At 43.9% G+C, this 228,152-nt stretch overlaps 2 protein-coding genes across 4 annotated transcripts; both read right to left on the reverse strand.

The window, feature by feature from the left end:
* Positions 1–27,423: 27,423 nt before the first annotated feature.
* On the reverse strand, positions 27,424–163,186 carry stard8 (StAR related lipid transfer domain containing 8). 2 transcript variants are annotated; one of them, XM_067997072.1, is made up of 15 exons: positions 163,165–163,186; positions 141,881–141,914; positions 76,943–77,014; positions 73,585–73,666; positions 67,894–67,957; positions 64,728–66,055; positions 61,610–61,783; positions 58,907–59,066; positions 57,266–57,464; positions 56,194–56,404; positions 53,843–53,957; positions 48,634–48,855; positions 44,776–44,993; positions 39,641–39,817; positions 27,424–32,111 (listed from the first exon to the last, which is right to left on the reverse strand). In XM_067997072.1, exons 2-15 carry the CDS (start codon positions 141,912–141,914, stop codon positions 31,994–31,996), a joined length of 3,174 nt encoding a protein of 1,057 aa, XP_067853173.1. In that variant the 5' UTR covers positions 163,165–163,186; the 3' UTR covers positions 27,424–31,993. The 2 variants fall into 2 exon arrangements, with proteins under 2 accessions (XP_067853173.1, XP_067853172.1); XM_067997071.1 differs by lacking the exons at positions 141,881–141,914; positions 163,165–163,186 and adding an exon at positions 124,627–124,932.
* Positions 163,187–190,869: 27,683 nt separating this feature from the next.
* yipf6 (Yip1 domain family, member 6) lies at positions 190,870–212,146 on the reverse strand. 2 transcript variants are annotated; one of them, XM_067997085.1, is made up of 7 exons: positions 211,908–212,146; positions 208,467–208,595; positions 205,471–205,549; positions 203,793–203,835; positions 200,776–200,901; positions 197,677–197,852; positions 190,870–195,160 (listed from the first exon to the last, which is right to left on the reverse strand). In XM_067997085.1, the coding sequence occupies exons 1-7, from the start codon at positions 211,980–211,982 to the stop codon at positions 195,042–195,044; spliced, it is 747 nt and encodes a 248-aa protein (XP_067853186.1). In that variant the 5' UTR covers positions 211,983–212,146; the 3' UTR covers positions 190,870–195,041. The 2 variants fall into 2 exon arrangements, with proteins under 2 accessions (XP_067853186.1, XP_067853187.1); XM_067997086.1 differs by lacking the exon at positions 211,908–212,146 and adding an exon at positions 211,535–211,876.
* Between the last annotated feature and the right edge of the window lie 16,006 nt (positions 212,147–228,152).

A 228,152-nucleotide genomic window follows, 5' to 3' on the forward strand; every position in this document is an offset into this window, starting at 1 on the left:
GAAATAACTCGAATTATCCTCAGCACTCCAGGGTTAGAGAGGGGCAACAATCAGCTAGGGTGCCTGCTCCTGAACACTATCCAGTGACCCCTGCTGGAAAGTGTAGACATTGGGTAAGGACAGAGTGGCATCTGGCTGTGATATCATCTTCCCTTGAATGTTTTATTATCCAGGTTCACAAATGAAAAATGGTCACTTGGCTGAGGTACTGAAGGCCCTTGCAACTGTATCCCAGCAAGAATGTGTGCCTTCAAGAGATGGGGGAGGAAATTTAGCAGAAAAAAGAGAATGCAGTGATTCAGTCTGGCAATAATGATGTATATGTATCACTGCCTGACATCAGCCCTAACAGGTACATACTCAATCAGGGGCCATTAATGCACTTGGCCACTTTGCCTGAGTCACAGATGGTCTTTATCCCAGTCACTTGTCTGCCTTTGATGTTAAATTCTGATGAATATTTCATGCTCAGGCATTTTGTCAACCCCTCTCTCTATCTTTTTAGAGTGAACCACTCTCTCGCAACTCAAAGGGACTGTCTCTTGAGAGGAATCTGAACTTGGAAATTGTTGTAAAATCTCAACCAGCTTCTTCCAGTTAATTGAGGAAAACATGCATCTTTTGTTATTAAAAAAGAATCCCTCCCTTTGTTGTAAAATAAAGAATCTCCACTTTTTTAGATAGTTTTCTATCCTCCTCTCATGAAGGTGCTGACCCTTGCTAGGGTATGGGTCCCACAAGTGTTAGAAGCCCTCCAACATCTCAACCAAGTGGTCATTCTTCATGTGTAAATCTATACAGTGAGTGTCAACAGAGAGTTTTACAACTGAGCCCAATTCTGTTCTCACCCAGCATCCATAGCAATGCAGTGTCCGACAGGTCATTTATTTTGCATCCCAGGAGCCGTGATTAAGATCAGCTACCTCAAGATAGACAAGGAGTTAAATTTGGGATGTGCTACAACGTATCCCTTATCTCAATCCCTTCTATTTGCCTCACTCATTTGGGCTAGATTTGACCTAGCTCAGCGCTGGCTGGCGATGGCCCAGTGGACAGCTCCTGAGAGACAACATTGTGTCTTGAAGCTTTCAAACTGGAACGCTCTGCTTTATTTGCACTTATATTCTTTCACCATTGGGCTCATCTTGTGCTGTGGGGCCCGTTTGACAGTTTTAGCAGTTTATTCTCAGTTCTATCCCCATTGGTAGACTGAGCACTTTGCATCTTTAAGTGGCCTAAGAATATAACCACTAAATGGGAGTGGGAGAGAGGAGAGCGGGAAATTGTTGCTGGAGAATCCAAACCAGCAGGTAAGTGTGGTCCATAACATGCTCTCCTGCCCAGCTGAGTGGGGATAGCTATCTTAAGCAAGCCTGAAGAATTTTCTTTTTTAAATTTAAAATTCCTGGCCAAAGGGAGTGCAATCGATCACTCAGAGGTGGGGCGGGGGGGTGAAGAATTTACATTTTAAATTCTACTCCACACGCCATAGCAACACTGGACAGCTCAGTGGGGTGGCATTCCTAGCATCCAATCTTGCTATGACATTAATAATGGGAAATATGTCATTTGACTTTCTATCTCATTAACGTATCATTTGAATAGACTTTCCCATGTTAGAGTGGATATATTCAATATCCGTTCTCAATTCTGGTAGAAAACTTTGGAACCTCAAAGTTGGGTCGGGGTCCCACATACATGATATTTTTCTGGCTCTCTATTTCACATTTCTTCTACTCGGTCGGGCGTGGGGAAGAAAAATCTTAGCAAATCATTCTCATTCAAACCATTACAGGGTACAGTCCTCACGGTCCATCTCTCTCAAGGGGCACTATCTTTATTAACAAAATGTTTGGCAAACCTTATCTTTGTGTGTTTTATCTGTGACAACAGTCCACTGCTGGTGTAAACATGACCCTGCGGCTTGCAAGTGATGAAAATGGCATACCGCTGTTTTACTCTTCTTCCCCCACAGAAATAAAGGTGGGGCTTCTTTAAGTGGGTCATGCTCAGTGCCACACTCTGTTCGATGTATAGACTGCCCATTCACCTCCAACCCCCCCACGGGTCAGTGGATAGTGATTAGGAGCAGGAACCCTAGCTGATGTTTCTCCTCTCTAACGCAATTGCATCTTCTCTTTGGCTAAGATCGGCTAACTCGGCACAGACCTGGAATTAAGTCTAGGAACTACTTGATTTATAGCACAATAACAAATTGAGTAGTGCATTTACCCACTAACCTTTTATTCAAGAAATTCAAAGTGAATCAGTTATACAAGCACACTTATGTAATGGAAATGATAGGCTCGATTTAAAACCAGGGCGATGAAGAAAAGAAATTTGGAGTACTACTATTTGCATATTGAGCATATCAGTGCTCTTCATGTGATGCCAATCACCCCAGAGAGTGCATCAGACTCAAAACTAATTAGGATTTCCATGTAATGTAATGGTAGGTGAATGAAATTTTCATACTGTGTCCACTTGAACTGTGAAAAGCACTCAGCAGAACAATTATAGACATTGTCCTTCAAATTTAGGCTGCATTTTGAACTGCATAACATTGATTTGAAGAACTGATGTTACTGGTGATGGCAATGGTGGAATCAATGGTGATAAAATAAAAGTATCATATTAGAAGCACACTCAAAACATTAAAAAAAAGATTTGGTTTAAGTGTCATTTTTCCTATTAGTACTGATACACTAAATAAGCCTGGTGACAATGTTGCTAACCAACTCAATTGAACAATCATTTTCTAATCACCATTCACCATGGTGGTGCATTCTCAATTAAACAAGTAATTAGTAGCAGAAGACCAAGTCTACATTGTCCCAGCTCCAAACATAATGGTAAAATAGGAGTTCCAATGGGGTAAATTTTAACTAAGAGCTGGGAAGGGAGCAGGGGGGGGGGGAAGATTGCCAGGTGCAAAACCCGGAAGGTAAGTGGGAGAGTCGTGATCACTGATTGCGCCCTTAATGAGGCCCATCAATTTCACTTCCGGGTTTCACACCAGGATGGCTGGCTGGCTGGCTGTCAGTCAGGAAGGCCTGCTGCAGCAGGCCGCAGCCGGGGATCAGAGGGAGGGAGGGATCTGGGGAGAAGATCGGGAGGGGTGGGGGGGCGGGGAGAAGATCGAGGTGGGGGGGGCACTGAGGAAGAGATCGGGGAGCTGATGAAGAGATTGGGGGGGACTTTGGAAGAGATCAGAGGGGGCTGAGGAAGAGATCAGGGGGGTTGATGAAGAGACCGGTGGGGGTGGGGGGGGGAGCTGAGGAAGAGATCAGAGGTTGCTGGAGGTCGGGTGAAGAGCCGAAGGAAAGTGGGGTCCACCACGGGGTTGGGGGAGTCCACCATCAGTGGGGAGGGGGGGGGCGATCGCAGGGGTCCTGTTGGGCAGGTGAGCTTGTTGGGCCAGGATAAAGCACTCCTGCTCCTCCGGGCCCACAAGCAGTGCAGTAAAGGCACTCACCTCATGGATCCGGTCCTTCCCGCCTGCTTTCACCTGACGTGAATGGGAAGCAATGGGAAATCTGAACAGGTAAGGTTAAATTTATTTTATTATTCCAATACACAAAATATTAAGTACCTTAAGTATCTCAATGAGGTATATTGCCCTTCTAAGTATCGACCCGCCAGATTTAAGTGGGGGCGGGACTTCCTGGTGTCTGCTCTTCACACGCAGACAAACTTGCCTGGGTTAAACCCTGAAGTAAGAATGTTGGAGCCGGGACAGTGTCCCACTCTGAAAACCGAGTATTTTTACTCCTCACCCGCCCCAACCCACCTGTCCTTGGGGGTTATAATTTACCCCAATGTATCAGATTCCTTCCACATCACAAGAATTTTAAAAAAGCACCGAATCAAAAGAGGCCCATTTTGCCCATCAGGCCTGCTTCTCCCATAGATCATGTACAATCCACCCTAATATTGGACTTTGCATTTAATCTCTGGAGGAAAAGCTCTGCATAATTACTCCCTGATCCCCAAAGGTAATCAGGCGAGATTCCAGAATATTAATCCATCCTCACATCACTATTCAACCCTGGCCTGCTGCTCTCCAGACAACACCCCCTCGATCCCAGCCTCAGCAGCACAGGGATTATCATATTCCATGGAGTATTTGACCATGTCAGTCTATACATATCCCTACAATCTCCAATCTTTGTTCCCAACCAACTTTTTATTTAGACTACCACTATCAGAAAAATAAAATTCATCAGACCTTCAGTGTCTAATCTCACAGATCACCCTTAAACTCTGTGGCACCAGTTTTCAGCGTGGTGCAGAGGAAGGTCTGTCTGCTCTGCCTGATAGAGCCATTAATACTGTCAACTGGCAGATCCATCACCACGCTGTGTAAATACAGCAATCTCTATCTCAGAACTGCTCAGATGATTGATTTTTCTTTCTTCAGCTTGTAATGGCCTTTAAAAAAGTAGCTGTCATTATCACTGTAATATATAGCACTTTGATTGCTGGATCAGTGTTTCTACAGCAAGGCACCGAGGGTGACTGAACCAGCATTCCTCAATTCATCATCTAAATTACACCAAGCACTGAGCTGACACACTACGGTTCAAGCCTATGGCTTAGCAACTGTTTCAGCAATTACCTACACAGCTATGTAATTGTGCTGATAAAGTTGATTCTTTTTAAAGGTGCCTGATCATCACAGAATTACTTTCCCTCCACCACATACAGGGAGGAAGTAAAGAAGCCTGTTAAAAAATTTAAATATTGAGATTTTTTACTGGGAAAGTCAATTTCAAGAAGAATGGGATGTGGATTTGTCCAGTGGACCTTCATGCAGTGGAAATGAATGGAAAATGGTTTTTAATCGATTGAAATTCCATACAGGGTAGTAACCAGAGAAGGTTTGGACTTGTGACTCTATACAATGTGAGTGAATGGGAAGGATTTTAGTCCATTTAAACTCTATACTCTGGGTTTGATCATTGGAATTATATAAATTGGGAGAGTATGGGAAGGGATTTTGTCCATTCAAATTCTATGCAATGGGAATAAATGGAAAGATGGTTGATTCATCTGAACACTATACATTGGAAGTGAACAGGAAGCGGTTTGGTTCTTGGGATTCTATACATTGTGAGTGAATGAGAACTGGTTTGCTTTATTGGAATTCAATAAAATGGAAATGAAGGCGAGGAGCAAGATGGCATATCAACAACTCACATTTCTATAATGCTGCCCAGCTACATCTCCTGCTCATGAGATGGCTCAAAGCAATTTACAAGGCAGAATAAAGACAACAGATATGAGCATAAGGGAAAGGAAAGCAAAATCAAAACATTGGGGTAAAGAGAGAAGGCACAGTTGTAGATTAGAGTTTTGAGAAAACTTCTGAAATCTGGGAAAGAGGTAGTAAGGCAATGGGATCTAGGGAGGGTTTCCAGAAGGCCATGCAGGACGACTGAAAGAGCAGCAACTAGTGGTGGAACAGAGGGAGTGCGGAACAAGAAATAACCCAGTATCAGAAAAGCAAAAGGCACTTTCTTGGGAGCTGAGGCTGGAGGAGATAGGTGAATTAGGGTGGGCCTAGGCCATGGAAGGATTTGAAATTGAGAACAAGGATAATGGGGGTAATTTTAACTTTTATCGCTGGACAAAAAACAGGTGATAGTGAATCAACAACCCATTTTACACTGCTCTCGATTTTCTTTTCCATTGACTTCAAAAGTTAAAATTATTCCATTGGAGTCAATTTTCTGGGTCACAGAGAGCCAATGGAGCTAGAAAAGGATGGGATTAATGGGACTTTGTGCAGATAAGAACTCAGCATTCTGAATGAGCTATAATTTTTGGAGGGTAGAGGCAGAGATGCCAGCTAGGAGACATCATGAGCAGTAAATGTAGTATACAAGATTGGATGATGTACACATGAGTCACTGATTCACATAGTAGAGGTGTTTGGGACTCTGGATAATGGTGTGGAAGGAGGTAAATAAACAGTTGTTGCATTTCCTGCAGTTGCATGGGAAACTCCCAGTGGAAGAACAGCTGGAAGTAAAGGACAGTGGGAGGCAGGGCAGAAAGTAAAAAAGGCAGGCAGACCAAAAGGACTTGGGTGCCAAGGCTGGGAGCACCATTTTACCTGATCCTCTCAGCCAAAGATAAGAAGAAATCAGATAGTACTCCCACAGCACCACCTAACTTGGAGGTTCAACTAGGAGGACTGAATCAGTACTACATTAAAACAAGACCAAAACTAAAGCAAAAATTGAAACATGACAGCAATAGTGTGACAAAAGTCATGTGATATTAATAACATTTTAGAAAGAATATTGCACTGGAAATCATTTGAATTGTACAGGAAGCCAATACTATTTGCAAAACTTTTAAGGGAAGATTTTACTTGATCTTTGTCTGGATGCAGTGGCTCACCTGGGCACAGTGAATACCGGAAAATCAGGAAGGTTGGAGCACTCACCAAAGCCATGCTAATTACTTGACCCCACCCTGACCCCAGATAGTCCAGTGGAGTCATGAACACAAGTCATTGGCACGTGCTCTAACGCACTTACACAGAGGATTTTTGGGGCCAAGCTTTTTTCATTCATTATTTGTCAAAAAACAAATAAAAACAGAAAACACATCATTTTCAGCCTTACATTATGGGCCCTGACTCTTCAGCTGGATTTCCGAATTTAAAAAAGATGCAGAAAAAAAGCAACATAAGACACAGGTCTTTCATTTCCATTACTTTGTGCAATGTAATTTGAGAGTGATTACTTTGAGACAATTAGGATAACCTGTTCTATCTGTGGTCTATTGTCCAGTAGAGCCAAACTAAGCCATGATTTGAGTTGTACACCTTTTGGACAATGCCACTGCAGGATATCTTTCCCTCACCTCCATCTGCTAGGGTTATTTACTGTATCACATTGCCTGGCTTAAAGAACAAAAGGCAACGTGATTTGGGCTTCAGCACAGGCGCGTCTTATCTCACACCTGTTTGAAGAAGGTTTAATTATTGTGTGTGAAAGAAATGGTGTCCAATCACTCCCAGACATTGGGCTGTGAACATTAAACTCATCACACGCACACAAAAGTTAGGCAGAGAAATGACGTTCCATTATCATCAACAGCTTAGTTGAGATTAAAAGCTTCAGTTCCCAGCAGCAATGCCCCTTCAGTTATGATTAACCTCCTGCATTGTTCTTTTAACAGTGGAGCAAGCCACCTCCCTTGGCATGAAGGAATGGGGAGTCAAAGCTAGGTTTCATCTGGACCCGGTGTAGACAGCATTGATCCAGTAATGTTTGTCTGCTGACAAGAAGTAATTAACTCCAAAGGTAACAGCTTCTGCTTACCACTATCCTGGATCAGAGAGCCGGGGAACACATGTGAACTAAACTCACAAATCTAGGACAATGTTGTAAAAGAGAGCTTCATGAGGGCAGAAATTGAGAGGCTTCATTAGACATGAGCGCAGGTCGGAGACAGGACTACAACATTGTAGACGAACTATGCCCTACACATGCGTCTAGTGAGGCTCTGTGGTAGCAGCGGAGCTTCACAATTTCTGCCTTGTAACCACTAAATAATATCCAGTGACTCTAGCAGCTCCCCTCCTGTGTTAGTGCAGAACCAAGTCATACAGATCAGGAAGGTCCCAGCATCCATCCTTGGTCCATGCTGATCTCAGCCATGACAGGAGGCACTACAGTTGGCCTCAGTATTCCTAGAATAGGGAACATAAGTTGACACTCTTGAGCACTGATCCATGACCACTGCTGGAAAGTACATGTGTGGGGATCAGATGAGGACAAGGCTAAACTGGGTCAAATGGCCCGCTAACACTTACTGTCCAGGATCACCACTCTCAATCATCAGCAAAATGATGGGAGGTGTCGTCGACAGTGCTATCAAGCGGCACTTACTCACCAATAACCTGCTCACTCAAGCTCAGTTTGGGTTCCGCCAGGACCACTCGGCGCCAGACCTCATTACAGCCTTGGTCCAAACATGGACAAAAGAGCTGAATTCCAGAGGTGAGGTGAGAGTGACTTCCCTTGACATCAAGGCAGCATTTGATCGAGTGTGGCACCAAGGAGCCCTAGTAAAATTGAAGTCAATGGGAATCAGGGGGAAAACTCTCCAGTGGCTGGAGTCATACCTAGCACAAAGAAAGATGGTAGTGGTTGTTGGAGGCCAATCATCTCAGCCCCAGGCATTGCTGCAGGAGTTCCTCAGGGCAGTGTCCTAGGCCCAACCATCTTCAACTGCTTCATCAATGACCTTCCCTCCATCATAAGGTCAGAAATGGGGATGTTCACTGATGATTGCACAGTGTTCAGTTCCATTCACAACCCCTCAAATAATGAAGCAGTCCGAGCCCGCATGCAGCAAGACCTGGACAACATCCAGGCTTGGGCTCATAAGTGGCAAGTAACATTAGCGCCAGAAAAGTGCCAGGCAATGACCATCTCCAACAATCTCCAATAAGAGAGAGTCTAACCACCTCCCCTTGACATTCAACGGCATTACCATCGCCAAATCCCCCACCATCAACATCCTGGGGGTCACCATTGACCAGAAACTAAACTGGACCAGCCAATTAAATAATGTGGCTACAAGAGCAGGTCAGAGGCTGGGTATTCTGCGATGAGTGACTCACCTCCTGACTCCCCAAAGCCTTTCCACCATCTACAAGGCAGAAGTCAGGAGTGTGATGGAATACTCTCCACTTGCCTGGATGAGTGCAGCTCCAACAACACTCAAGAAGCTCGACACCATCCAGGACAAAGCAGCCTGCTTGATTGGCACCCCACCCACCACCCTAAACATTCACTCCCTTCACCACCGGAGCACTGTGGCTGCAGTGTGTACCATCCACAGGATGCACTGCAGCAACTCGTCAAGGCTTCTTCAACAGCACCTCCCAAACCCGCGAACTCTACCACCTAGAAGGACAAGAGCAGCAGGCACATGGGAACAACACCACCTGCACGTTCCCCTCCAAGTCACACACCATCCCGACTTGGAAATATATCGCCGTTCCTTCATTGTCGCTGGGTCAAAATCCTGGAACTCCCTTCCTAACAGCACTGTGGGAGAACCTTCACCACACGGACTGCAGCAGTTCAAGAAGGCGGCTCACCACCACCTTCTCAAGGGCAATTAGGGATGGGCAATAAATGCCGGCCTCGCCAGCGACGCCCACATCCCATGAATGAATTAAAAAAAAACAGAAAGACTACAGGAATGAGAAATGGCCATTTAATCAATACTACTACTACTACTACTACAACAACAACAACTTGTATTTACATAGCGCCTTTATCAAAGTAAAACATCCCAAGGCACTTCACAGGAGCGATTATCAAATAAAATTTGACTCCAAGCCACATAAGGAGATATTAGACAGGTAACCAAAGGCTTGGTCAAAGAGGTAGGTTTTAAGGAGTCGCTTAAAAGAGGAGAGAGAGGTAGGGAGGTGAAGAGGTTTTGGGAGGGAATTTCAGAGCTTAAGGCCTAGGCAGCCGCCAATGGTCAAGCGATTAAAATCGAAGATGCGCAAGAGGCCAAAATTGGAGGAGCGTAGAGATCTCGGAGGTTCGTGGGGTTGGAGGAGGGTACAGAGGTAGGGAGGGGCGAGGCCATGGAGGGATTTGAATACAAGGGTGAGAGTTTTTAAATCAAGGCATTGCTGGACCAGGAGTCAATGTAGGTCAGCGAGCACAGGGGTGATAGATGAACGGGACTTAGTGCAAGTTAGGATACAGGCAGCAAAGTTTGGGATGAGCTCAGGTTTATGGAGAGTGGAAGATGGGAGGCTGGCCAGGAGAGCATTGGAATAGTCAAGTCTAGAGGAGGTGCTCACTCTGTCTTCTTGGTCCTATTTCAATTCCAAATGAGACCTTTCCTTATCTTTCCTCTTTACCAGCTCCATACCCCTTTTATGATTTGATCCAATTCCCTCCTGCATGCTTGAATAGAGTCACCACCTACTTCACCAGGTTTCAGTCTACTCCAGGATCAGTAGGACCGAGCTTGGTGGCCAAAATGCCCCCAACTCAACCATAGTTAGTGGGCACCAAGCTCACATAGCACCCAGGATTGGTCAGAGTGCAAGAGGTCTCTGGCCTTTTTCCTCTCTTTCATGCCCAGAAATGGGTGCAGAGCAGAGGAAAATTGGCCCCATTGAAATTATTCCTCATGGGACACTACAGGGAGGATTTTCTTCTTTATGCTTGGGTGCAAATAATTATCTGGGCAGAGAGCACAGATGAATATCAGGTGAAGAGGATTGCACACCTGTAACGGAACCCATACAATTTTCTTTTATGTGCTCCACCCAGGATTTATTTATGCCCAAGCGCAAAAGTGAAAGGTGTGCCTCAGGGTTTTCTGACTGAAGTACTCCCCATAAATATCATCTCCTGTCCGAAAAAAACAAAAGACTTGGATTTATCGGTGTCTAAATATAACATTGTAGCATTTTTTTTATGGGCCTAAAACAGGTGCAACAATAACCAATTTAGCAGGACCAAGGCCCACGCCAATCCGCACAGGAAATGGGGCCACTGCTGAATTGATGGGGCCTTTTTTTAGGTGCCTTGGCAGCCGTCTGAAATTGAAATGAAGCTCCTACATTCATTTCAGACCCGGATTCCTAAATTGGTTTACCCTAGTTGGAGCTTGTGATGCAGAAACTACGACTGACAATTTTGGATCTTCAGCAGCCTCAAAAAAGCCCGAAAAACTTGGACATTTTTTAGTATTTTATGGAGTTGGAAGGAGCAGGAGCACTCCTCCTGATTTCACAAAATAACTGCAGGCCGCTACCAGCAAACCCCCCCCCTGCCCCTGCCCCCCACCCACTCGATCGCCTCCCCCCTACAGACTCCCTCCTGGATTTATCTCCAGGCCTCGGCACGGCCCGAAATTCGCCATCGCTGCGTGCTGCCAGAATTTTTAAGGCATGAAGAAAATTAGGCCCCACAGTGCCTTATCTCTAAGCTATGTCCCAAAGTTCTCCGCATACAATTAATTACTTTGAAGTGCAGTTACTGTTGTTATGTAGGCCTAAAGGGAGGCAGTCCCCACATTCCCAGTTAGAAAGCAGCCTACAGAAGTCCTGCTATGCCTGATCTACCACCAGGAAGAGCTTAGCTCACATAATGTTTGCACTGAGCTTGTCTTTGGCTGGCTGTCTTTTTGGTGACCAGGGATCAGTGTCCTTCTCAGTCAAAAATCGCTGATCATTGCATTGCAACACAATTGAAGAGTTCAGTGCTGGCTGAGAGATTGCACTGTGGTACTGGTTGCAGTGAGAAATAAGAGAAATCGGGCACAACTTTTTAACTTAAAGGATAAGAGTTTTGAAATAAATTAGCAGGGAAGGACATTGAAACAGACAGTAGAAATGAGCTCATGACAATGGGGGTAATTTTGCATCTCTCCCGATTGACTTCAATAGAAATAAAAATTGGGAGAGATGTAGAACGGGCTGCCGATTCGCTATCACCCATTTTACAATATCGCACAAAATCAAAATGACCCCAATTGGTTACATTTAAGGAGAGAGAAATACAGTAAAAGGTGGCAAGGTGGGGTTACAAACTTTCAAAAAGGGACAGGCTTGTTGGGCCTAATTACCTTTCCTGTTCCTAAAACGTTCTTATGTTCTTATGACCGTATGCCACCCCTCCCCCACCCACCCACCCACCTCCATTCATTTGAGTGGTTCCACATTGCCCCCACAATTAACTCCTTCACCTGGGGGGAAAGGAGAATTTCTGTACACAATGAGATAGTTAATAAATGACTGAGCGCCCTGCCCAGTATTCTTCTCTTTTCAAAAGGCTTACTACCATTGCAATGTGTGTCCTTTGCAACCTTGATCCCAAGCCAACTCCAAACATCTCCTCCAAGCTTACAGCTGGTTTGAATAAGAATGCAAGGGGTAAAGAGTGCAAATGAATATACTCTGATCCCAGATCAGGATCACAACTTCCACAAAAAGATAAACAGTTTGGATATTACAAATCCTCTTAACCCTCTCAATACTGAAAGACCTTTCCAACTTATAAAGTAAACACCAGCATTGTTATCATAAAACATCTGCACAATAATTATGTCATTTTTCCCCCCAATTTTCTCCTCTCCTCTCCTGAAGGTACTGACCTTTACTGGGGTACAATTCCATAAATGCTGGCAGCCCACCAATATTTCATTCAAGTAGCCATTCAGTCAAGCCTGGATTTTCCAATCCAGCAGGAATCCCGTTGGAACAGTGGTGGTGCCCAGTGGAAGCTGGGCGGGCAGTTAAAATCCCCGATGGAACATACCCACTCCAATCCCTTTGCCTTCCCGTGAGTTATGGTCCTAACCTGCTCTTCTGAGCAAGCTAGAGAGACACCCACGTGGAAGCCAGTGGGGTCCTTCTTTAAATATGCAGATTGTGCTCCATCCTGTCATTGGGGCCCGACTACCATTCTAACCGGAGTCTTGAGCGGGAATGCTGTTATGGTTTCCCTGCCAGACCAACCAGGCAGTAAGAGGAGCCGGGGCCAGAGGGGGCCCAAAAAGGTCAATTTTTATTTTGTTTCCTTGTGGGGCCAGAAGGAGCAGAAGTGCTCCTCTGGGCCCCACAAGGAAACATTAGTCCTCCCCTGCCCCAGGCTTTCTCCCCGCTTCCTGGCCGCAAGGCCCTCCTGAATCCCTTTCCAACCACTTACCTATGTGCTGAGGACCATTCCTTCAGGTCCCCGGTGGTGGTCTCTTGCCGCTCGACAGCCCGCTTCTGCCCACCGGCCATCTGCTGAATCCTGCCAGCTTCGGGCAGGAGACTGACAGGGTTTATGCAGATCAGGCCTAATATCTCCTGGGCCTCAACAGTACGGTTTACCGTTCACCTTGGCCCCACCCGCATGACTCCTGCCCTGAGTTAAAATCGGCCCTACAGAGATAGATAAACAGACAGGGATAGAAGCACACAAGATAGACAGCCAAGCAAAGACAGACTGAAACAGCTAAGGCCCAAACAGCTAAGTTATTTTACTTCCCTTTCTGGGGCCAGGAGGAGCTCTCCTGCTCCTCGGGGCTCCACAAGGTGAGGCGTACCTTCCCTTGCCCCGGACTCTCCTCCCCCTCAACTTTCCTGAGGCAAGACCCTCCCAGAACCATCTTCGCCATACCTACCTTCATGCTGGTGGGCAGCCAAGGAACCAGACAATTTTCTGGAAGCCAGAAGCCATTTCACGTTTGTTCCAGGAGAGTATTGAACTGGAAGCATGTTAATGAAGCCCGGGAGTTAAAATAGCCCAGGGCTCATATTTCTCCAGTGACTGCGTTTCGCACTCACCCCTGCCCGATGGAGTTAAAATCGACCCCATAGAAACACAAACACACCACAAAAGAAAATAAAGGTTGATTTGAGCAATATTCCCACTGGTATATGTTATAAATAACAGATAGCTTGTGGTGAGGATCAGAGTAATCCGCTCTCAGGACTTAGATGGCAAATGTGATGCGTGCACGTGATTTAAGATGTCACCCAAATATTTTGGCTTGCTTATTATTTTGTCATTGGCTGAGAAGCAGCCTGAAGCTTCTACATAACATGCTCTAGGGATTTGGATGCCATCATGAAACAAGTGATGTGGAGATGCCGGTGATGGACTGGGGTTGACAATTGTAAACAATTTTACAACACCAAGTTATAGTCCAGCAATTTTATTTTAAATTCACAAACTTTCGGAGGCTACCTTACAATCATGAAACAAGAAAGAGGCTTGAGCAGTTTCATAAGTTCATCTATAACCTAAAGATTTGGCTGCTTTAAGCCACTACAACTTCTTGCTTACAAGTCAACGGCCATGTATGGGGGCTCCCCCAATGTTCCTAGCACAGAGTGCAAACCAGAGACCTCACACACGCAACAACTAGGTCGTCCTGAGTTTAGTCCACTGCACCTCCCACCTACCCTGCCCTCCAGGTTTCAATCTTGTAAATATTAGCAAAAGCCTGTTTATAATCTGAGTTGTCGTTTAGAATTTTCTCAAAGGTCAAGTGTTTCTTCCCGAAATTGTTTGTGGCTCAAATTGAACATTTCTGATGCAGCCAAGAAAAAAAAGGAATTCACAGTACAGTCACACATTATTACACAAATATCCCTGAGCTCTTTCTGAATGCTCTGTGTCTTTTTTTAACTCTCTCATTGAACATTTTCCCATCTGTATCTTTTAGAGAAGTTCTGTACTGTTAGTTGAGACAAACTGTGCATGGTAAGTAAGTGCTTATCTCTTACGCACTATTGGTGTAATGGAACCAATCCAGTAATTGCTCCAATGGGTGTCAGCTTGGCTCAGTTAGTAACACTCTCATCTTTGAGTCAAAAGGCTGTAGATTCCTGGTCCGCTCTAAGACTTGAGTACATAATCTGGGCTGACATTCAGTGCAACAGTGAGGGAATGCTGCACTGTCTGTAGTGTTCTTCTTTTAGATATTAAATTAAGTCTCATCTGCCTGTTCAGGTGGATGTTAAAGACCAATGCTGCTACTCATAGATACATAATAACAAGCGAATGTATAAGACTTACAATATTTGTCATGCTCCTCTATCAAATGTTTCTCCAGATACTTATTCAAAGAGAGCAGGGAGTTCTCCTGGTATCCTGACCTCCCTCAACCAACATCACTAAAAATAGATTAACTAGACAGACATTCATCTCATTGCTGTTTGTGGGATCTTGCTGTGAGCCAAAGCATAACAGCATTCATTGCACTACACTCACTGAATGAATCTCAATGGAACAAACCAGATGTATATTTATTGAGGCATTAAGCATGTGAACTATAAGTCATGTCCGAAGTTGGGTTTTATACCCCCAATAGAGAATCTATTTCCTCTGGTGCGAGAATCCAGAACAAGGGGGGACATTCTTAAAATTAGAGCTAGGCCATTTAGGAGAGATAGCAGGAAGCAATTTTTTACACACAGGATAGTGGAAATCTGGAATTCTCCCACTCACAAAAGGTTGCGGATGCTGGGTCAATTGAAATTTTCAAGACTGAGATCAATAGATTTTTGTTTGGTAAAGGTATAAAAGAATCTGAATCAAAGGCAGGTAAATGGGGTTGAGGTACAGATCAGCCATGATCTGATTGAATGGTGGTACAGGCTCAAGGTTCTGAATGACCTACTCCTGTTCCTATGTTCTTGTGTTCTGATGTTCCTCCTCCTCTGAAGGCTCTGAATCATGCTGGGATACATTCCACAGGCGCCCACCATCCTTCAGTCCCCCAGCCAAGTATAAGTCAGAGAGTATTGGCAGGATATTCAACCACAAGTAGAATCACAATTGAGCCGTTCCTGTCCTCACCCGCTGTTCACTCACACAAATAGCGATCATGAGAAAAGGCACAGGCTGTTTCAGTGCCACAGTCCAGGGGGTTTAAGACTGATTGTAGTACTCTCATTGCTATCTTGGCTGAGATCTGCTGAGTCTACACAGACAAAGATGGAATTGGGACTTTCCTGGTCTGTGAGGTTCAGTTACACATCAGGCAGTCCATTTACTCACTGGGCCATCAGTGAAGCTCCAGTGTTTAAATTTTTTTGAAACATTTGATTTATGGCAATAAATGGATTTAACAGCTGGAAAATGCTTTGGGTCAGCATTCCAATGATATTTTTAATTTCTAGGCTGTACTGCAAATCAGATTTTTAAAACGTCGGTCTTTTACATGAAACAGAAACAGTAACAGTGGGAATGGTGAATGTCATGCTGATTTACTCTTGTCCAACAGTAACACTGCCTGTGTCTGTTGCAATCCCAGCAGGGTATGCGGCCTTTCCCTGGTGTTCTCCCTGACCCCCGAATCCTGCTTATTCCCTGTGAAGTACATTGGAAACATTCCATCCAATTCTTTTTTTTCCTCATCCAATTGTCGCCCTTCCTCTCCTGAAGCCATTATTTCCCTGACTGGGACTGCCACAGGAGGACCTCAGCCTCCAGCACCTCAGCCAAGTGATTATTCTTCATGTGTGAGCTGAGACAATGAGTGTCAGCAGCCTATCAGACAGTGGAGAACATCATAGTCGAGCCTGATCCTGTTATCAGCCAATATATCCCTACGGCCGCAGTATCCAGCAGGGAGCACTGCACAGAGCTCAGCATATGGATTCATTGCTTGATTCTTCCCCTCCCTTGCCCCGTGGTGGTTGTGGCTAATCGTAGTGTCAACAGCAATCACAACAACTTGCATTCATATAGTGTTTATAATTCAGTACGTATCCAAGGTATTTCAAGGGAATTAGGGGTTACGGGGACCGGGCAGGAAATTGGACATGAATTTAGATTTGAGGTTAGGATCAGATCAGCCATGATCTTATTGAATGGCGGAGCAGGCTCGAGGGGCCGATTGGCCTACTCCTGCTCCTATTTCTTATGTTCTTATGTTCACAAAGGAGGAGATGGAGGCTGAGTGGTACTGGAAGAGTCAGGGGAGGTGCCTAAAAGCATGATCAAAAAGATAGGTTCCAAGGAAGCTTTTAAAAGTGGGGATGAAGTAGCTAGTTAAAGGAGTTTAGGGAGAGGGGGTTCCTGACAGTAGGGTCGAAATGGCTGAAGAATATGCAGCCACTAGTGGAGCAGGGATCCTGCAGTCAGAGCACCGAAGGGCATAGGCTGAGAAGTAGGGCTGGAGAAATTTGTAGAGCTGGGGGTGGGCACGGTTAAGGCCAGGAAGGAATCTGTACATGAGAACAAGGATTCTGAACTCAAGGTGTTAGAGGGTAGGGAGGTAGGCAATGTTAGATTCAAGCAATGATAGATGCAGGCGGTAAGGTGTTTGGATGAGTCAGAGTTTGTGTAGGGAGGAGCTGAGGAGGCTGGCCAGAAGCGGGGTTGGAGAAGTTGAATATGTCCCTACCACCCTAGTCTGCAGGACGATATAGATGGGTTGGTCAGATGGGCGGAACAGTGGCAAATGGAATTTAACCCGGAAAAGTGCGAGGTGATGCACTTTGGAGGGACTAACAAGGCAAGGGAATACACAATGAATGGGAGGACCCTAGGCAAGACAGAGGGTCAGAGGGATCTTGGTGTGCAAGTTCACAGATCCCTGAAGGCGGCGGAACAGGTAGATAAGGTGGTAAAGAAGGCATATGGGATACTTGCCTTTATTAGCCGAGGCATAGAATATAAGAGCAAGGAGGTTATGATGGAGCTGTATAAAACACTGGTTAGGCCACAGCTGGAGTACCGTGTGCAGTTCTGGTTGCCACACTACAGGAAGGATGTGATCGCTTTGGAGAGGGTGCAGAGGAGATTCACCAGGATGTTACCAGGGCTGGAGCGCTTCAGCTATGAAGAGAGACTGGGAAGATTGGGTTTGTTTTCCTTGGAGCAGAGGAGGCTGAGGGGGGACATGATTGAGGTGTACAAAATTATGAGGGGCACAGATAGGATGGATACTAAGGAGCTTTTTCCCTTCGTTGAGGGTTCTATAACAAGGGGACATAGATTCAAGGTAAAAGGCGGGAGGTTTAGAGGGGATTTGAGAAAGAACTTTTTCACCCAGAGGGTGGTTGGAGTCTGGAACTCACTGTCTGAAAGGGTTGTGGAGGCAGGAACCCTCACAACATTCAAGAAGCATTTGGATGAACACTTGAAATGCCATAGCATACAAGGCTACGGACCAAATGCTGGAATATGGGCTTAGAGTAGACAGGGCTGATGGCCGGCGCGGACACGATGGGCCGAAGGGCCTCTATCCGTGCTGTATAACTCTATGACTCTATGACACCACTGACCGAGTCTGTGGATCGAACCTGGATCCCTCCTGATCAGTTCTACAATAAGCAGGTCAAACATCCTGTTGACACCCACTGCCTGGACGCACACATGAAGAATGACCATACAGCTGAAGTCCCAGAGGGCTGCCAGCGCCCGTGGAACCAGCAAAAATCAGTTCCTTCAGGAGAGGAGAGAAGAAAAGGGGAGAAAAAAAAAATTTGCATAAAAACAAAACTATATTAGGCTGGATTCAAACTCTGCTTAACTGTTTTTCAAAGGGTTTGTGACAGTGACAATCGATCAGTATTTAGTATAGTCTGGTCCTGACACTGCTAGCAAGTATTGAAAAGCTCGACTTAATTCCAGTAATCACCACTTGGTATCTCATCTCCTTTAATTCACCAAATGGATTGAATTTTAAAAGTATATTTTTCATATTCCAGTGCACAAAAGTCACTGCGCTCCTCAAAAGGTTAATATGACATGGAGAATTTATTGGACTGGGTACTTCAGGTCACTGAAGTAAAGAATCTTACAACACCAGGTTATAGATTTAAGATGTAAAGATTTAAGATTAAAATGTAAGATTCTTTACATTTGTCAACCCCAGTCCATCACCGGCATCTCCACATCATGGTCACTAAAGTAGTCACTAGCTGGGGCTAATCTGTTCGAGCATTGCTGAGATCTCAGGTGCAGGGAACCAGCCGCCCCTCACTCTGGGAACGGTTCTTGCAGTGATTGTAGTACAGAGGTTCCACCTAATGGTAGAGAATGGAACAGCAGCTTGTCAGTATTCCTTTATCTGGAATTCCCACATACAGTGGGAATGAAGAAAGTTGCTAATTCAGGAATTGAGAAAAGGAGATATAAGGAGAAAGAAAGGGCAAAAAGAGGAGACAGAAATAGTTAGATACAAGCAGAAGATGAGAGATATGGAGAAAGGGACAGTGACAGAAGACGAGACGGACGGAGATCGAGAGATAGAGAGAGACAAAAGAGGGGCAGGTACAGAAAGAGGAATACAGATATACAGAAAGACAGATGGAGTGACACAGAGGGGAGATGGACAGAGATAAACCAAGAGACAGACAAAAAGAGAGGAATGGACAGAGATAAACTGATAGAGAGGGACAGAACAGAAAAAGAGAAATACAACAACACCAACAACACAGGAGCAATTATCAAACAAAATTTGACACCAAACCACATAAGGAGATATCAGAATGGTGTTAGTGAGTTCCAGCACTGACCATTCACAGTGTTAGTGAGTTCCAGCACTGACCATTCAGAGTGTTAGTGAGTTCCGTCACTGACCATTCACAGTGTTAGTGAGTTCCAGCACTGACCATTCACAGTGTTAGTGAGTTCCAGCACTGACCATTCACAGTGTTAGTGAGTTCCGTCACTGACCATTCACAGTGTTAGTGAGTTCCAGCACTGACCATTCACAGTGTTAGTGAGTTCCAGCACTGACCACTCACAGTGTTAGTGAGTTCCGTCACTGACCATTCACAGTGTTAGTGAGTTCCAGCACTGACCATTCACAGTGTTAGTGAGTTCCAGCACTGACCATTCACAATGTTAGTGAGTTCCAGCACTGACCATTCACAGTGTTAGTGAGTTCCAGCACTGAACATTCACAATGTTAGTGAGTTCCAGCACTGACCATTCACAGTGTTAGTGAGTTCCAGCACTGACCATTCACAGTGTTAGTGAGTTCCAGCACTGACCATTCACAGTGTTAGTGAGTTCCAGAACTGACCATTCACAGTGTTAGTGAGTTCCAGCACTGACCACTCACAGTGTTAGTGAGTTCCAGCACTGACCATTCACAGTGTTAGTGAGTTCCGTCACTGACCATTCACAGTGTTAGTGAGTTCCGTCACTGACCATTCACAGTGTTAGTGAGTTCCAGCACTGACCATTCACTGTGTTAGTGAGTTCCAGCACTGACCATTCAAAGTGTTAGTGAGTTCCAGCACTGACCATTCACAGTGTTAGTGAGTTCCAGCACTGACCATTCACAGTGTTAGTGAGTTCCGTCACTGACCATTCACAGTGTTAGTGAGTTCCAGCACTGACCATTCACAGTGTTAGTGAGTTCCAGCACTGACCATTCACAATGTTAGTGAGTTCCAGCACTGACCATTCACAGTGTTAGTGAGTTCCAGCACTGACCATTCACAATGTTAGTGAGTTCCAGCACTGACCATTCACAGTGTTAGTGAGTTCCAGCACTGACCATTCACTGTGTTAGTGAGTTCCAGCACTGACCATTCACAGTGTTAGTGAGTTCCAGCACTGACCATTCACAGTGTTAGTGAGTTCCAGCACTGACCATTCACAGTGTTAGTGAGTTCCGTCACTGACCATTCACAGTGTTAGTGAGTTCCAGCACTGACCATTCACAGTGTTAGTGAGTTCCAGCACTGACCACTCACAGTGTTAGTGAGTTCCGTCACTGACCATTCACAGTGTTAGTGAGTTCCAGCACTGACCATTCACAGTGTTAGTGAGTTCCAGCACTGACCATTCACAATGTTAGTGAGTTCCAGCACTGACCATTCACAGTGTTAGTGAGTTCCAGCACTGACCATTCACAATGTTAGTGAGTTCCAGCACTGACCATTCACAGTGTTAGTGAGTTCCAGCACTGACCATTCACAGTGTTAGTGAGTTCCGTCACTGACCATTCACAGTGTTAGTGAGTTCCAGCACTGACCATTCACAGTGTTAGTGAGTTCCAGCACTGACCATTCACAGTGTTAGTGAGTTCCAGCACTGACCACTCACAGTGTTAGTGAGTTCCAGCACTGACCATTCACAGTGTTAGTGAGTTCCGTCACTGACCATTCACAGTGTTAGTGAGTTCCGTCACTGACCATTCACAGTGTTAGTGAGTTCCAGCACTGACCATTCACTGTGTTAGTGAGTTCCAGCACTGACCATTCACAGTGTTAGTGAGTTCCAGCACTGACCATTCACAGTGTTAGTGAGTTCCAGCACTGACCATTCACAGTGTTAGTGAGTTCCAGCACTGACCATTCACAGTGTTAGTGAGTTCCAGCACTGACCATTCACAATGTTAGTGAGTTCCAGCACTGACCATTCACAGTGTTAGTGAGTTCCAGCACTGACCATTCACAATGTTAGTGAGTTCCAGCACTGACCATTCACAGTGTTAGTGAGTTCCAGCACTGACCATTCACAGTGTTAGTGAGTTCCGTCACTGACCATTCACAGTGTTAGTGAGTTCCAGCACTGGCCATTCACAGTGTTAGTGAGTTCCGTCACTGACCATTCACAGTGTTAGTGAGTTCCAGCACTGACCACTCACAGTGTTAGTGAGTTCCAGCACTGACCATTCACAGTGTTAGTGAGTTCCGTCACTGACCATTCACAGTGTTAGTGAGTTCCGTCACTGACCATTCACAGTGTTAGTGAGTTCCAGCACTGACCATTCACTGTGTTAGTGAGTTCCAGCACTGACCATTCACAGTGTTAGTGAGTTCCAGCACTGACCATTCACAGTGTTAGTGAGTTCCAGCACTGACCATTCACAGTGTTAGTGAGTTCCAGCACTGACCATTCACAGTGTTAGTGAGTTCCGTCACTGACCATTCACAGTGTTAGTGAGTTCCAGCACTGACCATTCACAGTGTTAGTGAGTTCCAGCACTGACCATTCACAGTGTTAGTGAGTTCCAGCACTGACCATTCACAGTGTTAGTGAGTTCTGTCACTGACCATCCACAGTGTTAGTGAGTTCCAGCACTGACCATTCACAGTGTTAGTGAGTTCCGTCACTGACCATTCACAGTGTTAGTGAGTTCTGTCACTGACCATTCACAGTGTTAGTGAGTTCCAGCACTGACCATTCACAGTGTTAGTGAGTTCCGTCACTGACCATTCACAGTGTTAGTGAGTTCCAGCACTGACCACTCACAGTGTTAGTGAGTTCCGTCACTGACCACTCACAGTGTTAGTGAGTTCCGTCACTGACCATACACAGTGTTAGTGAGTTCCAGCACTGACCACTCACAGTGTTAGTGAGTTCCGTCACTGACCATTCACAGTGTTAGTGAGTTCCAGCACTGACCACTCACAGTGTTAGTGAGTTCCGTCACTGACCATTCACAGTGTTAGTGAGTTCCGTCACTGACCACTCACAGTGTTAGTGAGTTCCAGCACTGACCACTCACAGTGTTAGTGAGTTCCGTCACTCACCATTCACAGTGTTAGTGAGTTCCAGCACTGACTATTCATAATGTTAGTGAGTTCCAGCACTGTCCACTCACTATGTTAGTGAGTTCCAGCACTGACCATTCATAGTATTAGTGAGTTTCAGCACTTACCATTCACAGTGTTAGTGAGTTTCAGCACTGACCATTCATAGTATTAGTGAGTTTCAGCACTGACCATTCACAGTATTAGTGAGTTTCAGCACTGACCATTCATAGTATTAGTGAGTTTCAGCACTGACCATTCACAGTGTTAGTGAGTTTCAGCACTGACCATTCACAGTATTAGTGAGTTTCAGCACTGACCATTCATAGTATTAGTGAGTTTCAGCACTGACCATTCACAGTATTAGTGAGTTTCAACACTGACCATTCATAGTATTAGTGAGTTTCAGCACTGACCATTCATAGTATTAGTGAGTTTCAGCACTGACCATTCACAGTATTAGTGAGTTTCAACACTGACCATTCATAGTATTAGTGAGTTTCAGCACTGACCATTCATAGTATTAGTGAGTTTCAGCACTGACCATTAACAGTATTAGTGAGTTTCAGCACTGAGCATTCATAGTATTAGTGAGTTTCAGCACTGAGCATTCACAGTATCAGTGAGTCCCAGCACTGAGTTCCATCACCCCTGGCCATTCTCCCCTTATGAGTCTTGACACTGACCATTCACAGAGATCCTTTTTCCCAGATGCAAAGTTTCATCTGAGAACAGTGAGCTCTGTGTCACTGGGGCACACAACTCACCTTTTATAAATAAGTGGGTGCTTTCTGTGGGGGAGGAGGCATTAGGTGAGATCACATTGTAGATCCTTCTAGTGATTTACAATCTGCATTATCCTGGCTTGGAGATATTCGCCTTAAGGAGGAAAGGTTGCCTGATCTACTCTTATCCATTCCTGTTACCTGGAAAAAGAGGAACTGATGGTGGCCTGATAGCAGGTGAGGTCGAAAGGGAACATACATAGGATACGGAGAATACAGGTAGAAAATCAATGTCAGAAAACGCCATTGGGAATTCTTCTGCTCCAAGTGCAGGTTTTTTTTGTCCTTCAGGAATCTAACAAGATCTTTATCTTTTTAATAGAAACAGCCTCAATGATTAGGAAGTAAAAAATAGCAATGAACTCAGGAACTGTATTCAGCTTATTAGCTGAATTTCCACCCCATTGCAGGGTGCAGTTACCATAGTTCACATCAGGTGGCAGCATTACTACAATGACTGCTCTCAGGTCACCAAGTGCAGAATTCAAACAAACTGCTGAACAAGAAGAAGAAGAAGAAGAAGTTGCATTTATATAGCACCTTTATATCCCAAAGTGCTTCACAGGAGCGTTATCAAACAAAATTTGACACCGAGCCACATAAAGGGATATTAGGACCGGTGACCAAAAGCTTGATCAATGAGGTAAGTTTTAAGGAGCTCCTTAAAGGAGGAGAAAGAGGTAGAGAGACGGAGAGTTTTAGGGAGGGAATTCCAGAGCTTAGGGCCTATGCAGCTGAAGGCCTCCAATGGAATCAAGGATGCGCAAGAGGCCAGAATTGGAGAAACGCAGAGATCTCAGAGAGTTGTAGTTGAGGAGGTTGTGAGATAGGGAGGGGCGAGGCCTTGGAGGGATTTGAAAACAAAGATGAGAATTTTATAATCGAGGCATTTCTGGACCCGGAGCGAATGTAGGTCAACGAGCACAAGGGTGATGGGTGAACAGAACATATTGCGAGTTAGGGTACTGGCAGCAGAGTTTTGGATGAGCTCAAGTTTATGGAGGGTGGAGATGGGAGGCCGGACAGGAGAGCATGGAATAGTCAAGTCTAGAGGTAACAAAAACATGGATGATGGCTTCAGCAGCAGATGAGCTGAGGCAGGGGCAGAGATGGGTGATGTACGGAGGTGGAAGTAGGCAGCCTTGGTGATGGAGCGCATATGTAGTCGGAAGCTCATCTCAGGTCAAATAGGACGTCAAGGTTGCGAACGTCCTGGTTCATCCTCAGACAGTGGCCAAGGAAAGGGATGGAGTCGGTGGCTAGGGAACGGAGCTTGTGGCGGGGACAGAACAAAATGGCTTCGGTCTTCCCAATATTTAGTTGGAGGAAATTTCTGCTCATCAAGTACTGGATGTCGGACAAGCAGTGTAACAAATCAGTGACAGTGGAGGGGTCGAGAGAGGTGGTGGTGAACAGAGAAAGGATATTCACTCCTTCTAACAGACTCTAAATGTGATCTCATCAACTTATTGTTGTTCTTATAGTTCTGGTCTTCTTATCCTGGAAAGGGTACAATTGTCCTTGGCATGGTATTTGGCGGTGTCCAGCACGAGAGGCTTAGGCCTTGGTTCCTCAATAAAGACTAGATAAAAGTGAGCAAATGTCAGGTTAGTAAAGTTGGGATCATTTTCTTAGGAAAAGAGGAGAACTTAGGTGACCTAATTGAAGTTTTCATGATTATGAAGGGAATTGTTTGCTATGGTGAAGAGTTCAGAAACTCAATGGCACAAGTTAAAAATTATGAATTAGAAGGAAAGTCGCATGGAACTTTTTCACCTTAAGGGTAATAGAGTTGTGAAATATGTTATTAGGCAAGGCCATTAAAGCTGACAGTATAAATAGGTTCAAGAGGCAAATAGTTGTGTTTCTGCAGAAGAGATTAAGGGTTATGGTGAGACGATGAGTTATTGGAGTTAATCTATCAAAAAGGGATGGATTTGTTGAGCTTAACTTCTTTTTTTATCTTACTAAACATTCTTATCTTTGTTTAATCTTCTGGGGAAGGTGAATTACTACAAACAGACTTCCAAGAAGTTAGAGATAAAAAGAGAAGGAATTGCAATGCTGGAAATACACAGCAGGCCAGTTATCTTTTTTTTGTTTTGTTAATGTTAGTTTGGGTTGACCACTCTTCACTGAAAGTTTAGTGAGACCCCCTGCAAGGGACAGCACCTGATAACATATCCCCATGGGAGTGAGTTTCACTCAATTCCACAATCCACCAATCTGTGGCAAAATAGAACTCCTGCTTCATGTTTCCTGTAGCAGCATGCATCAGGTTGTGCTTATCCACCTCAAGCTTTAGAGCATTGGTACTTTATTGAATTATTTTGTGAAATCATAATAATCCTAAATTGTTTAAAATTCATCATCTTGCAATAAATGAGACAAAATTAAATGCTTTGAGGTGCAAATAGATCTCATCTTTCTTGTCAATCTATAGATTGTGTGGCACTACAGTTTAGTTGTGAGTTTAAATGCTGTGCAGCCAAAAATCTATTTTGCTGGCTTCGCACCCACTTTTGGCCCCCAGCGCTAACCTGGCTGAAGTTTGTGGGGTCAGGGAGTGGGCAGCTCATTACCATAGGACAGGCGGATGCAAGTGTCTCTTCAGGCACAGCTCCGACATCCGCCTGCCCATGGCATGAATCTCTTGCGCTAGTCCGCCAATTGGGAGGAGCATGAAATTTCAAGGGCTCTCCCCCCAACCCCAGTCATGGTCCTCTTGACCACTGGATAAAGGGGCTGATCTTTAAAATAAAAGTTTAAAATTTTTACCTCGGCTGGACCCCACCAGTGGGGCCCACACCTGCCTTTGTGAAGGCCAGTATGCTTCACTTCACTGGGTGTAGCATCTTCCACTGATACGCTGGGTCCCTACTGAGCCAAAGTGGTAGGAACTCCTGGCGTAGGGAGTCCCCACCCCTGGTTCTGCCCCCTTGCCATCATTTGACTTGTAAGGAGCAGGCAGAGGTTTATCCTCTTATAAGGCAGACTGGAAACCCTCAGAGAGGGCAGAGATCTGGCACAACCGGTCTCCACCATTTTCCAGGGATTCTGTAGATCAGTAGAACATCCAAGGAATATTGCGACCCTTGTATTTTTTTCATCTTTAATGTTCATAATTGACTGTTCTATGGCAGATTGCATTTTATTTTCATTGAGAAACTGAGATTAAAGGGCTAAAGCGCATAGTGCTGGACGGGAAGAAGGGTTAGGTGAAGCCAACCTTAGGGTTTTAAAGACTATAGGTTATAGCAGGAAAGAAAGACTGCGGATAATTTTGACTTTGTGCAATAGTGCAAGGTGGGTGATACGGGCTGCCGACTCATTATCGCTCCTTTTACGCTATTGCACAAAGTCATAATTACATCCACTGAGGGAGGTGGCAAATTACAGTTTTGAGGTCCTGGAAAAAATGAATAGGAGACTGTGATGCCTCTTGCTTTTAACACATTGAGGCTGCATAAAGGAGAAAGAAAAATACTAGTCTGCTGCATTCTTGGAGGTGAGATCTTTCAGATGTGATGTTAAACAGAGGCTGCATCTGCCTGTGCAGATAAATGTGAATGATGCTACATCGTTATTTGAAGAAAAGCAGAGATGAAGTGGGAAATCTAATTGTGGAGGAGTTACTAAATAAATGTTTGGCATCATTTTTTTTAAATGATGGTGGACGTGAGAATGTAGGGGTACTGGAAAAGGATGTTGAACAATTGTTAGAGAGAACTGTAGAAACTGAATTATTTCTGAAAAATTAGAACTCAAGGTGGCTAAGTCACTAGGCCCTGATGGCTGCACCCTGGACTGCTGAATGAAGTCAGAGAGGAGAGCAGAGACTCTGACCACAATTTTTCAATCCTCTTTAAATATATAAATTGTACTGAGGGACTGGGGAGTAGCCGGTATAACATCTTTGTTCAAGAAGGTAGAAAAGGATAAACTGATTAACCATAGATTAGTCTAATATCGATGATGTGGAGATGCCGGTGATGGACTGGGGTGGACAAATGTAAGGAATCTTACAACACCAGGTTGTAATCCAACAGTTTTATTTGAAAATCACAAGCTTTCGGAGCTTACCTCCTTCGTCAGGTGAGTGAGTGAAAGGTTCTCAAATCGCATCGCATATATTAGGCTGGGAGACGATCACACCAACCAAAGGTGCTCTCCTGTGCTAATCTCAAAGGAAGAGACTAAACTGACATCACCCAGCAGAAATACCACCAGTTGTGCCTGACTAGCCATCCATGCAAAGTGTGTCTGCATGATGCGGGTGCACATGTGTGCCAGGTTGATATCCTGGCAGAATTGGGGTCAGCAATGTTGGTCTCCTAATAGCATTCAATTGCTAAGCAATTTATTGCTTTTAGGGAAGCAGCAACTGAAACGTGCAGCATATTGATTTTTTTAAAAATCGATCCAGATATGTATGTTCCAGCAGGGATCACTAAAGCGGGAATCTTGGCCGAATCTTTCTCTTGCAGGGGTGCAGTAATCAACTGTAGTGCCCCTAGCACCACCCAGCTGAGATTACCTACAGACCAGGGATGACACAGTACTACTTTGGGTGGTAAATTTACTGCTGTGTCAGGAACCTCACATAAAATAAGGAAGAAAAAGATTTCAGAGGCATTTCAAATCTGAAGTAAAATTTATTAAAATGATCTGTACATTTTTGAGCAGATGATCAAGGGAAAAAAAATAGATTTTTAATGACATATAAAAAAATTCCCGTACAAATGTTTCTCATTAGGCGCGCAAATTTTGCAGGAATACAAAATATGTACAGTTGGCAACAAAAACTCATACAAGTTAAAATACCTGAGATCAAAAATACTCTCAATATTAAATAGAATCTGTGCCATTGTAGGTCCTTGCAGGCCTTCCAATCCATGAATACTCACACACACATTCCTCATCAATACAATACAAACTGGCTCCATTGGACACAGCAACAGCTATTAACATAACATGCAAGAACTCGTGTTGCACAAATGCATTCTTTGTGTCCGTTTCTTCTCCCCTGCACAAGAATACAATACTGTAAAAATAATGAAATCTCACTGACTCATACAACTAAAAATGGAATTACACAAATTGTGGGTGCGTTCTTCACATATTTCCGTCCATTAATTGTAGTGGACGGAAAAACATGCAAATCGCACCTGTGATTTCCCAACATGCTCTCCTGGCAGGTGCGGCTTCCTGTCTTGAGCACAATTCTGTAAAGTCAGCCCTGTAATGTTATTTAAATAAAATACTCTCCAATATCCCCTCGCACAGTGCCCTTTGTGTTTCTTCTTCATTTTACAAGGAGCAATTGGTATTTTCAGAGATCACAGAGGACAGGTTAGAATATAAGAAATCAGGGACTGAGAAAAGCCCATTCCACCCATTAAGTCTGATCCTCCTGCAAGCCTTGTAAAATCGACCCTGTCATGGACTCTATCTATCCCAGCCTCCCCTCTCCCCAGGAAAAGTTCTGCATGAATAGTTCCTGATCCACAAAAGTAAATCAGTCAAAACTACAGATCTAACCTAATATCCTACATCATATATCCTTGACAGTTGCTTTTCTTGGCCTGACATTGCCATGATCCCAGCAGTTAGAGATCCATTATTACACTGTTTCACATTTGTTTAAAGAAAATTAAAATGCCGATTCACAGGATGAAGACACATATTTCAAGATGTAGTCCAGACCCTATCCGGAGGCTCACAAGTGAATTTTCCATGCATCACTTCTTTTCATAAACAGAAATAGCTATTGTAGCTGGTGGTCTCTCTAGTACCCATGGGTTGCAGATCTTTTACCCTCACACCAAGGTGTGGTATTGTTCCCACATCCTCCTTTGCGTAGCTTGCTTCATCCTCCTAAATTGCTGAGCTACATTTCCCTTTGAACCCAGATTAATTTATCTCCATTGAACTCAAAAATGCAACCCTTTCCGTCTTGAGGTCAGTTTGGTTTTGGTCTTCTTCTGGCTCTTAGACTCAACATTAAAAACAAGAGAAATTAGGAATTGCTATAAAGGCCCATCATCCAAGTCCTCTGTCACAACAAAGTTCGGCCACTTGTCATTTCTCTTCTACCCGAGGGCTTAGCAAGCAATTTGGACCTGCAATCTCATGCACTTGAAGTGAGAGGCATGCCCCCACCCCCACCAGCCAGAAGAAAATCATGGGGTTTTGGTTTTGATTCCGCTGGATGAAATCACGTCTATATAACTAGATTGGATTGAAATAAAGTTAAATCTTCCAGGTGCTAATGGATCCTGAGGGACAATCAGAGCAGGCAATTCTAATACTGTAACCAGTAGCTGCCACCTTGCTGGAAGAGCTCATGGTACTCTACGCGGATAGCCCGAATGTTTGTATGACTTATAATTTAGTAAAATTCAAACACAAGGGAGTCTATTCAAGCTCTAGAATACCAAATCTCTTCCAGTCTTTAAAAGGTAGTATTGAAATTATCTATTAAATGGGATTTACTAGCAGACGATCTGACTTTTCCAGGTTCACAGGGGGCTCACCCTCCAGCAAGGGTAAAGCTTCCTTTCACCCATCCGCCTGCAGCAAGACCTGTCCATGATCACAAGGCTTCATCCTCCAAGGTCTGTCCTGACCAAAAGAAGTAAGCTACATAATACTGAGGTATGAATCATACACAATTAAGCTGAAAAGAACTTAAAAGTCCAGAAAATCCATTATTATTGTCTAATGTTTGGAATATTAAAAACTCCCAAAATAAGATGTCTGAATAGAATAATATAACAATTAGTAGTTAGTGCTAAATGTTGGGAGTTCTATCCAAACTGTCACTTGTTTCTTAGGTTCCTAACCAGGCGCATAGATGTTGTCAAGGCCAAGTGAGTGTTCTGGGCCATAGCAACATGTAACCACTGACAACACTGAGCTGCATCGCGCCACACATTTTATACAAACGTGTCAGACCACCGCACATGGTGCCACCTTGCCCCTGCTAGTACACACTCTCCAGCAGCAATACTAGTCTGGGCTCAGGAGCGCAAGAGGTCCCAGTGCAACAGTGCATCAGTGTGTCTGAAAATGGCGACAAACTGAAGCAACAGAAAACGGTGGATTAAATTGTAACATCTTCACCAGAAGATTTCTAATTGAATGTGTTGACTTTGTTGCAGATCAAAGTTTCTTCGTGGTTTAAACCACAGCATTTAAAAAGAAAAACAAAAGAGGTCTACAATGGGATATTTTTTGGATCCATTAAAAAGTGAGCTGTTTAATGGAACTGTCATGCTAAGAGATTACTGATTAATTTATAGTTCAGTCAGATTATAGAAAGACCACGTGAAGTGATCGTCTACAGGGCAGTGGCTGAAAAAGTCAAATTGAATTTTTATTAAATGGAAATCCAGGATTTTAACTAGAATAACCAGTTGTAAAAGTAACCAGTGGTATTCACAGGCCAGTGGGACTGTGGGATTAGAAATTCAATCCTTTCAGGATACCTCTCCTTGTGCAGTAACATCATTGAAATTACAAGGAGTCCTCAAACAAAACAAAAGTAACACAAATAACTAAAATATCAAAAGGAAAAATGACATAAGCTTAATGTTCCTTAAATTAGGAGATCATAAGACGGTTGGGGGGTGGAGCAACATTGCGATAAAATAATCACACATGGACTCTGCATGAAGTGGGCTTGATTGACCCAGTGGGCTTTTCTCCCTCACCACTTTCTTATCTTCTTTTGCAGATCACAGTCTGTGAATTCAGCCATTTATAATTAAAACTGCTGGCTTATCGCTGACTGAATAATTCAAATTTTGTTTTACATGCATAGAATTAGGAGATTTTCTCCAATTTTTACCATAGTTTTAGATTTTTCATTCCATCATTATGCCCATAAAAAAAACACAAATCAGTGTCCAAGCACCCAGTACCCTACAGTGGTGAATTGTGCATTCACACCAACGCTGGATTTCCCAATGTCACTTCAGGGGAGGGGCTGAGCAGACACTGCACCAATCCAGAGAGGGAAGGAGGGAAAAATACATTGGCCATCTATTAGTGTTTGGCTTCAGAATCACATTGGCCGGGGCATAGTACATCATTTGCCTGCCTCCACATTCAGGTACAGTAGAAGCAATGTGCAGAAAGAACAGGAAAATGAGGCAGAATATATACCGTTAAATCTATTTATATGTTATATATTTACAGGTACACAAAGAATACTGTATCTTAATACCCCGATGACTTGATACTGTATCAAGATACTCTGTGAATGTGTAACATAAAAGGTTAGTGCGATACTCTATAGAAATGTGTACAGAATCTTATACGAGCATGAGGTTAAATAGAATAGCCTCAGAAGGTATAAATGTCCAGTCTTGCCACAGAAAGCAGCCAGCAGCATGTCAGCCAATATCAGTCCACACTCAATGCACCATTCCACTTCAGTTCAGCACCCAATTCACACACCCTCCCCCTCAACACCCCCCAGCTAACACATCCCCACACACAGCAAACACTTTTCTTGAAGTTAACATTCCATACCCCTCTCATTATTCCATTGTTTAACAGCCTCCACCCCTATTTCCGAGGCATTTCCTTACATTTATCTTTTTTTTACTAGCTGAGTATGTTGTTGGGAATATCATTATGAACAGAATCACAGCAATTCGAACCAGACCGGATCAGTAAAGTTTTAACTAAGAACTTTGAGCACAAATTAAGATGGTCCCTTTCTTTGCCCTGGATGCATGGAATGTGAGCAGTTAAGGGATTAAAGCCACGTAAACAGGCAACAAGATTAAAACCAAGACACTGGAAAGAGGAACAATCTCTTCTTAAAGGCTTCTCACCACCCTACCACTACATTACTGCTAAAACCTATCAAAGTAATAATTAGATTACAAATAATTTGAAGGTCTTTGTTCTGTGAGTCAGATGTCAGGAAGTATTTCTTTACATAAAGGATGATTGCAGCCAGGGCACTGGGCACATTAAAGAAACAGCTGGATATTAAAACAGGAAGGCAGAAAGGCTGGTATACTGTGAGTATGACACCAAATGGGCTGAAGGGCCTTCTTCATCTGAACCTATCTTGTGATGAAACTTGTCTACCTGGGGTAGGTAGAAAACTGATCATCGTTCAATGACGGATCCCAACAGGGCCTACTCAGAAAAGACACCTTTCTCTTGTTTGCAGTGTCAGCACATTTCAGAGTTTGGTCTCTAGTCCCCGTGGGTTTGATGGCAGAAACGAGTCTCGTATCCTGGCAACCTCTACTGCACAAAGGTATCCAGAGACCTTGTTGTACCAATCTGGAGTCCGGCCCCTGAGAGAAAAAGAGAATATAGAAACATAAGAAAAGTCAAGTACAAGAAAAGTCTATTCACCTCATTAAAGCTCATCCCTAATTCTCCCAGTATAACATCCAGCATTGTTTCTGCCACTACTACTCTACCCAGAAGATTATTCCAAACAGTCAACACTCTTTGAGTAAAGCAGATCTTCCCAATATCTGCTTTAAAATTAGTTTGCACTCATTTCCATTTATGTCTTCTAGTTCTGCTTTCCTGGCTTACTTTGAAGTAATATTCTACACCGTTAATATTTTCCATACTATGATGAGATCCGTATTAACCTCCTTCTTTGTAGAATGTAGAACACTTTAAGTAATCCAGGAGTTATTCAGGAACATCTCACCTAAAAGAGGGCCAGCTGTCAGGAGATATTTTCTGTGAAGATCAGAACTTGGAATCAGAGCTGCTCTAAAAAAAATGCTGCACTCACTGCCATCTAGAATATTTTGAAACTAACCACTCTTTGGTAGAAAAAGATATATTCTTGGATCTCCGTGTGTTATGTTCAGAGAAGATGGGAAAAGGCATCAAATGGAGGCCAGGAACTTCCATATGGAGAGAGGAGGGAGTTTGGAGGGATAGGATGGCCCACTATTGCTAGCACTCATCTCCCAGCAGAATCAGTAGAGGCTTAGGTCATCTGTGCTCAGTACTTTCAAAGAATGGTGCACAGTCATGCAGAAAACAAATTGAGGTGGGGCAATAGTACCCTTACTTAGAAATAAAGGGGTTGAATTTCTGCCAGGGTTCTCCCGATCATCCACCATAACTTCGGCAGAGGATCCTCAGAAACCTCAGAGAAGCAGAATAAATGCTGTCTACACTATTCCTCCAGGGATTCCACGGATATTCTGCTGCAGTTATGGCAATCAGGAGAACCCCCACAGAAATTCAACCCCAAAATATTAGGAATGAATAGGAGGAACCTGGATGGTGAACCAAGGACATATTGGGCAGTCCATGACCCAAAATACATTGGACATTCCATGAACTGTTTCAGTCAAAGTGTTTATTTGGCACTATCAAGAATTCAACTATTCACCATCTTCTGCTAAATCTGTGGATTTTTTTTTTTTTATTCGTTCACGGGATGTGGGCGTCGCTGGCAAGGCCGGCATTTATTGCCCATCCCTAATTGCCCTCGAGAAGGTGGTGGTGAGCCGCCTTCTTGAACCGCTGCAGTCCGTGTGGTGACGGTTCTCCCACAGTGCTGTTAGGAAGGGAGTTCCAGGATTTTGACCCAGCGACAATGAAGGAACGGCGATATATTTCCAAGTCGGGATGGTGTGTGACTTGGAGGGGAACGTGCAGGTGGTGTTGTTCCCATGCGCCTGCTGCCCTTGTCCTTCTAGGTGGTAGAGGTCGCGGGTTTGGGAGGTGCTGTCGAAGAAGCCTTGGCGAGTTGCTGCAGTGCATCCTGTGGATGGTGCACACTGCAGCCACAGTGCGCCGGTGGTGAAGGGAGTGAATGTTTAGGGTGGTGGATGGGGTGCCAATCAAGCGGGCTGCTTTATCTTGGATGGTGTCGAGCTTCTTGAGTGTTGTTGGAGCTGCACTCATCCAGGCAAGTGGAGAGTATTCCATCACACTCCTGACTTGTGCCTTGTAGATGGTGGAAAGGCTTTGGGGAGTCAGGAGGTGAGTCACTCGCCGCAGAATACCCAGCCTCTGACCTGCTCTCGTAGCCACAGTATTTATATGGCTGATCCAGTTAAGTTTCTGGTCAATGGTGACCCCCAGGATGTTGATGGTGGGGGATTCGGCGATGGTAATGCCGTTGAATGTCAAGGGGAGGTGGTTAGACTCTCTCTTGTTGGAGATGGTCATTGCCTGGCACTTATCTGGCGCGAATGTTACTTGCCACTTATGAGCCCAAGCCTGGATGTTGTCCAGGTCTTGCTGCATGCAGGCTCGGACTGCTTCATTATCTGAGGGGTTGCGAATGGAACTGAACACTGTGCAGTCATCAGCGAACATCCCCATTTCTGACCTTATGATGGAGGGAAGGTCATTGATGAAGCAGCTGAAGATGGTTGGGCCTAGGACACTGCCCTGAGGAACTCCTGCAGCAATGCCCTGGGGCTGAGATGATTGGCCTCCAACAACCACTACCATCTTCCTTTGTGCTAGGTATGACTCCAGCCACTGGAGAGTTTTCCCCCTGATTCCCATTGACTTCAATTTTACTAGGGCTCCTTGGTGCCACACTCGGTCAAATGCTGCCTTGATGTCAAGGGCAGTCACTCTCACCTCACCTCTGGAATTCAGCTCTTTTGTCCATGTTTGGACCAAGGCTGTAATGAGGTCTGGAGCCGAGTGGTCCTGGCGGAACCCAAACTGAGCATTGGTGAGCAGGTTATTGGTGAGTAAGTGCCGCTTGATAGCACTGTCGACGACACCTTCCATCACTTTGCTGATGATTGAGAGTAGACTGATGGGGCGGTAATTGGCCGGATTGGATTTGTCCTGCTTTTTGTGGACAGGACATACCTGGGCAATTTTCCACATTGTCGGGTGGATGCCAGTGTTGTAGCTGTACTGGAACAGCTTGGCTAGAGGCGCAGCTAGTTCTGGAGCACTACAGCTGGGATGTTGTCGGGGCCCATAGCCTTTGCTGTATCCAGTGCACTCAGCCGTTTCTTGATATCACGTGGAGTGAATCGAATTGGCCGAAGACTGGCTTCCGTGATGGTGGGGATATCGGGAGGAGGCTGAGATGGATTATCCACTCGGCACTTCTGGCTGAAGATGGTTGCAAACGCTTCAGCCTTGTCTTTTGCACTCACGTGCTGGACTCCGCCATCATTGAGAATGGGGATGTTTGCAGAGCCTCCTCCTCCCGTTAGTTGTTTAATTGTCCACCACCATTCACGACTGGATGTGGCAGGACTGCAGAGCTTTGATCTGATCCGTTGGTTGTGGAATCGCTTAGCTCTGTCTATAGCATGTTGCTTCCGCTGTTTAGCATGCATGTAGTCCTGAGTTGTAGCTTCACCAGGTTGGCACCTCATTTTTCGGTACGCCTGGTGCTGCTCCTGGCATGCTATTCTACACTTCTCATTGAACCAGGGTTGATCCCCTGGCTTGTTGGTAATGGTAGAGTGAGGAATATGCCGGGCCATGAGGTTACAGATTGTGCTGGAATACAATTCTGCTGCTGCTGATGGCCCACAGCGCCTCATGGATGCCGAGTTTTGAGCTGCTAGATCTGTTCTGAATCTATCCCATTTAGCACGGTGGTAGTGCCACACAACATGTTGGATGGTGTCCTCAGTGCGAAGACGGGATTTCATCTCCACGAGGACTGTGCGGTGGTCACTCCTACCAATACTGTCATGGACAGATGCATTTGCGACAGGTAGATTGGTGAGGACGAGGTCAAGTAAGTTTTTCCCTCGTGTTGGTTCGCTCACCACCTGCCGCAGGCCCAGTCTAGCAGCTATGTCCTTCAGGACTCGGCCAGCTCGGTCAGTAGTGGTGCTACCGAGCCACTCTTGGTGATGGACATTGAAGTCCCCCACCCAGAGTACATTTTGTGCCCTTGCTGCCCTCAGTGCTTCCTCCAAGTGGTGTTCAACATGGAGGAGGACTGATTCATCAGCTGAGGGAGGACGGTAGGTGGTAATCAGCAGGAGGTTTCCTTGCCCATGTTTGACCTGATGCCATGAGATTTCATGGGGTCCAGAGTCAATGTTGAGGACTCCCAGGGCCACTCCCTCCTGACTGTGGGACAGGACATACCCAGGGATGGTGATGGAAGAGTCTGGGACGTTGGCTGAAAGATATGATTCTGTGAGTATGGCTATGTCAGGCTGTTGCTTGACTAGTCTGTGGGACAGCTCTCCCAATTTTGGCACAAGTCCCCAGATGTTAGTAAGGAGGACCTTGCAGGGTCGACTGGGCTTGGTGTTTAATACATTTCATCCCTGGGCACTAGGTGATTCAGTGGGTTAGTCACTGACCTTTGGACTCTGGGTTCAAATCCAGCCTAGATAGAATAGAATAGAGGTCTCCCCTGTTGGATGTCAGTAAGGGTCTAACATGAAATGAGTCTCAGCTGTCTCAACCGAGAAAAAATGTTACATTGGGGTAGAAGGGGTTGCTCTTCTGAGACGGGGGCTGAGGCACATTGTTGGGTCAGAGCAGAAGCAGCTTTATTCTGCATCTGACTAGGGGCAGGAAAGAATGGTAAAAAGACAAAATTAAAGGTCCTTTATCTGAATGCGTGCAGCATTCGTAATAAGATAGATGAATTGACGGCACAATAGAAACAAATGGGTATGATCTCGTGGCCATTACAGGGACGTGGTTGCAAGGTGGGAGCTAAATATTCAGGGTTATTTAACATTTCAGAAGGATAGGAAAAAAGGTAAAGGTGGTGGGGTAGCTCTGTTAATAAAGGATGAAATTGGTATAATAGTGAGAAATAATCTTGGCTCAGAAGATCAAGATGTCGAATCAATTTGGATGGAGGTAAGAAATAGCAAGGGAAAGAAATCACTGGTGGGATTAGTATATAGGCCCCCTAACAGTAGCTACACTGTAGGGCAAAATATAAATCAGGAAATAAGGGGGGCTTGTAAAAAAGATAATATAATAATCATGGGCGATTTTAACTTTCACATAGATTGGACAAATCAAATTGGCAAAAATAGCCCAGAGCAGGAGTTCATAGAGTGTATTCGGGACTGTTTCTTAGACCAAAATGTCAGGGAACCAACCAGAGAACAGGCCATTTTGGATCTGGTAATGGGTAACGAAACAGGATTAATTAATGATCTCAAAGTAAAGGATCCCTTGGGAAGCAGTGATCATAACATGACAGAATTTCACATCCAGTTTGATAGCGAGGATCTTGGGTCTGAAACTACTGTATTAAACCTAAATAAGGGCAATTATAAAGGAATGAGGGCGGAATTGGCTAAAGTGGACTGGGTAAACAGATTAGATGGTATGATGGTGGATAAGCAGTGGCAAACATTTAAAAAGATATTTTATGACTCACAACAAAAATATATCCCTGTGAGGAGGAAAGACGCCACAAAAAGGGTGAACCAACCATGGCTAACTAAGGAAGTCAAGGATGGTATCAGGTTAAAAGAAAAAGCATACAACATGGCAAAGATTACTGTTAAACCCAGAGAATTGGGAAAACTTTAAAAACCAGCAAAGGGTGTCTCAAAGAATAATAAAGAAGGAGAAAATAAATTATGAGAGTAAACTAGCAAGAAATATAAAAACTGACAGTAAAACTTTCTATAAGTATGTAAAAAGAAAGAGGGTAGCTAAAGTAAACATTGGTCCCTTAGAGGATGAGACTGGGGTAATAATAGTAGAAAACAAGGAAATGGCAGAGGAATTGAATAGATATTTTGTATCTGACTTCACAATAGAAGACACTAATAACACACCAATAATAGTAGAAAATCAAAGGGCAAAGGGGAGAGAGGAACTAAAAACAATCACTATCACTAGAGAAAAAGTACTAGGTAAACTAATGGGTCTAAAGGCTGACAAGTCCCCTGGACCTGATGGCTTGCATCCAAGGGTCTTAAAGGAAGTGGCTACATAGATAGTGGATGCATTGGTTGTAATCTTCCAGAATTCACTAGATTCTGGAAAGGTCCCAGTGGATTGGAAAACAACAAATGTAACACCCCTATTCAAGAAGGGAGTGAGACAGAAAGCAGGTAACTATAGACCAGTTAGCCTAACATCTGTCAATGGGAAAATGCTAGAATCCATTATTAAGGAAGTAGTAGCAGGACATTTGGAGACTCATAATACAATCAAGAAGAGTCAGCATGGTTTTATGAAGGGGAAATCATGTCTGACAAATTTATTAGAGTTCTTTGAGGAAGTAAGGGGCAGGGTGGATAAAGGGGAACCAATGGATGCAGTATATTTGGATTTCCAAAAGGCATTCGATAAGGTGCCACATAAAAGATTACTGCACAAGATAAGAGCTCATGGTGTTGGAGGTAATATACTGGCATGGATAGAGGATTGGCTAACTAACAGAAAACAAAGAGTCGGGATAAAAGGGTCATTTTCAAAATGGCAGTCTGTAACTAATGGGGTGCCGCAGGGATCAGTGCTGGGGCCTCAACTATTTACAATATATATCAATGACTTGGATGAAGGAACAGAGTGTCTTGTGGCCAAATTTGCTGATGATACAAAGATAGGTGGAGAAGCAAGTTGCGATGAGGACACAAAGTGTCTGCAAAGGGATATTGACAAGTTAAGCGTTTGAGCAAAACTTTGGTAGATGGAATTTAATTTGGGAAAATGTGTAGTCATCCACTTTGGGAGGAAAAATAAAAAAGCAAAATATTATTTGAATGGAGAAATACAACAAAATGCTGCGGTACAGAAGGGTCTGGGTGTCTTCATATATGAAACACAAAAAGTCAACATATAAGTGCAGCAGGTAATCCGGGAAGCAAACAGAATATTGGCCTTTATTTCTAGGGGGATGGAGTATAAAAGCAGGGAAGTCATGCTACAACTGTACAGGGTGCTGGTGAGACCACATCTGGAGTACTGCTTACAGTTCTGGTGCCCTTATTTTAGGAAGGACATACTTACATTGGAGGCAGTTCAGAGAAGGTTCACTATATTGATTCCAGGTAAGTAAGGGTTGTCTTATGAGGAAAGATTGAACAGGTTGGATCTATACTCATTGGAGTTTAGAAGAATGAGAGGAGATCTTATTGAAACATACAAGATTCTGAGGGCACTCGATAGGGTAGATGCTGAGAGGATGTTACCCCTCATGGGGGAATCTAAAACTAGGGGGCAAAAAAAAGGGGGCCGCCCGTTTAAGACGGAAATGGGGAGGAATTTCTTCTCCCAGAGGGTCATGAATCTTTGGAATTCTTTACCCCAAAAAGCTGTGGCGGCTGAGTCATTGAATACATTCAAGGCTGAGTTAGACAAATTTTTGATCAGCAAGGGAGTCATAGGATATGGGGAAAGGGCAAGAAAGTGGAGTTGAGGTAAAAGTCAGATCAGCCATGATCTCATTGAATGGCGGAGCAGGCTCGAGGAGCCGATTGGCCTACTCCTGCTCCTATCTCTTATGGTCTTACGGACTAGTGTATTTGACTGGGAAATGTTTGATGTTGTTCCAGTGCTCCATTCTCCAGTACTAACATCTATCACCCTAATGAGTACAAAATTTAGGGGAAGAAAAGCATTAAAAACAGACATTTCATTATCTAATTCAAGACTGGACTTTGAGGTCTTCAGTTCATCACAGTAGCTGCCTGCCACTCTTTACAATGGAGTGCACCTCTTTCACTCTGTTTGGTGACCTAGATGAGAACTGCTGAAACTTAACCAACTGGTGTACTTGGATCTGAATGACAGGTGCCTGAGACTTACTCCAGTCACCAAGCCAGCTCTGTCTCCCCCTTATGTTCATGTTACTGTGATTCATGCAGAATCCCATTTTAACATTAATTATAGAGTGAAGGAAAAGACATAAAATACATACCTCAGGTCAGTCCTGGAGACATGTGTGAGCCGGGACCGGCCTGAGCCACAAGCCTCAACCAGGTACTGCGAATTCAGGACCACCGCTCTCACACCTCCTTCCAGGTGCACCGAGTCATGCTCAACAGAGACTGCCACCAGAATGCATGATTCCTTCAATAAATCAGCCCTCCATGTCCTAGAGCAGAAGCAAAAGGATTACATTGCTGTAGTGGGTTGGACACTGGACTTTCAGCCCCAGAAATTCAGCCCAGGCTGATGAGATGAAAGTATCCCCTATTCGCTGATAGTAAGGGTACTATGTGAAGTAAGTTTGGTGCTGTTTCAATCCAGTTCTTAGTGGGAATGTGCCCACAGCACAAAACCATTTGCACTTGACTGGTAGAAATCATTGGATAAGCAAGGGTGAGGCACATTGCACTTGCATCCAGAGCACGTGGGGACAGAGTCAACACCAGTTGAAACAACGTTAGCAAAGTATATGCACTTCAATTTGTTATTGCACACAAACAATTCAGAGATGATTGGAATGTTCCATAATATGGCTTCAGCTTACCTGCTAGGCAAAGAGTTTCTGATGAATTGAATTAAATGGGAAGCATTCTGATTTGTTATATCTTGATTTTGTAACTTTATAGCTTTTTTCTGTACTAGTAGATATCCTTTGGCAGTGCTGATGGTAAATGAGAGGACACAGGGGCACATTTTCATGTTCCTCCACTAAGCATATTGAATTGTCTGGAAAATCAGGTGGAGAGGAGCGAATGTCTAAAAAGGTTCCTGCCTGATATTCCATTCATTAATTTCCGTAGAAGGAAAATTGGGCAGACTCCTTTATTGGTATGCGCTCAATTCAACCTGATTTTCTTATAATGCGATGTATCCAGCAATCCAATATGCCCTGATGCAGAAACAGAAAAATCTGCTGCATAGTCTTTCAGAATAAAGTGGACTGGATGTGGCATTTATTACTGTAATTGAGACAAAGTAGTAGTGGGAGAGTGTTATTTGGTTTATAAGTATTTGACAAGGTGTGGAGTCAATTAAGTGGTTTGGGGAATTTATGAGTGTTGATAAAGAAAGTATTGAGGATATAAAAGTTAGTGCGGAACAAGGTTCAAAAAATATACTGGGGAATAGCTGTGCAGAAGTAAAGAGATTGTGGGAATAGACATTTTGGAACAAAAAGTGATAGCTGAGGCAAAAAAAGCGTATAGAGGAAGCACAAAAACAGCGTACTACAGGGTTTTAGAGGAAACAAAGAGAAATATAGGGATATATTTTTGCCTGAACATAAAGTATCACCTGAACAAAGCACAGAGAGGAAAATCGGATAGGGATGATAGCACTTGTAATGAAGAACGCCCATTTTTACTTCCTTTAATTTAAATGGAAGGAAAATCAGGCAGACTTCGAAAACAACATGCAATATTCCCTACCTGATTTTCCTCTAATCACTCCACCCAGGTGTTACTTTACACCCAGGTATTACAGATGTACATCTGTAATAAAAGTAACAGGATCGGGAAGGAAAAAGGAAACTGGAATAACAGGGATTAAAAGAGCAGGGCTAGGAATTGGAAAAGAAAATAGCAAACGGCACAATGAGAATTAAGAGTGAGGTCAGGAACTCAAAAATTAAAGAAAAAGCCAGTATTAGGATGGGAAGTGAGCCAGGGTTGAAATGTTGCAGAGTAGAGCGAGGAGTGGAGATGGTGGGGGATAAATTGGATAACCCCTGAAAACCGGCATGGGGATCGCAGTATGCGATTAACCCGCGCCCGTTCATAGTGATGTAGGCAGCAAGTTACGTTCGTTTTAAATGATAGCTGCGCTGTTGATTGGCTGCACACATCAGCAGCAGGCCCCAATATCATGAGTGGCTCACGCTTCTTAAAGGCAGCCTGTACCTCTTAAAGGGGAGGTGCATTGTGGCTGCAAGAAGTGGTGGGAGTCATTTCAAAACTGAATCTGTGCTGTGATACTTTGAAGAATGGCTACACCTGGGAGAGACGATGCACCAAGGTTCTCTGATGATGCACTGGAGGCCTTGGTGCAAGAGGTGGAGAGAAAGAGGGGCATCCTGTACCCGCAGGGGGCAGGAAGCCCTTCAGACATATGGTGAAGAAGCAGTGGGAGGAAGTAGGGGAGGAGGTCAATGCCAGGAACATAGCTCCAAGAACATGAATGCAGTGCAGGAAGTTCAATGATTTAAAACAAGTTGTGAGTGAGTTCAAGCTTCAAATGGCATATTGTACCAACTGCACCACTAGCCTCATCCACTGCTCAATTCACTAAACCCCCATCACCCACCTACCAACAATCTCTTTCAATCAGTACTCAACCATTCGAATCATATGCTTTATCTCACCCGTACACATTTAGCACTGTTACAAGCCTCACACCCACAACTCACAGCTCACACATACTGGTAGCTATTCAACCATGACAGCCACATCACCCAAACATCTTGTATGACACTCATTGAAACACTTCCCTCTTTCTTGCAGGAGAAGGTGGCTCATAACAGGAGGCAGCGGGTCCATAGAATACAAACCTGCTGCCCTCTCTCAGGATGACAGCATTCCTGCTCCCACCCCGCCACTCCGCCAGTGCCCTTGCTGTTGCCTGGCAGCCAGCCAGCCACCCCACTCCCTGTAGAGTATTGAAACTTTATCCAAGTATAGGGAACCTCCAAAAACATGTACAAATGCACCAGCAGACAGAAGAAATAATCCAGCAAATAACCTCTAACTCCTGCATCATCCCTTTAAATAGCTCTGGTGGAAGGGGGGTGTCCTTCATGCCCTTTAAGTCATGTTCAGCTGTGCGAGGTTAAAACACTGCGTTGGATGGAGTCTGGAGTTCCAAAATAGCAGCGGTCCCTTTAAATCAGACTTGCACACTGATTTGCGTCATAATCTCCCTACTTTACATGCTGCCAGTGTTCATTAGGTGCGGTTGCATCTTGGACCCCATCTTTACCAAGATGGCGTCCTGCGCACTTCCCATCGGAAGTTTGCGCACACATCTTGGACCCCATTTTCTAGGCTTACTTTGCCATGTAGCGCCTAAAAAACAGGTGCTATCTGGCCCAATTTCACCCCCGCTATGATTTTTAAGGTAAAAGTGGGCCAGAAATGGGGTCGCAGCACTCAGGAAAGGGGACAATGGGAGAGGGAGTGGGTCAAATGCCAAGCTCTTTTTAACTACAATACTTGAAATCTAATTTTTGTAACAGCAGGAGGGGGGCTGAAGGGCAAAGAATGAGCTGGAGTTAGAACCAGGAGTGAGGCTGGAGGCTGAGGTGAAGGAAAGAGTGGGACAAGAGGCCAATCAATTTCTTGGGGGGATGGGGGGGAGCAGGGACCTGAGGCCGAAAGAGGGCCAAAGGAGAAGGGAGCAGGGTCAGAGGTATAGTATTTTTAAAATGTTACTGTCAGAAACAGGGTTGGAGGCACAAGCTTTCAATTTTAAAAAAATGTAGTGATCTGCAGTTGAATTGCGGGGCCCAAATACAGTCAGGAGTGGAGCCTTAGGGAAATAATTTGGAATTTCCATCCAACAACTTGGCATTGAGCCCAGCAAGTTTCTAGGGTCAAACACTTAAATTTTTAGATGGGCTCCCAGTAGTAGAATCATTGAATTGAATCATACAGCACAGAGGGAAGCCATTCAGCCCATCGTGCCTGTGCTGGCTCTTTGAAAGAGCTATCCAATTAGTCCCATTGCTTTGCTCTTTTCCCACAGCCCTGCATATTTTTCCTTGTCAAGTATACATCGAATTCCCTTTTGAAATTTACTGTTGAATCTTCTTCTACCATCCTTTCAGACAATAAATTGCAGATCATAACATAGTATTCCCATCTGCACTTGGGAGCCCGCTACTAGGGAAGGTGGCAAGAAATGATCACTGCTGGAGATGGACATGTGCAGCAACATAAAGGGACAAGCAGTCTCAAACATCAGAAATGTTTTTCTAGCTCTGTTGAGCAGCAAAATCTACTAATGTAGAACTACCAATCCATTGTGCCTGAATTGATTTCTGATCCTGTCTTGGGCATTTACGGTATTATGTCTATCCTAGCAACGCTGGACGTCTGCTGAATGTTGGCATTTCAGAATGATACCAGGGTTTAAAAGGTTAAATTATGAGGACAAGTCGCATAAACTTGGTTTATATTCCCTTGAGTTTAGAATGTTGAGGGGTGATTTAATTGAAGTGTTTAAAATGATAGAAGAACTTTAGAACCACCAGTAAATAAGTGGAGAATAAGCGGAAAATCCAGCCGTCCAAGTTGCTTGGAACAGCTGACAACTAGTAAAGTCTAAAGTCGATTGAGTTTATTCTATGTGTATATTCTATGAGCAAAAGCTTTCTGTCACTGTTAGTAAAAGGATCCATTGCACACTCAAAGTTAACCTAATTTCATTCAAGGCCATCTAAATGAAATCATTTTGCGCTCATTATTTGATCCCTCAATCTGGTGTTCCTACAAAACCTTTTCAGGCAATCAGGTTTTCCGGTTCCTTTAGGAACACATTAATCCATATTCCGTGATTGCCTCTGTTCACTATGTTTTAGTGACATCATAAATGTACTTGTGAAGATTTGCTTTAATCACTATATCTAGCAAAATCATAAAAGTGTTCAATGAGAAAATACTGTCCAGAGGAAATTATTCACATAGGCTGTTCGGCTGTGAGTCCAAATCTAATTATTCTCATTCAAAAACAGATAGCTGCACACAAAACAAAGATATATACAATGCTATTTCTGGCTGATGCACTCATTGCAAATTATTCATTACCACAAAATGACTTGTGAACGTGAAATATTTCAACAAGTTACTTCAACTATTTCCTGTGACATGTTGGGGATTTGTGAAATAGATTCCACACACGAGATGGGAAAGTGACACCCACCAGAATAACCTCTTCAGCTTTTCTTCCATGATGTTACAATTAAAATTGTATTTAATTATTGCATATTATATTTAGATAAGGAGACTCCATCAATCACATGGTTCCCCAACCTAGTCAATCAGAAATCAGGAGAGGTACCCAATTACAATGTAATGTCACCGTCATGGGCATGTAATAATGCACCGTTATTGACGCATTAACTTGTCTTACCTCAGGACGACAAAGTCCCTCCTGGGATGGGGTGCCATGCTATCCAGAACATAATGGCAGATCTCTGTATTTTTATCCAAATGTTCCACAATTTTTCCCATTAGGACATCATCATCCCAGAGGTGGCGCTCTTTCAGCAGACGGTTTAACACGGAGCTAGGGGGTGCTTCTACCTCAGTTGTCACTTTCCATAAACGAATAGGATGCCCATCGCTAACCTACCAGTATGGGGAAGAACAAAAAAAAGATGTTTCCGGTGTTGCACTGAGGGGGTGTCATCCCCTTTCTCGCTTAGAGATGGAGCCACAAACAACGGCCATTACATCAGAGGTTACAGAAAATCAGGGCATTACAGGAAATATTCTTGCGGAAAATAAGAATCATATCTACTGAATTTGCTAGATCTTTTCCGTTTGGGAACTGATGTTCAACCCCATTCCTAGCCTAATTCCAAGATTTATGGCACGTTCCCATGCTGTTAATACTTATCCTACTTCTCCACTACACCACCTCATGCAATGGGGAAAACCTTTCTCTGATACACTAATACACCAGTACAAGAAGGCCCCATATGGAAGACATCAACCACATAATTTTGCCAATTACTGAATTTGTTGTGGTGTCTGAAGACAAGCAAAGATAACCACAAGCAAGTATGTTACCAGAGATTCTCATCCTCGGCCATTCCAGTGATGGTACTACAGTCACACAATGATACAGTGGAATATTTTTACCTAAATAATGAGAGGTAGTCTTTATCAACAAGTGCTGGCATTACTTCATACGTATTGGCACTCCTTCACAAGTCCTGTTAAAAGGTGTCATTGTGTCACCCATGTCTGACGTCATCATAACAAAAACAAGGCACAACTGTTCAGCTGCTCTCTCCTCCCCAGCATAAAAACTGATCACCAACTGAAGGCTCCTATTTAAACATAGGAGAATATCAGAGATTATTGTTTGAGTGTAGTGTGCATCATGCATGTGTTTGCACAGGGTTCAAGATCCTTCTTGAAGAATCAAGGCAGCATTTGACCGAGTGTGGCACCAAGGAGCCCTAGTAAAATTGAAGTCAATAGGAATCGGGGGGAAAACTCTCCAATGGCTGGAGTCATAACTAGCACAAAGGAAGATGGTAGTGGTTGTTGGAGGCCAATCATCTCAGCCCCAGGACATCACTGCAGGAGTTCCTCAGGGCAATGTCCAAGGCCCAACCATCTTCAGCTACTTCATCAATGACCTTCCCTCCATCATAAGGTCAGAAATGGGGATGTTCGTTGATGATTGCAGAGTGTTCAGTTCCATTCGCAACCCCTCTGATAATGAAGCAGTCCGTGCCCGCATGCAGCAAGACCTGGACAACATCCAGGCTTGAGCTGATAAGTGGCAAGTAACGTTCATGCCAGGCAAGTGCCAACCAATGAACATCTCCAACGAGAGAGTCTAACTACCTCCCCTCAACATTCAACGGCATTACCATCGCCGAATCCCCCACCATCAACATCCTGGGGGTCACCATTGACCAGAAACTTAACTGGACCAGCCACATAAATACTGTGGCTACAAGAGCAGGTCAGAGGCTGGGTATTCTGCGATGAGTGACTCACCTCCTGACTCCCCAAAGCCTTTCCACCATCTACAAGGCACAAGTCAGGAGTGTTATGGAATACTCTCCACTTGCCTGGATGAGTGCAGCTCCAACAACACTCAAGAAGTTCGACACCATCCAGGGCAAGACAGCCTGCTTGATTGGCACCGTATCCACCACCCTAAACATTCATTCCCTTCACCACTGGCGCACCGTGGCTGCAGTGTGTACCATCCACAGGATGCACTGCAGCAACTCGCCAAGGCTTCTTCGACAGCACTTCCCAAACCCGCAACCTCTACCACCTAGAAGGACAAGGGCAGCAGGTACATGGGAACAACGCCACCTGCACGTTCCCCTCCAAGTCACACACCATCCTGACTTGGAAATATATCGCCATTCCTTCATCGTCGCTGGGTCAAAATCCTGGAACTCCCACCTGACAGCACTGTGGGAGAACCTTCACCACACAGACTGCAGCGGTTCAAGAAGGCGGCTCACCATCACCTTCTCAACGACAATTAGGGATGGGAAATAAATACTGGCCTTGCCAGCGATGCTCACATCCCATGAATGAATAAAAAAAAATTGCCACAATATGTTGTTACACAAAACAATCATGGACCTTAATCAGATTCAGTCTTCCATGATCTCATTCTCTCAGAGGGTGAGTCTCTCCTTAAAAGAGGTCCTGAATGTGAGACTCCCTCTTTAAAATAGAGATCAATTTCCCAAAATATATACATAATTAATCATTATTGAGTGATTTGAGAAATGGACAAGTTGTAGTTAAGAGGAAATGGGATAGCTGATTGAAGTAACACTCACAACCCTTTGACAACCTCATTCTCGGTAGTAGCACAGAGAAAGTCTGGTCTCTTCAGTGCCCAATGTCCGTAGACAATCTTGCTTTGAGACAGTCCATGACTTTGTCTGAGTTGCACGCCCTAAATAATGAGTAGCTGAGATCACGCAATGTCTGGCCAGGCTAGAGTGCAATGCAAAAACAAAACTGGAAGTGGTTTAAACACTCATTTATATGATGGGATTACCCAGTGAGTAACAAACACTAAGCACATCATTATCTGTTAAACAGACCGAGGCTTTACTGATTTCCTCTTTTTAGTTTTCATATTATTAATCACTTGCCCCAAAGCTCTGTTGTTGTTTGAGACAGGTGTGCTGTCATCAGAATCCTCTCCAAAAATCCCGCAGTTATAAATATTTATGGCTAGTAGTTAAAGACACTGCCCAGTATTTATTCATATAGATCAGGAAAGTCCCAGACTGTGTTGACTTAACTGCCAGACCAGCCCTTGTGAGCTACGATTACCCTGGGCTGGGGGAGAAAAAATAATCAGCCAGGGCTCCTGCTCCTGATCTCTATCCCTTGACCTCTGCTGAAAAGTGAGTGTGCGTAATGTTGACTGAGAAAAGGATCGAGTACAACTGTGATCCTCCCCCCAACTGAACACCCTGCTGACACTCTCTGGTGAGGCATCTGAACACTATCAGCGCCTGAGCAACTGTACTCCAGTATGAGTTCGGCTCTTCAGGACAGAAAGGGAGAGAATTGAGAAAAAAAAACAGATCAAAGGTTAAAGAGATCTGGATGATTAAATTAAAACAGTTGATGTCATATTGCACTGAGGCAAGAGCACAGTGTTCTGGTTAGTGCACCAGGTGGCACAGGCAAATTGCTACCCACCAGCAGGAAGGGAAAATCGGAGAGTCATCCTATGTGGACTACTCTGATACATCTCGAGACCAGTTCAGAGTGGCATTGATGAAGGCCCAGAAGGCCCCTTCAGTCAAGGTTGATGTGTGGCACGGGGAGACCAGAGAGCAGAGGAAGGGAAAATCTGCAATCCTAGCACTTAGTTTTGGGTTTGCAGAGATTGGACACTTTACATTAATAATAACATGAAATTTTTATTCTGTGGAAAGTAAGAAATGATTTTAGGGCCCAAAATTCATACTAAATTTTTAAAAAGCGGATCTAGCATGACGTTTAATCGTGTTCCCAAAACAGTAGTACAGATGGTAAGCATGCAAAATAAATTTACACATGCATATGTATATATATTGTGATGTCATGATTCAAGTGTATGTGAATGGTCCACTCTGCTTGTTTGAAGAGGTCCACTCCAATCTGAAGAGAGGAACCACTTGACAAGCAAAATTTGGCCTGAAGCTTAGCCGTGAACAAGCATTCAATGGCCAGCTGTAACATGGCTATTCATTTCATCTTGTGAAATTTCATTCAATACCTTCTTGTAAGAAAGCTCTGTGTTCACAGGGCCCGTGGTGCTAGTCCAGCCTTTAAACTTCTCTCCGGCCTCTCTTAGCAGGCCCTGGATTGTGTCTTCCAGGTAGGCCATATAGTCCTTGACCCTGCCTTCAGGATGTCTTCTGAAGTCCTCCATGGGGAGAGGATGAGCATCAGCTGCAATGTAGGAGTTTCGGGACTGTACCATTATATCATGAGGAATCTGTCGGAAAGAAGAATTATTATGTAAAACTGTTTCAAATTTCTGCCTTAGATATTCTCGGGTAAAATGGTGTTCTTCAATCCCATAAGCGCTCCGAGTATCTTATGTTCAGGAATGTGCCCATACTGCCCAATATCTAATTATACAATAGCATATTTTAGGGGTGTAACAACAGCAATCTGTTGCAATCTTAACTGGATATCGTGGGCGCTAAATTGGGCCACGTAGCGCCCATTGTTTCAGCGTTACACGGCCTCTCCAACATCCAAGATGGCGTCTTGGATGCGCACACACATTTCCTGCCTGCGCAGGGTCCATCGGGTGTGGGGTGGTAGCGCATCACGCTACCACTGTCCAAAACGGACACTTATCGAATTCATTCCCCCCTGTCTTTTGCACATGCCCTCATGTGCACTTCTCCAAACTTTACAAAGGCAACTTAAACACTTAGTGAGACAATGCCAGATACAAATCTTTAAGCTGCTTTATTTTACAGATAGCAAGTGAACATGTAGAGTAACAGATGTAAGCAAACCATGGCTCCGATTTTAACCCAAACCGCACTGCGGGAATGGGGCAAGTGAGCAGTAAAAATCACAAAAATCAACTTACCGACCATTATTTTTACAGTGGAGCAGACCCAGGTCGCAAACGCACCTGCCAGAAAGAGGCGGATGCCTCGTGATTAAATTCAAAAATGGGTCTGATTATGTTATTTAGACCCTGAGATGATTTTGACTGGGCAGGTTAGAACTCCAACCCAGCATCAAACCCGCTAAGTAAAAGCTAGTGGGATTGGCTTCACAAACTAACTGACATGACCGCAAACTGAATTTAAAGGGGCACTTAGGTCATAAGTGTGCCATTGTGAGCAGTGCATTTTCAAGGCAGTTCTGAGCTTCCAGGTTGCTTCTTTCTGATTTGTTTCCCCCCTTACCTACCCTCATTAAGCACTCACTACCTATCATGGATGATGTTTTTGCTTCACTCCTTTGGATGGACGAACCATTGGAGGAAGAGGAGGAGCCTGAAGAACCAGGACAAGCAGCAGGTGGGCCTGTTAGAGGACTGCAGGGGCGTAGCAGGCCTTACCCACCAAGAGTTACTTTCTTGGATATCTCGGAGGAACAGTGCAGGAGGAGGCTGCGCTTCACCAGGCAGGCTGTTGCCAACCTCTGCAGCCTGTTGCAGCAGGACCTGCTACCTGCTGGACCAGGGGTCCATCCTTTGCTTGTGTCTGTCAAAGTCACCACCACCTTTAACCTTTTGGCCGCATGCACCTTCCAAGCTGCTACAGGGGACATCAGCCGCATCCCCCAGTCTGCAGTGCACAGCTGTATCAAGCAGGTCACCAATGCCCTCCATGGCAGAACAAAACCAATACATTACCTTTGCCATGGATGTCAACAGCCAGAGTGAGGGAGCTCTGGGATTTACAGCTGTGGCCGGCTTCCCTCATGTACAGGGCATAATAGACTGCACTCATGTTTCCCACTCAAGCCAGTACCCACCCGCCGAAATCCCACCAGGAGTTAAAATCGGGCCCCTCATCTTGATTGAACTAACTATAGAAACCTCCTCGAGAACAAGAAAAATAATAAAATATGCCACAGTATCCCTATTAGCAGGCTGACTTAATGTTTTCCTGGTCAGCCTTTGACTGGCTATGGGCTTGAGTTTCCCCTCACTAGGCCAGCTCCCTTCCCAGACCTAGCTGGCTGACTGACTGCTCATTTAGTTTTAAAACACATTTAAACCCATTCCCAAACCCTTTCCATAAAGAAAATAAGGATCAAAAATCCCAAAACACGACAAAAACGCATGACTGGAATGACCCCTGGGATTTCAAAGTAATGTCAATTTAACATTTTCAAAATGAAACTAGGGTTGGCAAGTTCCACACGTTAACTAATCTAGGGACAAGTTACTGCCCAGTTTTCACTGATCTAAAAAATAAAACTTCTCTGGTTTTGAATCCCTCTCACCAACTTCAATTTTTCGACCTGTTGTGCCCTCCATCTCTGATCTCTGATCTCTCATTGAGTCTCTCCCTCCATAGCTAATCCATCAGTGTATTTCTCCTTCCATTTCTAATCTCTCCATGTGTCTCCCCTCCATCTCCAATCCCTCAGTGTTTCTTTAACTCCTTCTCCAATCACATAGTATTACATAGTATTTACAGCACAGAAACAGGCCATTCGGCCCAACAGGTCCACGTTGGTGACAATGCTCCACGTGAGCCTCTTCCCACCTTATTTCATCTCACCCTATCAACATACCCTTCTATTCCTTTCTCCCTCATGTACTTATCTAGCTTCCCCTTAAATGCAAGAATCCCTCAGTGTTTCTCTCAGTGTATTTCTTCCTCCATCTCCAATCCCTCAGTGTTCTTTAAAAACAGTGTATGTTACTGAAGTTCTTGATGGCTCAGTGTGGTGCATTGTGGGTGTTAATCCATCCAGACAAGAATGATCCCAAGTTTGATCCCTGGTCTGTGGTGAGCTAGCCAACTTCAGCCAGTAAAATTGGTTAAAATTCTTGAGCAAGCAGGAACACTTCAGCCAGGGTACCCAATTATGATCATTATGCAGTAATCTTGGTTGGTAGTAGTAATGAGGAGAGATCGGGCTGGATTGTGATGGCCTCTGTGAAGAAATAACCCACCAAAACTCAAGGAATAGAAGGACAAGTATCATCATAAGCACTGACCCACTTCAGGTTAAAATCTTCGTTAAATTGGCGAACAGAAGAATTTCATGTAAATCCATTAACGCATTCATTACTAATATCACACAGTGCCATTTCAACCTATTCATCAGTGTCATTAAGGGGGAGATTCAAGGGGTTCAGAGTAAACATGTTCCCACGAAGAAAAATGGTGGGACTGCCAATTCTAGAGCCCTCTGGATGTTAAAGAGCATACAGAGTAAGATAAGGCAGAAAAGAAAAGCTTATGTCAGACATAGAGAGCTGAATACTGCAGAAAGCCTAGAGGAGTGTAGAAAGTGCAGGGGTGAAATTAAAAAGGAAATTAGGAAAGCAAAGAGAGGCATGAAAAAATATTGGCAAGTAAAATCATGGAAAACCCAAAGATGTTTTATAAATACATTAAGAGCAATAGGATAACTAAGGAAAGAGTAGGGCCTATTAGAGACCAAAAAAGGTAACCTATGTGTGGAGGTGGAAGATGTGGGTATGGTTCTTAATGAATACTTTGCGTCTGTCTTCACAAAAGAGACGGACGATGCAGACATTGTAGTTAAGGAGGAGAAGTGTGAAATATTGGATGGGATAAATATAGTGAGAGAGGATGTATTAAGGGGATTAGCATCTTTGAAAGTAGATAAATCACCAGGGCTGGATGAAATGTATTCCAGGCTGTTAAAAGAAGCAAGGGAAGAAATAACAGGGCTCTGACCATCATTTTCCAATCCTCACTGGATACAGGCGTGGTGCTGGAGGATTGGAAAACTACTAACGTTGTACTGTTGTTTAAAAAGGGAGCGAGGGATGGAGCGAGGGATAGACCGAGCAATTACAGGCCAGTCAGTCTAATGTTGGTGTTGGGCAAATTATTGGAATCAATTCTCAGGGATAGGATAAACTGTCATTTAGAAAGGCAGGGACTAATCAAGGACAGTCAGCATGGATTTGTTAAGGGCAGGGCTCAGTACTAGGTTCCTTGCTTTTTGTGCTAAATATTAACGATTTGGACTTAAATGTAGGGGACATGATTAAGAAGTTTGCAGATGATACAAAAATTAGCCGGGTGGTTGATAGTGAGGAGGAAAGCTGTAGATTGCAGGAAGACATCAATGGACTGGTCAAGTGGGCAGAAAAATGGCAAATGGAATTCAATCCAGAGAAGTGTGAGGTAATGTATTTGGGGAGGACAAACAAGGCAAGGGAATTCACAACAAATGGAAGGATACTGAGAGGTGTAGAGGAAGTGAGGGACCTTGGAGTCTACAGATCCCTGAAGGTAGATAAGGTGGTTAAGAAGGCATATGGAATACTTTCCTTTATTAGCCAAAGCATAGAATATAAGGGCAGGGAGGTGATGCTGGAACTGTATAAAACACTAGATGGCCACAGCTTGAGTACGGCGTATAGTTCTGGTCACCACATTACAGGAAATATGTGATTGCACTACAGAGAGTACAGAGGAGATAAATGAGAATGTTGCCAGGACTGGAGAATTTTAGATATGAGGAAAGATTGGATAGGATGGGGTTGTTTTCCTTGGAACAGAGGAGGCTAAGGTGTGATTTAATTATTGTACAAAATTATGAGGGGGCTAGATAGAGTGGATAGGAAGGACCTATTTCTGTTGTGGAGATGCCGGTGATGGACTGGGGTTGACAATTGTAAACAATTTTACAACACCAAGTTATAGTCCAGCAATTTTATTTTAAATTCACAAGCTTTCGGAGGCTTCCCCCTTCGTCAGGTGAACGATGTGAAATGTGAACATTTTCACATCGTTCACCTGACGAAGGGGGAAGCCTCCGAAAGCTTGTGAATTTAAAATAAAATTGCTGGACTATAACTTGGTGTTGTAAAATTGTTTACTATTTCTGTTAGCAGAGAGGTCAATAACCAGGGGGCATAGATTTTAAAGTGATTGGTAGAAGGATTAGAGGGGAGCTGAGGAAAGATTTTTTCACCCAGAGGGTGGTGGGGGTCTGGAACTCACTGCCTGAAAGGGTGGTATAGGCAGAAACCCTCAACTCATTTAAAAAGTACCTGGATGTGCACCTGAAGTGCCATGACCTACATGGCTACGGACCAAGTGCTGGAAAATGGGAATGGCTGGGTGGCTCATTTTCGGCCGGCGCGGACATGATGGGCCGAATGGCCTCCTTCTGTGCCATAAATTTTCTATGATTCTATGATTCTAATATCATGCCACCCTTCTCACCCCCAATAACCAGGTGTTGTGGAAAAGTGATAAAACTATAAGCCCTAAAATCTGCTTTGATGGTACCTGGAAAAGCTTCTTGCACTCTGCGATCATGTGACCCAGTCCCTCAGTTGCTGCCAGATTCTCGCTGAGGTCCCTTTGATCGGGCTTACTCAGTACACCTCTCCGTCGGATCACCCTAGGAAGGCCAGGAAAAATGTGACAACAATCAGAAAACCCAAGCAAATGTTATATAAAACTTACAAGATCATAGGTAGGCATGATTGTTTCTGTGACATAAATTATATCATAGAGTGTCATATTGATCAGTTGGACAGATGTTACTTTGGTTAGAACATAAATCTTCCACATCTCACATCTGTTTCCATATTCAGTCAGGTAATGGTAATGGAGGTTGTGTCTCTCTGATGGAGATCTTAGTTGTACAGTGGTACAGTTGCCATTCTTTTGCCTCTAAGAATTTTATTTAAATTCAGCTCAGACAAGGAGATGGAAGGTCTCCTCCCTCTGGAAGATGACTGGGTGGTAAATTGATGTCCTTTTTATTTCTGGGAACTGTTTTAAACCCAGGTTCCAGAAGTGCAAAGACAATCTCAAGCATGCCACACAAACCAGACTCTAATCAGATAGATATAATGAGAATTTTCTTCCTCTGGGGGCTGCTCAGGGTCTAACTAATTCCAGACTTGTCTCAGTCATAGGAACAGGAGTAGGCCATTCAGCCCCTCTCAAGCTTGTTCCGCCATTCAATGAGATCATGGCTGATCTGCATCCTAACTCCATCCACCTGTCTTGGCTCCATATCCCTTAATTCCCTTGGCTAGCAAAAATCTATCGATCTTAGATGCAAAATGATTAATTGAGCTAGCACCTACTGCTTTTTGTGGGAGAGTTTTCCACACTTCTACCACCCTTTGCGTGAAGAAGTGTTTCCTAACTTCTCTCCTGAATGGCCTGGCTCTGATTTTAACGTTATACCCCCTTGTCCTAGACTCCCTCATCAGTGGAAAAAGTTTCTCTCTATCTATCGTATCAATTCCTTTCAAAATCCTAAAAACCTCAATCAAATCACCCCTTAACCTTCGCTGTTCCAGGGAATACAAGCCTAGTTTATGTAATCTCTCCTCATAATCTAACCCTTGGAGTCCTGATAACATTCTGGTGAATCTGTGCTGCACTCCTTTCCAGGCCAATATATCCTTTCTAAGGTGCGGTGCCCAGAATTGTACACATTACTCCAAATATGATCTAATCAGGGCTTTGCATAGCTGTAGCAAAACTTCCTCCCCTTTATATTCTAGCCAGTAACGCTCTCCCCTCAGGATTGGAAGGTTGTATACATGCTCCCTACACCAAGACTTGAATTCATAATCTAGATTGACACTCCAATGGAGCACTAAGGAATTACTCAATTGTCAGAGACGTCCTTCAGATGAGATGTTAAACCAACCTCCTGTCTACCAGTTCAATAAACACCCCATGTCACTATGAAAGAGCAGGGAGCTCTCCCAGCATCCAAACCAGCATTCCTCCCTCCAGCAACACCAAACAGATTGACTGGTCACTCATCTCATTGCTGTATGTGGGATATTGCTGCCACATTTGTCTACAAAACAGAAGTCATGCACGCCAAAAGTAATCAATTGTATATCAAGTATTCGGAGATATTTTGATATGACCCAATAAAAATGCAAACATGCAAACATTATTTATTTTAAAACTTTGCCTTTCCTAATCTGATTCTTAGTCAACCCAACATTACAACATGAAATTTTATATTATTCAGGACTAATAATTTACAATTTGCACAAAAAGGCCAAAATTCCTGTCCCACTCACTTTGAATGCCATTTTTTACTCCTAACTATTTTTTCATTAAAAATGGTGAAGATAGAAATTTCAGTCCCAACATATTCTAAACTATTCCTAGTGGCTTCCAGTCAGCTGTGTGCCCAGTGTGTAGAAACCAGGTTGAGGTGGTAATTACTCTGTTTCAATACTTAACCAACCACATTCCAAATACACTGTCCTCCATGCTCTTCAATAATGAGGATGATGGGCGGAGGAAATCAAGACTTGTCTCACCATCTCCTACTTTGGCTCACTTTCCCAAAACTTTAAAACTTTTACTTCCCCCAGTCTTCCCTTCCTCCTACATTCTAAAGGCTTCTAAAATCCTAGCTTGATGTTAGCTAATCACTACTTCTTGATTTACCTCATCTTCACTCCTACTCTTTACAACCTTGGTAGTGCGCTGCATGATGAGCTTTGGCCTGTCACAAAAAATTCTTAATAAAAAAGAAAACAGAGACAATGTGATTACTGATGCCAACATCAGGCTGGTGGCAAGTCTGTCATTCCTCCGTCCCCAAAGAAAACTACCAGCAGCAGAGTTCCAGTGAACGCAGTGCTCACCTTGGTGAGGAAGTTTCTTTTTTCGGCACATTCAGGTGGAACAGAGATGGTGCGAGGCACACAGCCAGGTTTCCAGCAGTCATCTGGTTCTGCTGCACTGACGCAATGTCACTCAAGAAGTACAACAGTGACTGAAGTACCTCACGGTTCTCGTCTGGCATCAGCACAATGGCAGCCTGAAGGGCTTGGAGGCGTTGGTCCTTTGGCACATCTGAGAGAGAGAAAGGAAGCTTCATACACATGGAACTCTACATTCTTACTGCTTTAACATTTGAGAACAGGACAATTCTACCAAATCAAAATCCTATTGGAGGCTTAAGTACAACAAAATACAGTAGCTCCAAGTATGATACATAGGTATAACTACTGAAAGCTTCAGATATCATCAACATAATTGTGAACATAACATCAAATTTGAGATTGTGTTTAATCCTCGAGTCTCATTTCTATTAATTAGAGCATCTCAAAACAAATATTGTTCAGGTCATAGCCATTGAAAATCTGGATGAAGAGCTAATCTGTGAGCAAGGATTTCATCTTCGAGTGTCACAGGTTCTCTGGTCTCTGCATCATAAAAAAGATCAACTTTGGGAAACTGCATAGCTTAATAGCCAGCTGAACTGATGAAATGGCATTCTCTTCTCTCTGTTGGTTATATGGGACCCTCATGAAATGAGTGTGGGGCAATCTCAACCCAGTTCCTAGTGGGCATGGCCTCACAGCAGAAATTGGCACTAATTTGACAGTTTCTCTCAGAAAAGCCATAGAATGTGGGAAATGGAAATTTCACACTGGCACAGTAGGAACATTGCTGCCTCAGACTGGAGGAATCTATATTCTGCAGCTTCCTGTGCTATGCCTGACATAGATGTGCTTATGCTGACTCTCGGTACTCTAAATGGGAAAGCATTTTATTCCCAGGTACTGATACCCCTCACCTTGATAAATGGGGAAAAAAGTTCAACTAACTTACAATGAAAACAGTTCAGTAAGTTTAAGATGTTCAGAATGTGTGACTAGGATAAGACATATTATAATTCACTATAACATGCATTTTCTTTATTTCACTCACACTGATAGATCTGTAGAAAGGTTTCTGTCAGTTTGCTGGTGAAGATGGGTTCTGGAAGGTCCCGGAAATACTGCTTTAGCATGTCTGCTACGTCGAATGCTGACTGACCGTGGTAATTAACATTGTCGGGATTGTTTTCATTCATCTGCCTCAGAGCCTGGATTCGAGATTTCACTCCTGACTTTCTGAAGATACCAACCTGGTTATAAATTGTATAAAATATAAATAAAATCTGTGGTCATCTTTCTATGCCAATCAACTCAAAGCATTTTTATTGAAGGGGGGAAACTTTCTAAGTATACAACACTGGCAGCAGGCAACTGGTCAGTGTACACCACATGCCAGCACTTCATTATAAAGTGGCTGTGGACATCCAGACATTGCAGCAGGGCAGCCCTGTATAAAGAGCTGGAGAAGATAAGAGAGTCAATTTTAGGATTTGTCACAGGGAAGAAAAGAACATAATCCATGCCAAAAAAGTGGGGTTTGGGCACATCCCCTTCATCCTCTCTAGTGATTGCACCTATGCAGAAGGCACCTTGAAGGTACAGGTTAACCTGCAGCCCTGGTGTAAAGATGCAAGTAGCAGGGGTGAGTTCAATTAGTTAGCTTAACAACCATTGCTTTAGTGGCTTACTGCTAGTTGTTCCTTTTTACTGTGAGGGGAATGTCTTGGGGAATAGGGATTAGACTTCCCCCGTCAGGAAGCTGGCACCAGAATAAACACGATACACCAGATGGCCTTGTACATTACCAACATTTTTATGATTCTATAGCTGCTATGAGTAGTGAAGTTACTTAACTCAATACATTGGTCCATCCAACAGTGGGGGACTTCCTGCTCTTTAGAGGGGAAGGGGGATATACCCTCCCTTTTTTTTTCCAAAGTAATTTCTCCCAACTCTTCCTCTGGTCTTCCTAAACCATTTACTAGCTGCAGTCCAGTTAAGCGTGTGCATGGATGACCTTTGTCCAGGCCTCAGTGTCTGGATCATTCACGACCAAGCCACTGGGAGATTTACATGGCTAGCTTAGTGATGACTCTATTTCTTACTTTTTCCTCCTTACTATGCTTCTTCCAAACTTAGCTCATGGCCTACCCAGAGTGGCACAATGCAGATTACCAGCTCATCCTGTGGCAAATCATACCTGCAAAACCATATCCAACCCCACCAAAGTGCCAAACTTTGCCACTGCAGCAAGTTGCACCATAGCACAATTCCATTCAGAAGAGAATTTCACCACCTCTGTCTGGGCTGGAGTCAAGCCAAGGTGCCAGAGTTGCAAGAATATCAGTGCTTATCAAACTTTTCTATGTATATTGCACAGGGCAGTGTCAACTACCCACAAAAACACTGCGATCACGGCAGAAAATGATTTTCTATTAGCATACAGTGAGAGAAATAGGCATGCTAATAACTCAACAAATATAGAAAAGTTCAGAAAGGAATCTGATGACCTGAGGGACCAGGATCTCCTCATTGATGCTCTACGGCTCAGGGATCCCATACTGAAAACTATGTTGTATCTAACCCTGTGGATCCAGTTCTATGTGACTTCTGCTGTTAATGATGTCCAAAGAGAATCCTTCTTGGGAATATTACAACTAGTTCTGATTTGCAGCAGGACATGCAAACGCACCTGGCCCATGCACTGACTGCGCAGGTAGCGCATGGCTTGTTGGATGCTTTGAGGTAGCGGTTGTCCCGACCTTTTGACATTTACTATTGGGGGAACACCAAACACGTATTTGCCTTTGTAATCTGGTTCCTTGCTCCTTTTCATGAACTTGGGAACGCCCCTATGAGAGAAAGATCACAAGAATCAATGAGGCACTGAAACCCTTTGGACTGGTGACAAAATTTAGACAATTAAAATTATAATAGGCTTAATTACTGACAAAACCCCCTCAACACACTCTCTTTCTTTTTAAGTTAATTTTTTCCTCTTGTCCTTGTGATCTAATAGACAATCTTTAGCCTTTAACCCATCTCTCTTTAACACAACCTTTCTTGTATCATTCTATTTTTTCAATGTTATTAAAGTCATCTTTTATTCCTCCTAAGCTCCAAATAAATGGGGACCAAATCTCTTGGCCCCTTTCTGCCCTGGTACCGGTCAAGCAAAGGATGGATGCCTGTCTAGACTGAGCTGCGGCCAAATTCGGTGCACTGGACCATTAATATGACCTGGTTGCACCCCCGGCACAGGTCCAGCAGAGATTTGTATCAGCAAACGGAGGGGCGAAAGTGGAGCACAGCAGCAGGCCTGTGAGGTCCCAAGGCCCAAAGATCCAGTGGATGCTGAAACAATAAAATTCCCACTTACATTTGGGGTCCTCTTTGGTTTGCAGCTGGGCAGACACGCCAGTCTGAGGAGGCTTCCAGAGCAAGGCACAGCACCAGCGACTTGCATCTGGGTGTCCATGGTCTGCAACTAGAGGAAGTTGAGCCTGTGAACGTCCCCTCCTGCCTCATTAACATCTGAGCACTGGTCCTGCATCTACTGCAGGTGGAGGCTTAGTTCTGTCCACTTTGCCCGATTTTCCTTTCCGGTCTTCAATAGAAGAGAAAAGCAGGCAAGGTGTATAATGGGTGGCCAATTCGCTATCGCCAGTTTTGGCCCCCGCCAAAGTTGAATTTCACTCCCTCCATGACTCTAGTAGGGAAAAAAAAATTCTGATCCTAAATCTTGCTTTAGGCTTTTGACTTCTATACTCTGTTCTCTAGTTCTGGGCTTGTAGTCCAAGCCCCTTCCCTTCTCACAGTTTGTTTGCCTTTCTTTACAGTACACCTCTCTCGCTTTGATTTTACACAAAGAATCTCATGCTAAGCTGTTTCCACCCTTTGTGAGTTTCTAACAATTCAACCACTTTGCCCCGCCCCCACCACAGCTCATTTTCCACATTTCCCCCCTCACATACTGCTGTCATGTGACACAGCCTATATCCATTCCCCACAGCTGCAAGGAGGAAACCATCTGCAATATTCCGGGGGTCAAAGGCCGTGCTTGGACTGGCTCCAAGTCCTGTGGATTCCTGTTATTGTACATTCTCTGCCTGGTTACAATAAACGTGAAGAGACACAATAGCAGGGCTCCTATCCAATCGGATGCTCTTATCCTCAAGGAAACATTGAGGATGAATCCTCTCAAATCACCAGGACGCAGTCCGGTGACACTGAGTGCACGTCCAGCTCCTGCAACTACTGTGGAGATCCTGATTATCGAATACACGAGGAAGGGAATGTTCCGGCAATTCACTATCACAAATAATCAGATTGTACTGCAGCTCCGAGGTTACAAGTTCAAAATATCATTGAACACCAACGGGTTGTTTCACGGAGTTATGAGACATGGATCATACCCCGAGTCCCTGATCAGAGGAAGAGACAACCCTACACCTCGCCCATCCATTTCCTGGAGGCTGGATTCACATCCTTAGTGGAAGGAGTCTGGCAGCTTATTGCCCACCTTTCCTCTTGACAAAAGCATGAGAGATCACAAAAGAACAAAGAGAGCAACAAAAAAAATCAGGTTCTCCAAATGGCTCAAGTGGACAGCACTCAAGAGTGGGACTGAGCCAAACACAAAATTTTCAGGTTTGATCCCCGTTCTGCATTGAATGAGTTGATCTCAGCTGGGGTGGCGGGGAAAGTGTTATAATTGGTCTAGCCGGGAGGGGAAGGGGGGAGAAATATAACCCAGGATTCCTGCTCCTGATCACTATGCTGTGAGAATTGCTGCAAAATCCATGTGTGTGATATCTCTGAATATTATTGAGAAAACACAAGCAGTGTGTTTCAAGGATGTGACGTCTTAGGGTTCAGATCATCCTTACGACATATAATCAGAAAACCATTGTTCTTTATATAAACTATATATAATATAATTCAGACTTATAGACTGAATTAGATTCCAGTCTATAAGTCACTCCTGGGTATTTGTTTTTCTATGTATAAACCATCTAAATCCCTCAATTAGATTCCAGTCTGTGACTCACTCTGGATTGCATTGTATGTAATTCTCTGGATGACGTACAATAGCTTTCATCTTGTTCCCATTTACAGACTATTAATACTGCCCTGTTTGGGGAGTGCTGCATGTCACTTTCCACTCACTCTTTAGGTGGCAAACACTTCATATGTCTAATTAGGATTAGTTACAGGTCTAACTCTGCCGCACATTACAAGCAGAGGTGAGATAAACAATGCAATTTCTCTCATGGCCCCGAAGCCCGGGTTCAAATTCTGCAATTTGCTTTGGCATTCAAATATCTGACAGATGCAGCAAACGAGATCAGAGAGAGAGTCCCCTGTCCACCCAATCCAAATCCTCAATACTGACCAGTTCCAGCCCTGCTTGCTGCGGACAGCGTATCGTTCCATGATGGCGGTCAGGCGCAGTAAGGAGAATCGCTGCAGGAGGTTGAGCTGAGCTGCTGACTGTCTGTTGATTTCCAATGAAGCAGAGTTCAGGCTTGGACGGTGAGAGTTCTGGAAACTGTGCCAGCGCAGCTTCCTAGGCAAAGAAATTACAACTATTAACCCAGGACATCAAATACCACGGCTGCCAACTCCACACAAGATACTCAGGGCTTAATTCTGCAGGGTCAGCATCCCTGCTTAAGTGCCAAAGGGCACCCATTGGGAACCACTGCCACAGACCCCGCCACAGCGTGCAGGGTCAGAGGAAAGTTCCCCAATTTAAATATTCTTGGCAGACATCTGAGCCATTACAGGCGCATCTTGGGCACCCATCAAAGCAGGGGTCACAGGTTACGTGTTACTGCACAGCTGTTCGGTTTCCGGCGGCAGCCCCAGCCTCAGTACAGATTTTCAGAAGGTCTATCTGCTACCTTGTAAAGGGATCTGATTCTTATCTGATGCTGATGAAGTTCTTCAGGAGTCCAGGCCAAGGCCCCATAGATACGGGCAGTGCAGGCCAGGATCTGGTGTATCCAAGTCCCAGCCTAATTCCTGCCCCTTCTGTTACGCTCCCAACGGTCTTCAACCAAGACTGTGCTGGAGAAACCCGCGTAAATTCAGGGCTTCATTTTCTTTACAAGATGTTCCTATATTTAATTTTAAAATTTTCTTTGTTATTAATGATTCTTTATTAACCTGATGCAACAAAGTTACACAATATGAAGGGGTTCACACTTGCGTATCCATAGGTAGTGAGGTGAACTCTGCTGTTGGGCAATTAAGGTATCGGTGACGATACAGGGAGGACTGGATAACCAGAGAACACCTTCATCCAGGATCAGTCTCTCATTGCAATTACAATGCAAGGCAGACCAAGGCTTGGGAACAGAGCGCTTGGTCAGAGGAAGGTCATAAAGTACAGGAAAGAGAGTAAAAGGGTTGCAACAAAGTGCCCTGCACCCATTTAATACCTGGGAATGAGATACAAATGGACTCTTGAGGCCATTTTTGGCCTCAAGAGTCCATTTGCATCTCATTTAATGTCTCATTAATTATGCGGTTTTCACTCTGCTCACCCTACATGCAAGACACTCCGTAATCACCTCGTACTCCATAACACCTTGTGGTCACAGGGAACTGGTGAATACAGGAGTTACTCTGTAGAACACTGTGGAACCAGTTTACTCCATGACTGATGGTCTAGCGACTTATTACTTATGAAGCCAAGAAACAGACACATACAGGACACGAACCAGCTACAGTCTCTTGTCACAGGAAACCCCTTGTTAAGATGAAGCTGAGATACGAATCTATTGAAAAACATTGTGTTATTCAACAGGCACCAGTGAATTTTTGAAACCCAAGCACAGGAGAGCTATTAAAAATATACAAACTACGAAATGTCTCATTTTATTTCAGTGGAAGGTTACAGTTCAGTTCTGACTCATTGTTTTTTTTTCTCCTCAATTATCTCCCGGTTCTCCTGAAGACACTGATTGTGATTGGGATACCTCGTCCAAATGTACATTCTTGGTGTGTGAGTCTATACAGCGAGTGTCGGCAGGACATTTAACCATGGGGACATCGCAGTAAAATTTGATCGTGTCCTCACTCACTGTCCACGCACATGCAGTTTCCAGCAGGGGTCAGTGGGTAGTGACCAGGAATGGGAACCCCGACTGATGATTTCCCCCCCCCCACCTCCAGCCCAGGAATGCTGTGGCCAATTGTGGTGCCCAACTGCTGCCTGACTAAAACCAGCTAACTCAGCACAGGCCAGGAACAAGCCTTCACCAAAAGATTTTTAAATTTATAAACTGCTGAATTACAGCAATTAACTGTGGAGCAATTACAGACAGCTATGTGAATATTCAGGAAGAATGTGAGGAGAATTAAATAAGAAAGTCTTGCATTCATATAGCGCATCATGTCACTCAGAAACGTCTCAAAGTGCTTCCAAAGCAGAGAATTACTTTGAAATGAAGTGACTGCTGTTATGAAGGCAAATGCAGCAGCCATTTTGCTCACAGCAAAACCTCATAAACAGAAATAAAACGAATGTCCAGTTAATTCATTTCTGGTGGTATTAATGTGGTGGGAATGTTGGCCAGAACTCCCTGTTGTCCTTCAAATGGTGCCATGGAATTTTTACTATCCACCTGAACCACCGAAACAGGACCTCAGTCTAACATCTCACCTGAAGGATGAAATATCAAGTTATCAAATAGCATAGCAATCACCAGTAATCTGTATTGGGATCCATTGTGGTCACATGTGGCATATGGATGATTTAATTATGATGATATAATACATGATACCACGAGATAGATTTCCGTCTTTTCCGTTTCAATGGAAGGAACCTCAGGCAGGTTCTGTTACCAGCACGCGAAACTCCCTGCCAAATTTTCCTTTCTGCACTCTGCCCTGGCGTTGCATAACACCCAGGTGGTAACAATGAAAATCTACACCCATGTGTCATCTGTGCACAACATCACTGTGATAAGTATGATGCGCGGCCCTTCTGACACTTCCCCCTCCCCAGAAAGGGTGAACAAAAATAGTAAATGCACTCCCATGTTTCAAAATTATATCAACAGTTTGGTTCCCTAATCTGTGCTGAGATAGCCGATCTCAGCCCAGGCAGCAGTAGAGGCAGTACACTAACTTAATTCTTCATGCATGTGCTTAAGCAGTGAATATAGTAGGTTATCTGACTATGGGATGCATCATAGCTGACTCCATCCTCTCCTTATCCAATGTCCGCACACGCAGTTACAAGCAAGAGTTACCAATTAGAGATCAGAAGCAGGAACCCTAGACCAGGGCCATCATAGCATACTGTAGAGCCCCAACTGCCACACTGGCAGAGATTGACTAGCTCAGAACAGAACAGTACGAACCTGGAACTTCCCTGGTCTGTAGAACACAGTTCCACAATGGGCTGTGCATTCACCTGCTGAGTAATCGAGACAGCCTGCAAAATGACCTTTTACTGATGCCTGTGACTATTTACCAACAGAAGGTCAGAAGTCACTAACCTGTTTGGTCTGGTTAATGAAGCCCCTACTCCAGAATCTCTGCGTTCCCTCATCTCCATTTCTTCAGCTTCATTTAGCGAATTTCCAGTACTGTCAAAATCACTTGCAGTAGTCCCCACATCAGACATCGAACGGTCTTCAAAATTCAGACCTTGCAAATGAAAAACTGTCTCTCCAGTAGAGTCAGACTCTGTGTCATTAAATTCTGTGCACATCATTTTTGACCAGAGGTCCACTGTCTGCTGTAACCCATTGACACGCTGCAAGACATCATCTAGTTGTTTAAATAAGTTCTCAGGCCCAACCAGGTTGTTGTACGGGTGAGTCTCAGGCACATTGTCATAAATACTCTGCCTGCTCCCCATGGAGCTGCATGAACCCCTTCGTCCCTGAAACCCAAACCCTTGAAAATTGTTGATGCTACTGCATGTGGACATCCCAAAGGACAGATTTCCTGATCTCCAGTTTACCAAATGGTCATCAGCCCCCGGACACAGGCTTTCTATGGAGAGGGCTTTGGGGAAGGTCCCTACTTTGTGGTTCACGGGGACACGCACAACATAATCTTCACGAGGACACAGTTCATCTTTTCTATTATGGTTGGAGGCCATGAGTCCCATCTCATAGTCCTCCAAGTACAGTCCACAATGCATTGTGCTGTGGCTACTTCTAGAGTTGACCTTAGAATGTTCTCTACATCCACACTCAGCAAGTAAAGCAACACCAGATTGAGATATATCCTTCATCAAGCCCTTTGGGCTCTCGTTCCCAGTTTTCAGAGAACTGGAACTCTGTAATGACCCATGTTCCTGTTGTAATACTGTTTGACCACTTCCTGGCTCTTTGCTCTTTGAAGCGATTTTGCCTTTGCCCCGAAGAGTTCTAAATCGAAGGGAGTCAATTCGTTTCAGAAAGCTCTTGGTCCTCTGTTTTCTGGGGTTCTCTACGAAGTCTGGAGTGGTTTGGGTTTCAGTGGAAACAAAGCTGTCACTTGTGCAGTCATCAATCTTTCTTGCTGCTTGGGAATGAGCCACCATGACTCTCCTCTGACTTTCTTTCGTTGCCGGTTGGCTGCCCGAGGAGTGACCTATCAACACCTCTTGGATGCTTCCAGTGCTGCTGCTGCTGCGCGCAGAACTGGCCTCGGGGTCACTGAGGTCAGTGAGCACGCTCTCACGGCTGGCCGACTCCTTCATTGTTGAGCTTAGGACCTCAGCTCGGTTTGACAGGAAGTCAACGGTCGTCAGCCGAGACCATCTTTTGCTCTCTCGCTGAAATTCCCAGCGATCACTGATAGCGCACAGGTCGTCGTCTTCAAAATCGTCACCCTAGAATGATAATGGTACAATACTCACAAGAGGGTCACGTCATGAAGGAAGCACAACAGGGAACAATGGGGTTGATTGTCCTCTTCCCTACTCCGAAATAACACCTGAAAAAATGGATGCTATTCTTTTGCTCCTGAATAGCACTGCACACAATCTTCCTCCATGGCTTTTCTGGTTTCTGCACCTGGCTATACCTGAAAAGGGCGCAGCAATTTAAATTACCCACAAATGGATATTAGAGGGCTTTGCACACAGATTTCCTCTAATAGTACCAGGTGCAAATTGCTCCTAGAAAATCCTGGCACTACAGATCCCAGAGCTCCATCTTGTGCTATCTGTCTTAAAGAACAGATTAGTATTGTTAAGAAAGTTCTCTGTTTTTGTTCTTTTGTACCTCATTGGCTATGAAGTGCTTTCGGACATCCTGAGGTCATGAAAGGCATTATATAAATGCAATTTCTTTCTCTTTGACTTAAAAATGGCTTTGCTGTTTATATAGGTGTTCCAGGATGTTGTTGGTCTTTTACAGTTAGTGCTGGAGGCCGTATTCAAAATGTTCCCACCCCCCTTCCCCTTTTGCTAAATGGCTTATTTGGAGTCAGGTATGGGAAAACAACCATAACCCCTTTTGACAGCTGCTAACATTGAGCAAATGTTAGTTTACATCATCTAACAGTAAGTTCTTCTAAACATCTTGTCCCACTTACATGTGTAAATGGAGTGACTATCCTATGGACATTCTAGGCACTGCCAAGTTAGGGTAAGAAAATGCAGCAGCGTTCACATGCATCCTGAGTGCATGAGTGCCCAGAGCAAATAGCAGCTCAGTGATCTCAAGTCTCACACCAACAACAGGTCCTCCAATAGTTGGCAAAGATCATAGTTAGACTACATTGTTCTACCAGAGTTGGCAATTAAACTAAGTCAATGCTAGTGTTATACTGATACAAAACCCAGAGGCGGAGAAGGGAATCCCTGTACTGGTACAAAGCTCAGGGGGAAGACCAGTCCTCTATAGGATCTGGAAGCGACCAGGTAATGTCTGTACTGGTACAAAACCCAGAGGGGGAAGGCAGAAGCGGGGAGGTAGGTCATTGGGGTGGAGCAGGGGATCTCTGTACTGGTAAAGGACTAGGGGGGGAGCAAGGGGTCTCTGTACTGGTAAAGGACTCAGAGAAGGACCAGGGGGTCTCTGTGCTGATACAGGACTCAGGGAGGAGGGCAGTGGAGCAGGAGGTCTCTGTACTAGTACAGAACCCTTAGAGCAGAACAGCTGGTCTCTAGACTCCATAGTGTGGAGGTTTACTCTACAGATTCTGCTCTGGACACAGCTACACTAACACAAGACTCTGCTCCCATCATTTTGATGGTCAAAACTATCCTCTTTTTAAAAAAAATTAGCCAATGCAGCCATACCAAGCAGTGCCAAAACAGTGAATGGTACCTGAAGAAAAAGTCTGTCTCCATATTTACTGATGTGGAGATGCCGGTGATGGACTGGGGTTGACAATTGTAAACAATTTTACAACACCAAGTTATAGTCCAGCAATTTTATTTTAAATTCACAAGCTTTCGGAGGCTACCTCCTTCCTCAGGTGAACGATGCGGAAATTTCCGCATCGTTCACCTGAGGAAGGAGGTAGCCTCCGAAAGCTTGTGAATTTAAAATAAAATTGCTGGACTATAACTTGGTGTTGTAAAATTGTTTACAATTTCCATATTTACTAAAATGGCTTTGGAATTGCCAGCTAAACCTTCAGACCTCAAAAGCATAGAGCATAGTAGGAAAGTATTTGCTAGAAAACAGTGGACCAGCGCATTCCTCCATGGGTACTTACCGACTTCCTGTTAGTTTTGACTTCAAACTTTATAGAGGCGTATTTATTCAGGGTCATCAGCCGCCTGAGAAAAAACAAAATCAAATTAAAGATGCTTTATCCACAAGCCCAATTTACAGAAATTGCCGCAAGTACTCACAATAAGACCCCAGCTGTGAATTCTCTTCAATTTGGAATTTCTTTTGCAGGGAAGGATGGAAGCAGCCTCACTCTTGTAACACTCGGACATTTCCTACATGACACTTCCCACTCTCCCCCACTTAAATTTCTCCCCTCCTGTCCTGATGATGTTGACTCTTGCTGGGGTACAGTTCCACAGGTGCTGGTTGCCCTCTTTGCCCAGTACTTTGCCCAAGTGCCCACTCTCCATCAGTGAGCCTAGTCATCACAGAGAAGCCTACTGTCTTTACTTGACGTCCACCTACACACACTTTCAATCAGAGCTTAATAAATAGTGATCAGGAACAGGAACAGGAATGATAGCTGCGTTTTACCGTCTAGCCCAGGAGCTCCAAGGTGAATTATAGCACTCCTGTAGTTATCCCAGCTGATGATGTGGAGATGCCAGTGATGGACTGAGGTGGACAAATGACAAATGTCTCTCTGTCTGAACGCTCCTTTGATTGCCTTGACAACGGGCAGTTGGAAGGATTATCTGTAATCACCAGGCATTGTTCTCTGACTATAAATGCGGTATCCTTCATGGAATCCTACACTCACCTGACGAAGGAGAAAGCCTTCAAAAGCTTGTGATTTTCAAATAAAACTGTTGGACTATAACCTGGTGTTGTAAGATTCCTTACATTTATCCCAGCTGAGATCAGCTAACTCAGCACAGACAGGGAATCAAACCTGGTACCTTCTTGCTCTGCATCACTCAGTGCAAAACCAGACATCGCACTTACCCATTCAGTCATTGGGATTCCCTAATGCTCTGAATATTCTTTCCTAAGTATTGCAGCAATTTGTCAGGTTTACTTCCAAAATGTAATTCCTGATGAAAATCAATGGTGGAACTTACTGGGAAAAGCTATGGGGAAATTCAGAAATCAAATTTTGATTTTGTTTTTCCTCAGCAGGCTGAGCATTCCTATACTCTCAGAAACAGAATACCATCTTCATTCAGGGCTGTTTCTCTTACAGTTTCTATCTCTATCACCAGCCAACCACATTCTTCCCACTGGCTCCCCCTCAATTGATACTCCCGCTCCTGGCCTTTATTTACATTACAAATAACTGACCTTATATTAGAACTAAATAGCCCTACAAATTATTCACAAATCTCACTTACTGGATACTTACTTACTGTTTTATTCCCCAGTTTTATTTTATTTCTTTAGTATTACATTTTTGATAGTGGAGGTAGAGGGGACGAAAAAATTCTTCAGCATCTCCATGTGCACCAGAAAAAGCCCAGAAACACTTCTCTCAAGAGTTGAGAAAAGTCCTGGGATTTCAGGAGATCGTATGGGTTGGCAAGTCTCTTAAAAACTGATTACAATTCATTTTAAAATTCGGAAGAACAGAAAATGGCAGACCTTTAGACACAACACACATTATGCTACTTTCCGTTTAAAGATGTCAAATACAGAAAATGATGGAAACACTTAGCAGGTGAGGCAGCATCTGTGGAGAGAAGAGATGAGTTAACGTTTTAGGTGTGGACCCTTTGTCAAAACTGCTTTGATGAAGGGTCCACACCCAAAATATTAATTCAACTGCTCTTTCCACAGATGGTGCCTCACCCGCTGAATGTTTCCAGCATTTTCTAATTCACTAAAGAACCTTCGATACAGGCCCGGTTACACCCCCCCCCCCCCTTCTACTTTGAAGGTTGAACTCCAACAGCGGATGTCTTTTGCAATTAAATACAGCTGCCGATCAAAGGCATCAGTTTGCACGACAGGGTTATCTTGATTATAGGCCTAGATTTTCCGAGTACATGTTGTCAGCAAGGAGCCACACTCAGCTCCAGCACACTGCCTGTGACTTTCCGATATGCATGGGTGGTGGACAAGGTTCCGCGTCACCAGCGCATACTCTGAAAATTTAAGCCATAGTTTTTACACCTGTGAAACAAAGCAACTCCCATATAAAGCAAGATTCGCTTCCCATCCTCCAGGTGCCTTGATAATCCAAGCCAATTAGCTTTGTCTCGTTCTTGCAACAAGCTAATCAATATTAAGTGCTTCTGTCACTTATTGCAACATCCATTAAGCAGTCACCTAAACAGAAATGACATATTCACCCATTTAAAGTGGCAGTCTGCACACCACACCATTTCTCCAATACTGAGGAACAGGCAGGAAGAAATTCAGTAGACAAATTAAAGCTGCTACAATGTCGACATGGTTACCAGATCCCATAAGGAAATATTCAAACAACACCAAAATTCCGATCTGGTGCCAGGGTGGTGTGTAGATAGGACGCACGGCACATGCTGGAATTTGGGATGTAATTGGTTCTGCTGGGACTCCGGCCCACATTACGTAGTGTGATTTTTCCATCTACCTCCCTCCCATGTTAAGGGAGTGTGTCTGGGGGAGATCCCGGACAAACCCAGGACTTCTGCACAAAATGCCCTTATTAGGCATCAGTGGAACTCCCACCAGCTAAGAGCTGGTAAGAGCTCCATTGAGCCCCTTGGAAAGGCCCCAGAACTTACCAAGGCAAAGCTAATTGTTCCAAGAGGGGATTACTTACCTTTATTTTAAAAAGATTTGTGCTCCTTTAGGAGCTGCAGAGCAACAAAACCTTTTTTAAAAAAATCTTTGGTCTGGGATGGACCTCTGGATCCTCCTGTCAAAGCATCTGTGGGCCACTCCAAAACTCACCAATGGTCTGCAGTGGGCACCTCAGAACTGCCTTTACTGATGTAGGTGGCTCATCCTGAGCATGTAAATGGCCCAATCCCTGGGATCTGGGTCACAGACTGCGGCCTTTGCTTTGGGTGGATGGGAGTTTTTCTGCACCACGTTTACGCTGGAGTGGGACCATCAGAATATCGTCCCCAGAAAGGATCATTTATGACTTTGCGCTTTCAACAGGCAGCCCGGCCTATGGATAGAATGTACCGGAAATTTGAGCGCATGCTGCACATGGTTTTTTGACCATTTGAAATGGTCAGCAAATTGTGTAGAGCACACCCTGAATTTCCTACACGTGCCCCCAACTGGTGAAGCTTCCTGCTGAGAGCACGAAGTTGGAAAATTACAGCCCCCCACCCCGAGTTTCTTAGAACCTAAAACAAGACGGCTCTCTGATTCATCACAGTACCGATGGTTATTTAAATTCTTTGAAACACAACTTTAAGTGCTCCTGCTTTTGTCGCATGTTAGCTAAATCCAAGGGGGAGCAATAGATAACTTCTCAACAGGGTCACACACAAGCTACACAAGCACCGGTGACCATTAATCTAGTTTTTTCTTCTTGGATCAACCAGACTTGGCAAATGGGTGGGGTTATGAGACTAACCTTGAATAAACTCAGAAACACGAGATCATCACAAAGTAGAAGATACTGTATTTTGAAATAACTGACGCGAATCACTTGCTGACTTCAACAGAACCACAGAAAATTCCTCATGTGACTAAACCACAGCACTTACTGCAAGAACTGAGCCACGTTTAGTTCAAGATCAAAATGTAGTTTCCTGACCCACAAGGATCCACCGAGAGACACCAGAAAATCACATCAGCCAGGGGCTTACGATTACTGACAAATGGGTACTGACCCGGCCCTGGCGCGCGGTTGCTGACCCGGCCCCGCCGCGCGGTTGCTGACCCGGCCCCGCCGCGCGGTTGCTGACCCGGCCCCGCCGCGCGGTTGCTGACCCGGCCCCGCCGCGCGGTTGCTGACCCGGCCCCGCCGCGCGGTTGCTGACCCGGCCCCGGCGCGCGGTTGCTGACCCGGCCCCGGCGCGCGGTTGCTGACAGCTATTTCTCAGTATTAGGAACACCAGTCACCAGTCACAATTTATGGAACTGCAGCTTATGGAACTGCAGCTGCTTAATGGGAACACAACAAAAAAAATATAATTTTGGATATACAACAATTTCAAGAATATCTGAGTTTTGCAGGAGGGCCCAGCGTCCTCAGGGTCACCAACAAACATGTCGAAGTCCGTCGGCATGAAGTCAGGCAAAGGACAGAAGCACTGTTTGGCATGCAGCAACGGTGGCCCACAAGGAGAGTGATTTAGCAGCAGTGCAGGAATTAGCCAGACCATCACACAGACGCACAGCAAGTCAGTGCAAGAAAAAATGTAATTACGTTGCCAGGACAGGCAAGGTAAGAGGAATTAGCCACATCTTCCAAAAATACACTGTGCTAAGTCTGTCTGATAATTAGTAATCTCCCCTCACACTGTGCTAAAGTGCTTGAATTGCTTTCCATCGATGCCCAGGAGGCAGCATGGTACCCTCAGCCTTAACCTAGAAGCGTTCCCCTATTCACAGACTTATGTTAAATCAACCACTAAAAGATCACCTGGGGTCTAATTGCTTGGTGCAGCACCTGTCAGCACACCTATTACAGGAATCAGGGTGACAGCTGGGGGTTACTGCATCTCATGGTAATCAAAGGTCATTCTCACATTTTGCATTTTGTTTTTGAAGTACAAGACATCCGATAACACCAAAGAGAGAACAAACCTTCACCCTCCCGCCTCCTGTGAGGAGGAAGCTCTGCTATTACTGGGGAAGGAGCCATACGCAGTGTCAGCAATGGGGAAGTATGAGAGCAGCTGGAAATTACAAGTTCCTAATTATGTTATACTCTGTTCCTTCTCATTCCTCCTATAATCCTCATTACCCGTCAGCAAATTATATCATGAAACCGCCCCCCACCCCCAACGTCATCCCGGCTGAAAGTCACATGTGAACTCTGCCCCTCAACCGCCCATTCTAACCACAATTCCTCTTTTCCTCCTCTAGACCCACCAGAAGAGGAAGTAGAAAAACTAGGCCCCAATGTATCTGGCCTAGTCAACTTCACAGCCTGCCCTGTCACTCACTCTATGCCTCCCAAGCACCAGTTCAAAGACATCTACACCAGAGGGCAGTGCATTGAGTGAATCACAGAACACAAGGGAGCACGAGCAACTGGGGGTGGACCCGAAGGGAGAAGACATTGATGACCGGAGATCCAGGAGATGTCGCCCTTCGGCTGAAGGGCCTAAGGACCAGCTCTCATAGCTGCTGCTTTTAAAAGGATGCATCAAGTGTATGTGCAGGTACTGGGGACCGTGTCAGACAGCGTGCTGCAGATGGCAGGTCAAATGGAGGAGTCCACCTTACCCGTGCGTTAATGTGACGGATGGCTTTGCAACACTGTGGTCCACCCTGGTACATATGAGAGCTCCAGAGTCATCTGCAACAGAGGTCCCCATAACAGTGCTCTTAGGGCAGTCTATGCACCTGCTATAAGTGCTCAGTTACTGATGCCAAGCCAGCCATCCACTTACTGACCCTGACCCAGAAATGCAGTTGCTGACCATTACTGAATGACCCAGACATTACTTACCCCATAACCTAGCCAAGCCAGCTCATTATTGACCTAAGCCAAATTTGACCATTATTGACCCCAGCTAACTGTACTCATGGGACCATACCAAAGCAAGAGATGGCACCTTTAGGAAAAGGGGGTGGGGAGGGGGAGAAAAACAAAATAAAAAAGGTAACAAACAGTTACCTGCACACAGATTTCATAGAATCCCGGTCAAGAAAATCATGATCCTTCTTGACAGCTGCGATGTCGATGGGAAACTGGGAGTCTGCAACACAAGAAAATAAACACATTTACATATCTGCTCCTCGCGTACTCCATGTACTTGGTTGCGGTGATGTGTCCGTTTATCGCTGGAAATTATTCAATCATATTTTTTCTCTCCCTCCGGGTTCTGACGAAGGATTGTAGACCTGAAACCGTTAACCTAACCTTTTTCTTTTCTCCACAGGGACCTGACCTGCTGAATGTTTTTATTTTGTCCCTTCAGGTGCTGACTCATACCGGAGTACAGTTCCAATGGCACCAGGAACTTTCTGGTAGCTCATTCAAGTGGTCATTTTTCCTATCTAAGCCTAGACAATAGGGGAAATTTTCCAACTTTGCACCCCTAGAAGAGAGCCTCACCCATTAGGAGTCCATACTGAATATCTGGACACACACACTGTACATGATTTTACAACTATTTCAATAAATGGTCAGAAACTTGTCCACACTTGAATTTCCGATATGCATTTCTGGCCAGTGAGGTGCAAAGTCAGAAAATTACCCCTAATGAGTGTTGGCAGGTTATTTGAACATGGAAGGGCACATGACAGTGACACAGTTACATTATTGAGAGGTCAGTCAGTTACAAAATGACAGTGTGACACTCTCATGGGATGATTCAATCACACAGTGGTCACAGTTACATTATTGAGGGTTCAGTCTGTTTCAAAAGTGACAGTATGACACTATCATGGGGTTAGTTAATCACACACTGTTGTGGGTCAGTCGGTTACACAGTGACAGAGCTGTAGTATCATGGGGTCAGTCAGTTATAGGGCTGTCATTCAAAATCTAAAGAGATATAAATGTGGCAAATAAAATAGAAAATCCTAATTACATTGGCATCACTGAATCACCTAAACAGGACCAGTCTTGCTTAGTACTATGGCAGATTAAAGAGACAGTGCAATGCAGGTGTGGGCTCAGCTCAGGTCGATGAGGAGGGGGAATAATAAGGATAGTATTGGAGCCCTAAGGGATGGCCTCCGAGCAGAACTATAAACCACAAAGAAGGTAGTTCTGTATGGCAGGGAATAACAAGTACTGAGGAAAACCAAAGGCCAACATAAGCAAAACATCATTTCAGAACTTTCGTGCCCCCGCCAGTGACCCCAAACCAGTTCAAACAGGAGATTTAACAAGTATCACACTGGAAAGCCAGGCAGCAACGTCTGGGATTTTTCTGGGATGGAACCAATTTTCCCGAAAGGAGCAGCAATATGGGCTTTCACTGGGGCTCGAGCAGTTAGCCCGAGGGTGAAAACTGATTAATGGAGAGGAGATTTGGCTGAAGATCATTTCCCATTATGCTCTACTTCCAGTAATTGTTCCCTGCCGACCCTCCCAGGGTCATTTAAAATAACAGTCAAGCCTTTATTGCACTTAAAATTTTTGCTTTAATTAAATATATAAAGTGCTCATTTAAAGAAGTTTTATATAGAACTTTAAAACAGGAAGCTCCGTTATAGTAGATAATAAATATTTAAAAGTCGTTGTAAAAGTTAACCATTTGTTAATCAATCAAGCCAGTTTTATTGACGGTTTATAAATTCCAAAAATGGGTGCCTAAGAAGCAGGGCGCACGCTGCCCGTGCCTGTTGACGCGGTCCCTGTGCCCACGTGAATTTGGTGCTGGGGTCTCATTATAATGGGTCAGGCATGCAGCCAGTGCTACCCGTGCTGCTTATTGGTTCCACGCCTGTTTGTGGGGGGGGGGGGGGGGGGGGGCAGGAAATTGGGCGTCTCCAATGCCACTTAAAGGTAGTCTACACCTCTTAAAGGGAAGGTGCACTCTGGCTGCAGATAGGAGGAAATGCTTCTGAAGAGAATAATGGCTGCAAGAACTGCAGATCGGGCCCCCAGTTTCTCCGATGCCGCTATGGAGGCCCTGGTCCAGGCAGTAGACAGGAAGAGGGAGGTCCTGCACCCCCCCCCCCCTCAAAGGGAGCAGAAAGACCTCCAGGCAACACACCTGTCGCCAGTGAAAAGAGGTGGCTGAGGAGGTCAATGCAAGGAGCGTACCTCCCAAGTTATGGCTACAATGCCAAAAAAGGTTTTTTGGTCACGATGGACACTGGGGAGGTACCAGTAGATTGGAAATAGGCTAACATGGTGCCCATATTCAAAAAGAATGGCAAAACAGAAATGGCAATTACTGACTTATTAGTCTAACTTACATTCCATGTTAAGTAATGGAATTGATTATTCAGAGTAAATCTGAGCCTCATCTGTACAATAGCCATCTAATAAATAGCAGTCAAGTTGGATTCAGAAGGAGAAGATCCTGCATGATCAACATCCTCGACTTCTTTGAGGAAGTGCCAACCTACTGGGCTGTAGGAAGCCATATGACGTGGTGTACCTAGAATTACAACAGGCTTTTCAAAAAATCCATGTTAAGGCTATCGCAGGGAATTTCTCAATCAGTTGCTTTAATTTTAGCGGAAGATCAGCGGAAACCCCATTTACGCATCAATCTGGGGTTTCCGCAGATTTTCCAAAGTTACACAGGAGAATCCCTGAAGAAATTCCCAGCATATTAGTCAAACTCCGTGTTAGGGACCCGAGTTATGAGGCGACTAGAGAAGCATGGGATTTTCAGCCTAAGAAGGAGGCATCCAAGAGCTGATTCTATAAAGGTATACAAGATTGTGACGAGTATAGAAACAGTTAAGCCAGAATATTATTTTAAATTAAACTGTGGAGTAGAACAAGGGGACACAGGTTCAAACAAGTAAAATATAATTTTAGGACTGGTATCAGAAAATTCTTCTTCACACAAAGTGTAATCAACATGTGGATTAGAGTTCCAGATAGAATAATGGAGGCAAAAATCTTGGAATCATCTAAGAATCAATTGGATGAATAAAATGAGCAGAGGGGGGGATTGGGGTGTTGGGATCTCTTCAGGTGGATGAATTAAGATGGGCTAAATTGTCTTCCTCATCCATAATTAGCTAGTGGCCATGTGAACAACGAAATTCAAAAAAATACTTTACTTGTGCTCACCTTGAGAAATACCCCCTTGTGGAAATAAGAGAAAGGCTGTTGAGGGGCAAGGAAGAGGCACAAAGACTCTGTTTGCTTCTAATTTAAGGGCATAACAAAATCAAGTGTGTGGTCATTGTCCTCGGTTGTAACTGCATGTGACAGATTTAAAACAAATTTCGCAGAATCTCACGGCCACAGTTTCCTGATTGGCCTCTCCTCCTACATTCCTTTCAAAAACCAAATTAAACAAACAAATAAATAAATAAGGCACAAAGGCCACACCCACCTTCATAGAGCTGTGCATATTGAGGAAATCCTGCTGCCCGCAGCCAATCAAAAGCTTCCTTAGCCTCCAGTTCTATTAAAAAAAAGTTCAGTAAATTAACTCTTGCAGAGCCACACTCAGTTGAAAGTTACTCTTTACATTGTGAAAACAGCAAAACTCCAAATATGTCTTTCTCCTCTCTGTATTCTCACTGTGTTGAAATCACTGCACCATTTCTTACTCTAACTCCTTCTTTCCCAGGATCTGAACAGTATGGAACTCCATGCCTCTCTCAATCATTCCTTTTTTCTGACAATCTACAAACTTTTGAATCCAAAACTTGGCATCATCTAGTTACTACTTTTAGATTTATCTCATCTTCTCTCCTCTTTTCAAAACTGATGGTGTCTTGCAAAATGGGCATTAGCTTTTCACCTTGGTTTCTCAGAAAGTGAGCAATTTCATTACTGGGGAATGGGACCCTTTCTGTCTAGCATCAGCATCGAGCTCCCTCTACACTATCCCACCAAGCTCTCACAGGTCAGGTAGAGCACCAGTTAGAACAGAGTAAAGCTTTCGCCATTGTGTGCCATTTTTATCCAGTGAGGTTAGAATTCTTCTAGTTGCAATGCGTATCAACATTGTTATTGTACAAGATGTATGAATAGAACTGTTGAGTTTGTCTTCTTGATGTCTACAAATTTGACAGCACTGTAAGGGTCAGAGATATTAGGATCTGCACAATGGCATATAGGCAGAGATACTACTGTCTGACCAATGCTGTATGGGCAGAAATATTACAAATATAGTACAGGTGGAGGTACCACAATCTAGACAATGCTGTTCAGGCAGATACCACAGTCTGGACAGTGCTGTGTGGGTCCTTTTTACATGTTGTCACCCTCTCCTCTTCTCCTGAAGGTACTGACTGATGCTGGACATAGTTCCAAACACACCAGGCACTCTCCAGTATGAACCTAGTGAGTGTCAGCAGGATAATCAACCATCGAAGGACAGCCATAAACCTTCATTTTCAGTAAGATCCACCGAATAGTGATAAGAAGTAAGATCAATGGCAAATTTTTTCCTCCCTAGCCCAAGGACACAGAAGTGAACAGTAGAGCCTAAACACCAGCTTGGTTGAGGTCAGAGCAGGAATCAAACACAGGGCCTTCTGGATCTGTGTGGCTCACCTGTTCATTGCATAAATGCACTGCATCACTGGGGAAAGCTTCTTTTTCACAGTTTCATTCCTTAGTAACACGTTCTCCCTTTCTTGTACGCACAAAGGTCATTTGTGGTAAGTATGAGCCACAGAGGAGATTGGGCAATACACAGTGAAGCTTTTTTTTAAAACCAATCTTTCTCTACTTAACCATAAAAACACCGAGATCATCTACATCTATAGGTTCAGAGCCTGTGGTCAGCCCATGTCCAATATTTAAGCTGGAAACAGAATTCAAGCACCATGGATTTGGGTACTTCCAAGGAACTTGTTTTCTCTCTAGCCTCTGAGTTTGATCCATCACTATGACAGAGATATAAGGTCAGCCAGGCCCACACTCAACTGATGTCACAGATTGGCCCATCAGATAAAACAACTTCCACTGTGTAGGACTGAGCTCAGACTGTAGAGTGCAACATGTGGAACCAGTATACACTTCATACAGGAGCTCGACTACAAAGTATACCCCCTCACAATGGACTGAAGACCTCAGCTCATCAAAGGCTATTTGAGAGAAAAAGACGCACAAATATACAGTCATTATGCCTTTAAAGGCATCTCAGGCACCTATACTAGACACAGGATGCACTGCAGCAACTCGCCAAGGCTTCTTCGACAGCACCTCCCAAACCCGCGACCTCTACCACCTAGAAGGACAAGAACAGCAGGTACATGGGAACAGCACCACCTGCACGTTCCCCTCCAAGTCACACACCATCCCGACTTGGAAATATATCGCCGTTCCTTCATCGTCGCTGGGTCAAAATCCTGGAACTCCCTTCCTAACAGCACTATGGGAGAACCTTCACCACACAGACTGCAGCAGTTCAAGAAGGCAGCTCACCACCACCTTCTCAAGAGCAATTAGGGATGAGCAATAAATGCTGGCCTTGCCAGCGACGCCCACATCCCATGAACGAATTTTTAAAAAGCTGCTACCATTACAATATAAGCCAATCAGAACATCACACGGTGAGCTGTACAGACTGAACAGTGTGTTACACAGGGCGCTGTACAGACTGAACAATGTGTTACACAGGGTGCTGTAGAGACTGAACAATGTGTTACGCAGGGTGCTGTAGAGACTGAACAATGTGTTACACAGGGTGCTGTAGAGACTGAACAATGTGTTACGCAGGGTGCTGTAGAGACTGAACAATGTGTTACACAGGGTGCTGTAGAGACTGAACAATGTGTTACACAGGGTGCTGTAGAGACTGAACACTGTGTTACGCAGGGTGCTGTAGAGACTGAACAGTGGGTTACACAGGGCGCTGTACAGATTGAACAGTGTGTTATGCAGGGCAATGTACAGGCTGAACAATGTGTTATGCAGGATACTGTACACACTCAACAGTGTGTTACACAGGTCGCTGTGCACACTCAACAGTATTACACAGGGCGAGTTTTTGGTTTGCATTATAGAGGTTAATCAGTTTTTGAAGCTAAAGGTGACTATTTATTTGCAAGTATTATCCATAATTTTGGGCCTACTGTTAAGTAACATTTGTTTAGCTAAGCTTGAAGCTCTTCAGTTTGCCTTGCAAGAATATAAGAAAAGAAACTTCAGTCTCTCTGCGAATATTTCATGGTCTCCGTGGGTTTCTTCTTTACTATGAGTTTCAGCAGCAAACAGATTTCAGACTATCTTTCAACCGGTCAGGCAGACTGCTGGGAGGGGGAACCTTGCAGTAGAGATTGGTGGAGTGGGGGGGGGGGGGAGGGAGGGGGAAGAGTTACAGCATAGTAAAGACCAGGGTGGCCAGGTTACAGTGAAGTCTGGAATTCATGGTGAAGTCTGGGGAGCCAGGACTACAGAACCATGAAGACTAGGGCCAGAGTTACAGCACAGTGTAAACTGGGGGAGGGGAGATGGGGATCATAGCAGAATGGAGATGGCAGAGGTATGGGTTACAGTACAGTAATAAAACGGGACAGCCAGGGGACCAGTCTTATAGCACAGTGAAGACTAGCACCCGGGATTACGACACATAAATAAACTGGGAGGGGCAAGGTCACAGCTTGGTGAAGACTGGGCAACAAGATTACAACACAATGAATACTTGGGGGAAGAGGAAATGAGGTTAGGAGCAATGAAAACTGGCGTTAACAGATTTAGAGGTGATAAAATGCAGAGCTTGACAGACAGGCACAGATGACTGTTTTCATTCATTTGAACTATTTGAAAAATCTATTATAAGGTATGAAGCCCAAACTAGGGGGAAATATGTAAAGAAATTCACAATTTCTAGCCATTACTACCTCACCAAGCAAGGTGAATAACTGCTGGCATCTCTGCTTGCTTATTTACTTCAAAAGAATGTAGAATGAAAGAAGTCCTAAAGCATAAAATGATAGCTCTGCCTGCGTGGTTTCAATTCCAGTGTAATGCAGTAAACTCCATGGTTGAATTGAAACTCGTGTTGTCCACATCCAAATTCTCATCTAGAAAAGTAACCCAGCTCTTCCATCAAAAGGACCCATTCATTGCCAACAGCCTGAAAAGGGATACATTAACCCATTATGGCCTGATTCTAATTCTACTAAGGGAAATTGTCCCATGTTTTGTGCAAGTACTCAAGGCATTATTTAAAGGGAAAATTCTGACAGCCTTATTTTAAAGGTAGGTATTAACCTGCTTCATTTTAAAGGGTTAACACCCACTTTAAATCAATGCTGGCAGTAAATTGTTGTGAGCACCTTAAGTACTCACAACAAAAGATTACCCATTGGAAAATGTCCCATTATTTTTAGATATTGCACTGTTTTAGTATTTAACTATGACTTTTTGCTTCTGTACATTATTTCATCTGTAAATAAATATGACCAAATAGCTTAATCTGTATGCATTGGTCTAGCAATGTGTAATTTTCTGCTTTTGGAGGTGAAAGGAGAATGTGGTGGGCGTCCCACATAATCTCTAATGAGTGAATTACCATACTTAGGCACTAATCCATATACAGCAGTGAATAAAGGCATAGGTTTAGGTTCATAAGGGACATGGTCTGCTTATGGAAACTAGTTCAAGCATGAAAACAAGAAATAATATTGGGAAAAAGCCCAAAAAAGAGTTACAACACAGTTTACAGCAAAGTGAAGACGAGGGAAGGGAGCTGGAGTTACAGTACGTCTGGGGGACCACTGTTACAGTACACTGAAGTCTGGGGGACCACTGTTACAGTACACTGAAGTCTGGGGGACCACTGTTACAGTACACTGAAGTCTGGGGGACCACTGTTACAGTACACTGAAGTCTGGGGGACCACTGTTACAGTACACTGAAGTCTGGGGGACCACTGTTACAGTACACTGAAGTCTGGGGGACCACTGTTACAGTACACTGAAGTCTGGGGGACCACTGTTACAGTACACTGAAGTCTGGGGGACCACTGTTACAGTACACTGAAGTCTGGGGGACCACTGTTACAGTACACTGAAGTCTGGGGGACCACTGTTAAAGTACACTGAAGTCTGGGGGACCACTGTTACAGTACACTGAAGTCTGGGGGACCACTGTTACAGTGCACTGAAGTCTGGGGGACCACTGTTACAGTGCACTGAAGACTGGGGGACTATTGTTACAGTACACTAAAGATTGGGGGATTATTATTACAGTACACTGAAGATTGGGGGACTATTGTTACAGTGCACTAAAGATTGGGGGATTATTGTTACAGTACACTGAAGACTGGGGGACTATTGTTACAGCACACTAAAGATTGGGGGATTATTATTACAGTACACTGAAGATTGGGGGACTATTGTTACAGTGCACTAAAGATTGGGGGATTATTGTTACAGTACACTGAAGACTGGGAGACTATTGTTACAGTACACTAAAGATTGGGGGATTATTGTTACAGTACACTGAAGACTGGGGAACTAGCGATTACACAAGATGAAACTGTTACAGTAAAGATCGGGGTAACCAGCTTTACAGAAGTGAATATTGGGTTACAACAGTGAGGATTGGTGGGACATATTTACAGTTCTTTGAGTATTGAGGGGTGGAGGGGTTACAGTAGATTGAAGATTGGGGGGATCCAGGGCTATTGAACTATAAAGGTTTTGGGAGTAGGGTAACAGATCAATGAAGAATGGGAAGAGCTAGGGGCGCAACACATTGGAAATTGGAAGAGGTGCAGGGTTAAGTGGTTAAGGGTCAGCTGAAGATTGACATACTGGGGTCACAGTATAATGAGCATTTGGGACAGAGTTAAAGAACTGTGAAGATGTTGAGGGTAGGAATCACAGAAGTTAAAATTGGGAGACTGAAGTTACAGAACAGTGCGAAAAAACTGCTCTTGTAAGCTCCCAAAAAACTCGAGTATAAGATGAAAATATTTGTTTGAAAACTAGTAACTTCTGCTGAAGAGTGTGTGTGCGTGCATGAATAGATAGTGAATAAGGGCAGGATCAGGTTCGGCTACAACTCCCTCCACTGTTGAATAGCCTGCCAACAAAGTCAATGTTCACACATGATGAATGGTCACTTAGGTGAGGTTCCAGACGTCAACTGAGGGCCACACTTTTAGCAGAGGAGGGGTGAAAATTAGAAACAAAGTATGAGATCTGCGAATGCTGTGCTGATAAGACAGACAAAAGGAAACTTTAGTGTCGGTCAACATTACAATCTCAATTAAGTTTCTCAATTTTCTTTTGTTCTACGATTTTTTGGCCGTTAAAACCCAAACTTCTTATCCACTAACCAAAACTTTCTGATTTACCTCATCACTTCTCCTGCTCATTCTAACCTTGGTGGTGTTCTGCACGAAAGGCCTTGGCCTTTCACCTGCGTTTCTCATTAAAAAAGTGACCAGCAAAGACACCCTAAAACCACTGCCATGTTACAACCCCGACTTGCACAATGTACTTACATTCCAACTCTCCAGCTCATCCACCCCTTTATCTAACTTGAGTCTCTTATACTAGCTGTCTCCCACCACACTCCAGACCAATAGCCATTTCCTGCATCAGTAAGTTCTTCCCCACTTCACCCTTGCAACCAACTGAAATGTGCAATGAGGTCAGAAGACATCACCAAGTGGATGAGTTAGTAAGTCATCCTGAAATGTCTTGCAGCCATGCTATATTTGTAAGGAGATAGATAACCGGAACCACACAGTTGAGGGAGCCCAGAATAGTATATTTTCCAATTAGTTGAACATTCAAACCACTGGGAAGGCAGTTAACATAAATAAATGCCATCAGCCTGATGGCATTTTATTAAAGGAAGCCCAGGTTTCTCTTGGCAAGGAGTCTGTGGAAAGGAGATTCATTGCATCATGTGTGGGATTTGGAAAAGCTAAACAGGTTACCTCATCCCAGCCAAGAACGCAGTCATTCATCCAATTTCGTTCCCCCTCTCAGTGCACAAGTACGCTCAATTCCTACCAGGCAAATAATGATGTATAAGATTACAATTCCCAGGAACTGACCCATCATTAGGGTTCATAGAAGAATCATAGAATGGTTACAGCACAGAAGGAGGCCATTCGGCCCACTGAGCCCATGCCGGCTCCTTGTAAGAGCAACCAGTTAGTCCCATTCCCCCGCTTTTTCCCCGTAGCTCTCCAAATTTTTTCCCTTCAAGTATTTATCCAATTCCTTTTTGAAAGCCACAATTGAATCTGCTTCCAACACCCTTTCAGGCAGCGCATTCCAGATCATAACTACTCACTGTGTAAAAAAGATTTTCCTCATGTTGCCTTTGGTTCTTTTGCCAATCACCTTAAATCTGTCCTTTGGTTCTCAACCCTTCTGCTAGTGAGAACAGTTTCTCTTTACTTACTTTATCTAAACCCTTCATGATTTTGAACATTTCTATCAAATCTCCTCTCAACCTTCTCTGCTCTAAGGAGAATAAACCCAGCTTCTCCAGTCTATCCAGGTAACTGAAGTCCATCATCCCTAGAACTATTCTAGTAAATGGGTTCCAACAGATGCAGAAGGAAATGTGCTTCTTTCTTCATATAGCTAATAACAGGCACAATATGTGGACACTAGGGGAGAGATTTAACATCACTGTGCCAGTTTAATAGGCATAAAATGGGCACGTTGACAAATTTAGCAGTGGGATGGCCTGCGCCCGATTTGTGCATGCACCCGGGCCTCTGCTAAATTTGTCAGGGCCTTTTTTTGGGTGGCCTTAGAGGCTGCCTGAAACGAGTATGGGCCTCATTTCAATACCGAAATGAGGATCCAGCGCCCGTTTCAGGACCCATCCAAGAAATTTGTCTGCCTGGAGTATGAAAGTTTGAGTCACTGGAGAAGGTCTTCCTAATTATCTGCTGTGTGTGACTCTTACTATCTGTGACAGAGGGTCCTCCACCTCCTCATCTTGCTGCTGCTGGTCTGTGTATGGTCCACCAGAACTGACTTATCTTCCTCCATGAAGATTTCCACGATCAGGCCTTTTGAAGGGTGAAACTGTGCAGCATGCAGCACTCAGCCACTATCAATGAGACTCTACTGGAATGTATTAGAGAACCTCTCCAGCATGATCCAAGCACCTGAAACAACCGTTCAGTTTCGCAGCTGTGTGTTTGACGAGGATTCCAGTGGAAGCATGGGCAGGTGTGGCAGACATACACACAGGTTTCATGGGGTATCCTTTGTCGCCATGCAGCCACACAGAGACTTGCTTATCTGGGCGAAACACTGCTGGTACAGTGGACAGCTTTAAAACAGAAGCACCATGGCAGCCTAATGAGCATTCACATGAGGTGCAATGCTGATTGGTTGCAAATGATCTGCATATTCATAGAATGGAACCTTTTCCTGTTTAGATAAATAATGAATTGAATTGCAGATGGCACCAATGGATAGCACCCACTGGTGGCCACCTGGGTGCCATCTACAACTCCCTGCCCCTTGGAGAAACGAACCAATGTAGAACTGTCCTGCTGTTGGCAGGGGGCCATTCCAAAACTGATGAACTGTGGAGTGGCATTGGCAAATAAGACATCAGTGACCTTTTGGTTGTAGGCATGCACTGTGGATTGGTTGATATTTGTGATGTCCCCTGTAACTGTTCAGGGACATTGCCAAAGAAAGACCCCACTGAAAGCAATGGAGGGGTGGAACTTCACAACAGTGTGGAAGCCAATCCATCATTACCCAACCCCAGGAAACCACACAACCAGCAAAGTATGTAGCTCAATTGGGAAATATGCTTCCAGAAGCAATACTGAGCCATTCAAACCAAGGAAGTCCCAAATTCGATCCCTAGTTGGTCCTAAGTTAACTAATCTCCGACAGGGCAGCCATATAGGCAATGTGCTTGATATATGCATCTTGGGCTAAGGAGGGGAGAAAACAGCCATGCCTGTTCATTATTCAGTGTTGAAGTATACACGCATGGATGTTGAATGAGGACATACTGGGGCTTGGCTGTGCTGTCTGTTGCAATTTAACAGTCTGCTGACACTCTAGCATGGATTTTCTGATCAGTGTTATTTCAACACTGGTGTTTATCAAACATGGATTGGAAAATCTAGGTCTCATTGTCCAAGCTCGCACAAGAAAATCTAGGTCTCATTGTCCAAGTGTGCACAGATTGGAAAATCTAGGTCTCATTGTCCAAGCGTGCACAGATTGGAAAATCCAGGCCTCATTGTCCAAGCGTGCACAGATTGGAAAATCTAGGTCTCATTGTCCAAGCTTGCACAAGAAAATCTAGGTCTCATTGTCCAAGCATGCACAGATTGGAAAATCTAGGTCTCATTGTCCAAGCTCACACAGATTGGAAAATCTAGGTCTCATTGTCCAAGCTCGCACAGATTGGAAAATCCAGGCCTCATTGTCCAAGCGTGCACAGGTTGGAAAATCTAGGTCTCATTGTCCAAGCTCACATGGATTGGGAAATCTCGGCTTCATTGTCCAAGCTCGCACAAGAAAATCTAGGTCTCATTGTCCAAGTGTGCACAGATTGGAAAATCCAGGCCTCATTGTCCAAGCACACATGGATTGGAAAATCTAGGCCTCATTGTCCAAGCGTGCACAGATCGGAAAATCTAGGTCTCATTGTCCAAGCGTGCACAGATTGGAAAATCTAGGCCTCACTGTCCAAGCTCACATGGATTGGGAAATCTAGGTCTCATTGTCCAAGCTCACACAAGAAAATCAAGGTCTCATTGTCCAAGTGTGCACAGATTGGAAAATCTAGGTCTCATTGTCCAAGCGTGCACAGATTGGAAAATCCAGGCCTCATTGTCCAAGCGTGCACAGATTGGAAAATCTAGGTCTCATTGTCCAAGCGTGCACAGATTGGAAAATCAAGGTCTCATTGTCCAAGCGTGCACAGATTGGAAAATCTAGGTCTCATTGTCCAAGCTCACACAGATTGGAAAATCCAGGCCTCATTGTCCAAGCGTGCACAGATTGGAAAATCTAGGTCTCATTGTCCAAGCTCACACAGATTGGAAAATCTAGGTCTCATTGTCCAAGCTCACACAGATTGGAAAATCTAGGTCTCATTGTCCAAGCGTGCACAGATTGGAAAATCTAGGTCTCATTGTCCAAGCTCACACAAGAAAATCAAGGTCTCATTGTCCAAGTGTGCACAGATTGGAAAATCTAGGTCTCATTGTACAAGCTCGCACAGATTGTAAAATCTAGGTCTCATTGTCCAAGCTCGCACAGATTGGAAAATCTAGGCCTCATTGTCCAAGCTCACACAGATTGGAAAATCTAGGCCTCATTGTCCAAGCTCGCACAGATTGGAAAATCCAGGCCTCATTGTCCAAGCTCACATGGATTAGGAAATCTAGGTCTCACTGACCAAGCTCGCACGGATTGGAAAATCTAGGCCTCAGTGTCAAAGCTCGCACGGATTGGAAAATCTAGACGTCAATGTCCAAGCACGCATATAAAGAATGATTAGCTGGGTGAGGTATCAGAGGGTGCTGGTGCCCATTGAATTGTGCCTCGGCAAGAGTGAGCACCTTTGGGAGAGAAAGGTGGGGGAGTAAACAAACAGCATCAAAACAATGAACACAGCCAGTGCACCTGAGCAGGAACAAGCTCGAATTAGCTAGTTATTAACAAACAATGACCACCTATATTTTAAGACTTTTTTTTAAATGTTCCAAAAGATGGAATAGCAGCTTTCCCTGCCCCCCCCCCCCCACTTCAAATCACACATTCACGAAACAGATGTCGTGGGAAAGGAAGCTACACATGTTTATGTAAGATTATAGAAGGATGCAAACCCATATCAAAGGATGGTTGGAAGCAGCTGAGGACATCAGTGCTGTTTAATATACTTCTACACTGTGAAAATCCCAACATTCCACAACAGCAGGGAACAAATTATGGCCATCGTACTGTAATAGGCTTGTAAATCTTCACTGTTATCAGCTTCCTGTTCTGAAATCCTTCAGGTTACCCTTTTCTAACCTCTTTACTAGCGCACAATCAACTATGAAGCTGCTTCATCCGAGGCAGCCAGAATGAGAACAACAATAACTGGATTCCTACTAGAACCGCATTCCCAAAATTCTTTAAAATGAATGAAATTACTGTCGTGCTACAAACAGCAAAGGCACTCCATATACATGTATTAGATAATAGACAGATACATACAACACTGAGTTCCCAACAATGGACAAATACTGGGTGTGAAATTTTCAGTCATAAGACATGAGGGCATCACTTCTCACCAAAAACAGGATTGAAAGCAACCAGTTGCATCTGATTAATATTAGTATGTTCTTCTCTCCTCTTTCTTATCCTTGTCTTTTTATTTTTATTCTCTTTCCACTCATTTTAATTTTCTCTCCACACCCATCCAGCTATGGGATTGATGATTCTTCTTCTGTTGGAGACTAAGAGAAATCAAGACTATGCTCATGGAGATAGGAATATCCCAGCATCCATGTGGATAGTGAAAGGCCTCCATTAAATCCAAAGGGCCTATAATTTTAATCGAGCCCTTTCACTATCACCAAAACGTAGGCTTGTTTTCTCTAATGGGAAATGTCAGTAATATTATCGCGTGCATGTACAGCCCTGAGGCAGGAGGGCAAGAGACTGAAACTTCACACAATCTCCCACCTGTTAAATGTGAGAATGTTGGTAGACTTGATAACAGCTGAGTTCCGGAGTCATAGGCTATGAAGAAAACAAAGATTATTAACTCTTTTTTGTATTAGTAGCATAGCTGCAGCCAGAGAGCACTGTAACAAGTCTGACTCTGGTAGCTGCAGTGAACACAGAAGAGCTTGGGGAAATTGTACTTTGGACCAACTAGAGCGTTACAGATTACCCAAAGCTTAAGGCACATCCCAGCAGCCCTAGTTCAATAAACAATGAGAATATAAGAAAGCATGGGAATAAAAGACCATCTGACCCATCAGTCCCACTCTTCCACAGATTATGTGCAATCCATCATGGGCTTTAACCCACCCATTTAATCTTCTGAGTGAAAGTTCTGCATAAATATTCCATGATTTCCAAAAGATCCTCAAGCAAAACTCCAGAATATTTATCCCTCCTCATTATTGAATCCTGGCCTCCAAGCAACATTCTTCCTCAGTCCCAGCAGCACAGGAACCATTGAATCCCGCAGACAACTTGGTCTACACCTATCCCTGTAATCCTCTATTGCATTGCTACTAGATATTGTTTAACTTCCCCTTTAGAATTCTGTACACAAGGCAATTGAGTTCCAGGGTCATCGGTCTCTGGAGAGATTTCCATAGATAGAAGGAGCAATGTGTGATGCTTCAATCACTCATATCCTGTGCAACCTTTTTCAATTTATACACAATGTTGAGAGATTTCAGAGATTGTTCCACACCTGTAGAGTATGATGTGGAGATGCTGGTGATGGACTGGGGTTGACAATTGTAAACAATTTTACAACACCAAGTTATAGTCCAGCAATTTTATTTTAAATTCACAAGCTTTCGGAGGCTTCCTCCTTCCTCAGGTGAACGTTGTTGGAACGTTCACCTGAGGAAGGAGGAAGCCTCCGAAAGCTTGTGAATTTAAAATAAAATTGCTGGACTATAACTTGGTGTTGTAAAATTATTTACACCTGTAGAGTAAGCAGCACACATCACCATGCTCCAGGACTTCTCTCTACTATGTTAGCGGCTTGAAACAGCATCACAACTCATTCGTACCCCACTTACTGAGTTACTGGCCCTTTACGTCACAGATAACACATCCTGTTCAGGCAGCTGGTTTTATTCTCAATGCTGCTGAAATTAACATTTAACATCCTTGCACCTGCTCACGGAATTTCAAGAATAACTGTAGTTCAGTTTTAATTTCTACCCCTCCCTCTTTTCTTTTTTAATTTGCTTCCTCTCTTTATATTCTGACTCCATTATGCATCAGTGCCCAGCCAAAGGCGTGGCCATTAAATTCAACCCCAGCTCAGCGATTGTCTTCCTCTGTAGCCATTTGTTATTAGTTGTGTACTATCAGGACTATCAACTTGAAAAAAATTTCATGTCAGATTTTTAACTGCGAGTCAGATACCTAAGGCATTCCTGCATCAAAAAAAATTCATATGGGCTGAAATTCATAAGCCCTTCCAGCACACTGCCACCATAACATCAGCACGACTGCAGCAGAAAGGCCAGATACTCTCCTTACATCGGAAGTCCTGCCAATGTCGCCCTCACAAAGGCCTAGTGGTTCTTCAGAGACCAGTACGCAAAGAACAAGGAGGCATTCCGGCCTCTACAATGGCACATGGGGGACCATTTTGGGGGTCTAAGCCTGAGACTCAGCCTGGGCCCCTGAATATTTCAGTAACTTTGTACTTTTGCTCGGCCCTCTTATGAAGGGGACCAATGGACACAAGACAAAGATGTTTCTGGGAGGGCCCAGCAACCCCTCCGTGGAGCACTCCACTACATTCTGCAGCCTCCTGGAGCAGGCAGGTGCCCAAGATGCGCCATTAGAGGTGCAGGTGCCTGAAAGGCCCCACACAAATGAAATTACCTCCCAATGACCCCACAAACTCCAGCAAAGTCAGCGTCCAAGGTTACCGGCTAGAGTCGGCATCTTCAAGAAAGGAAACAACTGGAGGATAACAACCCTGCTTCATTTTTATTCAGAGGAGGAAATAGAAGCTACAAGGGTCAAGTTAAAAAGTTTCCTATTTAATGCTGTGTTGGGTGCTGCTTTAAACATGGCACCAATCAAGAAACTGAAGACAAAAAAAGAAAAATTGCAAATGCTAAAAATCTGAAATAAAACAGGGCGTGCTGGAAATACACAGCAGTTGTGTCAGCATCTGCAAGAGAAAAGACTGGTCCATGTTTCGAGACAGGCCCTTCACCAGGATTGCAGTTCTGATCGTCTTAAATGTTAACCTGTTGCTTCTCTTTCAAGAGCAGAGAGATCTGTTGTGTATATCCAACATTTTCTGTTTTAATTTAAGTCTGAAGATGATGGCTTATCTACAGTAATTTTGTAAACCGCAGAAGGACTTCCTGCGAGACTGAGAATAGAGTTCCTACTTATAACCACTACGATCTGGTCTTCAGAAGATGCGGCACAGAGACTGCTCAAAGTACCAACCAGTCCTATCCAAATTCATGTGCGGTTTTACTTTAACTCTTTGCCTACCAAAGCTTTTAAAACAACGCATGCATCACAGTTCTCCAAGAAATATGCTGCTCGTTCGATGACTGAGTGGGTAGATGCCCCATCTAATATAATACTAAAGCACACAGACCAAATGATCATAGATAACGCTCCATGTCTGTGCTGAGCTTGCTGATCTCTGTCAGGGACGCAGTTGGGGGCTATAATTGGCCTCAGTACTCTGGTCTAGTCAGGGAGACATTCAGCCAGGATTTCCACTTCTGATCACCATCCAATGACCCCTGCTGGAAAGTGCATACGGCAAGTGAGGCCAGGATGAGATTTGTCAGTGAGTAGGAATCAGAGGGAAGCTCGCACCTGCAGATCTGTACCCCGGCACAAGCCACAAAATTCAAATTCCAGCTCTCACTACCATACCCAATATAAATAAAATCCCACAGAAAGGTGAAAAGGTGACACTAAGCTACCCAACAATAATTTACTGCACGAACTTGGCTGCAGAAACCCATCAGCAAATTGCACGTGTTCGATATCCATCTGAATTACTGTCACATGTTCCGCCCCTCCCCCCCCCCCCCACCCCCGGTCAAGCATCCCACCACACACAGTTTTCTGTATTCACAATGGTGTTAAATCATAAAACGAGTGAAGTTTCAGCCCCTGGATATGAAAGATTTTGCTTTTATTCTGTCTGCCAAATCTTAATAGTGGTAAATCTTTTAAAGATCAGCTCTGCAGTGAACTCAGATCTAACTTACCGCAGCCTGTCAAAATCATCCCACCATCCAAGTTCACGGGGAGCAGCCCTGAGAACAAGCAGGTCAGAACCACCTCTTGGCTCCGATCTTTTAATCCCGTTAGATAAACCCACCGAGAAATTCCATGACATGGAGAGAAAAACGACCTCAGGGAATGCCAGTGGATTCAGTAACAGCAGTGGGAGTGACCTACAGCAGCGTGGATCTCACACACACGCACACTCACACAAAGCCAAGCCCATAATCGCACCAGTAGCCCATCTGGCATCAATACACAACAAATGTCTCACCAAGTGCTCCTGGGCAGTACCAACAGGAGGGAAGGGTAAGGAAACACTTACAGCCTCTCAGCCCCCGCACCTCAGTTGAGTTCTCTTTCATTTGAGAAAGTAGTTTTTTCAAGATGGGTTGGGAATTTTCAGATTTAAAGAATTAAAATTGAGTTTAGAGGGTTATTCTTATTGTAAGTCCTTCAAGAAAAGAATTAGAATTAACTTTAACATCCTTTCTTGTTGTTTCCTGCTTTATTTAAACATAGAATTTTACACCACAGAAGGAGGCTGCCGACCCCATCACACCTGTGCTGTCTCTCTGAAAGACCTCTTCACTTAGACCTATTCTGCTGCCCTTTCCCCCCATATATTATTATTTTTCAAATATTTATCCATTTCCCTTTTAAAAGCAATTATGGATGCTGCTTCTGCCATTGTTTCTGGTAGGGAATTTGATGCCCCAACAACTCTCATGTAAAAAACATTCTTCTAACTTCTCCCTTTGTTCTTTTGGTGACGATCTTAAATTTATTCCCGTTAGTTACCGATTCAGCAACCAATGGATATAGCTATTCCCAATTTATCAAAACCCCTCAGAATTTTGAACACACCTTATCTAATGAAAAGAGCCCCAGTTTCTCATAACTGTAGCCTCTCATTCCAAATATCATCTTAGTGAATCTTCTCAAGGGCAATTAGGGATGGCCAATAAATGCCGGCCTCACCAGCGACGCCCACATCCCATGAACGAATATTAAAAAAATCTTCTGCACCCTCTCCATGCCCCATTTGTATAATATGTATAATATATTACATAATACATCGCAGTTTTATAATAAGAGTATTGGAGAGAGGGACTACATACATACAGAGGTTAGTCTCCACTAAGCATGCCTATTAGATACAGCGTTGATTCCCCTTTCCATTGCCAAAGAACCAGGAGATACAGCTGCAATGTGGCAAGTACTATTGAGAGGGTGCCCAGCAGACTTCTGTTTTATCTCCACAACACAAGACATGGTACTTATTTTGACCAACTTGGAAGGAGAAGCGATGGAATAACCATGCCAGGATTTGAACCCAAGATCTTCTGCCATAAGTATCGGGCTTGTGGCATTAAGCTCCCTGAGCTGAAGGGTACTAAAGGCTGAAACCAGAAATAATCGGACAGTAAACTAACTGAAAAGGTTAAGTGTTGAAGATTTCAACTAAACCTGAATTCCACAACATAAAAGCCCTCTCCCAAAACAAAAGTACAGTTTGGCTGCTGGGCTCAATATCAATCCCCTTCATCGTCGCAGTGCAAGGATATGGAGCAAAGTATTCAATCACTATGTACTCCAGCAGCTTCCTCAGCAGACAAGTGACATGTAAAAACAATGAAAAAAAACCCACTAAGACAGCAGGAATGACTTACAGGCTTTAATCTTCAGGGTGCACAAGAATGCTATGAGCCACAAGAGGAAAGCTGTAACAGATTGTGAAGCCTCTGTAGGCCTTGATTACATTGGAGATTTTTAATCATTCTCAAGTAGCTGCTGCTGTAGGATGTAGATAAAGTCCGAGGTTTTATCTACAGATGGTGCTGAGTTAGTTGATTTCAACCATGGCAGCAGTTGAAGCAATACAATTGGCCTCACTGCTCCGGGTTAGGGAAAAAAATCTGCCAGGGATCTCTGTTTCTAATTGCTATCCAGTGACCTGATGGTAAGTGTGCTTTTGTGAAAATCATCCACCATCAAATAGCTCAACTCTTTAGCGTCCTACAGAAGAGTGAGTGAATGCAAAAACTGGACATAGGCCCGGTTTCTGTGAGTGAAAAGTCAGAGTTTAGAAATGTGTATAGCTTCAATCAATCCTTGCTAGATTACATGCAAACATTAATCGAATATGTCTGATCCAACCTAACTGTAAGCTCTACTTAAATTTATTATTATAATACATTATTCAGACAGGGGGGCTAAGTGACTCAATGGTTAGAGCAAGCTGATTCAAACTGATCAAAGTCTCCTTTGCTGACTGTAAGGGTTCTATATCAAAAGAATTTAGAGCAACCTCAACCCGGTTCCTATAGAGTACATGTCCACAGCACAAAACTGACCATAATTGGGCTAAATTGCCAATCTCACATGAGCAGCCACAAGAATGGTATAGAAATTCATCTGCACTCATCCACTTGCCTGGATGAGTGCAGCTCCAACAACACTCAAGAAGCTCGACACCATCCAGGACAAAGCAGCCCGCTTGATTGGCACCCCATCCACCACCCTAAACATTCACTCCCTTCACCACCGGCGCACAGCGGCTGCAGTGTGTACCATCCACAGGATGCATTGCAGCAACTCTCCAAGGCTTCTTCGACAGCACCTCCCAAACCCGTGACCTCTACCACCTAGAAGGACAAGAGCAGCAGGCACATGGGAACAACACCACCTGCACGTTCCCCTCCAAGTCACACACCATCCCGATTTGGAAATATATCGCCGTTCCTTCATCGTCGCTGGGTCAAATTCGTGGAACTCCCTTCCTAACAGCACTGTGGGAGAACCTTCACTACACGGACTGCAGCGGTTCAAGAAGGCGGCTCACCACCACCTTCTCAAGGGCAATTAGGGATGGGCAATAAATGCCGGCCTCGCCAGCGACGTCCACGTCCCATGAACGAATAAAAAAAAATGGAAATATCACACTGGTGCAACAGGAGGCATTCTTTTGAGGCTATGTCAAGCTGCTTCTGTGGGAGTAATATAGAAGGAGCTTTACTCTGCAATTAACCGGCACTGATCCTGATCTGGGGTACTTAATGGAAAGAGTAGGTAAAAAATTTCCACTGTGTCTAACCTGACAAAACTGTTCAATGCTGATATTGAGGCACAAGAGGTAACATTATACATTCCCCCAATATGCTGGGCACAAAAATTCATCAAACAATAAGCAAGTGCCTTGAAAAATTTGACACCACTGTAGCAAATGCCAAACATACATACATACACACTTATGAATGAGAACTGACTGAGTTAGCAATTCATTTTGGCAATTTCTACACAGTGCTAAATCACTCCGTAAAATAACTTTTAATCAGCATCTCTGAGACCTTTGAATAATCCTCGGAATTGTGTGCAGTCCCCAGGCTGCATCCCAAAGAAGCGCCACCCAGAATTCCATCCCGATGCCTTAATGAAACTCGGTATTCATTCCTTGAGAAGTGAGACCCACCAGCTGCTCCATTTAATCAACCAATCTGTTTTATGTTTTTCCCCAAAACTTAGGGAGTCACCTCAGTCATGGGGAGGGGAAGGAAAGAAAAGTTTTACATGAACGTAGTCATTGAGTCTTTTTTCAAACAGCTTGCTTCCAATTACGTGGGCCGTCCTGGCGCCAGAACTGAAACCCAGCCCAAAGCAAGCAGTGACCTACAGGGTTTAAATTTAGATATGTAGCAGCCGTTTTGTACACATACACACACAGGCCATTACATAAGAACAAGGGAATTTTTAGGAACAGGAAAAACCAATTAGGCCCAACAAACCAATCCTTTATTCTGGAAGATCAACTCCACCTACTCACTTCCCAATCCCTTCTCTCTCCAGAAACACATTTAATTGTCTCTTAACAAATCCTTTTTTCTCTCCAATTTTCTCACCCCCCCCCCCCCCCCACCCCCACCACACACACACACCCAGGTACGGACTCTAGCTGGGCCATAATTCCATTAGTGGCATTTACCCTCCAGAACCTCACCAAAGTGGCCATTCTTCATGTATGAGCCTAGTCAGTGAGTGTTGGCAAGCTAATACATTACAGAGGGCATTACAGCCAATTCTGATCCTGCCCTCACCTTGGGCTGGATTCTCCTTTCCATGAGGGTGTCACGGCAGGGTGGGACTTCCACCCACCACCCTGACACTGCCATGACCCTGACCTATTTTCTGGATTGGGAATGTTTACTTATGCAGGGAGGGCTCCCGGCAGGAAGTTCTCCATCAAGAGGAAATCCACCTCTACCAAGGTGAAGAATCCCAGTGGTGTTATGGCACGACCGCTGCTGCAGCACCCAAAGAGGTGATCAGCCATTTAAAGTAGGCAAAAAAATCCCCAGAGAGGATTCCAAGAATCTTTTTAGGCCTTAACTGACACTATGGCCCAAAGAGCTACAGCATTCAGGCCAAAATGGAGACAGATGAATTCTCTACTTAGTCCTCTCCCTCTAGTAAAAGAATTTTGGGCCGACCCCCACCTTCACCAAGCAGCCCTGAGGAACGGCAGTAGGAGGGGCACAAAGCACCACAATCAGCCAAGAAGCTGAGCCCTAGCCTTTGCCAGCCTTTACATGCAGCAGGTGGGAAAGGGAATGGGTGAAGGGAAATTGACTGCGAGGCGGACACACAGTGCTAGCTACTCCTTATCGCTTGTTTTTGCCGCCTCTTCTGCCGCTATAACAGCCCTATTTCAGGAGGGATAGCAGAGGGAAATTCAACCCCTCAGATCTACAATATGCTTATAGCATAAGTCACTGATAGCAATCAGGAATGAGAAGTCTAACTAATTTTCCCTTCCTATCCTAGGGCACTGAGCTCAATCAGAGTCTCCCTACCACATCCTAACTGAGATCAACTAACTCAACACAGATCTGTTATTTAACCTAGGACCTTCCTAGTCTGTATGGTTCAGCACCACAGTGGATGGTGCTTTACCTATTAGGCCATCAGGGGAGCAAATGAACCCATTTATATCGTCCCCTTCAATGACCTTCCAAACTACGTTATTACACACCTTTTGATGTGGAGATGCCGGTGATGGACTGGGGTTGACAATTGTAAACAATTTTACAACACCAAGTTATAGTCCAACGATTTTTATTTGAAATCTACAAGCTTTCGGAGGTTTCATCCTTCCTCAGGCACATTTACCTGAGGAAGGAGGAAACCTCCGAAAGCTTGTAGATTTCAAATAAAAATCGTTGGACTATAACTTGGTGTTGTAAAATTGTTTACAACTATTAACTTTTGAGCTAGAGTTCCAACTGATCACCAGTAAGTTCCACAGGGGTTCTCCCGTTTCTCCAGGGTTCCCTCTAATCTTCTACCAAAGTTATGGCTGGAGATTGGGAGAACCCCCGTAGAAATTCTACCCTATTTCTTTTCTTACTTCATCATTTTAAAGCTAAAAAAGAAAAAAAAACAAATGCTGGAAATTAGAACAGAATGAGAAAAGGCTGAAAGTACATCAGTTGAAAGTTGACACCTGAAAGAGAAAAGATAAGTTAGGGTTTGAGCTTCCTGTTTCCTAATTTTCAGCTTGGTTACACCGATATTTGAATCCTTTGCTACAATGAGCAGCTTATCCAGATCAATCCCCTTTGCCAATCCCTTTCATGATCCTAAAAACTACAACCAGAACCCATCATTTAAACAAGCTACACTACCACTGAAATGTGCCCAGAAAATCCTTTGAAAGAAAAACTTTATTTTATAGAGCACCTTATCATGTTTATCAACACTTCAGTTACTTTAGAGCAAATTACTATTGTTACATAGACAACACAGCAGCCATTTTGCATTTAGTAAACATCAGTGAGACGATGACCAGTTAATCTGTTTTTGATGACATTGGTTGAGGGAAGAATATTGATCAAGACACCAGAAGAATTCCTTGAAGAATGCCATGGAATCCTTAACAGTTATATGAGCTATCAAAGCAGTCATGTCCCTGCGAAATTTCTATTTGTATTTAAACACCACTGTGCTTCCAAATGGAATTTTTTGGAGTAAGCTGTTCAAAGAACTGAAACATATGGAAAACTCCTTACAAAGGAGGTGTCCTTTAAAAAAAAAGTAGGAAAGAATTCTTGATGTTCTACCAGAACGGACAAGCCTCCCCAAACAGCTTCCTTCCTTATTCTCTTAGCAGGCCAGGATGAGGGTGGGTAGGGTCAGGGGAGGAAGCTGGTCAGAAGATTTTTGGCAATTATGTTCAAGCTAACTGTCCTGTGAATCATGGATCCCTTGAAGTGTGCACTGCAGACAAAGCTTTGTATATAGGAAACAGTCCTGGGAAACAGAGAGAAAAGGAAAGAAGGGCTTTTTTAAAGAATGAATGCATAATAATAATTTAACTCTTTAGTTACACTCCAGTACATCAGCTTGGCACAGTTGGTAGCACTCTATCTTTTGAGTCAGGAAGTTGTGGGTTCAAGTCTCACTCCAAGACTTGAGCAAATAATCTAAATTGATACTCCAGTGCAGTACTGAAGGAGTCAATGTCAATGTCAGAGGTGCTGTCCTTCAGATAGCTCATTAACCCAAGTTATGTAGGTTTGTCCTGGTGGATATTAAAGAGCTCATCACACTATTTGAACAAGAGCAGGGAGTTCTCCTCATGTCCTGGCCAACATTCCTCCCTCAACCAACATCAAAAACAGATCAACTGATCATTGTAGGGGGATCCAAAACTTAGGGCCATAAATATAAGACAGTCACTAATAAATCCAATAAGGAATTCAGGAGAAACTTCTTTACGCAGAAAATGGTTTGAATGTGGAATTTGCAAACTCATGGAGTAGTTGAGGCAAATAGCATAGATGCATTTAAGGGGAAGCTAGATAAGCATATGAAGGAGAAAGGAATAGAAGGATAGGCTGATTGGGTTAGCTGAAGTAGGATGGGAGGAGGTTCAAGTGGAGCATAAACACTGGCATAGACAGATGGGCCAAATGGCCTGTTTCTTTGCTGTGGACTCAATGTAATTCTATGTAATTCATCTCATTGCTATTTGTGGGGTTTTGCTGTGTGCTAAATGACTGATGCGATTGCCTACATAACATATCATTGCATTTCAAAGCATTAATTGTATGCCAAGCACTTTAAATCTTGATTGGGTTCCATAAAAATTCAAGTTCTTTTTCTTTTAGAGGAAAACTAACATCGGTTGGACAGAAAATCAAAGATCACACAGACTCCACAATGTCACTTCATTTCATTTTGTATTCAGGGACAGGCTGTACGTTACTAACTGGATGAAGAGTTACAGTATTATAGCATTGGATTGGAGCAAATTTTCATCTTCACTCCCCGGGCAGTAATCTGGCAGAGCAGATCGGCCATCCATTATAGAGCCTGTCTGTCAATAAATCGGGCGAGTTCTAGAAGTGGCGGGCAATCCGCTCCATCAGATTACTGCTCATGCAGTGAAGGCGAAAAGTTACCTCATTGACAGTTGCTGATGTTGTGAACAACAGGACATAAGTCATAAATTTTATCACAGCATAATAAACCCCTGGACAGAAAAAAGGAGAAGGACCAACTGTGACTGTGTAAAATCTGTGTATAAATGGAGAAAAGCCGGTCTATGCAGCTTTTACACACAACCAGCAACCTGACTATAGAGTGCATGGGCAGCAAAGGAAATAAGGAAACCGATTTTGGTTATTTTAGTTCTGTTTTTTTTACTCATGCAATATCACAGCACAGTCATTCAACAGGGCTGCACTATCATGGGGTCAGTCAGTCACACAGTGACAGACACAAATTATCAGAGTTAGTTATGCAATACAATTCATCATTCTGGATCATTCCCATGTAAACCAGTCCGTCCTGGGTTAGATCTTATGTCGTTGTAGGCCAAGAAGCAATTCCATTATAAACTGGTGATGGACTGGTGACCAGCCTGTATGTTTACTCTCAATTTTAAGTAGCGTTCAAGGAAATGGTGCAGAAGCAGATCAGGAAATTCCCCATCATTGGGTAAAGGATAAGAGAGAAAAGAGGAAAGAAGGGTGGGTGACCTCTCGCAAGTTCGCAGATTTTTGTGAATTTGCAACTTTAAAACGCAAAATTTACAATATGGCAAGTGCATTAAAAATAAACAAACAGAACTTGAATTTTGCTGGTGGGGAGGGCAGCGCTACCCGAGTGCTTTCAGCTGAACTGTAATTTGTGTCAGCTAATTTAAGCTGACTTTACCTTTTGATTTTGCCAATCACCTTTAAGGACCAAAGGTGACATGAGGAAAAGCTTTTTTACACAGTGAGTGGTTAGGATCTGGAATGCACTGCCCGAGGGGGTGGTGGAGGCAGATTCAATCATGGCCTTCAAAAGGGAAGTGGACAAGTACTTGAAAGGAAAAAAATTACAGGGCTAAAGGGATAGGGCGGGGGAGTGAGACTAGCTGGATTGCTCTTGCATAGAGGCGGCACGGACTCGATGGGCCAAATGGCCTCCTTCTGTGCTGTAACCTTTCTATGATTCTAAGGCAAGTCCCTCCCCTCCACACAGTGATGTGTGTCTGGTTGTCTTCTTGCTATTTCTAACCTCACGATGTTCAGCCAGGACTGTATTCCACATGCTAGTGTCGAGGCCCCTGTCACATTCCTCCTACTTCTCATTATTTTAGTGGCCTTGTTCACTCTTTCCTCTTCTCCAGGTTCCTTTCATGGCCCACTTCAGCTGTCCACTTTATTCCTATCCCACAGTCTCTCCTCACAGAGCTGAAAAGCAGAGAAGAGTAAAAAAAAAAGCAGGAAGGAGAAGAAATAGAAAAGGAAAGAGATTAGAATCAGAAAAGGAAGATGAAAAAGAAAGAAAACAAAAAAGAGCAAAGGGGAGAGATAGAGAGTGAAGGGAAGGAGAGACAGTTAAAAAGGAGAAATAGAGTGAGAGAAGGGAAAAAGAGAGACAATAGGGGAAGAGCAAGGGAGACAGAAGGAAAGGGGGAAAGAAAGTAGGGAAAAAGGCCATCTGGAATATGCATGAGGGAGAGTAACATGAAGAGGGGAACATAAAAAAAGGGAAGAAGAAAGTGAGTAAAGGAAAGAAGAGACAGACAGGTAGAAGAAAAAAGAAAGAGGCAGGACCAACAGACAGAAGGGAGGGAGGAGAGTGAAAGCAAAGAAAGTGTAAATAAAGCAATAATGGGAGAGAGAAGGGAAAGATAAAATGATAGAGAAAAGTGTGAAAGAAGGGAAGGATCGAGAGGAGAAAAGGAGAGAATAAAGAAATAAGGAAAGGAGAGAGAGACCAGAAAAGGAGGAGAGAGAAAATCTAGGGTAGGGGAGAGAGAAACAAAGAACGCAGAGATAAGGAAAGGTGGAAAGGGAGAAACAAAAGGAGCAAAAGAGGGAAGGAGAGAGCAAAAAGGGTAAAAGGGCAGCAGGGAGAGAAGGAAAGGGGTAGACAGAAAAAGTGAAAGACCTAAAGGAAGGATAATGAGAAAGAAATAGGAGACAGAAGGGAAGGAGAGAAAAAAGGTGAAGGACAAAAGTAAGATAGAAACTAGCAAAGGGAGAAAGAATTTATTCTGGATTACCAGTATCGATATCCTTACTTAAAGGGGCATGAGGGGTTGGGAATTAGTTTGGTAGACAGCCAATTGTAAACAGTTTTGAAACGACGAGATTGTTTCCACTGATATATTTATTGCTAAGGATGACATATTGGTTGCACAAGCTGCAAGTAAATGTGAGCTTTTAAAATATGAAATAAATATAATTTTGTTCCAGAGCTTCAGAACTTTGCTCCTACAAAATTATGTATGCCCACCCCTGAGAAAGCAGGAAGAAAAGAGATAGGCCGAGAGAAAGGAAGGAGGGAGTGGCGGAAAGAGGAGAGAGAGACACACACAAAGTGCCGAGAAAGCGAGACAGAGAGCCAAGAGACAGATAGCATTTGAGAGACACACAGATATAGATACAAAGACACACACACACAGATCAGTGTCACAGTTGGTTACTCAGCCCCTGCATCTCACCCTATAACCACATTTGACAGATTCATGCTATATGTATGCCCTGATCACCTCTCTTCAGGGAGGGGAGGAGAGCGGGGAGAGAGAGGTGACCGAGTCATGTGACTCCCTCCTAGATTGTAAAAAGGATGTTCAAGTCAATTTATGCACAGAGCTCATGCATAAACTTTATGGCTGAATCATGATCTATGCACAGCAAAACAAAAATGGTTTCAATCCACTTTCCTAACTCCACAGCAACTTTCACAAAATCCAGAACATTCTGTGTTAAGTGATCGAAATAGAAATCTGGAATTTTTCTGTTTCCAACTCCAAACCCTGAAAAGCATTAGCCTTAATGGTTGCTAGTTTTTATAACTCCCCAGTGAGTTTATGCCAGTGGTCCCAGTGCATGAATTGTCTCAACAAATCAATTCATGCGTGCACCGAATACACTAGAAGTATTAAAATGATACTATATGAGTCAGGAGATCCAACAGTCCAGACAGCACTGTACAAATCAAAGATAACACAGTTTGGATAATGCTGTGTATACCATTAGGTGGACTAACAAGGATTAGCTCTTTTTTTCCAGTTTAATTCAGGATCACTAGTTATCCTGGGCAGCCAGCTTAGTTGAATGTTTCTCACTTTCAGTTGAAATACATAACTTATTAATTACCAATGGAATGCAGAGGTTAGCAGAGAGGTTACCATGAGTAAATAGGAAACACTGCAGTTTGAGAGAGTTAGGTTAATATACAACAAACTCTAAAAGGACTGGAATGAAAATATTCCCTTTCTAATAACACCCAGTACAAATTCACCTGAACCCTTACCCTGCTGAACAGCAACTCCATACAGCTACACCACTCGTAACCCTTACCTTCGGTATTAATAGCAACTGTGAACAGTTACAGTGACTAACCATCATTCTGCTGAATAAACAGCAGTTTTGTTTAGTTACACAGTGAATAACCATTATCCTGCTGAATAAACAGGCACTCAATACCATTACACAGTAAATTACCCCTATCCTGCTGAATGAATGGCCACTCTGCATAATTACAGAGCAAGAACCCGTTACTATGCTTTATACAGTTACAGTGAATAACCCTAACCTTACTGAATAAACATCAACCTGTACTGTTACAGAACAGGCTATGGTTGGAACTTAAAGCCGACTTCCATGAAATGATACAAACTGATTGTTTAAAGGGGATTTGTCTATCGTTTCAGGACCTATACTTGAATAGCACCCAGTTAAATCAGTGCATCAATACCGATTCAAACATGCACACAGAGCTTCATCTAAAAATATATTTCAGTTATTTCTATATAAATTAATGACTGAGATTTTAGGGCTAACTCCCCATAAAGAAGAAAAAAAATTCACTGCCCCAAAGAAATTATAAATGTGACTTAGAATCATAGAATCTTACCGAACAGAAGGAAGCCATTTGGCCCATCGTGCCTGTGCCGGCTCTTTGAAAGAGCTGTCCAATTAGTTCAACTCCCCTGCTCTTTCCCCATAGCCCTGCAAATTGTTCCTTTTCAAGTATTCATCCAATTCCCTTTTGAAAGTTACAAGTGAATCTGCTTCCATCACCCTTTCAGGCAGTGTATTCCAGATCATAACAACTCGATGGGTAAAAAAAAATTCTCCTCTTCTACTCTCTGGTTCTTTTGCCAGTCAAGGAATCGTACCGACATTTCTGGACACAATGGGCATGATCTTAGCGCGGAGCCGGGAACCCAGCAGGTGCATAGATATTAGCGTGGAAGCCAAGTTAATGCATCGCGTACTGCGATCGCAACTTAATTGAAGGTAAGTACTTGTGCTTCCGGGTTTCCCACGCACCAGGCAGACGGATTGACAGGCTGGCTGCCTGTTGGGAAGGAAAGGAGCTGCAAATCGGAGTGGAGGGTGGGAGGGAGGAAGAAAGAGAGAGAGATCGTGGGCCATGGAAGTAATTGTTGGAGGGGGGAACGTGGATGACATTGGGTGGGCCTTGGGGAAGATCGGGAGAGGGGGGGTCCACCATCGGGAGTAGGGGAGTCCATCATCGAGTGTCAGCCGATAGAGAGGGTCCTGTCGCATAGGTGAGCTTGTTGAGCCTGGATGAAGCACTCCTGCTCGTCCTGGCCCACAAGCAGTGCAATAAAGGTACCCACCCCATGGATCCGACCCTTCTCACCTGCTTTCACCTGACGTGAATCAGAAGCGATGGGAAACCAGAACACATATGGTTAAATTCGTTTTACATTTCTAATACACAAAAAATTAAGTGCCTCAACTATCGCAATGAGGTACATTGCCTCTAAGTTTCGCCCACTGGCTTTAAATGGAGGCGGGACTTCTGGGTTTCTGTTGCGCACGTGCATCCTAATGCGCGTGCATCCTAACGCGCCTGGTTAAACCCGGAAGTGGGCACGTTGGAGCCAGGATGCGGTCCCGCTGAAGATTTCAGCAATTTTTAACTATCCACCCGCCCCCAGACCACCTGTTCTTAGGGTTAAAATTACCCACAATGAGACACTTATGAGTACAGTCCATCCAATTTCTCCACATAATGTGGTTTCATCCAACAGGACTCCACTGTACATTCTACCAGTTGATTTTCCAAAAGCCCTGTTTAAAGGTTTCATTATATTTTCCCCATGTACTTAAAATCCTTTCTCCTGCATTCTGGAAAAGTCATTATTATGAAAAATCCAGAGTGTAGTAGCCATAGGACATAAAGTAAATTCAAATATATCTAGTGCCCACATTCTGCCCCCGGAAAGAGATCCACCATATAAACACCTCATTAAGGAGTTCTAGTAATAGAAATATACAATACTAGGTGGGTAATTGTATCCTGTTTCCTGATAGTCTTTGCCTAATCAAGCACTGGAACAAAATAGCCATTACCTACATATTCCTGATAAATTGAATAAGACAAACAAAATCCATTCCTGTCAAGCAATCATATTTCCAGTCAAGGAATCTCACAGACATTTCTAGACACAAGTACTATTTTAGAATCAGCATTGCCATGTTTCTAGTGTAGATTCAGAATGGAGATAGTGGGGGTGAAATTCAATGGAAAGGAAAATGGGGATGGTGTAGAACAAGCTACCGATCCGCTACCAGCTGTTTTGTGTCACTGCCAAAATTAAATTTCACCCCCAGTATTTCTAGTTCAGATGCATTCAGGACAACTGTAGTGCCCCAAATGCCACCCCTGATCAGACCAGCCAACTCGGCATGGACCAGGGATTTGAACCTAGGACCTTCAAGTGTGGAAGATGTTACGAATGAGCTCCGCTATTTTGTTGTCTTTTAGAATCTACAGTGAGAGGGAAGCAGATAAACCCTACAATCACAAAGCTCCAATAGAATCTGAAAACCATCTGTTACCACTGAACATCCAGGACATAATCAGATCAGAGTCCTTCATGTATCAGACCCTTTTGGAGATCCAGTGTCACTGTTCATCGAGTCACATCGAGTCTTCAGCCCAGAAACAGGCCATTCGGCTTAACTAGTCTATCACGCTGTTTATGCTCCACATGAGCCTCCTCCCATTCTACTTCAGCTAACCCTATCAGCCTATCCTTCTATTCCTTTCTCCCTGGTGTGTTTATCTAGCTTCCCCTTAAATGCATCTATGCTAGTCACCTCAGCTACTCCTTGTGCTAGCACGTTCCACATTCTTACCACTCTTTGGATAAAGAAGTTTCTTCTGAATACTCTATTGGATTTATTAGTGACCATCTTATATGTATGACCTCTAGTTTTTGACTACCCCACAAGTGAAAACATTTTCTCTACATCTATCTTATCAAACTCTTTCATTATCTTAAAGACCTCTATCAGATCACCCCTCAGCCTTCTCCTTTCTAGAGAAAAAAGCCCCAGCCTGTTCAGCCTTTCCTGATAAGTATATCCTTTCAGTTCTGATACCATCTGTGTGAATCTTTTTTGCACCTACACCAATGCCTCAATATCTTTTTTACAATATGGAGACCAAAACTGCACAGTGCTCCAAGTGCGGTCCAACCCAGGTTCTATACACGTTTAACATAACTTCTTTGCTTTTCAATTCTATCCCTCTAGAAATGAACCCCAGTACTTGGTTTGCCTTTTTAATGACCTTATTAACCTGTGTCGCTACGTTTAGTGATTTGTGTATCTGTACCCCTCGATCCCTTTGCTCCTCTCCCCCATTTAGATTCTTATTATCCAAGCGGTATCTGTCCTTTTACTCTTCCTACCAAATGCACCACCTCACACTTATCTATATTGCAATTCATTTGCCAATTACATACCCATTCTGCCCATTATTAACGTCCTCTTGCATTTTGATGCATTCTTCCTTTGTTTAACTACACACCCCAATTTGGTGTCATCCGCAAATTTTGAAATTGTACTTACCCTTAACCCCTACTCTCTGTTTTCTGTTTTGTAGCCAACTTGCTATACATTCTGCTACTTGTCCCCTGACTCCACATGCTCTGATCTTAGTCATGAGTCTACAATGCGGTATCTTATCGAAGGCCTTTTGAAAATCCAAATATATAACATCTACTACATTACCATTGTCTACTCTTTCTGGTACTTCTTCAAAAAATTCAATAAGGTTGTCAAGCTTGACTTTCCCTTCTGAAATCCGTACTGACTATTCTTTATTATATTTTCATTCTCTAGATGTTTATCTATTATAACTTTGAGTAAAGATTCCATTATCTTTCCTACCACAGACGTTAAGCTAATTGCTCTATAGCTCCCTGGGCTTGTTCTATCTCCCTTTTTAAATAAATATAGAAATCACATTAGCTGTCCGCCAGCCCTCTGACACTATTTCCTTTTCTAATGAATATATATATATATAAATATATAATAGTGCCTCTATCTCTTCCTTAACGTTTTAATATTTGCGGATGCAATCCATCCGGACCAGGGGTTTTATCCTCTCAAAGTTTGATTAGTTTATCAATTATCTCCCCACTTTCTGTCTTAAATGTCTTTATATCTTTTTTGATCTCTTCTTCTAATGTCATGCCCACCTTGTTAGTCTTCCTGGTAAATACTGAGGCAAAGTAACTATTCAATATTTCTGCCATTTCACTGTCATTACCTTTGAGTTTATGTTGTGCATCCCTTAGTGGTCCTATCCCTATCCTGATTTTTCTTTTGTTATTTACATGTCTGTAGAATACTTTATTATTTCTTTTTATATTCCTTGATAATTTAATTTCATAGTTCCTATTTGCTTTCCAAATTGCTTTTTTGACTTCCTTCCTAAACTCTTCCTATTCCCTTTTGTCATCTCCTTTATTGTCCATGTGCTTCAAGTATGCTTTTTTCTTTCATTTCAATTTTACCCCTATCTCTTCATGCAATACCACACCCTAACATTCCATCTGTGCAAAAAGCTTCATTCCATAGTGAATCTGGTTTGGATAATTAAATTCTGACACATCTGGCTGACTGGCATACTTACTTAGTATGTTAATCTTTAAATTTCAGAATCTGGGTTCAAACCATGCCCTGTCTGATTGAGTGAATTTTCTCCCTCAATCTACAACTCAAAGTTTCATTACCCCAATGTTTTGTCTTTTAATTAAAATATATTTTCTAAAATTGTTTGTACACTCATTGTAAACCTGGCATAATTGTGAAATGTTAACTTGAACTGTGCAAGAACTATAAAGTAGTGATAATGGGGGACTTCATCTATCCTAATATAGACTGGGATAGTAATAGTGTAAAGGGCAAAGAGGGGGAGGAAGTTCTAAAGTGTGTTCAGGAGAACTTTCTTGATCAGTATATTTCTGGCCCAACGAGGAAGGAAGCATTGCTGGATCTGGTTCTGGGGAATGAAGTGGGTCGAGTGTAGCAAGTATCAGTGGGGGAACACTTAAGGAACGGTAATCATGGTATCATAAGGTTTAGATTAGTTATGGAAAAGGACAAGGAGCAATCTAGAGTAAAAATACTTAATTGGAGGAGAGCCAATTACAGTGGGTTGAGAACAGATCTGGCCCAGGTAAATTGGAATCAAAGATTGGCAGGCAATACTGTAATCGAACAATGGGCAGCGTTCAAAGAGGAGATGGCCCAGGTACATTCCCATGAAGTGGAAAGGTAGGGCAACCAAAGCCAGAATGCCCTGAATGGCAAAAGAGATAGAGAGTAAGATAAAGAAGATAAAAGGGGCGGATGACAGATGTCAGGTTGATAATGCAAGTGAGAACCAGGCTGAATATAGAAAGTACAGAGCAGAACTCAAAAAGGAAATAAGGGGGGCAAAGAAAGAGTATGAGAATTGATGGTGGCCAACATAAAAGGGAATCCAAAAGTCTTCTATAGGCATATAAATAGTAAACGGGTAGTAAGAGGAGGGGTCGGGCCGATTAGAGGCTAAAAAGCAGATCTACGCATGGAGGCAGAGGGCACGGTTGAGGTACTAAAAGAGTACTTTGCATCTGTCTTTACCAAGGAAGAAGATGCTGGCAAAGTCACAGTAAAAAAGGAAGTAGTTGAGATACTGGATGGGCTAAAAATTGATAAAGAGGAGGTACTAGAAAGGCTAGCTGTACTTAAAGTAGATAAGTCACCCGGTCCGGATGGGACGCATCCTAGGTGGCTGAGAGAAGTAAGGGTGGAAATTGCAGAGGTACTGACCATAATCTTCCAATCCTCCTTAGATATGGGGGTGGTACCAGAGGACTGGAGAATTGCAAATATTACATCCTTGTTCAAAAAAGGGTGTAAGGATAAACCCAGCAACTACAGGCCAGTCAGTTTAACCTCGGTGGTGGGGAAGCTTTTAGAGATGAGAATCCGGAACAAGATTAAGAGTCACTTGGATTAATAAAGGAAAGCCAGCATGGATTTGTTAAAAGCAAATCATGTTTAACTAACTTGATTGAGTTTTCTGATGAAGTAACAGAGGGTTGATGAGGGCAATTCAGTTGATGTGGTGTATATGGACTTCCAAAAGGCATTTGATAAAGTGCTTGTCAGTAAAATTGAAGCCCTTGGAATAAAAGGGACAGTGGCAGCATGGATTCAAAATTGGCTAAGTGACAGGGAACAGAGAGTAGTGGTAAACGGTCGTTTTTTGGACTGGAGGAAAGTATACAGTGGTGTTCCCCATGTGTCGGAACTAGGATCACTGCTTTTTTTGATATATATTAATGATTTGGACTTGGGTGTACAGGGCACAATTTCAAAATTTGCAGATGACACAAAACATGGAAGTGTAGTAAACAGCAAGGAGGACAGTAGTAGACTTCAAGAGGACATAGACAGGAATGGGCAGACACATGGCAGATGAAATTTAACAGAAAAGTGCAAATTGATATATTTTGGCAGGAAGAATGAGGAGAGGCAATATAAGCTAAAGGGTACAATTCTAAAGGGGGTGCAGGAACAGAGAAAACTGGGGGTATATGTGCACAAATCTTTGAAAGTGGCAGCACAGGTTGAGAAAGTGGTTAAAAAAGTATATGGGATCCTGGGCTTTATAAATAGAGGCACAGAGTACAAAAGCAAGGAAGTTATGTTGAACCTTTATAAAATACTGGTTCAGCCACAGCTGAAGTACTGTGTCCAATTCTGGGCCCTGCACTTTAGGAAGGATGTGAAGGCCTTAGAGAGGGTGCAGAAAAGATTTACTAGAATGGTTCCAATGATGAGGGGCTTCATGCATTGACTGGTAAAGCTGGGGCTGTTCTCCTTAGAGCAGAGAAGGTTAAGAGGAGGTTTGATAGAAGTTTTCAAAATCATGAAGGGTTTAGATAAAGTAAATAAAGAGAAACTGTTCCCATTGGTGGAAGTGTCAAGAACCAGAGGACACAGATTTAAGGTGATTGGCAAAAGAACCAAAGGTGACATGAGGAAAAAACTTTTTTACACAGCGAGTTGTTATGATCTGGAATGCACTGCCTGAAAGGGTGCTGGAAGCAGATTCAATCGTGGCTTTCAAAAAGGAACTGGATAAGTACCTGAAGGGAAAAAATTTGCAGGGCTACGGGGAAAGAGCAGGGAAATGGGACTAACTGGATTGCTCTTACAAAGAGCCGGCATGGGCTCAATGGTCCGAATGGCCTCCTTCTATGCTGTAACCATTCTATAATTCTATAATTCTATGATTCTAACTTCATTCCATCTACACTTATAGTGCTCCTACTTCCTCCAGTTCCCCACCTTAGGGTCTAGTACCACCTCAACCCTTGGGTAATAATTTCCGATCTTAATAAGAGTTTTTTAAAAATCCACTAATTTCTCTGCAGGTTTCAAACATTACCTTGAGCCATGTCAGCATTCCATGTGGCCCACATTTTTATAAATCAGTAATCTTGAACTCAATTAAAAAATGTCAGACAGCTACTCTTCATTTTGTCCGTGGATTATAGCCTCTTATTATTGTCAACTTCTTGATTACTACTAGATACTTGTATGCAACGTTTTCACTTCAAGCCCTCTTTTGCAGATCCTTGAGTAGGCCCAAAGTTGATAGTTAGCAGCAGTTTCCACAACTTTAGAAGGTACCGAAACGGCAGTACTTTCTTAGGGGTAGGGCAAAGGTGAGCAAATATCCAAGGAGAAGGAAAGGTGGATTGGGTGTAAGAGAAGTTGAAAATACTGCAAAGGACAGAAGTAAGTATGTAAGAAAACATCTCAAGGATGATGGAAATTTTACAATCAAAACCAGAGGTCTTATTGGAATATATAAAGCAGAGGCTCCAACAAACTTGGCAGGGATAAAGCTTGATGTTGGTTGTAATGGTAGACCAGAATGGAGCAATGAAAGAAAGTTCTTTACCAAGATCATTGAGATTAGAGTTGTAGAAGAGGAGTAAACCAAAATAGACAGCTTTCTCTTTAAGACAGCTAGCAAGTGTAGGGATAGAAAGGAGGATTCACAGAAGGAAAGTACTATAGAACCATATTTCAGCATGGAGAAAATAAGAATGATTTTAAATAAAAGCAATTTCACTGCCTCTCATTCTAAAGCACTGTAATAGAAAAATAGGACTGTAATTACTTTCACATCTTGGACAATAAAATACATTCTTTACAAAAGGCTGACCCTTTGACATCTCTTCAATGTGTAGCTATTTTATATATACACAAAAATGATGTATATGTTTAATTTTAAATTTGATTTGCAGTGACATCATGGGTTATAATGGGTGAACTACTAGTTGGTGCAGTAGAATCTTTTATCAGTCACATAATTAGCAGTAATTTCCAGTCCTCAACAAAAGAACAAGGACACCACTCAAACGGCTAAATAACAAGAGCTTTAGTACTGGTGAGAACCCTGGGAAAAAAATTAAATCGCTGGCAAAATGGAGGAACATGCTCATTTGTTGCCATATGGTAGACCTTGCAATGAATTATCAAAGATCTGACCCTCTCAGTAATAAATCACACAATTACTATCAGATAGGGAATGAGCCAAAATCCTTCACCCACACTGTACCAAATTGAATTGTTTCATTCAAAAAAGAGTGGCTCATCTGAAATATTTTCAAGAAACAAGTAATGACATCTCTGATTGTAAGCTAATTTTTGTGAAAAAGTGAATATTGGTTAAATAGAGTTTTAAAAATGTCCCTCTTTCATGCAGGCACAAATGGCATTCTCCTCTGGCGACCTTTTGACTGCAAAGAAATTGGAATCAAAGAGCTCACTCATGGGCTAAACATCTCACAGGAAATTGGAAAGAGACGCGGAGAGAAACGGCCCATGAATTACATATTGACAGGATCCCAGAACAGGGGCCGCAGTGTGTGAAGCCAAAGATGACAGCTGCATACTCATTCCTTCAGCCTCTGAGAGCCTCATTGTTGGGTACAGCCCTAGCACAGAGCAAAGGACATTCCAATTTGGTGGAGCAAGAGAGAGTAAGGGTTCTATTCTGTGATTGACTCAAAAGAAAACATGCGATGCACTTTCCCCTCTCCTGCCCATTTGATGTTGATTCATGTGCGTCCTGAATACTCACCCAATGGCTCAGTGACCATCCTGTATGGTACTGAGTCATTATAAGATCAGGAATGTCCCAAATTCAATTTTTGGTCTAAATCTGATCTCAGCTGTAGCAGTATGAATGCTACAAGTGTCTATATCTCCTCTGGGCTAGGAAGTGGAAAATTAGCCATGTTTGTTGCCCCTGATTATTATCCCTACCCGAAGGGGTGTGTGTGGATCATGGTCGTCGATAGGATTGGGCTCAGCTGTGATGTTCCCTAAAGTTAGATAACCCATCAACACTCACTTATGAAAAATGGCCACTTGGGTGAGGTACGAGATACAGGAGGTTGGCCAGGACCCTAACAAGGGTCAACATCTTCAAAAGAGGGAGAAAAATTGGACAAAAAAAATCCCAATTCAAATCAATTGTGACCGAGTATGATTCAGCTTCAATTTACAGGTTTAAAACCCTCAGATGGGGAAGGAAAATTATGTGCAAGAATCGTCTGGAAATACAACCCCTCCTCCTCATCACCACAATTCAATTTTCTTTTGGCCTTAAAGGTTCCATGTGAAATGAGTTTGGACATTCAATAAATTCTCATGGGTTCACTGTGCAAAACTGTCCCTAATTTGACACCAATTGGCAACCTCACTGAATTAGGCTACAGAATAGCTGGTGCAGGAATAGACGGGATGGAATAGGAGGTGACCTTCAGAAATGGGGGTTGAGGCATATTGTTGGAGCAGAGGAGACTTTACTCTACATCTAACCCTGTTATATCTGATCTGGGAGTGCCTGATGCTGAAAATGGATGCTCAAAACAGAAAGTGCTCTATTTTCCAACTCTAATATCACTCACTTCGATGAGCATAACATTTACATTAAGACATCACAATTTTTTTAAATGTTGTCCGTTATGCTTATTGAGTGTGCTTAGGCCAGGTAATAGAAGTATCCTTGGTATTAACAAAAACTAACAGAGAAGAGGCCATATTTTCCTCCACCCTCCCTAACTCTACCTCCTGAGTCCAATGAGTGCATATTTTACAAGGCAGTACATTTTCCAACAGAATATTCTTGAATCCACTGCATTTTTGAAAGTACAAGTAATGGAATGTACTCTGTGAGCAGGATTATGATATTTATCCATGACATGCTCATGTACTCAATATTGCCCGTTACAACCTTTTAGGTAAACCCATTTCTATCTTTTTTCATGAAACATTACACACAAAGGTTCACAAAATTAAACTCTTTCTTCTTGCAATTCTTTGTGAGCATCCCATAAGCAAGTGTCTCCATTTGTCACTATACTGCTCTTTAGAGAGCAGTATAGTGAAGAGTTGGATGGTTAGAAAGCAGAATCATGTGGGTCTGCCTAAAGTCACCTCCAGCCACTTGGGGGTGCTGTTGGGCAGCAGTGTTTATTTATTAAGCAGCTAATGGTTAGAATTAGGACAAGCCAAACAGAAGAAAGAATGGAATGAGAAAAGGCCATTTGATCCAACAAGCCTATAAATTTAGAATTTACTCAGTGGGAACTGGCTGATGTGATGGGCTACATCATATCCATTCACTTGTGGGTCCTGGTTTTCAATCCAGCCCAGAATGAAAGTCTTCCCTGTCTACTAGATGTATGAGTCCTATGGAAAATGGGTTTTGGCCAGTCTCAATCCAGTTCCTAGAGGCTATAAGCCTAAGGCATACTATTGCCAACTTCACTCAAAGGCCATGAGCGCATCTGGTTTAGGGAATCCAAAAATGTCACCCTGGAACAGAATGAGCTGCTTTTCTAAGGCATAACTGGCACAGTGGAACCTTTAATCTGCAACTAATCTGGCTTCAGAGTGCTTAATGGCACAGTGTAGAGGGAGCTTTACTCTGCATGTAACCCATGCTGTACCTGGCCTGTGTTTGACACTGACACTAGATGTCCAAAAGGGAAAATGTTCCATTCCCCAGCACATTCCTTACCCTTGATGAGTAAAAACATCCCAAAAAATAAGAAACTAGGGCATTATAGTGGCACTTGAGACATCACGTGTCTAGATGGTTGAGGAATGATGGCACGGAGGAACAGTTTCTTATTAAGCCCTAAAAATCTTTTTGGGTCAGACATAATGTTTTTCCTGTCCTCTTTCCCAATAGTTAATAGCCTAATCTTGTAATTATTTTTTGAAGTTGGTTCCCAAATCAGGGCTCTCTCAGATCTCCCAAAAATTACATTTCAAAACAAAAAGGCCTAGGTTTTCCAACTGTAATGCCAACATCAAAATCAATAAATAACCGTTGGCATTATGACCAAAAAAAAGGTCAAAAACTGGTTAAGGCAGTGGGTAGTTGAGTCATGCAGACCAGGAAGTTCCCAGTTTTTTAATAGACAGTTGATAGAAAACAACAAAAACACTTTGCATTTATATAGCATCTTTAAAGTAGAAAAAGTCCCAAGGCTCTTCACAGAGACATTATCAGACAAAAATGGACATCGAGCCAAAGAAGGAGATGTTAGGATGGTTGCCCAAAGGCTTGGTCAAAAAGGGTTTTAAGGAGGGTCTCAAAGGGTAGAGGGTGGTGGCAAGGCAGAGGGTTTTAAGGAAGTAATTGCAGAGATTGGAGCCTAGGCAGTTGAAAGCAATAGTGCCAATAGTGGGGAAAAGGGAGGAGGAAATGGAGGAACAGAGAGTTCTAGGAGGTTGTGGGGCTGAAGGAAGTTACAGAGCTAGGGAGGGACAAGGCTATGAAGGGGTTTAAATATGAGAATGAGGATTTTAAATTGGAGGAATTGGAGCATTGGGAGTTAAATGTTGGTCAACAAGGACAGGAGAGATGGATGAGCATGATTTGGTGCGGGACAGAATGAGTTGAAGATAACAGAGCTGAAGGAAGACCATGAGAACATCAATAGTTGAGTTGGAAATGGCAACGGCATGGATGAGGGTTTCAGCAGATGGGCTGAGGCAAGGGCAGAAGAGGGCAATAATACATCGGTAAAAGTATGCATTATGTTTGTGATGGAGAGGATATGAGGTTGGAAGCACAGCTCGGGGTGGAATAGGATGCCAAGGTTGCGAACAGTCTGGTTCAAACTGAAACTGTGGCGATTAAGACAATGTAATCAATGTCAAGGGTACAATGTTATAGCACATTAAATTTAATAATTATCACCACCACTGCCACGTCTTGGCCATTATTGAGTCCCTTTTTTTGAATTCGCCCTTTCATGTGCTTCATGAATGCCAAGTCATCATGTCACCCATTGGGCGGATGCAATGGGTGTATGCGTGGTTGAAGGGACTGTTTTGTGCAAACGGGGGGCGGTGGGGGGGCAGTGGTGGTGATGGTTGTTCCAGGCGGCCTGAGTATTTTGAAGTCTTCAATTTGCACATCCCATTGTGAGAACCTATTAGAGATGAGGGAATCCCTGACATCACAGGCAACAATGTGCGCCGCTGCTCTAGTGATGGGTTCCCCATCTTCATTTTCCTCCTCCATGTTGCTGCCAAATGAGGATACCTCATGAGCGCATTCAACCACCTCCATCTGTAACCCTCTCTGCTGCACTATGTTGTACAGGACGCAACACACGACGATTACTCTGCATACCCTCGCTGGCGAGTACCAAAGGGCTCCCCCAGAACCATGCAAGCACCTGAAACCCATCTTCAACATTCCTATGGATTGCTCAATGACTCACCTGGTGGTGATGTGGCTCTAGTTGTACCGCTGCTGTGCCTTGTTGGTGGAGTTTCTCACAGGTGTCATGAGCCATGTCTGCAGGGGGTATTCCTTTTCTCCAAGGAGCCAGCCCTCAAGTCTGTCTTCTGTGTAGAAGAGGCCGGGGATGTTGGACTCCCGCAAAATGAATGAATCATGATATCTGCCGGGGAATCTGGCACACACTTGCAGAAATCTCTTCTGGTGGTCGCACACCAGCTGTGCATTGATGGAGAGATACCCCTTTCGATTTTCGAATGGTTCTGGCTCAAGTGGAGGTCCTCAGATTGCTACGTGTGTGCAATCAATTGCACCCTGCACCCGTGGGAAGTCAGCCAGAGAGTTGAACCCCACTACCCTCTCAATCTGGCTGATGTCATTGCGGGGGATGTTGACGTAGCAAAGGAGCCATCCATCACCTGTCGTATACACTTATGTGTAGACGACTGAGACACCCTGGAGATGTCACCGGTGCCCTGGAAGGATCCGGAGACAAAGAAATTGAGGGCAGTGGTGACTTTAACTGCGATGGGCAATGCGTGGCCACCAGGTTCAGTTGGGAGCAACTCTTCATGAAGGAGCCTGTAGGTGTCTGCGACCACCTGCCGACACAATCTCAGCCTGCGTAAGCACTGCTCCTCAAAGAGGTCCAGGAAGCTCAGCCTCTGCCCGTAGACCCTCTCACGTGGGTAGTGCCTCCTGTGACCTCGGCCCCTCCGTTGGTCCCCTCTCTGCTCTTCTCCAGTCCTTGTTGCTCAACTCTGTCTTCTGCACCTGCAGATCCCAGAACTGTACACCATGCCTGCCGTGGATGATGATGTGCCTCCTCCTCAGATGTACTGTGGAATATATCCATTGCGCCCTCATCCTGATCTTGTCAGTTTGAGGGGTTCCAAAATGTAGGCAAATTTGTCTGAACACAAGAATTCTCAGTCTCAACAAAGAAATCTCAGTCTAAACACAAAGAACTCCCAGACAGACGTTTGTCTGAGAAAACTGAATGCCCAGCTGCAATACCTCACCTTTTATTGAGATGTGTCAATCACTGGTTTGAAGGGCCAAATGAGCTTCGGCTGCAACTTCCCTCCATTTCTATGGCGTGTTTCAGAAGCCACTGGAGACACGTTCCGGAGAAGTTAAATCCATTTCTGTTGCAGAATCCACAAAAAGCAGCCAAAGTGTTTCAACTACCTGAATTGGCCCTTTAAATATCGGTCTGCCGGCTTTAAGTGGCGACAGGACTTCCGGGTTTCTGTTATGCCCTCGCATCCAAACGCGCCTGGAATAAACCCGGAAGTGGGCGCGTTGGAGCTGGGATGTGGTCCCGCTCCAAAAAATAACTATTTTTACTGCCCACCCGTCCACAATCCACCCATTCTTGGGGGTCAAAAATTACATAATCAATCATGATATGGGGGTAAGATTCTATAAATAAAAGGTTTTGAAGGAAGTAGCCTGGCAGCCATGCGTAATCCCAATGGTTAATACGTCAGTGTTGCAATGGACTTTTTGCAGCAGACCACTTCAGAGGAACTAAACATGTCCAAAAATGACCCCACCATAGCAGTACCATTGCTTTTAAAGGGTCTGAGAAGTGCGTCCAGACCCATGTCTGTCCACTTTCCTCCAGGGTAGCTGTGCGTGTTTTCCAATCTTTATATGTATGCTTCCAGGTCAAGTGAGAAAAAAAATCCTTCGTGTGACTGGTTAATGTTTGACTTGGAGTGAAGTCTTTAATTGAAACAATTGGTCATAATCAGAGTTTTAAACCGATGCCTGGCCTGGGCAGAGTTATACCATATTACTGAAACCAAAACACCGAGCGTGGCTAAAAAAATGAAACCTTGATATTAAAAGGGAACTGACCTGGCACTAAATCACTCACACTGCTTGCTACTTAAAGGGGAAGTACAACTAGTGGTGAAATAGAGAGCAAATGAAGAACTGGCTCAGTTCTTTTTTTTCAATTTTCTCTTAAAGATGCTGGCTCTTGCTGGGATACAGTTCCACTGGGGTTGACTGCTGTATGCTATATCACCCAAATAGTCATTATTATCGGTGAACATCAGCAAGCTATTCCACCTTGGTAGAATTACATAGTGTTCTAACCTGACTCCTACACACACGTAATTTCCAACGGCAGTACTGGATACTGATCAGAAGCACAAATCACAACTAATCTTTTTTCTCTCCCTCACCCAAGGGTACTGAGGCCAACTGAAACATGGCTGCTACCACCCAACTGAAATCAGCTAACTTAGCACAAACTAGGGACTCAAATCCCAGTCTGTATTGCTCAGTGTCACACTGGGTATATTTACTAGCCGAACCATCTGGGAAACTTGAATCCTAAGATTTGAATTAAGTCTTTCTCGCACGAATACACAAAAGACTGGATGCCGCAATACAAGGTGCAAATCTATCACTCATCACACATCATAACTGAAAATACATCCTCACACAGGACGCAACACAGTCCGCAGAGAGTTTTCATTCACTGGATTGCTTTAACCCTGTAAGTGTTTCAGCTTTGGGCATTTGAGTGTGTCTCCCCATCTCTCTGAGACAGATTCAGTAACTGCCATCAGCCACAAATGAGATCATCAGCATGAGACATTTAAAAAATTCTCAGCAAAGAAACAAAAACCCCCAAATTTTCCCATGCCCAAAAAAAAAGGAACAGAAAGACATAAACAGAGAAAAGAATGGTACGAGCTTTCTGTATAACGTTTTGATGTGAGATTGGATGGTCCAGTGGGTCACAATTCTAACCTTTCACCTTCAGGATCTGGGTTTCAATACTTATTATAACATAATCCTGGGGAACCAAAAATTCACAGTTCTTTAGTCATATCTGGTGAGTGAACACTAGCAGAACCTGAAAAATACAGCAACCAAAGCCTAGTAACCTTAGAACAGCGAGTTGTTATAACTGAGCGGTTTAAGATGAGGGTGGAGGTAGTAATGGAAAGAATGTTATAATGGAGAGCCTCATAATGAGGGTGGTATGTAACCAAAGGAGTGTTATAACTGAGTATTATAATGAGAGTGGTGCATAACAAAGGCAGTATCATAACTAACAGCCTTATAATGAGAGTGGGGTATAACTGCATGTATTACAATGGACAGTCTTATAATGAGGACAAAGCGTAACAGAGTGTTTTGTAGGCCTTATAATGAGTGTAGGATTTACAGAGTATTGGAACTGACAGCCACATAATGAGGGTGGAGTATGTAATGGAGATGCTATTATAACTGACAGCCTTACACTGAAGGTGAGTGAAACAGAGTGTTATAACCGACAGCACTGGGAGTCGATTTTAACCCTAGCCACCCAGTGGAAACTGGGCTGGTGGGCAGTTAAAAACGAGCAGATTACTTACCAATCAGATCAGGACCATTTGCAGTGTTAACCTGCAGAGTTTTGCAGGCAGATGAGGCGCATGCCTGAAGCAGATGGGAGCCTCATAAATTTATGAAAACAGGGGTTCTATTACGTCAATACTCCGATGTAATTATAACCGGAGCCTGAACGGGGAAATGGCTTTTGCACGAGGGAGAAGCAGGTCTGCAGCTGGTGCAAAGACAAAAGAGGCCTTTTTGGTAAGTCTAAAACTTTCCTTTGTTGGGGCCAGGAGGAGCTGGAGTGCCCGGCTGTTAAAATTGCCGTTAACCCCTGCTGCCTCTGCTGCACAGAGAATCAACTCACCGCAAACCCGCTTAGAGTTAAAATCTGCCCCTTGGTATAATTTATGTAAGCCACATTTGTGGCTAAGAATTCAATTTTGTTTGGTTTTGCAATTAAGATCATGGCTTAGATTTCCCAATACACCATTCCACCAGTGGAAGTGCAGCAGACGTAGACATCCACCCATTGTTCCCGCCACTGACCTCGGCAGATTTCCCGGCATCAGTGCTTTTACATAATTATCAGACGGCTCTCGATAATTGGGTGCGAGTGCCTGTGGGAATGGAAACTCAGATGTTGCTACGGGTTTTAAAGCCCTGTGTCAGCTTAAGGGGGAAAGGACAGAAGAAGGAGTATGGGAGAAGAGATGAGAAGTGATGGCAGCCAGAAGATCTGCAGGGAATAGAGCATCAAACTTCACTAACTCTCAGATAGAAGTCCTTTTAGAAGCAATGAGGCCAAGGCAGGCACTACTTTTTGTCACACAGGGCAAGAGACACAGTGAGGACACATTGGAAGGAGACACAATTAGTGCCATTCCACAACCTCCAGATCAGCAACTCAGTGCCAACAAAAATGTAATCACTCGACCAGCATGGGCAAGGTAAGTGCATGACCCACCTCATTAAATATCGCCCTACCAGCACCTGGTATGTTAGTCTCTTGACACAATCAGTATCTCAGTGTAGCATGTGCTGCCAGTAGTGAACCACCCAGACTCTCTCACACAATTGTCACTTCATTGGCACCCCAGCTGGATAATGTATAATCACCAGCATCCCACATGCTTACCATTTAAACTGCCACTGCCAGCCCTATGAATGTCACAATTATGAGTCTTGCATGCAGTTAATGAGTGCCTTTCCAAATTCCCACGAGATGAATGAGGCTATCATACAACCTAGGCTACATTTCTGTTGCTGGAAATGAAACCACACAATGCGAAGTAGTCCACAGGGAGAGTGACAAATTGATCCCCAATGAGGAGTAGGGACTCAACATCATAGGACGTCCAATGAGAGGAGTTGAAGATGAAGAGGTTGGTGGACTGGTGTCAGAAACAGGTTTGCGCATGGATGAAACACTTCTGGCCTCTGAGGCTTCAACAGACAAAACATGCCTTCAGCCAGCCTACTGCAATTGGAAGATTCAGAGGAGCTCAGTGGTGAATGGCCTCAGATTAATTTGTTACTCTGTCCTCTATCCAGATGAAATGCATCCAAATGTAGCTGATGACATGGAGCAAGTGGAGCACTCCCACTCCAGCTATCAACCTACCAGAACACCATGACCCATATCACCATTCATTCCATCACTTTCAAGTGCCAGGCTACAGACAAGCAACTCAGGCTTTTAGACTAGTGAGAAGGGAATGCAATGGGTGATACACGATTCACAAATGGTCAGGATGAAGGTGGGGGGTGGGGGGGGGGGGCGGAAATGGAGGAAGAGGATGATGACATCTTTGATCGGAGGATTGGCTGATGAGTTTCAGGACACAGATTTCATGGGCTATGCTTTCAAATGAAGGATGCTTCTAGAGCATTGAATCCATGTGCAAGCACTGAGGAATCTCTCCAAAAATGTGCAGAATCTGTCTGGTATGCTGGAGAAGTCCATTATCAGCAGGTGAAGCACCACTGGGGAGGGTTTCTCCTCATTGAACCATTCCCTGGCAAAGGTGACAACCTAGAGACCTGCAGAGGCTGTCCCCAAAAATGAGACCTCTGGAGCAATGTCTGCTTCCTGAGACGCAGCTCACACTGCTATCATGGAGGCCTTGAGTGCTCACATTAAGAGAAGTATAGATAGGGATTTCTCAACTTTCGTTGAGACCATTCAATCTGCATTTCGGCAATCACTGTCCCACTTGAAAATGTGGCCAGCACCAGTGGCCTGGCAGGCAGGTCTTCATTAGATATAGCTTTCTCTCCAGAATTCAGATCCATTGAATTTCTGTCAGGTCCACTGATGCTTGATGCTGGGTGGCAACAACAGGATCAGGTTTTGCCTATCATTTGATTTGGAGGTGCAACCTGCAGTTTGTTCTTCTCAGGGCAATGGCTGCCAAAGACATCATCCACTTCAGTTCCATGAGGCACAGATATACAGAGAGCAGCTGACCATCCCCTCCACTTCAGTCACTCAAGTGACACCTACAAGAAGTTCACAGTTAGCGAAAGGTTGTAAGCATGTAGAAGCAGAAACGGGAAGTACTATGGTGAAGATTGGGGAATTTCTGTGGTGTAGGATATATTTATGTAATAAATTTAGGTGACACTATTTTTCTACTTTTATTCTTTAACAATACAGAGTATTGTGAGAAAGTGGGATGATGTGTTACTAGAAAATTCCAAGAAATTGCAAATCTGAGCTTTAAATGTTGTGGAAAGATGTAGCCAAGTACAGATATTAGGGTCTGGATTTATCCAAGAATATATACATTCATTACTTATTCATGAGAATGTGTTTTTATCAGACCACTTCTGACATTTCTCGGGCCAGGCACTGGATAGGCCTATGGGATCTTTCTCATTATCATGCTCATCGTCATCTACTTCCACATCTTCCTCTCTTTCCTGTAGTGGTTTGTCCTCCTCATCCAGCTGGACTCCTCTCCAGAGTATAATTATACAGGATTCAGAGGGCAATGCCCATATCGATACTAATGCTGGTGTATATGTACAGCACCATCAGACATCCAGATGGCAGAAATGTGCTTTCGGCATTCCAACGGTTTGCTCTATTATGAATCTGGTGAATGCTTGGGCCTTGTTCCTCTCCTCAGCATTACTGTGAGAAATTCTGAGCCAAGTCAGTAGCCAGGTTTGCAGAGGGTGCTCCTTAACTCTAAGAAGCCATCTGTTGATCTTCTTTTGATTAGCAAATAGACCTAGCACAGAGGGCTGACTCATTATAAATACATCATTGTAACTGCCAGAGTACCTTGTGTTGATGTGCAGGATCATATGCCTGTGGTCACAAACCAGCAACACATTTAGAGAATGGTATTCCTTTCTGTTGATGTAAACCACCATATCTTCTACTGATGCTTTGATAGCCACATGAGTGCAGTCCATACCTACTTGCACCTTTCGGAATCCTGCTACTTTGAAAAAGTCCCATAGTCTCTCACGTTGAGAAGCTGCACGATGGAGATTGAAATGAACTCGGCAGCTCTAATGAACGGTGCATCAGTCACTTGCCAGATGCAATGGTGAACAGTTAATTGAAATGTTGCAAGAGATCCTCTGCACTGGGCTGCAAGGATCCTGATATGTAAAATGTCATCTCCACGGATAAAGCAATGGAATTCCTTGAGCTTCAGGTTAGGATCCAGAATCCGGCATAATACTTGAAGCACATTTTTTGAGCATTTGAGTCTCCTCAGGCACCGTTCTTCATACAGCTAAAGATAAGAGTTCTGTGCTCTATATAGTCTGGTGGCTGGATAAATCCTTATCCTGCTCAGTCGCCTCTGACGCAGTCAGAACCTTCTCTGGTCTTATTGCTCCTCCTTCTTATCATGAAAGAAGGCCATGTACAGAGGAATGCCCAGAGGTAACGTATTGCTTTCTGGCACCCCAAAGGAAATTTCCCTTAATGAGACAGTGCCAACTACTTTAAAACTTTTCCTCCATGAATTCACAGCTTTAGGCCTCCATAGTAATGAGCCTTAAGTTAAAGTGCTTAAATGACAGGAGCAATAAAATATTTCCTTACGATAGATCAAAAATCTCACCTCACTAACATAAACACTTAAATTTGGCATTAACATCTTCCACTGAACTTTATATCATGAGGGGTGGGATGGTGGGAAATATCACGAATGACGTCACAACATCATCCTGCCCCTCGTCTGCATCTCTTCCACTTCATTTCTGGTAAACCTTGGCAGTGCTATTCCCGGGGGCCAGAAACATTCGACAGATCAATACTTGGACAGAAACTCAGCGTAGCCCAATCCCGAGCCACTTTCTGCCCACACTCGCCACTTGTGCGCTCGTTTTTGGGTGGGAAAGGGGCCAGAATATCCAGGCCTATGTTTCCCTAAACAGTATCTAACTCACTTCGTCCTCTCTCCTCAGTGTTTATGTTTCAGAATGAGTCTGATTACCATCCTTTATTTTATTTGTAAACAGGTTTACTAGGATCACAGTGATTAAGTAGAGTAGATTAAAGAGAGTAGATTAGAATACCTTTGTGCTAGCAGAGTATTGCACCCAGTTATCCTGATCATGTCTCTCTAATAGCAAATATGGCACTAAACGTCAGGTGAAAGTGATACTGCCTTTAAGAGTGCCTGCAGCCCCTACACTAAGATAGTGGATTTGCTTTAACCTGGCTTCCACAATTATGACACATTTTAAAGTGTTGCTCCCAGGAGTGTGGAGACGATCTTCAAGGTACATATAATGGAAGTGGACGGCACTGATTGAATTATTCTCAGAAGAGCAGATAACCCTAGTGTCCTGGCCGACATTCTCTCTCCCACCGAAAAAAACCCAGGTAACATCTTACTCCCCTTCTCCACCCCACCAGCTCCCCAGACACACATTTAATGTGAAAATCGACATGTTTTTGGACAAGATCGAATTAATTCCTGAATGATTAAATCTACATGTTAATAATATTTGGCATTAATACATGAAAGGTATAGCTCAAATACCAAATGCTTGCACGAGGCAATTATTCATGTGTGAGCCTAGATATGGAGTACTGGTTACTCAACATGGAGAGGATCACAGCTAAGCCTGATCCCGTTCTCACGTCCGTGGTGCACCCAACCTCATTACAAATCTCTGAGGAGTCACTAGTGATCAGGAGTGGCTGATTTCTCCACCTCGCTAGTCCATGGTAGTCAAAGCCAATTGTAGCAGCCCAACTACTGCTCTATCTGAGATCAGCCAACTCAACATGGACCAGACAATTCTTTGAAGCATTTTGAATGTTCTAAACCATTTTTTTTATAATATCTGCTGTGAACATCATGCTTTCAGTTCAGGTTTTCAGTTCAGTGGCGCTGTCCGTGTTGTCAATGCTCTTCAATAACAATTGTGATCAGTGAAAATGGAATGACATTAGCATATGACTGGTTAAAAACTTTCATCGTTACAAACTTCTCTGCGCGTGAAGACACTCAGAAGGTATGATTCAATTATGTTCATTCTTCCCGCACGCCATTCAGTCCCACTATTCTTGTTTTTAAATTTGAATCATATTAATAAAAATAAACATGCTGAAAAAGCACAAGATCTATCATGAATGGAGAGATGGAGTATATGTGTTGGGGATAACCACATGGAATCACTTTATGGCAAAACTATCCTTGGCATTATTTTAACACCAAATAAACAGATTCCTGTCTATTCATTATTAGCCTAATACCACATTTTATATATAAGGCCAGTGATGTGTTGTCAGATGCACTCCGAAGCTGGCATTTCACTGCCCCCAGAATTATTTGTGCAAGACTGCATTAGTCGGGCAGCACAGTATACAGTAAGTAGAAATTCACAGGGTTTATCTCAGGATGTTGTACCACAACAAAGGATATGTCCTATTTCTATATAACACTCTGATATATCAAAAACTGAATAACAGTCCACTCAGAAAAAGGGCATTCAGAAACTAAAATTAAAAATCCATACACTCCTGTCCAAGACATAATTAAATGCATCTTGCTATTAATGTGTACAACATATATACTGTATTATATATACATATTCGGTCCGTTTTATAATAAAAACAAGTTTCAGAAAGAAACACATCTGTTCTTACCTATTACCCGTCGGTCAGTCATTTTGCTGAGGAATGATCTGAAGCTCTTAAAGTGGAAACTCCTCGGCCTCCTCGGGACGGTCGACGGCTCGGAGCCATCCATCGCTGCCGAGTTCGCAGCCCCCGAGCCGGCTGTAAATGGGACGTGTGTCTGGTGTAAGCGTGAGTATCCTGCGGAGCACAGCGCTTGGCATCCTCCGAGTCCAGGCGCCCCGGGCACAGAGCGAGGATTTCTCTTTCAATCTGGTGCTGGTGTAAAGTGGCGGGGAGGGGCTGAGTCAGCGCGGTCTGCTCACTCAGTCCTGCTCACTTCACTCTTATTGGAACAAACGGGTATTTTTTGCAGCTACGGGAAGTTTGCAGCAAAGCCACAGTTTGAAGTCAGCAACAACTCAAAATGAGATCATGGATTATTTCTCAGCCTTAGCCTCCTACACACCCACCCAGCACACTCCTAAAAGAGGGGGATTACCACAAACAAGCTACCCAACTGTCCCAAGATTATCATAGAACAGAATCATACAGCGCAGGAGGCCATTTGGCCCATCGTGCCTGTGTTAGCATTGACATTTTACTTCATGTGTCTTCATTAAATATTCCATTGGCAAATAGAATTAAAGTTTCATGCACTTTTTTTCCTTACAAGAGCGTATGTCAAGTAGTTTAATGTAATGAAGGCTGACAACGTGTGTGTAATTTTTATATATCATTAATATTTGTGCTCAGGGCTTTTGTCGTAAATTCAAAGAACTGAGTATTTGAAGCAACAGCATAGAGTGAACATACTGCATTAGATGCTATTCTTTATTTTGTCTTCATGGTTTTCCTCCCATCTCCATTGAATTGCTGGGGTGCAGTTCCTCAGTCACCAGAACCCTCACCCAAATGGCCAATCTTTATGTATTAATCTAGATAGTTATTATTGACAGATTATTCAACCATAGGAGGAATCACACCTGAACCCAATCCTATCCCCTCCAGACCTCCACTTGATTCCAAAGGGTCACTGGATACCAATCAGGAGCAGGAATATTGGTTGATTTTTTTCCCTTTCCCTAGCCCACTGGTCAATTTGAGGTATCCTTACTGCTGCCCTGGCTTGGATCAGATAACTTTGCACAGACCAGTGATTGAAACTTGTCTCTATGGCTCAGTATTGCACTGGGTGGTGTCTTTACCTACGGAGCCATTAAGATACATATTCATCATGAAAAAAGGTTTGCATTTTTTCATTTAATGACAATCAAACATATGACCCAATGATGCATCAAACACTTCATCATGTCACCTACACAGAATGCCATTGTCATGAAGATGACATATGATTCTTCTCCTTCCAAAATTGTCCAATACTTTTTTTTCATAAACACAGTGTACCTTTAAAAGCTAATTTTCTCCATTTGCCCCAGCCTTCCCCCAACCCCTGGTCTTTCTATATCACGTGCATCTCTGGTTAGGAGGACAAGTGGACAACTAGTTCCTAGGTATCCACCAACATGATACTGAAACCAATTGTAATAAGGTGCACATCAGCATCATCAAGCAACTTCCCCTTTGATTCATCTGTACTCTACCTAGCACTGCCTCACAGTGGCACGACTGGGACCTCCACAGACACAAACCACCATTTCTTCCCCATAATGGGATTGCCACACACTACATTCCCACCACCTTTAAAGTTATTTTAAATCCAAATTTCTTCCTCTACTCCCCATTTATAAATATTTTTCTCCTCCAACATAAGTCACTGGAATAGATTGCAATCAAGTACTCTGGCTGATTTTTCCCTCCTCACTGTTCCAACAAAGATCACCTAGCTCCACACAGATCAGAAATCAAACCTATGACTTGCTGGTTTGTATGGCTTCAACATCACATCAACGATAAATTGCCCACTGAGCCATTGGGACTGACATGGCTCATAAACCTACATCAGGATATCTCACCATTTTGCAGAAAAAAGTATAACTAAACCCAAGTTAAATAGTGTTACATAGAGTCTGCAGCACAGAAACACGCCATTCTGCCCAACTGGTCCATGCCACCATTTATGCTCCACACAAGCCTCCTCCCACCCCTCTTCATCTAACCCTATCAGCATATCCTTCTATTCCTTTCTCCCTCATAAGCTTATCCAGCTTCCCCTTAAATACATAAGGGGAAGCTAGGGAAGTTACATCAGTTACTACCAGCGTTGCAGCTAGGTAGCCTCAGTGACAGAAAGTGAATGCATTGAGTTACACTACTACGTTATTTCGGTCATCTGTTGCCCAGCATGTACGCCCTCCGGCTTTCTCCAGTTGAAAGGGCATGTCAGCAATCTCTTCCAAGCTTTTTTCACTGTCATGAGAGAGACTCCTGAGATCAGAAATCATTGTGTGCAGAATCATAGATGTCACCTGTGCCTTTGCACTGATGTTATAACATTCTTTTTTGGGACCCAGTAACAATTGAATCCATGACAGAAGTTCACAAGTTTGAATCCATGACAGAAGTTCAAAAGTTTGAATCCCAACACTGGCTCATTCATTAACTGACATTCTCACCAATTGTCAACCAGGTGGAGCACAATGCAATATTGAGTCATTACTTTGTGTACAGTAGGAAATAAACTGCCATCCCACCTGAATTGCACTGCCTGCTGGCCAGTTTCACTGTGACATTGATGGCAAGCACAAGAAAGTGCATGGACACAAGAAGGCATGGCAGTAAGAGTAGCTGGCCAAAGAGAGAGGAAAATGAAAACATTTTTTGTGTATGTTCAATTTTTGATTCAACAAGCTCTTTGCCCAGAGCAATACAGTTCAATCATTACAAAGGTCAATAAAAGCACAAAGTGAAAGACCTCTGAAAAGCTAAACATTGCATTGGGTGAATTAGTTCACTCTCACTCAGTTGGTGAGGTCCCCATTGTCCTTTAGTGTTTTGTTTAGTCTGTGCTCCACTCGCCACGGGTTAGTGGCTCAGATTTCATTTCTCTAATTGGTTAGAAGATGCAGCATTTCCTCCTAAGATTCCATCATTTCCAGTGTGTTGACAGCCAGCAGGATGCAAAGCAGCCAAACCAAACTCAACTGGGGCGAGAGAAAATGGATTATGGATTCGAGCAGCACTCAAAGGAAATCTCTACACAGTCGTTCTACATTCACCTCCTCCCAAGATTTAGCAGTCATACTGGTCTACTGAATTTTTAACTTTTTTTTGGAGGGGGCAACATTTTCTCCCCTCCTTTCCTAAAGGAGCTAATTCATTAAGGGGTATGGCTCCATGGATTCTGCCAGCCCTCCAAATCATTCAAAATACTTTTCTTCATGTGGCAACGTAGGCAGTGACTGCTGGCAGCCTATTTGACTACGGAGGACATCATAGTTGAGCCCAATTCTGTCCTCACTCACTGTGCAGACATATGCACCTTTCCAGCAGGAATCACTAGAGTGGTTGCTTTGCCCCTCCTTTGCCTACAGGTGCTGTGGCCAATTGTTTTACCCCCACTGCCGCCCCAGCTGAGATCAACTAAATTAGCTCAGATCAGGGATCAAAGCTGCTCTCTATCAATCAATCCTATAGCATCTGATGCATTTACTCTCCAAACTTTCCAAGGCAAGTAGTGACTGATTCAGTAAGCATCATGTAGAGGATTAAGTCAGCATGTGATAGGTGTTATAATTACCTTGAAGGAACTCAAACTTGCATGTCAGACCTGCCCAATTGCTCGCTGGAGTTATCTGTCAGGATCAGACATTTCTGCATTTGAGGTAAACATGTTTGTTCTGCTTTTCTCGGTTTACAGTTAAAAATCACAAGTGTATTTTTAGACTGTTCCTTTGTTGCTTTCAATTTGTTCCTCTTCTTTCTGCCAATATTAAGGAATTTGGTATTCATTCTGAGGCTGTTACATTGCTCTTTTATCTGCTGACAATTTAATATAGAATTAGTTCTTTAATTGAAATGTCTTTATCAAGAACTAAGGACAACCAATTAGCCAATTGGATAACGAATCTGCAGTTGTTGGGTGGACACTCAGGGATCTATGATTCTAGTCATAAACAGTTCTGCCAACTGTAAGGAAACTGACTCAGGTTTTAACAAAGAAAATGGGCCTGGAAACTGTAAATAGGAAAAATAGAAAGCGTTGAGTTTAAACAGTGCATTAGCACATCCTTAAACAAATGTCAAGATGTTTTACATACAGTAAAATTACTTCTGTACTGCAGTGACGCAGCTGCCATTCTATGCCCCTAATGTCCCACAAACATCAATAAGATAAATGACTAGTTTGTGTGTTGTTGAAGGAGAAATACTGGCCCGGACACAAGGAGAACTCCCTAATACTCTTCGAATAGCACTGTGAAATCTTTAACCGACAGACGGGACCTCACTTTATTATACAATGCAATAGGATAGCACCTCTAACAATGCAGTACTTCCATAGGACTGTGCTGGACTGACCGCTAGAAAAATAACCACAATTAAAGTGGGGAAACTGCAAGAATGTGAATACTTATACTACAGCCTTCTTCAGGAAACTTAATCTCCACATGCAAGTGTCTTAGGATATTTCGAGATATGAGAGCCTGGTCCTGTACACATAGGTGATGGCGTAAAGATGGGTCCTAATAGAGCTTCTTAAGGTGTTTGTCATGCCCCTTTTGATCCTATTCCGCCAGATCCTACAAATGAAGGTCTGTCCACAGGGATACCCATTGATCCTCACAAATGAGCACATTAAGTCAATTCGCTGGATAAACAGGCATGTAGATGCAGTACAGCTTTAAGAAGCTGTCAGGAAGGCACCAAGAAGTGTTACTACCTTCCTTGTTCAACAACAGCAATGTAGCAGAGAAACTGTGACTTGCAAACAGATACACCAAAATGGATAGTGTACCTTTAAGACTAAGGACCCTCTAAACAGAAGAGGCCTCCCTGCACTTACTTGTTTTATCTCAACACTGAGCCACTGAAGCCATTTGCATCATTTGCATCAAAATTGAGACTTTTAGGAGCTTAGCACACAAGTGGTGCAGAGGCTTCATGGTGTCTGAGATGCTTCTAGGTTACATTATTGAGCACTGTGTGCATCACACACTCCTTAGGCCCAAGTGCACTATAGCATAGGGAGCCAACACCCCATGCACAACAGCGATATTAGTGCCCAAAGCTGCATTATTGGCCCTAACTAGTGTGGAGTTTTTGGTCAATTTCCTCATCTTTTCCCTCTGAAGGTGCTGACTCTTGATGGGGTGTGGTTCTATAGAAGCTGGCAGTCCGCTGGGACCTGATTCAAGTGGCTGCTCTTCATGCATGAGCCTTGCAGTAAGTTTCAGCAGGCTATTCAACCATGAGGAACGTCAGAACCAAGTCTAATCGTCACCTGTCCTCACTTGTCCATATTTGTGCACTTTCCAGCAGGCGAGGGACTCCTAGATAATTTTTCCGTCTCTGATTCAGAAGCACAGATGCCAGTTGTAGCAACTGCACTTAGAATACTGTGTACAGTTCTGGTCACCACAGTACAATTGCAGCTATTAAAAGGATACAGAATACAGCAACCAGAATGATTGAGGGGGTGGAGGAATTGGATTATAAGGAGCAATTGTGTAATATGCTCACTGGAAAAGAGTCGGTTCAGAGGTGATATGATTGCTGTTTTTACAATTTTAAAGGGACTAGATAATGTAGACCATGACAAGCTGTTTCACCGTGTCCAGAGCAGTAGAACCAGAGAACACGGCCTGCACTTGAAGGGAGGTAAATTCAAAACTAATCTGTGGAAACAATTATTTCAGAGAGTGAGTGGTCAATCTATGGAACAGACTCCCTAGGGAAATGGTGATAGCAGTTAGTATTGATTAATTCAAATGCAAATTAGACAGATTTCTTTCAGAAAATAATATTTTGGGATACAGTATATGAGCAATTTGAGACATGACATGTGGTAAGTGCAGCATGCTTTGGAGGAACAGGTGGACTTTGGACCTATGGTTCCCAAAGTTTTCCACACTGGGGTTTTCTTCGCCTCATGTCTGGGTCTGTTGTAGACTAACTGCTAGAGATTGTTTGCTATGATTAATCAACAACTCCATTACTATTGTATCATGCAACTAGCAGGATGGTAGAAAGCAAACTAGATGGACCGTGATCTTTTTTAGTCTCGTAATTCCTATGTTCCCAAATGCTGCCCCAACGGAGACAGTAAGGCCCCGATTTTAACGAGGGGGCAACGGGAATGGTGCGCATGAGCCTCGAAGCAGGTGGTGGGCCTGGAAACAACAGAGACAGCGACGCCCGGCTCATTTCAACAGCCAGGCCTCATTTCCATAACTTTCGTCAGACTCCCACTCTAACCCGGCCAGATCAACTACCAGGGTGGCAGGAGGCCACCAACGGGGACCCACGGGAAAGGTCCCTGTCAGTCAGGAAAGTGGTGGGTGAGGGAAGCCCAGGGAAGAGGAGGCCCAAGGTTTCCTTGTGGAGCCTGGAGGAGCCCTCCTGGCCCACAAGGAAGCCTAAAAAGATTTTTTTAAACTTACCTGTCTGGGCGTTTTCTGGCCCACGAACCAACTCCCGCCATCACTGCTCCCCTGCTTAGGCCTCGGACCCAATCTCCATATTTAAAGCAGGACCCCACTGCCTTCATGCGGGTATCCTGCTCGTCTGCTCAAAAGAGCAGGTTAATATTGGGACACAGTGGAAAGGCAGCGGGATCACTGGGGGGTAAGTCGCTGCATTTATTTTAACAGCCCGGTTTCTGCCAGGCAGGAGGAATTAAAACTGGGGCCTTTCATTTATACACTGAGATCATATTTTAGAGTATAAAAGAGCTGGGGCTTCACTACATTGGGCTGCTCAAGGGGAGTTTGCATAAATGGGCATTCTTTTCAAATCTGGGAGTTGATTTTGTTCAATTTAACTGCTTAGTAAGCACTAACATATTAAAGTAGACAGATGAGGGGAAATTCTTGCTAGCTCTGCCAAGTAGATAGCATTTCACTCAAGGGCTACTGAACTCCATCCGCTCACTGACCTTATCCGTTGGCTGACTGCAGGGTCCATATCACAAAATTGCATGTTATTTCCCAGCAGTCTGAAGGCCGGATGGCATCCTCAAGCCATCACTGACATTTCCAGAGGCCACAAATGAAAGGATTGTTACATGAAACTGCACACACTTCCTGCAATACTTATCATTCCTGTCTCCTTCCTTCCAGCCTCCAGACAGACCACACATTATTATAAAGCTGCCTTTTTCACATTTTCTGCCAGAGGGGTAACTCTGTGGTCACCTTTCACCATGTCAAACCACAGAGCGAATCATTGGTTTGGTGGATGTGTTTTTTTTATTGTGAAGAGCAAGGCCCACAATGCAAAGCAAGGTTAAAAAGAGCAAAAGAGAAAATAAGGTGATTCAATAAGCAGTGATTATGTGACACCAAGCTCGGATTTTTAAAAACCTATAAATTGTAGCAGCAACAGCAGAGTAAGGTAAATGCAGGAAAGGAAGGCCATTTCTCCTATCTTTATTCATCAGCCCAAAAATGAAATCCTACAGTCCCATCACAGCATCCAACTGCTCACGATGAGCTGTTTTTAACTTCTCTCCCCCCTAGCCAGATGTCTTCTCCAAGTGGAAAGAGTTCCACGGGTTTGAGATCATGGGAAGAAATAAGTTGGAATAGTGCCCCAGTTCCAGTTTGCCTCCCTTTAATTGTTATTTGTGTGTAACTTGTGTTTGCAAATACACCATTATTGTGACATCATTAGTATATAGATGTTTTCACATTGTCAGAGGAAAGACTTGCTTTTATTTAGCACCTTAGCACATCCTGCAGATAAATTGCAAAGCACTTCACACACAATGAATTACTTTGAATCTATCAATAGCTCAATTGGTAAATGCACCACCCCAAGAAAGGCCCAGGTTTGAAACCTGTTCTCTGCTGTTAGCTGATCTCAGCTAGAATAGTAGAGGGGTACACTAAAATCGCCTTCAGTTTCCCCAAGCTGTGAAGGGGGAAAATTAGTCATCATTCCCGCTCCTGATCACTTCCTAAAGATCCCTGCTGGAAAAGTGGGTGTGTGTTGATGTCAGGTGAGGACCAGATCAGGTTTGGCTCTGATGCCCATTGGTTTGAATAGCCTCCTGGCATTCACTGTCTAGACTCACACAAATAGAATGCTAACTTGGGTGAGGTACCAAAGGAGCAACTGATGCTCAGCAAGAGGTCATGCCTTCAGGGGAGGAAGCAAGTAAACTGAAGCAAAAAAATTGGTAAGCATCAACTCCAAAAGTGTACTTCTACTCTCCTCGTCCCTGGAAAGCAAGTGAGAAATAGGGAAAAAGTAAGGAAAGTGAGGTGGCTAAGAGCTCAGAGAAACCAGAAAAGAAGGAGTATTTTTCAATAAATTACAGCATACATGCCAACCATCTACATTTTACATAGACATCAGTATTTCAAACCTAGTATTCACTGCCCATGTTTGTTGGTAAAAGTTAGTGCAGGTTTAAACTCTTGAGCTTGTCCCAGGTCACCCATAGAGCCAGTGCAGTTTAGTTTCTCTATGGATGTACTACTGGGTTACACACTTTCACAGCTTTAAGAATTGCCAACCACTCAGCCAGGACTTTGTGCTGTCGAGCTGACATTGTTTTGCAAGATTTGGGTTGAATTTTACCTCTGCTACATCACCAGCCAAATGTTCCTTATTCTCTTGTTAGGCTAAGTCAGATGTAGTGCTCATTGGTGGAGAAGTGCGAGATGCAAGACAGAGAGAAATCCTATTTGGCACCAGGGAAATCAGTCAGTACAATAAAAGTCAATACAATGCTTAATAAAAGCAGACTCCAACCTGACACTCATGTATCATCCAGAGGGAGGGTGTGGGTGGATAATCATCATTCATTTCTTTGGCGAGCGGAAAGAATTTCAAGAAGAAGAAAAAATAAATCACAGCAAGTTGCTGCAATCTCATGTGTGGGTTGCAAGACAATAGCTCATTATATTGTTGTAAGATGGAGTAGCATTTTGCTTCAGTTCAGTGTTAAGGGATTGTGATGGCTCTGTCAGCTGAGTTTCTGTTATTGATGGGATTCTCAATCTGAAGTAACATTTGTTTTGTGAAATAATATGGTCAGTCTGCTAAGAATAACACAGGAAAGCAAGGAGAGCCTGTTGTGACTTTCAGGCAAAGATATATTGTGGGCTCACAGTCATGTGGATACTTTATTCGGTGTTTATGAGTCTGTATTTAATTTGCGTAAATTAAAATGTAATGTGCTATGCCTTTTGCTGGTCTTTATCTAGTGGGAGCAACCATTATATCAGTTACCTTTAAATTCTTGCCAGAGCATTCTCATATTGTGCCAGATTCCTGTACTTTCCCACACTCTGTCTGTCATTTCCTGTCCTGTCACTTCTCAACATATCTTTTCCATCCTATCCCATCGTCACACCACAGCGAGAGAGAATTAGGCTTTGATTTAATATCCTGCTGTGTCTTTTTTTTTCACTCCCTTAACTTTATGAACAACCTCACTGGAACGACTTCAGAGGAGCATGGGAAGTTTAAATTCATGCTAATTTTTCTGGCAAACACAAAGACGCAGAACTAGATCTGTAACACTCAGGGCTGGATTGTCCTCCATGGTGGATTCCACTCACTACCCCAACCACGCTATGATCCTGACCCATCTTGCTGGGTTGCAGTTTATTACACATAGAGGGTGAGCTGCTAGGACCCTCTCCAACACACAGAGGGAGCAAAACACAACAGTTCTGCAGTGGGACACTCCCTGTAGTGCCAGAAAGAGCAGTATGTACAGTTAAAGAGGACAGAAGCACCCCAAGGATTTTTTCAGAAACTTAATAGAAAAGGTTCTTACTGAGTTGCGAGCTATTTAGGTCCAAATATAAGGTGGCAGCGAGGGAGAGGAGCCAACTAATAGACCCTCTCCCTCCAACGGGCCATTAAGAGGCTGACTGCTGCTGCCCCATTAGTGTACTGCCAGCCCACTCCAGTAGATGGGGTTGCCAGTACTTCAGGCAGGAGGTGGGGAAAATGGACAGATTTCCTGTATCCACCCTTCCCCCAGCTGTCATTTAAATGCAGCAGTGTGGTCAATGGTTGGGCAGCTGAGTTCCCTGCTAGGGACAGGAGGAGGAAGCTTTCTGGTGGGAGTCGAGTAGCAGTCTTCTCCACCCCATTTTACATCACTATAACTCCCAATTTTGGGCAGTATAGCAGAGGAAAGTCCAACCCTAACTGTCCTTATACAATACAGATGATTGCCGCGTACAGGTTAAATTCACTATAGAAGGAAGTGGATTTTGTGAAGTTACATCGAATTACATAGAAATTTACAGCACAGAAACAGGTCATTCGGTCCAAAAGGTCTGTGCCGGTGTTTATGCTCCACATGAGCCAAGTTGTATTGATGTTCTGTACAGTTACTTTATTTTCATATTTAAAATATCTGTAATTCCCCTGGATAAATTCTTTTTGAACGGTAGAAATGCTCTAAAATGTTGGGAAATACATGAAAATAGTGTCAAAATTTATTATTTCCTGGGAGGAGAGATTTTCCTGCAGATCCCTCTGGAAAATGCTAAATATATTTTGTATCCTCACCTTCAGAAATTTCTGAATCTGCTGCTGATGCAAAACATTCTATCATGTGCTTCAGTTTATTTTCCTCCTATCTGAGCATTTGAATATCAGGTAAACCCTATAGTTTAAATAATGACAAGCCTGTGTTATGACAAGCCTGCATCACAACAAGTCTGAGTTCACTACACTTGCAGTGTAACTATTTGTTTTCACGTGTTGCAGGCTAATATTCAAGACCGTTTCTGAGAATTAGCCTTAGCCCTTCACTAAGGCTCTTAAATGACATGGTGGGATGTTAGAGTCTGAAGTTCCCCTCTCTGTTATTTCAACAGGACTTTAACACATTAACACTAATTTCTCGTCGTAACTTTGGCAGGAGACTATCAGAATTCTAGAGAAGTGGCATAAACGACTATTTTTAGCTAAGGTTACAGTGGGACACTGGTGGAACTCCTGTGTAATTTCAAAGCCACCTATTTTAAATGGGTTAATACTTCTAGTAAAATATTGAAGAAAGGAGCACATTAAGTGATCATTCACTAATATCTCACTTTTAATTTCAGAGCCTTACTTTTTTCAATAAAAAATTGTCAACTTGAAATTTTTCCCAATGGATAAAATTTCATGTTGCAACCTGACATTCTGTTATGGCACGACCTAGAAGTATACAAATGGGATAGAAAGTTGGTAATCAGCCAGGGAACAAAGGGTTGGGGTCAATGAGTGTTGCTCAGATTGGAGAAGGATTGGAAGTCATGTATCACTGGGGTAAGTGCTGGGTTCACTTTTCTTCTCAATATGATTTGGACGGGCACAGCTACCACAATATTGAAATTTACTGATGACATTAAAAGTAGGGATTTGGCAAATCATGAGGTGGACTGTAAAAGGAGGAGGTAGTGGAATGGGCAGATGCAATTTATTGTGGATGTGTGAGGTAATATATTTTGGGAAGAAAAACAAGAAATGGGAGTACACACTCAATAGAAAGAAACTGAAGATGGATAGGCAGCGAGATCTCAGAAATCAAATACCTAATTCCCAGAAAGTATGCGTGCAGCTAGACAAAGCCATAAAAGAGGTCATTAATATTTTGGGTTTTAAAAAATAGGGACATACAATACAAGAGAAAAGAAGTAATGATAAATTTGTACAGGGCAATGGTTAGACCACAGAGTACTGCATGCAGTTTTAGGCACCCCATTACAGGAAGAACACTAAAGCCATAGAGAGCGTACAACATAGGTTCACTGGGATTTCCTGTAAACTATGGCTCTAATATCACAGGCCTACAAAAGCACAACCAGCTGGGTTCAAATTCACTATCCAAATATTTTTTCCTTTTTCCTGTAATAATTGTGGATCCTACATTTGTTTTTTTTTGGTTTCTCACCAATTTTCTCCCTTGATCTGAAAGTATTGATTTCCGAAAACTTTGCCCTCTAGTGCCTTGCCCAGTGACATCCATCAGTTGTGAACCTTGATGGCGAATGGTCATAAGCCATGCAACCACAGGTGCATCACAGCCAAGCTCATTTCTGTCCCTACCCAATATTGAAACATGTGCACTTCCAGCAGGAGTCACCGGACAGTAAATGAATATAAATAGTATATAAATGCAAGTTGTTGTTGTGGATAGAGATAGGAGTGGGAACTCAGGCTGAATTTCTGCTAACTAGCCCATGGACACTCAGACCAATCGTAGCAGCCCTATTGCCATCCTGGATGAAATCAGTACAGAATGGGGAAAAAAAACCTAGGACCCTCTGGTCTATATGGCTCAGTGCCATCCTGCCTTTGCTAAATAAGCGGCGAGTGGAGCACCGGACTCATTCTGAAGGTTGTTTCCATAACAATAGCCTTACATAGAATTATATATGTACTGTACACAAACTGGCCATTCGGCCCAACAGGTCCATGCCGGTGTTTATGCTCCACACGAGCCTCCTTCCAACCTTCTTGATCTAACCCCATCAATATATCCTTCTATTCCTTTCTCCTTCATGTGTTTATCTAGCTTCCCCTTAAATGTATCTATGTCAGTCGCCTCAACTACTCCCTGTGGTAGCGAGTTCCACATTCTAACCACTCTCTGGGTAAAGAAGTTTCTCCTGAATTCCCATTTGGATTTATTAGTGACTATCTTATATTTATGACCCCTATTTCTCCCTCACAAGTGGAAACGTCTTCTCTATATCTACCCTATCAAACCCTTTCATAATCTTAAAGACCTCAATCAGGTCACCCCTCAGTCTTCTCTTTTCTAGAGATAAGAGCCCCAGCCTGTTCTAACTTTCCTGATAGGTATAACCTCTCAGTTCTGGTATCATCCTAGTAAATCTTTTTTGCACTTTCTCCAGTGCCTCTACATCCTTTTTGTAATATGGAGACCAAAACTGTTCATAGCACTCCAAGTGTACTCTAACCAAGGTTCTATACAAGTTTAATATAACTTCTCTGCTTTTTAATTCTATCCCTCTAGAAATGAACCCCAGTGTTTGGTTTGCTTTTTTTATGGCCTTATTTTTAGTGATTTGTGTATCTGTACCCCCAGATCCCTCTAATTTTCTACCCCATTTAGACTATTATTTTCCAAGGAGTATGTGGTCTCCTTATTCTTCCTACCAAATGTACCACGTTTCCACATCGTTCACCTGAGGAAGGAGGTAGCCTCCGAAAGCTTGTGAATTTAAAATAAAATTGCTGGACTATAACTTGGTGTTGTAAAATTGTTTACAAAATGTACCACCTCACACTTATATTGAAATTCATTTGCCAATTATACACCCATTCTGCAAGTTTATTAATGTCTTCCTGCATTTTGTCACAGTCCTCCTCAGTATTGACTATACCGTCCAATTTGGTGTCGTCCGCAAATTTTGAAAATTTACTTCTGATTCCCGAGTCCAAATTGTTTATGTAAACATTGAACAACCGTGGTCCCAGCACCGATCCTTGTGGAACACCACTTCCCACCTTTTGCCAGTCTAAGTAACATAGTAGGTACAGCACAGGCCCCTCGAGCCTGCTCCGCCATTCAATAAGATCTTGGCTGATCTTCAACCTCAACTCCAATTTCCCGCCCCATCTCCATATCCCTCGATTCCCTTAGAGTCCAAAAATCTATCGATCTCAGTCCTGAATATACTCAACGACTGAGTATCCACAGCCCTCTGGGGTAGAGAATTCCAAATATAACTACCTTTAACCCCGACTCTCTGTTTTCTGTTTTGTAGCCAGCTTGCTATCCATTCTGCTACTTGCCCCCTGACTCCACATGCTCTGATCTTCGTCATGAGCCTACTAGGTGGTACATTATCGAAGGCAAATATATTACATCTACTGCATTACCTCTCCACATTCTATGCAGAAAATGGGACTGATAAGTTTTGGGCTCTTTCCCAACTCTCTTTTCTGCAGGTTTACAGTTGCCATAAGCAAACAGTCTCTTATGAAACAAAACCTGCAGCTTAATTTTCTGCCAAGTACGGGTTAGCCCTAGCCCAGCTCTGAATTACTGTTAATCTTCAATGCAGACTATGTCGGTTGCTGCCCACATTCTGTCACTTTAGAAGGCAGAAAACTAACGTGCCACTAGACTATTGGATACAGGATAAAACTATTTGTCCAGATTTATTTACAGCTAAAATTATGTACAAAAGCAGTGGCATTGCCAAGATGCTATCAGTACGATTAAGCAAACTTATACTTTACACAAACTGAGTTGATCTTTTTAAGAATAAAGATAGCTTCAATAACTCTTGTAGCCCCTCTCAGGATGTTCTTAGAAACCCTGGCCTGTAAATTCGCTCAGACCCGTCTTCAAACACGAACCAAGTGGCGGCAATGTTCGTCGTGCCCAAAATGATGGGCAAGAGGGCCACACGATACTGATCCTCTTGCGTCATCAGGAGGTGTCCCTGCGGGCACTAGTCACTCCCCAAGAGGCAGTTCGCCGGTCACAGGGATGAGGAAAATCAGCCAACTGGAACACCAACCTTGGGCCTACATTAAGTCCGGGAGGGGGAGGAGACAATTGGGAGGGGGTGAGTGCGGGCTGGCGGCAGCCCACAGTTTTAATGTGGAGCACTCATGCTCCTCCTGGCTTCACATTCAGGTAGATTTAAAAAACTTACCTTTGTGTTTCTTCCACGGCCTCCAGTGGCCCCTTTAAGGACTACTTAAGGGTTAGGCCACTGGTTAGGCCGCTGTAGAAACAAAAAACCCTGTCGGAGCTTGTTTTTCCCAATATGGTAGAAAGGTCCTGCATCAGGCATACTTAAATTGGGCCACCGCTGCTTTCGGGTGACTGCCAGGGATGCCTGAAAGCAGTGTGGTCTAATTTGGTGGTGGTCATGCTCCTGCCACGTATCGGGCGCAATATTGGACCATTCAAAAGCCGTATTTTGCCTAAAAATGTGTGCTGAGCAATCCAATTTCTAGGCCACAATCTCTGATAGTAAATTTTGTAAGATTATTGTCACCGAGTCCCTGTTGCCAACTGTATGTATTAGAGGTGCAGAGAATAGAAAACTAAAAACCATGAGGGGGTCCCTGAATTCATTCTTGAAGATAACCTCACCCATCAGCTTTGATTAAATTAAGCATCAAACCCACAATGGTGTCTTTCCCAGTGATGCAATCTAAATCACATTTTATGATGAATTCTCTCATTTCTATAGTATCCTGTAGATATTTTTTCATGTAAAGTAATTTCTTTTGAAGTAGTCAAGAAATCAAAGTATTAAACATTTTAATGTTTTGATAAACAAAGTGATTGTGGCTTGAAGTGCGGCCTTCTTGATGGCATAATAGCTTGCTTGTTTTTTACACTTGACAGTATTTATAGTGGGCGCGTTGGTGTAATGCAATTTACATGCTATACACGGTGGACGGTAAAACATATTTTTTAAAAACAGGAAATTTCACTTAGCAATGGGCCTCCCCTAATTATTAGCAGTTGTATCCAGAATCTCATCACTAAGGTAATCGCACTTTAATCAGGTTCGAACAGCTGACTGACACTGTTTGAAGACCAGACTTTGCCTGAAATCAGCAGTGCCTTTTAAATCAGTAAGTGCAGGGTAAGTACTTAATGAATTGCCCAAAATAGCCAAAGCGCTTAATAGATTATAATTGTAATTGACTCCTATGGTAATGGTAAATGGCTAGCACCATTTGTCCAATATGGGCGGCTGCCCATGATAAGCATGAACGGTGTAAGTGGCGGGGACTGTAATTAGAAATCACAGTCCTGTTTGCCCCATCACACACAAGGAGGGATTCAAGTACAGGTCCCATTGGATCAAAGAACATTCTCTAGCTATGGGTTAGACAGAATTTCACTGAATATTAGAAACTTCTTCTTTGAATATCCTGCTTGGAGTTCATCTTGGACAGCAACAATTAAAATGATATCTATGTATCTTAAATATATTAAAAAGCTTATGCACCTTTGTCTAATTATCCTCTGGTCTCTAACCCCATTTCACTTGAAGATCACACTTAGTCTTGGCTCCCCATGTGCAACACTATGGAAGATCGACTAGTAATATAGTACTGTGCTTCTCTCTCTCTCTCTCTCACTCATTCACTTTCCCTCCTTCCCTTGTGAAAGAACCTGACTTCTTTCTCCTTCCTCCCTTCTCTGTCAATTTTCTCTCCACCACCTCTTCCGAACTCACTGACTCATGCTGAGTTTAGGTCTCACAGGGGCCAGCAGTCTTTCAATAACCCACTTAAGTAGCCATTGTTCATGTGTGAATCTAGACAGCAAATATTGGCAGCATGTTCTACCATTTGGGTCATCACAGCTGAGCCTGATCATGTCCCCACCTGACATCCACATATGCACTTCCCAGTTGGGTAAAATTACTGGACAGTAATCAGGAGCAGGAACCCTGATTCATTTTATGGCATAGGTCTGAGTGCCATGGTGCTTGTTTTTCCTGCAATATTTCTGTCAGCCATTTGACTAAGAAGCACCCCCCCCCCCACCCCCCACGCACCCCCCCCCCACACAGTCACCATTCCTCAAATCTGAACAAAATGGAATCAACATTAGACAGAAGACATCTACAAGCATTCACCATGCACCCCTGACAAGCACCACACAAGATTTACCAACTACAGTTACATCTATCTAGAGCTGCTCCGAAGAAATTCCCAGCATATAGGTCCAATTGATCCATTTTTCACATATCGAATTCAGTATGTAGAGATTGTAGGTGGAGGAGATGTTGGTGTCTGTGGAACCCAGTAAGAGTTAGTGCCTTCAGTAGAGGGGGAAGGGAAACAAAGGTAGGTGTAGTGTGGATATCCTGGCCCGCATATCTTTGACTTGCTTTGCAAATTTCACAGAATTTAATAGTCATGTGCTAGTGACATCTAGTAGCTGCCTAATTTGGACATGTTGCGTCCCTTTTATGGTGCTGAATTAGAATGCCAACCACCTATTAAAAGGTCCAACACATGGATTTATTGAACACTGCTGACTTTCTAGACAGCTCACCAGTATCACAAACATCTCAACAACACCATGTAGAGATTTCACCAACATGTACCGATCTTACTGACATGTCCACAGTTCACCAATAATACACCTGGCTCCTATCATGCATACAATGTAATAGATGCAAAAGGTGCTTACCAGCTCTGATTCTGCTCGCCGTCCCTGACACCATCTGAAAACAAACCATCAAATCCATCATTAATTAATATAAACCAAATAGGTCAAATATTGAAGAAATATCAATTTAAAAATGAATATTTTTCAGGTATTTAATCTGTTATTTATGTTTTCGGGGAAAACCCCACATTATTCACTGCAATACTGTGATATATCCTACACCAGCCACTGTAACACTATGATATACCCCGCTCCTCTCACTGCAATACTGAGATACACCCCACACCAGCCACTGTAACACTATGATATACCCCACTCCTCTCACTGTAATACTGAGATACATCGTACACCAGTCACTGTAACACTGATATACCGCACACCTCCCACTTTAATACTGAGATACACCCTACACCTTTCAAAAGGGAATTGGATAAATGCTTGAAGGGAAAAGGATTACAGGAGTATGAGGAAGGAGCAGGGGAATGGGATTAATTGGATAGTTCTTTCAAAGAACCAGCACAGGCACGATGGGCCGAATGGCCTCCCCCTGTACTGTACCTACTATGATACCAGTCACTGTAACACTATGATATACGCCACACCCTTCACTGTAATACTGAAATACACCATACACCAGCCAATGTAACACTGTGATATACCCCACACCCCTCACTGTAATATTAAGATACACCCTACAACAGCCACTGTACCACTATGATATACTCCACACCTCTCACTGTAACACTGAGATACACCTTGTACCAGCCATTGTAACACTATGATATACCCCACACCTCTCACTGTAATACTGAGATGCACCCAACACCAGCCATTGTAACACTGTGATATACTCTACACCCCTCATTGTAACAATATTATATACCCTACACCACTCACTGTAATACTATGATATACCTTACCCCACTCTGTAACATGGTCTGATATATACCGCACACTGCACTGTAAAATTCTCTTTGAGGCCCCACAATCCTCACTGTAACACTCTGATATAAGCAAATATGCAAAATGAGTAAAGGACATGGAATAATAATCACGGGAGATTTTAACTATCCCCAAGTAAACTGGCAAGAAGAGGTAGGTAAAGGGGTACAGGGAATAGGGTTATTACAATGTTGCAGGATTCCTTTCATACCCAGTATGTAAAAAACCCAACCCAAGACGAAGCACCGCTGGATCTTGTAATGGGAAATGAACCAGAACAGTTAAGAGAAGTAAGCGTAGGGACACATTTAGGCAATAGCAATCACACAACATAATGAGGTTTAAAATAAAGATTAAGAAGGACATAAGTAAGACAAGTACTGAAGAAATAAATTGGAAAAAAGCTGATTTTAAGGGGATGAGAATGGAACTAGGGAAAATAAACTGGAAACATTTACTGACAAACAAAGAAATAAAACAGCAGTGGGAAACATTTAAAATGGTGATCAATAGAGTCCAGGAGAAATATATTCCACTAAAAAGCAAGAACAAACTAACAAGTAATGACATACCATGGATGAATAAAAAAATAAGGGCAAAATTGAAACTAAAGAAAAAGGCATACATTATGAACATAGACAACAAAGGAGAGGATGACAAAAGGGAATACGAAAAGGTTAGGAAGGAAGTAAAAAAAACAATTAGGAAGGCAAAGAGAAAATATGAAATTAAATTATCAAGGAATATAAAAAGAAATAGTAAAGTATTCTACAGACACATAAATAACAAAAGAAAAATCAGGATAGCGATAGGGCCACTAAAGGATACACACGATAAACTCACAGGTAATAACAGCAAAATGGCAGAAATATTAAATAATTACTTTGCCTCAGTATTTACCAGCGAGACTAATGGGCATGACATTAGAAAAAGAGATCAAAAATGATATAAAGACATTTAAGATAGAAAAGGGGAGATAATTGAAAAACTACTCAAACTCAGAGAGGATAAAACCTCTGGTCCTGATGGATTGCATCCACGCATATTAAAAGAAGTTAGGGAAGAGATAGCAGAGGCACTATTTCATATATGTATATAAATTCAGTAGGAAAGGGAATAGTGCCAGAGGACTGGCGGACAGCTATTGTGATTCCTATATTTAAAAAGGGAGATAGAACAAGTCCAGGGAACTATAGACCAATTAGCTTAAGTAGCTTATGGTAAGAAAGATAATGGAATCCTTACTCAAAGATGTAATAGAAAACTTTCTAGAAACCAAAACTATAATAAAGAATAGTCAGCACGGATATCAAAAGGGAAAGTCATGCTTGACCAACCTTATTGATTGCTTTGAAGAAGGCCTGTGCTGTACCTACTATGATACTCAGACTGGCAAAATGTGGGAAGTGGTGTTCCACAACGATCAGTGCTGAGCCACTGTTGTTCACTATTTACATAAACGATTTGGGCTCGGGAATCGGAAGTACAATTTCAAAATTTGTGGACGACACCAAATTGGGGGGTATAGTTAATACTGAGGAAGACTGAAACAAAATGCAGGAAGACGTTAATAAACTTGCAGAATGGGTGTGTAATTGGCAAATGAATTTCAATATAGACAAGTGTGAGGTGGTATATTTTGATAGGAAGAATAAGGAGGCCACATACTTCTTGGATAATGATAGTCTAAATGGGGTAGAGGAGCTGGGGGTACAGATACACCAATCACTAAAAGTAGCGACGCTGATTAATAAGGCCATAGAATTGAAAAGCAGAGAAGTTATGTTAAACTTGTGAAGAACCTTGGTTAGACCACACTTGGAGTATTGTGCACACTTCTGGTCTCCATATTAAAAAAGGATATACAGGGAGAAGGTGCAAAGAAGATTTACCAGGATGATACCAAACTGAGAGGTTATACCTTTCAGGAAAGATTGAGCAGGCTGGGGCTATTTTCTCTGGAAAAGAGAAGACTGAGGGGTGACCTAATTGAGGTCTTTAAGATTATGAAAGGGTTTGATAGGGTATACATAGAGAAGATGTTTCCACTTGCGGGGGAGACCAGAACTAGGGGCCATAAATATACTATGACTAAGACTCTCTGAGGCCTTAGTAGGTGGTCTCGGAATTTTGCCCTCTGGTTGCTGTAGCTGTGACAGTCTTGTAAGTTCTCGGTCACAGCAAGCCGTGCTTCCACGTGGTCCCGCCGGAAACAACATAACATCGTTGGCTGAATGGGCTGCTCAAAGAACTTGCTTGAAGGATGATCTGCGTAGATCCACGGAGGTAAGCGATTTCTCTCTTGACCTATTCAGGCAAGAGCCCAGGCGGATGCCTGGTGTGGAACCAAACGTTGGGGGTAACGACTTGCCCTCAACTGGTGTTTGTTTTAGTAAGTCCAGTTACAGAAGGATGGTAGCTGTAGTTGTGCAGCTCTGCTGTTAAATTGCGACCAAACTAGCACTCCTTTGGTGAAGTCTTCATCTTACTGTAGCTGTGATCATCTTGTGTGTTCTCGGTCACAGTGAGTCGTGTTCCCGCCAGCCTCCATACGATACGTGGCTGTTTCGACTGCTCAAAGAATGCGCAAAGGGTGATCTGACGGAGATCACATTCCCTCAGGAGGGGAACCTTCTAAAACAAAAATATGTGAGTTCGCTCACGGCCGGTTGGGATTGGCACAGGGCAACAAACCTCCCAGCCATTTGGTGGCAGCTAACCAAGGCGTAAAATACAAAAGCTGCACCGCTAGACTGACTCCTGCTATTCTAGAATCACGAACCTCCATCAAGTCGACCTAGATGGAGGATGGCAACAAATCAAGATCTACAAGCACCCAGCTGTAAAATAAATCGTGGAAGACTGGACTGGAACGGACTGTCAGTCAATTTTGAACATCAGGGGACCGCGAAAGTAGTTCTCAGCCCGTGATGTCGAAGAGAGCTCCACAGAACCTCAAGGAAGGTGTTCCGAGAGGAGAGCCAATACACCAATCAATCCCCAGTTCAGTGGGTATGGAAACCAGAATAGAAGCAACCCCGCGGGGGAGGTCCCCGAAACAAGAGCCGCTAGTATGGACATTGAAATGACATAGTTGATGGGTCAACTTAAGAGCCGCTAATCGGACTCTGTAAATACGTTACATGTTAATTCCGTTGTTATGTTATGTTACGTTGTCTGATGTGTGATAGTTAGTAATAAAGCGCAACCATCAGATGATGATCATGGGTAATCGGCAAGCAAGGCCGCTAACCAAACGACACTAGCTCAGTCGCATCTCTCTGCTATGATGGATTCCCCAATCACAGATCAACCCCTCCTCCCTACCTTAAGTACCTGCGATTCACTAACGGCCGGCCCAACTTGGCTGTGGTGAAGCTAAATATTGCAATGTGGATGAGCCACGTAAAAACTCGAAACAGGCACTCATTCAATGGGAAGCTGTCCCACAAGTGTATCAAAAATAGTCACTAATAAATCCAATAGGGAATTCAGGAGAAACGTCTTCACCCAGAGAATGGTTAGAGTGTGGAATTCGCTACCACAAGGAGTAGTTGAGGCAAATAGCACAGATACATTTAAGGGGAAGCTAGACAAGCACATGAGGGAGAAAGGAATAGAAGGATATACTGATAGGGTTAGATAAAGTAGGGAGGGAGGAGGCTTGTATGGCACATAAACGCAGCCATGGGCCTGTTGGGCCAAATGACCTGTTTCTGTGCTTACATTCTATGTAATTTCTCAGTGTAACAGTTTCTTATATAACCACACCCCTCACTATGTATCATCTCTCTCACATTCCCCCACATTGTAAACCTCAATAGTGTACAACACAACTTAGCGTAAAACTCCTGTATATCCCACATCACACTACAACTACTTGCACTTATATAACAACTTTAACTTAGAAAACACTCAAAGCACTTCACAGAGACATAATCAAACAAAAATGGATGCCGTGTCAGAGAAGGAAACATTAGGAGAGGGTGACCAAATGCTTGGTCAAAGAGGTGGGTTTTAAGGAGGGTTTTAAAGGAGCAGAGAGAGTGGAGAGGTGGCAGGGTTTGTGTTGGGATTCAGGAACGTGGGGCCTAGACAGCTGAAGGCATAGCCGCCAATGATGGGGCGAAGGTTGAATTCCCTATTGGATTCATTAGTGACTATCTCATATTTATGACCCCTAGTTCTGGTGTTCCCTGCAACCAAACCTTTGAGGCCAGAGTCAGAGGAACGGCGAGTACTGGGAGCTGCAGGGCTGGAGGAACGGCATGGCCATGAAGGGATTTAAGCAAAGATGAAAATTTTAAATTGGAGGTTTTGGGGACTGGGAATCAATGTAGGACAACAAGGACAGGAGTGATGGATGAATGGGGCTTGGTGATGGATAGAACATGGGGAGAGGAGTTTTAGTTAAGCTGCAGTTTACGGAGGATCAGAAACCGGCCAGGAGAGCATTGGAATAGTCGAGTCTGGTGGTGACAAAGGCATGATGAGAGTTTCAACAATAGATGGGCTGAGGCAGGAGAAGAGTCAGGCAATGCTATGCAGATAGAGGTAGGCTGGGCAAGAGGGAGCATGTAAATCAGAAAAAGGGGCAGGCCAAGGATAGATCCCTGGGGGACTCCAGAGGTAATGGTGCAGGAGTGGGAAGAGAAGCCATTGTTGGAGATAAGCTGACTATGATTGGATAAGTAAGAGTGGAACCACTGAGTCCCACTGAGCTGGACAAGGAGAGAAGAGGCATTGGAGGAGGATGATGTGGTCAATCATGTCAAGGCTGCAGAGAGGTTGAAGTGGACAAGGAGGGAAAACCCACTACAATCACAGTCACACGTAGGATGTCATTTGTGACTTGATTAGGGTTGCTTCAGTGCTGTGGTGGGGCGCAAAGCTGATGGGAGATATTCAAACAGGCAGTTGAGGGAAAGATGGGCACAGATTTGGGAGGCAACAACATGTTTAAGGACTTTGGAGGTGAAAGAGACATTGGAGATAGGGTGGTAGTTTGTAAGGAAAGAGGGGTCGAGGATGTTTTTTTTGAGAAAAGGGTGATGATAGCGGTTTTGAAAAGGACCTGAGGAGGCCGGATTATTTACAATGTCAGCTAGCATGGGAGTCAGGAAGGGAAGGTTGGGTGGTCAGGGGAATGGGCTCAAGGGAGCTCGAGGTGGGTCTCATAGACAAAATAAACTAGGAAAGTGCATGAGGAGACAGGAGAGAAACTAGAGAAAGACATGTGATTGGGACCAGGACAGGGTGAAATCTGGCAGGAGTTTTGGCTTGATAGCCAAGGGGAAGGGGGGAAAACAGCCAAGATAGTTGAATGGATGTTCTCAATCTTAGTGACCTAAAGAAGTCCATGAGTTCCTCGCACTTCTTGTTGGAGGTGACAGCGGAAGACAGTGGAAGGGGCAGGGTAAAGAGGTATAAGGAGATGGTTACTAGTGGAGGAAAGAAGCAGGGACTTATCTTTACTGTCCAGGATAATCCTAGATAAGGAGGCGGTTTTGGCAGTGAGGCCTGATTGTGCTTGTTGTGATCTAGCCACAACTGCTAATGGATGGCTCAAGTCTGCACGCCTTGAACTTGAGGGAGCAAAGATTGGGCCCATACCACGGGGAATGATCAGGATAGGAGAGAGTAAAGGTTTTACTGGGCACAAGGGCATCAAAGGTAGAAGTGAGGAGTAGTTGAGCAGATCTAGGGCTGCAGACGTACTGTGGCAAATAGAAGGTCAAAATCTAGAAAGGAAAGATATTGAGGCTACAGGAAGGGTAATGAGACCTTAAAAAGGATATAATACAGATACATTATGATGCTATCTGGTGTGAGGAAATACAAATACAAAGAAAGACTTGAACAATTGAGTTGTTTTTCATTAGAACATTAGAGATTATGGGTAGATAAGATAGAATTGCTTAACATTATGACGGGGTAGATAGAAGCAGACTGTTTCCAGTAGTTGAGGGATCTAGAATGAGGAGCCAGAAATACAAGATTAAATGTTAACAGATTTAGAACAAAGCAAGGGAAACTTCTTAGTAGTTCCATATATTATGGAACAGTTCCTGCAGATTGGAGGGTGGCAAATGTAACCTCACTATTTAAAAAAGGAGGGAGAGAGAAAACAGGGAACTACAGACCGGTTAGCCTAACATCAGGAGTAGGGAAAATACTCGAGTATATTATGAAAGATGTGATAACAGAACACTTAGAAAATATCAACAGGATTAGACAAAGTCAACATGGATTTATGAAAGAGAATTCGTGTTTGACAAACCTACTGGAGTTTTTTGAGGATGTAACTGGTAGAATAGATAAGGGAGAACCAGTGGATGTGGTGTATTTGGATTTTCAGATGGCCTTTGATAAAGTCCCAATTAAGAGGTTATTGTGCAAAATTAAAGCACATAGGATTGGGGGTAATATACTGACATGGATTGAAAATTGGTTAACAGACAGGAAACAGAGTGTAGGAAAAAATGGGTCTTTTTCGGGGTGGCAGGCGGTGACTAGTGGGGTACCGCAGGGATCAGTGCTTGGGCCCCAGCTATTCACAATCTATATCAATGATTTGGATGAGGGAACCAAATGTAATATTTCCAAGTTTGCTGATGACACAAAACTAGGTGGGATTGTGGGTTGTGAGGAGGATGCAAAGAGGCTTCAAGGCAATTTAGACAAGTTGAGTGAGTGGGCAAATACATAGTAGATGCAGTATAACAGGATAAATGTAAAGTTATCCACTTCGCAAGGAAAAACAGAAAGGCAGATATTATTTAAATGGTGATAGATTGGGAAATGTTGATGTACAAAGGGACCTGGGTGTCCTTGTACACCAGTCACTGAAAGCAAACATGCAGGTGCAGCAAGCAGTTAGGAAGGCAAATGATATGTTGGCCTTCATTGCAAGAGGATTTGAGTACAGGAGCAAGGATGTCTTACTACAGTTATACAGGGCCTTGATGAGACTACACCTGGAGTTTGTGTGCAGTTTTGGTCTCCTTACCTAAGAAAGGATATACTTGCCATAGAGGGAGTGCAGCGAAGGTTCACCAGATTGATTCCTGGGATGGCAGGACTCAGTCGTATGAGGAGAGATTGGGTCAACTAGGCCTGTATTCAGTAGAGTTTAGAAGAATGAGAGGGAATCTCATTGAAACATATAAAATTCTGACAGGGCTAGACAGACTGGATGCAGGGAGGATATTTCCCCTGGCTGGAGGGCCTAGAATGAGGGGTCACAGTCTCAGGAGACGGGGTAGGACATTTAGGACAGATGAGGAGAAATTTCTTCACTCAGAGGGTGGTGAACCTGTGGAATTCTCTACCACAGAAGGCTGTGGAGGCTAAGTCACTGAATATATTTAAGAGGGTGATAGATAGATTTCTAGACACAAAAGGCATCAAGGGGCATGGGGAGGGAGCAGGAATATGGTATTGAGATAGAGGATCAACCATGATCATTTGGAGGGAGATGACCGCAGGGGTCCCCTGCGGTCATCTCCCTCCAAAACAGGTATACCGTTTTGGATACTGTTGGCGGAGATGGCTCACCAGGGGAAGGTGGCAGTGGCCAGGTTCATGGCACCGTGGCTGGCTCTGCTGCACAGGAGGGCAGGAAAAAGAGTGGCAGAGCTATAGTGATAGGGGACTCGATTGTAAGGGGAATAGACAGGCGTTTCTGCGGACGCAACCGAGACTCCAGGATGGTATGTTGCCTCCCTGGTGCAAGGGTCAAGGATGTCTCGGAGCGGCTGCAGGACATTCTGGAGGGGGAGGGTGAACAGCCAGTTGTCGTGGTGCATATAGGCACCAACGATATAGGTAAAAAACAGGATGAGGTCCTACAAGCTGAATTTAGGGAGTTAGGAGTTAAACTAAAGAGTAGGACCTCAAAGGTAGTAATCTCAGGATTGCTACCAGTGCCACGGGCTAGTCAGAGTAGGAATGACAGGATAGCTAAGATGAATACGTGGCTTGAGAGATGGTGCAAGAGGGAGGGATTCAAATTCCTGGGCCATTGGAACCGGTTCTGGGGGAGGTGGGACCAGTACAAATTGGACGGTCTGCATCTGGGCAGGACTGGAACCAATGTCCTAGGGGGAGTGTTTGCTAGTGCTGTTGGGGAGGGTTTAAACTAATGTGGCAGGGGGATGGGAACCGATGCAGGAAGTCAGTGGGAAATAAAGTGGTGACAGAAACAAAATGCAGTAAGGGAGAGTGTACAGAACATGACCGGACAGATGGTCTGAGAAAGCAGGGCAAAGACCAAGGGAAGACTAGATTAAACTGCATTTATTTCAATGCAAGAAGTCTGATGGGCAAGGCAGATGAACTCAGGGCATGGATGGGTACATGGGACTGGGATGTTATAGCTATTACTGAAACATGGCTAAGGGAGGGGCAGGACTGGCAGCTCAATGTTCCAGGGTACAGATGCTATAGGAAAGATAGAGCAGGAGGTAAGAGAGGAGGGGGAGTTGCGTTCTTGATTAGGGAGAACATCACGGCAGTAGTGAGAGGGGATATATCCGAGGGTTCGCCCACTGAGTCCATATGGGTAGAACTGAAAAATAAGAAGGGAGAGATCACTTTGATAGGATTGTACTACAGACCCCCAAATAGTCAACGGGAAATTGAGGAGCAAATATGTAAGGAGATTACAGACAGCTGCAAGAAAAATAGAGTGGTAATAGTAGGGGACTTTAACTTTCCCAACATTGACTGGGACAGCCATAGCATTAGGGGCTTGGATGGAGAGAAATTTGTTGAGTGTATTCAGGAGGAATTTCTCATTCAGTATGTGGATGGCCCGACTAGAGAGGGGGCAAAACTTGACCTCCTCTTGGGAAATAAGGAAGGGCAGGTGACAGAAGTGTTAGTGAGGGATCACTTTGGGACCAGTGATCATAATTCCATTAGTTTTAAGATAGCTATGGAGAAGGATAGGTCTGGCCCAAAAGTTAAAATTCTAAATTGGGGAAAGGCCAATTTTGATGGTATTAGACAGGAACTTTCAGAAGTTGATTGGGAGAGTCTGTTGGCAGGCAAAGGGACGTCTGGTAAGTGGGAGGCTTTCAAAAGTGTGTTAACCAGGGTTCAGTGTAAGCACATTCCTTATAAAGTGAAGGGCAAGGCTGGTAGAAGTAGGGAACCTTGGATGACTCGGGAGATTGAGGCACTAGTCAAAAATAAGAAGGAGGCATATGACATGCATAGGCAGCTGGGATCAAGTGGATCCCTTGAAGAGTATAGAGATTGCCGGAGTAGAGTTAAGAGAGAAATCAGGAGGGCAAAAAGGGGATATGAGATTGCTTTGGCAGATCAGGCAAAGGTGAATCCAAAGAGCTTCTACAAATACATAAAGGGCAAAAGGGTAACAAGGGAGAGAGTAGGGCCTCTTAAGGATCAACAAGGTCATCTATGTGCGGAACCACAAGAGATGGGTGAGATCCTGAATGAATATTTCACATCGGTATTTACGGTTGAGAAAGGCATGGATGTTAGGGAACTTGGGGAAATAAATAGTGATGTCTTGAGGAGTGTACATATTACAGAGAGGGAGGTGCTGGAAGTCTTAACGCGCATCAAGGTAGATAAATCTCCGGGACCTGATGAAATGTATCCCAGGACGTTATGGGAGGTTAGGGAGGAAATTGCGGGTCCCCTAGCAGAGATATTTGAATCATCCACCGCTACAGGTGAGGTGCCTGAAGATTGGAGGGTAGCAAATGTTGTGCCTTTGTTTAAGAAGGGCGGCAGGGAAAAGCCTGGGAACTACAGACCAGTGAGCCTGACATCTGTAGTGGGTAAGTTGTTAGAGGGTATTCTGAGGGACAGAATCTACAGGCATTTGGAGAGGCAGGGACTAATTAGGAACAGTCAGCATGGTTTTGTGAGAGGAAAATCATGTCTCACGAATTTGATTGAGTTTTTTGAAGGGGTAACCAAGAAGATAGATGAGGGCTGTGCAGTAGACGTGGTCTACATGGACTTCAGCAAAGCATTTGACAAGGTACCGCATGGTAGGTTGTTACATAAGGTTAAATCTCATGGGATCCAAGGTGAGGTAGCCAATTGGATACAAAATTGGCTTGACGACAGAAGACAGAGGGTGGTTGTCGAGGGTTGTTTTTCAAACTGGATGCCTGTGTCCAGCGGTGTGCCTCAGGGATCGGTGCTGGGTCCGCTGTTATTTGTTATTTATATTAATGATTTGGATGAGAATTTAGGAGGCATGGTTAGTAAGTTTGCAGATGACACCAAGATTGGTGGCATTGTGGACAGTGAAGAAGGTTATCTAGGATTGCAACGGGATCTTGATAAATTGGGCCAGTGGGCCGATGAATGGCAGATGGAGTTTAATTTAGATAAATGTGAGGTGATGCATTTTGGTAGATCGAATCGGGCCAGGACCTACTCCGTTAATGGTAGGGCGTTGGGGAGAGTTATAGAACAAAGAGATCTAGGAGTACAGATTCATAGCTCCTTGAAAGTGGAGTCACAGGTGGATAGGGTGGTGAAGAAGGCATTCAGCATGCTTGGTTTCATTGGTCAGAACATTGAATGCAGGAGTTGGGATGTCTTGTTGAAGTTGTACAGGGCATTGGTGAGGCCACACCTGGAGTACTGTGTACAGTTCTGGTCACCCTATTATAGAAAGGATATTATTAAACTAGAAAGAGTGCAGAAAAGATTTACTAGGATGCTACCGGGACTTGATGGTTTGACTTACAGGGACTTTATTCCCTGGAGAGTAGGAGGTTAAGGGGTGATCTTATAGAAGTCTATAAAATAATGAGGGGCATAGATAAGGTCGATAGTCAAAATCTTTTCCCAAAGGTAGGGGAGTCTATAACGAGGGGGCACAGATTTAAGGTGAGAGGGGAGAGATACAAAAGGATCCAGAGGGGCAATTTTTTCACTCAAAGGGTGGTGAGTGTCTGGAACGAGCTGCCAGAGGCAGTAGTAGAGGCGGGTACAATTTTGTCTTTTAAAAAGCATTTGGACAGTTACATGGGGAAGATGGGTATCGAGGGATATGGGCCAAGTGCAGGCAATTGGGACTAGCTTAGTGGTATAAACTGGGCGACATGGACATGTTGGGCCGAAGGGCCTGTTTCCATGTTGTAACTTCTATGATTCTATGATTCTATGAATGGTGGAGCAGGCTCGAAGGGCCAAATGGCCTAGTCCTGCTCCTATTTTCTATGTTTCAATGTTTCTTTATACACGGAGTTGTGAGGCTGTGGAATTCACTCCCAGGGTTAGAGGTTGAGACAGAAAGTATATCAACATTCAAGAATAGGTTAGATAGGTGGATAAAGGAAAAGGGGATAAAAGGATATGGGAACAGGGTGGGTAAATGTTTGCTCATGTGGAGGGTAAACACTGACATGGACTGGTTGGGCTGAATGGCCTGTTTCCACATTATAACTTCTTTGTACTTCTATGTATTTCTCATTGTAATACTACTGTTATACTCCACACTTTCTGCTATGACACTTTGTCAGATTGTACCCCCTCACTGTAACATTCTCTATAAAACCTCACAACCCTCAATGTAATATTCTGATAAACCCACATTTCTCACTGTAACACTCTCTGATGGAACCCCACCCCCAGTCTAACTGTCTGTGATATACTCAACATCCCTCCAATACTCACTGTCTGGGCTCACACATGAAGGATGGCTGTTTGAGTGGGGCGCCAGAGTGTGCCCAGTGCCAGTGCAACTTTCCGCCAGCATAAATTAGTGCCTTCAGGAGAATCAGGGAATAAAAAAAGCTCATTTAAAATAAACAGCAAATCAAAAGCAAAACTGTGCCCAAGTTATTAAACAGGATGGAGTCACCACATTCTAAGACCAAATAGGAAAAACGACTAAGCCCAAGCCACCTTCCTGCCAATCATGGCAACTGGCTGTTAGGTCTCAACCCTGCCTTTTCCTGTTCAGCCTGCTGCCATCCACCAAGGAGAGACTTCAACACTTTATACAGAGCACTACCTAATTGTACACAACCACCTGTGTCCCTGTCTACATATACTTCGCAATCCAATTGACCTTCTGCCTACTATGGTGTATCCACATAACCAAACCTTATAGATGACAACAGATTTGGTTTTAAAATTTAAATAAAGTACTGAAATCATTTATTGCAAGTTTTTTCCTTATGTCTAATTTTCTTTCCTCTCCTGAAGACGCTGACTCTTCTCTACTGAAGACACAGATAGGGTCCTGTTCCACTGATATCTAACAACCTTCTCAGCTCATTCCTTATGTTTGAAACTAGACAATGAGAGTTGGCAAGGTATTTGACCATGAGGACCATCACAGCTGAGCAAAATTCTGTCCTCACCTGATAACCACACATGTTAACTTTGCAGCAGAGATCACTGGATTACAATCGATAATGAGAGCCTGGGTTGATTTATTTTCCCCCTCTCTAGCCCAAGGGAGTGGAAACTAATTGTAGTGTTCCAACTGCTGCCCTGACTTTAATCAGCTAACTCAGCACAGACCAGGAACACAACTTTATAATTTCCTTGTCTGTATAATTTACATTATGCATTGGTTCACTGAGCCATCAGGAGACTTGGGCTACATATCGAAATCGCATTAATTACTGACCCTTATGATAAGGGATGTTGTAGTTTAACTGATGATGGAGTAAGGGACTTTGACCAATTAACACACCTAGTACTTATCCAGCTCCCTCTGTATTCGTTACATCCCAGCACACTGGGATATTCAGGGTAACCTCAGCAACTGAATCACTTGAACTGTAATGTTCGAATATATGATTTTTTTTTTCTCTCCTTTTCTTTTCAGATCAGACATACTGCTGAGTTTCTAACTGAAATCCCAGACTGCCAGCTTTCAGTGTACAGCAAGAAAAGAAAAAAGCTGGATTACCTCCAAAATGAACAGCACCAGGACAGAGAGAGTACTGTGCACAGACTCCATTACTACATTTTTTATAGGCTACGTGTTGGAGTAACAAAAAATAATAATAATAAACAGTTCAGTGTGAATTCCTGCTCAATGAACATTCCCATTAAACAGCAAGAATATTGTGAAGTAGGGGGCCAGCTCCATAGACCAAATATTCAACATCAATGTTTGCATTCTCAAAAGAAATAAACCTGGAATGTACATGTTATATATATTAGCACTGAGTCAAATGTTTATATTGTATATAGCTTGGAATAATTCAGGGGAATGATCTGAAATCTTTTTCCACATTCAAAGGAAATGTCGTCACCTACAGTTTCTTTCCACTACCCACCTTTCTCACCTCTACACCGACTATCAAGCACTCCCAGGTCACGTACAGCATGGGTTTGAGAAGTTAAATAGCAAAAGATTATTTCCATTGATCACTAAATTGATAACAAGGAGTAAAGGGGGAGAGTTAGATACAGATGAGAATTCAGGTGTAGCTCTCTTCAAGCTTCTCATCAAGCACTCCCAAATCAAGTACAACACAGATTAGATGCAGAGTAAAGTACTCTCCACGCTGCCCCCATCAAGCACTAAGTCATTTGAACTCTTTTAGGAAATTACTAAGCATCTAGACACGGCAGTGGGCATGATACTGCGCACATGATTTTCCGATATGTGGCCCCGGAAGGTGAGGCTCCGTCCTGGGAGCATGCAAACTGGAAATTTACCCTTAGGAGTATTTAAATGTTTCTCAGATAAGGGTTTCATAAAGCTTCGAAGTATCACATAAGAGACTTGTTATGTGATTTAAAGCCTATGGTAGCAAATGTAATGTGGCAGCATGAAAAGAGGGATAGCTGAAAGAGAATGCATAGAAGGATGGAAAATCACACACATAATTTCCCAATATGCACTATCATTGGGCAAGGTTCTGTGGCGGGAGTGCAAGTGAAAAAGTTCTCCTTTAAACAGACGTTTCTCAGATTGGTAAAATGTAGCCAATGGGGTACCCAGAATTCAATATTGGGACCTTTCTTGATCTCCATATACATAAATGATATGGACATGATTGTCCTTTATGACCCTCCTTAAAACCCAACTCTTTGTTGTTTTTAACATTCCAGGGAGAATATTAAAGTTTGTAATTTCTGTACATATATCGCTCATACTGAGAAATGTTCTTTAACTGTTTAATGTTTAATAAACCTAGTTGATAGCCGAAACCATAGTTTGATGATGCTTTCTCTTCCACCTACTGAAACTAAGGACATCATGTGACAGTATGTGCTATATCCAATAAACAAAGTATAGTGACAGGATTCTCTGTTTGACCCCTGGGTCTCGCTACATTTAACTAGGTATTGGATAGGTACAGGAACAGTCTGTTTTGCAGAGGACATGAGGTCTACATAGAAATATAGAAAATAGGAGCAAGAGTAGGCCATTTGGCTCTTCGGGCCTGCTCCGCCATTCAAAATGATCATGGCTGATCGTCTAACTCAGTATCCTGTTCCTGCTTTTTCCCCTTGATCCCTTTAGCATTAAGAAATATATCTATTGCCTTCTTGAATACATCAAATAACTTGGCCTCTACTGCCTTCTGTGGTAGAGAATTTCACAGGTTCACCACCCTTTGAGTGAATAAATTTCTCCTCATCTCAGTTCTAAATGGCATAATCCGCATCCTGAGACTGTGACCCCTGGTTCTGGATTCCCCAGCCATCGGGAACATCCTCCCTGCATCTAGTCTGTCTAGTCCTGTTAGAATTTTATATGTTTCGATGAGATCACCTCTCATTCTTCTAAACTCTAGTGAATATAGGCCTAGTCGACCCAATCCCTCCTCATATGTCAGTCCTGCCATCCCAGGAATCATTGCACTTCATTGCACTCCCTCCATGGCAAGGACATGCTTCCTCAGATAAGGAGACCAAAACTGCACACAATATTCCAGATGTGGTCTCACCAAGGCCCTGTATAACTGCAGTAAGACATCCCTGCTCCTGTACTCAAATCCTCTTGCAATGAAGGCCAATATACCATTCGCCTTTCTAACTGCTTGCTGCACCTGAATGCTCGCTTTCAGCGACTGGTGTACAAGGACACCCAGGTCTCGTTGTACCTCCCCTTTTTCCCAAGCTATCACCATTCAGATAATAATCTGCCTTTCTGTTTTTACAAACAAAGTGGATAACCTCACATTTATCCATGTTATACTGCATCTGCCATGTTCTTGCCCACTCACCCAACTTGTCTAAATCACATTGGAGCCTCTTTGCATCCTCCTCACAGCTCACATTCCACCCCAGCTTTGTGTCGTCTGCAAACTTGAAAATGATACATTTAGTTCCCTCATCCAAATCATTGATATATATTGTGAATAGCTGGGGCCCAAGCACTGATCCCTGCGGTACCCCACTAGTCACTGCCTGCCACCCGGAAAAAGACCCATTTATTCCTAATCTCTGTTTCCTGTCTGTCAACCAATTCTCAATCCATGCCAGTATACTCCCCCCAATCCCATGTGCTTTAATTTTGCACACTAACCTCTCATGTGGGACCTTATCAAAAGCCTTCTGAAAATCCAAGTACACCACATCCACTGGTTCTCCCCTATCTATTCGACTCGTTACCTCCTCAAAAAACTCCAGTAGATTTGTTAAGCATGATTTCCCTTTCATAAACGCATGCTGACTTTGTCCAATCCCGTTAATGCCCTCCAAGTGTTCTGTTATCACATCTTTTATAATAGACTCTAGCATTTTCCCCACTACTGATGTTAAGCTAACTGGTCTGTAATTCGCTGTTTTTTCTCTCCCTCCTTTCTTAAATAGTGGGGTTACATTTGCCACCCTCCAATCTGTAGGAACTGTTCCAGAGTCTATAGAATTTTGGAAGATGATCACCAATGCATCCACTATTTCCAGGGCCACTTCCTTTAGTACTCTGGGATGTCGATTATCAGGTTCTGGGGATTTGTCAGCCTTTAGCCCCATTAATTTCCCTAGCGCTATTTTTTTACTAATATTGGTTTCCTTCAGTTCCTCCCTCTCACTCGACCCTTGGTTCCCTAACATTTATGGGAGGTTATTTGTGTCCTCCTTTGTGAAGACAGAACCAAAGTATGTGTTTAATTGTTCTGCCATTTCTTTGTTCCCCGTTATAATTTCTCCCATTTCTGACTGTAAGCTTATGGAAGTGGTCAGTGACAATGACCCCAAGGAAATCCAAAAATGTTACGGCTTGGCACATTTGGTAGCCATCCCACCTCTAGATTCCACAGCACCATTCAAAAAAGAGCAGAGAGTTCTCCTAGTGCCCTGGCCACTCCCTCTACCTCCTGGAGAATTTCAAACAAGAATACTTTATATGTTGTGAATAAGCCAATGTCTCACCAACAAGACACCTTCATAACTATCAGAGAACCACAAGCCAGACTCTGAAGCTGGGAGTCAAATTCTCTAGACAGCACAGAGCCTTCATCAGAATACAGGATGTAATATTTGTTCAGCAGCAATAAGAATTATTGAGTCAGGTAGCAACCCACTTTAAAAAAAAAACTTGCTTGATGTTTCAGTTTATAATGCATGGCAATCTCAAATTTTCTGTGGATTTGTCCCCTGCCAATTTTCTTCCCTCTTCTAAAGTTGCTAACTCCTGCTGTGGTATGGTTGCATAGGCCCTGGTCAACCTCTGGTACCATTCTTCAAGTGTGAGTGCTGTGCAGTAAATGTCAGCAGGCTTAGCGAGTGTAAGGAATAGTACAGCCAAGTCTGATCCTGTCCTGACCCGACTTTCATCTTTATGTGCACTTTCTAGCAGGGACCACTGGATAGCAATCAGGGCAAGAAGTCTGGCTGATTATTTCCCCTCCCTATTCCTGGGGCCATAAGGACAATGACAGCAGCGCTACCAAAATTCCAATGAGATTGGCTCACCTCAGCACAAAGCAGGGAGCAACCTTGGAATCCTGGAACGTGTTACCTGTTCAGTTAGAAGACAGCAGACTAGTCAAGCACACAGTGGTACAGTCAGAAATCAGTAAACAGCAATAACTGTGCTGGGACATTCATCTGAGTCACTGCTATAATCAAATGTTGATTACCACATCAGCAGGTGTCTGGGTGAATCATTCACATACAGATCCCTCAAACACAGCTTTCAAGGTCTGGGACCTGGGGGCAAGAGACTGTTTCAAGAACTTTGATTATAAAGGTATTAGACACCAATGTACCAATAAATTTCTCTCTCCCTTTCCTTTCCTGTGTCTTTCTTTTTCCCTCGGTCTCCTGTCTGCCTCCTCACCCTCTCTCCTCTGTGTCCTGTGTCTCGCCTCTTCTCCATTCCCTTCCTCCCTTTCCTCTCTGCTGTCTGTCCTCTTTCCTCCTTTTTTCTCCCTCATGCTCATTTCTTCTCTTTGGCTTTCCTATTTCCTTCCTTTCCTCTGTCTCTCTTCTCCCTTTTCTCTGGCTCCTCTCCCTCCTTTTAAATCTCTTTCTCTTTTTTTTCTCTTTGCCCCTCTTTCTCCCTTCCCTTCTCCTTGTCTGTACTTCTAGTGGCCAATATTATGAAATCGTGCTCCCACCAGGGACGTGTGTTGGGATATCATGGGCAAGCTCCTGATTTTTTTTGCCCATTAAAATGGAAGCGCACCCACAATTTCTCAATACATACTGCCAGCGGATGAGTTCCAGGAAAACACATTCGTAAAATCATCCCTATGTATTTCTATTTGTTATACTTCTATTTCTTAATATAAATACACAGTGTGGGCGGGGGGGAACCACACTAGTGCTCCAAAGCACTGTGAAATGGAATTGTAGAATAACAGTTCCTGTCAGCAATCTCCTATATATGGCCAGCTCCTGATCTCATTTGAGCAGTCAAGGTACAGCCCTGAGCAGTAGTTCAGGGATATCTCAGAAGGAAATAACATTTGTGAGGACAGTCACCCTTCAGCTTACTCTGAAGTATCTCCTAGCAACTCGCTCAAGAGGCCTGCATTGCATCACAAAAGGATATTTGATATTTGTTATTGCTGCTAACAAATGGCAGAACCATCATTTTCTAGGCTGGAATGGTTGGGATCCCTGTCTCCAAATGACAAGAGGAATCCATCCTCACATGTTGTACTCAGCTAACTTATTTATTTTAAGGACCATACACCCTCTTTGGAGGAGATATCAGTGAAAATTGTCATTCTAAATCTTAGCAGTTTTGCAAGACCAGACTGTGTACACGTACATCTTGTAACACACAGAGCAGTCTTCATTGAGCAACTGAGATATGTAACAGGACTGACAAGTGCTACTGGAAGAATCGATATGCCAGGAGATTTAAATATCCTATCCTTTAAAAATATTTTTGCTGGCAATAAGCCACAGAGCTGTAGAAGTTTAAACTTGCTCTGAGACAGGCAATTTTTAGCAATTTAAAGCTGGAAACGATGGAGGGGCAGCAGATCCACTCACAATATCGTCATCCTTCAGATTGCAGGTTATTGAGTTTATAGATTATTAACTCAACATTGTAAGCGAATTGTTGAGTTACAGACTCAATTCAAACTCTGTGCTAATTGAAGTAAATATTTTCATATTTCTGCCCTTAACTTATTTGTAATATTAAATCAAATGAGGGACTTGTGCAGATGGGATGGATGGGGAGCAGAGTGCTCACAATATTCCAAAAATGATAAAATCTAAAACGGAGATCCAAATTTTACAATATAATTTGTAACAATCTGTCTCACTGACAAGCAAGATGATGAGACCCGTGGCAATCTCAGAGACTGACATGCAAGACAATTACTGCAGCAGCAATCATTGAGAGCATCAGACAAGACAGTGAGCGCAGCAGCAGTAATAAAGTGTTTATAAACAAGACGATGGAGTGACAGCAGTCAAGAAGAGTGATGGTAAGGAGAGTTGCAGTGATGGAGAGTGACAGGCTAGTAATCCAGGTAATACAATCAGTGCAGTAGCAATCACTGAAAGTGACAGGGACAACAAGGACAGCAGCAGTTACAGGGAGTAATGGACGAGTCAGTAAGAGTGGCTGCAGCTGTGAAGAGTGAGATTTGAGACACAAGTATGGCTGCAGTTGCAGTAAGTGACAGACAAAAGAATAACAGCAGTCGCATTTGCACAAAGTGACAGACTAAATGGCAACAGCAGCTGCAATTGTGGAAAGTAACAAATGAGATGATGACATCAACTGCAGACTAGTATAGGGACAGTTCTATTCTCCACTTCCATGGACAAGTGTGACTACATCAAAGAAAAATTCCTGCTAGTTCCCACATCACGAATGTCAGAATAATTTCATCACACTGGATTGGAGTTCCCCTTTAACTGTTTTTCTGGCTGTGTTCAGTATTCACTGTTTATACAGTGCTCTGGAACTAAGGGTGGATAATTGCCACAATGCCGGAAGTGTGAGGCAAGGGAGATGGAGAAGATATGATGCCTGAAGGAGAATTTAATTCTATTTTGATATGTTACAAATGTTCAGAAGAGACAAGCAGCCGAGTACACTTTAATCTAAATAGAGCAACAAAACAGGATAAGAAATTCCTGTGCAGATTTTATCAGAACACTGCTTGCAGTATCCTGTCACCCTGAATTCATAAGTTGAAAAAAAAATCAAATGTTTTATTTTTAAATGAAAGAAATCTACAGCTACAAGGAGGATGTAAAATTGGAAAGAGAGAGCCCCGTGTTCCATGTGTGAAGTTGCTTCTCTCAGTAGTGTTACTATGGAGAGCAGCAAGAGTAGGTTCGACTGCTCCTTGCAGGGAGGATAGGAACTGCTCTTGTACGCTGCCTAGTGGTTGAAATCAGAGCAGTGTGGCAGAGGCATGTCATCCCCTGCCTGTTCTCTTGACTGACAGTAGTGCACATTGAATGGAGATACCAAGAAAGGTGGAGGGTAGAAAATGCCATTCAAAAAGTAAGTCTCACCAGTCTATCCCATTGTTGGCTCAACATCCAGTCTCTATGTCTGTATGTCAAGAATTTGTGAGGCCACAAGGATGAATGTATGGGAAATGAACATGTCACACCGGTGCAGCAGGGTCTACTCTTCTGAAAGTGGAGCTCAGGAATATTGTAGGAGCAGAGGAGAGGGAGCTTTACTCTCATCTAACCTGTGGTGTATCTAATCTGTGAATGCTAGATGTGCAATGTAGAAGCAGCTTACTCTGCATCAAACCTTTCTATACTTGACCTTGGAGTGCTTGATGGGATTGTGCAGAGCGAGCTTTGCTCTGCATCTAACCATGCTATACCAGACCTCAAAATACTCAGTACTGTCACTGGATACCAAAATGTAAAAAGTGTTCCATTGAAGAGCATTGACATCCCTCACCTTAATGAGCATAAAAAAGTTAAGATTGAAAGAATTCATGTGATTTTACCAGGCAGGAAGTATTACTATCTTCATCGTCTTGGCTCTGGTTGATGAAGTTGGCTAGGCAGCACTGCGACCTTGTAATTCCGTTTCTCAAGGTAACCTGCTGTCCAAGAGCTTCTGACACATCCCCATCCAAGTTCTCTCTCACCACCATAGGGTGGTCCTTGCAGTCTCTGTTGCTCAGATCTCCTTGCTTTATCTGAAAAGCTTCTGCAGACAAATCTGTTTGTGTTCCAACAACATACAGCTCCTCATTGATATCACTATCATTCAGGAACAAAAGACAATTTTTGGAAAAGCAAATGACGCTTGGTCTGTGTTTTACAACTTTCAAATATCTTCTAGGCACAGTCTCTGGTTCAGGGCTCAGCACCTGAGCAGACGGACAGTCCTTCCGAATCAATGCATTATCACACTCATCTTTCACATGACTGAGGCTCCTTTCTTTGGGAAGCACAATGGTATAAGTATGCTTTTCATCAACGTCTGCAGCGGTGCAGCCACTATTGGCAGCCTTCTCGGGAAAAGGCAGCTTTGCTGAGGTGACTTGGTGAGGCACCTCTAGACTTGGAATTCCAATTCTGTTATCTAGGTTCATTTTCAATCAAATGTAGATCTTCCACTCCATCCAAATGAACTCAACAGCTCTGGAAACACATTTCTTTAAGATTGTTTTTTCAGAGAGAGAGAAGACAGGTCTTTCTCACAGCCTCTCAGCAAGCCTGTTGAAAGATCAATAACAATAATTTTTTTAATTCCAAAAATGTAATTCCACTTCATGCCCTGCACTTAACAAAATCAAAGAGAAAGTCTTACCATTGGGACCCTTTTTACAGAAATAGACTCCTCATCAGGACATTTTTTTGGCTGTATTTTCTCTGTTAGAACTCAAAATATTGTGCATTAGCCTCCTGAACGGAATCTCACATCACAGAACTTTCGTGCATTTTTAGTTTTACATTGATGCACACCCAAACCACTTCATATAGATGCAAAAGTGACAATATAGCTTAACCCTTAAAGAAGCAGTTTCACAATTGGGTTCCCTTTTAAAGAAGGAGCCTTAATGCCAGGTTGACTGCCTGCTGAATTTCAGTTTGGCTCAGTTGGTAGTACTCTCATTCTGAGTCAGGAAGGTTGTGAGTTCAAGCCACTTTATGGACTTAAGTGCACAGTCCACACAGATGGGATTGAAGAGTGTTACTTTGTTAGAAGTGATATCTTCTGGATGAGATATTAAACCAAGGTTCTGTCTGCCTACTGAGGTGGGTGCAAAATATCCCATAGCACTATTTGAAGAAGTGCAGGGAGTTCTCCTGGTGTCATGGCCAATGTTCCTTCTTCAATTAACACAACTGAAAACAGATTTTCTGATCATTCAAGCATTCATTCATTGGTAGGATCTTGTTGTGTACAAAGTGGCTGTTGTATTTGCCTTCAGACTGCACTGTAAAAGTAATCATGGTTGTAAAATGCTTTGGGATGTCCTGAGAATGTGATACAGTGTTATACAAGTTTTTTCTTCTTTTGATGGCTCTTCAATAATGATTCCCTATGTTTGAATAGTCTACTAACAATCACTTTCTCGGCTCATATGTGAAGAATGGTCAATTGGGTGAGGTCCATGAGAGATGCCTGTGCCTGAATAACCATACTCACCTTCAGGAGAGAAAGGAATAAAAAGACTGGGGGAAAAGCAAGGTTCAGTAATTACCTCTTTCTCATCGTTTTCCAAAAAGAAGACATATATTTCATTGCCTGTGTCTTCCAAAGGATTATGTTCTTGTTGAATTCCATTGTATGTGGTGGGTCCTAAAGAGAAAACAGTGGAAAATAAAATTACAATTTAAAGGAATACTCAATTTGAGGCATTTAGGAATGAATGTGCTTTACTTGGATGGCTATTCCAAGCTGATTGTAATTGCTTGACTGAAGCATAAGACAGAAGGTCAAGTCTATCCATCTTTCATTTCTTAACCTGACAAGACCTGGTGAAGTTACTTTTGGGTAAGACTTTCCGAATGGTTTAATACCCTAGATTTTAAATAAACATTTTTTTATCTTGTTTTGCCAAATATTAAGCTGTTTGCACAGCCTCACCCAACCACATGTCATCAAAAAGTATTGCGCTGAAGGCCTGTTCCTTCACATGCTCTTCAACTGTCGAAGGGAAGAGATATTTCACATTGCCAAAAGATCAGGAGGTTAAGAGCTACATGTGAAGGCATGTTTCTCTTTACTATCTTGTATCAGATTTCTGCTCACAGACTCTGTGTAGATATGAGCAGAGTCAACAGGATGTACTCTACCTATCACTGTCGTGCCATAGTTCATAACATATAACAGCAACTTGTTTTTTCACAAATGTTCATACCAGATTCATTTGGAAAAATCAATGTACCATCATGAGACATGGTGGAAATGAAAGAATCCTTTGGTTGTCATTGTGCCATATCCCAGGAAGCTCTTCTTCAAATTTAGAATCATTTTAACCAGGTCCTAAAATTCAACCAGCATGATAAAGTGTTCACTCGACAGTGAAGAGACTAAACATCACAGGGATGTAGGAACATACAGGACTACAAAATACCATTATGGTCCATCTGGCTGGTCGCAAATTCAAAAAATATCTTACTATAATCTCTCCTCATTTAACTCAATCATTTCCTTCACCTAAAACAATTTGTCTCCCTGGGCAATCTATTCCACACATTCACCATCTTCTGTGTGAAGTACTTTTTAGCTAAAAATTCTGTATGATTACAAATAGGTTATGTACTCATGTCAACTTTTTCACTAAGATTAGCAAAGGCAGGAATTTCAGCACCCAGGTGATTAACGGAGAGGCAGGAAAAATGAAGGGCGAGAAATTGGATCTCGTTGCGCCCGTTTTCTGGACGGAAAAAAGGGGCACAGAGGTCCAATTTGGGGGGCTAACCTCCCGCACCCAAACAGTGTTGGAAACGTGTCCAATGCCACATTGGTTTGGGTGCTCAATAGGCAACCTTGTCAGCCTAAAATAGGTGTTAGGCCTCTTGAATATGTCCTGTTTTAGGACCCATTCAGGAAATTGGTTTGTACTGAGGTGTCGGGCCTGCTTTGCTCAGGATTACTTGGTCTACATGTGGCCTAACCAGTGGTCCTTAAAAGGACCATTGGAGGCCGCCACCAAAAAGATTTTTTTAATAAGTACATATCTTAATGTGTAGCAGGGAGGGTCAGAAGTGCTCTTCCCGGCTCCACAGCACTACCAAGGGCTGCTCCCAGCCCACGTTCGGCATCCCTCCCATTTGCCTCCTTTCCCCCACCCCCACCCAGGAGTTACCCGTGGGACACTGCTGGTGTTGCAGCGGCCCAACATTCATCCTCGCTTCGCCAGGCAATGTGTGAATCTAGTTGATGAGTATCAAATGAGCCTCATCCAACATCCACATGTGCACACTCCAGCAGGCTTCACTGGACAGAGATCAGGAGCACGAGCCTTGTCTGATTTTTCCTCTCCCTAATCCTTGAATGCTCAGGTCAATAGTTGTACCCCCTAGTGCCAGCCCACCTGAGACCAATTAATTCAATAAAGACTCTAAATCGAACCTGAGAACTCCATATTGAACAGTACATTTATCTATTGAATCAGTGGAAGTGTGATGAGTGGTTTTGATAGATAGACCAGATAAAGTATTTCCTGCCTTGGAGGTATTAACCCTTCATGCAAAAGCTGATACTTATTCAGGAGTATTGATCCACAGGAAAGTTATGAGTATTTGATCTGCTGACACCTTATTCTGCAGTATCAGCAAAAAACTCCTGGACACAGTTGAAGTAAAGTGCAACTAAATTTAATTCATTAAAAGTGGTGAGTGTACATACCCAGTGTATTCTACCCCTTGGCAACAATGTATGAAACTTGTGTTCCAGAACTTAACCCAATGCTCCTTCTAAGTGTTCCCCAAGTAACATGACTAACTGAGATGGCTGGCTATTGCGTCTAGTGGGAGCCTCTTGGGACTGAGGTGGCCCTCTGATTGCTTGTGCTCAGTCATGAGATGGCCTTTCAATTGCTTTTTGCCAGATTGCTACTGCAGTAAATGGCTGACCCTGTCTGCTTTCGGGCACATTTTATCATTTGAACTGAGGGGATGCAAATTGAATACTATCTTATCCATGCCTAGTCTAGCCAGTTGGGCATCTCTCAGCACGTCCAGTATTCTGCAGGGGAGTGGACTTCTCACCAGCAATGAAGACAATAAGGCGTTATATTGGTTCTGTCTATCCAACCCATCAAAGGAAAGGAAAGAACGTGCATTTATTAAGCACCTTTCAGGACCTCTGGACATCAAGAAACGCTTCACAGCCAATGAAGCACTTTTGAGGTGGAGTCACTGTAGTACTGTAGACAAAATGCGGCAGCCAATTTGCACACAGCAAGGTCCCATAAACAGCAATGAGATACATAATCAGATAATCTGTTTTAGTGATATTAGCTGAGGGATAAATATTAGCCATGACCGCCCCTGCTCTTCTTTGAATCGTGCAGTGGGATCCTTTATGTCCACCTGAGACGACAAACAGGGCCTCGGTTCAACATCTCATCTGAAAGATGGCACCTCCAACAGTGGAGCACTCCCTCAGTACTGCACTGAAGTGTCAGCCTGTATTGTGTGCTCAAGTCTCTGGAGTGGGGCTTGAACCCATGACCTTCTGACTCAGAGAAGAGTGCTACCACTGAGCCAAGGCTGTTGCATATTAAAGTTGAACAAGAGAGGCTCTTGGAGCCTGAAGCCTAAGACTTCCACACCAGCTGTGTGAACATTCGCAAGAGACAGTCCTGCTATTTGAAGGAGCTTTGTCACAGGAATTGCCACACACTTTATGTTCAGATACCAGTTATATACAACTGCACAGATGTGTGCAGTGCGTTCCTCAACACTCGCTGCCAGACATACTGTCAAATGTTGTTACTCACATAGCAACTCTCTTTTACATTCAGAGTCTGTGAGACCTGAATCCCACGGCTCTGCAGTTGAGGAAGCACACAAGCTGGTTCTCCAGCCATCAGATTCCTGCTTCTCCATTACCATTACATGCTCCCGCTCATTCATACTTTGTGATTCACGTGGTGGACCCACCTTAAACCTACTATCCAAATCTTCTGGAGTGGATGTACCTGTGTTGGCGCTTGTGATAGATGGAATGACTAATGGAGAGTTCTGTGAAGTGCTAGTTTGTGACCCGTTTGTGGCAGGTTAGATTGATTCTTGGGGAATGCCTATAGAAACAGAAGAGAATGCTGTTAGAATGCTGACACTCCTTCGCACAGTGCTTATGTGTCTATGTGTTTCATGTGCTGGAGTGTTGAGGTGTTGGATGTTTAAAAAACGCACAGAGTGAGACCCAAATGCCCATCTACATCCCAGCATTTGTATGAATAATTGCACATGTATCATGCAGTTAGGTTCTTATAGGAAGCTTACTTTGTGGGCTCACCTTTACAAATGCTAATACAACAATAGTTCCAGTTTTAAGTGGTAGTTAGAAAGTGTGTCAGTATTGGCATGCACGTGAAGCTATAAAAGAGCAATAATGTCGTCTGAGTGCTTTAGATGCAGCCTCAGTCACAGGATAACAGGTAAAGACAAAACACTTTGGAGTATGCCTACTTTATACTTGGTCCAGAGAAATGCTGGCTAGCCTTACCTTGACAGATTTCCTCAGTCTGCCAAACTTCTTTCATTTGCTTCCAGGTCCTCTGGATATTGGATACCATGTTAATCCATTGTGTTACCCCCACCCACTCATTCTGCATGGCTTCCCTGTGGGGAAGGTGCCAGCCTTTCTTTTACCTACTTGCTGTAGAACGGAGGTGTTTCACAACATTGTTGATCTATTAGACTATATAATAAGCAAAGATTTGGGGTCACAGATTTTCCGACTGCTCAACAAATGAATACTCATCTTTAAATATAGCTGCAGCCCTTTAACAGCAGTAGTTGTGCACAATTTCCCATCCCCCCTCAATTAAACGAGCTCCTGCAAGAAGGCCCAATCCAAACAAGAAGCTCACCATAAATAACTAACAAAGCATAATCCTAGAAGATTGTGCGACATCAGCCATTTCATAAACATGTAAGCACAAAGCTTGTGGCTGCTTTAGCACTGGGACCGGAAATATACCCTTAGATCAACACTGTATTTAGCAAACATCACCGTTTGATCAATGTCACACGAGAGGTGATAGACTCCAATGGAATATTTACAAACAAATATCCAGGTGTATGATTGGACATTTCTACTTCAAACTCAATTGGACTCTGTAGTCAGGTTAAGATATGTGCTTATCAGAAACATATAGATCATCCATAGAGTTAATTTTCTGTTGATCTTTGACTCTGGAGTCCTTGCTGATTCACTCTGCAAGCATAAAACCAATTGCAATTGTAAAAAACAATAAACCTTTAAGATATCAAAGGCTGCTGTGCAACAAGGAGAGCTCTTGCATTTGTAGTTAACAGTGTTACTGAAACATAATTCCAGTTTTCAGGCAAGCTTGACCTCAACTGAATGGAGATTAAAGTTACACCAGATAGCAATCTCCCTTTCAACTGCAGCCTGTACTATTAAGTGCTTTTAAACTGGAAACAATGGATTCCACAGCCTCACCCTCCTGACTCTACCAGAGTGCACGTACCATCACACTAATGCCATGTCATTACACTATCACTGTAATGATCATTGCTGCTTCACCTTGCTAAGTGGGTGAGTCCACATACTTTAGCATCCCTTCACCCTAACCCTACTGAAAAGTGGAAATCCAGACTTAAAGAAACATTTCTTTTGTCATGGGGAAGGCAGAAAAATATTTCCGTTTTCCTGGTTTCTGCCCTCCTCTCCTGAATTTACTGGCTCATAGCCCAGGAGCACTGAAACCAGTTGGAGCGCCCTCGTCTTGTCCTCACTGAGACCAACTATCCTTCTACAGACCAGAAATAAAACCTGAGGCCATCTTGACAATATGGTTTGTTTACATGCTGCGGTTACCCACTGGATCACTTGGGTAGAGCTAGGCCGTTGAACTTCTGAATCTCGATCTTCCTAAGCCACCAGTTCCCACTCCTGAGCCGCAGTCAGGACCTAGTGAGGGTGTGCCAGCTGGTTTGCCCGGTGTGGTGAAATGTACCAGCCTCCATAAGCTCCCTTGCTTAGGGAGCCAGTCGGACAAAAGTTTGGGTCAGGAGCATAGGTAACATTCCCCAAGGGTGAACAGAGGCTGCAATTTCTTCCTGAGGCCGGCCAGGCTCCCAATATTGCAGCAGCCCGCAGCCAACGGGCTTCCCCAGGGTACTTTTTCCCACCTGCAGCCCACTAGTCCTATGCTAATAAGGTCCATCTCTCAGAATGGGTGGGAAGTCGACCAGTGGGATTTAAATGAGGCCTAGCCGTTAAAATGGGCTGGGTCTCATTCTGCTGCTGGAAACCCACTGGCAGTTAAAGTCCAGCTCATAATCTAGATTGACACTTCAATGTAGTACTGAGGGAGTACTGCACTGTCAGAGGTGCTACATTGTCAAACCAAATCCCTGTCTGTCCTCTCAGATGGATGTAAAAGATCCCAAGGCACTATTCAAACATTTAGGGCCAACATTTAAGGGATAATTTTAACCCCCAAGAACGGGTGGGTTGGGGGTGGGTGGACAGTCAAAATAGTAGATATTTGGAGCAGGACTGCATCCCGGCTCCAACATGCCCACTTCTGGGTTTAACCCAGGCAGGTTTGGATGCGTGTGCACAGCAGACACCAGGAAGTCCCGCCCTCACTTAAAGCCGGCGGGCCAATACTTAAAAGGGCAAAGTACCTCAGTGGAATATTTGAGGCACTTAAGGTTTCCCATCGCTTCCAATTCATATAAGGTGAAAGCAGGCGGGAAGGGCTGGATCCATGAGGTGAGTGCCTTTATTGCACTGCTTGTGGGCACAGAGGAGCAGGAGTGCTTCATGCAGGCCCAACGAGCTCAACTGGCCGACAGGACCCTCGCGATCAGCCCACACCCCCCCAATGCTGGACCTCCCCCTCCCCCGCAATGCTGGACACCCGCCCCGCCCAAACTCCAATGCTGGCTGATCCCCCCACCGCCCGATCCCCAATGCTGGCTGACCACCCCCACCCGATGTCGTCGCTGGCTGAACCCCCCGATCCCCGATGCTGGCTGAACCCCCCGATCCCCGATGCTGGCTTCCGCCCCGATTTTTTGCAGTGCCAATGATCTCTCTCCCTTCTGCCTCCCTCTCTGATTTGGAGCTCCTTTCACTGCCAACAGGCAGCTAGCCTGTCAATCTGGCTGCCTGGCGGGTGGCAAACCCAGAAGCTCAAACACTCACCTTCAATTGAGTTGCCATCGCTTATTGCAATGCATTCAATTGGCTTCTGGGATCCCCATGCGGATATCTGCAGACAGGTGGGGTACCCAGCTCCGAGTAAAGATCAAGCCCTTATGTCAGTAAAGGCTATTTAACTATGGATGGCATCATGGTCAAGCCCAGTCTTGCCCTCACTAGACAATCATCCAGGTGTATTTTCCAGAAGAGGTCCCTGAACAATAATCAGGATTAGGAACCCTGGCTAATGTTCTCCCCTCTCTAGTCCACGGACGGTAGAGCAAATTGTAATGCCCCCAGTCCCCAGTTGAGATTAGTTAACTCAGCCTAAATCACAGATCAAATCTGAGGCCTTCTAGGTTGTGTGGCTTAGTATCACACCAGAATGTGCATTTACCAAGTTAGCCATTTGAGAAAGGGTTTTATTTTTAAATTAGCAGCATCTGTACTAAAATGTTTTATATGGTAGGATATCCTCTGCACTGTAACAAGCTCTCTATAAATGTACCCTTATAAAATACATATTGTTTATGGCTCCATCACTAATAACACACCCTCTTTTTATCAGCATCCTTAGTATAATGCTGCATGACCTTTGATATAACAAACATTGCTTAGAAATCTCTCACTAATAGTGAAATTATACAAATTTTATGTCTATATATTACATATCCTCCCACTACATCATAATCTTTGTCCGCTTTGTTTGACTCACAAATACAGAGGCCATAGAAACCACCTTCTCTTGAACTCCTCCAATAGTTCAGAGAATAAGTATATAACATGGTACTGTTATATAAACCAAGGCTTCTTTAGGAACATAGGAACAGGAGTAGGCCATTCAGCCCCTCGTGCCTGCTCCGCCATTTGATAAGATCATGGCTGATCTGTGATCTAACTCCATATACCTGCCTTTAGCCCATATCCCTTAATTCCTTTGGTTGCCAAAAAGCTGTCTATCTCAGTTTGCGGAAAAGAGTTCCAAACTTCTACAACCCTTTGTGCGTAGAAATGTTTTCTAATCTCGTTCCTGAAAGGTCTGGCTCTAATTTTTAGACTGTGCCCCCTACTCCAAAAATCCCCAACCAGCGGAAATAGTTTCTCTCTATCCACCCTATCTGTTCCCCTTAATATCTTATAAACTTCGATCAGATCACCCCTTAACCTTCGAAACTCGAGAGAATACGACCCCAATTTGTGTAATCTTTCCTCGTAACTTAACCCTTGAAGTCCAGGTATCATTCTAGTAAACCTACGCTGCACTCCCTCCAAGGCCAATATGTCCTTCCGAAGGTGCGGTGCCCAGAACTGCTCACAGTACTCCAGGTGCGGTCTAACCAGGGTTTTGTATAGCTGCAGCATAACTTCTGCCCCCCTGTACTCTAGTCCTCTAGATATAAAGGCCAGCATTCCATTAGCCTTCTTGATTATTTTCTGCACCTGTTCATGACACTTCAATGATCTATGCACCTGAACCCCTAGGTCCCTTTGGACAACCACTGTTTTTAACTTTTTACCATTTAGAAAGTACCCTGTTCTATCCTTTTTTGATCCAAAGTGGATGACCTCACATTTGTCTACATTGAATTCCATTTGCCACAGTTTTGCCCATTCACCTAATCTACCTAATCTTGCCAGCACCTCCCAAACCCGCGACCTCTACCACCTAGAAGGACAAGGGCAGCAGGCATATGGGAACAACACCAACTGCACGTTCCCCTCCAAGTCACACATCATCCCAACTTGGAAATATATCGCCGTTCCTTTCTCGTCGCTGGGTCAAAATTCTGGAACTTCCTTCCTAACAGCACTGTGGGAGAACCTTCACCACACGGACTGCAATGGTTCAAGAAGGCGGCTCACCACCACCTTCTCAAGGGCAATTAGGGATGGGCAATAAACGCCGGCCTCGCCAGCGACATCGTCCACATCCCATGAACGAAGAGAAAAAAAAACCCAGAAGCGTTCAAGTTTCATTGACGGTCTGCGCTGAGTTGGCTGATCTCGGCTAAGGTGGTAGTAACGCACTAAAATTGGCTTTCGCGTCCTGGGGCTACGGAAGGGGAAAAAATCAACCAGAGTTCACAATCGTGATCACTATTCAATGACCCTTGCTGGGATGTCAGGATCAGGCTGGGTTTTGATGGCCCACACAATTGAATAGCCTGCTGACATTTACTGTGTGCGCTCTCACATGAAGAATGGCTGTGTGTTTAACACTGAGAAGCTTAGGAGAAGTGTGTTAGTCCTCAGTGTAGCAATCCACTAAGGTTACAGGTACTTGCCTTCAACTTGGACAAAATACTTGCCAGTGCCTTTCAAACTGTACCCCAGTACAAGCCACTTCTATCGAAGAAGGAGTGGGAGACAACTTGGGGAAGGAAGAGGTTGCTCACATCTAAGTAAAAATAAATTTAACTTTCATGTTTCCTCAGCAGTGTTTTTTCTTTTTTTAGTCCATAGCACGTTGCAGTAGTGATAAACCAACTTTGCCAAAAATTCAATTTTCATCCTTACATCGAGTTACATTGAAACTACAGCACAGAACCAGGCCATTCAGCCCAACTTGTCTATGCCAGCGTTTATGCTCCACACGAGCCTCCTCCCTCCCTACTTCATCGAACCCTATCAGCTTATCCTTCTATTCATTTTTCCCTCGTGCTTATTTAGTTTCCCCTTAAATGCATCTATGCTATTTGCCTCAACTACGCCATGTGGTGGCGCATTCCACATTCTTACCACTCTTTGGATAAAGAAGTTTCTCCTGAATTCCCTATTGGATTTATTAGCGACTATTTTATATTTATGACTTCTAGTTTTGGACTGCCCCCAAAAGTGGAAACAGTTCCCCACATCTACCCTATCAAACCCTTTCATTATCTTAAAGACCCCAATCAGGTCACCCCTCAGCCTTCTCTTTTCTAGAGAGAAGAACCCCAGCCTGTTCAGCCTTTCCTGATAAACATATCCTCTCAGTTCTGGTATCATCTTTGTGAATCTTTTTTGCACCCTCTTCAGTGCATTTATATCCTTACTAAAATATGGAGACCAGAACTGTGCACAGTACTCCAAGTGTAGTCTAACAAAGATTCTATACAAGTTTAACATAACTTCTCTGCGTTTCAATTCTATCCCTCTAGAAATGAACCCTAGTGCGTGATTTGCCTTTTTTATGGCCTTAATAACAAGTGTCACTACTTTTAGTGATTTGTGTATCTGTACCCCCTGATCCCTTTGTTCCTCTAATCCATTTAGACTCTTATTAACAAGGCAGTATGTTTTTTTTTACTCGTTCATGGGATGTGGATGTCGCTGGCTAGGCCAGCATTTATTGCCCATCCCTAGTTGCCCTTGAGAAGGTGGTGGTGAGCCGCCTTCTTGAACCGCTGCAGTCCGTGTGGTGAAGGTACTCCCACAGTGCTGTTAGGTAGGGAGTTCCAGGATTTTGACCCAGCGACGGTGAGTGAACGGCAATATATTTCCAAGTTGGGATGGTGTGTGACTTGGAGGGGAACGTGCAGTTGGTGTTGTTCCCATGTGCCTGCTGCCCTTGTCTTTCTAGGTGGTAGAGGTCGTGGGTTTGGGAGGTGCTGTCGAAATGTGGCCTCCTAATTCTTCCTACCAAAATGCACTACCTCACTTATCTATATTGAAATTCATTTGTCAATTACACGCCCATTCTGCAAGTTTATTAATGTCCTTTTGCATTTTGACACATTTTTCCTTTGTATTAACTACACCCCCAAATTTGGTGTCATTCGCAGATTTTGAAATTGTACTTCTGATTCCCGAATCCAAATTGTTAATGTAAATTGTAAACAATAGTGGTCCCAGCACTGATCCCTGTGGAACACCATTTCCCACCTTTTGCCAGTCTGAGTAGCTACCCTTAACCCCGACTCTCTGTTTTCTGTTTTGTAGCCAACTTGCTATCCATTCTGATATCTGTCCCCTGACTCCACCTGCTGGGACCTTAGTCATGTGTCTACAATGTGATACCTTATCGAAGGCCTTTTAAAAATCCAAATATATTACATCTACTACATTACCCTTGTCTACTGTTTCTGTTACTTCTTCAAAGAATTTAATAAGGTTGGTAAAGAATGACTTTCCCTTCTGAAATCTGTGCTGACTATTCTTTATTATATTTTCGTTCTCTAGATGTTTTTCTATTACATCTTTGAGTAAAGAATCCATTATCTTTACTATTATAGTTTGCTGGACTTGTTCTATCTCCCTTTTTAAATATAAGAATAACATTAGCTGTCCGCTTCTGGTACTATTCCCATTTCTAATGAAATTTTAGAAATATGTAATAGTGCCTCTGCTATCTCCTCCCTAACTTCTTTTAATATTAGTGGATGCAATCCTACTAGTCACGTATATCCTGTTTGTACCTCTTTTAAAAGTAGTGGTAACCTGGTACTAAAATGGTGTCCAAGTGCTGTAATGAAAATTGAAATGTTGGCCCTTGCTCAATGGTAGCACTCTTATCTCTAAGTCAGCAGGTTATGGATTCAAGCCCCACATAAGCACATAATCTAGGCTACCACTTCAGTGCAATATTAATTGTAAACAATTTTACAACACCAAGTTATAGTCCAGCAATTTTATTTTAAATTCACAAGTTTTCGGAGACTTCCTCCTTCCTCAGGTAAATGTTCAGGAACATTTACCTGAGGAAGGAGGAAGTCTCCGAAAGCTTGTGAATTTAAAATAAAATTGCTGGACTATAACTTGGTGTTGTAAAATTGTTTACAATTGTCAACCCCAGTCCATCACCGGCATCTCCACATCATGCAATATTAAGGGAGTGGATTCACTATCTGAAAAAGAGCAAAGAGTTCTTCTAGTGTCCTAGCCAACATTTATCCCTTAATGAACACCACCAAAAACAGATTATCTGGTGGGACCTTGTTGTGCACGAATTGGCTGCACATTTGTCTACAAAACAACAATTACTACATTTTAAAGGTAGTTCATTGGCTCTAAAGTGCACAAGGATGCCCTGAGGATGTGAAAGGTGCTAAATAAACCCTATGCTTGAAGGGGAAGCGGTATTTTAAATGTTAATTTGGTGAACAGCATCCCAGACAGGAATATTATTTGGAACTGATATGGATTATGTTAGTTGGCAAGTTATTGAAGCATCTGTGAATTAACTGCTGAAACTTACTGAGCAAATGGAGCCAATGTGGATTACTGTTTAGATTTGGTGTTATTGTCATGGGCCAAGACACCATTATTGTTCTGATGCTCAATGTAATCAAGACTGATCAATGACACTGTTACATTTTGCACTTGTTTCCCACACTTTTCTTGTGTTCACAGCTAGACTACAGTTTCCACAAACACCTTATCAACAACAAGCTACATCTTTATTGTTTGCTGTATACAAGTTACATGCTCAGGTTTAATAAATAACCTTTAATATTGGTAAATTGCTTTCTGGAGAATATTTGGGATGCCCACCATATTCTCCCATCACCTCAGAAAGTTGATAGCAACACTTCATTAGGCTAATGCATACAGACTAAAACTACTTGGTTAGATTTATTTATAAATGAAATATATGGAAGTAAAAAATACATAACAAGATACTAATACACTATAATAACCAATTTTACACAATATATGAACTATTCTAATTTTAAAAACAAGAAAAGACAGAGTCCAAAATCCTTGCAACTTTCCTCAGCAAATATTTGGTAACCTAGTGACCAATTTTCCTGGGGCAGTACACAGGAAATGCACTGAGCCCAAGGTCACTACTCTGAACTCTGATTTCCTACTGGGGCTACTATAATATAATAGGTATTTTGTGGACAAATGCTGAGGCCTCTCATTGGGCACAGGCAACTGCAGCACTGCTGCAGACTTTAAAGGCCTGTTGCTGCTTGAAAAGGCTGTGCATCGAGGGGCTTTGGGAGGGCCTGTAGAGTGAACAAAGTTTTATGGGACAAGATTAATCTTGGAAGCCTGGAATTTGCTGCAAGAGTTCAGAGAGTGCTTTTATCTAGTTTGTCTGTCAGCAGTTCAATTTTATGATTTTAATTGCCAAAGAGGAAGATTTAGTGACCGAATTACTCAGACTCTGCAAGCCATCACCATGTCAAACAGGAAGTTGGTTGCATAAGAGCTACTTCATTGTGCCTCCTTATTAATGCATTAGGAGAGCACCTGGCTAAATTAACAGGAGAAGTCATGGGCATCCTATGTATTTTCCAGGGAGCAATTTCTGTAATCAGGGTTAATTGTTAGACCTGGCCTATGTTAACTCAATATGACATAGTAAAAGATGCAAGTTCCGGCTCATAAAAGACACATTTTGTTTATGGAAATTGTTATCAAGTCATTTAGATGAGGGAAAAGATGTGAAAAAGGCTTGGACTGTAATGTTAACCATTGATTTAAATCATCAGGCACATATTGTATTAAAAATCATAGAAACATCAGTACAGATACCTCATTTCTCTGCTCTTTCCGTGTACTCTTGTCAAATATTTCTTATTCCCTTTTCAATGTCACTGATCCTTATCTCTCGCACCCCATGCAAAACACATGGGCTTCATACAGTGGAAATATATGAGTAATCTTCAAACAGGAATTTTTGTTTTATTTATTCTTGGTGAATCATTTTACCAGTTCCATGGGTTTAAACTTGCCATTCCCTGCACAGTACAGGAGCAGCCACACCCCAAGGCTCAGCTTTTCCAGGTGAAAGCTATTCACCTGGACACATATATACCACCAACATGTGGCTAAGAAGTCACAAACCTTCCATCTAGAAAGATTCAAGTTGCAATTTCTAAAAAAATACTCTTATTGCATTTTCTCATTAATATATTTATTAAAAACTTAGACATTTTTTAAATGTTGGCTTTAGCCACTCACAAGTTCAGGTGGCAAATGACCAGCCCATTGTGGTATGGAGCCACGTATGCCAGGAAGAACCTGTTCTATGTTGAACTGGACGACCTCATGCAGGATGATAGAGGTGGGGTGACTGACCTCAGTGTCTTAAGTTAGGGAGAAGACAAAAATTAACTTGGGTTCCACTCTTGATCCCTATCCAGTAGCACCTGCTGGAAAGTGGATTTGTGTAGGTGTCTGATGAAGGTGTGAAGCTCTATATGGTCCAAAAAAAAACCCAACACTCACTATATAGGTTCAGGTTTGAAAAATTATCTCTTGACGAGCTGGAGCCAATGCATTCGGTAGATGAGGGAAGAATAATTTAAGGGAAAAATAGAACAGCTCTGCAATCATTGGTCATGTGATGTGCTTTCAGTGCCCAAGCAGGAGACCAGGTTGAGCAAAGGAAAAATAGGGGATTTCGTACCCTCCCAAAAAAAAAATTGAATCTTGGAGTCTTAATATTAATTGCTCACATTCCCTGTTGCAGTTTATAATGTCATCAAAGCTGCTTCAAGATCTATTCACATATCTATGTAAATACAACTGTGTTTGCCAAAGCAAAGAATGTTAGCACTAAAGAATGGAACGTTCTTCCTCTCCACACCCATTGACAGCATCAAGTTCTGCTGGGTCAGGTATAGCATGGGCCAGAGGCAAGTCAGTGTCTATCATTCATTACCAGGATAATGAGCTCAAATTTTTTGTCCAAAAACATTGAGTATAATGGCATTCCACCTGTCTAAAGCTGCATTATCATCCAGGTCTAAAAGGTGAAAGATGTAAGGAATCTTACAACACCAGGTTATAGTCCAACTGTTTTATTTGAAAATAAAAGGTGAAAGGGCAAGGTTCGAACTCAAATCAGAGATTGATATAGTTTCTGTGTCCTGTTCAAGGCCACTATTTCCTACAAATTATTGTGGAGTGTCAGGGACAGTGATGAATTCATTCCAACCAGATCTGTTATCCTCTGGACTAGTTTCAAACTAAGGTCCCAGAGGTTAAAGGGTGCTGTTTTATTTCACACTGTACTCAGTCTTCAGCATGAGTGTGAGTGAAAGAGGGATAGAGACAGACACATAGGGGGTAATCTTCACTTTCACTACTTGGGTAGTAAAGGTCAATGGAAACGACAATCAGGCAAACTCTATAATGGGTGGGCGATCCGCTCTGCCAGTTTATTGCCCAAGTGATGAAGGTGAAAAATGCCTAATAGAGAGGCATAGAGAACTTGGTCTGTATTTGAATCCAGGATCAGTGATTAAAGGGCAGTATTATGTTCACTACATCACTAAAACAAGATAGACCATGCAAGGCTTGAACCCTTTGGTCTGGATTTGAATACAGAAGCAAATGGAAAGTGTTTCATCTGACAAAACGTAGTCCCCTGCCATGATGAACCGAGGCCTCAATGGTGAATGGTTAGTGCTTCAATCCATTGCATCATCTCCTTTTGACTATGTAAACTTGTCTGATTCAGCAAACACTGACTCACATTATACCACCCTGTTTAATTCCTTGCACATTCATTCCAAACCAAAAAAAAGTTGGCTCCCTGCAGTGACAAGAAAACAAAACCTCCATTTGTGTGGGTGAAATTTCCTTCAGTAGCATTGTAACATCAATTAGCATGCACAGTTTATGACAGGCAATTGTAACTTAACTAACTGAGGCTTTGCTTTGTAGGAGATGATATGCTCTGACTCACACATCAGTAACAGAATAGGTTAGTTGCAGAATAAAGCTCCTACCAAAGTGTCCCATCCAGCACTCCCAGGTCTTACGTACAGCATGGGTTAGATATAGGGTTGCCAACTCCCACTGGACTTATTCCTGAAGGTTTGATCATGTGAAATCTGATCACGTGACATCTGATCATATACGGCTTGTCCGTAGTTTGCAAATGGTTTGCATTTACCTTTTAAAGATTGCATGCCCTGTAGCTGAATGTCTTTGCTCATAATTCAAAGATGAAGATATGCCTGATTGCTGACCATATGCAGGGGTCATCAGATGGCAGATGAGGAGTGGATTGAGCTCAACTGCGATGTCTCCTGGGATCAAATAGGCTGCCAACATTCACTGTATAGGCTTACACTTGAAGAATGGCCACTTGGACAAGGAACTGGAGGACTGCCAATGCCTGTGGAACTGTAACCCAACAAGAATCGGTGCCTTTCAGGAGATGAGGGGAAAAACATTAATGGGAAAAATAATGAACACATATTGCTTCTTTGTGTTACATTCTTAAGCAGGCCAGTTCCAACCTGAGTACTTGTGCTCACAAACCTCTTACAAGAACGTGAAACATTGAACATGAGAAACAAAACTGCGGCCAGTTAGAGATCACAGCATTAAACCAATTTTAAGCCCAGAGAACAGCTCAGAACTACCCTGTAGCTGCCACTTCAATTATCAACAACCCAATCTGCCTATACACAGTCCTCAAACAAGTTTATTCAGAAAACATAGCCAATGTCCTACCACCGAACATTATCTAGCCCTCACATTAAAACTTTACATTGAGAAAACATTTACCTTAATGTGTGCCCAAAGCAGAACCCTCTTAACGGTCGTCCATTTGAGAAACCTCAGCATATGTAAGAAAGTGGCTTTTCCCGCAGCACAGTTGCCCCAGCCAGCTTAAACTACAAACATTCAAAGTCCACACTTTCTCTTGGCGAACAGCCAAAGTTTCCTTCTTTTGTAAGGAGCAGATCCACAAGACGAATGGGCGCTGTCTCACTTCCACCATGACATCATCAGCCACACACCTGATTGCTGACATCTGCGAACAGTTGATAAAAGACAAGAGAAAATCAAATAAAAGAGAAGCAGCCAACAAAGAAACCCAATACTTAACCCTTTTCTTTCCCGCATTCAAGAGGCTGCATTTTTTTGAGATAACACATTACAACTGCAGGCAGATTTAAACCCTACCAGAGCTGCAGCTGAATCTTGATGCCAAGCATCCTGGCAGCAAATGCAGTGGGAAGCAAGGCAATTACAGAAAATAAACATCAAACTGCATTGGCTACGTGGGTCTACAAGTGTCTCAGGCATGAGTGACTTACATCAAACGAGTCACAATTTTTTTTTCTACCCTCTTCTCCCATCCTCTCCTGAAGGTGTCTATTGCTTTCAGGAGTACAGTTCTATGGGCACTGGCAGCTCTCCAGTACCTCACCCAGGTGCCCATTCTTCAGGTGTGAATGTCAGCAGGCTATTGAACTGTGGAGAAGCATCAGAGCCAATCCCGAGCCAGTCAAAATCCGATATCCACACACACACACACACACACACACAGCTTGAACAGGACTCCTGGCTGATTTGTCAAATCCCTAGCCCAGGACACTGCGGAAATCTCACCACCACCCTGACTGAGACCAGGAACTGAATGTTGAGTGCTTACTGATCTCTATGCCTCAACTTCATACTGAGCAATGCATTTTATTATTGAGAAACGTAAGTGAAACCTAGCTATGTTATCCACTAAGCTATCAGGGGAGCTTTAGCAGTTCTGAGCTTTGGGTCAACATAAAATATAGCAGATTGTTCATTTTAAGTGTAACACTGCTACACTGAACAGGAATTTACCCACATAGATGGTCTTTAGCATGATCAGTGCTGTTAAAAGCTGTCTTGGTTACAGAAGTATATGCACTTATATAGCACATGAAAGCTTCTTACAATGGATTACTTTGAAGTGCAATGACTTCTGTTATGTAGATAACTACAGGTGCCGTGCTGCACCAACCATATACCACAAACTGCAATGAGCAGAATGACTAATTAATCTGTGTTTAGTGGTATTGGTTAAGAGTGGAATGTTGGTCAGAACAACAGGACGACTTCTTTTGATGGATTGTTGATATGCAACTGAACAAGCATATAGAACGCGGCTTTAACATCTCATCCAAAATGCAACACCTACAATATGGCACGCTGTCATCACTGCACTGGAGTATCCACCTAGATGATGTGCTTAAGTACTTCTGGGTGGCTCAAACACACAGTCTTTTGACTCAGAGGCAAAATTGCCAAGCTGATAGGGATATTGTGGTTAATTTGACATACGGATTGCAGACAGGGTTAAACAGTGTGCTGAAAATCAAAGCACTATGCCACAACACAATAAGAAACAGAGCAGTGTCCATAATTTGCCACACAATGAATTTCACATTTTTATGTAACCTTCTTTGGAAGTTACCCCATCTTCAATCTGCCTTGGCTAGCAACCACTTTGTTGCTAAGGTTAGATTGTCAGTGTTGTACCCAGGTCACTGCCAATACTCCCTAAAGCTGGTCACTATGAGAAACTGGGGGACAGTAGGCCTGACTCTCCTCTGACCCAATCCCTGGTGAAGAGAAATTGCAGCCTCCACAGAGCTGTTACAAGCTGCTTACACATTATGCGAAACCCATGTCAGCACTGCTAGTTCCTGATGCAAGGGTCTCATGCAGCTGCCTGTAATCCAAAAGTAAACATGCCTGGATTCAATAAGGGCAGCTACCAGGAAGATCCAGTTAAAAATAAGTATACCAAGCACCTGCCCTTAGTGAATCCTGACCAATTTACCTTTAGGTTACAGCCAGCTGCACGAAACCTCTGCATCAGGACTCTACGGTGCCCATTTGAGGCTTGCATAACGTAAAAGCGGCTACAATTCAGGCTTTTTCCCAACAAATTTTCCTTTTGTATACACTAGGGTGGCCAGGGATAATGTCTCTTCTCAGTGGTGTTCACACTTTGCACCTAGATCTATGATGTGGAGATGCCGGTGATGGACTGGGGTTGACAATTGTAAACAATTTTACAACACCAAGTTATAGTCCAGCAATTTTATTTGAAATTCACAAGCTTTCGGAGGCTTCCTCCTTCCTCAGGTGAATGTTGATCTAGTTTTTAAAACCTGAGTTAGAAGTTATATTTTCAGATGCTGTTAGCATGATTAATTCATATAAAATACTGGATGTCGTGGAAATAAACAGTGGGCTGTGTTTTGGCAAACAACAACAAAAATACACTTAGGTCAGACACCCACGTGGAATAAAAGAAAAATACCGCGGATGCTGGAAATCTGAACTAAAAGCAGAAAATGCTGGCAAAACACTCAGCAGGTCAGACAGCATCTGTGGAGAAAGAAACAGAGTTAACGTTTCAGGTCAATGACCATTAGTCAGAAATGCTTTATCCATATGGAATAAATTGACATGGTAACAGTTTGATGAATGTAATTGATAGATGGTTCAGCTGAACATTTAATAATAAATGCTCTTAATCACTCTAACAATGACAAACTATCTGCATTACCATCAGCCATGTGTACTGGCCATCCATAAACTAATTTTTCCAGACTCACAGCTGGCTGATGCCATTTTTAATATGCGTTTACCCTATTCAAAGCTATAGAAAACAAAAGACAAAAATCATTTGGCCTCACTTTAATGCTCACTTTACGGCGCTGGCCTGTCACACAGTGAGTTCCAATCTTAGCCATGAATGAACATCACACACCTCCCACTCCCACACAACACTCATACTAATCCTACTACCTGCTCTTTGAGGCAATCCAGCAAACTCCTACTGACCCCAATTTAAAACCAGTTTGGGTGATCTATAAATGTACACACTTTACTGGAAAGTACTGATTCTTTAAATGTGTCTGAATTTTACCAGAAACAGGCTTTCCAGTGCTATGAAGTGTGTCTGTGCAGACTGCTGTAAACAATACTAAGTGCAGAAAAGGGGGGGATTTCCACTCACTCCTATACCCTGTATAATGAATAGAGCTTTTCTTTGTTGCGGAACGTCAAGAAAGTATAAGGACCCCCTGATATCTCAAACTGACCTACCCCTGGTCCGGGGCCAACTGGCTGTCAGCCTGAGGTAAAAATGCTTTCACCAAGACCAAAAGTCTCAAAGGTAATTACGGTCCATTCCAATCTGGTACATAAACTGTTTATTGAGTGCAGTTGCCAAGTATTCAAAACAGAAATAACTGATTGAAACAGGCCTCAGCATACAAGAACCAAAGATTAGTAGATCTGAATTGCAGACTAAACACATGGCTGACACTTACTGTAAAATCTGGTGACTGAGTCAAGGTTCCTGCGTGTTTCATTTTTCCCAATTTTCTCTCTTCGTTTCCTGAAAGAGTTGACTCCTTGCTGGAGCATAGTTCATCAGGCACTCGGCGCCCTCCATGTACCCTGCCCCAATGACCATTTGTCTTGTGTGTGTCTAGACAGTAAAGGGGCAACTTTACCTCTACCCACTCAGCTGAAACCAGGCAGATGGGCAGTTAAAGTCAGCCAAATGACTTACCCGCCGACAACCTGCACCAATCTCGCCGTCCTCGATTTTAAACTGTTCTTCTGAGCAGGCAGCTAGGTCGGAATCAGCAAGGCAGCCTGAAGCCGACAGGGTCCTTTTAATATGCAGATCGGAGTCCAATGACCAAGTACAATTTTAACTGTGGCCTGAGCGGGGAATACTTTATGGCTTTTCCGTCAGGTGAGACAGTGGGAAGAGAATCCGGGGCCATAAAAGGCCCAATTGGGTAAGTTTTTTCACTTTCCTTGTGGGGCCAGGAGGAGCAGGAGAGGATCTCCACTCTCCAGGAAGAAAGTTTAGGGCTCCTTTGCCCGGGCGAGACCCTCCCCGCAATTTACCTTGTTGCTGGGGGCAGTTCCTTTGGTGCTGGCCGGCTGCCTCCTACCGCCCCATATTCTGCTCCCGCCCACTGTCCAACTGCCGCTTCCACTTGTTTTGGGCGGGAATCTGACTGACGGCATGCAGATGAGGCCAGGGAATTAAAATTGCCTGGGCCTCATTTTATCAATGTCAGGGGCGTTTACTACTCACCACACCTTGCCCCCACCCACCTGGTTCAAGCTCCTGGTTAAAATCGGGGCTCGTGTTGGTAGGAAGCTTGACTGTGGGGGCATTACAGCCAAGCCCAATCCTGTCACCCAACATTAACATGCATGCACCTTCCAGCAGGATCCACTGGATAGTGATCAGGAGCAGGAACCCTGGCTGATATTTCCCACTTCCTAGCCTAGTGATGCTGAACCCAATTGTAGCTACTACTACTTCACAGTTGAAATCAGCTAAATCAGCTCAGATTGGGATTCAAGCCTAATAAATTCCTTAATAAGATATAATTATTCCACAACTCTATTTCCCTTCGGCTGATGAAATTCCAACTGACTTGCATCTTGACTCCTAACATCTTCATTCTTATCATGGTCTTATGTGTTTAAGTCCTTTGAACAATCTCTCTATATCAACTTTGTCAATCTCTTCACAACCTTGAAAACTTCAATTAGTTTTCCAAAGTACATAAGGCTAACTTACTTAACTTTTGCTCATAAACTAGGATATCCAGTTTTAGGTTTATACTGATAGAACAAAATAAAGCAACTCCCCCACCAAAAAAAGACAGAAAATTTTAAAGTCAATGTTTATCTTGATAACACCAAAAATAAGAAAAGGGTGAAAACTCAGCTGTGTATTTTTCTGGCATACCTTGTTTTATATGTTAAATTGGTGACAACTGTGCTTGTTTTAAAATATAAAGGATTTTCTTTCTGTCAAGTAACAATGAAACTGTGCGACCAATAATGCTGTATATTGTTTCATTCCACCCAGTTTTACCTTTTATTAACAAAAGGAAAATGAACGGCACTAATAAAATCCCATTTTAATGCAAAAAATGTCTAAAATAAGCACCAAAAAGTGGAAACCCTCTTGTGACAAAAGTAGAATTTGTGTCCCAAAACATGGGCCATTGTTCTATATTTTCCTGGGACCAATACGACAATATGTCAACTTGTCAGCCAGCTACTTTATCCATAAGCTACCTGCTAAGGCCAGTATTCAAAGAAATTGCTTTTACACCAAAGGAATTAAACATGTTAAACAGAAGAAACTTTAAGTGGTCAGTGTTCTGACATAATTGCCAGTATATATATGAACATATAGGAGTCACCTATTCACATGTAACAATTCTATTGCATTCTGCTTACAGACAAGTTAAGGCTCACTTGCTTCATTCTCTGAGAAACTGTTCTATTCCAACAAACTAAGAAAAGCTGAAAACAGTAATCGGGGGACTGTTTGACTTTAACTTTCTAAATGGTAAAAAGTTAAAAACAGTGGATGTCCAAAGGGACTTAGGGGTTCAGGTACATAGATCATTGAAGTGTCATGAACAGGTGCAGAAAATAATCAATAAGGCTAATGGAATGCTGGCCTTTATATCTAAAGGACTAGAGTACAAGGGGGCAGAAATTATGCTGCGGCTATACAAAACCCTGGTTAGACCGCACCTGGAGTACTGTGAGCAGTTCTGGGCACCGCACCTTCGGAAGGACATATTGGTCTTGGAGGGAGTGCAGTGTAGGTTTACTAGAATGATACCCGGACTTCAAGGGTTAAGTTACGAGGAGAGATTACACAAATTGGGGTTGTATTCTCTTGAGTTTCGAAGGTTAAGGGGTGATCTGATCGAAGTTTATAAGATATTAAGGGGAACAGATAGGGTGGATAGAGAGAAACTATTTCCGCTGGTTGGGGATTTTTGGAGTAGGGGGCACAGTCTAAAAATTAGAGTCAGACCTTTCAGGAGTGAGATTAGAAAACATTTCTACGCACAAAGGGTGGTAGAAATTTGGAACTCTCTTCCGCAAACGGCAATTGATACTAGCTCAATTGCTAAATTTAAATCTGAGATAGATAGCTTTTTGGCAACCAAAGGTATTAAGGGAAATGGGCCAAAGGCAGGTATATGGAGCTAGATCACAGATCAGCCATGATCTTATCAAATGGCGGAACAGGCACGAGGGGCTGAATGGCCTACTCCTGTTCCTATTTTCCTATTACTAAAGAAAGCCTGATGATAAAAAGGGTAAATTAACCACTTGTGGACTGTTTCTAGATCTTTTATACAATTTTATTGTGCTGTGTAGTTACTGTACATTATTTGTTAATGTAAATTATTCATCTATAAATAGATTAGATATCTTAGCCTTATCTTACAAAGTGGGTCTAGCATTTTATTTTCTCAGCCTTCCAGATTGGCAGGAGATATTTTAGAAATGCTATACAAGTTCCAGTGCGGACCATTACTGCTAAATAGGGTGATTGTTGGTCCTGGACTAAACCTACACAGTAGGGCAAAGAGTGAAAGTGGCAAGGTTTCAGATCACAAGGGTCACAGTTTGCTTACAGAAACCATTGTCAGGCCAGATTTCTGCCAGCCAAGTTATTGTTGACATTTTGCTGTGATTCTCCTCCTCTGGCTCTGGTGTCTTTTCCAGTAGTGCACTTGATGTTGGTAAAGTATTGGCCATAGTTTCTCAAAACTTCATTGAGTTGAGGAGAGTATTTTATTTTATCTATCCATTTGGTGCCAAACCATGCATCTCTTGGTTCCCTCAAGAAGAACAAGACCTTTGTGCAATAAATTCTTTGGGGCCACAGATCGCACACAGGTACCTTTCAGAATGGCATCTCCCTTTGGGGAATGAAATCCATTTTTCCAGAACTGGAAAGATTTTCAATGCATTAATGTAGAGGGTGTGATGTGTTAGAAGCTAGGTGACTATCAATGGGGGTAGCTTAGTGCCCAAGGTTTCAATCCATGGTATCAACATTCTGAATAATTCAGCCCTGTCTTCAAAAATTCCTGGCACACCTTAACGCATGGGAGAAGAGGGAGGAAAAAGCTGATTGGTGATGTATTAGGAAATTCATTAACTGCCCCACAGAGACTATAATAGGGAAGTTTTTAGTTTCTGCTTGTTCAATGCAGGGCACAGAAACTGCACAACTGAAACAATCTGATAGAAAGAGGCACAGCTCAATCTATGATTGAGCTCTAGAATGTAGCAGATGGGGAAGTGAGGTTTAATCTCAGAAAACAACCAATCTGAGACGAATGACTTAAAAATAAAACTTTTATTTCCCCTCCCTCAAAAGTAGAAGTTAAACTCTGCATTTCTGCTTGAATACCCTGAGTTGCTAGGATTTCTTGGCTCTGCTGGTGTCGGTTTGATTCCAATGGCAGCAGGCTCACCCCCAAGTAAGAAGATTGTGTATGTGAATCCCATTGCAGCACTTGAGCTCATAAGCTATGCTGACACTCCAGTACAGCACTGAGGAAGTGCTGCATTGTTGGAGCTGCTGCCCTTCAAATGAGACATTAAGCCAAAGGCCTGTCTGCTTGATCTGAAGGTTCAGTTGGATGTCAAGTATCCCATCTCAATATTTGAAGAAGAGCAAGGAGTTCTCCCAACATATCTTGGCCAACATTTCTTTCTCAGCCAACATCACCAAAAACAAATTAACTGGTCATCCTTCTGTTTGGTATGCACAAAATGGCTGCTGCATTTGCCCATATAACAATATTTCAAATGATTTACAGAATGTGAAGTGCTTTGAAATATTTTTGAGAGATGTGATAAACGCCAGATAAATGCAAGTTTTCCTTTTTCTTTTTTCTGGATCACAATTCTTAGATGACTCAGAATGATGGGTGACTTTCACCCCAGTAAATTCAATGTTTGTAGAATCTGCAATATCACTGAAAAAATAGCCATCGTTCCATGGAGTGTGTGCTTGAATATTTTTCTGCACACAGTCAATCTTCCATGGTGTTGCGCACAGGGAATCAAAACCAAGTGTAGTCTTCAGGTGAAGCGAGGTTAGAAGGCGGATGATAATTAGAACCAGGGTGTGCAGACATAATTAGGTTACTATTTTAAAGTCACACATTCTGTTATTTTTATATTTCTCTTATAAATTCCTATGTCCACATTTATAATGCAAAGTACCTATGTAAACTTTCCTACTGTAATTACACTCTCCCACCTGTGGTGAACCTGCTGCACCTTCACTGGGTGTAATTACATGGGTGACAAGTTTATATAGGCACATTCTATTATAAATGCAGATATAGGAATTCATAATGGAAAAATCAACAGGAAGTGCGTAAGATTTTTAACATGTTATAGAATTGCTCTGTTTCTTGTTCTGTTTGTTGCATTATGATTGTTATGTTCTTACAGCTGGACACCCAGGGTCTCCCCACATTCTCTCACCAACCCCTTCCACCTATATTCTGGGCTCTTTCTCTCACTAACCTCACCACATGTACACCCCTGGCACTCTCCCACATGCCAGGCTCTCTATCTGCCTTCACGCACCCTAATTCTCTCTCCCTACCACACCATAGGCTCTTTCTCGGAATACATCACAACCACTACCCATGTGAAAGAGAACTGACCTGTAATGTTATTTTCTCAGTCTTTATCTACGGCAGTGGCTTTGAGATCGGGGTCAGTAAACTCCACGCAGCAGAGATCTTTGACTAGCTACCCAGAATAGATCTTGGAAACTTGGCATCCTTATGGAACGTTGAAATAAATAACGTAGAGATTTCAGAAGTTCAACAAAACAATAAGCAGGTCACAGCTGGAGTACGTTATAAAGGATTTTGTAGGATTTCATAACATCTGGTGTTAGCTGTGTTGCATGTATTCAATTATTATCAGCTGTTAAATATGCCCAGGACTTATGATGGGTAGGTCATGTATGAATTTTTTGAGGTCACTAACACGGTGGAAAGGGGAGTGTTTATGGATGTTGTCTATATGGACTTCTGGAAAACATTTGATAAGGTTCCGCACAAGAGAGTAATAGCAAAAAAGAAAGTGCACGGAATCGGAGGTAACTTTGTGACATGGGTTTGTAATTGGTTGGGAGGTAGGAGTCAGAAAGTAGGGATAAGGGGAACGTTCTCTGATTGGCGAGATGTGACAAGTGGTGTTCCCCAGGAATTTGTACTGGGGCCTCAGCTTTTCACGATATTTATTGATGACTTGGATGAAGGAATAGAGTTGTATATCCAAATTTGCAGATCACACTAAGTTTGGAGGCACTGCACGTTGTGTAGATGGGAGCAGGAAGTTACAAGGAAACATACGTGAGTGTGCAAAACTATGGCAGATGGAGTTCAATATGAGCCATGATCTAATTGGGGGAACAGGCTCGAGGGGATGAATGGCCCACTTTTGTTCCTATGTTCCAGGACATTAGGGGCCCTAAAATATTGAGTTTACAAATGTTCCATCTTGTTCCAAGTCAGATGGAGGGACATATTTGTGTATTTCACCGCTTATTCTTTGCATGTTTTCTCCCCTCCCCTTCTTCTCTGTTGCTGTTCTTTGTACCAAGCACAATCCCCAGCGAACAAGAGTAACTTCTCCCCAGACTGTAACTGGCTGTAGCTATAAAGACATGCATTAGGAAGGCCCTTGTACATGATCCTGCCTCCAATTTTCCCTCCATTTCTCTCCTTTATTGCATGACTTGAAGATAAAACAAATACAAAAAAAGTTGACAAATCTTGAATTTGTGTAAATAGGCTGCCCAGCTCATTTTATTGCAAACAATTGTTTCAAGCTATTTTACAGACAGCTTTGTGCTCACTGCCCAATGAATACATGCCAGCTCTTTCAAGTAACAACTTCATTGTTTCATTTTCTCTCTGTCTTCCTCTCCTGAAGGTGCTGATTTTTGCTGGGCATAAAGTATCACAGGTGTCAACTGGCCTCTATTTCCTTGCCCAAGAGGCTATTCTTCATATGTGAGCTTAGACAGTGAGTATTGGTGGGCAATTCAACTGTGGATAACATCACAACCACACCCAATCCTGTCCTCGCCCTACATCCACCATTTTTTTTGAAAACAGGTGTTAATTCTTTAACCACCCAAAGCCATACTAGGGAACAGTGAAATCAATCTGACTTCTTAAGTTTGAATGGTGACCAAACCACAAAAAGGTAAGGAAAATGTCATTTCTCTTCCACCCTACCCCTTTAACTAACGGTACTCACACTTCCCAGTCGCTAGTTTGAGAGCATAAGTCAAAAGTACAGGTGGCCAGAGAGTGCATTATATAATGCACAATGGGTAGAAAATAATAAGCAAGAAATTGGTTTAAAAATGGGGGGGGGGGGCTGTTGCTGGCCCAATTTCTAAAAGCAGTAACTGAGCCAAACAGACCAAAGGTCCAAATCCCCAAGATAGCTAGCTGATATCAGTCAGGGCAGCAGTTGTGATCCTATAATTGGTTTCAGTATCAATTAAGGAGGAGAAAAACCAGGATTTTTGCTTGTGATCGCTTTCATTTGATTGCTGCTGAAAAGTCCACATGTGGAGGTCAGGACTAGGCTGGGTTGTGATACGCTCCAGAATCAAATGGCCTCAAATTCTGTCTGGGTTCACACCACAAGAAGGGCTACTTTGGTGAGGTATTGGAGGAGAAAAGGTGCTAATGACCACACCTCAACAAAACTAGAGGGAGTTTTTTTTTAAATGGTGTGAATTGTTTCATTTCACTAGATAAATCTCAATGCATGTTTTTTATGATTTGTCAACCTAGGGAGGAGGCTAATGCACCAGTCTGAGTGATCTTTCTGACCCAAGCTAACCAAAAATAAATCACAGGAGAAAAATGAACAATTGTTCCAAAATCATATCAACTCAGTAAGACAAGCCACATGTACATCACGTTGTGTAGTGGGAGGGAGCAGACAGAGTGATTTTTATTGCTCTGTAAACGATCCCCCATCTTTGAGGCACCACCCCTGCTGAAAGGGCAAATGGCCTGATCCCAGACCAAACAAAAGCCCTCCAAGGTTCACTGCCAAGCTGTGCTAAGACCACCAAACTGAGTTTTGTTAATGCACAGCAATAGAGCTGCTTCGTCATTTCTGTCTGTATTAATGTAGTTGGAAAGCCGTGTAGTTTCCCGAACACACTTGCGCAAAACCACAGAAATTAAAAAGCTCCAAGATTCAACCATTTTGAGGGCATTCATTTACAGCAAAAGCAGAATAAGGAAAAGAGAAAAATATTTCCATCCTGGAGTAGTAAATCTATAAACACACAATATGCACGTATTTACAATAGAAATTTCACATTGCATTAAGGCTTTAGAAATTCAGAAATATTCCCTGCAGTTACCAGACACACCATTCCCATCTGTCCCATAGCTTATACATTTTTATGTTGATTCTATATTTGTAGAAGGTAATGCACCCCCCCACCCCCTGCTCATGAAAATTATTTAATATGTACAGGAACTGAAAGTGACCCTCTGTCACACACTGCCATTCATCCCCAGTATTGGTCATATCCTGTGTGGCATTTGCTAGTGTTGTCGCCAAGCATATTTAGCATATTGGTGCCAATGTGCTGTAGTGAATGTGTGGCGGGTGGGAATTCATATTTAATCCAAATTGTTTAAGCACTATGTATGTGATACACGTAATTCATCACCTTAAAATTACCCCCGCTGCCAATAACAGACCTTGATCGACCAGTACTTCCACATTAGTGTTACACAGTTTCAAACAGTTCTCTCTAGATGTAACCCAAGTTTTGAAGGACAAAATCTGCCTGGTTCTTTAAAGTTCAAGTGGCCACAGTATAAGAAATTCACACACCCACCATTACACTTTATTGAAATCCATGCAAAACCAGTTCCTATTTAGTGTTAAGGTGAGAGATTGTCACAGGTTAATGAGGTCAGCTACGGGATGCACCCATCACTGGAACTCTGCAGTACAAAGCCTGACACTCCTCCTCCTCCAAACTGGTTTTGCCCAGCTATGTACCTCCAGTGGCTATAGGCAGGAAATTTGCTACTTGCCAAGGTTACTTTTCAGCCAAGCCGTGAAGAGGCACATGACAGCAGCCGAGTCAATTCTTTCCCCAATTTTCCCCTCCCCATGGGACGGCACCTGGACATGGCTCTACATTTCCCATTGTACTGTGGCTGTATGACTGGGAAATCATCAAACCTTCGGGGGGGGGGGGGGGGGGGGGGGTGGAGAGCCAATCCCTCCACAGCATCAAGTGCATAACTGTTTCATTAACTGTTTAGTGTCAATTCTGAGTCTATTATGTCACTGTGGTCATGCAGCTAGTGGAACATTGAGGAACAGGCAGAATAATTGAGTGGGCAAAACTATGGTAGATGGAGTTCAATGTGAGGAAGTAAGAGGTCATTCACTTTGGATCCAAGAAGGACAAATTAGAATATTTTCTTAATGGCGAGAGACTAGGAACTATGGAGGAGCAAAGGGATTTAGGCATCTATGTACACAAATCACTAAAACCTAGTGCACATGTACAAAAAGTAATCAAAAAGGGTAATGGAATGTTGGCCTTTATGTCAAGGGGATTGGAATACAAAAGTGAGGAAGAGATGCTTCAGTTGTACAGAGCCTTGGCCAGACCCCATCTGGAGTACTAAGTTCAGTTTTAGGCACTGAAGCTCAGGAAATATATATTGGCCTTGAAGGGGTACAGTGCAGATTCACCAAAATTATAAACTCGGTTTGTATTCTCGTGGGTTTGGAAGGTTAAGGAGTGATCTAATTGAGGTAATTAAAATGATAAAGGGATTCGATAAAGTAGATACAGAAAAACTATTCCGCCTAGTGGGGGGAATCCTGAACAAGTGGCATAATCTTAAAATTAGGCCTAGGCCATTTAGGCATGATATCGGGAAGCACTTTTTCATACAAGCGGTAGTGGAAATCTAGGACTCTCCAAAAGGCTGTGGATGCTGAGTCAATTGAAATTTTCAAGACTGAGATCAACAGATTTTTGTTAAGGATCTGGTATCAAGTGATCTGGAACATAGTTGAGTAAATTAAGCTGAGGTACAGATCAGCCATGGTCTAACTGAATGGTGGAACAGGCTCAAGGGGCTGAATGGCCTCTTCCTGTTCCTAAGTTCCTATGATTGTCCAAATTACCGTTCAAGTGTGTGCTTAGGCAGTGAAAATCAACAGGCCAATTAACCACTGCAGTCAAAGTCAAGCTCAATCCTGTCCTCACCTCACATTCACACAGCAAAGTAGATCATAGAGGTCATTGGCTGATGATCAGAACCAGAGATCCTGGGTGATTTTCCCCATATCAAGTCCATAGCACAAAGGCCAATAGTAACATCCACTGCTGTCCCAGCTGAGATCAGCCAGCTCAGCACAGACCAGAATGGAAACTAGGATCTTACTGATCAGTAAGATTTAGTACTACACTGAGCAGTGCACTGGGGGGAGATTTCTAAATAAACTAATGGAAAATTCACTGTAACCTTCCTAAATACATCTCTCCATTGACATAATAAATTCAAATGTTTTGGTACCAGATGCAGTCAGATTTCAATCACTGTCAAATCCCTTCACAACTGAAAAAAATAAATAATCTAATGCATGTAACGAAAGAAATAAAATAAAAGAATTCCGCTCTAAGTGACTGTCTGTGTTACAAATGCAATTCCACAGCTTCAATTAATTTTTTTCCCCAATGTCTGCAAGACCTCAATTATAAACCTCTTTTACAGGTTGTAAGAATCACTGTACATTCAATATACAAACCAAATATCAATATTTCTTGATCTTTCCCTTTGCTGCATAATGGGATGCCTCTTCAGTCTCCAAAAACCACACGAAAATTATTTTGAATCACTCAGGTTTTATCGTCCTCACTTTCAGGCTAAACGCCCTTCATGCAGATGCGTTGGAGATGATCATCCAGCTGATCACAAAGTAGAAGAGGAATATCGGGTAAACGGCAAGGGCCTTGCGATTAGGCGGTTGGCTGTCGGCCAGAAATGCTGTTGAGGCTAGGGGAGAAACAAGGGAAAAAAAATGACAATGTACATTTTAAGAAAACAAAAGATTTTCTCCAATTCTTCTTTCGCTGGTTACCAACCACAATCCCCACTACGAGGCGTCCTAGCTAAGAAAGATATGCAACCGCTCCCAGTCCTCTGCCAATGCAGTGCTGAAGCTGGTCACTCGTAGGTGCTTCCAATATCTGTTCCAGACTGTGTCTGTCCATGCAGTGAAGCATCTAGCTTCTGCTTTTTCAGCCAACGTTTTGGTGTAACCTGGTGATATTTTTCTTCCTTGAATCCATTTTTGGATTCTTAGTCCCTTATTTCATTTTTTCCCTCTAATTTTCTGCCTGATTTTCTCCCCTCCAATGGGTGGTGGAACTCCTGCTGGGGGAAAGAGTACCTCAAGCACAGCAACCCTCCAATATCTTACCAAGGTTGCCAATCTTCACGTGCAAGCCTAGACATCGAGTGTGGGCAGGCTATTGGACCGTGAAGGTCATCAAAGCAGAGTCTGATCCAGTCATCACCCTTTGTGCGCGCACAAACTTTCCAGCAGAGTCGCTGGATAGTGATCAGGAGTAGTATTCCTGGGTAGCTTTATCCTTCAAAATCCAAGTCACTGAAGCCAATTGTGGCACCTCTACAACCACCAGCTGACTCAGAACAGAACGGAGATTGAACCTGCGATTTTCCTGACCTTGGGGCTCAGTACCACATGGGGCAGTGTCATTACCCACCGAGGAAATCCTAATTTGTTTTTTAAAAAAAAACTTCTTTTTTCTTCCTTTGCATCAAACATACTCCTCAGAAGCAGCAATAACAGTTTATGGTACCTGAATGATAGAGATACTTTAAGTGATATGGGAGGTAAGCAGATCTCTTTGGGGTCGATGCGGCTCCAAGATGACACATCTGGCAATAGAAGCTTGGAACTTAGTCAACCCTCCGTGGTAAACTTGGTAATCTGATATCAGAACCAGGTAGGTCTACAGAGCCTGATGCTTCGGTTGTGGTAAAAGTGGAATGAAGCAAGGGCAGTCCCATCAAGCTGGACAATAGAGGAAAAGTGTTAAAGGAGGATGGTGTGATGGAGTGTGTCAAAGGCTGCAGGGAGGTCAAGAATGGATAATATACCACAGTCGCAAAGAACGCCATTTGTGACTTTGATTGGGGCTGTTTTTGGACTGGTGAGCTGCAGCTTTAGCTGATTGAAGTACAGAACTAGCCCTGCGCACTCTTGGGTCTTCCTACGCCTTGTCTCTGCAAATCTGTACCTAAGCTCTTTGGACTTGGGTAAGCAGGATGTGTCCCTATGGACCAACAAAAACCCGAAAAGTTGAGTATAATTTCACAGCAGCTTGAATTGGAAACTCAAACGTGGCAAGGGTTGCCCAGCATACAGACACCTTGCTGACCAAAAACGTAATATTGCAGTACTGTCTTCAGCCATACTGTGGCACTAAACACAACACATCCTGCTGGCCCTGTACAGCACCAGCAAATGCATAACATCAGGTACTACAAGAACATTAGATACATCAAAATAAAACGGTGATCAAAGCAAATCAGTGAAATAGGTACAAGACAAAGCAGAATTGTGTATGAATTATGAACTTTAATATTAACATAAGCTCTATGGAGATGACATCTTTAAGTAGAAGTATGTTCCTTTTTTTTCCTCTCCTCACTGGTGATTAACCCCAGATTGCACAGATCAAGCATCAGAAAGAGTAGGGTTCCCAGCCTGCTGCCAGGATACCACAAACACCATGCTTACCAGGTTGCCTGAAAGCGCAGGAGAGCAACAGTCTAATTTTCCCTGAGAGAGGCCTGGCCTCTGCTGCAATGTCGTTTTAGAACCAGAAATAACTTCAATTTTAACTTGTCCTGTAAAATTGGCATTGGGTTTCAGAATTATTTTATTTATAGTCTTTAGAAGAAACATTTACAGTTTTAGTATAATCTTTTGCTTCTCAAATTAAAATTTGAGTCCAAATAATGTCAAAAATGTAGCATCTGCTTTCCATATTTTTAATCTAATCTTCGATGGAATTTTTTGACAATTCATCTAGAGAATTTCCTAATTGTTGTTTCCCTTCCACCACAGCTCACTAAACTGGGGCTTGAATGGCACTGAGACTTTATTCATCAGTTTTAATTTCCAACATCTGTTCCAAAAGTTGCGGACTACTAATCAGTGTTTAAGTCCAAGTTTTAATGATAATAAAATTCGTTCGAATACAATAATTTTAGTCAAGAACTGTTTTCTTCCTCATTTTACTCACCACCTCTCTTTCACGGCAACATTAAGTGAGCTAGGAGCCCTGGAAAAACAGGGTTAGTGGGTAAAGAGGGGGAAATCCAATCTGATCCCATTACCCCCTGATGCAGATGGTCAGACCTCCAACCCGTTGCACAACCCACAAAGGGGTAGCTCTAGTATGCTGAGTGAGCCTGTTAATTTACTGCATCATTTTAATTGCTGTCCAGTTACTTAAAGAAAGCTATCAATTACTTACCGAACGTTGACCAGCCAAACGAAGCCAGCACAATAATAAAGCGAATTATAACCACTGCCATTGGGATTTCCGACGTACTGGAGCGTGGAGCCAGCCGGATAAGCGAGCAGATTATCATAGCTACTGTGAGTGGCAATATGCAATAACCCAGCACACAGAGGCTTTGAAAGAAGGAGCTGGAAGCAAAGAAAAATGAATAAAGCTTTCAGTACATTCGTCCCAATCTTTTGTGCTTTCTTTACATTTTTACTCAATCCATTCCCTCTCTGCACCATCAGTCGCTGCTTGGCACCATCTTTAAGCCAGAAGAGAAGACTTTATCATAGTCATCCTGCCATTCAAGACTGTAACATAAATCCAAAGATAATCTCATCAGGATAGTGAGGTTCCCCCAATGATTCAGCTGGTAAATTGAGCCATATAGACCAGGAAGGTCCCAGGTTTTATTCCCCACTCTGTACCAAGTTAGCTGACATCAGCCAGTGTAGCATAATGCTACAATTGGCATCAGCATACCCAAGTCAGGAAGGGGGAAAGGATTAAAAAAAAAAGCCAGGGTTCCTGCTCCAGATTACTATCCAACAATCTGCATTTATATAAAGCCTTTAATGTAGAAAACACCAAAACTCTTTACAGGAGAGGGGGTTGCAAGAATTTTTTTTTTTAAAATAGTGATAAGGGACAACGCCTTGGTGGGACATTTAAGACAAATGACTGACAGCTTAGTCAAAAAGATGGTTTTTGAGAAGATTTTAACGGTGTCGAGAGAAGTAAAGTGCAGAAGGGTATAGGGAGGGGGAAGATCCAGAAAGTAGAGCTGAGGTAGCTGAAGGCTCTGCCACCGATGGTGGGCAAAGGGATGTACAGAAGGTGCATGATGTAGTACCTGCCTTCAGCCACACTGCGGCACTGTACACAATGTATCCCACTGGTTCCAAGCACATAGGGTACATCAGTATAAACGATAATTACAGTGGCACCAATCAAGTAAAAAGAACAAACTTGCATCTATATGGATTACTTTTAAAGTGCAGCCTCCATTATGTAAGAAAATGCAGCAGCCAATTTACACACAGCAAAGTCCCAAAAATAGTAAATGAATGAAGTGACCAGATAATCTGTTTTCAGTTGTGCTGTTGAGGGAGGAATGTTGTGCAGGACACAGAAAAGTCTCCCTTCTTCTTGTAGTACCACTGATCTTTTATGTCCATCTATGCAGACAGACAGAACCATGGTTTAATGTCTTATCTAAAAGACGGCAACTCTGACAATACAGCACTCCCTCAGTATTGCACTTAAGTATCAGCCTAGGTTATGTGCTCAGATCTATAGTGGGTGCAAACCCACAACCTGCTGACTCAGAGGTGAGTGTACAACCATGGAGCCAAGCTAACATTGACACAAGGTACCACAGTAATTCCATGAAATGATGTACAAACAAAAAGCAGGGCTATGCATACACGCTTTATTAAAAGAAGCTTTATAAGATGACACCAAGTGACAGCTGTATTTCTTGAAGAGATGTGGTCCCTCGTTTTTGCTCCTTCTGCTAGTCTCTCTCCTCCCCTCAGATTACCCAGGTCAAGCATCAGAGGAAGAAGAGTTCCAAGTCTGGTGCCAAGATACTTCCAATCCCGTGATCAGCTGGCTGCCAAAAGGTGCAGAAAAGCACTCTGACAAGTTAGCTGACCTCAATTAGGGTAGCCATAATGGCACTTTAATTGGCATCAGCATCTCTGGGTTAGAGAGGAGGAGAATAAAGAACAATGTTCATTAACATTGTGCCTTTAACACAGAAAACATCCCGAGATGCTTTACGGGGGAGGTTGGGAAGAAAAATAGGTGGAGAAGGATGTAGAGGAGCAGAGAGGTTTAGGAATGAAATTTCAAAGGCAGCTGAAGACTCTGCCACCAATGGTACAGCAAGGGAGGGGTGCCAGAATCAGAGGACCAAGGTTGTGGGAGGGAATATACGACTTGTGGAGGTTGCAGAAATAAAGTGGAGTGAGGCTATGGAAGGATTTGGAGACAATGAATTTTATACCTAGTCCTTGTCTCCAATGTCCTCCTTGCTGATCTCTTTTAAAATTACTCAACTAGTCCGTGTGTTGGGGAACAGAGAGCAGGTGAGCTCGTCAAGATATGGCTTTTGGATAAGTTGCAGTTTATAGAGGGTGAAGGATGAGAGATCAGCAAGAAGGACACTGGAATAACAGGATCTAGATGTGACAAAACTGTGGATAAAGGTTTCAGTGGTGATGGGGCTATAGTGGGGGAAGAGGTAAATAGAGATCTTTTCTTGAGGGTTCAGATCCCTCTGTACCAATTAATTTGTTTCCCAGTTTTATATGATTTCCTGGGCCATATACCAACTGCAGCCAAGAGAGCAGGTAGGCAAAATCCTTCCAGGTCTACATCAATACAGCGGTGAACTGTATTACCCAGATGCACAACAACAGCCACATTCAATTTTCCAACATCCCTCTGGGCAAGCACATGCCTCTGCTGGGCACAACTCACAGCAACGGAACGGCAAGGTAACTCAGTGCTGTTGCAGTGAGAGAAAAATCATACGCTTATTCTCAGATCCCACAGCACTGCTTGTTAATACTCCAACCCAATGCAAAACTATGCCAGGCAACCTATTAACATTGTCCTTTAAAACAGCAAGACAACAGAATAGAAGTTGTTAAAACAGCAGAATCTAACAAGCTTATAACAAGATATTTTTGTCCAAATAGCTACTATTGCTTAATATCTTCTCCATTCCAGCATAAAAGGAGATTTAATTTATTACGTTGGATGCTGCTGCTACCCCAGGTGGTTCAGTAGGTAAACTTACAGCCTGGTGTGGTACTGGGCCGTACAGACCAGGAAAATCAAAGATTCAATCCCTGATCTACACTGAATTAGTTGAAGTTAACAGTAAGGACAATACCCATAGGCTAGAGAAGGGAAAAATAAATCAGACACAGTCTCCACTCCCTCAGCTCACATAGAATAACTACTTAGGAGAGTTGCTGGTGCCTGTGGAACTGTACCCTAGCAAGATTCAGCGCCTTCAGGAGAGGATGAGAGAAACCTGGGAAGAAAACTCACATCGTGCCACCAAGCAGTTTGGAGTTCAATGTAATGATGACTGCGCCAAACCACACGATGACAAACACCTCAGCAAACTGTGGGCCTCCTTTGTGCTTATCGTCAGCAGAGCTTCCCTGTAACATCCTGCGAGAAACAGAACAGGTCTCAATATACCTTTCAAGTCACATCTATGGCAACAACCGATTTTTAACAAACAATGGATGTATCTAAAAGCTAATGAACGCAAGAGGCCAACATGAGCAGTGTGCTGCCCTAAAGGCTCAGCATCTTTGCATGTAAGCAACTGAGTGATAATGATCAGCAAGATCTGATATTTGATTTGAGTAAACTCAGCTCCCTTGAGATATACACCATGTGTGAGGCAGAGAGAAACCGCGCGAGCGAGGACAGGGCGCGCGAGCGAGGACAGGGCGCGCGAGCGAGGACAGGGCGCGCGAGCGAGGACAGGGCGCGCGAGCGAGGACAGGGCGCGCGAGCGAGGACAGGGCGCGCGAGCGAGGACAGGGCGCGCGAGCGAGGACAGGGCGCGCGAGCGAGGACAGGGCGCGCGAGCGAGGACAGGGCGCGCGAGCGAGGACAGGGCGCGCGAGCGAGGACAGGGCGCGCGAGCGAGGACAGGGCGCGCGAGCGAGGACAGGGCGCGCGAGCGAGGACAGGGCGCGCGAGCGAGGACAGGGCGCGCGAGCGAGGACAGGGCGCGCGAGCGAGGACAGGGCGCGCGAGCGAGGACAGGGCGCGCGAGCGAGGACAGGGCGCGCGAGCGAGGACAGGGCGCGCGAGCGAGGACAGGGCGCGCGAGCGAGGACAGGGCGCGCGAGCGAGGACAGGGCGCGCGAGCGAGGACAGGGCGCGCGAGCGAGGACAGGGCGCGCGAGCGAGGACAGGGCGCGCGAGCGAGGACAGGGCGCGCGAGCGAGGACAGGGCGCGCGAGCGAGGACAGGGCGCGCGAGCGAGGACAGGGCGCGCGAGCGAGGACAGGACAGGGCGCGCGAGCGAGGACAGGACAGGGCGCGCGAGCGAGGACAGGACAGGGCGCGCGAGCGAGGACAGGACAGGGCGCGCGAGCGAGGACAGGACAGGGCGCGCGAGCGAGGACAGGACAGGGCGCGCGAGCGAGGACAGGACAGGGCGCGCGAGCGAGGACAGGACAGGGCGCGCGAGCGAGGACAGGACAGGGCGCGCGAGCGAGGACAGGACAGGGCGCGCGAGCGAGGACAGGACAGGGCGCGCGAGCGAGGACAGGACAGGGCGCGCGAGCGAGGACAGGACAGGGCGCGCGAGCGAGGACAGGACAGGGCGCGCGAGCGAGGACAGGACAGGGCGCGCGAGCGAGGACAGGACAGGGCGCGCGAGCGAGGACAGGACAGGGCGCGCGAGCGAGGACAGGACAGGGCGCGCGAGCGAGGACAGGACAGGGCGCGCGAGCGAGGACAGGACAGGGCGCGCGAGCGAGGACAGGACAGGGCGCGCGAGCGAGGACAGGACAGGGCGCGCGAGCGAGGACAGGACAGGGCGCGCGAGCGAGGACAGGACAGGGCGCGCGAGCGAGGACAGGACAGGGCGCGCGAGCGAGGACAGGACAGGGCGCGCGAGCGAGGACAGGACAGGGCGCGCGAGCGAGGACAGGACAGGGCGCGCGAGCGAGGACAGGACAGGGCGCGCGAGCGAGGACAGGACAGGGCGCGCGAGCGAGGACAGGACAGGGCGCGCGAGCGAGGACAGGACAGGGCGCGCGAGCGAGGACAGGACAGGGCGCGCGAGCGAGGACAGGGCGCGCGAGCGAGGACAGGGCGCGCGAGCGAGGACAGGGCGCGCGAGCGAGGACAGGGCGCGCGAGCGAGGACAGGGCGCGCGAGCGAGGACAGGGCGCGCGAGCGAGGACAGGGCGCGCGAGCGAGGACAGGGCGCGCGAGCGAGGACAGGGCGCGCGAGCGAGGACAGGGCGCGCGAGCGAGGACAGGGCGCGCGAGCGAGGACAGGGCGCGCGAGCGAGGACAGGGCGCGCGAGCGAGGACAGGGCGCGCGAGCGAGGACAGGGCGCGCGAGCGAGGACAGGGCGCGCGAGCGAGGACAGGGCGCGCGAGCGAGGACAGGGCGCGCGAGCGAGGACAGGGCGCGCGAGCGAGGACAGGACAGGGCGCGCGAGCGAGGACAGGACAGGGCGCGCGAGCGAGGACAGGACAGGGCGCGCGAGCGAGGACAGGACAGGGCGCGCGAGCGAGGACAGGACAGGGCGCGCGAGCGAGGACAGGACAGGGAGAGCGAGTAGAACAAGAAAGAGAGAGAGAGCGAGCAGAACAGGACAGAGAGAGACAGGTGCTCCTTTGTTGAGCAGCTACTTAATGGAGTGCTCCAGGAGGAACATTGTGAAAATGTATTGATTTTGAGCTCCCCACTGTTTTCGGCAGCAAATGTGCCATGTGGTGTGACACTGAGCTATGAAGACCTGGTCATCAGTTCCACCCTCAATCAGTATCATGTTAACTGATCTCAGCCAGGGCAACTATAGGGGGACTGCTATTAGTGCCCCTGGGCTAGGGAAGTTAAAAACATCAGGCAGAATTCTGTTCCTGCTATCAATACAATGTTCTTGCTGGAAAGTGCACACATGAAAATGTAGGGCTAGGATAGGATTGGGCTGAGCTGTGATGCACCCACAGTGAAATAGCCTCCCAACAGTCGTTGTCAAGGCTCACACAGGAGGAATGGCTACCCAAGTGAGGTACCAGTGGCCTATCGGCTCCCATGGAACTGCACCCCTTCAAAAGAGAGATCAGAAAATTGGGTGGCACAGGGGAGTTTTAAAAATAAACTTTACTCACATACCACGGGTGAATATTTATCATCCTTAATACTTATCCAACACTAACACTGATTTTGATGTTTTTTATTTAAAGTTATCTCTGCTGAAAGCCTTCCATGTCCTCAGATGAATTAGAAGAAAACCTCCAGCCTCTCAGTGGGAGCAGATTAAAACAAATCATCCAAAACCTTACAACAGAGTATTACTTACATTGCTAATAAAACACAGAGCACTAGAGGGCCCCATAGATCCCCTGTAATGAACAAACAGAAGGATTATTCACATAATCATGTATAAAACTGGACATAGAATATCTCTACAATCAACACTTTACCTGATAAACCTACCGAAATCAGCTCACTGTCGGCTCAGACAGTAAAAACATCACCTAGTGTGGTACTGGGCTGTACAAACTGGGACAGTTCCAAGCTCTGTCCCAAGTCTCTGCTGAGTTAACTCAATAGCAGAGAGGGTTTGAAACACCACCCTCCACTTCAATTTTTTCAAACCAAACTTAATCAAATCCACATGCACTTTACTTCTGATCCTGAACACCTCCAATTCCAAAATAGGTTTCTTCTTACCTAACATGGCTGACTGGCTGGGGGCTGCAGAAAGTACCCAGTCCTCTGGGTACTGGACTAGCAACCCAGAGGAGAGTTCAAATCCCATCATCGTGGGAAGTTATGAAATTGAATTCAATTAATCTAGTAATGCGTGGGCTAGCACCAGGAAAATGACCGTGTAAGTTGCTGGATTGTTGTATCTGGTTCACTATCCTTCAGGGAAGGGACTTGCCACCCTATCCAGTCTGGCCTACATAAGACTCCACTCCTACACTACATGGTTGACTCAACACTCTCTGGGGAACTAGTTTGCACAGTCAGTGACACCCATATGCCAAGAATTTTCTTTTTACAAAGCTGCCTTTTTCTGCATGGAGGAGAGACAAACACCCTTTTTAACATGTTCAATGAGGTTCATACAAGATATGCTGTCCATCTGCTGTCAGATCACTATCCCAAAACACCTGTACTCTCCTGTTACCCATCTCCCATCAACTAGCTCACTCAATGTAGTCACCAGTCAGCCAGTGAGACCAGATAGCTTCAAATGGTAGCCAACCAACTAGCTTTCAAATATTAATGAAGTTTTCAAACACCTTTGCACATATCACCATCATAGCAATGTACACCACTTTCAATCTCTTCGGACACTCCTCTCAAATTCATAGGGTTCAAGTTTTGGCCTGGGTGACTATTGTGCCCAGGCCTCGATGAATGCTACTTTGGAGATAACCACTAAAACAGCCTGCACTGACTCACTTTCCCCAAACTCTCTCCACTCTTCCACCCCCCACAATAGAACAGCATCTGATTGCCACAAAGTACTCTTCTTCTCCAAGACATCACAATTGGGTACTCATTCCATGAGATATTACAGGGATGAATCTGTGTTTTATCTCTATCAGCAGCAAGCTGTACCACACAGCAATCTTCATGACATTTTTCAGCAATTTGAACCCCTCCCCTCCTGAAAGCAGGAATTTTATTGGCACTGGTGGTACCTTGCCCAATCTTGTCCTTACCTAAAATCCATACAGGCACTTTCCAGCATGGGTCTCTGAAGAGCGATTATAGAGGGAATCCCTATTGATTTACCACCTCCGCCCACCCCCAGCCCAAGGTCACTAAGGCCAACTGTAGTCTTACCACTATCTAGGCTGAGGTAATCTAACTCAGCTCAGACCAGGAATCAAACCTTATCTGTGTGGCTCAGTACAAGACTGAACATTACATTTACCCACAGAGCCACTGGAAGAGGTCCTTGCCCCACAAGGCATTTTCTATCCCTACATGTTCCTGAGATTATGTTCAATTGTACTCACAGTCTCTAAGGAGGGAGCTGCTCTTTCTAGGGTACATAACATGAACAAACTTCTTCCCAACAGCCTTCAGATCTCGTATCTGATAAACACAAGGCAAACAAAAAAAAGAAAAAAGTTAGTTATCAATGGAATCACAATAGTACATTTAGATGCACAAACGGGGCTAGCATTAGGAAAGAAATTCTTTAAATATAATGGGGCTAATAAAACACCAAATCTGGAAATGTAAACCCAAATGTGAAGTGTTAGAATTACACAGTATGAAAGAGAAAGGTGGGTAGAAATCTGGCTTTAAGGTGCTGAGTGACCTCTGGTGCACTTCCAGCTTTAATCATGAAGAGTCGGACTTATAATGTTCAATGCTTTTGTACAAGAGATTTTCTTAAAATACAGTGCCAAAGTAACAGGTTAATTTATGTCAGTAAGATCTTAGAATCTGCAGTTCCCACACCCCCAAGTGGTTGCTTTTCAAGAAAACAGGCAAGAACAACCAAGCAATTGTTCCCGATCCGATTTTCTCTCCCACTCTCCTGAAGGAGACTCATCCCTTACCAGAGCATGGTTCTACAGTTTACCTCACTCAAACAGCCAGTTTAACAACCAACGCTGCCATGCTGATACCAAAGCTACTGCCATACTATCTAACTGTCTTTCCTATACCAAGTCTTGGATGAGTTTCAACTTCCAATACCTCAACAACAGCAAAATGGAAGCCATATTATTTCGGTCTTGGCAGCACCTATCTGTCTCCAGCATGACTCCATCAACCTCCCAAGCATTTCACTCAGACTGAGTCTGGTGGTACACAATCTCATTTCTGTTCAACCGTGAATGAAGCTTTCCATCTTACATCTGAACGGTCACTGTTTTTTATTCGTTCATGAGTTGTGGGCGTCACTGGCAAGGCCGGCATTTAATGCCCATCCCTAATTGTCCTTGAGAAGGTGATGGCGAGCCGCCTTCTTGAACCGCTGCAGACCATGTGGTAAAGGTTCTCTCACAGTGCTGCTAGGTAGGGAGTTCCAGGATTTTGACCCAGGGACGATGAAGGAACGGCGATATATTTCCAAGTCAGGATGGTGTGTGACTTGGAGGGGAACGTGCAGGTGGTGTTGTTCCCATGTGCCTGCTGCCCTTGTCCTTCTAGGTGGTAGAGGTCGCGGGTTTGGGAGGTGCTGTCGAAGAAGCCTTGGCGAGTTGCTGCAGAGCATCCTGTGGATGGTACACACTGTAGCCACGGTGCACCGGTGGTGAAGGGAGTGAATGTTTAGGGTGGTGGATAGGGTGCCAATCAAGCGGGCTGCTTTGTCCTGGATGGTGTCAAGCTTCTTGAGTGTTGTTGGAGCTGCACTCATCCAGGCAAGTGGAGAGTATTCCATCACATTCCTGACTTGTGCCTTGTAAATGGTGGAAAGGCTTTGGGGAGTCAGGTGAGTCACTCGTCACAGAATACCCAGCCTCTGACCTGATTTGTAGACAGTATTTATGAGGTTAGTCCAGTTAAGTTTCTGGTCAATGGTGACCCCCAAAAATGTTGATGGTGGGGGATTCGGCGATGGTAATGCAGTTGAATGTCAAGGGGAGGTGGTCAGACTCTCTCTTGTTGGAGATGGTCATTGCCTGGCACTTGTCTGGCACGAATGTTACTTGCCACTTATCAGCCCAAGCCTGGATGTTGTCCAGGTCTTGCTGCATGTGGGCACGGACTGCTTCATTAGCTGAGGGGTTGCAAACGGAACTGAACACTGTGCAATTGTCAGCAAACATCCCCATTTCTGACCTTATGATGGAGGGAAGGTCATTAATGAAGCAGCTGAAGATGGTTGGGCCTAGGACACTGCCCTGAGGAACTCCTGCATCAGTGCCCTGGGGCTGAGATGATTGGCCTCCAACAACCACTACCATCTTCCTTTGTGCTAGGTATGACTCCAGCCACTGGAAAGTTTTCCCCCTGATTCCCATTGACTTCAATTTTACTAGGGCTCCTAAAGAGAAATCCTGTGGTCTATTAGTTAAAGCACTAACAATACTAAATAAGCATAGACACACCACCCCTTCCATATTACACTTGTCAAAATCACACCCCTCATTATTCTAGCAAATTAAGTTTTTTTTGAAGGGAGGGGTGAGGAATAAAAAAAGAGGAAAATTTGCAATATCCGCAGACTGCTGAAATGCTCTAGAGCCAGTCAGGACCTTAATTCTTTAGATCAGTCATTTTAGAACAAAAGATAATTTTTGTGACATGTTCTAAGCAAGGATCCAAAGTCAGGACCTTAATTCTTTAGATCAGTCATTTTAGAACAAAAGATAATTTTTGTGAAATGTTCTAAGCAAGGATAGAGATCAGGAAATCAATGGGCAGCTAGGAGGCCCAGTATGTTGGAGATGCCAGCTTCTGCACCATGGCAAGGTAGAACATGTGACAGAGTTTGCAATTATCCACAAACAGTTTTTGCTGATTTCAGGCTGTGCTATAATGGGGAGGTGCAGAGAGGAGAGTGGGTAGTTTTGTGCCGGAAAATCAGCGACAAATCACCTACACCAACTGTGTGCGTACCTAAGAGCCAGTTATAGAGTAGGTCAGGCAGATCTTCTGCGTCAGACAAGGTGAGAGCTGCACTGTAGATGATAAAACTTGTGTAGCAAGCCTCTCCTCAATTACTCAACTAACAAAATCAATATGGAATTGAGCCATGCAGACCTGGAAGGTCCCAGTTTCAATTGTTGGTCCATGCTGAATTAGCTGATCTTAGTGGGGATAGCATTTGCAACTCTACAGCTGGCCTCAGCACACCTGGGATAAGAATGGAGGAGAAACAAATCAGCCAGGCTTCCTGCATCTGATTGTTTCCCAATGATCCCTGCTGGAAAGTGTGTGTGTTTGTGTGGTTAAGTTTTGATGTTCTCCATAGTTATATAGCCTGCTCACATCTGGTCACTTGGGTAAGATACCAGGGAAAAGGGTAGATTGGGAGATGTTCAACAATACTTACAATAGTGTCCTTGACAGGTTCATCCAGTGTGGAGTAGTCATCTTCTTGTGACTGGGAACTGACTGGAACTGTGATTTGTCCCTCCACAGGGACATCATTTGATATCGACACATCAGCCAAATCTGAAAACTAGAGTGCGAAGAAGGATTAGATCATCTGTATATCATTTATTTTCCATCCACCTGGGTTTTTCAACTAGCCCTTCTCTGAACCACCTTCCCCCCATCAAATCACCATGCCAGCCTAGGAGCAATTAGGTGACCTACTCCCAGTCCTCTGTTAATACCTCGCTGAACAACTATTCCAAGAAACACACAATCCAATTTTCCCTCTTCTTGATTTGGTCTAGAAAATTGCCACATAGCACAAGTTGAGGCTTCAGCGTTGAGTATTCTAAAAATGTTGTTCTACTTTTCTGTATTTGTTGACTTACTAGCAATATAGTTAGATTTAAAAAATTCTTTCTGCAATGAGTTTTGTTTTCCATTGGATAAATGACACTTGTTCAGAACTTGGAAGAGCAGGCCCCAAGAAGGGTTCCCCCACGCAGAAAGGTATGAAAAATAATGCTCTAGAAGCAAGTAGACAAGAAGAAATGGAAAAGGCATCCCAATTACAGGAGATGCAATAGTTGCACATAGGCCTGTTGCAGGAGCTTCACTAATCACACTATAGGGAAAGGAGCACTCTATGAGACAGTCCAACTGGACCATCACCTCAGGCAGCACCGTATCCTTTAGACTTCATTGGGCTTCCCAATGGCTAGGTGCCATACAGACCATAAAAGTGCACCTTCAACTATGGGGAGATCTCCCCTTCATTATCACTTCCTGATACAGAACAAAAACAGACTTCCAATCTATCTCTCTCACCCTCCCCTATAAGTTTGAAGTGGTGCATTTTGGTAGGAAAAATAAGACCACATACTGTTTGGATAATAAGAGTCTAAATGGAATACAGGAGCAAAGGGATCAAGGGGTACAGATACACAAATCACTAAAAGTAGCAACACAGGTTAATAAGGCCATAAAAAAGGAAAATCAAGCACTTGGGTCCCTTTCCAGAGGGATAGAATTGAAAAGCAAAGAAGTTATGTTAAACATGTATAGAACTTTGGTTAGACCACAGAGTATTATGAATAGTTCTGGTCTCCATATTATCTAAGGGATACAGAAGCATTGGAGAGGGTGCAAAAAAGGATGATACCAGAACTGAGAGCTTATCCTCATCAGGAAAGGCTGAACACGCTGATGCTCTTTTCTCTAGAAAAGAGAAGGCTGAGGGGTGACCTAATAGAGGTCTTTAAGATAACGATAGGGTAGACGTAGAGGAAATATTTCCACTTGTGCGGGAGTCCAAAACTAGAGGTCATAAATATAAAATAGCTGCTAATAAATCGAATAGGGAATTCAGGAGAAACTTCTTCACCCAAAGAGTGGTGAGAATGTGGAACGCACCACCACAAGGAGTAGTTGAGGCAAATAGCATAGATGCATTTAAGGGGAAGCTAGATAAGCACATGAGGGAGAAAGGAATAGAAGGGTATCATGATAGGGTTAGATGAAGGAGGGAGGAGGCGCGTGTGGAGCATTAATGCCGGCATAGACCAGTTGGGCCGAATGGCCTGTTTCTGTGCTGTAGTTTCGATGTAACTCCCCACCACCACCCCTCCCCCAATAATGCTGTTGTTTTTCTTTCTTTTCCTTTTATTTTCTTTTTTAACCAAAAAAACCCTCAAAAATAAGTGTCAAATTATCATTTTATTATCTCGGTCCAGGATGCACTCCAGCCCCTACGGTGACCACCGGTCGCGGAAAGCCTCAAGCATACCGGCAGACACCGCGTGCTCCCTCTCCAGGGCCACCCGGGCGCGGAGAATTCCGCGGAAGAGAGGCAGACAGACGGAGCGACCGCCCCCACGGCCCGCGTCTAACCTGGACCTGTAAATAGCCACCTTGGACAGGCCCAGGAGCAGGCCCACAAGGACGTCCCTCCCCCTCTCCCCTGGGAATAATGCTGTTGTTGCTGAGATGCAAATGCATCAGGACTGGGATAAATCCACATGTCAGTGTAAACATTAAAAATACATCAGCATGAACACACACCATTTATGCAGTTGCAGCAAGTAGGTAAACATCACAACCAAGCTTGGTTCTTCTGTCTTCATCTACTGCTTATATGTGAGCACTTTCCAGCAGGGATCACCAGAGAGCAATCGAGCAGGAGTCTGAGCAGATTTCACTACCCTGAACCAAGACACTGAGGGCAATTGTAGTGCCCTAATTGCTGCATCAACTGACCTCAACCAACAGACCTGGAACCTTCTTGGTGTGAATAGCATGGGCACAAACTTTATCTCATAGCCATCAGGATAAGAGTGCAGTGTTTTAATTAAAACCCACATTCCCCTCTATTTCTGTAGTAAAGCAGCATCTTCCCATCACATTCATATGAACGAATGTAAGTTCAGTTCCTCACAATCTCCCAGCATATTATGGTGGGTGCATCCAGTGAACAGCTGCCACATATTGATTTGCAATAGCCTACAGAGGGAGGAAGGGCAGATGAAAGGAAGGTATTGGCACATTGCATGTAATCAAATAAAAGAGGCTGCAGCCACAGGAGGAGAAGAAGACAGTCTGCTAATATCCAGTTTTTTTTTTAAGGACTTGCCAAGACTTTCAAAATGCCAAATAATGGCTTGGCATTTAAAGCTAGAAGTTTACTGTTGGAGAGTAAATGCCCATTTAAAGTGTCCCAATGGCTCAGTGAGTTGATCCAAAGAATAGCTGAGACATACAGATCAGGAATACGCCTGATCGATTCTTGGTCAATGCTGAGTTTGTCGTGCTCATCTCAGCTGGGGCTGCAGTCGAGACACAACAATTAGCCTCAGTACGCCTGGACTTTGGAATTGCAGCATCTGTGGTTTTAGAGTCACACTCTCGTTTGGGAGATAACAAAACGCACTCTTCACGGTTTAACACACTTGAAATCCAACAGTGGGCCGATTCTGCATCAATTCATTGCGTGAGGTTGGGGGAAAGTCAGTCAGGGTTCCTGCTCACCATCCAATGACTCCTGCTGGAAAATGTGTTGAGTGAGGACAGTTCAGGTTCAGCTCTGCTGATACTCATTGGCTAAGCTCACACATGAGGAATGGTCACTTGAGTACAGTAACAGAGGGACAGCCGATGCCAGTGAAACTGTAACCCAGCAACAGCCAGCATCTTCCGGGTGTGCGAAGGGGGTTGGGCAGAAACCAGTGAAGGAAAAACCAGTGAAGGAAAAACCAGTGGGCGAAGAAGGCCCCACGCTGCCGCCACCACTTCCTCCGCTCAGGTTGTATTTGTCCCAGGGATTCAGTCCCTAGACCCGCTTGAATCCTGTAGCTGTTTCTTTAAAGGTCTATCTCGGCTCCCCCCACGACCCCTCACTCACCAGCGGCTGCTTGGATTCGCTCTCCGCGTCCGCCATTTTCCACCCCGCTGACGTGGAAACTACTGGCAACGTCATCCCCGCGACAACCCGCGGCTCCCAACCATTGTGACGCACAGAATATGCGTCACTAAAGGACGCGCGGTTCCAGTGTCACTGAGGACCCGTGTCGGCGCCTCGCTCCCTTTCCATTAAACTTTTCAACGCGTTGCCCGTGGGCAAAGGCCCCTCACCCCCACTCTCAACCATTTCCCCCACCCTCAACCAATCCCCTCCCCGAAAGTCCCCTCAGTCCCCGCCCTCCCCGAACCTCCCCTCAATCCCCGCCCTCCCCGAACCTCCCCTCAATCACCGCCCTCCCCTCCCCGAACCTCCCCTCAATCACCGCCCTCCCGGAACCTTCCCCTCAATCACCGCCCTCCCGGAACCTTCCCCTCAATCACCGCCCTCCCCGAACCTCCTCAACTACTCCCCTCCCCGAACCTCCTCAATCACCGCCCTCCCCGAACCTCCCCTCAATCACCGCCCTCCCCGAACCTCCCCTCAATCACCGCCCTCCCCTCAATCCCCGCCCTCCCCGAACCTCCCCTCAATCACCATCCTCCCCGAACACCCTCTCAATCAGCGCCCTCCCCGAACCTCCCCTCAATCACCGCCCTCCCCGAACCTCCTCTAAACTACTGCCCTCCCTGAAAACCCTCTCAATCACTGCCCTCCCCGAACCTCCTCCCAACTACTGCCCTCCCCAAACACCCTCTCAACTACTGCCCTTCCCAAACCTCCTCTCAATCACTGCCCTTCCCAAACCTCCTCTCAACTACTGCCCTTCCCAAACCTCCTCTCAATCACTGCCCTTCCCAAACCTCCTCTCAACTGCCCTCCCCGAACACCCTCTCAACCACTGCCCTTCCCAAATGCCATCTCAACCACTGCCCTCCCCAGATCCCCTCTCAACCAGTCCCCTCTCCATACCCCCTCTCAACCAGTCCCCTCCCCATACCCCCTCTCAACCAGTTCCCTCCTCATACCCCCTCTCAACCAGTCCCCATACCCCCTCCCCCCTCTCAACCAGTCCCCTCTCCATACCCCCTCTCAACCAGTCCCCTCCACATACCCCATCTCAACCACCCCCATATCTTCCCTGTCAACTACCCCCTCCCCATTTTTTAAAATTTCAAAATAAACTTTATTCATAAAATTTGTAAAGGTACATACAAGCAATTCAAGTCATGCTTCAAACAGTACACTACAGGTCATACAATTTGCAACAGTACATACAGTACAATTCAACAGTCCCGATACAATCAATACAATTACACACCATACGTTGCACATACAGTTCATGGCACCCTAGGGTGCCTCATTACATTACAGTTGTTGTAGGTTACAGATATAGTACATTGTGTAACATTCATTTTTCATTTTACATTCTGCACGAGGAGGTTTTTCCGATTCCAGCCCCTCGGGAGGGCTCTAAACGGTGGCCTTTCCCCATAGATCCTTTGTGTAGGTCGCACCTTGCCTCAGTGCGTCCCGCAGCACATACTCCTGCACCTTGGAATGTGCCAGGTGGCAACACTTGGTCGTGGACAGCTCCTTCAGCTGGAAGACCAGCATGTTTCGGGTGGACTAAAGGGCCTCCTTCACCTAGTTGATGGTCTTCCAGCCGCAGGTGATATCTGTCTCGGTGTGCGTCCCAGGGAACAGTCCGTAGAGCCCAGCGTCTTCTGTCACGGAACTGTTTGGGACAGATACCAACACAATTCTCTCTCCACACCCTCTGCGCAAATAGACAGCCCATCAAGAGGTGGAAGATGGTCTCCTCCCCGCCACAGCCTCGAGGGCAGTTTGCGGTGGCGCTGAGGTTCCGTGCATGTGGAAGGTCCGCACTGGGAGGGACTTTCTCACCACCATCCAGGCTACATCCTGGTGCCTGTTGGTCAGTTCCAGCAATGAGACATTCTGCCAAATGGCATCAACCATCTGGTCAGGGAAGAAAGTCCATCCTCTCAGTTCCTTGCAGGACTCTGCGTTTCGTGTCAACCGCTGTCTGATGACCTTGTGGTCGAAGGGGTTCCTCCTCAGGATCTTCTCCACCTGGGGCAGGTGGGGGGGAACAGTCCAGATGGACGGGTTGTCCTGCGCATGCTCGTCCGGCGTGGCCAGACCCAGCCTTCTCAGTGTGTTGGACAGGTAGAAACCCAGCACGTAGTGACACTTGGTGTTTGTGTACTGGGCCTCTACACATATCCTGAGCCAGCCACACACAAAGGTGGCCATCAGTATCAGAGCGGCGTTGGGAACGCTCTTTCCCCCTTTGTCTGGGGTCTTGTACATGGTGGTCCTGCGGACACGTTCGACCTCAGACCTCCAGACAAAGTGGAAGATAGCTCAGGTGACTGTGACAGCGGAGTTGTGGGGAATGGGCCAGACCTTGGCCACGTGGAGCAACACTGCGAGTACCTCACACCTTATCACCAGGTTCCTGCCGGTTATAGAATCATAGAATCATAGAAGTTTACAACATGGAAACAGGCCCTTCGGCCCAACATGTCCATGTCGCCCAGTTTATACCACTAAGCTAGTCCCAATTGCCTGCACTTGGCCCATATCCCTCTATACCCATCTTACCCATGTAACTGTCCAAATGCTTTTTAAAAGACAAAATTGTACCCGCCTCTACTACTGCCTCTGACAGCTCGTTCCAGACACTCACCACCCTTTGAGTGAAAAAATTGCCCCTCTGGACCCTTTTGTATCTCTCCCCTCTCACCTTAAATCTATGCCCCCTCGTTATAGACTCCCCTACCTTTGGGAAAAGATTTTGACTATCTACCTTATCTATTCCCCTCATTATTTTATAGACTTCTATAAGATCACCCCTAAACCTCCTACTCTCCAGGGAAAAAAGTCTCAGTCTATCCAACCTCTCCCTGTAAGTCAAACCATCAAGTCCCGGTAGCATCCTAGTAAATCTTTTCTGCACTCTTTCTAGTTTAATAATATCCTTTCTATAATAGGGTGACCAGAACTGTACACAGTATTCCAAGTGTGGCCTTACTAATGTCTTGTACAACTTCAACAAGACATCCCAACTCCTGTATTCAATGTTCTGACCAATGAAACCAAGCATACTGAATGCCTTCTTCACCACCCTATCCACCTGTGACTCCACTTTCAAGGAGCTATGAACCTGTACTCCTAGATCTCTTTGTTCTATAACTCTCCCCAACGCACTACCATTAACGGAGTAGGTCCTGGCCCGATTCGATCTTCCAAAATGCATCACCTCACATTTATCTAAATTAAACTCCATCTGCCATTCATCGGCCCACTGGCCCAATTTATCAAGATCCCGTTGCAATCCTAGATAACCTTCTTCACTGTCCACAATGCCACCAATCTTGGTGTCATCTGCAAACTTACTAACCATGCCTCCTAAATTCTCATCCAAATCATTAATATAAATAACAAATAACAGCGGACCCACCACCGATCCCTGAGGCACACTGCTGGTCACAGGCCTCCAGTCCGAAAAACAACCCTCCACAACCACCCTCTGTCTCCTGTCGTCAATCCAATTTTGTATCCAATTGGCTACCTCACCTTGGATCCCGTGAGATTTAACCTTATGTAACAACCTACCATGCAGTACCTTGTCAAAGGCTTTGCTAAAGTCCATGTAGACCACGTCTACTGCACAGCCCTCATCTATCTTCTTGGTTACCCCTTTAAAAAACTCAATCAAATTCGTGAGACATGATTTTCCACTCACAAAACCATGCTGACTGTTCCTAATCAGTCCCTGCCTCTCCATGCCCGTAGATCCTGTCTCTCAGAATACCCTCTAACAACTTACCCACTGCAGATGTCAGGCTCACCGGTCTGTAGTTCCCAGGCTTTTCCCTGCCGCCCTTCTTAAACACAGGCACAACATTTGCTACCCTCCAATCTTCAGGCACCTCACCTGTAGCTGTCGATGATTCAAATATCTCTGCTAGGGGACCCGCAATTTCCTCCCTAACCTCCCATAACGTCCTGGGATACATTTCATCAGGTCCCGGAGATATGGAGAGGGATCGCCCCACCCACATACCAAGCTTCTGTTTGGCCTTGGCGATCTGCTCTTCCCAGTTCTTTGTGCAGGCCAGGGGCCCCCAGAACCAGATCCCCAGCACCTTCAGGTAGTCGGACCTGACAGTGAAGGGGACAAAGGATTGGGTCTCCCACCTGCCAAAAAACACGGCCTCACTTTTATTTCGGTTCACTCTGGCCCGAGGCCAGCTTGAAATGGTCGCAGATGCCCATCAATGTGTGGACCAACTGCTGGACGGAGCAGAAAACGGTGTCATCATCCATGTACAGGGAGGCCTTAACCTGAGACCCTCCGCTGCCTGGGATTGTCACCCCTGATGGACGCGGCAAACGGCTTGATACAACATACAAACAAGACCGCGGAGAGATGACAGCCCTGTCTGACTCCAGATCTAATCAGAAAGCTCTCTGGCTCCCACCCATTGATTAGGACTACATTATGGATGTCCGCATAGAGCAGTCGGATCCAATCGCGGATTCCTTCCCCAAAACCCATTTTGAAGAGCATGTCCATCTTGTACATGTGGGATATTCTGTCTAAGGCCTTCTCCTAGTCCAGGCTGATGAGGCAGGTGTTCACCCCCCCGTCCTGCTCGTAGTTCGATTATACCCTTGCAGCGCAAGACTTTTTTTTATTCGTTCATGGGATGTGGGCGTCGCTGGCTAGGCCAGCATTTATTGCCCATCCCTAATTGCCCTTGAGAAGTTGGTGGTGATCCACCTTCTTGAACCGCTGCAGTCCGTGTGGTGAAGGTTCTCCCACAGCGCTGTTAGGTAGGGAGTTCCAGGATTTTGACCCAGCAACGATGAAGGAACGGCGATATATTTCCAAGTCGGGATGGTGTGTGACTTGGAGGGGAACGTGCAGTTGGTGTTGTTCCCAAGTGCCTGCTGCCATTGTCCTTCTAGGTGGTAGAGGTCGCGGGTTTGGGAGGCGTTGTTGAAGAAGCCTTGGCGAGTTGCTGCAGTGCATCCTGTGGATGGTACACACTGAAGCCACAGTGCGCTGGTGGTGGAGGGAATGAATGTTTAGGGTGGTGGATGGGGTGCCAATCAAGCGGGCTGTTTAGTCCTGGATGGTGTCGAGCTTCTTGAGTGTTGCTGGAGCTGCACTCATCCAGGCAAGTGGAGAGTATTCCATCACACTCCTGACTTGTGCCTTGCAGATGGTGGAAAGGCTTTGGGTACAATCAATACAGTTACGCACCATACATTGTACATACAGTTCATGGTACCCTAGGGTGCCTCATTGCATTACAGTCATTACCGGTTACAGATACAGTACATTTTGTAATGTTCTGCCAGAGGGGGGTTTTCTCTGATTCCAACCCCTCGGTATACAATGGCGGACAGCTCTTTCAGCTGGAAGACCAGCATATTTCGGGTGGACCAAAGGGCTTCCTTCACCGAGTTGATGTTCCTCCAGCTCCAGATGATATCTGTCTCGGTGTGCATCCCGGGGAACAGTCCGTAGAGCACAGCGTCCTGTGTTACCAAACTGTTTAGGATGAACCGGGAAAGATACCAACGCATCTCTCTCCACACCCTCTGCGCAAAGGGGCAGCCTCGAAGGCAGTTTGCGGTGGCACTGAGGTTCCGTGCGTGTATGAAGGACCGCACTGGGAGGGCCTTTCTCACCACAATCTAGGCTACATCCTGGTGCCTGTTGGTCAGTTCCAGCCACATGACATTCTGCCAAATAGCATCGACTGTCTGGCCAGGGAAGAAACTGATCAAGTCCACCCTCTCAGTTCCTTGCAGGACTCTGACCACTGTCTGATGGCCTTGTGGTCGAAGGGGTTCCTCCTCAGGATCTTCTCCACCTGGGACAGGTGTCGACAATACCCCCTCTCAATTATTGCCCTCCCCGAACTGCCTCTCAACCGCTGCCCCTCCCTGAACCCCTCAACTACGAGAAAGTGCTTTATGGTGAAACTGGGTGTCCGATATGGAAAATGTTCCATTCCCACATTCACTTTAATCAGTACAAAATTCATGAAAATTAACACTATTAATATTATTGAGGGTATCAGTGCCAAACACTGGCATAAATTTGACATGTGAATATATAACCCAGAATTTTCATTAACTCCAACTTGTGAAAGGAAAGGAGAGCCTTCGATAATGTAATTTGTTTTTTACATTTATAATTCCTCTTTCCTATTTAACATGCTCTTTTCTAGATGGGGCAAGGGAGGGGTACAAATTAGTGGGGTAGCAGTTCCTTTTCTACGTGATGAACCAATTATAATATTGAACCGTATAGTCTAAGACAATAAAATAATTGCTTGTATTTCTATCAAATGTTATCAAATCATTGAAATATCTCAATGTGCTTAACGTAGTCAACTACTTTTGTTGTGTAGGTATATTTTTGTTATTTGTTGAAACGTTTCTTCTTCAACATCCTCACCATAAATGAGTCAAATCAATAGAGTACAACTGGAGAAAATGTCATGCTGAAACTGCAATGCTCACATAAGGTACGGAATCGTTTTCATGTTATTTGACGTTTCATTTGAACCAATGAAATCTCACACACTGCGATTTATTATAATAATTTATGCATATTTTATTTTTAAAGTTATTTTCTGCCTAAAATGCCTAAACATTAGTTTGATTTTCAAATAGATGCGGAAATATTTTATAGATGAAGTAAAATATCATATTAAACTACAAATAGGCTTGAACAAGACTTGACATAACTCACCCTATGTTATAAGTGGTTGCTTTCTCTCAGACTTTATATAGCTATCGCTCTGCTGTTGCCAAAGGGTGTGGGGAGAAGCTCACTGTAGAGGTCACGTGCTGAGTGTGCGATCACTCGTTCCCTCGGGGAAGGTCTGAGAGAAGAGCCAATTACTACCCTTGCAGGGTATCACCTGATTTGGGTGAGGAAGTCACCAGGCATCTGGTCTGGGTAGTAGCAGAAAGCAGGAGAAACAGCTCCAGTGAAGTTTCCTTCCTCATTGGATGTGGATGCAGCTTCTATTCAGAATGGGAATGGCTTCTGGCTGGCAATCTTGAGTTCAATGTGTGAGATGAGACAAGAGAGTCTCACAACCCAATTCAGACTACTCTCCCCCCACACAACTTTTAATTAAACAATCAGTTATTACCAAAGGCTGTTAACAATGACCAAATCATTGTGTGAAAGTAAAAGAAAGAATTGCATTTATATAGATTTACACAAAGAAAAGGTTACATAATGGCCCAGAATTTACTGTCAAAATAATGGTGAGGCTAATGGCACTCACTGTTATTTACGTGCAAATCGCACAGCAACTTCAGGCAAGGGCAGATGCGAGGTTAAACGTGAAAATCCGGAAGTTTCTGTCCGAGATGCACCGCTCCACCCTTAGCTTTGCAAAAATGGCATCTTGCTATCTGACTCACCATTCAAATGCATTGAAACGGTGTGAAGTTCCTGTACTTGCATGGTAGGTACGAACTAAACTCGCCACAGAAAGTTAGGGTTTGTCCATTTCAGTCTAAGTACCCTTTTTAATGACGTGATAAGTGTTAATTACTGCCAAACAACCTCTTTGGCACTGAAAATTAACTGTTTCAACTGTGGTGTCTCATTCCTTCAGCTTTTAATTGTTGGAGATTTAAAAACAAAATTAAACTACATTTTTCTTTTAGAATCATAGAATCGTCGAAAATTTACAGCACAGAAGGAGGCCATTAGGCCCATCGTGTCCACGCCAGCTGAGAAACGAGCCACCCAGCCTAATCCCACTTTCCCGCATTTGGTCCGTAGCCCTGCAGGTCACGGCTCTTCAGGTGCACGTCCAAGTACTTTATAAATGAGTTGAGGGTTTCTGCCTCTACCACCCTTTCAGGCAGTGAGTTTCAGACCCCCATCACCCTCTTGGTGAAAAAAAATTTCCTCATTTCCGCTCTAATCCTTCTACCAATCACTTTTTAAATCTATGCCCTCTGGTTATTGACTTCTCCGCTAAAGGAAATAGGTCCTTCCTATCCACTCTATCTAGGCCCCTCATAATTTTGTACACCTCAATCAAATCACCCCTCAGCCTCCTCTGTTCAAGGAAAACAACCCCAGCCTATCCAATCTGTCATCATAGCTAAAATTCTCCAATCCTGGCAACATCCTCATAAATCTCCTCTGCACCCTCTCTAGTGCAATTACATCCTTCTTGTAATGTGGTGACCAGAACTGTGCGCCATACTCAAGCTGTGGCCTAACTAGTCTTTTATACAGCATATTCCAGCATAACATCCCTGCTTTTATATTCTATGCCTCGGCTAATAAAGGAAATGCCTTCCAAATGCGTTCTTAACCACCTTATCTATGTGTCCTGCTACCTTCAGGGATCTGTGGACATGCACTCCAAGGTCCCTCACTTCCTCTACACCTCTCAGTATCCTCCCATTTATTGTGTAATCCCTTGCCTTGTTTGCTCTCCCCAAATGCATTACCTCACACTTCGCCGGATTGAACTTTGCCACTTTTCTGCCCATCTGACCAGTCCATTGATATCTTCCTGCAGTTTACAGCTTTCCACCTCACTATCAACCTCACGGCCTATCTTTGTGTCATAGAGTCATAGAGTCATAGAGTTATACAGCACGGATAGAGGCCCTTTCTTAATTTCTTAATTATGCCCCCTACGTTCAAGTCCAAATCATTAATTGAAACCACAAAAAGCAAAGGTCAAAGTGCCGAGCCCTTCAGCACCCCACTGGAAACATCCTTCCAGTCGCAAAAACACCCGTCGACCATTACCCTTTGCTTCCTGTCACTGAGCCAATTTTGGATCCAATTTGCCACATTCCCTTGGATCCCATGGGCCTTTACTGTCATGTGGGACCTTGTCAAAAGCCTTGCTAAAATCCATGTAGACTACATCAATTGCACTACCCTCATCAATTCTCCTTGTCACCTCCTCGAAAAATTCAATCAAGTTAGTCAGACACAACCTCCCCTTGACAAATCTGTGCCGACTGTCCTTGCATACTCCGTGCCTTTCTAACTGACAGTTTATCCTGTCCCTCAGAATTGATTCCAATAATTTGCCCACCACCGAGGTTAGGCTGACTGGCTTGTAATTACTTGGTCTATCCTTCGCTCCCTTTTTAAACAACGGTTCAACGTTAGCAGTCCTCCAATCCCCTGGCACTACCCCTGTATCCAATGAAATTTGAAAAATGATTGTTAAAGCCTCCACTATTTCCTCCCTGGCTTCTTTTAACAGCCTGGGATACATTTCATCCGGCCCTGGTGATTTATCCATTTTCAAAGATGCTAATCCCCTTAATAATTAAGTATTCATTAAGAACCATTCCCACATCTTCCGCCTCCACACATAGTTTACCTTTTTGGTCTCTAATAGGCCCTACTCTTTCCTTATTTATTAAATATCTTTGGGTTTTCTTTGATTTTACCTGCTAATATTTTTTCATGCCCTCTCTTTACTTTCCTAATTTCCTTTTTAACTTCACCCCTGCACTTTGCATGCTCCTCTAAGCTTTCTGTAGTATTGAGTTCCCAGTGTCTTTCATAGGCTTTCTTTTTCTGCCTTATCTTACCCTTTTATTTTTTCCTTCTGTTTTCTTTCTCTCTCATAATCCAATCTTTCTTTCCCTCTCTTCCTGTACTTGATTTGACATTGAATTCATGATTCTTACGCTTCCTGGTTCAGACTCTGCACTGTTCATTTCACAATCCTTCAATCTGATTGGTAGAGGAGATAAGGAGTTGCTTTCCCTGTTCACTCAGATCCCAGATGCCCTGTAGCGGATGCCCTGCTGTTTCCATCTCCCACTTACAGCAACTTGCAGTGCAAAATCTCATGGAAATTAAACAGACAAGGGCAAATATCCCCACCATCACGGAAGCCAGTCTTCGGCCAATTCAATTCACTCCACGTGATATCAAGAAACGGCTGAGTGCACTGGATACAGCAAAGGCTATGGGCCCCGACAACATCCCAGCTGTAGTGCTGAAGACTTGTGCTCCAGAAATAGCTGCGCCTCTAGCCAAGCTGTTCCATTACAGTTATAACACTGGCATCTACCCGACAATGTGGAAAATTGCCCAGGTATGTCCTGTCCACAAAAAGCAGGACAAATCCAATCCGGCCAATTACCGCCCCATCAGTCTACTCTCAATCATCATCAAAGTGATGGAAGATGTCATCGACAGTGCTATCAAGCGGCACTTACTCACCAATAACCTGCTCACCGATGCTCAGTTTGGGTTCCGCCAGGACCACTCGGCTCCAGACCTCATTACAGCCTTGGTCCAAACATGGACAAAAGAGCTGAATTCCAGAGGTGAGGTCAGAGTGACTGCCCTTGACATCAAGGCAGCATTTGACCGAGTGTGGCACCAAGGAGCCCTAGTAAAATTGAAGTCAATGGGAATCAGGGGGAAAACTCTCCAGTGGCTGGAGTCATACCGAGCACGAAGGAAGATGGTAGTGGTTGTTGGAGGCCAATCATCTCAGCCCCAGAACATTGCTGCAGGAGTTCCTCAGGGCAGTGTCCTAGGCCCAACCATCTTCAGCTGCTTCATCAATGACCTTCCCTCCATCATAAGGTCAGAAATGGGGATGTTCGCTGATGACTGCACAGTGTTCAGTTCCATTCGCAACCCCTCAAATAATGAAGCAGTCCGAGCCCGCATGCAGCAAGACCTGGACAACATCCAGGCTTGGGCTCATAAGTGGCAAGTAATATTCGCGCCAGAAAAGTGCCAGGCAATGACCATCTCCAACAAGAGAGAGTCTAACCACCTCCCCTTGACATTCAACGGCATTACCATCGCCGAATCCCCCACCATCAACATCCTGGGGGTCACCATTGACCAGAAACTTAACTGGACCAGCCATATAAATACTGTGGCTACGAGAGCAGGTCAGAGGCTGGGTATTCTGCGGCGAGTGACTCACCTTCTGACTCCCCAAAGCCTTTCCACCATCTACAAGGCAAAAGTCAGGAGTGTGATGGAATACTCTCCACTTGCTTGGATGAGTGCAGCTCCAACAACACTCAAGAAGCTCGACACCATCCAAGATAAAGCAGCCCGCTTGATTGGCACCCCATCCACCACCCTAAACATTCACTCCCTTCACCGCCGGCGCACTGTGGCTGCAGTGTGTACCATCCACAGGATGCACTGCAGCAACTCGCCAAGGCTTCTTCGACAGCACCTCCCAAACCCGCGACCTCTACCACCTAGAAGGACAAGAGCAGCAGGCACATGGGAACAACACCACCTGCACGTTCCCCTCCAAGTCACACACCATCCCGACTTGGAAATATATCGCCGTTCCTTCATTGTCGCTGGGTCAAAATCCTGGAACTCCCTTCCTAACAGCACTGTGGGAGAACCGTTACCACACGGACTGCGGTGGTTCAAGAAGGCGGCTCACCACCACCTTCTCGAGGGCAATTAGGGATGGGCAATAAATGCTGGCCTCGCCAGCGACACCCACATCCCGTGAACGAATAAAAAAAAAAAAATCCTAACTAACGGTGGGCGCCATTAACTTGGCAGGAGGTAGATTCCATCAATGCAAACAGCACTGTACAGAGGATGTAACTCCAGTATCATAAAAAATATAGAGGACAAAAGACTGTTGGAGAGAATGGGGGATGTGCATAACAACTTTCAACACATAGTGGCTAGTGTGAAGGATTCCAAAATCCATATGTGCAGAGTTCTCATCAAAAGCATGCAGTCAGCCTTAGAACAAGTGATAGCTCCAGGGCTATCTCCTGCACAGCCCCTCATGGCAGAGGCCATTATGCCAGTTTTAGCATTTGTCCTGAATACTGATACCACAGCCAAACACGCCTTCAGCTGCGATGTCACCTCTTCCTTGGACAGGGTAGCTAAGCACCTTGAACGAATACTGACAGCCATTGACAGGGCAATGTCATTTCTTGCTATAGGTGATATGGAACCCAAGGAGCAGGGTCAGACTGATGTTGTTGTCTCTCCCATTGACAATAAATCCACACCAGTCCACCACTCCCCTCCAATGATGTCATGTATGCCAGAAAGTAGACAGGGCAAGGCTGATGCATTTCCACTGGTGCAGGGCAGACCCATCTTGGGGCCATGCTCGCAAACGTTGACAACCACTCAGAGACTCTCAAATGTCAGCCACCTCAAAGGCCCCAGCCATGTGGGCTGTACTGAGAAGAAGCACCACATTAGGTAGTCAAGCACTGACAAAAATGTGGCAAAATGGACTGGAACCGTCTGGTTACAATAGCAATTTGAAGTATTAGTTAGGTATTCAGAGAAAGGGTTGTTATGTACAATTTCAACATTTGCTGCTATTGTGAGAAGATAACCCCCTGTGACACCTGAGTGCCATTCTATTCCATTTCCACAGTGGAGCACTTGAGCAGGCAGATGGTGAGGAGATTTCTGCTTCCACATCAAAAGGGTAGGCTCTCACCTCAGGGTTGTAACTCGGTGGGCTATGCCCACATCCCACATACTTAAAGGGGGCAGATTACAGAGAGGCATTCTGTCTTGCTCATTCTATCTTTTTCTCTTTCTCGCGTATAAATCTAAGGCAAGTCATGGCAGCACAGCTCGCACCCGTGATATGCTCCTCCTGTACTATGTGGGAAGTCATGGACACTACCAGTGTCCATGGCAACCATGTGTGCAGGAAGTGTGTCCAGCTGCAGCTACTGGCTGAGATCACTACCTTTGAGGTCCTGCTTTTTAATTTATCTCCTAACTCCTTAAATTCACCTTGCAGGACCTCATCCCTTTTTTTAACTATGTCGTTGGTACCAATATGGACCACAACTACTAGCTGTTCACCCTCCCCCTCCAGAATGCCCTGCAGCCACTCCGTGACATCCTTGACCCTAGCACCAGGGAGGCAACATACCATCCTGGAGTCACGTTTGCGGCCGCAGAAACGCCTATCTGTTCCCGTTACAATTGAATCCCCTATCACTATAACCCTGTCCCTCTTATTCCTCCCCTCCTCTGCAGCAGAGGTACCCGTGGTGCCACGAACTTGGCTCTTGCTGCTTTCCGGAGCTGGAGCTGCGGGTGGATTCACTGTGGAGCATCCGTGATGCTGAGACTATCGTGGATAGCACGTTCAGTGAGGTGGTCACACCGCAGGTAAAGATTATGCAGGCAGAAAGGAAATGGGTGACCGCCAGGCAGAGTAAAAGGACTAGGCAGGTAGAGCAGGAGTCCCCTGGGGCCATCTCCCTCTCAAACAGGTATACAGCTTTGGATGCTGTTGGGGGAGATGGCTTATCAGGGGAAAGCAGCAAGACCCAAGTTCGTGGCACCACGGGTACCTCTGCTGCAGAGGAGGGGAGGAATAAGAGGGACAGGGTTATAGTGATAGGGGATTCAATTGTAACGGGAACAGATAAGCGTTTCTGCGGCCGCAAACGTGACTCCAGGATGGTATGTTGCCTCCCTGGTGCTAGGGTCAAGGATGTCACGGAGTGGCTGCAGGGCATTCTGGAGGGGGAGGGTGAACAGCTAGTAGTTGTGGTCCATATCGGTACCAACGACATAGTTAAAAAAAGGGATGAGGTCCTGCAAGGTGAATTTAAGGAATTAGGAGATAAATTAAAAAGCAGGACCTCAAAGGTAGTGATCTCAGGATTACTACCAGTGCTACATGCTCGTGAGTATAGGAACAGGAGAATAGACCAGATGAATGTGTGGCTGCAGGGATGGTGTAGGAGAGAGGGATTTAGATTGCTGGGACATTGGGACCGGGTCTGGGGAAGGTGGGACCTGTACAAGCGGGACGGGTTACACCCGAGCAGAACCGGGACCAATGTCCTCGCGGGGGTGTTTGCTAGTGCTGTTGGGGAAGGTTTAAACTAGAATGGCAGGGGGATGGGAACCTGAGCAGGGAGACAGAGGAGGGGGAAACAAGGGTAGAAACAAAAGACAGAAAGGGAAAAAGCAATAGTGGAAGGCAGAGAAAACAAGGGCGAGAAACAAATAGGGCCATAATGCAAAATAAAACTAAGATGACTAGCAATCTTAAAAAGACAAGTCGAAAGGCATTGTGTCTTAATGCATGGAGCATTTGCAATAAGGTAGATGAATTAACAGCACAGATAGATATTAACGGGTATGATAAAGTTGCAATTACGGAGACATGGCTGCAGGGTGACCAAGGATGGGAACTGAACATCGGGGGTATTCAATATTTAGGAAGGACAGGCAAAAAGAGAAAGGAGGTGGGGTAGCGTTGCTAGTAAAGGAGGAAATCAATGCAATAGTGAGGAAGGATATTGGCTCAGAAAATCACGATGTGGAATCTGTGCGGGTGGAGCTAAGAAACACCAAAGGGCAGAAAACGTTGGTGGGGATTGTCTATATGCCCCCAAACAGTAGTGGAGATGTAGGGGAGGGCATTAAACAGGAAATTAGAGACGCATGCAAGAAGGGTACAACTATAATCATGGGAGACTTTAATTTACATATAGATTGGTCAAACCAAATTAGCAATAATACTGTGGGGGAGGAATTCCTGGAGTGTGTACATGATGGATTTCTAGATCAATACGTTGAGGAACCAACTAGAGAACAGGCGATCCTAGACTAGGTATTGTGCAATGAGAAAGGATTAATTAACAATCTTGTTGTGCGGGGTCCCTTAGGGAAGAGCGACCATAACATGATAGAATTCCTCATTAAGATGGAGAGTGAAGTAGTCGAATCCGAAACTAGGGTCCTGAATCTAAATAAAGGAAATTACGAAAGTATGAAGTGTGAGTTGGCTATGATAGATTGGGGAACTTTACTAAAAGGAATGACGGTGGATAGGCAATGGCTAATATTTAAAGAACGTGTGCAGGAATTACAACAATTATTCATTCCTGTCTGGCACAAAAATAAAACAGGAAAGGTGGCTCAACCATGGCTTACAAAAGAAATTAGGGATAGTATTAGATCCAAAGAGGAGACATATAAAATTGCCAGAAAAAGCAGCAAGCCTGAGGATTGGGAACAGTTTAGAATTCAGCAAAGGAGAACAAAGAGATTGATTAAGAGGGGAAAAATAGCATATGAGAGTAAACTAGCAGGGAACATAAAAACTGACTGTAAAAGCTTCTATAAATGTGTCAAGAGAAAAAGATTAGTGAAGACAAATGTAGGTCCCTTACAGTCAGAAATGGGGGAAATTATAATGGGGAACAAAGAAATGGCAGAACAATTAAACACATACTTTGGTTCTGTCTTCACAAAGGAGGACACAAATAACCTCTCGGAAATGTTAGGGAACCAAGGGTCTAGTGAGAGGGAGGAACTTAAGGAAATCAGTGTTAGTAAAAAAATAGTGCTAGGGAAATTAAGGGGCCTAAAGGCTGACAAATCCCCAGGGCCTGATAATCTACATCCCAGAGTACTAAAGGAAGTGGTCCTGGAAATAGTGGATGCATTGGTGGGCATCTTCCAAAACTCTATAGACTCTGGAACAGTTCCTACAGATTGGAGGGTGGCAAATGTAACCCCACTATTCAAAAAGGAGGGAGAGAAAAAACAGGGAATTACACACCAGTTAGCCTAACATCAGTAGTGCAGAAAATGCTAGAGTCTATTATAAAGGATGTGATAACAGAACACTTGGAAGGCATTAATGGGATTAGACAAAGTCAGCATGGGTTTATGAAAGGGAAATCATGCTTAACAAATCTACTGGAGTTTTTTGAGGAGGTAACTAGTAGAATAGATAGGGAGAACCAGTAGATGTGGTGTACTTGGATTTTCAGAAGGCTTTTGATAAGGTCCCACACGAGAGGTTAGTGTGCAAAATTAAAGCACATGGGATTGGGGGGAATATACTGGCATGGATTGAGAATTGGTTGACAGACAGGAAACAGAGAGTAAGAATAAACGGTTCTTTTTCCGGGTGGCAGGCAGTGACTAGTGGGGTACCACAGGGATCAGTGCTTGGGCCCCAGCTATTCACAATATATATCAATGATTTGGATGAGGGAACTGAATGTAACATTTCCAAGTTTGCAGACGACACAAAGCTGGGGTGGAATGTGAGCTGTGAGGAGGATGCAAAGAGGCTCCAATGTGATTTAGACAAGTTGGGTGAGTGGGCAAGAACATGGTAGATGCAGTATAACGTGTGAGGTTATCCATTTTGGTTGTAAAAA

The sequence above is a fragment of the Heptranchias perlo genome, chromosome 15 (assembly GCF_035084215.1).
Source record: "Heptranchias perlo isolate sHepPer1 chromosome 15, sHepPer1.hap1, whole genome shotgun sequence".
NCBI classification, from domain to species: Eukaryota; Metazoa; Chordata; class Chondrichthyes; order Hexanchiformes; family Hexanchidae; genus Heptranchias; species Heptranchias perlo.

What these genes read in the sequence shown, in the direction of transcription:
- yipf6 (XM_067997085.1), bottom strand. Translation starts at nt 211,982, where the DNA reads ATGACGTTGCCAGTAGTTTCCACGTCAGCGGGGTGGAAAATGGCGGAC. An exon ending in GCGAATCCAAGCAGCCGCTG is followed by an intron (nt 208,596 to 211,907) that starts GTGAGTGAGGGG and finishes TTCGCACTCTAG; the next exon opens with TTTTCAGATTTGGCTGATGT. An exon ending in CTCTGTGTTTTATTAGCAAT is followed by an intron (nt 200,902 to 203,792) that starts GTAAGTAATACT and finishes TGTTTCTCGCAG; the next exon opens with GATGTTACAGGGAAGCTCTG.
- stard8 (XM_067997071.1), bottom strand. Translation starts at nt 124,729, where the DNA reads ATGGATGGCTCCGAGCCGTCGACCGTCCCGAGGAGGCCGAGGAGTTTC. An exon ending in AGTGCAAGAAGCTTTTCCAG is followed by an intron (nt 48,856 to 53,842) that starts GTACCATCAAAG and finishes TCTTTCCGACAG; the next exon opens with ATTCCTCATGATATAATGGT. An exon ending in AGGGACTTTGTCGTCCTGAG is followed by an intron (nt 39,818 to 44,775) that starts GTAAGACAAGTT and finishes CTTCTGCTCTAG; the next exon opens with GACATGGAGGGCTGATTTAT.